Genomic DNA, 288,358 nt, shown 5'->3' with positions numbered 1-288,358 from the left:
CGGGTGGCAAAGATGTGCATGGAGGATGTATAGCTGGTCGAGCTGCACGCTGGCACACACTGCCCGTGATAGGGCATCAGGGGGCTCATTGAGCCTTCCAGGCCGGTACAGGATGTCATAGTTGTAGGTGGAGAGTTCTATTCTACAACTCAAAATTTTATCATTTTTGATTTTGCCCCGCTGTTGGTTGCTGAACATGAACGCAACTGAGCGCTGGTCGGACAGCAAGGTAAAACTTTTGCCGGCGAGATAGTGCCTCCAGTGCCTAATAGCTTCCACTATGGCCTGGGCTTCTTTCTGCACCGTGGAGTGCCAAATTTCAGGGCCCTGAAGGGTACGAGAGAAGAATGCTACCGGCCTTTCTGCCTGATTGAGGGTAGCAGCCAGCGCAAAGTTGGAGGCATCACTCTCTACTTGGAAGGGAATGGTGTCGTCCACCGCATGCATCGTTGCTTTGGCAATGTCCCCTTTAATGCAGCTGAAGGCCGCGCAGGCCTCGGCTGAGAGGGGAAAGGCAGTGGACTTGACCAGGGGGCGAGCCTTGTCTGCGTATTGAGGGACCCATTGGGCGTAATAGGAAAAGAAGCCCAGGCACCGTTTGAGGGCTCTGAGGGTGGTGGGAAGAGGAAGTTCCAACAGGGGGCGCCAGGTCACGGACGGAGACCGTGTCCTCCTGCCCATCAGGTAAGACCACGTAGGCATACTGGGGGTTTGCATGAAGTAGGTGAACCCTCTCAACCATCAAAGAAGCCCAGGCACTGTTTGAGGGCTCTGAGGGTGGTGGGAAGAGGGAGTTCCAACGGTCAGGGTCAGGGCCAATGACCCCGTTCTCCACGACATTCCGAAGGATAGCAAGTCGGGTGGTTCCGAACACACACTTGTCCCTGTTATAGGTGAGGCTAAGAGCTTTGGCCGCTTGGAAAAATCGTTGGAGGTTGGTGTCGTGATCCTGCCAGTCGTGACCGCAGATGGTGATGTTATCCAGATATGGGAACGTGGCCTTCAATTGGCAATAGTCCACCATCTGGTCCATTTCTCTCTGGAAGACAGAGACACCATTCGTGACATCAAAGGGGATGTGCAGGAAGTGATAGAGCCTGCTGCCCGCCTCGAAGGCGGTGCAGGGGTGGTCCTCCGGGCGGATGGGGAGCTGATGGTAAGCGGATTTCAGGTCTATGGTCGAGTACACCTTGTACTGAGCAATCTGATTGATCATATCCGCGATGCGGGGTAGGGGGTACGCATCAAACTGCATGAACCTATTGATGGTCTGGCTATAGTCCACGACCATCCTATTTTTCTGCCCGGTCCGAACAATGACCACCTGGGCCCTCCAAGGACTTGTGCTTGGCTCAACGATCCCCTCCCTGAGCAGCCGCTGTACCTCCGACTTAAAGAAGGCCCTGTCCCCCGCGCTGTACCTCCTGCTTTTAGTTGTCACAGGTTTACAGTCCGGGGTCAGGTTGGCGAACAGCGGTGGGGTAGGGATCTTGAGGGTGGAGAGGCTGCATGTGGTGTCTGTAGCGCGGCCGTTGACACGGTGTTGGGTGGGATGTGCGGGTTGGTGTGTGTGTGTGTGTGTGTGTGTGTGTGTGTGTGCGTGTGGGTGTGTGTGTGTGTGTGGTCAGTAGTGGGGTATATGACGAAGTCCCACAAAACTGAGGATTTCTGACAGTGATTGGTAGGAGGGGCCCGTCATACTCCATTATCACACTTTTCAGGTGGCTCTGGAAGTCGAGCCCCAATAGCACAGGTGCGCACAGTTTGAGGCATGACCAGTAACACAAAGTTCCGATACTCTGTTCCCTGCACCACCAATGTCGCTACACAACCCCCTCCCGGATGTCTGTGGAATCCGATCGAGAAGCCATAGCGACCTTCTGGCTTACCGGCTGTGTCACGAGTCCACAAAGTTGCACTGTGTCCGGGTGAATAAAACTCTTAGTGCTGCCCGTGTCAAACAGGCAGCTAGTCCTGTGCCCCTCCAACAGGATGTCAATCATTGACCTTGCGAGCTGGTGTGGAGCGCTTTGGTCGAGGGTCACGGAGGCCAGAGTTGCATCGCCGTCTAGGTGACCGGTAAGCACCCGTGGGTCGGGGGCGGGACGAGGTGGCGCCGACAAAGATGGCTGCCCCCTTGCCTCGCACGAGGCAGGCAGGCAAGATGATGGCGGCCTAGGTGGCGACCCCATGCCTCGCACGCGGCGCTGCTCGACCCCACTCATAGTTTGGACTTACAGGCCTTGGCGAAGTGGCGCTTCTTTCCGCAGCTGGAGCAGGTAGCTTCTCGGGTCAGGAAGCGTTTTCAGGGGTGCTTACGAGTCCGCAGAAGTAACACTGCGCGGACTTGTGACTGGCAGCAGCCGTGGTCAATACGCCGGGTTGCGGGGACTTCGCGGACTCCCGACTGACAGCAGCCGAGGTCGATTCGCCGGCGGGTTGCGGGGTCTGCAGCGCCCACGGGGCCGGCTGGAGATCGCGCACCTGGAGAGCATCAGCGTGTCGGCCAGCTCGATCGCCTAATGTAAGGCAAGATCGGTATGTTCCAGCAGCCGCTGGCGCACGTACACTGACCTGATCCCTGTAACAAAGGCGTCTCTTACTTCTTGCTCCGCTGTCAGTCCCCTGCAGTCACAGGCCCGCACGAGTGTCTGGAGGGCCCGGACAAACTCAGCGTTTGACTTCCCAGCCCACTGCCGCCGTGTTGCTAAGCGATGTCTTGCATAGACGGTGTTCACTGGCCACAGGTATTGTCTTTTGAGGGCGTCCAGTGCCCCTTGGTAGGTTGACAGGTCCCTGATCAGGGAGTAGACCCACGGACTGACCCTGGAGAGGAGAATTTTGTCCATAGTTGCAGGCTCGGTCAAACGAATATCTTCCAGGTACGATTGGAAGCATGCAAACCAGAGTTCAAAAGCGATGCTGGCTTCTGGAGATTGAGGGTCAATATCCAATCTGTCGGGTCATAAAATACTCTCCATGTTTTAAAATTGCTGCTAATAAAATTGATGCGCCATCAATAACTCTCGGAGACGGGAGGCGAACGTTAGGCTTTTATTAGCAGCAAAAGTGACCACAACATCTTGGAGACTGAGGGAGGAGCAGTGCCTCGAATCGCCTTTATACAGGGGTCTGTGGGAGGAGCCACAGGAGCAGTCAGCAGAGGGGCGTGTCCAGACAGGTATACACATAGTTTACGACAGGGGACAAAGGGGTGATCGTTGGGAAGGTATCGTTGTGTTTAACCCTTGCCTGGGTTGATAGCTCTACCGCGTGAAAACAGCACTCTCTTTTGTGTGGTCACTGTCGATGATTTTAATAAGTTTCGGGAGCAGGAGGATGACGTGGAAGATTCGACGGCATCGGTACTGGGAAGACAAAACATCTCACTCTCTTCAATCTACTCAATTCAATATCCAGAACTGAACTGACTTCATACCTATACCACAGTAAGGCTGTATCATTTATCACCTGAGCTGGGAGAAGTTTGGGAACATTATTTACTCACTTATATATGCATATACTCTGCTAACCTGTTTGCCTTATCTGGTTTTATATTACTTGATTATGAAGTTACTAATAAAAATAGTGATTATAACGGAAGACTCAGACTCCAGGTGTGTCCATTTCTGCTGGTCCTTTTTAACCCGTTACAGGTATGTAACACTATCAAGTCAGCTCGCATCTGCCTTTGTTCCAAAAAGAAAAACCCTTGCTCGGTCAAAGTATCATCTGAGCATATGCACTCTAATCCTGGAAACATCCTGGTAAACCTCCTCTGCACCTTCTCTATCGTTTCCACATCCTTCCTATAATGAGGCGCTCAGAACTGAACACAATATTCCAAATGCCGTTTTTAGAATTACAACATGACCTCGTGGGTCCTGAACTCAATCCCCTAACTAATGTGGCTGACACCCAATTCGTCTTCTTAAGCTGCCTATCAATGTGTGAAGAAACATCGTGGGATCTGTGTATGTGGACCCTACCGTCCCTCTGTTCCACAACACTACTATCAATCTTGCTGTTAACCCTGTACTATGCCTTCAAATTCGTCCTTCCAAAGTGAATCACTTCGCTACTTTCTGTGTTGAACTTCATCTGGCACTTCTAATCCCTGTTCTGCATCCTGTCAACGTCCTGTTGTAACCTACGATAATCTTCTACACCAACCACAAATCTAGCAATCTACATATCATCAGCAAACTTACAAATTCCACCCTTCCACTTCCTCAAACAAATTATTTATATCAAAAAATCACTAAAAACGGGATCACAGAACAGACCCCCGCACATCATCCCTGGTTACCATCCTCCAGGGAGAAAATACACACTGCATATGTTGGCACATGGCCAAGTGGTTAAGGCGTTCGTCTAGTTATCTGAAGGTCGGTAGTTCGAGTCTTGACTGAGGCTTGGTGTGTGTCCTTGAGCAAGGCACTTAACCACACATTTCTCTGCGACACCAGTGCCAAGCTGTATGGGTCCTAATGTCCTTCCTTTGGAGAACATTGGTGGCATGAGAGGGGAGACTAGCAGCTTGGTCAACTGCCGGTTTGCCATAAAAAAAACCTTGCCCAGGCTTGTGCCAAGGTGCAAATCCATGGTTTATCGAGACTAATGGAGGCCTACACACACACTCACTGCATAATTATCTTCTGCTTTCTCTAGATAAAAACGAGTTTTGAATACACCAGACAACTTTCCCCGGATTCTGAAATAGCCTATCATGGTGAAACCTATCAAATACCTTATTAAAATCCATTCTTACCAGATCAACGTCTCTACCTTTGTCAATATCCTCACAAAATACAACATGGCTTCTGGGACATGACCTGCCCCTCTGAAAGCCATAAAGACTATTTCAAATCAGGTCTCCAAATTCTCATAAAGAATGTCTCTAAGAATCTTTTCCAATATTTTGCACTTAGAGGTAAGACTCACTAAACTATAATTTTCAGAGTTATCTCTACTTTTTTTTTAAACAAAGGAGTAATATTTTCCACATCCCAAAGCTCTGACACTATTTCTCTGGCTATTGATACAGCCCTGTCTGAGCCTTGCTTCCAAAATCTTAAACCAGCCTCTTGACAAGATGATCCACATCTCTTGGCAACCATGGTTCCTTCACCCTACCATCCTTTCCCTGCCTCAATTGGACAAACCTATCCAGAGCCCCATGAAAAATGCTGCCAACAATGCTTCCACATTTCTCAGAGCGCACCTGTTCCCGATTTATGCTTTGAGGTTCCAGTCTGGGAGCATTTTAATTCCACTTCGCACAATTAATTACTTTGGGTCTGACACAGAGCTGCGGGGAGAGATTGGGACAGTGGGATTCTTTTGGGGTTGACATGGGCTGTTAGACCATTCAATCATAGGCTGATCCACTTCATCCAGTCATCCCTATTCCCCTGCTTTCACCCCATACCTTTTCATGCCCTGACTAATCAAGAACCTGTCCATCTCTGCCTTAAATAAACCCAATGACTTGGCCTCCACAGCCACTCAGGGCAACAAACTCCACACATTAACCACCCTCTGACGAAAGTAATTTCTCTGCATCTCAGTTCTAAAAGGATGTCCTTCAATCCTGACGTCGTGCACTCTTGTCCTAGAATCCCCTACCATGGGAAATAACTTTGCCATATCTAATCTGTCAGGCCTTTTAACATTTGGAATGTTTCTATGAGATACCCCTCATTCTCCTGAAATCCAGGGAATACCGCCCAAGAGCTCCCAGACGTTCCTCAAACAGTAACCCTCTCATTCCTGGAATAATTCTCGTGAATCTTCTCCTATGTCAGTATATCCTTTCTAAAATAAGCCCAAAACTGCACATAATACTCCGTGTGGTCTCATGAGTGCCTTATAGAGCCTCAACATCACATCCCTGCTCTTATATTCTATACTTCTAGTAACGAATGCCAACATTGTATTTGCCTTCTTCACAACTGGATCAACCTGGAGGTTAACCTTTTGGGGTATCTTACACAAGGACTCCCAAGTCCCTTTGCGTCTCTGCATTTTGAATTCTCTCCCCATCAAAATAATAGTCTTCCTGTTTATTTCTACCACCAAAGTGCTTGACTATACATTTCCAACATTTTATTTCACTTGCCACTTCTAAACTAAGACTTCTCTGCTGATTCTCTCTGTGCTCAACACTACCCAAACTCCACCTATCTTTGTATAATCGGCAAATTTAGCCACAAATCCATTAATATCGTAGTCCAAATCATACACATATATTGTAAAAAGCAGTGGTCCCAACACCGACCACCGTGGAACTCCACTGGTAACCGACAGCCAGCCAGAATATGATCCCTTTATTCCCACTCTCTGTTTCCTGCCGACTAGCACTGCTCTACCCATGCAAATAACTTCCTTGTAATTCCATGGGCTTTTATCCTGCTAAGCAGCCTCATGTGCGGCATCTTGTCAAAGGCCTTCTGAAAATCCAAGTACTCCACGTTCACTGCACCTCCTTTGTCTACCCTACTTGTAATTTCCTCAAAGAATTGCAGTTGGCTTGTCAGGAAGAATTTTTCTTTCAAGAAACTGTCACATACCCTCTGACCAGGTTACCAAACCAGCAGAAATGGAATAATATGTTGGAGTCTGCTGGAAGTGTAACTAAAAGTGTTTATTAGTAAACTAAGTAATACAGTACAATAAAATGCAAATATACATATAAAACAGGTTAGTAATGATATATACAGAAGTGTGGAAATATAAATCAAAATCAAGCTCTTTCAAAGTCTCGGGGTAAATGAATAGTCTTAAGATGATGCAGAGTTCAGTTCAGCTTAGTTTAAGTCGAGGTAGTGAGGTAGTGAGAGAGAGAGATGAGCAGTTGCAGCAGGGAAACCTTCTGTCATCTTCGTGTCCTGTTGTGCTGTTGCGGTCAATGACTGTGAACCCTCCGTTCCCAGCCAGACCGTTCTTCAGTGGTGAGCCTGTCACCCAGGCGAGGGTGGGCACACACACAAGCCCCCACTGTGAGCCTCCGATCGATTCCCCCGAATCGATTCTCCAAACCCCCACCTTCCTGAGGGTGCACAACGCACTTTCAGTGTTCCGTGGCATGTCTGCCTGTGTCTCAGCAGACTCACTTTTATCTCCCCGGATGGGGTACCAGCCATCCATCAACTGTCCATGTCCATCAGCTGGCAACTGGCACTGCCTTGCTGTGTCATCAGAGATTCACACAAGCAGGTAAAAGTGTCCTTGGAGCAAAAATAAACAATTATCAAAGAATCCATAATACTAAATAATTCTCTCTCTCTCTCTCTATCAGCATCTGCAGCAGGAGGCCTCCCCTCTCTTCTTCTTCTCTCTCTCGTTAGCAGTATAGTTGACAGGGGGGTCAACTCTGGCCCCCACCTCTGCCTGGTTTTCTAATCACACACACCCACCCTTAAAAGAATTTTTACTGGGTGGGGCTAAAAATTCAATAGTAATGCACATTACAGAGTTTAATATAATACATAAGTAATCATTAACCAACAGAGTAACACAGATATAATTTCAAATCTAACACCTAGATAAACAGTCAGCAATTACATTGTCAGTCCCCTTTACTTGTATCTTTATATCAAATTCTTGTGACATCAGACTCCAACTTAGTGGTCGCCTATTCTTATCCTTCATGTTAGCCAAAAATACCAATGGGTTGTGATCAGTATAAACTATCAATGGCTTCTGTACTGGACAAATGTAAACCTCAAAATGCTGTAACATCAGAATAAGTGACAGTAATTCTTTATCTACAGTGGAATAGGGGGAGCAATATCCTTGCTGGTAGGTTTGCTAGCTTGGTTCAGGAGGGTTTAAAATAATTTGCAAGGGGGATGGGACTCGGAGCAATAGAGCAGTGAAAGAAGTGCATGGAGTAAAGCCAGATCCAATAAATAGAGAGGCTTTGAGGAAAGAGAAGCAGAATGAAGTGTGTAAAGGTAGTAAGGTAGAAGGGCTAAAGTGCATGTACTTCAATGGAAGAAGCATCAGGAACAAAGGTGATGAACTGAGAGCTTGGATATCCGCACTGTTACTAAGCACAGATGCTATTCTATGTTCTATGTTAACTTAGGTGTATATTACAGAGTTTAAACTAATACATGTGTGATTATCATGAAACACGTTACAGAAGTGTATACAAATACTAATCTCTATTTCACTTTTAAACTTAACATTCAATCTACCATGATTTTGGCTTTGTCTTTCACATGCTGTGTCACAAAAAAAAGTCAAATTCCTGCAAAACTAGATCCTGTTATTCAAAGCAGCGTTTGGTCAACCATTGCCCCTTTTCCACTTTGAAGCAGAGCACTTAACCCTCACGTGATCAGCTTGCTTATCACCTTGTATAATGCCTTCACAGGTGCTAGCTTATCACTAATGTTTTCCAAACTAAGCCCATTCACTGAACTTCCAAACAACTCATTAATTTTATCTTCAAGATCTTTAAGTATGTTAGTTTCCAAGTTAACACCTGCAGGTGATCCCTCTTGATCAAAACAACACTTCAAGTTTTGCCTCTCCAAATCACATACTTGAACAACATCACCAAGTTGTTTATCTTTAAATTCCAAAACAAACTGTAACAGACCAGCAGGCACCTTGTTACCTGATCACTGACCTGTCAACATGGCCAACCACTCCAGACTTTAAATTTACCTTATCCAAAAGTCCGGTACCACTTTTCTCAATATCTTCAATAATATTCACATCACTAGCTTTCATCTCATCACTAACTTTTAGAAAACCTTCTAACACAAGTGACTGAGAATCCTCACTTTCCACTGGTGCCAGGGTTAACCCCTTACTCATTGAACCAAGTCCATCTGACCCAAAAGGACTACATTCCTTTTTAACCAAGTCAGACACCTCAGACCTTTCCTGAGTCTCAACACAAGGTTCAGTACCCTTTGAATCCACAAGAACTTCAACAACCTGAACACAGGCAAACCGGACATCTGCCTCTTCTAGGCTTTCAATACCAGTCCCCTTTTCAAATTCTAGGTTCCCCTGATCCTCCCACCTACCCTCTGGGCAACTCCCATCCGGAGTAAACTCAACCTTGCGGGTTAAAACAACCTCGTCTGCCAACCCAGTGGACTCCCCCAAGGTAGCGGCATCCTTTTCATCTCGGAATGCCCTTACATTATCGGGAACACACTTCTTAAATTCTTCAACTGCAAACAGCTCTTTCAAGCTATGTAAATCAACAGTGTACTGTGCCTTCACAAAGTCTTTCCTTGACAACGATAAATCCGCCTCATCCCACTTTATCTCCTCAGCTTCACTGTCCTCTAACCCCTTCTGATACAGGGACGGTAAAAACGTTTCAGCTAAATCAAGGTTTGTTTCAGCAGCCCTTTTCGCCATGTTCCGGGTGACTGCGCAAGCGGGATAAACTTCTGAATCTGTGGGCGGGTTCTCAGCATTTACAGCCTTACTCGTGAGCTGAACTGTTGGGAACACATACCCCCCTGCCAGGTCATTCCCGAGTAAGACATACACATCACGTATCGGGAGTGTGCACCACACCCCGATCGTGATTGGTCCGGACACTAAGTCAAGCTTCAAAAAGATTTTATGCAACGGTACTGCCTCGGTCCCTTTTTCAACCCCTTGTATCACCACATCACCAGTCTCGGTCTCAGCACTAAAGTCCAACACACTGCACCAGTGTCTCTCCAGATTTTCACTAGCACTGGGGTTGACCCTTCCTTCACAGATACCAACCCGGTCAAAAGAAATTTCTCCCATCCCTCCTGAACTTGGCTTGGCTCCTCCTCCTTTAGCGGCACTGCAGCCGGCTCAATGCAGGCAGTCGGGGTCTGCGCCTTTCCCCTCCCTGTCTCTTTCTTTGGAGCCAGACACTTAGATGCTATGTGGCCAGCTTTCCCACAATTATAACACGTAAAACTAGGAAACTTCCTTCCAGTCTGCTTTTCATCCTCCTTACCCTTTCCACTAGTCCCTGGCTTATTCTCTGACTTAGCCGATGGGCTTTCTCTACCATCCCTACTACCCCTCTGGTAGCTCTTACTTGGAGGAAATTTTACCTTGTGGGTTAAGGCATACTCATATGCTAACTTGGCAGTCGCAGACAGAGTTTCTGCCTCCTTCTCGTCCAACTACGCCCTCATACCCTCAGGGACGCAGCTTTTAAACTGCTCAATCAGCATCAACTGTTTTAATTTGTCCAAATCCTCACTGGCTCCTTTTGAGGCGCACCAACGCTCAAAATACATGTGCATTTCACGGGCAAACTCTAAATACGTGTGGTCCCACGGCTTTCTCAAATTCCCGAACCTTTGCCAGTATGCCTCCGGGACCAACTCGTAAATCCTCAGTATAGCCCCTTTTACTTCATCATAATCTTTTGCCTCATCTGCGGACAACGCTGAATAGGCTTCCCCTTAAGAACACTCTGTAACAGAACAGCCCACTTCTCCTTTGGCCAGTCCTGATTCATAGCAACTTTCTCAAAATGGAGAAAGTACCTATCGACATCCATCCCCTCAAATGGGGGTACCAACTTAACCTCCTGACTAACCTTGAACCCTCTGACTGGGTCTACTACCTGTCCCCCTGCCTGCAACGATCTTATCCTATCCATCTCAAACCGCCTTTCTTTCTCCCTTTCTTCTCGCTCTCTTTCCTTTTCCCCTTTCTCCCTCTCTCTCCTCCTTTCGGCTTCTTCAGCTTCCAGCTTCTTTACTCGGAACTCATCCTCCCTTTATCATCTGGCCTTTATTCTTAATCTTTCCATCTGAAGCTAAAGCTCAACCCCACCAGGCTTACTTTCAGGAAACAGCTCCAACTCCTCAACCAGGAACACCTCCTGGGATAGACAATACTTGGCTATTGTTCTCTGTATCTCCGATTTCCACATTGTCAGTTTCACCGTCGAAAGTTTCAACTGTCTCGCAATTGTCATAAATTCCAACTTCCTGGCATCCTCTAATGCCTCAGAGGTTGGACCCTTCAGAAACTTATCAATGTCCATTTCTGCTGTCTTTCCACACCAGATTAAATAAGGGAATTTACCCCCAATCAATTCAACAGCCCCCCAATTTGGTATTCAAATCCCGGACATGGCCCCAATTTGTCACGTACCCTGTGACCGGGTTACCAAACCAGCAGAAATGGAATAATATGTTGGAGTCTAGTGATACTGTAACTAAAAGTGTTTATTAGTAAACTAAGTAATACAGTACAATAAAATGCAAATATACATATAAAACAGGTTAGCAATGATATATACAGAAGTGTGGAAATATAAATCAAAACCAAGCTCTTTCAAAGTCTAGGGGTAAATGAATAGTCTTAAGATGATGCAGAGTTCAGTTCAGTTTAGTTTAAGTCGAGGTAGTTGCTGTTGTATCGTTGGAAAGAGAGAGAGAACGAGCGAGAGGTAAGCAGTTGCAGCAGGCAAACCTTCCGTTATCTTCTTGTCTTGTTGTGCTGTTACAGTTTCCTTTCTGCTGCCGCTGACCCTTCTTAAATAGTAGGGTAACATTTCCAATTTTCCAATCATCCAGTATAATTCCAGAATTTATCGATTCTTGAAAGATCATCAGTAATGCCTCCACAATCTCTCCAGCTACACCCTTCAGAACCCCAGGGTGCATTCCATCAGATCCAGGAGATTAATCCACCCTCAGACTATTAAACTTCCTGAGCACCTTCTCAGTCATAATTTTCACTATACAAACTTCACTTCCTTGACACTCTTGAATGTCTGGAATATTGCAGATGTCTTCCATAATGAAGACTGATGCAAAATACATATTCAGTTCCACTGCCATCTCTACATCTCTCATAATATCTCCAACATCATTTTGTATTGTCCTATATCTACCCTCGACTCTCTTTTACCCTGTATATACTGAAAAAAACTTCTAGTATCTTCTTTGATATTAGTTGCCAGCTTCCTCTCATAATTAATCTTTTCCTTCCGAATGACCTTCTTCCTTTCCTTCTGCAATTTTTAAAAGCTCCCCAATCCTCTATCTTCCCATTAGCCCTGGCTTCCTTGTATGTCCTCTATTTTGCTTTTACTTTGGCTCTGACTTCACTTGTCAGCCACGGTAGTGTCCTTCTTCCCTTTGAAAATTTATTCTTATTTGGAATATACCTGTCTTGCACTTCCCTTATTTTTCACAGAAACCCCAGCCATTGCTGCTGAAGGAAAAAGTGGGAGTAAACAGGACCTTTTCAGAATGGCAGGCAGTGACTAGTGGGGTACTGCAAGGCTCAGTGCTGGGACCCCAGTTGTTTACAAAATATATTAATGATTTAGAGGAAGGAATTAAATGCAGCATCTCCAAGTTTGCAGATGACACGAAACTGGGCGGCAGTGTTAGCTGTGAGGAGGATGCTAACAGGATGTAGGGTGACTTGGATAGGTTAGGTGAGTGGGCAATTTCATGGCAGATGCAATTTAATGTGGATAAATGTGAGGTTATCCATTTTGGTTGCAAGAACAGGAAAACAGATTATTATCTGAACGGTGGCCGATTAGGAAAAGGGGAGATGCAATGAGACCTGGGTGTCATTGTACACTCTGTCATTGAAGGTGGGCATGCAGGTACAGCAGGTGGTGAAAAAGGCAAATGGTATGTTGGCATTCATAGCAAAAGGATTTGAGTACAGGAGCAGGGAGGTTCTACTGCAGTTGTACAAGGCCTTGGTGAGACCGCACCTAGAATATTGTGTGCAGTTTTAGTCCCCTAATCTGAGGAAAGACATTCTTGCCATAGAGGGAGTACAGAGAAGGTTCACCAGATTGATTCTTGGGATGGCAGGACTTTCATATGAAGAAAGACTGGATCGACTAGGCTTATACTCACTGGAATTTAGAAGATTGATGGGGGGATCTTATTGAAACGTATAAAATTCTTAAGGGAGTGGACAGGCTAGATGCAGGAAGATTGTTTCCAATGTTGGGGAAGTCCAGAATGAGGGGTCACAGTTTAAGGATAAAGGGGAAGCCTTTTAGGACCAAGATGAGGAAAAACTTCTTCCACAGAGAGTGGTGAATCTGTGGAATTATCTGCCACAGGAAACAGTTGAGGCCAGTTCATTGGCTATATTTAAGAGGAAGTTAGATATGGCCCTTGTGGCTAAAGGGATCAGGGAGTATGGAGAGAAAGCAGGTACAGGGTTCTGAGTTGGATGATCAGCCATGATCATACTGAATGGCTGTGCAGGCTCGAAGGGCCGAATGGCCTACTCCTGCACCTATTTTCTATGTTTCTATGCTGCTCTGCCAACCTTCCAGCAAATGTCCCTTTGTTCATCTTCGGCCAGTTCCCCTCTCATGCCATTGTAATCTCCTTCATTCCACTAAAATAAAGACATGTTGCAATTTAGTTTCTCCTTCTAAAATTTCAAAGTGAACTCATTCATATTGTGATCACTGTTCCCTAAGGTTTCCTTAACCTGAAACTCTCTTATCACCTCCAGATCATTGCACAACACCCAATCCAGCACAGCCAATCCACTCATCCAGTTATCACACCTGCAGCCTTGGGGTAACTAACTCCTTGTAGCTCCTATCTATCTCCTGCTCTTGTTCGATTATAAGCTATAGGTCATCAAGCCGCAGCTCCAGATCCCTAACACGTTCTCTCAGAAGCTGCACCTCAGTGCACCTGGTGCAGATATAGCCATCTAGGAGACTGGAAGATTCCTGGGATTCCCACATCTTACACACAGAGTAAAGTACTAACCCTACAGACATGCTAAGGTACATGTTTATATGCTCAGTCAACATGTTCACTGCCTAATCACCTGGAGGAAGGAATGAGTTGTAGGATGTTCAAATCTGCTGATAGCACAGAAACAGAGGAAGGAAATCTAATGACGATGTCGTGATTCTGCATCAAGTAGGTCAAATGGCAGATTGTATTTTGGCCGTCACCGCACAGGGAGTGGAGATTATGTAATGGGCTGGTGTAGCTACCATTGTACAGGGTTTTAGTGAGGCCACACCTGGAATTCTATGCACAGTTTTAATCCCCAAGCAGAAAGAAATCTTAAGTGTAGCTATGGAGCCTGCCAGAGCAGTTATGCCAGAGTGTAATATATGGGGTGATCTCCCAGCAGAGTGAGATGATTTAGACCTGAATTTAGAACATATTCACAAACGATAGGGTATTTGTGGAGCATCCAGATAGAGTATCTCTCCTTGTCAGTTAGAGAGGCATAGAGAGGGGTTGATAAGGGATGCTCATTTCAAATGGAGATGTGTGAATATCCCTGGAATTCTATATCTTCTATTTAATTTTGCTTTGTGATCAATGAGGTATATATCTATTTGAATGTACAGTCTTTGAGATTCACTGCCCCGAGGGTGTGAAAGACAGTTGGCTGTGTATTTTTGAGGTGGAGATAGATAATTAATTTAGAGGAACGAGGGGAATGGACACAGGAGCTTAGATCATACACGGTCAGGTTGAATAATCATAAGATCATAAAGACACAGTGAGAGAATATTTTCCCTTTCTCTGTTCTAAATGGAGGTCCCACTATTCTGTGGGTATGTTCCCCTGGTCCCAACTGCAGGCAAAGTCCTCTCCATGTGTACTCTTACTCGGCTTTTCAGTATTCGAGAGCCTCACTCATTTTTTTCTAAATGGTATTGGATACAGGCCCAGAGACAGCAAATGCTTCTCATGCATTAATCCTGTCAACCTTGGAATCATTTTTAGCAACCTCCTCTGGACTCTGTCCAATTCCAGCACTGGTCAGGTGTCATGTCTGTCAGTGGGAGAGCATTTTGGAGACAGTGATCATAATCCTGTCTCCTTTACCGTAGCATTGGAGAGAGATAGGAACAGACAAGTTAGAAAAGCATTTAATTGGAGTAAGGGGAATTATAAGGCCATCAGGCAGGAAATTGGAAGCTTAAATTGGAAACTGATGTTCTCAACGAAAAGTACGAATGAAATGTGGCAAATTTTCAGGGAATATTTATGTGAAGTTCTGCATAGTTACGTTCCAATGAGACAGGGAGGGTATAGGAACTGTGGTGTACACAGGCTGTAATAAATCTGGTCAAAAAGAAAAGAAAAGTTTACAAAAAGTTCAGAGAGCTAGGTAATGTTGCAGATCTATAAGATTATAATACTAACAGGAAGGAGTTTAAGAAGGAAATTTGGAGAGCCAGAATGGGCCATGAGAAGGCCTTGGTGGGCAGGATTAAGGAAAACCCCAAGGCATTTTACAAGTATATGAAGAGCAGGAGGATAAGACATGAAAGAATAGGACCCATCAAATGTGACAGTGGGAAAGTGTGTATGGAACCAGAGGAAATAGCAGAGGTACTTAATGAATACTTTACTACAATATTCTTGATGGAAAAGGCTCTTGGTGGTAATAGTGATGACTTGCAGCAGATTGAAAAGCTTGAGCATGTAGATATTAAGAAAGAGGATGTGCTGGAACTTTTGGAAAGCTCTTGGAATCCTGCCATTTACTTTGTAGTCTGTCTTGGAGTTTGTCCTTCCAAAGTGTACCACCTCACACTTCTCCAGGTTGAACTCCATCTGCCACTTTTCAGCCCAATTCTGCATCCTATCAATGTCTCTCTGCAATCTTCAAAAATCCTCAACACTATCCACAACACCACCAACATTTGTGTTGTCTGCAAACATGCCAACCCACCCTTCTAACTTGCCAACCCAACATCCAGGTCGTTAATAAATATCATGAAAAGTAGAGGTCCCAGAACCGATCCTTGTGGGACACCACTAGCCACAACCCACCAGTCCGAATGTACTCCCTCCACCATGACCCTCTGCTTTCTGCAGGCAAGCCCATTCTAAATCCACCTGGTCAAACCTCTCTGGATCCCATGCTTTCTGACTTTCTGAATAAGTCTACGATGTGGTACCTTGTCAGATGCCTTACTAAAATTCATGTAGATCACATCTACTGCACTACCCTCATCTATATGCCTGGTCACTTCCTCAAAGAACTCTATCAGGCTTGTTAGACACGATCTGCTGTACACAAAGCCATGCTGACTGTCCCTGATCAGATCATGACTCTCTAAATGCCCATAGATTCTATCTCTAAGAATTTTTTCCAACAGCTTTCCTACCACAGACATAAGGCTCCCTGGTCTATAATTACCTGGACTATCCTTACTACCTTTTTTGAACAAGGAGACAACATTCGCCTCCCTCCAATCCTCTGGTACCATTCCCATGGACAATGAGGACATAAAGATCCTAGCCAGAGGCTCAGCAATCTCTTCTCTCGCCTCGTGGAGCAGCCTGGGGAATACTCCGTCAGGCACCGAGGACTTATCCATCCTACTCTGATTACTTACAAAGGTACAATCAAGTGGCAAATATCATTCACCAAAATTTTGCTTTAAAATGCAAACTCATGAATGCCCTCCATCACTTCATAAAGGCACCATATATTCAAGCCTGATCCAGTTTTAGAGTCAAAATCTTACAAATTATATGATAACCAATACATTATTTCAGATAGGACAATTCATAATAACCATCTGGATATAATATTACAGGATAAACAAGCAGGAAAACTCTCTCAATAGATAAAACCATTCCCAACACACACATGTTCCTCGACCAGTGGAGCACCTCACCACAGGTATTGTTTGTCATCAGTCAGACAACCGAAAGATTTTCTCTGTCAATCTGCTTCCAAATGTTGCTACTCTGTCATTCGTTGCCATACCCCACTGCTGATTCCCTTCTTCTCATGATACGTTCCTACCCCGACCATTCTCCAGAGCCCCAAACTCTGCCTTTGGTTTCTTACCCTGTTTCATTGAAAATCCAACTAATGGTTTCCCATTCTGCTTTCAATCTTTAGAGGACAGGAGTGTTTTCTAACAACCCTTTAGAAGCAGGGAAAATGACTCATAATGTGGAAATGAGTCGTGATTAAGGAGTTTCACTACCATGTCATTCTTCCTCAGCCCAGAGATTAGAGGGGTGAAGAACACCTCAGACAGAACTGTAGTCAGCTCGACTTCTTCAGTCTGCAGAAAATTGAAAGGAAACCTCTTCACTGTTTGGAACCCATCACCACAGGGAGAGCGAGAGATGAACAGCAGGGGAGAATTTAAAAGGACTGTCATGGAACTGAATCACTAGCAGGGTCCAGCTGGCCTGAGTTGACTCTCTACTGTACACTAGGTGTGTTATAAATTCACTAATTACCGGAGACAGAGTTTAAAAGAGAACTGATTTATTTGTATTAGATTTAGAATATTAAACTCCAGTCCCATTAAAGGTGAATGTGCAGCAGAAGAAACTCCTCCCATGACCAGTGTGTGGTGAGCAGCAGCAATAATTACACAGTTCAGGACTGACAGTCACTCTCAAAATTGCCTTCAGCAATGGAGATGGATAAATATTCAGCATGCAGCTCATTGAAACTTTCTCCCCAGTGTGAACCTGGTAGTGTGTCACAAGTGTAACATGCTGTAATGTTTCACTGTTCATGCAATGACCTCTCTGCAATGTTTCACTGCTGAGGTAATGGTTTCTCTGTAGCAGCAATGTTTAGGTTATGCCTAGAAATAACAGGGATTTGGAGTGTGGGGCTATCCAATGACAGTAATGTTCATTCTTGTGAGTCTGGAAGAGAGATTTTTGTGGTCTTTTGCTGGGGAGAGATGAGAAGACGTGAATGCAGAGAGTGGGCCCTTTTTCTTTTTTTTTTGTTTACTTCACTAACCATATTGTCAAAGTAAGAATTATAAAGCTCAATAGTTTAATCACATATTCTGTACTGTTTGTTATTTCGGGGTACTGATTTGTAACAGGGGACACATCACACATCATCCACCCAAAAGAGATTTCTTAAGTTTGGCCAGGCTGGAGGGCTATCACCCCCTTTATTAAGCTGCTAGCCGAAGTGAAAGTTACATAACGATATATGACTGAGTGAATTGCTTCCCACATTCACAGCAGGTGAATGGCCTCTACCCAGTGTGGACTCTCTGATGTACCTTCAGTTTAGATAATCGAGTGAATCCCTTTCCACAGTCTGAGCAGGTGAACGGCATTTCACCGGAGTGAACTGACTGGTGTACCTTCAGTTGGGATAAGCAACTGAATCCCTTCCCACAGTCTGAGCAGGTAAATGGCCACTCCCCGGTGTGAACTGACTGGTGTCTCAGTAGGTGAGATGACAAAGTGAATCCCTTCCCACAGTCTGAGCAGGTGAACGGCCTCTCCCCAGTGTGAACTCGCTGATGTACCTTTAGTTGGGATGAACAAGTGAATCCCTTCCCACAGTCTGAGCAGGTGAATGGTCTCTCCCCAGTGTGAACTCGCTGGTGAGCCATTAGGGTGGATGACTGCGTGAATCCCTTCCCACAGTCTGAGCAGGTGAATGGCCTCTCCCCAGTGTGAACTCTCTGATGTATCTTCAGTTTATCTGAGCAAGTGAATCCCTTCCCACAGTCCGAGCAGATGAATGGCCTCTCTTCAGTGTGGACTCTCTGATGTACCTTCAGTTTAGATGACCGAGTGAATCCCTTCCCACAGTCTGAGCAGATGAATGGCCGCTCCCCAGTGTGAACTCGCTGATGTACTTTCAGGTTACATGATTTAGTGAATCCCTGCCCACAGTCCGAGCAGGTGAACAGCTGCTCTCCAGTGTGAACTCGCTGGTGAGCCATTAGGTCAAATGACCAAGTGAATCCTTCCTCACAAATTCATCAGATGACTGCCCAGTGTGAACTGACTGCTGTATCCACACGTGGGATGACTGACTGAATCCCTTCTCACACACAGAACAGATGAATGGCCTTGTCCCAGTGTGAATTTGCTGATGTACTTTTAGTTGAGATGACTGAGTGAATCCATTCCCACTGTCTGAGCAGGTAAATGGCCTCTCCCCTGTGTAAAATGATGGGCATGTCAGTCGGTCAGATGTCTGCGTGAATCCCTCCCCACAGTCTCAGCAGGAAGGATGATCACGTGAATCTCTTGCTCCACTTCTTAAATATCTGAACAGAGATAGCAAATCTTCAAATCTCAGTGTTCGAGATTTCCATAGTCAAAATCCGTGTCATTTTTAACCTGTAAAAAGATTTACAAAATCTATTTGTGGGTGTAGGACAACATTTCAGATGAGATCACTTGATCTGTCAAGGTGTGATCTGACAGCACACTGTTACAGTGAAGTTCATCCCAAGTTGAAGAGAGAAATCATCTTCTAACTGGGCAGTGCTGGTATCTGGAATGACCATCAAACTCTCTGATGCTCATCCTGTTTCTATAAGAATGGGGCATTTCTGCCATCTCCAATCTGTGATCTGGCTCAGTGTGTCTCTCTCCATTGGTATTATCCCCTGTTCCCACTGAACTGCATGGGTTCCTGGCCCCACAGTGACTGAAACACTCTCACACAAGTAGCCGGCAGTGCCTTCCATGCACCCACCACTCTGTGTAAAAAGTTTACCCCTGACATCCCCTCAGTATCTATTTCCAAGCAGCTTAAAACTATGCTCCCTCATGTCAGCTATTTCAGCCCTGGGAAAAAACCTCTGGCTATTCACATGATCAATGTCCTTCATCAGCTTATACACCTAAACATAAACAAGGAATTTTCACATTGCTTTGGGGATTTGTTATAAGTATACAAAATTATGAGTGTATAGATAGGTAAATGCAAGCAGTTCTTCCCACTGAGATTGGGTGGGATGACGACCAGAGGTCATGGGTAAGCGGGGAAGGTGAAAATTTAATGGGAATATTTGGCAAAGCTCATTACTGAAAAGGCCATGAGAGTGTGGAATTAGATGCCAACACAAGTGGTGAATATGAGCTTGGTTTCACCATTTAATGTTTGGATGAGAGCCTGGAAGGTAGGGGTATGGAGGGCGATGGTCCCGGTGCAGGTAGTTGCATTAGTCAGCTTAAATGTTTTTTCAGCATTGACTAGATGGGTCCAACAGCCTGCTTCCATACTGAACTTTTCCATGTTTCTACGACAAAGAAGCTGGCCAAACTTGATTGGAAGGGACAAGGTAGGAATGACAACAGAGCAGCAATGACTGGAGTTTCTGGGAGCAATTCGGAAGCTGAGTGATCGATACATCCCAAAGAAATGGAAGCATGGAAAAGGCAGGAGGACACAACTGTGACTGAAATGAGAAGCCAAAACCAACATAAAAGTGAAAGAGAGGGCAAACAAAAGAGCAAAAACTATTGGGAAGCTTTTAGAAACCAACAGAAGACGACTAAAAAACAGTCAGATGAGCTCAGGGTGTGGAATTATGAAGTTGTAGTCATTAATGAGTCTTGGTCGTACCCAACAGTCTGAGGCATTTAGAGGAACTAAATATCCAGGGCCTCAATATTTCTTGAAAACCGAGGTACCCTGCACCAGTTACCTTTGAACTTTTATTTTGGCAAGCAGCTACAAATTCTACACCCTCAAAATTTCACTTCTGATGGCCTCCCACTTACCAAGTACTCCTTTGCCTGTCCCAAACCACACTTGTCAGATCCTTTCTGATACCATCAAAATTAACCTTTCTCCAATTTAGAATCTCAACCCAGGGTCCAGACTTGTCTTTTTCCATACTTACTTTAAATCTTATGGCATTATGATCACTAATTTCGGTCACCAGTCCTGGATCATTTCCTAACAGCTTTTTGCACACTTACGTCAGGAATTCTACGTAGTGATTAAGGGCACATTTGACAAACTTTACCCCATCTCGTCCTTTTACAGTATGGGAGTCCCAGTCAATATGGATGATGGATGACAAAGACTGCATCTGGAATTACCAGTTATTTCCCTCCACGCTGCTCTGACATATTGGGAAATCATGTACATGGCAAGTTCCAGCAGTGGTTTGCAATTGCATTCTGTCAGATGAGTTTTATTTTAAAGGTATCACCAACTATGTAACCCAGTACTGATGGAGAGCATGCAAGTGCGCCGGCTGGATTCGAACTTGGGACCTCTCACCCCGAAGTGCAGTGTTGATGCCACTGCGCCACCATAAAGAATATATGAAAAGTAAAAATCACTTACTGAATCAACCTTTGTTTCTTGGCATGGTCTGTGATCTCTCTACTTTTGGCAAAGGCTGAGAAAAGTCCATCTCCCACCCCCGATCCTCACCACATTCTACAGAGGTTGTACTGAGAGCATCCTGAGCAACTGCATTACTGCCTGGTATGGAAATTGCACCACCTTGGATTGCAAGACCCTGCAGTGGATAGTGAGGTCAGCTAAGAAGATCATCGGGGTCTCTCTTCCCGCCATTACAGACATTGACACCACACACTGCACCCGTAAAGCAAACAGCATTATGAAGGACCCCACGCACCCCTCATACAAACTCTTCTCCCTCCTGCCATCTGGGAAAAAGGCACCCAGACTATGTAACAGTTTCTTCCCCATGCTATCAATCTCTGCAATACCCAGAGTCTGGACTGACACCAACTTACTGCCCTCTACTGTGCTTATTGTCTTGTTTATTATTTATTGTAATGCCTGCACTGTTTTGTGGACTTTATGCAGTCCTGGCTAGGTCTGTAGTCTAGTGTAGTTTTTGTGTTGTTTTAGGTAGTTCAGTGTAGTTTTTGTATTGTTTCATGTAGCACCATTGACCTGAAAAACGTAGTCTCATTTTTACTCTGTACTGTACCAGCAGTTATGGTCGAAATGACCTTAAAAAGTGACGACTTGACTTGAAATTTGTTTCTCTAAATCCCTCAGATTGTTGGTTGCAACCAAATCCCAATAATGGCTACAATACCATAATTCCCTGTCCTGAGCTCATCTAGCTGCCCTACAATGCTTCTTGCATTGTGATATACACAGCTAAGCACATTCATCGCATCATGCTCAACCATTTGATTGCTGACTCTACCTGAGGTTTGAACAACTGGTGTCAAGAAAACAAACTCTCCCTCACTGTCACAAAATCAAAGGAGCTGATTGTGGACAATAAGAGGAATGGAGACAGGCTAACCCGTATTGACATCAATGGATCTGGGGTTGAGAGGGTGGACAGCTTTAAGCTCCTTGGCATGAACGTCACTGAGAATTGCACACGGTCTGTACATACCGGCTGTGTTGTGAAAAGAGCACAGCAGCACCTCTTTCGCCTCAGATGGTTGAAGACATTTGGGATGGGGCCCCAAATCCTAATAACTTTCTACAGGGACACAATTAAGAGCATCCTGACTGGCTGCATCACTACCTGGTATGGGAACTGTACTTCCCTTAATCGCAGAACACTGTAGGTAGTGTGGACAGCCCAGCGCATCTGTAGATGTGAACTTCCCACTATTCAGGACACTTACAGAGACAGGTGTGTAAAAAGGGTCCAAAGGATCATTGGGAATCCAGGTCACCACAACCACAAACAGTTCCTGATGCTACCATCTGGGAAACAGGACCACGGCAAAGGATGAACAGGCTCTGGGACATCATTTTCTACCAGGCCTTCAGACTGATTAACTGACTAAGTTATTGACTGTCCTATGAACAAACTATTTATTATAAATTACTATAAGCTGGCTGGTGGCATAGTGGCATCAGCACCGGACTTCGGGATGAAAGGTCCCAGGTACGAATCCAGCCAGCTCTCCTGCACGCTCTCCATTCAGAAACTTACCTGGTAGAAGGCAATGGCAAACCACTGCTGTAACTTGCCTCGTATGTGGTTCCCCACTACGTCAGAAGCACATGGAGAGAAATTGTCCACTAACCAGAGAAACTCCGGATGTGACGTGCCTTTCCTTTACTATAAATTATACATTGCACATTTAGACGGAAACATAACGTAAAGATTTCTACTCTTCATGCAAATAAAGGATGCATGTAATAAAGTCACTTTAATTCAATTCACCCTCTCAACTATCTGTTCTGTCATTCTGTCTCCCATTCCCCCTACACCTTATTTTAACCACATCACCCACTCCCCCACACACTAGCTCTAGCAAGCCTTACCACTAGGATATTAGCCCCCTTCCTGTTCTGTTGCCCGAAGTAACAAATCCCCTATCATACCTTTGACTTTCCTCTGCCAGGTAATCCTCCCAAATGTTTCTAAAGTGGTCCACCCGCTTTTGTGCAGAATAGCAACAAGAGTACTCTGCAACACACACAAAATGCTGGTGGAACACAGCAGGCCAGGCAGCATCTATAAGGAGAAGCACTGTCGACATTTTGGGCCGAGACCCTTTGTCAGGACGAACTGAAAGGAAAGATAGTAAGAGATTTGAAAGTAGCGGGGGGAGGGGGAAATGCGAAATGATAGAAGACCAGAGGGGGTGGGATGAAGCTAAGAGCTGGAAAGGTGATTGGCGAAAGTGATACAGTGCTGGAGAAGGGAAAGGATCATGGGATGGGAAGCCTTGGGAGAAAGAAAGGGGGGGAGGGGAAGCACCAGAGGGAGATGGAGAACAGGCAGAGTGATGGGGGGGGGAGGAGAGGGAGAGAGGGAGAGAGGGAGAGAGGGAGAGAAGGAGAGAGGGAGAGAGGGAGAGGGAGAGGGAGAGGGAGAGGGAGAGGGAGAGAGAGAGGGGGGAGAGAGAGAGAGAGAGAGAGAGAGAGAGAGAGAGAGAGAGAGAGAGAGAGAGAGAGAGAGAGAGAAGTACTCTGCGATGGCTATTTCAACTCATTTCCCTTCCTGACTCTCACCTACTTTCCTGTGTCCTGCACCTTGGGTGTAACTCACCTCTCTTCATGTCATATCTATCACCCCCTCCAACTCCTGGATGATCCGGAATTCATCCATTTCAAGTTCCAACTCTGTAAAGTGTATGGGATGGAAGGCCTTGGGAGAAAGAAAGGGGGGGGGAGGGGAAGCACCAGAGGGAGATGGAGAACAGGCAGAGTGATGGGCAGAGAGAGAGAGAGAGAAGAGTACTCTGCGATGGCTATTTAAACTCATTCCCCTTCCTGACTCTCACCTAGTTTCCTGTGTCCTGCACCTTGGGTACAACTCACCTCTCTTCATGTCATATCTATCACCCCCTCCAACTCCTGGATGATCCAGAATTCATCCATTTCAAGTTCCAACTCCGTAAAGTGTAGGGTTACAAGCTGTAGCTGGATGCACATCTTGTAGGTGAGGGCATCAGGGACACTGGAGGCCTCCCCACCTTCCCACCAATGTCCTCTCTAATTTGTAATGACTAGTGTGCACAAAAATCTTGTGCTGTGCATTTGTTTACCCAGCAACACCATGTGCACAGTGAATTTTATATGGAGTGGTATTCATTTTAACAGTTGGTAAATCACTGTCGATAAGAACTTTGATCTCCTTTGGGTTTGATTGAGTTCATCTGCAATCTCACACAGCCTATGTAGCAGGCCTGTAGGGAGTAATGGAGGATTTTCTCACCAGAACTTTTAAACACTGTCCATACGTGATTTGCTTGCTAAGTCATGCTTTAAAAAGTCAGATTTCCAAATATCACTCCACTTCTTCCCACTTGCAAATTCTCCAGCAATTTTGGCATCGCCACAATACACAAAGGTAACACCAATTTCTGTATTGTACATAAATATTTCCCCTGGACCCTCCCCCGGGTGACCGACAGTGGTGAACTCATTGATGGCAATGCCAATGAATATGAAGGGAAGGGCAGTAGTCTGTCTCATTGGAGTCTGGTACATTTGTGATGTGAAAGCTTCTTGTTGCCCAGGACAAAGGTGTTTGATATCATTATGTACCCAGACAGAATGGGTCAAAACATGTGCTCACGAATAGAAAAGTCCAGAACAAGAGGAGGTAGAACAAGCAACACACACAGAATGCTGGAGGAACTCAGCAGGCCAGGCATCTATGGAAAAGAGAACTAATGCTGAGTTCCTCCAGCATTTTGTTCCTTGGATTTCCTGCATCTGCAGATTTTCTCTTGTTTCTGATTTTCTCAACTGGTAATGTAAAAGATTTTGTTCCCTTTCTCCGAGTTCCTAATCCTTGCATTTAGGTAGCTGGAGCTCAGCTTTGTCTGAGAGAACCATCGGTTACCATTCCCTCATCAGCCCGAAGCTCCCCGGGGCCCGTGTACGGATCATCGGGGCTGAGTGAAAGAGCGTAGAGAGCAGGACTTGTCCCGGGATTGCGGGCTGCTGTGTCTGGATGCCACAGGAATTGTCACGTCGCCGGTATGGAACCAGAACCCGAAGATGTTCTCTTACCTGGTCCGATCCTCCGTGGCCGGTTGTGTACTGTGCGCATGCGCGATATTAGGCGACTGCTGCAACCCCGACGCCTGCGCATTTGATCGGAGCTTCAGAGACGGTGAAATTTTTAACACTGGGTTTGAGAGTGCCTTTAAAAGTTTCTGCAAGCACCGGTTCCTTGTACATACATAAGTTTTTTTTGTGTGTATAGAAAACTCAGCGGCTGTTTTAACGCAGAAAGCGGCTCCCATAAACAATATACTCAATATCAACAGGCATTCTGTGTGTCTAATGACAAAGTACAGTCCAATCCTCTTACAAATGCAGATATGAAACACAAAAGATTCTGCAGTTGCTGGAAGTACAGAGACGCACTCACACGAAATGCTGGCAACAACTAAACAGAGGAGTACATAGTCTAGGCATTCTGAAGGAGCTTGGCCTAAACGTTGTCTATTTACTCCTCTCCACTTTTGCTGACAGATCTGCTAATTTCATCCAGTATTTTGCAGAAACTAACCACTTTTTTTCAATCAATCAGTTTCCAAATGTTTCTGATCTTTCATTTGTAGCCACATCCTGCTGGTCTGATTCTTCCTCCTCCTCGTAAACTCTAGGCCTCATCTCTTTCTGGAGCCCTGACTCATGCTGGCAACTCTTTGGTTTCTGACTCTGCTCCATTGAAGATTCACTCACTTAGTCTGCTGTCAGACTTCAGTGGCGCATTGCAACAATCTAGCTGTCTGAGGCACAGTCCTTTGAAATCAGTGAAAATGAAACAAAATGTTGAAAAGAGCAGGGAAGGAGCCACGGCAAAACCACATCCTGTTATTTAGCCTGGAGAAAATCATGCAGGAAATTTATGCAGGTGTATAAAGAAGGATGGGATGGAGAAGAGGAGAGTTATCGTCATTGGAGACTCAATAGTCAGGGGAGCAGACAGGAGATTTTGCAGACGTGAGAAGGACACCCGCATGGTTTGTTGCCTCCTGGGTGCCAGGGTCCAGGATGTGCATGACATCCTGGTCCGAGAGAGAAAGCAACGAGAAGTCGTGATACATGTTGGTACCAACGACATAGTTAGGATGAGGTCCTGAAGTGTGAGTTTCAGGAAATAGGCAGAAGGCTGAAGAACAGGACCTCAAGGATTCTCAGGATTGCTGCCAGTTCTACGTGATAGTGATGGTAAGAATTGGAGGCGATGGCAGTTGAGCTGAGGAGTTGGTGCAGGTGGCAGGGTTTTAGATTTTTGGACCATTGGGATCTCTTCTGGGGAAGGTGGGACCCGTACAGATTGGATGGGTTGCACCTGAAGTCGAGGGGGAGCAATATCCTTGCAGGTAGGTTTGCTAGCATGGTTCGGGAGGGTTTAAACTAATTTGCAAGGGGAATGGGACCCGGAGCAATAGAGCAGTGAAAGAACTGCATGGAGTGAAGCCAGATCTAACATATAGAGAGGCTTTGAGGAAAGAGAAGCAGAGTATAGGGTGTAAAGGTAGTAGGTTAGAAGGGCTAAAGTGTGTGTAGTTCAATGCAAGAAGCATCAGGAACATAGGTGATAAACTGAGAGCTTGGATACATACATGGATTTATGATGTAGTGGCCATTACAGAGAATTGGCTGGCAGCAGGGCAAGAATGGATTCTCAATATTCCTGGATTTCAGAGCTTTAAAAGGGATAGAGAGGGGGGGAAGGGGAGGAGGGGTAGCATTACTGGTCAGGGATACTATTATGGCTGCAGAAAGGGGGTGTAATGTAGCAGGATCCTCTTTTGAGTCAGTATGGGTGGAAGTCAGGACAGGAAGGGAGCAGGCCCCCTGGTAGCAGCAGAGACAATGAGTAGCAGATTGGGAGGCAGAATTTGGAAAGGTGCAAAAATAACAGTGTTGTTAACATGGGTGACTTTAACTTCCCTAATATTGATTGGCACTTGATTAATTCCAAGGGTTCAGATGGGGCAGAGTTTGTTAAGTGTGTCCAGGATGGATTCCTGTCACAGTATGTTGACAAGCCGACTAGGGGGAATGCCATACTAGATCTAGTATTAGGTAACGAACCGGGTCAGGTCACAGATCTGTCAGTGGGTGAGCATCAGGGGGGACAGCGATCACTGCTTTCTGACCTTTAGCATTATCATGGAAAAGGACAGAATTAGAGAGGACAGGAAATTTTTTAATTGGGAAAGGGCAAATTATGAGGCTATAAGGCTAGAACTTGCGGGTGTGAATTGGGATGGTGTTTTTGCAGGGAAATGTACTATGGACATGAGGTCGATGTTTAAGGATCTCTTGCAGGATGTTAGGGATAAATTTGTCCCGGTGAGGAAGATAAAAAATGGTAGGGTGAAGGAACCATGGGTGACAAGTGGGGTGGAAAATCTTGTCAGCTGGAAGAAGGCAGCATACATTAGGTTTAGGAAGCAAGGATCAGATGGGTCTATTGAGGAATATAGGGTAGCAAGAAAGGAACTTAAGAAGGGGCTGAGAAGAGCAAGAAAGGGGCATGAGAAGACCTTGGTGAATTGGGTAAAGGAAAACCCCAAGGTATTCTTCAATTATGTGAAGAACAAAAGGATGACAGGAGTTGAAGGTAGGACCGATTAGAGGTAAAAGTGGGAATATGTGCCTGGGGGCTGTGGAAGTGAGCAAGGTCCTCAATGAATACTTCTCTTCGGTATTCACCAATGAGAGGGAACTTGATGACGGTGAGGACAATATGAGTGAAGTTGATGTTCTGGAACATGTTGATATTAAGGGAGAGGAGGTGTTGGTGTTGTTAAAATACATTAGGACGGATATGTCCCTGGGGCCTGACGGAATATTCCCCAGGCTGCTCTACGAGGTGAGGGAAGAGATTGCTGAGCCTCTGGTTAGGCTCTTTATGTCCTTGTTGTCCACGGGAATGGTACCAGAGGGTTGGAGGGAGGCGAACGTTGTCCCCTTGTTCAAAAAAAGGTAGTAGGGATAGTCCAGGTAATTATAGAGCAGTGAGCCTTATGTCTGTGGTGGGAAAGCTGTCGGAAAAGATTCTTATACATAGGATCTATGGGCATTTAGAGAATCATGGTCTGATCAGGGACAGTCAGCAATGCTTTGTGAAGGGCAGAACGTGTCTAACAAGCCTGATAGAGTTCTTTGAGGAGGTGACCAGGCATATAGATGAGGGTAGTGCAGTGCATGTGATCTACATGAATTTTAGTAAGGCATCTGACACGGTAGGCTAATTCAGAAAGTCCAAAGGCTTGGGATCCAGGGAAGTTTGGACAGGTGGATTCAAAATTGGCTTGCCTGCAGAAGGCAGAGGTTCATGGTGGAGGGAGTACATTCAGATTGGAAGGTTGTGACTAGTGGTGTCTCACAAGGATCTGTTCTGGGACCTCTACTTTTCGTGATTTTTATTAAAGACCTGGATGTGGGGGCAGAAGAGTGGGTTGGCAAGTTTGCAGATGACACAAAGGTGGTGTTGTAGATTGTATAGAGGATTGTCGAAGATTGCAGAGAGACATTGATAGGATGCAGAAGTGGGCTGGGAAATGGCAGATGAAGTTCAACCTGGAGAAGTGTGAGGTGTTACACTTTGGAAGGATAAACTCCAAGGCAGAGTACAAAGTAAATGGCAGGATACTTGGTAGTGTGGAGGAGCAGAGGGATCTGGGGGTACATGTCCAAAGATCCCTGAAAGTTGCCTTACAGGTAGACAGGGTAGTTAAGAAAGCCTATGTGGTGTTCGCTTTCATATGTCGAGGGATAGAGTTTAAGAGACGTGATGTAATGATGCAGCTCTGTAAAACTCTGTTTAGGCTACACTTAGAGTACTGTGTCCATTTCTGGTCGCCTCACTATAGGAAGGATGTGAAAGCATTGGAAAGGGTACAGAGGAGATTTACCAGGATGCTGCCTGGTTTAGAGAGTATGGATTATGATCAGAGATTAAGGGAGCTAGGGCTTTACTCTTTGGAGAGAAGGAGGATGAGAGGAGACATGATAGAGGTGTACAAGATATTAAGAGGAATAGACAGAGTGGACAGCCAGCCCCTCTTCCCCAGGGCACCACTGCTCAGTACAAGAGGACATGTCTTTAAGGTAAGGGGAGGGAAGTTCAAGGGGGATATTAGAGGAAGGTTTTTTACTCAGAGATTGGTTGATACATGATGCCTGAGTCAGTGGTGGAGGCAGATACACTAGTGAAGTTTAAGAGACTAATAGACAGGTATATGGAGGAATTTAAGGTGGGGGGTTATATGGGAGGCAGGCTTTGATGGTTGGCAGGATGATGAGGTACATTGATCATCTGGAATGAGCTTCCTGTAGATGTGGAATGAGCTTCCTGTAGAAGTAGTAGAGGCCAGTTCAGATGTGTCATTTAAGGTAAAATTGGATAGGTATATGGACAGGAAAGGAGTGGAGGGTTATGGGCTGAGTGCAGGTAGGTGGGACTAGGTGAGATTAAGAGTTCAGCACAGACTAGGAGGGCCGAGATGGCCTGTTTCAGTGCTGTGATTGTTATATGGTTATATGGATATCCCGAGGCTTTTTCCAAGGGCTGAGATGGCTAACACGAGGGAGCATAGCTTTATGGTGCTTCAAGGGAGATGTCAGAGGTATTTTTTTTACACAGAGAGTGTGGATATGTGGAATGCACTGCCAGTGATGGTGGTAGAGGCAGATAAAGTAGGGTCTTTTAAGAGACTCTTAGATTGGTACATGGACCTTAGAAAAGTAGAGGACTATGTGATAGGTTAATTCAATGCAGTTTCTAGAGTAGGTTATATGATCGGCACATCATTGTGGGCCAAAGGGCCTGTAATATGCTCTAGCTTTCTACGATTCTATGGAATTCAAGGGAAATCTCTTCTCCCATGGAGTGGTGACTAGTTGCAACCTATCATCACAGGGAGTCTGAGAGGTGAATGGCAGGGATAGATTTTAAAATACTGATATGGAACAGAAACCAGTTGGGCCTAATGTATATTGTAAGTTTAGCAGAGGCAGCAAATACCTGCGACACAGGATTTGATACAGAACTGATTTATCTTTCACAGATACACTATATTAAACACCAGTCTAGTTTAAGGCTAACATCAGGAGAACGGACTCCTCCAATGCTCAGTGACCAGGGTTATAGCCTGGGTGCGATGAGCAGCTGGGATGATTGAATAAAACTCTTTGCTCACTCTGGACAGAAATGTGCCGTCTATTTCTGTGATATGTCCCAGTCTACTGGTGTCACAGAAAGAGTGTTTGGCGAAGGGATGTTATTCACATGCGATTTCGTAGCTTTGCAATCAGTACATAGTACATTGTGGGGCTGCAGTGGTGGGTTCCATTGCTGGGAGCAATGCAGTCACTGTGGGCTATGAGGATTTTGTGAATAAAGTGTCATTCTCCAATTTAGAAACTGAAGCCACGGAGCAAGCCTATCGCTTGTATATTTAAGTTGTATTCATGGCATTCTGATAACCCGATACTATAGACCTCCAAGACCTCTCTATCCAAGCCCTTCAATATTCAACTTCAATGGTAAATTTGGCCACAGGGCCATCAATACTGTCATTCGATGCATTGACATAGAACATAAAAAGAAACGTTGCCAACATAGACCCCTGTGGAACTCTGGGGTAGTAATCTCAGGATTGCTGCCTGTGCCATGTGCTAGCGATGAAAGAATAGCATGATCAGGCATATTAATGTGTGGCTCAGAGTCTTGTGTAGGGAGCAAGGCTTCAGATTCCTGGGGCCTTTGCAGGGGGAGGTATGACCGATACAAGAAGGATGGGTTACTCCTGAACCCAAAGGGGTCCAATATCCTAGCAGGTACATTTAATAAAGCTGTTAGTGAGGGTTTAAACGAATTTGGCAGGGGGTTGGGAACTGGAGTGATTGAGCTGAGGAAGGGGGAAACAGAAATAAATCAAAGGTAGCATGCAGCAGAGATTAGAGAAAGAACAGGCAGGAGATAAAGCTTAATCAAAGCCAGTGGCATGAGTTGCAGGGCAACAGAGTCGTGGTGCAATTAAAACAGAAAGCAACAAATACTGGATGGAGAGTGTTGTATTTGAATGCACACAGCATAAGGAATAAAATGGACAATCTTGAAATTCAGCTATAGATTGGCAAATATGACGTTGTGGCAATTTGTGAAACTTGGGTAAAAAATGGCTTCCATTGGGAGCTCAACATCCAAGGATATATGGTGTATCAGAAGGATAAGTTAGCAGGCAAATGTGTGGCCCTGTATACAAGAAATAATATTAAATCATTGGAAAGAGATGACATGGGAATGGAAGGTGTAGATTCTCTATGGGTTGAATTAAGAAATGGCAAGGGTAAAAGGACCCGAAAGACAGTTGTATACAGGCATCCAAACAGCAGCCAGGATGTGGATTGCAAATTTAGCAAGAGATAGAAAAGGCGTGTCAGAAAAGTAATGTCATGAATGTTGTTGGAGATTTTAACAAGAAAGTGGATTGGGAAAACCAGGTCAGCAGTGGACCTCAAGAGAGAGAATTTGTAGAATGTCTAAAGGATGGCTTTTTAGAACAGCTCATTGTTGATCCCACTAGGGGATCAGCTGTGCTGGACTGGCTGTTGTGCAATGATCTGGAGGTGATAAAAGAGTTTCAGGTTAAGGAACCCTTAGGGAACAGTGATCACAATATAATTGAGTTCCCATTGAAATTTTAGAAGAAGAAGCTAAATTCCAAAATGTCGTTATTTCAGTGGAATAAAGGAAATTACAATGGCATGAGAGGGGAACTGGCCAAAGTTGACAGGAAAGGGACATTTGCAGGAAGGTTGGCATAGCAGCAATGGCTGGAGTTTCTGTGAAAAATGAAGGAAGTGCAAAACAGATTTTTTTTCAAATAAGAAGAAATTTTCAAAAGGAAGACTGTGGCTACTGTGGCTGACAACTACTGTGGCTGACAAGTGAAGTCAGAGCCAAAGTAAAAGCAAAAGAAAAGGCGTACAAGGAAGCCAGAGCTAGTGAGAAGATAGAGGATTGAAGAGCTATTAAAAACTTGCAGACAAAATCTAGGAAGGTCATTTGGAAAGGAAAGATAAATTATGAAAGGAAGCTGGCGACTAATATCAAAAAAGATGCTAAAAGCTTTTTGAAGTATATAAAGGGTAAAAGAGAGCAAGGGAAGATGACGATAGACCAAGAGAAAATGACAATGGAGATGCAGAGATGGCAGTGGAACTGAATGAGTAGTTTGCATCAGTCTTCACAGTGGAAGACATCTGCAGTATATTGGACATTCAAGAGTGTCAGGGAAGTGAAGTTTGTGCAATGAAATTACGACTGTTACAGCAGGTATGGTTTGAACAAACACCAGTGCCACTTTGGGATCAAAGAAAATACGAGGAGGACAATTAGGAGGAAAAATTTTCATTCTTGTTGGGTGACGCAGGGAAGGAAACAATTTATATTTTATCCTAGCAGAAAAAGGGGGAACCTGTGCAATTATTGACACAGAATGCTGCATCTATATCCCTGATGAGTCTACTGACATTACATTCCTCTCTAAGCACACTGCCAGGGAGATTAACAGCATCAAGAAAGTATGGCAAGATTTAAATGGGTTCACCGAAGGGTTGAAATGGTGGTCGTCGAAGCCCTGCTCCTTAATATGTGGGCATAATATTGGATTATGCCTAATAGTTGTACATATCATTGTTATAATCACTATTGTATGCTGTTTTTGCCCACTGATAAGTCAATGCTGTACTTGGTTGCATTCTCTGTAAAAAATTACTGCTTTGTTGATCATGTAATGATCAAAAGAAGGGAATGATAAAGTATGTAAAAGGATTAACATTTCGTTAAACAGTAGCAGCCTGTTTTTCTGAAAGAAACTGCTGATGATCAACAGATGTGTTAAGCCATGCTGAGCCATATTCTTCTTGAGGGTAGCTAGCTAGGGTTTCAGGATGCTTATCTCCTTGTGCACTCATGCGTAGAGATAGGACAGCTTCAGTCTTTTCTCTGTGTGTAAGCCATTATGACTATTTTGTAATTTGTGTTTAGGGGCTGTCATGTAGTAAATAACTTTGGCTCCAGCCTGTCTTGAATGTGTGTGTGTGTGTGTGTGTGTGTGTGTGTGTGTGTGTGTGTGTGTGTGTGTGTGTGTGTGTGTGTGTGTGTGTGGGTGGGGTGGGGGGGATATCTGGACGGATATATCGGTGGTGTAAGGGGAATTGTTAGTCAGTTAGTGGATTGGGCAGGAACAGTCATAGACTGCTCCTGTTTGTGCGACTAACTGAGTAAGCCTGGGGTGCTTGGAATAAAGAGTTTGTACTTATACGGTCTCTGAGTGACTTCATCCGGATTCAACTTCCACAGAATGGGAGTGGTTTTAAAGGTCTGGGCTGCTGGAAGCACATTATCAGACCTGGAATGATTGCAACTGGGTCTGACAGAGGCATAACTTCTGGGCACATTCAGTCTCACTCCAACTATTTCCTATATTCCTTTGTACAGGTGTGTAATGTCTGAAGGATCAGTGTTTGAGTAAATAAGACTCACCAAACTTTCTCCTGACTTGAATCACTGGATCTCCGAGTCAAATTGGTTCTCTCCAGTTGATGCTCTCAATCCTTGGGCTGGTTCACTTGTTGCTATTCCCTTGTCTTCAGAAGTGCTTTGCTTCCAGTTGGGGTTTTTCTTTCAATAAATCTCTCACCACAGATCTCACTTTAACATGAAAGATAATGAAGCACAGTAACAATAAAAAGGAGAACCAGACATTTCTGCTTAATTTTACTAAGAACAAAACTCACTGAAATTTAAATATTGAAAGTAAATAATGATTGCACTGAATTGTATTCTATTGTCCCTCACATGTCACAAAATGATATTTGGGTAAGAAGGAGCCATCATTCAGTCATGGAAAGACATAAGATACAGGAACAGAATTAGGTGATTTGATCCATCTGGTCTACCCCACCACTCAACCATGGCTGATTTTTATTCCAACACCATATTCCTGCCTTCCTCCTTTAACCCTGAAGCTACTTAGCAATCATGAATATATTGATCTGTCATTAATATACGCAAATGGCAGCTTCAACCAACATCTGTGGCAACAAATTCCAGAGATCAGGCATGTATTCGCCAAAAAATGTTTCTCAGTTTCAAGGAGAAGCATCTTTATTCTGAGACTGTGCTGTCAGATCTACTACTCTCCATCTATTGGAAACACCCTCTCCATGTCCGCTGTATCCAGGCTTTTCAGCATTCGGTAGGTTTATTTAACCATACATCCCCCACCACCCCTCTGAACTCCATTGAGCACAGGTCCAGAACCATCAAGTGCTCCTCATACATAAAGCCGATCATTCCTGAGATTATTCATGTAAACTTCATTAGCAACAACTGTACTGAACACATTTCCAGGAATAACAGACAAATTGGAACCAGGATAATTTACAGGCAAAATTTGTGCTTTCTTTACTGTTCTACTATCACAGAATGAGCCACTGCATTTCCAGGCTAAAACAAGTCTATTTCAGGAAATTTCATTCATTCCTGGGTGAATGTAATAAAAAGAAACTGGAATTAGATTAGATTCAACTTTATTGTCATTGTGCCAAGTACAGATACCAAGCCAAATGAAATGCAGTTAGCATCTAACCAGAAATGCAAAAAATACTGTTATTTACAAAATAAATGTGAATAAAAAGTAAGTGCTACAGCACACAAATATAAAAGTACTGAGACAGGACAATGTGGGTGCAATACTGCTTAACGCTGTGATGTGAGGTTCAGCCGGGTCATAGTCTCAGGGAAGAAGCTCTTCCTGTGCCTGCTGGTGCAGGAGCGGAGGCTTCTGTAGCACCTACCTGATGGGAGAAGAGTAAGAAGCCCATGGTTCGGGTGAGATGCATCCTTGATAATGTTTTTCATCCTGCCCAGTCAGCGTTTAAAGTAGATGTTCTCAATGGTGGGCAATTGGGCGCTGATGATCTGCTGGCACTTTTCACCGCACGCTGCAGTACTTTGTGGTCTGATACTGGACAATTGCCATAGCACACTGAGATGCAGTTGGCGAGTATGCTCTCAATGGTACAGCGGTAAAAGTCCGTCAGTATCCTGGGACAGAGGTAAGCTTTCTTGATGATCTGCAGAAAATAAAGGGACTGTTGTGCCTTTTTGATTAGAATTTTGATTGGAGTTCAGGGACGAGGTGAGATCCTCGAAAATGTGGACACCAAGGAATTTGAAGCTTGATACACTGCAGCTCCATTGATGGAGATGGGAGCGTGAGTGTGGCTCCTTGCATGCCTGAAGTCCACAAATGATCTCCTTGGTCTTCTAGGTGTTAAGGGCCAGGTTGTTGCCAGCACACCAGGTGGCCAGGTGCTAGACCTTGTCCCTGTAGGCTGTCTCGTATCCCCTCGGATCAGGCCAACCACCATGTACAGGAACGCAGTCATAGGGAGTACAGAAGAGGGCTCAGCTCACATCCTTGAGGCACGTCGATGTTCAGGGTGAGAGTGGAGAAGCAGAGGTTGTCTAACTTAACTGATTGGGGTCTGTTAGTCAGAAAGTCCAAGGTCCAATTGCAGAGGGATGAACTGATACCAAGCTGGCGAAGTTTGGCGATCAGCTTCGAGGGACCACAGTATTGAATGCCAAACTAAAGTCAATGAATGGCATTCTGATGGGGGTTCAGGGTAGTGGGCAGACAGGATTTCAGATGTGATAGAACCAGAAACACTCAGCAGGTAAGTAACAGCTGTGGGGAGAGGAACAAACTTTACAATTCAGGTTAATAATGTTCCGTCAGCATGACTTCAAACATTTTCAGTTTTTAGTACAGATTTTCACAAAGTGACAGACAGGTGACAGTGAGGAGGAGATTTCCAAATACAGTTTGAACACCAAACTCGCGGGTCTATTTCTACTGTTGTAAACACAGGACAGCCCATTTACTCACAGCCTCTCCTTGTGAGGGATGGAATACAAACTCATTCTCTCCTCAGATTGACAACCATTGCTTCCAAAGGAACTCCAGAAACAAACACCTGATCCCAGACCAGAGATACTCACTCAACACCTCATAAGCCCTAGCAGCTCGATCCCCAGGTCCATTTTACCTGGATCATTTTATTGGGATATCTCAGGACCCAACCTCACAGAGTCACTCTGCTGAATCTGCCACTCACCGACCCTAAGAGTCTCGCATATCATCCCCGCATCTCACACTGGGTAGTGCAATCTGGGATCTTTCCCATAAGCAATGTCCAATGTTCGAAATTTCTGCTTTATTTTAGGAGGAGGAACATCCAGCCCCATCTGTAGAAGCACTAACCAAAGTCAAAGCCAAAACACCAACAGTTCCATATACCTGGAATGCCGATCATAGGATTATAGCTTAATCATGAACTCTCCCAGTACTCTTTGCTGTCAGCCAGTCACAGTTCAAAAACCAGCACCTCTACACCAATGCACAACGGAACTGGTACCTGATGACCCTTTGGCATTCCAGTGAACAAAAACTGATCCTGGGAATAACTCAGCAAGGCCGACGGTGCAAAAGAACACTTCACAATGAAGACAAAGTTTAGAAGAAAGATTGCTGATATATAACATTGAGGTGGTGGGATACAGGGTGGACCAAGGTTGACCCAGATGGTTGATGCATATCACTGAAGCTGGGGGGAGAGAGACTGTGCAGGTTGAACAAGATGGGCAAAGATGAGCAGCTCGAACCAGGTGGGAAAAGGGTTCCTGATGATCCTCCAGCAATACACAGATACTGAATTAATAGTACATACTATTGTATAAAAGATTCTAAAATGACAAACTTAGAACAATAAGAACTTTGTCATATATGCTTTGACTCTCACCAAATTTTTATCAACACACCATAGAAGGTTTCCCATCTAGACACTTCACACTTTGCATGGTAACTGCTCTGCCCATGACTGCGAGGAACGGCAGAGACCTTTGGATACAGATCGGCACATCACATTCTCCCCCCCTAGTCTTCCCAGTCCCTCGGTAAAGCAGGCAGTGAAATCAAAGATCCCCACAACCTAGGACGTTCTCCTTTCTCACCCACCCCAATCCAGGAGAAGACAACAGACAGAAAGCTCCAGGACAAATGGCAGGAACCTCAAGAAACGTGGCAAGTTCGGGGAAGTTAACGGGACTCAGTGGCCAACATCAGATTTCCCCAACACAACATGGAGGAAGCATCAGCACCCACCTGGGGACTGTCAGCACACGCCACCTGATCTTGCGTCACAAAGCGGAGGGTGGGGCAGATCTGTGGTAAACAGCCTCACCTGAACTGTTGGTGGGACTTACATTTCAATTACATATAACCATATAATAATTACAGCATGGAAACCGGCCATCTTGGCCCTTCTAGTCCGTGCCGAATGCTTACTCTCACCTAGTTCCACTGGCCCACACACAGCCCATAACCCTTCATTCCTTTCCTGTCCATATACCTTTCCAATTTTACTTTAAATGACAATACCGAACCTGCCTCTACCACTTCTACTGGAAGCTCGTTCCACACAGCTACCAATCTCTGAGTAAAGAAATTCCCCCTCGTGTTACCATATAACCATATAACAATCACAGCATGGAAACAGGCCATCTTGGCCCTCCTAGTCCGTGCCGAACTCTTAATCTCACCTAGTCCCACCTACCCGCACTCAGCCCATAACCCTCCACTCCTTTCCTGTCCATATACCTATCCAATTTTACCTTAAATGACACAACTGAACTCTACTACTTCTACAAGAAGCTCATTCCACACCGCTATCACACTCTGAGTAAAGAAATACCCCCTCGTGTTTCCCTTAAACTTTTGCCCCCTAACTCTCAAATCATGTCCTCTCGTTTGAATCTCCCCTACTCTCAAAGGAAACAGCCTATTCACGACAACTCTATCTATCCCTCTCAAAATTTTAAATACCTCAATCAAATCCCCCCTCAACCTTCTAAATGAATAGAGACCTAACTTGTTCAACCTTTCTCTGTAATTTAAGTGCTGAAACCCAGGTAACATCCTAGTAAATCGTCTCTGCACTCTCTCTAATTTATTGATATCTTTCCTATAATTCAGTGACCAGAACTGTACACAATATTCCAAATTTGGCCTTACCAATGCCTTGTTCAATTTTAAATACCTCTATCAAGTCCCAATTCTGCGGAAATTGACAGGCTGGGCACCTGGTTTGGATCGTTCAATGCAGATTAAGTAAAGTTGACACAGTTTAGATGAGCCCAGATAAATGGAAAATAAATGAGTAATTGGCCCTCAGTTCGGGGCTCACGGCCAATATCAGATCTTCCCGCTCGGGATCGGTCTCAATACTCACTGATGGGAAAGTGATATCTTCGGCTCACAGACAGTGATCCCAACCCCCAGCTCACCGACCCAGGAAGCGAAGATCCTCAACTGACCCGCAGATGACCCGCTTCAGCACTGAGCGGAAAGGAAAACACTGCCCATCCAGAGACAGTGAGCATGCACAATATGATTTGTACGTCATCCTGTGGGCGGGGCCTCGGAAACACGTGCAGATGCTGTCCATCTGCGGTTAAATAGGAGGGGCCAACGGGATCACGTGACCGATGGTGTCCTCTACCACAGACAGATAACTCTAGCTACTCACCGCAAACTTGCCCCTCACATCTCCACTCACCTTAAATGTATTAGACATTTCAACCTCCAGGAAAAATATATCGTCTGTCCACTCTATTCCTCTCGTAATCTTACAAACGTCTATCCAGTCTCACTCCAGCCAGCGCCGCTTTGGTGAAAACAACACAAACTGTCATTACAGCTCATGCCTGCTATTCCAGGCAATACCCTGGTAAAACTCTTCTGCACTCTCTCCAAAGCCCCGACATCCTTCCGAGGATAGGAGTGACCAGAACTGTATGAAACACTCCACATGTGGACTTATTTATAAAGCTGTGTTCTGAAATGTAACATTTTAGAAAAGAACCAACAGCAATAGAGTTCACACTGGAGACTGGTCTTGATGTTAAAACCATTATCTTCATTAATATCTACTTATAATATAGTAACTTAGCGAAATAAAGGAAAATTTACAGTGTTGTGTTTATATGTGTAAATATAACTCCCAAACTATATAGCATGAGGAAACAAAGATTAGAGTCTTGAGATGGTAAAGTAGGAACGTTCAGTAATCCATGGAATAAATGATGGGAGAGAGAGGGTGAAATGTAGAGAAAGGCTGTTACATCAAAATAACTGTTGTCGAAGTTCTTATTTGTTGAATCCATCCACATACGAGTTATCAGTGAAGGTGACCTCTCAAAGTAATACCATCTTCCGGGGGTTACCACACAACATACCCAGGCAAGGATTAACATAAGATATTCCAAAACCCACTCCCATTCATTATACGAAATCACAGCCACACACATTCGTTGTGGTTCCGTGTACCGATGATCAACCCATTCCTGTTGACATAGGAGAGTCCCAAGCCTCAGCTGTGACAAAACTGAAGCTATCAGCTTTTCCTCTTCCTCTTCCTCTTCCTTTTCCTCTCCCTCTCCTTCTCCCTCCCCCTCCCCCACCCCCAAGGCCAAGGTCTCCATGCTTCTGGTCGATACTTCAAGCCTTCGTATGGCTACTGTTCTGCCCATGACTGCAAGGAACTGCAGAGAACTTTGGAGAACAGAGAAACAAGCCTCGCCTCCGTGGACTCTTCCTACACTTCCCCTTGGTCTGAAAAGCAGACCATGTACTCAAAGATCCTCACAACCTGGACATTCTGGCTGCAAACCTGCTCCCCCTTTGGGGAAGAGATAAAAAAGCCTTAAAGCACGTACCACCAGGATCAAGGACAGTTTCCTGTTTGTGGTTATAAACCAAATGAATGATAAAATGTACTCAGCTTCACAATGTAACTGGACGTGATCCTGCACTTAAGTCTATCTGCACTGCACTTTCTCTGCAGCCATAATGCTTTGTTACAGTTATTGTTTGGTCGTATATCCGCTCAATGTACTGTTGTAATGTATTGAACTATGTGGATGGTACATGTGGCAAGATTTTCACTGTAGCTCGGTAAATGATAAGAATAACAAATTCCCAATTTTAATTGTGTGGAAATATTAGACAAACTGAGCTTCTGCTTTGGAACATTAGAAGGAAACTTAACTGAACTACTGTCATTTTTGAGGAATGCAAATAATAGAAAAGGCTTCAATCTCGCATTATGATCTGCAGTAACTGGGATCTGGTGACCAGTGGTGGGTCTCCCATATCAATATCACAATCAGATTTAATAGAAATTTCATGAAATTTCTTTGTTCCGGTTCACAGTCCGGTCCGTGGACTCTGGACTCCAGGTCTTCTGGCTGTCCGTTGTTTCAGTGGGACTTAATCACAGGCACCTGATTCTCATAGTGGGGCTGGGAATATCAGTGGCCCTAGATTCATGTATGGTTGCTGGTTTGTCTTGTTGGTATCCTGTCCTTGTCTCTGTTGGGTAAGTCAGGCTGTCTTTGCTGTTACCCTGAGGCTGGACTGTTAACATCTTTCCCTCTGAAGCCCTGCTGGCTGCCCATGCCTGTAACCTTGCCAGCAACCTCGTCTATGTCCTCACCTGTATTACCATCGTTCAGCTGCTGGAGTGAGACCAGAGCCTTGCTACGCCAACAGAAGGAACTATCTATTGTTGAGCTTGGAACTGTCTCTTTGTGTCCCTGTGCTTAGTGTCCGTGTATGATTCCTGGTCCTATGTCCAGCCCCCAAGGAGGGGTCCTGACTCTGTGTAAAGCCCTGGACCTATGTCCTGTTCCCAAGGAGAGGTACTGGGTCTGTGTTCTGTGTTCCTGTGCTCCAGCCCAAGGCTTGGTAGTGGTTCCATTCCATGTCCAAGGCTTGGTGGTGGTTCCATGCTCTCCGTCGACCTAGGCTCTGCATTCCTGTTCACCCTCGATCAAGACCAAGTCTGAGCTTCATGTCCTCATCTAGCCATGGAGTCCCATGTCCTGCCCTCACATCCAGTCCTATTGCCTTGCCACATCCAGTCCTCGCCTGGATCTGGAGTCCGAGCCTGAGTCAAGACCCAGGTTCCGGGACCCTGTCCAGTCTCTGGCTTGGCGTCCTTGTCCAGGTTCCTAGTTCCTAGTTCCCAGTTCCTGGTTCCTCGTCCAGGTCCCATTTTCCTACTCTAGTCCCAGCCCATGCCCTGTCTCCTAGTTTGTCCAGGGCCTGTGTCTTGTCCAGTGTAGTTTCTTCCCCACTTTCCTTGCTTTCTTGATACACCTTGTCCTCTCCCTGGTACTTCAGCGTCTGTGTCTTGCATTCGGTTCCATTCCCAATGCCCATCTTATGACACCACATCTCTGTTCTAAATGGACGTCCGAAATGAAGTCATACCCTCTTGTCCAAAGGACTATACCTCAGGGTTGTTGCAATGTGCTTCTAAAGTCTGACAGCAGACTAGCGAGTGAATCTTCGATGGAGCAGAGTCAGAAACCAAAGAGTTGCCAGCCTGAGTCAGGGCTTTGGGGCTCCAGAGAGAGATGGGGTCCAGAATTTACAAGGAGGAGGAAGAGGAATCAGACCAGCAGGATGTGGTTACAAATGAAAGATTAGAAACATTTGGAAACTGGTTGATCCAAAAAAAGGATGTTAATTTCTGTAAAATACTGGTGGAAATGAACAGATCAGGTGGCAAATGTGAAGAGGAATAAATAAACAACATTTAGGCCGAGCTCCTTCAGAATGCCTAGACTGTGTACTCCTCTGCTTAGTTGCTGCCTGAACTGCAGAGTTACTCCAGCATTTTGTGTGTGTGTGTCTCTGCATTTCCAGCAACTTCAGAATCTCTTGTGTTTTATATCTGCATTTGTAAGAGGATTGTACTTTGGCATTAGACACACGGAATACTGATATTGAGTATATTGTTTATGGGAGCCGCTTTCTACGTTAAAACAGCTGAGTTTTCTGTACACACAAACAAAGATCAAATGTAGACATGGAAGCGGGACTGGCAGAAACCTTTAATGGCACTGTGATTACCCATAAAGCGCTGCGTTAAAATTTTGCCGGCGTTGAAGCACCGATCAAATGTGCCGGCGTCAAGGTTGTTGCGGTCCCCAAGTATCACGCATGCGCACAGTACATGAATTGCCTCGGAAATTCGGCTTCAGATAAGAGTAATTTTTCGGGGTGGGTTTTTTAACACTGACTGAGAGACAATTGCTGTGATGGCGGACACCTCGACCCGCAATCACAGGACAGTCCTGATCTCTTCCCTCTCTCTCAGCCCCACGATCCGTAGACGGGCCCCGGGGAATTTCCGGCCTATGGATCTCTCAAGCTTTGCTGAGCTCCAGCTATCCAAATGCAAGGGTCAGGAACTCGAAGAAAAAGGACAAAATCTTTTACATCACCAGTTGAGAAAATCACCTTTGTTCTGCCACCAATCAGAAGCAAGAGAAAATCTGCAGGTGCTGGAAATCCAAGCAACACACATTAAATGCTGGAGGAACTCAGCATTCGTACTCTTTTCCATATATGCTGACTGGCCTGCTGATTTCTTCCAGCATTTTGTGTGTGTTGCTTGTTCTACTTTCTCTTGTTCTGGACTTTTCTACTCATGAGAACATGTTCTCTGAGAATATAATGATATCAAACACCTTTGCCCTGGGCAACAAGTAGCTTTCACATCACAAATGTACCAGACTCTAGTGAGACAGACTACTGCCCTTCCCTTCATATTCATTGGTATTGCCATCAATGAGTTCACCGCCATCAATCACATGGGGGAGGTTTCAGGGGAAATATTTATGTACAATACAGAAAGTGGTGTTACCTGTGTGTAATTGTGGTGATACAAAAGTTGCTGGAGAATTTGCAAGTGGGAAGAAGTGGACTGATATTTGGCAATCTGACTTTATAAAGCATTATTTAGCAAGCAAATCACATATGGTGTGGAAAAGCTCTGGCATATATTTAAAAAATCCATTACCCGCTGCAGGCCTGCTGTATAGGTTGTGTGAGAGTGCAGACGAACTCGATCAAATCCAAAGCAGATCAAAGTTCTTATTGACAATGATTTGATAACTGTTAAAATGAATACCTCCCTATATAAAATTCAGTGTGCACATGTTGTTGTCACTGGGTTAAAAACTGCACAACACAAGATTTTTGTGTACACTGGTCATTACAAATTAAAGCAGACGTTGGTGGGAAGGTGGGGAGACTAGCAGTGTCCCTGATGCCCTCACCAAGATGTGCATCCAGTTGCAACTTATAACCCTGCACTTTAAATGGATGAATTGCGGATCATCCAGGAATTGGAGGGGGTGCTAGATATGACATCCTGAGAGGTGAGTTACATCCAAGGTGCAGGACACAGGAAACTGGGTGAGAGTCAGGAAGGGGAATGAGGTTAAATAGCCATTGCAGAGTACTCTTGTGGCCATCCCACACAACAACAAGTGGACAACTTTGGAAACTGTTGGGGAGGGGGGTGGAATTACCTGACTGAGGAAGGTCAAAGTGGTGATAGGGGATTCAGTAGTTGGAGAATTAAAACTAGCATCTACAGACAGACAGACATACTTTATTGATCCCGAGGGAAATTGGGTGTCGCTACAGACACGCCAACCAAGAATAGTATAGAAATATAGCAATATAAAACCATAAATAATTAAATAATAATAAGTTAATCATGCTAAGTGGAAAGTCCAGGACCAGCCTATTGGCTCAGGGTGTCTGACACACCAAGGGAGGAGTTGTAAAGTTTGATGTCCACAGGCAGGAATGTCTTCCTATGACGCTCAGTGTTACATCTCGGTGGAATGAATGTACTCTTGTGCCTAACCAGTACATTATGGAGTAGATGGGAGTCATTGTCCAAGATGGCATGCAACTTGGACAGCATCCTTTTTTCAGACACCACTGTCAGAGAGTCCAGTTCCACCCCCACAACAACACTGGCCTTACAAATGAGTTTGTTGATTCTGTTGGTGTCTGCTACCCTCAGCCTGCTGCCCTCGCACACAACAGCAAACATGATAGCACTGGCCACCACAGCCTCGTAGAACATCCTCAGCATCATCCGGCAGATGTTAAAGGACCTCTGTCTCCTCAGGAAATAGAGATGGCTCTGACCCTTCTTGTAGACAGCCTCAGTGTTCTTTGACCAGTCCAGTTTATTGTTAATTCGTATCCCCAGGTATTTGTAATCCTCCAACACGTCCACACTGACCCCTTGGATGGAAACAGGGGTGTCCGGTGCCTTAGCTCTCCTCAGGTCCACCACTAGCTCCTTAGTCTTTAGTAACCGAACTCTAATATCTTAGTGCTAACACTTGCTATTGCCAGTGTGTGGCGGCGGAGGTTGTGTGGTTAAACTAAAGTTGTAGTGGGTATTGGAGTCAGAATGTCAGAATAGATAGTGGAGAGGTTGAATTGAATTGACTTTATTACTTATATCCTTCATATACATGAGGAGTAGAAATCTTTGTATTACATATCCGTCTAAATGTAGAAAGTGCAATTTATAGTAATTTATAATAAATTGTATGTACAACAGGACAGTAAATACCACATACAAATTTAACTGTGTCGGCTTGAATTAATCAGTCTGATGGCCTGCTGAAAGAAGCTGTCCTGGAGACTGTTGATCCTGGCTTTAATACTGAGTTACCATTTCCTGGATTGCAGCAGTGGGAGAAGATTGTGGTTGGGGTGACTTTGGGCCCTTTTTACAGACATATCTCTGTAAATGTCCTGAATACTGGGAAGTTCACATCTACAGATGTGCTGGGCTGTCCGCACCTCTCTCTGCAGAGTTCTGTGATTGAGGGAAGTACAGTTCCCATACCAGGCAATGATGCAGCCAGTCAGGATGCTTACAATTGTGCCCCTGTAGAAAGTTCTTAGGATTTGGGGCCTCATGCCAAACTTCCTCAAACATCTAAGATGAAAGAGGTGCTGCTGTGCTCTTTTCACCACACAGCTGGTATGTACAGACCACATGAGATCCTTGGTGATGTTTATGCTGAGGAACTTAAAGCTGTTAACCCTCTCAACCCCAGATCCATTGATATCACTTGAGGTTAGCCTGTCTTCATTCCCCCTGTAGTCCACAATCAGCTCCTTTGTTTTAGTGATATTGAGGGTGATGTTGTTTCCTTGAAACCAGACAGATGTTGTTCAGACCTTAGACAAAGTCAGTAATCAAAAGGTTGAACATGGTATGACAAATGTGCTGAGCTGTGTATATCACAATGCAAGAAGCATCGTAGGAAAGCCAGATGAGCTCAGGACAGGGAATTATGGTATTGTAGCCATTACTGAGACTTGGTTGCACCCAACAGAGGAACAAATTTGTAGAGAGTTCACAGACCATGCCAGAAACAAAGGTTGATTTAGTGAGTTATTTTAACTTTCCATATATTGACTGGGACTCCCATACTGTAAAAGGACTATATGGCCAATATAAGTCAAATGAGCCCTAAATCAGTACATAGAATTCCCGATGTAGAAGCGTACAATAATCTGTTAGAAAATGATCCAAGGTTGGTGACAAAAATTAGTGATCATAATGCCATGAGATTCCAAATATGGAAAAGGAGAAGTATGGATCACAGTTTGAGGTTCTAAATTGGAGAAAGGTCAATTTTGATGGTATTGGAAAGGATCTGACAAGTGTGGTTTGGGACAGGCTGTTTTCTGGCAAAGGCGTACTTCGTAAGCGGGAGGCCTTCAGAAGGGAAATTTTGAGGGAGTCTAGTTTGTATCTGCCTGCCAAAATAAAAGTTGAAAGGTAACTGGTTCAGGGTACCTTGATTTTCAAGAGATATTGAGGCACCTGATATTTAGTTCCTCTAAATGCCTCAGACTGTTGGGTGCTACTGAGACTCGTTAATGACTACAATATCACAGTGCCATGCTCTGAGTTCACCTGACTTGTTTTTTGGTTGTCATCTGTTGGTTATTAAAAGCTTCCCAATAATTTTTGCTCTTTTGTTTGCCTTCTCTTTTGCTTTTATGTTGGCTTTGGCTTCTCATTTCAGCCACTGTTGTGTCCTCCTGCCTTTCCAATGCTTCCATTTCTTTGGGATGTATCGATCATTCAGCTTCCGAATTGCTCCTAGAAACTCCAGCCATTGCTGCTCCATTGTCACTCCTACCTTCTCCCTTCCAAACAAGTTTGCCCAGCTTCTTTGTCATAGAAAAATGGAGAAGGTCAGTACAGAAAAATGCCATTTGGCCCATCTAGTCAATGTCAAAACATTTAAGCTTTCTTAACATTTAAGCAGGCAACGGCCTGCACTGGGACCACAGCTCACCATGCCCCTACCATCCAGGTACCTATCCAGACTTTTAAATGGTGAAATCAAGCTTGCATGCACCACTTGTGCTGGCATCTCATTCCACACTCTCACAACCAATTCAGTGAAGAGGTTTTCCACATGTTCCCCATAAATTTTCAACTTCCCCACTTACCCATGATCTCTGGTTGTCATCCCACTTAACATCAGTTGAAAAAACCTGCTTGCGTGTACCCTTTGTCCAGCTCCTGAGTAAATAGAGATTTAAAAATATTTAAAATCTCCCCCATCTGCTTTGGTTCCATATATGGATTGCCATTCCAGTCTTCCAGAGGACCAACTTTGTGCCTTGCAATCCTTTTGCTCTTAATCTGTCTCTAGAATGCCTGAGGATTATCTGTCATCTTTTCTGCGATGGCCATCCTGATTTAATTCTTATGTGTTCTCTTGCATTTCTTATACTCCATAAGAACCTGCCTCTCTATCCCTGTTATGCAACTCTGTTTTGTGCTTCACCATGGTCTCAATATCTCTTGCAAAGCAAGGTTCCCTACAATTTCTATCTTTACCTTTTATTCTGACAAGCACGTAATTTTGTATTCTCAAAATTTCACTTTGAAGGCCTCCCATTTACCAAGCACATCTTTGCCATAAAGCAGCCTGTCCCAGTCCACAGTTGCCAGACCCTAGTGTCATAATTGCAGGTGTTGATCCATGCCCTGCACACATCAACCTTTCCTACGCTGCTCCTTGTATTGAAATGTACGGGGCTCAGGATATTCACTGCATCATGCTCAACTTTTTCATTTCTGACATTGTCTGAGGTCCGAACAACATCTGTCTCCACAGCCCCTCCACTAACTGTTCTGTTATTCAGGCTCCCATTCCTCCTGCAACTTTAGTTTAATCCCCCACCTCCCACCATGCAGCTCTATCACCCCTTTGGCTTTCATCTTCCAGATCAAAGAACGAGGAGGTGCACAGCAGGTACAGGCAAATGGGAAAAAATGGGGTACTTATGAAGTACAGGAAATTCCCATACTCTTCCAATCTTAAAGATAATTTACGCAATGAATGCAATAGGTTTGTTAGATGAATCAGAACATCATCAGCAAATAGATTAATCTTATATTCCTCCCAGTTAACTCTGAAACCCATAATATCTAATTAATTCAACTAATGGTTCTATCGCCAATACAAATAAAGCAGGTGATAATGGACAACCTTGTCTAGTTGACCTTGTTAACTGAAATGGTGCTGAAATTTGGCCGTTTGTCACTACTTTAGCTTTGGGACTAGTATTTAAGGTTTTAATCCAGTTTATAAAAGATTCTCCTAACCCGTATTTTTCTAATACCTTAAATAAAAAATCCCATTCCAATCTATCAAATGCTTTTTCTGCATCCAAAGCAACTGCCACACTCAATTCCTCCCTCTTTTGTGCCAAATGAATTATGCTAAGTAACCGAGTTACATTATCTGTCGCTTGTCTATTTTTAATAATTCCTGTTTGATCCATATGTATTAATTTTGGTAAATATTTAGATAATCTATTAGTTAAAATTTTTGCTATTATTTTATAGTCGGTGTTCAACAAAGAAATAGGCCTAAATGATGTTGGTTTTAAAGGATCTCTGTCTTTTTTTGGCAGTACTGTTAAAATCGCTGTCGAAAAAGATTCTGGAAGTTTATGTGTTCTTTCCGCTTGATATATTAACTCCATAAAAGGAAGGATTAATAATAAATCTTTAAACTTTTTGTAAAATGCAGATGGAAAACCATCCTCTCCCAGAGACTTATTACTCTGGCGTGATCCTAGAGCTTCATCGACCTCTTTTAATGTAAAAGGCATATCTAATCCCTTTTGTGCTTCCGAATTCAATTTTGGAAGAGTTATTTGTGATAAAAATCTTTCTATCTCAACAACATCATTTTGTGATTCCGATTGATATAATTCAGAATAAAAATTTTTAAAGGTTTCATTAATTTCTAAAGGTTTATAAGTAATTTTATTTGCACTTGTTCTAATTACATTTATTGTTTTGGAAACCTGCTCTGTTTTCAACTGAATCTTGTGTGATCTTTCACCTAATTTGTAGTATCTCTGTTTAGTTCTCATAATTGCTTTTTCTGTTCAGTGTGTCTGGTGCGTATTATATTGTAGCTTCTTATTGACAAGATGTCTTCGTTTTACTTCGGTCATATATCTTTGAGATTTTTTTTCTAATTTTGTAATCTCTTTTTCCAATTGATCTATTTCTACCATGCATTTCTTCTTAATTTTAGAAGTATAACTTATTACCTGGCCCTTCAAATATGCTTTCATCGCTTCCCATAATACAAATTTATCATCAACTGAATATGAGTTTGTATCCAAAAAAAATTGAATCTGTTTTTCCATAAAATCACAAAAATCTTGAAAGTAATATTGAGTTAAATCTCCATCTGTAAATCAGTTCCTTCTTATCCATCATTATCATTGTCATTATCAAAGGCGTATGATCTGACAGTATTCTTGCTTTATATTCCATACTTTTCACTCTATCCTGAATATTCGTTGATAATAAAAAAATCTATCCTTGGATAAGTTTTATGTCTATTTGAATAAAATGAATAATCTCTTTCTCTTGGGTTAATTCTTCTCCATATATCAATCAAATTTAAATCCTTCATCAATGATAAAGTTAGTTTTACTACTTTTGATTTTGTAACAACCTTAGTTGACCTATCTAGAATTGGGTCTAGACAAAAGTTAAAGTTTCCACCTATTAATATTTTATTGTATACATCTGCCAAATTCAAAAAAGCTTCTTGTATAAATTTTGCATCATTTTCATTTGGTGCATAAATATTCATAAGAGTCCATAATTCCGAAAAGATTTGACAATGTATAATCACATATCTCCCTGCAGTATCAGTGACTACATTTTGTATGTTAATTGGTAAGGTTTTATAAGCCAAAATTGCAACTCCCCTCGTCTTTGAATTAAATGAAGCTGCAATAACATTTCTGACCCAATTTCTCTTTAATTTCTGATGTTCTCTCTCTGTCCTGCATTTTCTTAATGTATGTTAAAACTCTTTTTCTTTTCACCAGTCCATTAAGACCATTAACATTAAAACTTTAAAAATTCAGTAAATTAGTCGTTTTTAACAAGGTTACTCCAATCTGTGACAGTACATAATATCTCAGCTCTCATAGTACCTTGGGGAATCTCTTTAAAATTCTCCATGCTGCTATGTGTCTCCCCCCCACCAATCATCCAGGCAAAGAAAGAAAAATAGAAAAAAGATGGATAGTAAAGAAAAAGATAACAAAATACCCCCCAACTAATGTTGTGAATGTACTACTAATATATCCAGGTATAAAATAAATTGGGATAAAAGTGAAATTTTACACATTATTAAAGGAGATTATCGTCAATGTTGACTAGTGACTCAATTTAGATGGCTGATAAATGGTATAAAGTATTTAGGTATAAGAGTTGATAACGATATAAAGAATAAATATAAATTAAATTATTTGCCATTATTGAAAAAAAATCAAGAAGATCTTGATAAATGGATGATGTTACCAATAACATTAGTAGGTAGAGTTAATGCTGTAAAAAAGAATATATTTCCTAGTTTACAGTATTTATTCCAAACACTACTAATACAACTGCCGCAGAAGTTTTTTCAAGAGTTGAATAAATGTGTGAGGAAGTTTCTTTGGAAAGGTAAGATGTCAAGAATATCGTTGGAAAAATTGACATGTAAATTTGACCTAGTAGGGTTACAACTCCCAAACTTTAAGAATTATTATAAAGCAAATCAACTTAGATTTATTGCATCTTTTTTAGATTAAGATAAACCGGCATGGATTAGAATAGAGTTAGATAAGATAGGAGAAAATATACCAAAAGATTTTATATACAAACGGGAATCTAAATGGACACGGGAAAAGAAAGAATCCCTTATATTAAAACATTTGATTGATTTATGGAACAAGACAAACGTTGATGATGAGATAAAGAAATCTTTATTAGCAAAGAGACCCCTAATTCAAAGTAGACTCGTTCCTTTTATAATGGATAATCAATTTTTATATAACTGGTTTCAAAAAGGGATTAGATATATAGGAGACTGTTTTGAAAGAGGTATATTGATGTTGTTTGATCAATTAAAGAATAAATATAAAATATCAAATAACATTATCTGTTATTTCCAATTAAGGGCTTATTTAAGAGATAAACTGGGTCAAACAATGTTAATGCTGAAACCTAATGAAATAGAAACTTTAATTCAAAAAGGAAAAATTAAAAAAAATACTTCTTGTATGTATAATTTGATTCAAAAACAGACAATTAAACAAGGAATTTATAAGTCAAGACAAAAATGGGAAATTGATTTGAATATGAAAATTGATGAAACAAGTTGGTCAAGACTATGTCTTGACAGTATGACAAATACAATAAATGTCCAACTTAGATTGGTACAATTTTTACATCAATTATACATCATACCACAAAAAATAAACAGATTAAACTCAAATTTATCTGATCAATGTTTTTGATGTAATCAAGAAATTGGTACTTTTTTACACTCTACTTGGTCCTGTTTTAAAATTCAACCTTTTTGGATAAATTTAAGAGTTTTATTGGAACAAATTATTGAAATACAACTTCCACATAACCCAATATCATTTTTACTAGGTGATATTGAAGGGATAAAACCAAAACTTAAATTGAACAAATATCAGAAAGAATTCATAAAATTTGCTTTGGCAGTATCCAAAAAGGCTATTGCAGTTACTTGGAAATCGGATTCATACTTAAGTATGGATCGTCGGAATAATGAAATTTTCAGCTGCATTCCACTTGAAAAAATTACTTATAATTTAAGAAATAAATATGACATGTTTCTGAAAATTTGGCGCCCTTACTTACAAAAGATAGGATTAAATGTATAGGTGCTCTGAAGATAAAGTTGTTAGTCATTTGAAGAAAGAAACAAATATTAAAGCTATTTTGAATTCCGTGGAGCATGTGGAGATCTTCCGATATCCAGGAAATACTTCTTTCTTCTTTCTTTCTTTTTTTCTTTTTTTTCCTCTTTTCTTTTAGATAGGGATGTTAAGGGGGGGAAGGGTTAAGGGGAGGGAGGAGTGCTGATATTATATCATGTTATTCTATTATTCTATTCATTCTATGTAATTATCTTAAAAATTGAATTAAAATATTTAAAAAAGTACAAGAAATTCAAGTGAACACTCATGAAAGAAATAAAAGAAGGCATGAGGTTGCCCCAGCAGACAAGGTGAAGGAGAATCCTCAGGGATTCTGCAGATATGTTAAGACCAAAAAGATTGCAAGGGAAAAAAAATAATCCTCTGGAAGATCAGAATGGTAATTCATATGAGGAGACAAAATAGATGGGGGAAAGTTTTCTTGCGTCCGTGTTTACTCAGGAGATGGACATAGTCTATAGAAGTGAGGCAAAGCAGCATCAACTTCATGGACCCAGTGCAGATTACAGAGGTGGAAGTGTTTGCTGTCCTAAGGCAAATTACCATGGATAAATCCCCTAGGACCTGCGGAAGACAAGTGCAGAAATTGTCGGGGCCCAAGCACAGATATTTAATTCATCCTCAGTGACAGGTGAGGTACTGGAGGATTGGAGGACAGCCAATGTTGCTCCACTGTTCAATAAAGGTCTTAAAATAAACTAAGAAATTATACGTTGGTGAGCTTGACATCAGTAGTGGGAAAGTTATTGGAATAGATGTGCAGGAACTGGACATATAAGTATTTGGATAGATGTGGACTGATTAAGGATAGGCAGCATGGCTTTGTGCATGGTAAGTCATGTCTACCTAATCTTATAGAGTCTGTTGAGGATGTTATCAGGAAAGTGGATGAAGACAATGCAGTGGATATTGTCTGCATGGACTTTAGCAAAGCACCAGATAAAGTCTTATATGAGAGGTTGGTCAAGAAGGTTCAGCCACTCAGCATTGAAGATTAGACAGTAAATTAGATGAGGTACTGTCTTTGGGAGAAGCCAGAGTGTGGTAGGAGATGGTTGTCTCTCTGACTGGAGGCCTGTGACTAGTGGTGTGCCAAAGGGATCAGTGCTGGATCTGTTGTTGCTTGTCATCTATATCAGTAATCTGTATGATAACATGGTTAGCTAGATCAGCAAATTTCTGAATGAAACCAAGACTGGGGATGTAGTAGACAGTGAGGAAGACTATCATGGCTTGCAGTGCAATCTAGACCAGCTGGAAAAATGGGTTGAGAAATGGAAAATGGAATTTAATGGAGACAAGTGTGAGATGTTGCATTTGGTAGGAACTACCAGGGTAGGTCTTACACAGTGCCTGGTCCGGCATGGAGGAGTGTTGTTGAAGAAAGGGATCTGGGAATACAGGTCTATATTTCACTGAAAGTGGTATCACAGTTCGATAGGGATGGATAGAAAGACAAGGCACATTGGCCTTCATAAACCAAAGTACTGAGTACAAGAGATGGATGTTATGTTGATGTTGTACAAAACATTGGTGAGGCCTAATTTGGAATATTGTGTGCAGTTTTGGCGACCATCCGGCAGGAAAGATGTAAAATAGGTTGAGAGTTCAGAGGAAATTTGCAAGGATGTTGCCAGGTCTGGAGGATTTGGGTTATATGGAAAGATTGAACAGCTCAGACTATTTTATTCCTTGGAATGTAGAAGATTGAGGGAAGATTTGATTGTGATCAAGGGGCATAGATAGGGTAAATGCAAGCTGGCTTTTTCCACTGAGATGGGGTGGGACTACAACCAGAGGCCATAGGTTAAGGGTGAAAGGTGAAACGTGAAGGGGAACATGAGGGCAAACTTCTTCACACAGACGGTCATCTGGGTGTGGAATGAGCAGCCAGCACAAGTGGTGCATGCAAGCTCAATTTCAACATTTAAGAGGTTTGTATGGGAACCTGGATGGTCAAGGTATGGGAGTAGACAGTTTAAATACCTCTGCACCAAATACATGGGTCAAAGGGTCTGTTTCTGTGTTATACATTTCTATGACTGTGACAAGAACCTTAAATAATATTAACATTCACTCAAATTCCTTTTAACAGCTGTGCAGACCAACCGTACATCTGAGTAGGAGGTATTTACATTGCGTTAAAACTGTGGCACTTTAAATTAACAGTGTATAAAAGAAAATCCCAGCTGCACATCAACAAAGGCTATTTGTGTGAGTGTTTCAGTTATTGTGGGGCCAGGCACCCATGCAGCTCAGTGGGAACAGGGAATAATACCAATGGAGAGAGACAAACTGAGCCAGGTCACAGATTGGAGACAGCAGAAATGCCCCATCCTTATAGAGACAGGAAGGGCATCAGAGAATGTGATGGTCATTCCAGATACCAGCACTGTGCCTGTTTAGAAGAAGATTTCTCTCTCCAACTTGGATTGAACTTCACTGTAACAGTGTGATGCCAGATCACACCTTGGCAATTCATGTGATCTCATCTGAAATATGGTCCTTCACTCATTGATGGATTTTGTAAAAACACAAAATGCTGGCAGAACTCAGCAGAACGGCCGGGAAACGTTGTCACTACCTCCTCCCATAGATGCTGTCGGGCCTGCTGAGTTCTGCCAGCATTTTGTGTTTTTATTTATTTCCAGCATCTGCAGATTCACTCGTGTGCCGATGGATTTTGTAAATCTTTTTACAGGTTAAAAATGAGAAAGAATTTGTCTACAGGGAATCTTGAACACAACACGCCAGTTTTGCTGTCTCTGTCTAGACCGGTGGTCGGCAACCTGCGGCTCCCGAGCCATTTGTGGCTCTTTCACCTCTGTGCTGCGGCTCCCTGTGGCTTTGGGAAATAATTGGTCAGTATTTAATTAAAATGTATTTTATGTTAGTTTGTTAGCTTTTGAAATGTAATTCTAAATTTGAAGATTATGGTGATCTTGTACAATCTAAGTGTGGCGACACATTTCCTGGCACATCCAAAACGGCTCACAATTAGCCAGCATTCAGGCTAAGGGAGATAGCCTACGGGGGTTTGTGAGTACGCGTCTTTTGCAGCATCTGCGTCCATGGGGGCTGGGTTGAGGGAGGCTTAAAAGCAAGGCTGTTTAGTTCGAATAAAGTTATTCGACTGCAGTTTACTGACTGCGTGAGCACACCGCTACAACGTGTTTTTATCGCTATTAATATACGTCACCACTGCCAATACCTGACACCCGCCAGTGCGCGATTTCTTTAATTTTTCGATCCAAGGTAAGCCAACTATGGAGAATTCTAAAAAAAGAAAAGTGACTGAAGAAAACAGAACGTTTAATGATACGTGGACAGATTCATTTGCTTTCACTGTTGACGAGACTGGTTTACCGGTATGCTTAATATGCAATGAGAAACTAGCAAACAACAAAAAGTCAAATGTCGCAAGGCATTTCCAGAATAAACACGCAGCCTTTGCTCAAAAATATCCGGATGGAGATGAGAGAAAAAAAGCCGTTTCGGAACTGATGCGGAAGGTTGATCTGAGCAAAAATCATTTCCAGAAATGGATGAAGTCTGGAAAATCAACGACATACGCCAGTTATATTGCCGCTCAGGAAATAGTCAGGCACGGGAAGCAGTTTACAGATGGTGAATATATAAAAGAATCTTTCATTAAGATTTCAGAACATCTATTCACGGACTTTAAAAACAAGAGTGAAATTGTGCAGAAAATCAGGGATATGCCCCTCTCTGCAAAGACTGTCAAAGACAGAACCATAAAAATGGCAGAAGACATCACAAGACAGCAAATTAAAGACATCAATTCAGCTGTGGCCTACTCGATTGCCTGTGACGAGTCTAAAGACAAAGGTGATATTGAACAAATAGCGTTGTTCTGCCGGTATGTAAACTCTGCCGGGCCACAGGAAGAACTGATTGAGTTGATACCTCTAAAAGACCAAACACGGGGGGAGGACATCTGTGAGGCTGTCTTGAATTGTTTAAGAGCCAAAGGAATAAAGACCACCCATCTGGTGTCAGTAGCTACTGATGGGGCGCCGAATATGACGGGAACGCACAAGGGATTTGTGGCTTTACTGCAGAAGTCGCTGGACAGAAAGCTGCTGACTTTTCACTGCATCTTGCACCAAGAGGCACTGTGCGCTCAAACATTTCCTCCGGAATGCACAGAAGTAATGGATGTTGTCATTCAGATTGTCAATAAAATAATGGCAAAAAGTTTAAATCACCGTCAATTCCGTTTGTTACTGGACGAGCTGGAAAGCGCATATTCTGATCTCCTGCTGCACAACAAAGTCCGGTGGCTGTCCAAAGGGGAGGTGCTGAAACGCTTTGTCGCGTGTCTGGAAGAAGTGAAAACTTTCCTGGGCAGCAAAGGGCTCAACTTTCCTGAGCTGGAACAGCCAGAGTGGCTGGAAAAGCTACACTTCATGGTAGACATGACAGCGCACCTGAACACGCTGAACACAGCTCTTCAACGGGGTAAGGACGTACAGCCCTGCACATGTTGGAGGATGTTTTGGCATTCGAGCGCAAGTTGACGTTGCTTGCCAGAGATTTACAGAAAGGCACATTGTCTCACTTCCCCAATTTGAGAGAGTTCAAACAAGGTCACGACATGATAAATTCGGAGTATTTACATTCTGCAATCATCGCAATGCAAACATCGTTTGGGAAACGCTTCTGTGAGTTCAGAGAGGAAAAAAACACATTATCCTTCCCGGTCACTCCCCTAAGCATCGATCCATCCCTACTAAATACGACTGCATTGTCAGGTGTGAGTCAACCTGAACAAGTATGATAAATATTTTAATTGCCTATTATTTTACGTATATTCATATGTTTTCATTGTTCAGTGAAATAGTCCTTTTATTTTTCAGGTTGACAGCTGGCTGACGTTATTTTTGGTTTGCTGCTGGCGGCAAATTTAAGTTTGGTGTTTTTCATAAATACAAGGACTCAAATAGACGTTGAGTATTTTACTTAAAAGTAACCTTCAACCCAACGTCTTTTTTTCGGAGTTCAAAATGTTTTTGTTGCATGCAGAAATGTAATTTCATTTTCTCTGCAGGAGTTCATCAATTTCATAAATGCAACACATTATAGTTTGTTTATACATAGCATAAAGGCAAAACAAAACGTTGTATGCAGTGTTATTTCATTTTAAATGTCAAGCGGGTTTTGCGGCTCCCAGTGTTTTCTTTTCTGTGGGAAACGGGTCCAAGTGGCTCTTTCAGTGGTAAAGGTTGCTGACCCCTGGTCTAGACAGTGAAGAAGCGGAGCAAAGGATTCAATCAACCATCCTTCCTGCTCAGAATGTGGGGAGGGATTCACTTGATCATCTGACCGACTGGTATGCCCATCAGTTCACACAGGGGAGAGGCCATTCACCTGCTCAGACTGTGGGAATGGATTCACTTGGTCATCTCAATTGAAGGTACTTCAGAAAGTTCACACTGGGACAAGGCTGTTCTGTGTGTGAGAAGGGATTCAGCTGGTCATCTCACCTGTGGACACACCAGTCAGTTCACACTGGCCAAATGCTAGTTATCTGCTGAATTTGTGGGGAAGGATTCACTCAGTCATCTGACTTAATGGCTGACCAGTGAGTTCACAATCGGGAGCAGCCGTTCACCTGCTCGGACTGTGGGAAGGGATTCACTTTTTCATCTAAACTGAAGGTACATCAGCGAGTTCACACTGGAGAGAGGCCATTCTTCTGCTCAGACTGTGGGAAGGGATTCACTCAGGCATCTCACCTACTGATACATCAGTCAGTTCACACTGCAGAGAGGGATTTCACCTGCTCAGCCTGTGAGAAGAGATTCTTTCACTCTTCCACCCTAGAGAGTCACCAGCAAGTTCACACTGGGGAGAGGCCATTCACCTGCTCAGAATGTGGGAAGAAATTCACTCAGTCATCCAACCTACAGATACATGAGCGAGTTCACACTGGTGAGAGACCGTTTACCTGCTCAGACTGTGGGAAGGGATTTCATCAATCATCCACTCTACAGAGACATCAGCAAGTTCACACTGGGGAGAAGCCGTTCACCTGCTCAGAATGTGGAAGGGATTCACTCAGTCATCCTCCCTATTGGAACACCAGTCAGTTCACTCTGGGGAGTGGTGGTTCACCTGCTGTGAAAGTGGGAAGGGATTCACTCGGTCATCCAAACTACTGGCACACCAGCGAGTTCAGACTGGAGAGAGTCCATTCACCTGCTGTGAATGTGGGAGTGAATTTGCTTGGTCATCTGATCTACAGACACACCAGCGAGCTCACAGTGGGGAGAGGCCATTCACCTGCTGTGAATGTGGGAAAGCATTCATATGATCATCTCATCTACTGAGACACCAGTGAGTTCACACTGGGTAGAGACCATTCACCTGCTCAGTCTGTTGGAAGGGATTCCATTGATCATCCAATCTTCATAGATATCAGCAATTTCACAATGGGGAGAGGCCATTCACCAGCCCAGACTGTTGGAAAGGATTCACTTCATTATCTCACCTACGGAAACAACAGCGAGTTCACACTGGGGAGAGGCCATTCCCCTGGTCAGATTGTGGGAAGTGATTCACTCGGTCATCCCACCTACAGAGAGACTGGTCAGTTCACACAGGGTAGAGGCTGATCACCTGCTCAGACATTGGGAAGAGTTTCTCTCAGCCAAATCAACCAGATGTGCACTGAGTTCACACTGGGGAGAGGCCATTCACCTGCTGTGAATCTAGGAAGGGATTCACTTAATAATCTAACCTTGTGACACACTACCGGGTTCACACTAGGGAGAAAGTTTCAGTAAGCTGTATGATGGATATTTGTCCATCACTGTTGCTGAATGCAATCTTGAGAGTGACTGTTGGTGCTGAACTCTGCAATTATTGCTGCTGCTCACCACACCCAGTTCTGCACCCTGGTCACTGAGCATGGGAGGAGTTTCTTCTGCTGCACATTCAACTTTAATGGGACTGGAGTTTAATATACTGGATCTGAGACAAATAAATCAGTTCTATTTTGAACTTTGTCTCCAGTACTTAGTGAATTTATAACACAACCAGTATACAGTAGAGAGTCAACTCAGGCCATCTGGACCCTGCCAGTGATTCAGTTCCGTGATGGTCCTTTTAAATCCTCCCCTGTTGTTCCCCTCTCACTCTCCCTGTGGCGATGGGTTCCAAACAGTCACTACTCTGTGGGTGAAGAGGTTTCCCTTGAATTCTCTGCAGACTGAAGAAGTTGAGTTGACTGCAGTTCTGTCTTTTTTTTTAATAATTTTTTTTATTGAATTTTCAAATAGGTTACAGAAAGAAAAAAATTATCAACCTTTCCCCCCGCCCCTTAACCCATCCCCAACCCCTCCCCCCTAACATATTCCTATAGAAAAAAGAAGAGTAAAAAGAAAGAAAGAAAGAATGCCTGGATATCAGAATATCCCCACATGCTCCATGGAGTTCAAAATAGCTTTAATATGTATATTTCTTTCTTTCTCCAGATAACCAATAATTTTATCTTTGGAGCACCTATATATTTAATTCTATCTTTTGTAAATAAGGGCACCAAATTTTCAGAAATATTTCAAATTTATCTCTTAAATTATAAGTAATTTCTTCAAGTGGAATGCAGCTAAAAATTTCATTAATCCAACGATCTATACTTAAGTATGAATCCGATTTCCAAGTAACTGCAATAACCTTTTTGGCTACTGCCAATGCAATTTTTATGAATTCTTTCTGATATTTATTCAATTTGGATTTCGATTTTATCCCTTCAATGTTGCCTAGTAAAAATAATGTTGGATTATGTGGAAGTAGTATTCCAATAATTTGTTCCAGTAAAACTCTTAAATTTGTCCAAAAAGTTTGAATTTAAAAAAAGACCAAGTAGAGTGTAAAAAAAGTACCAATTTCTTGATTACATCGGAAGCATTGATCAGATAAATTTGGGTTTATTTATTTTTTGTGGTGTAATATATAATTGATGTAAAAAATTATATTGCACTAGTCTTAGCCGGAATTTTGGTGTATTTGTCATACTGTCAAGACATAGTCTTGACCAATTTGTTTCTTCAATTTTAATATTCAAATCAGTTTCCCATTTTTGTCTTGACTTATAAATTCCTTGTTTAATTGCCTGCTTTTGAATCAAACTATACATACAAGAAATAAATCTTTTAATTTTTACTTTTTGAATTAAAATTTCTATTTCATTAGGTTTCGGCAATAACATTGTTTGACCCAATTTATCTCTTAAATAAGCCCTTAATTGGAAATAACAAAAAAGAGTGTTGTTTGATATTTTATATTTATTCTTTAATTGATCAAATGACATTAATATAGCTCCTTCAAAACAATCTCCTATATATCTAATCCCTTTTTGAAACCAGTTGTATTAAAGTTGGTTATCCATTGTAAAAGGAATAAGTTTATTTTGAATTAAAGGTCTCTTTGCTAATAAAGATTTCTTTATCTCATCATCAACATTTATCTTATTCCATAAATCAATCAAATGTTTTAATATAGGAGATTCTTTCTTTTCCCATATTCATTTAGATTTCCACATATATATATAAAATATTCTGGTATATTTTCTCCTATTTTATCTAGTTCTATTCTAATCCATGCTTGTTTATCTTCATCAAAGGAAGATGCAATAAATCTAAATTGATTTGCTTTATAATAATTTTTAAAGTTTGGAGGTTGTAACCCTCCTAGGTCAAATTTCCATGTCAATTTTTCCAACAATATTCTTGACATCTTACCTTTCCAAAGGAACTTCCTCACACATTTATTTAACTCTTGAAAAAACTTCTGCAGTAATTGTATTGGTAGTGTTTGGAATAAATATTGTAATCTAGGGAATACATTCATTTTTATAGCATTTACTCTGCCTACTAATGTTATTGGTAACATCATCCATTTATCAAGATCTTCTTGAATTTTTTTCAATAATTGTAAATAATTTAATTTATATAAGTTCTTTATATCATTATCAACTCTTGTATCTAAATATTTTACATCATTTATCTGCCATCTAAATTGAGTTATTAGTCGACTTTGACTATAATCTCCTTTAGTAAGGGGTAGAATTTCAGTTTTATCCCAATTTATTTTGTAGCCTGTTATTTTCCCAGATTCTTCTAATCTAGAATACAATGGGTTTGTTAAATAAAGCAAAACATCGTCGGCAAATAAATTAATCTTATATTCCTCCTGGTTAACTCTGAAACCCACAATATCTGGGTCTGTTCTAATTAATTCAGCTGGTTCTAGCGCTAACACAAATATAGCAGGTGATAATGGACAACCTTGTCTAGTTGACCTTGTTAACTGAAATGATGTTGAAATTTGACCATTTATCATTACTTTAGCTTTGGGATTAGTATTTAAGGTTTTAATCCATTTTATAAAAGATTTTCCTAACCCATACTTTTCCAATACCTTAAATAAAAAATCCCATTCCAATCTATCAAATGTTTTTTCTGCATCTAAAGCAACTGCCACACTCATTTCCTCCCTCTTTTGTGCCAGATGAATTATACTAAGTAACTGAGTTACATTATCTGCCGCTTGTCTATTTTTAGTAAATCCTGTTTGATCCATATGTATTAATTTTGGTAAGTATTTAGATATACTATTAGATAAAATATTTGCTATTATTTTATAGTCGGTGTTCAACAAAGAATTAGGTCTATATGATGTTTGCTTTAAAAGATCTCTATCTTTTTTTTGGCAATACTATTAGAATAGCTGTCGAAAAAGATTCTGGAAGTTTATGCGTTCTTTCTGCTTGGTGTATTAATTCCATAAAAGGAGGAATTAGTAAATATTTAAACTTTTTGTAAAATTCAGGCAGAAAACCATCTTCTCCTGGGGATTTATTACTCTGAAGTGATCCTAGAGCTTCTTTGACCTCTTTTAATGTAAAGGGCATATCTAATCCCTTCTGTTCTTCCAAATTCAATTTTGGAAGAGTTATTTGTGATAAAAACCTTTCTTTCGCAACATTATCATTTTGTGATTCTGATTGATACAGTTCAGGATAAAAATTCTTAAAAATTTCATTAATTTCTAAATGTTTATAAGTAATTTTATTTACACTTGTTCTCATTGCATTTATCGTTTTGGAAGTCTGGTCTGCTTTTAACTGCCAAGCAAGAATCTTGTGTGATCTTTCACCTAGTTCGTAATATCTCTGTTTAGTTCTTATAATTGCTTTTTCTGTTTGGAATGTCTGAAGTGTATTATATTGTAACTTCTTATTAACAAGTTGTCTTCTTTTTTCTTCTGTCATATATCTTTGAGATTCTTTTTCTAATGTTGTAATCTCTTTCTCCAATTGATCTGTTTCTACCATATATTCCTTCTTAATTTTAGAAGTATAACTTACTACCTGACCTCTCAAATATGCCTTCATTGCTTCCCATACTATAAATTTATCATCTACTGAATGTAAATTTGTATCTAAAAAACACTGAATCTGCTTTTTCAGGAAATCACAAAAATCTTGATGTTTTAATAATATTGAATTAAATCTCCATCTGTAAATCGATTTCTCTTTATCCATCATTATCATTGTCATTATCAAGGGGGAATGATCCGACAATATTCTTGCTTTAGACAATAGGTGCAGAAGTAGACCATTTGTCCCTTCGAGTCTGCAACGCCATCCTGAGATCATTGCTGATCATCTACTATCAATACGTGGTTCCTGCCTTGTCCCCATATCCCTTGATTCCCCTATCCATAAGATACCTATCTAGCTCCTTCTTGAAAGCATCCAGAGAATTGGCCTCCACTGCCTTCCGAGGCAGTGCATTACAGACCACCACAACTCTCTGGGAGAAGAAGTTTTTCCTTAACTCGGTCCTAAATGATCTACCCCTTATTCTCAAACCATGCCCTCTGGTACTGGACTCTCCCAGCATCTGGAACAGATTTCCTGCCTCTATCTTGTCCAATCTCTTAATAATCTTATAAGTTGCAATCAGGTTCCCCTCTCAATCTCCTTAATTCCAGCGTGTACAAGCCCAGTCTCTCTAACCTCTCTGCATAAGACAGTCCGGACATCCCAGGAATTAACCTCGTGAATCTACGCTGCACTTCCTCTACAGCCAGGATGTACTTCCTTAATGCTGGAGACCAAAACTGTACACAATACTCCAGGTGTGGTCTCACCAGGGCCCTGTACAAATGCAAGAGGATTTCCTTGCTCTTGTACTCAATTCCCTTTGTAATAAAGGCCAACATTTCATTAGCCTTCTTCACTGCCTGCTGCACTTGCTCATTCACCTTCAGTGACTGATGAACAAGAACTCCTAGATCTCTTTGTATTTCTCCCTTACCTAACTCTACACCGTTCAGATAATAATCTGCCTTCCTGTTCTTACTCCCAAACCTCACACTTATTCACATTAAACGTCATCTGCCAAGTATCTGCCCACTCACCCAGCCTATCCAAGTCACCCTGAATTTTCCTAACATCCTCATCACATGTCACACTGCCACCCAGCTTAGTATCATCAGCAAACTTGCTGATGTTATTCTCAATGCCTTCATCTAAGTTATTGATGTAAATTGTAAACAGCTGTTGTCCCAATACCGAGCCCTGTGGCACCCCACTAGTCACCACCTGCCATTCCGAGAAACACCCATTCATCATTACACTTTGCTTTCTATCTGCCAACCAATTTTCTATCCATGTCGATATCTTCCCCCCAATAGCATGAGCTCCGATTTTACCCACCAATCTCCGATGTGGGACCTTATCCAAATACCTTCTGAAAATATGCTTTATATTCCATATTTTTCACTCTGTCTTGAATATTCGTTGATAATAGAAAAAATCTATCCTTGAATAAGTTTTATGTCTATTTGAATAAAATGAATAATCTCTTTCTTTTGGATTAATTCTTCTCCATATATCAATCAAATTTAAATCTTTCATCAATGATAAAGTTAATTTTGCTACTTTTGATTTTGTAACTACCTTTGTTGATCTATCTAAAACTGGGTCTAAACAAAAATTAATATCTCCACCTATTAATATTTTGTCATATGCATCAGCCAAATTCAAAAAGGCCTATTGTATAAATTTTACACCATTTTCATTTGGTGCATAAATATTCATAAGAGTCCATTGTTCTGAAAAAAATTTGACAATGAATAATTACATATCTCCCCGCAGAATCAATTAATACATTTTGTATTTTAATTGGTAAAGTTTTATTAACCAAAATTGCAACTCCCCTCTCCTTTGAGTTAAATGAAGCTGCGGTAACACTTCCTACCAAATCTCTCTTTAATTTCTGATGTTCTATCTCTGTTAAGTGTGTTTCTTGTAAAAAAGCTATATCTATTTTTATTGTCTTAATATATGTTAAAATTCTTTTTCTTTTCTCCGGTCCATTAAGCCAATTAACATTAAAACTTTAAAAATTCAGTAAATTAGTCATTACTTTTAACAGGGTTACTCCAATGTATAATAATACCTAATCTTTCAACTTTCGTAGTACCTTGGGGAATCTTTTTAAAATTCTTCATGTTGCTATGTGTCTCCCCCCCCCTCCCCACCGATTGTCCAGGCAAAGAAAGAAAGATAAAAGAAAAATAAATTATAAAGAAAAAAAAACAAAATACCCCCCTACTAATTTTGTGAATGAAAAAAAACACAACATTAACCCCCCTCCGTTGTACGGGTCATGGTAATGGCCATGATTACACATGTGAATCCCGTAGCAATTGATCCAAAGTTCCCCAGCTCCCCCATAACATAAAAAAGCATATATAAGAGAGTCCTTAAACATCCATCGGTTCCATTCACTGTTCTTATCTTCATCTTTAATCCATTTCACTTTAAAATCTTTGTCTGTAGCTAGCGAATATTTGGGAGTTCTTGTGCGAATTCTTCTGCATCCCTATAATCAGGAAAAAATCTTCTTTTTCCGTCATCCAAAAAAATTATCAGGGTTGCTGGGTGGTGCAATATAAATTTATAGCCTTTTTCCCATAAAACTCTTTTCGCTGGGTTAAATTCCTTCTTTCTCTTCAAAAGGTCATAACTTATATCAGGATAGAAAAGAACTATTTTCCCTTCTATCATCAATGGCCTGTTTCTCTTTCTAGCACATTGGGCAGCCACCTTCAGGATCTTTTCTTTATCTTGATATCTTAAGCATTTTATCAAGATTGATTGTGGGTTTTGATCAACTTGAGGTCTTGGTCTTAAGGCTCTGTGAGCCCTTTCAATTTCAATTAACTGGTTTCCTTCCATTTCCAAAATTTCCGGGATCCATTTTTGAAAAAAAAATGATTGCATCCTCTCCCTCTATACCTTCTTTAAGTCCAACAATCTTAATATTGTTTCATCTGCTAAAATTTTCAAGCACATCCACTTTTTCCAACAACTATTTTCTTTCTGATGTCCAGGCAGAAATATTATCTTCCATTTTATTCACTCTATAAATGGTGTCTTCCATTGTTTCTTCCAAGTTTTTAATTTTGTTGTCCATTTAGTCCTGTCTTTTCATCATTTTATCAAACATAATCTTCATATTTTAAAATCTTTTTTATTACTTTTAATGCTTTTAATTCATGCATTATTTGCACCAAAGTTTTTCTTATGTCTCCATCACCTCCAACCTCTCCCTGTTGCTCTTCTTTGTCTCTTCATCTTCATCTGATTTATATAGATAATCTGATTCCGTCTCATCTTCAGTTTCACTTTCAGTTCCGATCGTAGCTGGGATTTGTATTTTGGGTTGCTTGTGTTTGCCCATGCCTTTTCCTTCACGCATGCACAATTCCTGCTGCTCTTTTTTTTGGAAACAGTTGAAGTTGCTGCAGTTTCCTGTTCTGTATCGCCAGAGGTAAAATGCAGTTGAGCCCGAGGCTCTTTCATAGTGACCGGCCTTGATTCTCTTCCAACTTGTGTTGTCTTCAAAGTAGTAGTTTTCTTCTGCTTCTGTTTAGGAGGCATATCTTAAGACAATCCTGAATAGTTTATAAGTAGTTTTTTAAAAGTATTTACTAACTTTTCTTCACTTAAATGTTATTTTACTAGTTTTTTACGGGAGAGCTGGATTTCCACATCTCAACCCTACGTTATCACGTGACGTCTCCCCTGCAGTTCTGTCTGAGATGTTCTTCGCCCCTCTAATCTCTGGGCTGAGGAAGAATGACATTGGGAGTTAATCTCCTTAATCTCAACTCATTTCCACATTATGTGTCATTTTCCCTGCTTCTAAAAGGTTGTTAGAAAACACCCCTGTCCTTTGACGACTGAAAAAAAAGGGAAACCAGAGGCAGCCCTGCACAGGGCAGAGTTTGGAGCTCTGGACGATGTTCAGGGTAAGAACGTATGATGAGGAGAAGGGAATCAGCAGCAGGGCGTGGCAACGAGTGACCGAGCAGCAACATTTGGAAGCTGATTGACAGAGAAAATCTTTTGGTGGTCTGACTGCTGACACAAACTACACCCGTTCACTGGTCGGGGAATGTGTGTGTTTGGAATGGTTTTATCTATTGAGGGAATTGTTCCTGCTTGTTTATCCTGTAATATTATATCTGAATGGTTATTATGGATTGTCCTATCTGAAATAATATATTGATTATCACATAAATTGTAAGATTTTGATTCTAAAACTGGATCAGGCTTGAATTTATGGTGCCTTTATGAAGTGATGGAGGGTATTAATGAGTTTGTATTTTAAAACAAGATGTGGTGAATGTATTTGCTTGATTGTACCTTTGTAAGTAATCAGATTGAATTAAACTGCTGCAGGATCCTGGAATGTATTGGATTACGTTTGGTTTCTCTTGGCATTTTCTGCACTTATTGATGGCAGATGAACTGAAAAAGTATTCTTCATTACTCTTACCTGTCGCAGACACTGGCAGGAACATGGAAGTACCAGATGTCAGTGGTCAGAATGTGTAAATTAACGTCACTTGGGAGAAAGTTCTTGGGAAACAGAGATGGTCTGAAGGTAAGTTGGTCACCTGGTGTACACCCCAGAGATCTGAAAGAGATGGCTGAAGAGATGTGGAGGCATTTGCAATGATCTTTTGAGAATTTTTAAGGGAAGTATATCCTAAGAAGTTTTTTTCCTTCTCTGCTCTCTCCCAGTTTCACCTATCACCTGGCACTTCTTCCACCCCTTTCACCCCCATGCTTCTTTCTCTGAAGTTTCATCTTTTTTTTCCCAGTCCTGATGAAGGGTCTTGGCCTGAAAAGTCGACTTTTTACTATTTCCGATTTATGCTGCCTGGCCTCCTTGGTTCTATGTGTTGCTTGGATTTGCATCATCCACAGATTTTCTGTTTTTGATAAAAGCAAAAGCAGGGTAATATAATATAGCAAGAAAATTGTGGGAAGTTAGAGGATTGGAAAGCTTTTACATAACCATCAAGAGACAACGAAAAATCACATAGGAGAGACAAGATGAAAAATTAAGCTAAGTGAGCCAATATCAAGTGTCAACACATACAAACAAGCCGGAAACTTGTGGAAGTTCTGCTCTGTGGAAATGAGCAGTCAATGTTCTTGGCTGAGACACTTCATCAGGACTGAAGAAGGAGGGGGCAGGGGTCCTATAAAGAAGGTAGGGGGAGGGGAAGGTGCAGGTGAAAAACCAATCAGAGGAAAGATCAGGAGTGCGGGACGGGAAGCAGAGAGGTGATAGGCAGGAGAGGTGAAGAAGGAATGTAAGGGGAAAGCACTATGGGTAGTGGAAGAAGACGGAATCATGGGAGAGGTGATAGGCAGCTGGAAGGGGAGGCAGAGTGAAAGTACAATGGGGGAAGGGAGAGGGAGCAAATTACCGGAAGTTGGAGAATTCGATGTTCATACCAAGGAGCTGGAGACTACCCACAGGGTATATGAGGTGTTGCTCCTCCAAACTGAGTTTGGCCTCATCATGTGTGGAAATACTCGAATGGGAATGTGAAGGAGAGTTGAAGTGGGTGGCCACTAGGAGATCCTGTCTGTTTTGGCAGATGGAGTGGAGGTGCTCGACGAAGCGGTCCCCCAATCTGCGTCGGGTCTTGCCGATGTAAAGGAGACTACACTGGGAGCACCGGATGCAATAGATTACCTCAACAGACTCACAAGTGAAGTGTTGCCTCACCTGGAAGGACTGTTTGGGGCCATGATTAGTGGTAAGAGAGGAGGTGTAGGGACAGGTGTAGCACTTACGTTTGCAGGGATAAGTACGAGATGGGAGATCTGTGGGGAGGGACGTGTGGACCAGGCAGTTGTGGAGGGAATGAACCCTGCAAAAAGTAGAGAGGGAAAGATGTGCTTAGTGGTGGGGTCCTGCTGAAGATGGCGGAAGTTACGACTGCCTGGTCCCCAAGCCCACCCCTGATTAGTTTTTCACCTGCACCTCCCCCCTCCCCCTACCTTCTTTATAGGGCCCCTGCCCCCTCCTTCATCAGTCCTGACGAAGGGTCTCGGCCCAAAATGTTGACTGCTCATTTCCACAGATGCTGCCCGACCAGCTGAGTTCATCCAGCTTGTTTGTACGTGTTGATTTGACCACAGCATCTGCAGTATCCTTTGTGTTTAATATCAAGTATCAAAAGTTGTTCAGATATATAAAGGGTAAAAGAGAGGCAAGAGTTGATATTGTATGGCTGGAAGATGATACTGGAGAATTAATAATAGGGCAAAGAAATAGCAGCCGAACGTAGTACGTATTTTGTTTCAGTCTTTACTGTGTAAGACATGAGCTGTGTAAGACATGAGCAGTATAAGACCATAAGACAGTGGTCCCCAACCACTGTAAAGCATGTGCTACTGGGCCACGAGGAAACAATATGATTTGATGATATGAAATGATATGAGTCAGCAGCACCTTTCCTCATTCCCTGTCATGCCCATTGTTGAACTTGAATGCACACGAGGTCATTACGCACGTGAAGTCATTACCCAGACGAGGTCATCAGTTGTCTAAATACAGTGATACCCTCATGCCAGGGATCACTGGCTGGCCTCAGGTAACTGGCTGCCTCGCATGGCCAGCGAGAAGTGCTGTAGCTACTGGCCTGGAGCGCGGACAGATGGGCGCCACCTCTGACCCTACATGGCACAGTGAATGTTCGTGGGGAACCTGGTGCTAAAATATTCACAGACGACCTAATTCAGGCTCAGGGTTTCATAAGTAGCAGAGCAACTATCTTGCTGCGATCTATTGAAAGTCATCCCTCGAGCCAAACTTTTGTCGGCCGATAGATCCTACCTCCCTCCTCGCTTGGTCAGTCACTCTGTCCGGACTGTGACTGCCGTGGCCCCTGCATGGGGACCTCTGGCCTTTACCTTGTCCTCTCACTGGTGTGTTGCAAGAGTTTATGTGTTCATATGAGGAAACTATGCGCTGTGTGTTTAATATCAAAACGTTACTTAAAATGTTATGATACTATTGAATTATAATGAGTTACAATTGACTTATCACTACATTCATGTGAAGAAAATATGCACAGTGTGTTTAATATTAAATTCGTTAGAGAAACCCTTTTGGAAACAAAATTGAGTGTATTAGTCACTTATAATTGCTTTATTATCTATATTCTGGTCGTGATTAGCACACCCTCCCCCCCCACCCCCCCCCCCCCCCCCCCGTCGGGTTGGTGACCCCTGCCATAAGACATTGGAGCAGAATTAGGCCACTCAGCCCCATCAAGTCTGCTTCGCCATTCTATCATGGCTGATCCTGGTTCTCACTCAACCCCATGCACCTGCCTCCTCGGCATATCCTGTAATGCCCTGACTGATCAGCAAACTATTAGCTTCTGCCTTAAATGTACCCACAGACTTTGCCCCCACCACCATCTGTGTCACAGAATTCCACAGATCCACTGCTCTCTGATGAAATAAAATCTTCCTTAACTACTCTAAAAGGTCGCTCCTCAGTTTTGAGGCTGTGCCCTCTATTATGGCTACCTCCACCATATGAACAGTCCTCTCCTCATCCACCCAATCTAGACCTTCCCACATTCCATGGGTTTCAGTGAGATTTAACACCCACTCGCATTTATTAAACATAAGTCTGTGCAGGAGTACAGGCCCAAGGCTGGCAAACACTCATATCTTAACCCCTTCATTCCTGGAATCATCTTCTGGAACATCCTCTGGACTCTCTCCAACGACAACTCACCTTTTCTGAGACATGGGTCCCAAATATTCTAAGTGTGGCCTAAGTAGTGTCTTATAAAGTATGAGCATTATCTCCTTGCTTATATATTCTACTTCAATTTAAATAAATGCCAGCATTGCATTTGCCCTCTTTACCACAGACTCAAACTGTAAATTAACCTTCTGGGAGTCTTGCCCAAGGACTCATATTTCCTTCTGCATTTCTGTTGTTTGAATCTTCTCCCCATTCAGTTAATAGTTCACTATTGCTCCTTTTGCCAAGATGCATTATCGTACATTTCCCAATATTGTATTCCATCTGCCACTTTTTTGCCCATTCTTCAAATTTCTCTGTGTCCTTTGCAATTGCATTGTTTCCTCAGCACTACCTATGTTTGTATCATCCACAAACCTTGCACAAAGCCATCAATTCCATTATCCAAATCATTGACAAATAATGTGAAAAGTAGCAGACCGAATAATGATCCCTGAAGACCACTACTCACTGCTAGCCAACCAGAAAAGGCCCCTTTTATTCCCACTTGCTGCCTTTTGTCTGTCAGCCATTCCTCTAGCCAAGCCAGTATTTCTCCTGATTTTTATCCAGTTAAGCAGTCTCATGTGTGACACCTTATCAGATGCCTTCTGAAAATCCAATTAAATGATATCCACTGCCTCTTGATTGTCCATCCTGCTTATGACTTCCTTGAAGAACTCTTAACAGATCTGTCAGGCAAGATTGCCCTGTACAGAAGCTATGCTGGCTTTGACTTATTTTATCATTAGTCTCCTAGTACCCCAAAACTTCATCTGTTATAATAGACTTAAACGCTTTCCCAGCCACTGAGGTTAGGCTAACTGGACTATAATTTGCTTTCTTTTGCAATCTTCCTGTCCTCTGGGACCATGCCAGAATCAAGTGATTCTTGACAGGTCATGACCAATGCATCTGTTATCTCTTTAGCAACCTCTCTCAGGACTCTGGGATATAGTCCATCTGGTCTAGGTGACTTATCTACTTTAAGAACATGAGTGTGCCTAGCACGTTTTCCTTTGTGATAGCAATGGCACTCACTCCTGCTCCCTGACACTCATGGATCTCTGGCACACTGCTTGTGTCTTCCAGAGAGAAGATGGATGCAAAGTACCTATCAAGTTCATCTACCATCTCTTCCTCATTTCTACCCCATGTGCATCATTTTCCAGTGGTCCAATATAAACTCTTGCCTCCCTTTCGCAGTTTTATTACTGGTTTATATTATTGTCTAGTTTGCTCTCATATTTCACCTTTCCCCTTCATATAGTTTTTTTTTAGTTGCCTATTGTTGGATTTTAAAAGTTACTCAATTATCTAACTTCTTACTCAGTTTTGCTACCTTATAAGCACTTTTCTTCGCTTTTAAACAGTCCTTAACTTCCTTTGTCAGTCACGGTAGCCTGGCTCCGCCGTTTGAGAACTACTTCTGCGGGACATATCTATCCTGTACATTATGAACTATTCCCAGAAATGTCAACTACTTCTGCTCTGGTGACATCCCCACCAGTATCCTTCTCCCATCCACCTGGGGAATCACCTCTCTCATACCTCTGTAATTCCCTTTATTCCATTGCGATACTTGCATGGGACCTGTGATTCTCCTTCACAAATTGCAGTAGAAATTCAATCATATTATGATCACTGCCTTCTCATGGTTCCTTTACATTAACCTCCCTAATAAGATCTGGGTTATTACACAACACCCAATCTAAGATACCAGTTCACCGAGTAGGCTGAACCATCAGCTGCTCTGAAAAGCCATTTTGTAAGCATTCAATACATTTCTTCTCTTGCGATCTCACACAAATCTGACCTTCCCAATCCTCCTGCAGATTGAAGTCACCCACTACAATTGTGTCATTAAATTTATTACATAAATGCCAAACATTCAGGTGTATCTGGGGCAGAAGTGAGGATACATGTTTTTACCAAGCAGAGAAGGTGTTTAGGAAGCTGAAAGGCCTGAAGGTAGATAACACTCCTAGACCAGAAGGTGAACACCACAGGGTTCAGAAAGAGGTAGCTGAAGAGATTGTGAAGGCATTAGAGTCATAGAACACTACAACACAGGAAAATGCCATTTGGCCAATCTACTCTATGCCAAAGCATTAATTTGCTGAGTTCCAACAACTTCCACCTGGACATATCCTTCTTATCTGTGGACCAAAGCAAACTTCTCTTAAAGGTTGAAATCATCCCTGCCACTTGCCCTGGCAGCTTGTTGCACACTCTCCCTGCCTCTGAATGAAGAAGTTCCTCCTTACTTTTCTCTTAATGTAATGAGTAATGATCTATCAAGAATCACTAGATTTTGGAACACTTCTTGTGGACCTGAAAGTTGCAAATGTCACTCCACACTTTAAGAAGAGAAGGAGGCAGAAGAAAGGATATGATAGGGCAGTTAGTCTGACCTCAGTGGTCAGGAAGATGTTTCAGTGCATTAAGGATGAGTTTTCTGGGTAATGTAATTGGTGATGCATGATGAAGTAGGCCAAAATCAGCAGGATTCCTTTAGAGGAAATCGTGTCTGACAAATCTCTTGGAATACTTTGAGGAAATAACAGGGAGGATAGATAAAGCAGAGACAGTGGATGTTGTTTCTTGGATCTTCATATGATAAAGATGACAAAGTACCCCATGCAAGGCTTATTGAGAAAGTAAGGAGACGTGGGATCCAAGGGGATATTGCTTTTTTTCTTCACTTTAAATCTTTTCTATTGATTTAAAAATATATAAAGACAAATACAAATCAGAGGAGAAGTTATATCAAATACATATTTCAATAAAAGTATAAACAAAGGGAAAGGAGTGTACACTGTCCAAATCATATATAGTATAATATTGAGCTAATATATAAAAGGAACCACAACTTCTCTTAACAATTCAAGAAAAAAAGACTCAAAATTTCTATTCTTAAGACAAAAAAAACCCCCACTAAACTAACCTACAACAAAAAAGAAGAAGACTGGGCATTCCACTTGAGGATATAATTACAAACAAAAAGGGGAAAAATTCTTCCGGTCAAATCTGAAACATCATGGAGAAGAAGAAAAAAGATTACCTAAATAATTGAGAAAAAGTAAAAAGGAAGAAATTTTAAATCATATGAAAATATTGAATGTATGTTTGCCAGGTCTCGTCAAATTCAAAAGATGTCCGACTTCTAATTTTCTCCAAGCTTAGACATGACATAATGGAGGAGAGCCAAAAAAAAAAAAACAGTGGGTGGATTAGGATCTTTCCAATACAACAACATGGCTCTCCTAGCCAATAAAGTTGAAAAAGCTATAATACATAGAGTGGAAGCAGAAACATTTCCTGCTGCCTTCGGAGTGATCCCGAAGATTGCCGTAAGTGAATTAGGTTTTAGGTCCAAACCTATGACTTTTGATAACTTTCTAAAAACATCTCTCCAAAAATTATTTAACTTTATACAAGATCAAAACATATGAGTTAAGGTAACCACCTCAGCAGTACATCTATCACAGGTGGGATTTATATTAGAAAAAATATGCGCTAGTTTATCTTTTGACACATGCTACCTTGGTGCGCTACCTTGAACTGAATCAAGGAGTGATGGGCACAGATGGATGAATTGTTAACTAAATGATAAATTTTATTCCATTGATCATCTGAAAGTGACTCCTGAAGTTCCAATTCCCTAGCATGTTTAACCTTACCATCAAACATCATTCATAAATTCATGAACCGTTTATAAATAATGGCTATCAATCCTTTTTGAGATGGTTTAAGCTGAAAAATAACATCTATCATATTTGGTAAATAAGCAAATGGATAATTTGGTAATAAATCTCATAGAAAATTCTTAACTTGTAAATATCTAAAAAAATCGTGCATTAGATATATCATATTTATCCACTAGCTGTGAAGAAGACATTAAACAATTCCCTAAAAACAATCTAAAAAATATTTTATTCCCTTAGTTTTCCAAATTAAAAAGACCTTATCCAGAATTGATGGTTTTAAAAAACAGTTAAGATGGATATTACTAGAGAGAACAAAGTTATTCAAATTAAAAAATCTGCAAAACTGAAACCCAATTTTCAATGTATGTCTAACAATGGGACTAAAATCTTGTCTACCAATCCTAGAAAACAAAAAAGGAAGAGGAGCTCCCAGTAATGAGGTCAAAGAAAACCCCCTTCCTGAGTTCTCCTCCAAGTCCAACCATGAAGGACAATCCTAATTATCTATACTGTAAATTCAAAAAGTAATATAACAAATATTAATTGCCTAACAGTAAAATCTAAAGTTTGGTAATGTCAATCCTCCATTCTTTTTTTTGATTTTTGCAATAAAGATTTACTCAGTCTAGAACACTTATTATTCCAGATATATGACAGGATCATAGAATCTATTCTATCAAAGAACATTTTCAGGACAAAGGATGGAACAGCTTGAAACTTATATAGAAATTTCGGTAAAATTACCATTTTTATAGCATTTATTTGACCAATTAGCGACATTGTCATAGGTGACCATTTGTTTTGTATATTCAATTAGATGAAGAAAATTACACATGTAAATCTTTAAAACTTTTAATAATTTTAATGTCAAGTTAGGTAAAATAATTTTTAGCAATATTAAAAGGTATTTGATCATAATCATCATAATAATTATTAATAGGAAATATTTCACTTTTATGTAAATTTATTTTATATCCAGAGAAAATACTGAATTCAGTAAATATGATTATCATAGAGGGAATAGATTTCCTAGGGTCTGAAATATATACTAATAAATCATCTGCATATAACGAAACCTTTTGTAATTTATCCCCTCTCTTAATACCCTGAACAAAGTTAGAATCCCTAAGAGAAATAGCAAGTGGTTCTAAAACCAAATTAAATAATCAAGTGCGAAGAGGGCAACCCTGACGAGTTCCTCTATATAATCTAAAATATGGAGATTTTTGATTGTTAGTTATAACTACAACCATCGGTGCTTGATAAATCAATTTGATCCAGGAAATAAATCCCGGAACAAAGTTAAACCTCTCCAAAACCTGAAACAAATAAGGCAATGCAAATATACATATAACACAAGGTAGCAGTAATAAACCTAAAAGTGTAGGAATAATAATAATAAGCAATAATAAACAAGCTCTATCGATGTCTAGGGCTAAATTAATTGTCATAGTATAAAGTTCAGTTCAGTTCATGAGTGCTGATGTAGTTATGGTTGTTGTATTGTAATCATTGAAGAGAGAGAGCGAGCGAGATGTAACAGCTACAGCAGCCAAACCTTCCTTTGCTTACTTAATCCGTTGTATCTTTGTGGTCATTCAGTTATGACCCCTCTGGTCTTCAGTCAGACTGTCCTTCTGTGGTGGACTCATCACTCTGGCATGAGTGGACACACACACACAAGTCCCCACCGGCCCTGCTTTTACACTGATAGCCTTAATGACCGACCTCCTGGTTCGGTTTTCGAAGCCCCCACCTTTCTTGTAGGTTCCAACACTCAATCAGTGTCCACTGGCATGTCCGAAGGGTGTCTCTCCAGACCTGTATTTTATCCATACTCATGGGGTCTCAGCTATCAATCAATTTTGAATGACTGTGTCCATCAAATCAGGTCACTCCTTTAGTCCATTGAGGAATGTTATTGAGCAAACTATTGTCCTTGCAGCGAAACAGTAAATAATTCAAAAAAGGAGTCACAATACAGTTAATCAGCAATTTCCCCCTTTCCTTTATCTGTCGCAGATGTTCTTGCCTGTTTTTTGTCTCTCTTTCTCATGGTCAACATAACAACAGTAACAGTTCGTGGTTCTCAGGGGGGGGAATGGTTAACTCTTTACCCCATTATCCATCAGGTCTGTTCATCACTCATAGCACCACTCCCTGCACCATCTTATTCCGGCTTCTCCCCACTTCCAGTCCCGATGCAGGATCTTGGGAGGAAATCTCTGTTTTGCTTTATCCTCCTCTATAGAAACTAACTGACCTCTTGACTTCCTCCAACATTTTGAGTATGTTACTCTGCATCTCCAACATCTGCAGAAACTCATCAGGACAGAGTGCAGAATGCAGCAACTACACCGGGTCTCTAATGTAGAGGAGGCCATATCTGGAAAACTGGAAACACTAGATGACCCCAATAGGCACGATGTTGAAAAGTTGCCTCATATGGAAGGACAGTTTGGTATCCTCACTAGTAGTGAAGAGAGTGGTTTGAGCCAGGTCTAGCACTTCATCCACTTGCAGAGTTGGCTTCCAGCCGCCTACACCCCGCCTTACCATGGTAAACCTTTCGTGGACAACACTGACACTTCGTGGTGATTTGCCACAATAACAGGACCCCCGATTTGTGGACTCCATCGTCACCAAGTGGTGCTCTGCTGCAATAAAACTGAGAGACAGAAATGTGATGCTGCAGCCTGCTGAAATGTTTATTCAAGATTCAAGGTTGTTTAATTCCATTTCCAGCAGACAAGTGTAAATGAGATCGAAATAATTATTACTCCGGCTCCAATGCAGCACAAAAACACAATAGTAAAAACATATATCCACAGCTTATATACTGTGCACGGATTGATTGCATGTCCATAAAGTGATGCTCGGCATAGGATGCCTGCACAATAAGATGACAGACAAGAAATTATAAAGTAGAGGTGTTTGGTGGTGCGGAAGGGCGGGTTAGTGGATGGAGATATTTATTAGCCTTACTGCTTGGGAAAAGTAGCTGTCCCAGAGGCTGGTAATCCTGGTGAGGTTGCTGTGTAGTCTACCCCCCCGCCCCCCCCCCAGATGGGAGTGGGACAAACAGTCCATGAGCGGGATGGGTGGTGGTTGATTCTGAAAATCAGGTTGGTGCTTGATCTCAAGAGAGGGAATTTGGAAAATACAAATGAGATGCTTTTAGGACAGCTTGTAATTGTGCCCCCTACAGAAAGTTAATTCTGGATTGGATGTTGTGTAATGAAGCAAATTTCATTAGGGAGCTAATGGTAAAGGAAACATGGTAGAATTCACTCTGCACTTTGAGAGGGCAAAGGTACAACAAGAAGCATCATTATTAATGGAGTTAGGGGAACTACAGAGGCACGGGAGAAGAGCTCACCAAAGTTGATTGGAAGGGGATGATGGCAGAATAGCAATGGCCGGAGTTGCTCAACTTGACAGCCTCAGGGTTGAAGAGAAACACATCATATTCCACCTGCGTAGCTCCAACCTGAAGGCATGAAAATCGATTTTTCCTTCTCGTAAAAAAGTCACTGCCCATCGCCCTTCCCACTACTCTCCACTCTGGCCATTCACCTTTAAAGTTATTTAAATATGATGTTACCATTGATTACAAGAGGGCTATTTGTAAGGATACAATGTTGAGACATTATAAGGCATTGGTTAGACCACGCGGACTATTATGAGCAGCTTAGGGACTCATCTCAGGAAAAAATGTGCTGGAATTGGACCAAGTCCAGAGGGGGTTCATAAAAATTATTCAGAGGTGGACAGGGTATCCAATAGCAAAATGAGTGAGGCTCGCGAATACCGAAAAGCTGAGAAAGAGTGCATGTGGATTGGATTTTTCCATAGTTGGGGACCAAGGGAACACTCCCTCAGAACAGAGGGACCTCATTTTAGAACAGAGATGAGATTTAGAACAGACCTGCTATGTCTTATTATTATTCAACATGACCATGTATGATCTATGCTCCTGTGCCCACTCCCCTCACTCCTCTTAATTATTATCTATCTCCACCTCAAAAATACCCAGCCAACTGGCCTTCACACCCTTGAGGAGTCCTGAAGAGAGAACTCAGGAGTTAAGTAGGAAGCTGAAAAGCAAAACCTCCAGGGTAGTAATCTCAGGATTGCTGCCTGTGCCACATGCTAACGAACGCAAGTATAGCATGATCAGGGGTATTATTACGTGCCCGAGAGACTGGTGTAGGGGGCAGGATTTCAGGTTCGGGGATCATTGGGACATCTTTGGGGGAGATACGGCCTGTACAAAAAGGACGCCTGAACCCAAAGTGGTCCAAAATCCTATCAAGGAGCTTTAACAGAGCTGTTAGGGAGGGTTAAACTAATTTGACAGGGGGATGGGATCTGGAGTGATAGGACTGAGGAAGGGGAAAACAGAAATAAAACAGAGATAGACAGGAAAGGCAGGAGATGAGGCTTAATCACAGCCAGTGGGATGAGTTACAGGTTAAAAGAGGCGTGGTGCAGTTGAAACAGTAAATACTGGACTGAAAGTGTTGTAGTTGAATGCACGCAGCATAAGAAATAAAAAGGACGATCTTGAAATTCAGCTACAGATTGGCAAGTATGACGTTGTGGCCATCTCTGAAACTTGGCTAAAGGATGGCTGCCATTGAGAGATGTACACTCAAGGATATATGGTGTATCGGAAAGATAGGTTAGTAGGCAGAGGAGATGGTGTAGCACTGTGTACAAGAAATGATGTTAAATCATTAGAAAGGGATGACATAGGATCAGAAGGTGTACAGTCTCTATGGGTTGAGTTAAGAAATGGCAAGGGTAAAAGTACCCCAATGGCAGATGTATACAGGCCTCCAAACAGCAGCCGGGATGTGGATTACAAATTACAGCAAGAGATAGAAAAGGCATGTCAGAAGGGCAAAGTCATGATAATCGTCGAAGATTTTAACATGATAGTGGATTTGGAAAAACTACTGGACCTCAAAAGAGAGAATTTGTAGGATGTCTAAAGGATGGCTTTTTAGAACAGCTTGTTGCTGAGCCCACTAGGGGATTGGCTGTGCTGGATTGGGTATTGTGCATTGATCTGGAGGTGATAAGTGAATTTCAAGTTAAGGAAACCTTATAGAACAGTGATCACAATATGATTGAGTTCACTTTGAAATTTTAGAAGGAAAAACTAAATTCCAACATGTCATTATTTCAGTGGAATAAAGGAAATTACAATGGCATAAGAGGGTAACTGGCTGAAGTTGACTGCAAAGGGACATTTGCAGAAAGATCAGCAGAGCAGCAATTGCTGGAGTTTCTGTGAAAAATGAGGGAAGTGCAAGACAGATATATTCCAAATAAGAAGAAATTTTCAAAAGAAAGAAAGACATTACTGTGACTAACAAGTGAATTCAGAGCCTAAGTAAAAGCAAAATAGAGGACATACAAGGAAGCCAAAGCTAGTGGGAAGACAGAGGATTGGGGAGCTTTTAAAGACTTGTAGAGGAAATCTAGGAAGGTCATTTAGAAGGAAAAGATGAATTATGAGAGGAAGCAGGCGACTAATATCAAAGAAGATACTAAAAGCTTTTTTAAATATATAAAGGGCAAAAGAGAGTCAAGGGTTGATATAGGACCAATACAAAATGATGTTGGAGATATTATGAGAGATGCAGAGATGGCAGTGGAGCTGAATGAGCAGTTTGCATCAGTCTTCACAGTGGAAGACATCTGCAATATACCGGACATTCAAGAGTATCAAGGAAGTGAAGTTTGTGCAATGATGATTACAACTGAAAAGGTGCTCAGGAAGTTTAATGGTCTGAGGGCGGATAAATCTCCTGGACCTGTTGGAATGCACCCTCAGGTTCTGAAGGGTGTAGCTGGAGAGATTGCAGAGGTGATGATCTTTCAAGAATCGATTGATTCTGGGATTGTACCGGATGACTGGAAAATGGGAAATGTTACCCCGCTATTTAAGAAGGTTGGGCAGCAGCAGAAAGGAAACTATAAACCTGTTAGCCTGACATCAGTGGTTGGGAAGTTGTCGGACTCAATTGTTAAGGATGAGATTATGTAGTATCTGGAGGCACATGACAAGATAGGCCAAATGGTTTCCTGAAAGAAAAATTCTTTCTGACAAACCAACTGCAATTCTTTGTGGAAATTAGAAGTAGGGTGGACAAACTTTATGCAGTTAACATGGTGTATTGGATTTCTGGATAGGTTTGTCCCATTGAGGCAGGGAAAAGATGGTAGGGTGGAGGAACCATGGTTGCCAAGAGATGTGGAACATCTAGTCAAGAGGCTTTCGGAAGCAAGGCTCGCAAAGGGCTGTGGAAACTTAAGCCTGATTTATACTTCTGTGTTGAATCTACGCCGCAACCTGATGTGTAAATCCCAAAAAAAGTATCTATGCATCACGGCGACGCAGATCGCAACAACTGTGATTGACCCACTTGGAAGCATTGCATTTCCTCCTACACATTTCCGGTTGCTTCTTCTCCACCTTGTCTGTAGACGAAGACACATCAACGCATGCTCACATTAATTTATACTTAGCCCTGATTTATGCTTCTGCGTACAGTCTATGCCGTAGGCCTGATTTATACATCTGCAAAGGGTCTACGCTATGGCCTATGCCATAGCCTGCTTCGCTCTGCAATTCACTGCCAAAATGCTAGTTGGCTGTGGGTTTTCTATGCCACTGTGTTGAGTTTCTTTGTGAGAGACATGGACTAAGAAATGCATTTCAAATATTTTCAGATGTCAGCAGGTAGATTTGACGATTTGGTTCATCGTCTCCAACCATTTATTTTGCATCGGTGTGCGCACAGTATGCCTATAGACATGGCAGAGAAAAGCAATTGGAAATGCGTAGGAGGAAATGTGATGCTGCCAAGCGGACCAATCACAGTTGTTGCGTTCTGTGTCACTGTGACACGTGCGTTACTTTTTTGGGGAGTTGCATGTCAGGCTACAGCGTAGGGTATGTGGTACCTACAGTGTAGATTCGACGCAGAAGTATAAATCTGGCTTTACACGGTAGTCAAGGACGAACAGAAGAATGGAATTAGGAGGGCTAGAAAGGACTTAGCAACAAAGATTAAGGAAACACCCAAGACGTTGTTAATTTATGTGAAGAAGAAAAGGATGACTGGTTTGAAGATAGGAACTGGACTGGCATGGAAAACAAAACATGCGCTGCAGTCGGGGAAGGTAGGCCAGGTCCTGAATGAAGACTTTACTTCAGTATCTACCAGTGAGCCGGATTGTGACATTTGTGAGGACAGTGTTAAACAGGGTGATGTGAGACAATATGTCGAGTTTAAGAGCGAGGATGTGCTGGATCTTTTGAAAATTATTAGGATAGATAAGTGCTCTGGTGTAGTCGCAATATACCCCAGGTCACTGTGGGAAATGTGGGTTAGAGATTGCTGCACCCTTGGCTTTATCACTGGTCAGAGCTTTGGAATGTGGAAAATATTATTCCTTTGTTTAAAAAAAAGTAGAGATAACTCTGAAAATTATAGTGTAGTGAGTCTTACCTCTGTGTGCAAACTATTGGAAAAGATTCTTAGAGACATTATGTATGAGAATTTGGAGACCTGATTCAAAATAGTCATTATGGCTTTCAGAGGGGCAGGTCATGTCTCAGAAGCCGTGTTGTATTTTGTGAGGATATGACAAAGCACCTTGATAAAAGTAGAGACGTTAATCTGGTAAAAATGGATTTTAATAAGGCATTTGATAGGTTTCACCATGACAGGCTATTTCAGTATCCAGGGAAAGTTGTATGCTATATTCAAAATTGTTTTTTTTTATCCAGAGAAGGCAGAAGATAATTATGCAGAGAGTGTTTTCTCCCTGGAGGTTGCTAACAGTGGTGACATGCATGGTTCGGTTCTGTGATCCCCTATTTTATTGTTTGTTTTATAAATGATTTGTTTAAGGAAGTGGAAGTGTGGAATTCATAAGTTCACAGATGATATGGAGATTGCTATAATTATGGTTAGTGTAGAAGATTGTCGTAGGTTGCAACAGGACATTGACAGGATGCAGAACAGGGATGAGAAGTGCCGGATGAAGTTAAACACAGAAAAGTGCGAAGTGATTCACTTTGGAAGGATGAATTTGAAGGCAGAGTATAGGGTTAACAGCAGGATTGTTAACAGTGCTGTGAAATAGAGGGATGTTTGGGTCCACATCCACAGATTCTGCAATGTTTCTTCACACGTTGATAGGCAGTTTAAGAAGACGAATTGGCAATCAGCCACATTAGTTAAGGGATTGAGTTCAGGAGCCATGAGGTCATGTTGTAATTCTAAAAATCCTGCTGAGACTGCACTTGGAATATTGTGTTCAGTCCTGAGCGCCTCATTATAGGAAGGGTGTGGATAGAGAGGGTGCAGAGGAGGTTTACCAGGATGCTACTTGGATTAGAGAGCATGTGCTCTGATGATACTTTGAGCGAGTGAGGGTGTTTCTTTTTGTAGCAAACGTGGATGAGAGCTGACTTGATAGAGGTGTACAAGATGATCAGAGGTAAACAGTAGATTGAATGGACAGATAGAGACTTTTCTCCAGGGCAGAAATGGTGGTTCTGACTGGAAATAATTTTATGGTGAATGGAGGGAAGTATGGGGAGAATGAAAAGTACAGAGGGGAATAAGCACAGACCTTGCTGGTGAGGAGCAGCAACTGGAGCAGGGCAAATTGTGAGAGATTAGGCAGGAAGGAGGGAGAGTTAACAGGAACAGCTGTTTTTGAGGCAAGTCCACCTCCAACATGTGGAGGGTGTTTGAAGTCTAATTACACACAGTACAGAACAGGTATGTTCCAGTCAGAAAGAAGGACAAGGATGGCAAGGTAGAGAACCAGGGATGTTGAGGGATGTCATGAATGTAGTCCAGAATAAAACGGAAAGTAGGTAAAGCTTAGGAAGCTAGAATCAAACAGAGACTTGGAGGATTAATATGAAGCCAAAAAAGAACTCCAAGAAATAACAAAAAGGTTGAGGAGAATTAGGAAAGCCATGACGGCCCATAAAAACTCCTCGGCAAGTATGTTTAAAGAGAATCTCAAAGCATTCTATACATACATCAGGAGCAAGAGGATAACAAGGGAGAGGGTGGAACACCTAAGGACGAAGAGGGAGGGGAACATTTGGTTGGATACAAAGGATGTGGCTGAGGTTTGTAAGGAGTACTTTTGTGAGGCCTTTGACAATGTTCCACATGGGAGTCTCATCCAAAAGATTAAGATCTACAGGATCCATGGTGAACTAGATTCAGAATTGGGTTACCCATTGAAGACAGAAGGTGATGTCTGAAGGGAGCTGTTCTAACTGGAGGTCTGGGTTAGTGTGTTCTGTGAAGATCTGTACTGGGAACTCTGCCATCTGTGATGTATGTAAACAACCCAGATGAAAATGTACATGGGTGTGGATAGAATTGATGACAGTCAAAGAACACAGTGGTATGTCCTGTAAATTAGCTGCAGATATGGGCAGATGGAGCTCAACCCGGCCAAATGTGAAGTGTTGCACCTCGGCAGGTCAAATGTAAACAGATGGTACACTGTTAAATGCAACAGTGTCAATAAGCAGCGGGATCTTAGAGTCCAAGTTCATCACTCCCTGAAAGAGGCTACACAGATTGATGGGGTGGTTAAGAAGGCAAATGGTATGCTTACCTTTATTATTCGAGGCATTGTGTTCAAAAGTCAGGAAGTCATGTTGCAACTTAAAAAAACTCTAGTTAGACGACATCTGGAGTATTTCAAACAGTTCCAGTTGTCCCGTTCCAGGAAGAAAGTCAAACAGTTGAAGAGAGCACAAAAGAGGTTACGATTATGTTGCCTGGATTAGAGGGCTTGTGGTTGGACAAATGGGCTGTTTTCTCTGGAGCGGTGGAGACTGAGAGGAAATCTGATAGAGGTTTATAAGATTGGGAGAGATATAGATAGAGTAGACAGACAGTATCTCTTTTGAGGGGTTGAAATGTCCGGTACCAGAGGGCATGCATTCACTGTGAGAGGGGGTAATTTAAAAGGAGAAAGGCAACCTCTGTGTGAAAGGCAAGTTCTTTTACACAGGCAACACGAGTGAATCTGCAGATGCTGGAGATAAATAAAAACACAAAATGCTGGCAGAACTCAGCAGGCCAGACAGCATCTATGGGAGAAGGTAATGACGTTTCGGGCCGAAACGTCGTCACTACCTCCTCCCATAGATGCTGTCTGGCCTGCTGAGTTCTGCCAGCATTTTGTGTTTTTATTTTTCTTTTACACAGATTTGTTGGTGCCTGGAATGAGCATCTGGGGTTTGGCAGAGGCAGATACAGTATCGTAGGGGAAGTTACAAACCCTGCACATTCTCAACCAAATGACAATAGACGACAAGCAACAACATGCCTACATAGGCCATGATCCTGGGTCAGAGGTGTCAAATGTCAGAGAGCAGAGATTTAAGCAGAGGACAAAGAGGTTAAGAGGGATCTGAGGAAGAGATTTGTCACTCAGAGTGTAGTTGAAATTTGTAACACTGCCCGAAATACTGGTGGAGGCAGGTCCCTTCAAAACATTTACGAAGTGGACAAGCATTGAACCTGCTGAGATACAGTTGGCTATGAACCAAGTGCTAACAAATGGGACCAGTGCAGACAGTGAATGGATAGTCAGAACAGGTATGGCCGGCCAAAGGCCTGTTTCCTTGCTGTGTGATCCACCACTCTGGACATGCTAAATTAACAATGGTGGCACTGCAAGGCATTGATTTCAAAACTCCACACCCCTCTCCAACCTGAAATAAACCAGACTGCACCCCTTTGTTGCCAATGTGAATATCTGTTTCAACCAAGGTAACATACAGATTGGTCACTTCTGCTAAACAACTGGCAATTGATAAAGACCTGTGTCTTCTTCCATTAATCTTGCTTCCTTACAGCAAAACTAACCCTCTCACTGTGTCAGAATCCGGCCCCAAACACTATGCTTTCATCCCTGCTCAATGTAACTTGAACCATCTCACTGAGGATCTGATGGAAACACAGTCCCTGCCCTCTGCACTTGTGATCTCATCTCCCCTACTTCTGACATTTCAAATACCCTCAGAACGGTTTTCTGATTCAGTCTGAAGGTTATGGTACATCTGAATCATCGTCAGTCCTGACAAACCATGTCTTCCCACAGCTGGTTCCAACTGTTGGTGTGTCCTCTTTCCTCCATCTCCAGGGAAGCTGCATCTCCACACAAACTCCTCACTTGAGATGTCTGCCTATACCATGACACAGGAAATCACATCCCTGTCACTCTCCTGATACCATGTGTGACCTGCTCACCTCTGGGTATCTTCCCTCAACAACAGTCACCATCTGTGAGATTATAAAACAAAACAATTAAAATACTCTATAAGACAGCTCTCGTTTCCCTCCACCCTTGACCATGCTTCACTGCTTAAAACTCTCTCTCCTAAGCCCCTTACTTTTCTCCCTTTCCCCTTGCAAATTCCAGATATGCCAGCTGATCTGAATCCACTGTAAGGACATTTATATCCCACAGAAAGTTGGACAAACCCATGTTGTTCTCTGATACAGAAGTCACTGACATCACACCCCACTTCCCAATCTGCACTAACAATCCATGACAATGAGAGCTCCTCCCAGACTCTGAGGCTTTGTAACAAACAAGATTAATCAGTAATTCATATGAAGAGAGAATTGTTGCTTCCTGAAAGGACACATGAGCGTCCGATACAATGGAGCAGATCCTCCCCTGTTTACAACTTTATTTGACCCAGGTCACAGAACGTCCGATCGTCCCACTTTCTCACAACAGAACCCCCACTCTCCCTCCCCCCCCCCGACCACCGTCCCACACCCTTCCCTCCCTCCACTCACCCCACACCCTCAGTCCACCCATAATCTCTACCCACACACACACAGGCAGACCCCCTTCACCCCAAACCCCCTCCCAGCTTGGGAACCACAACTGTGTAGGTCTGTAGTCTAGAGTAGCTTTCTTTGTATTTTTTTTTACGTAGTTCGGTCTAGTTTTTGTACTGTCTCATGTAACACCATGGTCCTGAAAAACGTTGTCTCATTGTTACTATGTACTGTACCAGCAGTTATGGTCGAAATGACAATACAAGTGACTTGACTTGACTTGATCCCACCGCCCGGGAGACCTCAGTCTCGGCCTTTTCCCAATGCAACTGGCCCCCGATTTACACAATCCCGGTATCAGCCCCTTCCTCACCGCAGCCCGAATCCGAGAACCACCGGTGAGAGCTGTGGTCGGCACCGCGTCTGCGTTTAGCAGGAGGTTCGCGGCGGCACCACGCGTAGCTGGAGGTCGCCACATCGCCGTCGGTGGCCGGAGGTCCATACAGCGCCACCAGTGGCCGGAGGCTGGAGGGACAACGGAGAGGTAAATCACAAACACGAGGAAAGTCCTGACGAAGGGTCTCGGCCCGAAACTTCGACAGTGCTTCTCCCTATAGATGCTGCCTGGCCTGCTGCGCTCTACCAGCATTTTGTGTGTGTTGCTTGAATTTCCAGCATCTGCAGATTTCCTTAAGTTTGCCTTTTAAAGTCTGCAAATGCTGGAAATCCAAAGTAACACACACAAAATGCTGGCGGAACTTAGCAGGTCAGGCAGCATCAATTAAAAAGAGTCAACAGTCGACGTTTCTGGTTGAGGCCCTTCTTCAGGACCAAGAAGGATGGGAGAAATATCTGAATAAAAACGGGGCGGGTGAGGAAGGGGTACCTGTGGTGTTGAGTTTACCAGGAGACAAAGACTGCAAGGACGAGAGGTTTTCTGTTGACTAATCCACTGTGTGTGGACCTTGCTGGCAATTCTGGTGTTGTGACCCGAATACCATGCTGCCCACTCCACCAACAACACAGCACAGCCGGACACATAACAGGGGACGTTACATCCCACGATTCAGTGATGAAACCCGTGATTAATGTTGTTGACCCACTGAAATCATAAGAAACATCCAGTAAGGTGCTCTTGAATATGACTGCTCTCTCACAGGTGACGTCACACATGGGTTCCCCACACCGGGATCTGCCCTTATGTGCACGGTATCTCTTAAGTCACATGTGCTGCTGTGCTCAAGCTTTATCAATTTAACAGTTGAGCTACGAATCGCGTGACCACCCCCTCCCCCATCACTGGAAACCAACGCTTTGGGAGCTACGCTAATGTTATTGGTAGGCAGGAATGTCAATCACTGCTTACACTCAATAATGGAAGCGGACCAGCAGAGAGGGCATTACCTCCACTGAATCAATCTCCTGCTCCGGGAACGAACTTCCCCGGAGAGGGAGAGATCCCAGCAGAAGAAGGATGGAGAGGGGGGAATTTTATTGAAAGGATGAAGATGGTGTGACAGAGGGAGGACAGGATGTTTGTCCCAGTGGGGCAGGAGGGTCTCATCTGTGAAAATGTCTGAGTCCACGGTGGTAGCGAGCAGAGGGATTTACCACATTAGGGGGCAAACACCGGCAGACTGTTGACCAGCAAGCAGGGCCAATGGTCCGGGCAAAGTGACAATTAGTTTGGCTTTGTTGAGATGGTACCTGGAATATGGTGTAAAATCCCACTCCCTCATACTAACATGGGTTACACAGACCAAAGAACAAACTGCTGGAGGAACTCTGTGGAGGGAAATGGACCATCAACATTTCGGGCCAAGACCCTCTCTCTGGACTGAGAGTAGACGGGAAATAGTCAGAGAAAAGAGGTGAGGGGTGGGGATGGGGCAAGAGCTGGGGAGTGAGAGGTGGATCCAGGTGAGGGGGAGGTGGGAAGGTGGAATAGTGACAGGGGTGGAAGGTGAGTGGTTGAGGACAACACGGGGCTGCAGAAGATGAAAATTAATTCCATAGAGGGTTAACAAAGAGATAATGTTTGAAATGCGGCGGTGGGTCAGGCAGCGTGTGAGGGGCGAGGAGCGGAGTCACCGGGTCACATGGGAGATGCTTCACCCGTCACTTGATCGCGTTTTATCGCAGATCCGCAGCATCTGCACGTACACAAGCTGCCCCACCTGCTGAGTTCATCCAGCTTTTGTACATGTTGATTTGACCCAAGCATCAGCAGTGTACTTTGCGTTTACGCAGCATCTGCAGGTTTGTTTCCGAAGCTCCACCCACTGACCTGATGACGCGCTGACGAAATCGCGCATGCTCAGTCTTGGATGGGCGATGTTTTTCGTTCTTTGTCGAAGCGGGTCGTCGGTGGGATCTGGAGAGGGCGAGAGTCTTTGTCCCCTGGGGCGGGGATCCGGGGACGGATTAATCTCTGCCGGACGACACCAACGATTTTCCATCGGTGAGTGTTCAAGCCGGCCGAGCCGGGGGGGGGGGGGGTGGAGTGGGGAGAGGGGTATCAGATTTTGGGCAGAGAGTCCCTTAAACTTTCCCGAACTCAAGCAAGCGAAAATCTGTAGATGCTGGAAATGCGAGCAATGCACACGAAATGCTGGAGAAACTCAGCAGGCCGGCCAGCATCCTATGAAAAGAGTACAGTGACGTTGCTGGCCGAAACCCTTCGGCAGGACCGGAGATTAAAAGGTGCGTGTGGGGAAGGGAGAGAGAAACAAGGTAAAACCTGAAGGTGGAGGGGATGAACTTTCTCGAACTGGCGGCCTCGCCTCGCTTCCTTCACAGAATCTGTCGGGTCGAGACCTTCACACCCAACCGTCTGAGATGAGCTCAGCCCCTGTTGTACTGCTCCTATTAGCAGGATGGCGTAAAACATATTCTATATTGTTACTGACAGAATTGTATAATTTCTGTTCTGTGAGTCATCTGAATGTACTTGCCTGTAATGCTGCCACAAGTCTCAGTGTTTCTCTGAACCTGTATCTTCCCATACTTGTGCACTTGGCAATAAATTCAACAGGACCTGAGAGAACTCAGTGAGATTTGAGTAGCGATGATCATCTTGGCAGCTCGATAAGTCTAATGTAAAGAGACAGTACACTGATAAATGTATAACCCTGAACAATGTTGATTATCAGAAGGATCCACGTTCATCGCTCCCTGAAAGAGACTGCGCAGATTGATCGCGTGGTTAAGAGGGCAAATTGCATGGTTCTCTTTATAAGTTGATGCATTGAGTTCAAAAGTCGGGAACTTGTGCTTGCAGCTTTATAAAACTCGAGTTAAACCACATCTGGAGTGTTTCATACAGTTCATTCTCGGAAGGATGTCGGGGCTTTGGAGAGAGCGCAGAAGAGGTTTCCCAGGATATTGCCTGGATTCAAGGGCATGAGCTATAATGAGAGGTTGAACAAACTTCTGTTGTTTTCTCTGGAGCTGTGCAGGCTGGGGTGAGACTTGATGGACGTTTACAAGATTACTAGAGGATTAGAAGCAGTGTCTCAGAAAGGCAGCATCCATTATTAAGGACGTCCAGCACCCAGGGCATACCCTTTTCTGAATGTTACCATCAAATAGAAGGTACAAAAGCCTGAAGGCACACACTCAGTGATTCAGGAACTGTTTCTTCCTCTCTGCCATCCATTTGCTAAATGGAGATTGAACCCTTGAACACTACCTCACTTTTTAAATATATAGTATTTCTGTTTTTTTGCATGAGTTTTAACCTATTTATAGAAACATAGAAAACCTACAGCACAATACAGGCCGTTTGGCCCACAAAGGTGTGCCGAACATGTCCCTACCTTAGAAATTACTAATGTTACTCATAGCTCTCTATTTTTCTAAGCTCCATGTACCTATCTGAAAGTCTCTTAAAAGACCATATCGTATCCACCTCCACGCGGATTCCATGTACTCACCACTCTCTGCATAAAAAACATACCCCTGACATCTCCTCTATACCTACTCCCCAGCACCTTAAACCGGAGTCCTCTTGTGGCAACCATTTTAGCCCTGGGAAAAAGCTGCTGACTATCCACATGATCAATGACTCTCATCATCATCTATATCTCTTATCAGGTCACCTCTCATCCTCCGTCGCTCCAAGGAGAAAAGGACGAGTTCACTCAACCTATTTTCATAAAGCATGCTCCCTAATCCAGGCAACAGCCTTGTAAATCTCCTCTGCACCCTTTCTATGGCTTCCACATCCTTTCTGTAGTGAGGTGACCAAAACTGAGCACAGTGCTCCAAGTGGGGTATGACCAGGATCCTATATAGCTGCAACATTACCTCTTGGCTCCTAAATTCAATTCCACGATTAATGAAGGCCAATACACCGTATGCCTTCTTGACCACAGAGTCAACCTGCACAGCTGCTTTGAGCGTCCTATGGACTTGGACCCCAAACTCTCTCTGATCCACACTGTCAGGAGTCTTACCATTAATACTATATTCTGCCATCATATTTGACCTACCAAAATGAACCATTTATCTGGGTTGAACTCCATCTACTTCTTCTCAGCCCAGTTTTGCATCCTATCAATGTCTCGCTGTAACCTCTGACAGCCCTCCACACTATCCACAACATGCCCAACCTTTGTATCGTCAGCAAACTTACTCCATTTTCAATCTATTTTATATTGATTTTCCTGTAAAAAAAAATATAAATCAGAGTAGAAGTTTTAGCAAACACATAATACGGAAGACGTATAAACAGCAAAAAAAGTATATATTGTCAAAATCAGATAAGTACGATGTTACGCTGTTTTATATATATATATATATATATAAACTCCTGTTAACAAATCATATAAAAATGATTGGAAATTTTATTATATCAAGAGGGAAAGAACCCACTAAACTAAACTAGAACAAAAAAAAGAAAAGGAAAATTGGGCAGTCCATTTGAGGATAAAATTAGAAGAGAAAGGAGGAGAGAAAAGATCCTTCCAGTCACCTCTGAACCTTTGCGGATAAGGAAAAAATTTCCCTATAGAAAATAAAGAAAAATAAATAAATAAATAAAAATTAAATCATATGATATTGAATAAAGGGTCGCCAGATTTGCTCAAAATTAAAAGATGTGTCTTACTAATTTCATAAGGATCTAAGGTTTCCATTCTATCTGGTCTACGAATTTTTAAAATCTGTCTTCTAACCATACCGGCCTTTAACTGACCCACCAAAAGTTTACCAGATTTATCCCCAAGTATATAAAATAAACTTTTAGATTTAAGAATTTGCTGTTCAATGGGAAAGGCCAGAAGCAAATTACACTGTGATTGAAGTTCAACCCTTTTTTTATATAGGTCTTCAGTAGGTTTAACTGAATACAATTTCTCTCTCTCTAAATTTATTAATAAGCGCTGACAATTCCCCTTTAGTTTTCTTTCTCAAAGCTGCTGAATATGAAATTATCTGTCCCCTAAGAAAAGATTTCAATCCTCGAATATTTTTTGTAGACATGTGAAAAGAAGGAATATTCTCTATTATCAGGATGTAAAAGCCTCCATAATTCGATCAGCCCAAAATCGATCAAAAAGGAGTTGATAACTGAAGCGGTTTGGAAGTCTTTGATTAGTTGAACTCTTATCAATCATAGGTTTTAAACAACAGTTGAAATCCACACCCATTATTAACATATACTCATTTAAATTTGGCAATAAAGCAAATACTTTTTTAAAAAAAAGGATCATCTTAATTGGGACCATACAAATTAACTAAAACAACCTTTCTATTACAAATCACTCCTTTAACAATTAAAGATTTACCATTAGAGTCTGATTCAATATCCTCTTGAGTAAATATATTAGAATTAATAAAGATAAGCTCTTAGTTTTACTTTGTGAAGTAGCATGGAACTGCAGGCCATTCCACCATCTATAAAACCTATTTTGATCTCCCGCCTTGATATGTGTTTTCTGAGCAAAAACTTATATCAGGTTGGAATCGATTAATAATTTTAAAAGTCATTTTTCATTTGATAGGGTGATTCCAACCATATACATTCCAACTTATTACATTAATTCGTTTGACTGCCATAGTATAATTTTATACTAATTTACTTTATACGTGCGCAGAGCACATACCAATACGGGATTATCAATGATGGCAGTGATGAGGAATAAAACCATATAGAGAACAACCCAATGGAAAAAAATCTCCTAATTCTAAACCCGCCCACCCTCCCAAAGCCCAAAAAAAGGCAATCGAACTAGGATGGATGTGAAGCCGTGGGCCGCTCTGTCGGTCTTGCCCCTCCCTCCACCCCCAACGAGTGCCTGTACACAAAAAATAAGATGAGCTTGCAAGAAAGACAGTAACGTCTCAGCAAAGGCGAGTGTTCACATTCCGTCATGTATTAAACAAAAAAGAACCAAAATAATATAATCTCTTAAAGAGAAAAACCATCTTAAATTAAGCTGTAAATCTCTATGAAAACTATTAAATTCGGTTATATATCGCTATAATAAAACAGATTTTAAAAAGAAGGGTTAATAGTATATTTATCTGAACTAAATTTAAAGAAATATTAAGTGGTAATATCATAAGTAACTAAACCCTCCCGGATATATATATATATATATATATATATATAAAAATAAACCGTATTAATAGGAAAGAAAACTACCAGTTAGTAAACTAAGAAACAACAAAAAGAAACATCAAAACCAAATCTCAAAATCAAAACCAAATAAAAGGAACAAATCCCTTTAACCTTTTTTCTCAGTCAACTATCTAATTAGCAATTTAAACAGTCAATCTTGAGCCGTAAATCTTCTTTCCAAAAAAAATCCAATAGGATATAATAATGAGCAGGTTTTCTTATCTTCGTTTATTAATCTCTCAATAAAATATCCAATTAGCCTTCATATATCTTTTTAAACTATGAATAATATACAAATAATCAAACAGCTTTTCAGATAGTTTATTCGGTAGTAACATCAGTGATGGTGATAGGTATAGCTTGAACAAAATCCAGCACGGCTTTGAGGTCGAAGAAAGTACGTGGAGAAGAATGAGGAGGAGAAACTTTCATTCTTGTTGGATATCTCAGAGAGGGAAATAATTTCTTAACATATGCTTGTTTCATTACCGAAGCAAATCTTGATTTTTGTTCCATTACTTCTTTCTGGTAATCGTCATAAAAACGGAGCTCAGATTCGTTGAGTCTGAAAACTCTGTTTTCTTGCCTGCTGCATTATTTGATCTTTAATTTTAAAGTGATGAAAACAAACCAAAATAACTCTTGGTCTGCTTGAATTTTTAAATTTCGAAAGACTGTGTACTCTTTCAATAGCAGGCGGCTTTGATAAAATAGTCGGAAGTAAAGTATGAAAGAGCTTACCAAAGTAAACTGTTAAATCTCCATTTTCAGCTTCTTCTTGCAATCCAACGAATGGTATGTTGTTTCGGCGAGACCTGGTTTCTAAATCTATAATCTTATCATGATATTTTTGCAAAGGGGTTGTAGTTTCAGTCAATTTTTGCTTGGTTAACTTCAATTCCTCTTCGTGTTTAGTAACTTGAGTCTCCACATCTTTAAGATTTCCCAGAAATAACTTCATTTCATTATTATTCTTTTCCAGTTGATCTTTAATTACCATATTCTATTCTTGAATTAAATTCAATGTCCGAACGATGTCTTCAGCCCATGATGGGATTTCACCAGATCTTTCCTTCGGCATCTTTCCTTTTCCATTACCTTTTCCATTCCCTTTGTCAGTAGATTCATGCAAATTCTTCCCACTTCTGGTAGACATATTACTCCCCTTCAAGAATCAGCAATTAAAAATTATAAATTCAAAATTTAAACTGGGGGGGAAGAGAGAAAGCTAAGAGCAGCACGGAATTACTGCTACTAATTGATCCCTGCCTTTTGCCTAATGTTAAAAACTGGATATGATGCTGTTGCTATATCTGATCATGTGCCTTTGAGTTTGTCCTTTGAATTTGACGATGACATTTTTGTTCGTCCACCATGTCTCAGACTTTATTGCAAAACTGATTTTATCAGTTTTGTTGAAAGCCAGATAAAAGAATTTTTTCTTTTTAATGATATAGAGATATGTCCTATTACGTACCCCGTAACTGGGTGTCTAACCAGCAGAGAAAGAAGAATCCGTTGGAGTCTGGTGGTACCAAACTAAAGGTATTTATTAATAAAAATAAGCAAAAACCATATCAATAATACAAATATACATATAAAACAAGTTAGCAGTAATAAACCTATAAGTGTAGGAATAATAATAATAATCAATAATAAACAAGCTCTTATCGATGTCTAGGGGTAAATGAATTGTCATAGAAAAGTATAAAGTTCAGTTCAGTTCATGAGTGCTGTAGTTATGGTTGTTGTATTATAATCATTGGAGAGAGAGAGAGAGAGTGAGCGAGATGTAACAGCTACAGTCAGGCAAACCTTCCTTTGCTTTCTTAATCCGTCATGTCGGTGTGGTCATTCGGTTATGACCTCTCTGTTCTTCTGTGGTGGACTCGTCACTCTGGCATGAGTGGACACACACGCAAGTCCCCACCGGCCCTGCTTTTACACTGATAGCCTTAATGACCGACCACTTGATTCGGTCGTCGAAGCCCCCACCTTTCTTGTGGGTTCCAACACTCAGTCAGTGTCCACTGGCGTGTCTGGCGGGTGTCTCTCCAGACCTGTCTTTTTATCCATACTAACAGGGACTCAGCTATCCATCACTCCTGAATGACTGTGTCCATCAAATAAGGCCACTCCTTCAGTCCACTGAGGAATGTTTATGAGCAAACTATTGTCCTTGCAGCGAAACAGTAAGTAATTCAAAAAGTAGTCACAATATGGTTAATCAGCGATTTCCCCCTCTCTCTTATCTGTCGCAGATGTTCTTGCCTGTTTTTTGTCTCTTTCTCATGGTCAGTATAGCAACAGTAATAGTTCGTGTTTCTCGGGGGGGGGGGATGGTTAACTCTTCACCCCATTGTTCATCAGGTCTGTTCATTACTCATAACACCCCCATCCTTCTGGGAATTTTCACCAGGGGGAAAATTAACTAATAAAGCACTGAATTACAGAGTTTAACAAAATACAGAAGTTGTCTGAACTACAAGAATAATACAGATACACTTTCAAGTTAACATCTAGATAAGCAATCAGTAATTACTTTGTCACTCCCCTTTACATGTTGTATTTTAATATCAAATTCCTGTAACAACAGACTCCAATTTAATAACCACCTACTTTTTTATTGTTCGTAGCAAAAAAAAACTAAAGGTGTTGTGTTCTTAGCTTAGGTCAGGGGTCAGCAACCTTTACCACTGAAAGAGCCACTTGGACCCGTTTCCCACAGAAAAGAAAACACTGGGAGCCGCAAAACCCGTTTGACATTTAAAATGAAATAACACTGTATACAACGTTTTTTTTTGCCTTTATGCTATGTATAAACAAACTATAATGTGTTGCATTTATGAAATTGATGAACTCCTGCAGAGAAAACGAAATTACATTTCTGCATGCAACAAAAACATTTTGAACTCCGAAAAAAAGACGTTGGGTTGAAAGTTACTTTTAAGTAAAATATTCAATGTCTATTTGAGTCCTTCTTGTATTTATGAAAAACGCCGAACTTAAATTTTCCGCCAGCAGCAAACCAAAAATAACGTCAGCCAGCTGTCATCCTGAAAAATGAAAGGACTATTTCACTGAACTATGAAAAAATATGAATATAAGTAAAATAATAGGCAATTAAAATATTTATCATACTTGGTTAATGGGATTTCTGCTCCTGGACCTCAGCGCACAGCGTCTGCACATCAGGGCTGTATGATGTCACCTTCATCTTTACACAGGATCGCAAGCTGTCATCTGTGAGGTTTTCAATATCACTCCATTTGTGTTTCTGAGCAAGAACGGCCTTCTGACGGGCAACATCTTCAAGGTCTGCTGTCAAGCGTCTAAACTTGGACACCCATATGTCTTTGTCGGCTATGTCGGCCAGTTCCATCTCAAGATCAGGTTGACTCACACCTGCCAATGCAGTCGTATTCAGTAGGGAAGGATCGATGCTTAAGGGAGTGACCGGGAAGGATAATGTGTTTTTTTCCTCTCTGAACTCACAGAAGCGTTTCCCAAACGATGTTTGCATTGCGATGATTGCAGAATGTAAATACTCCGAAATTATCATGTCGTGACCTTGTTTGAACTCTCTCAAATTGGGGAAGTGAGACAAAGTGCCTTTCTGTAAATCTCTGGCAAGCACTGTCAACTTGCGCTCGAATGCCAAAACATCCTCCAACATGTGCAGGGCTGTACGTCCTTTCCCCTGAAGAGCTGTGTTCAGCGTGTTCAGGTGCGCTGTCATGTCTACCATGAAGTGTAGCTTTTCCAGCCACTCTGGCTGTTCCAGCTCAGGAAAGGTGAGCCCTTTGCTGCCCAGGAAAGTTTTCACTTCTTCCAGACACGCGACAAAGCGTTTCAGCACCTTCCGTCTGGACAGCCAGCGATAAAAACACGTTGTAGCGGTGTCAGTAAACTGCAGTCAAAGATAGCTTTATTCGAACTAAACAGCCTTGCTTTTAAGCCTCCCTCAACCCAGCCCCCATGGACGCAGATGCTGCAAAAGACGCGTACTCACAAACCCCCGTAGGCTATCTCCCTTAGCCGGAATGCCGGCTAATTGTGAGCCGTTTCGGATGTGGCAGGAAATGTACAAGATCACCATAATTACATTTCAAAAGCTAACAAACTAACATAAAATACATTTTAATTAAATACTGACCAATTATTTCCCAAAGCCACAGGGAGCCGCAGCACAGAGGTGAAAGAGCCACAAATGGCTCGGGAGCCGCAGGTTGCCGACCCCCGGCTTAGGTGTATAAAAGTGTGAACCAATACATGTGTGATCATACTGTGGTACATTATAAAAGTTTGTGCAAATACTAATCTCTATTTTACTTTTAAACTTAACATTTAAACAGTCCATGGTGTTTTTATCTTTCATATGGTTTGTCAAATTCCCTCAAAATCAGATCCTGTTATTCAAAGTGGCATTTGGTTAACCTTTGTCCCTTTTCCACTTAACTCTCAGGTGTATAGCTTGCTCACCAGTGTGGAATAGACCTTCACAGACAACTTTCACAGGAGTTATCACCATTGTTTTCCAAACTAAGCCCATTTGCTGAACTTCCACACAATTCGTTAATTTTAAGCAAGTCATTAATTTTATCTTCAGGATCTTTCATTCCATTTGTTTTCAGTTTAACAGTGGCAGATAATCCCTCTTGGTCAAAACAACATTTCAAGTTCTGCCTCTCCAAATCACATACTTGAACTACATCACCAAGTTGTTTATCTTTTAAGTTTCCAAACAAACTGTAATTGATTCACAGGCACCTTGTTAACAATCCATTGTTCAGTTAATGGTCCAATCCCTTTAGTCAATCCTTCTAAAACCAATTCAGACTTTGAATATATTTTTTGAAAATTTTTTTATTGCATTTTTAAGTAGTTACAAAGTAAAGTATGAAATAAATGTATATAACCCTTCCCCCCTCAACCCCTCCCCCCTAACTGCCCTGTAGGGAAAAAAAGAGAAAGAAAGAGAAAAAAAAGAAAGAGTGCCTGGTTGTTGGAAGATCTCCACATGCTCCATGGAGTTCGTATAACTTTAATATATATATTTATTTCTTTCCCCAAATAACCAATTTTTTCATCTTCAGAGTACCTATATATTTAGTCCTGTCTTTTGTAAATAAGGGCTCCAAATTTTCAGAAATGTTTCATATTTATCTCTTAAATTATAAGTAATTTTTTCTAATGGAATACAGCCATAGATTTCTTTCTTCCAAGAGTCTATACTTAAATATGTATCCGATTTCCAAGTAACTGCAATAGCTTTTTTGGCTACTGCCAGTGCAATTTTTATGAATTCTTTCTGATATTTATTTAGTTTGAGTTTCAGTTTTATCCCTTCAATATCACCTAGTAAGAGTAATATTAGATTATGAGGAAATTGTGTTCCTGTAGTTTGTTCCAGTAAAAGTCTTAAATTTGTCCAAAAAGGTTGAATTTTAGAGCAAGACCATGTAGAATGTAAAAAAAAGTACCAGTTTCCTGGTTACATCGGAAACACTGATCCGATAAATTTGGATTTAATTTATTTATTTTTTGTTGTGTAATATATAATTGATGTAGAAAATTATACTGCACTAATCTTAACCGAACATTTATTGTATTTGTCATACTATCAAGACATAGTCTTGACCAATTTGTTTCTTCAATTTTAATATTCAAATCACTTTCCCATTTTTGTTTTGACTTATGGACTCCTTGTTTAATTGCCTGCTTTTGAATCAAATTATACATACAAGATATAAATTTTTTAATATTTCCTTTTTGAATTAAAATTTCTATTTCATTAGATTTCGGCAATAACATTGTTTGAGCTAATTTTTCTCTTAAATAAGCCCTTAATTGAAAGTAACAAAATAAAGTGTTATTTGATATTTTATATTCTTTAATTGATCAAATGACATTAATATAACTCCTTAAAAACAATCTCCTATATATCTAATCCCTTTTTGAAACCAATTATATAAAAGTTGATTGTACATTGTGAAAGGAATAAGTCTATTTTGAATTAAAGATCTCTTTGCTAATAAAGATTTTTTTGTCTCATCATCAACATTTATCTTATTCCATAAGTCAATCAAATGTTTTAATATAGGAGATTCTTTCTTTTCCCGTATCCATTTAGATTCCCATTTGTATATAAAATCTTCTGGTACGTTTTCTCCTATTTTATCTAGTTCTATTCTAATCCATGCTGGTTTATCTTTCTCAAAAAAAGATGCAATAAATCTAAGTTGATTTGCTTTATAATAATTCTTAAAATTTGGAAGTTGTAATCCTCCTAGATCAAATTTCCATGTCAATTTTTCCAACGATATTCTTGACATCTTACCTTTCCAGAGAAATTTCCTCACATATTTTTTTAACTCTTGAAAAAACTTCTGGGGTAATTGTATTGGTAATGATTGAAATAAATATTATAGTCTAGGGAATATGTTCATTTTTATAGTATGTACTCTACCTACTAATGTTATTGGTAATTCCATCCATTTATCAAGATCTTCCTGAATTTTTTTCAAAAGTGGTGAATAATTTAATTTGTGTAAGTTTTTTATGTCATTATCAACTCTTATACCTAAATATTTTATACCATTTGCCGGCCATCTAAATTGAGTTATTAATCGACATTGATTATAATCTCCTTTAGTAAGAGGTAAAATTTCACTTTTATCCCAATTTATTTTATAACCCGATATTTTCCCATATTCTTCTAATCTGTAAGATAATTTGCGTAGTGAATGTAATGGATCTCTTAAATAAAGTAGAACATCATCAGCAAATAAGTTAATCTTGTATTCTTCCTGATTAACTCTGAAACTCTTAATATCTGGGTCCATTCTAATTAATTCATCTGATGTTCTATATCTGTTAAATGAGTTTCTTGTAAGAAAGCTATATCTATTTTCATTTTTTTAATATATGTTAAAATTCTTTTTCTTTTTATTGGTCCATTAAGCCCATTAACATTAAAACTTAAAAAATTCAATAAATTAGTCATTATTTTTAATTATGTTACTCCAATCTATAATAATACCTAATCTTTCAACTTTCATGGTATCCTGGGAAATCTTTTTAGAAGTCTCCATGTTGCTATGTGTGTCCCCACCAATCATCCAGGCAAAAGAATAGAAGAAAAATAGAAAATAAAGAAAAAAACAAAATACCCCCCTACTAATGTTGTGAAAGAAAAAAAAACAACATTACCCCCCTCTATTGTACGGGTCATGTCAATCGCCATGATTACACACGTGAATCCCGTAGTAACCGATTCAAAGCTCCCCAGCCCCCCCGCAACATAAAAAGTATATATATATAAAAAGAAAAATCATACTATTCTCAATTAATATTTCTAAAATTTTACTTTTCTCCCTTATATCATCTTTAAATGTCCATCAGTTCCATTCGCTATCTCTGTTTTCGTCTTTAACCATTACCTTTAGAAGTCTCTACGTTTAATTAGCGAATAGATGGAAGTTTTTGTGCGAACACCTCCGCATCTCGATAATCAGGAAAAAATCTTTTTCCCTCCTCCAAAAAAATTATCAGTGTTGCTGGGTGACGAATTAAAAACTTATAACCTTTTTCCCATAAGACTTTTTTAGCTGGATTAAATTCTTTCTTTCTCTTCAAAAGGTTATAACTGATATCAGGATAGAAAAGAACTGGTTTCTCTGCTATCATCAATGGACCCTTTCTTCTTTTGGCACCTTGGGCAGCCGCCCTCAAAATCTTTTCTTTATCCTGGTATCTTAAACATCTTATCAAAATTGATCGCGGATTTTGATCATCTTGAGATCTTGGCCTTAAGGCTCTGTGCACCCTTTCAATCTCAATTGAAGTTTCTTCTCCCATTTCCAATTTTTCAGGAATCCATTTTTGAAAAAAATTTATTGGGTCTTCTCCTTCGGTATCTTCTTTAAGTCCAACAATTTTAATATTGTTGCGTCTACTAAAATTTTCAAGCTTATCAATTTTTCTCAAGAGTTTTCTTTCTGATGTCCAGGCATCATTATCATCTTCCATATTCTTCATTCTTCCATCCATTTCTTCCATTTTGACTTCCAAATCTGTAATTTTCTTTTCCATTTTTTTCCTGTTTCTTTGTCATTTTATCAAACATAGCCTCCATATTTATTATTTTTCTTTAATTACTTTTGGTTACTTTTAATTACTTTTAATGCATTTAATATATGCATTATTTGCCTCAGTGTCTTTTTTGTATTTTCAGAGGATCTTTCATCTCCATCTTCGTCTGATTTTTCCAGAGAGTCCAACTCTCTCTCAGATTCACTTTCACTTTCGGTTTCAGTTGCTGCTGGATTTTGTAGTTCTGGTTGCTCTCGTTTGCACATGCTCATTCCTTTACGCTTGCGCAGTTCTCGTTGATCTTTTCCTTTAGAAATGGCTGATGCTGCTGCAGTCTCCTGTTCTGTTTCACCGGTGATGTGTTGTACCTGAGTCCGCGGTTCTTCAGTAGAAGTAGGCCTTGACTCTGTTCCAACTTGAGCTGTCTTCGCGGTAGTAGTTTTCTTCGTCCTCTGTTTATGAGGCATAGCTTAAAACAATCCGGAGTAGTTTATAAGTAACCTTAAAAAAGTATTGATTAACTTTTCTTCACTTAAACTTTAATTTATTAACTTTTTTACGGGAGGGCTGGGTTCCAGCGTCTCGATCCTACGTCATCACGTGACTTTGAATTTTTTTAATTCAATTTAGGAACAACACCTTCCCCTTCTCCTTCAATAATATTCACATCACCAGCTTTCGTCTCATCATTAACTTTTAACACACATAACACAAAAAACTGAGAATTGTCACTTTCCACTGGTACCAAGGTTAACCCTTTCTTCACTGAACCAAGTCCATCTGACCCAAAAGAACTGCATTCCTTTTCAACTAAATCAGATACCTCAGACTTTTCCTGAGTTTAAATACTAAGTTCAGTACCCTGTGCATCCACACCCTTCACATCCTGAACACACTCAAACGGGACAACTACCTCTTCTCCTTTACTGTCTTTCACCCCACTATCCTCTGTTTTACCACCCTCTTGGTACAGGGTCGGTAAAAACGTCTCCGCCAAATCAACACTGGACTCATTTAAACTGGCTCCTTTCTCAGCTGCCTTTCTAGACATGCTGCGAGTGATTGCGCATGCGGGATAAATCTTGGAATCTATGGCCAGGTCCTCAGCACTCACAGGCTTACTTGTCAGCTTCACTGCTGAATATACATCCCCAGTATCTCTCCACACTGGAACTGGGGTTTTTCCTTCCTTCACAAACACCGTCCCTTCCGAGATAAACTTCTCACGCCCCTCTTGTGCTCTATCTACCTTTGCCTTCCTCATCGATCTGCTGACCGACTCAATGCAACCTGTCGGGATTGCTGTTTTCCCTTTTCCTGTCTCCTTCTTCGGAGCAAAGCACTTAGATGCTATATGACCAGCTTTCCCACAATTATAACACGTAAAGCTAGGAACCTTCCTGCCAGCCTGCTTTTCCTCCTCACCTTTTCCACTAGCTCCCAGCTTATTCTCTGCCTTAGCTGGTGGGCTTTCTCTACTGTCCCTACTGCCTCTCTGGTAACTCTTATTTGAGGAAAACTTTGACTTGCTAACTTGCCAGTTGCAGACAGAGTCTCCGTCTCCTTCTCATCCAAGTACGTCTTCATACTCTCAGGGTACAACTTTTGAACTGCTCTATCAGTATTAACTGTAACAGGTTATCATAATCTTCATCAACCCCTTTTGAGGCGCACCAATGCTCACAATATATTTGCATCTCACGGGCAAACTCTAAATACGTGTGGTTCCACGGCTTTCTCAAGTTCCGGAACTTCTGCCGGTATGCCTCTGGCACCAACTCGTAACTCCTCAGAACAGCCCTTTTTATTTCCTCATAATTCCTAGACTCATCCATGGATAATGCCGAATACGCTTGCTGAGCCTTCCCCCTAAGTACGCTCTGTACCAGTACAGCCCATTTTTTCTCAGGCCAGTTCTGATTCACAGCCACTTTCTCAAAATGGAGGAAGAACATCGACATCCATCTCCTTGAATGGAGGTACCAACTGGATCTCCCGACCAATCTTGAACCCCTCATTTGGGTCTGCTGCCCGGTCACTTCCCTGCTGTACCTTTAACTTCTCTATTTCCAGCGTATGCTGCCTCTCTTTCTCCCTTTCAGCTTCCTCTTTCCTCCTTTCAGCTTTCCTTTGTTCCTCCTCTCTCCTCCTTTCTTCTTTCCTTCCTTTCTCCCTTTCTTCCTCCTCTCTGCTCCTTTCTTCTTTCTTGTCTTCCTCCCTTCGCCCTGCAGCTTCTCTCTCTGCTTCCAGCTGCCTTATCCGGTTAATGCTGCCTCATCTCCTTTTCCTCAGCCAACCTTAATTTTTCCATCTCTAACTGAACCTCCCCTTCGGCTGGTTTCCTCTCAGAGAACAGGTCCAATACATCTGGTGTGAACAAACCCTTGGATACATAATGCATAGCTATTTCTCTCTGTATATCCACCTTTCTCATCGACGATTTCACCTCTGGGAGATCTGATCGTTTCGCAACATTCACCAATTCAGCCTTCCTGGCAACCTTTAATGCCCCCGCAGTCGGATCTTTTAAAAATTTGACAATGTCCATCTCTGCTGTTTTCCCATCTGATTAATCTCACAACCAGATCAGATAAGGGACTTTTATCCCGATTCACTGGTCCCCTAATTTGGTAATCAAATCTCGAGATGAGGCCCCAATTTGTTACGTACCCTGTTACTGGGTGTTTAACCAGCAGAGAAAGAAGAATCCGTTGGAGTCTGGTGGTATCAAACTAAAGGTGTTTATTAATAAAAATAAGCAAAAACCATATCAATAATGCAAATATACATATGAAACAAGTTAGCAGTAATAAACTTAGACGTGTAGGAATAATAATAATCAATAATACACAAGCTCTATCGATGGCTAGGGATAAATGAATTGTCATAGAAAAGTATAAGGTTCAGTTCAGTTCATGAGTGCTGATGTAGTTATGGTTGTTGTATTATAATCGTTAGAGAGAGAGAGAGAGAGAGCGAGCGAGATGTAACAGCTACAGTCAGGCAAACCTTCCTTTGCTTTCTTAATCCGTCATATCGGTGTGATCATTCAGTTATGACCTCTCTGTTCTTCTGTGGTGGACTCGTCACTCTGGCATGAGTGGACACACACACAAGTCCCCACACACAAGTGCTTTTACACAGATAGCCTGGTTCGGTTGTCGAAGCCCCCACCTTTCTTGTGGGTTCCAACACTCAGTCAGTGTCCACTGGCATGTCTGGAGGGTGTCTCTCCAGACCTGTCTTTTTATCCATACTAACGGGGACTCAGCTATCCATCACTCCTGAATGACTGTGTCCATCAAATAAGGCCACTCCTTCAGTCCACTGAGGAATGTTTATGAGCAAACTATTGTCCTTGCAGCGAAACAGTAAGTAATTCAAAAAGTAGTCACAATATGGTTAATCAGCGATTTCCCCCTCTCTCTTATCTGTCGCAGATGTTCTTGCCTGTTTTTCATCTCTTTCTCATGGTCAGCATAGCAACAGTAATAGTTCGTGTTTCTTGGGGGGGGGATGGTTAACTCTTCACCCCGTTGTCCATCAGGTCTATTCATCATTCATAACAGTCCAAATTAATTATATGGGATACATTCAAAGCATTTTTATGTGGTGAGATTATCTCTTATTCAACTAAACTTAAAAAACAGACAGAAGCAGAATTAGATAAAATTTCAAAACAAATTAAAGATTTAGATAATGTGTATGTGGTTTCCCCTAATATTTCCTTATTTAAGAAATGGGTGGAACTTCAATCACAATATAATCTATTATCAATTCATCCAATTGAAGGTTATCTACTGAAGTTAAACAGCCAATTTTATATGTTTGGAGATAAAAATAATAAATTACTTGCATTTCAATTAAAATCGGCTGGAGCCAAAAGGCAAATTTTGAAAATTCGTAGAAAGGATGGTACCTTGGCTCAGGAATAAGAAGAGATCAATAAGATTTTCCAAGATTTCGATACTGAACTTTATAAATCTCAATCTTTAGTAGATTCTTCTGAAATGAATGCTTTTTTATGAAAGATTGTTTTCCCTAAAATTTCTGCTGAGGATCAAAAATCTTTTGATGTCCAAGTTACTGAATCCGAAATCCATAAAGCTGCTTTTTCAATGAAATCTGGTAAGGCCCTGGGACTTGATGGTTATCCTGTAGAATTTTATTAAAAACTTGGAAAACTGCTTTCTCCATATATGTTGGAGGTGTTTAAAGGTTCTTTTGTGAAAAGTGACTTACCCTCTACTTTCTATGAAGCTTCTATTTCTTTAATCCTCAAAAAGGATAAAGATCTTAATGATTGTGCCTCATACAGACCTGTTTCTTTACTGAATGTTGATGCTAAGATTCTCTCAAAGATAATGGCCAATCGGTTGGAGAGTATTTTGGGTAAAATCATTTTTAAAGATCAAACCGGCTTTATAAAGGGTTATTATTCTTTTTCAAATGTTCAGAGATTATTTAACATTATATATTCACCCTCTTCTAAAACTCCACAATGTATTATATCTTTGGATGCTGAAAAAGCATTTGATCGAGTCAAATGGAAATATTTATTTAATGTTTTAGAAAAATTTGGTTTTGGTATTAATTTTAATAATTGGATTAAAATGATATATAAAGCTCCTGTTGCTGCAGTTGTCACCAATAATTTTAGGTCTCCCCTTTTTCAGCAATCACAGGGGACAAGACAAGGTTGTCCATTGAGTCCTTTGTTATTTAACTTAATATTAGAACCCCTTGCTATTGCTCTTCGTGAAGCTAGAAATATTTTCAGGATATAAAATAAATTTTAGTAAAAGTGAATTACTTCCTTTAAATGAATTTGTCTTTATATATGATAATATTCCTTTCAAAGTTACGGATTCTTTTAGATAATTAGGTGTCAGAATTACAAAAAAAAAGGATCTTTATGAAGCTAATTTTCCTCCTTTAGTGGACTCTATGAAGTACTCATTTAGTAGATGGTGCCCACTTACATTTTCACTTGTTGGTTGTATTCATATAGTTAAAATGATGATTTTACCTAAGTTTTTATATTTATTTCAGAATATTCCTGTTTTTTGACTAAGAAGTTTTTTTGATCAGATTGACTCTATTATTCTATCTTTTATTTGGGATAATAAAAGACCAAGGATCAGTAAAAATCATTTACAAAAGTAGAAAAAGGACGGAGGTCTCGCTTTGCCTAATCTAAGAATGTATTATTGGGCTGTTAATTTGCGATATATGTCCTTTTGGTTATATTGGAGTGATAGGAATGACTGGCCAATCTGGGTAGACCTGGAACTGAGAGCTGTGAAACAGTTTTATTTAACTTCATTATTAGGAGTTGCTCTACTTATACAATTAGCTAAAGTTGCTAATTTAAATTTTTATCCTGTGGTTAAGCACTATTTACAAATTTGGCTTCAGTTCCACAATTTTTTTAATCTTAAAAAATTTAAACTTTGTAGTATAATTTATCGTAATTACTTTTTTAAACCTTCCTGGAGTGATCCAGTTTTTTTTACTTTGGGAGAATAACGGTATTAAGTCTTATTTGGACTTATTTAAAGAAGGCAGATTGATGTCTTTTGAACAATTAGTCCATAAATATTCTCTTTCATATTCACACTTTTTACAATATCTTCAAGTTAGATGTTTTTTACAAAAATATTTAAGTAATTTTCCTTACATATTGGAGGCTGACTTTTTAGATACTATTATGAATATGAACCCCTTGATGAAAGGTTCTATTGGAAGAATTTATAATTTATTATTACAATGGGATAAGCGTCCTTTACTTAAGATTAAACAGGATTGGGAGAAAGAACTCAATTTGACTTTTATATGGGAGGATTGGACGTGGATTCTGAAGTTGGTTAACTCTTCCTCAGTCTGTACTAGTCATTCACTGATTCAGTTTAAAATCATATATCGTTACCATTGGACTAAAGAGAGACTTTCTAAAATATTTCCCAATGTTGACAAGAATTGTGATAGATGTAAAACTGAGATAGCCACACTGACACATGTGTTCTGGTCATGTTCTATTTTAAAACCGTTCTGGAAGTCAGTCTTTTCAACAATTTCTAAAGCACTTAGAATCAATTTACAGCCTAATAAGTTGAATGTGCTTTTTGGAATAATTCCTCAAATTATTCATGGTATTTCTCTATCTGACCAACATGTTATTGCGTTTGTTACATTGATAGCTAGGAGGGCCATTTTGTTGAAATGCAAGGATATATCTGCTCCTACTTTGTCACAATGGTTCTCTCAAGTGATGCTGTATCTCAGTTTGGAGTAAATGAGAAGTCGAACCTTTGAACCTTTATTTGATTTTGAGGAGAGATGGGGTTCTTTGCTCGTTACTATCATTTCAGTTAACTGATTGATTTCCTCCACGACCGAAGTGTAAATTTTGTTTCGATATATTTTTTCTTCTTGTTGGCGGTTTGATGTTTATTTTTAGAAGCTTTCGATATGACTCATGGCTCCGGGGTTGTGCCCTCAATGGGTTTTTTTTTCTCACTTTTCTTGCTTAGTAGGGTTTTTTTATTCACGAAAATTTTCAATCTTTAAGATAATTAAAAATTTTTTTTTGAGGCATTGTAAGTGTTGTTACTTTGATGTATCTGCGTATTTTTGAATAATAATAATAATAATAAAAAGATTTGAAAAGAAAGAAAGGATTTCAACGTGTCCCATATAACCAGGTTTGACAGTCCTTCAGTTGTATTAAATTCAAAGTATAAAAATTTGCTCCTTAATAAAACTAACAAAAGCTGGATCCTGTAACAATACAGGATTCAATCTCCACTGTGATATTTTCAAAAAGCGATCTGAAAATTTCAGGGTTAACTTTAAGGGCACGTGATCTGACAATGCAATGATGTTAAAATGCACACTCAGCAATGGAGTTTAGCAAACGTGTGTCTAAAAAAAAGTAATCAATTCGAGAATACTTATGATGAACGTGTGAGAAAAAAGAAAAATCTTTGTTGTTGGGGTGTTTATATCTCTAGATATTGACCAGGCCATATTCTAGTAAAAAGAATTTATTGGGAAGCGACAGATTGGTTGATGATCTGTCAATCTCCGGATTCAGACAACAAGTCACCGCCCATGATCAACTTATATTCATTCAAATTTGGTAGCTCAAAAAAAAGTTTCTTAAAAGAATCAGAAATGTTTACGTTAGGCGCGTATATACACACACCAGAGCTACCTTTTGCTCACATAATAGACCAGTAGCAATTAAGTATCTTCCAATCGAATCAGTAATAGTATTAAAGTGTACAAAAGGGATTTTGGGGCTAAGAAAAATAGATACACTTCTTACTTTCAAAATTTGAAATATCTGTCCTCATCCTGTTTCCATATATGATTTTCTTGTGCAAAAATAGTATCTGCATTGTGTTTTTAATTTCTTAAAAATCTTTTTACACTTAATTGGGTGATTCACACCGTTCCAAGTCCAAGATATTATATTAATTTTATTAACATGTTTAAAATTTGATTTAATATTTTATAAAATAACTATTACGCAAGCACAGATTGAACCAAAAGGCATGGATACAACTAGAAGGAGTGATGTATTTGTGAGAAAAAAATTCATCAAAAGAACTGCCCAATCGAGAAACAAAAACTATTCTAATGGCTCCCTCCCCCCTCCCAAAAAGTGAGAAAGACAGTAACCAATAGGCTGGCCACATGTTAAACTAATAACCCTTGACCCTATTCTCCGTTTTGCAGCTACGTATATTAAAGTAAAAATCCCACGCAAAATAGCCATAATAAAAGGAACAAACAAAATTCAACTACTTCAATGTTATGTCTAACAGTAATAAAAACATAATCGGCAACGGCCATCTTAAAGTCAGCTAAAGTATCTTAATCACATATTCAAAGAGAAATAAATCTGAGCAAATAATATTACAAAGTTCTTTCTCTCAAAAAAGAAAAAAGAGTGTGTGTGTCTCTGTGTGTGTGTGTGCACACTTAACTAACCTGAAACGATACTAGTATTGAGACAGACAAAAGAAATAAAAAGATTAATATACCTCAGGTCCTGTACAGACCATTAGAGAATAATACTGTAAGAGTTCCCTACAAAACAATTATGTATATACTAATTATTAATTAGTTAAAAAAAATTGATCAGCCACATCCCGTACCAGAGACTAAAAAAGTATAGAATAAACTTGACTCAGGAGATCCATAAACATCTCATACATCAAAATACTTCAGAATTACCTATTGAGTAATCAGCTTAGCTTTAAGATTTTATTCAGTAATTGGCTTAACTTTAAGATTTTAAATGTACTCCCATCCCTCCTGGGGAGAGTAGGTTCTCAGTGACTGAGACCCTTCAGGAAAAATTATCAGCCGTGCTGGATAGCGAAGGGAGGGGTATAAATTTAATTTATATATTTCACTCATGACTTCTTGGTATTTCCTTCTTTAGGCAAAGATCTCAGGGGAATAATCTTCAACTATCTGTTCATCTCTGAATCTCTGTTGATTTACAGATTATCTTTCGCTTTTTTTCTGGCTTCTCGAAGTATGGCTTCTTTGCTTGTATAATAATGCAGACAAAGTACAATTGGTCGAGGATGTAATTCAGACGAACGCTGAGAAAATGGAATTCTATGGACTCTATCAATTAAAGGGCTAGCTTCCAGGGTCTCACTAAAAAGTGAGCTCAAGAGAAGAACTTTAACAGATCGCCAGCTTCAGTATTTTCAGGCAGTCCTAGAATACGCAAATTCCTCCGATGCCCTCTATTATCTAAATCAACCATTTTTTTCTTCGTTTTAGATAGTTCTGAGGAAATTTCATTGATTTTCTTTTCCATTGAAGATATCTTCATTCCTTAATCTTTGATTCCTTAAACTATTCAAGTTTGCTTGAATAGACCATGTTTGTTCTCGATACGATTTGTAGTCTGCTTGAGCGTTTGAAGTTGAAAGTCCAGATTTTTCAGAGAATCTTGAACAGTAGAGATAGATTTTTCAAGATTCCCATTGGAGTCCGTCAGCTTATCAATCTTAGTGTTAAGCGATCCGAATTCTGACTTCATGTCTTGTATTGAAGAAAATATTCCTGCTAAAGTAACAGGTTCCTCCGCTTTCTTGATTTGTTCAGTTCACTCCGTTTCAGGAAAAGTCTTGCTGCTTCTCAGTTCAATACCAGCTTGACTTAAATCGTAAATCCTTCAGTAGAAACATAGAAAATAGGTGCAGGAGTAGGCCATTCGGCCCTTCGAGTCTGCACCGCCATTCAGTATGATCATGGCTGATCATCCAACTCAACCCTGTACCTGCTTTCTCTCCATACCCTCTGATCCCTTTAGCCACAAGGGCCATATCTGACTTCCTCTTAAATATAGTCAATGAACCGGCCTCAACTGTTTCCTGTGGCAGAGAATTCCACAGATTCACCACTCTCTGTGGAAGAAGTTTTTCCTCATCTCGGTCCTAAAAGGCTTCCCCTTAATCCTTAAACTGTGACCCCTCGTTCTGGACTTCCCCAACATCGGAAACAATCTTCTTGCATCTAGCCCAGGGGTCAGCAACCTTTACCACTGAAAGAGCCACTTGGACCCGTTTCCCACAGAAAAGAAAACACTGGGAGCCGCAAAACCCGTTTGACATTTAAAATGAAATAACACTGCATACAACGTTTTGTTTTGCCTTTATGCTATGTATAAACAAACTATAATGTGTTGCATTTATGAAATTGATGAACTCCTGCAGAGAAAATGAAATTACATTTCTGCATGCAACAAAAACATTTTGAACTCCGAAAAAAGACGTTGGGTTGAAGGTTACTTTTAAGTAAAATACTCAACGTCTATTTGAGTCCTTCTTGTATTTATGAAAAACGCCAAACTTAAATTTGCCGCCAGCAGCAAACCAAAAATAACGTCAGCCAGCTGTCAACCTGAAAAATAAAAGGACTATTTCACTGAACAATGAAAACATATGAATATACGTAAAATAATAGGCAATTAAAATATTTATCATACTTGGTCAGGTTGACTCACACCTGACAATGCAGTCGTATTTAGTAGGGATGGATCGATGCTTAGGGGAGTGACCGGGAAGGATAATGTGTTTTTTTCCTCTCTGAACTCACAGAAGCGTTTCCCAAACGATGTTTGCATTGCGATGATTGCAGAATGTAAATACTCCGAATTTATCATGTCGTGACCTTGTTTGAACTCTCTCAAATTGGGGAAGTGAGACAATGTGCCTTTCTGTAAATCTCTGGCAAGCACTGTCAACTTGCGCTCGAATGCCAAAACATCCTCCAACATGTGCAGGGCTGTACGTCCTTACCCCTGAAGAGCTGTGTTCAGCGTGTTCAGGTTCGCTGTCATGTCTACCATGAAGTGTAGCTTTTCCAGCCACTCTGGCTGTTCCAGCTCAGGAAAGGTGAGCCCTTTGCTGCCCAGGAAAGTTTTCACTTCTTCCAGATGCGACAAAGCGTTTCAGCACCTCCCCTCTGGAAAGCCAGCGATAAAAACACGTAGCGGTGTGCTACACGCAGTCAGTAAACTGCAGTCAAAGATAGCTTTATTCGAACTAAACAGCCTTGCTTTTAAGCCTCCCTCAACCCGCCCCCCATGGGCACGGATGCTGCAAAAGATACGTACTCACAAACCCCCGTAGGCTATCTCCCTTAGCCTGAACGCTGGCTAATTGTGAGCCGGTTCGGATGTGTCAGGAAATGGGTCGCCACAACGTCTTATTTAGATTGTACAAGATCACCATAATCTTCAAATTTAGAATTACATTTCAAAAACTAACAAACTAACATAAAATACATTTTAATTAAATACTGGCCAATTATTTCTCAAAGCAACAGGGAGCCGCAGCACAGACGTAAAAGAGCCACATGTGGCTCCGGAGCCGCGGGTAGCCAACCCCCGATCTAGCCTGTCCAATCCCTTTAGAATTTTATACGTTTCAATAAGATCCCCCCTCAATCTTCTAAATTCCAGTGAGTATAAGCCTAGTCGATCCAGTCTTTCTTCATATGAAAGTCCTGCCATCCCAGGAATCAATCTGGTGAACCTTCTGTGTACTCCCTCTATGGCAAGAATGTCTTTCTTCAGATTAGGGGATCAGAACTGCACACAATATTCTAGGTGTGGTCTAACCAACTGCATTAGAACCTCCCTGCTCCTGTACTCAAATCCTTTTACTATGAATGCCAACATATCATTTGCCTTTTTCAGAGGTAATAAATCATCAAACTTAAAAGGAGTCTTTCAGCGGGATATCAAGTATAAAAAAAAGTAGAGCTGCTGAAGCTCTACTTACTCCAGGCGCTGCAAAATGGTGAATCGCAAACTTACTGACCCATCCCTCCACTTCCTCATCCAGGTCATTCATAAAAATCACAAGGGTCCCAGATATACATATACTGCAGTTGATTTAGTTATTTTTTTTTGTGTTTTTTTTCTTCTATGTTATATATTGCACTGAACTGCTGCTGCAAAGTTAATAAATTTCACTCTGGTGATAATAAACTTGATTATGATTCTGAGTGGACAGACAATATCTTTCTCCTGGAATGTCTAATAGATTTAAGGTGAGAGGAGATGTGAAGGGCAAGTTTGTTTCTTTCACAGAGTGGTGGGTAGCTGGAGTTGCTTGCCTGGGGTGGGTAACCCCACTGGTCATGTGATCCCATTTGCCCCTCCCATTTAACTGCAGATGGGCAGCATCTGCGCGTCTGTTTCCAAGACCCCCGATGCACCAATCACTTCACGCTTGCTCACTGTCTCTGGATAGGCAGTGTTTTTCTTTCCGCTCAGTGCTGAAGTGGCCCGACTGCGGGGTTGGTAAAGGATCCTGGCTTCCTGGGTCAGAAACGCTGTCTGCGGGCCGAAGATATCACTTTCCCATCAGTGAGTGTTGAGGCCGATCCTGAACGGGGAGATCTGATGTTGGCCTTGAGCCCTGAACCCGGGTCGATTACTCATTTATTTTCCAATTATCTGGGCTTGTCAAAAATGTGTCAACTTCACTTAATCGGCATTGAATGATCCAAACCAGGAACCCAGGCTGTCTATTTATGCAGCATTGAAATGGGGAATCCTTTCACCATCATGGGAGACCCACTGACAGGTCACAGGAGGCCGTTGCTGTAGATCTGCCCCACCTTCCGCTTTGTGCCGCATTGGCCACTGAGTCCCGTTAACTTCCCCAAACTTGCCGCGCTTCTTGAGGCTCCTGGCATTTGTCCTGGAGCTTTCTGTCTGTTGTCTTCCCCCGGATTGGGGTGGGTGAGAAAGGAGAACATCCTAGGTTGTGGGGATCTTTGATTTCACTGCCTGCTTTACTGAGAGACTGGGAAGACTAGGGGAGAGAATGGTTTCTGTGATGTGCTGATCTGTATCCAAAGGTCTCTGCCGTTCCTCGCAGTCACGGGCAGAGGAGTTACCATGCAAAGTGTGAAGTGTCCAGTGTCTAAGGTGTGTTGATAAAAATCTGTTGAGGGTGAAAGTATGTATGGCAAAGCTCTTATTGTTTATTCTAACTTTGTCCGTTTAGAATCTATTATACAGTAGTATGTACTATTAATTCAGTATCTGTGTATTGCTGGAGAACCATCAGTGATTGTCCTTGATCACTTCTCCCATCTGGTTCCATTTGCTCATCCCTGCACATTTTGTTCAACCTCTGTCCAGGCTCTCTCCCCACAACTTCAGTGATGTATATCAATCATCTAGGTCAACCTCGGTCCATCCTATATCCCACCATGCCAATGTTATATATCAGCTATCTTTCTTCTAAACTTTGTCTTCATTATGAAGTGTCCTTTTGCACCTTTGGCCTTGCTGAGTTACTACCAGAATCAGTTTTTGTTCACTGGAATGCCAGAGGGCATTCTGTTGTGCATTGGTGTGGAGGTGCTAGTTTTTGAACTGTGACTGGCCAACACACTGCGGTATTGTACTGGCAGGAAAGAGTACTGGGCGAGTTTGTGCTTGGGCTATAATCTGCGATCGGCATTCCAGGCATCTGGAACAGTCGGTGTTTTGGCTTTGACTTTGGTTAGTGCTTCTAACTGTGTAATAATAAGAGTTGTCGTGATGGGAGATTTTAATTTCCCAAATATGGATTGGCATCTCCCTAGAGTGAGGGGTTTAGATGGAGTGGAGTTTTTAGGTGTGTTCAGGAAGGTTTCTTGACGCAGTATGTAGATAAGCCTACAAGAGCTAGAGGCTGTACTTGATTTGGTGATGGGAAATGAACCTGGTCAGGTGTCAGATCTCTCAGTGGGAGAGCATTTTGGAGATAGTGATCATAATTCTATCTCCTTTACAATAGCCTTGGAGAGAGATAGGAACTGACAAGTTCGAAAACCGTTCAATTGGAGTAAGGGGAATTATGAGGCTATCAGGCAGGAAATTGGAGGCTTGAAACAGATGTTCTAGGAGAAAAGTACAGAATATTTGTATAGAGCTTTGGATAGGTATGTTCCAATGAGACAGGGAAGTTATGGTAGGATACAGGAACTGTGGTGTACAAAGGCTGTAATAAATATAGTCAAAAAAAGAAAAACTTACAAGGTTCAGAGAGCTAGGTAATGTTAGAGATCTAGAAGATTATAAGGCTACTAGGAAGGAGCTTAAGAAGGAAATTAGGAGAGACAGAAGGGGCCATGAGGAGGCCTTGGTGGGCAGAATTAAGGAAAACCCCAGGCATTCTACAAGTATGTGAAGAGCAAGAGGATAAGACATGAAAAAATAGGACCTATCAAATGTGACAGTGGGAAAGTGTACCGTAGATTCCGGACTACAGAGTGCACCTGATTAAAAGCCGCACGCTCTAATTTTAGAAAGAAAATAAATTTTGTACTTGTACAAGCCGCACCGGATTTTAAGCCGCAGGTGTCCCACGTTGTAATATCAGATATTTACACAGAAAGATATTACACGTGAGGATTTTTTAACTTTTAATTAAATCCGTATGGTAACATAAACAAATACATATTGCAAATGCTTTTTTTCGAACAGTGCCTGTAACACAGCTACTTTTAAATATCGGTATCGGTAACACACAAATTACGTTGCGTATACTTTTTTACTGAACAGTGCACGAACAACGTTCCAATATCTCCTAACGACTGGTAAATATATATACTGCAGCCTACCAGGAAAAGTTATTGATCGCCTTTAACTTAAAAGCTGCATCATATGCTTTTCTTCGAGTGTTTTCCATGTTGATGAGGGTGAGTACAGATGACTGATTTACAATAATTTAATTGTGAAAGTGCGCTTGATTTATCGTACAATTTCATTGGACCTCTGTGAACTACTCATCAATTTTATTGGTCTTGCTATGATCCCAGCCCCCTCCTTTGTGAGAATCGCAAGAGCACCCGTCGAAAGGGGGGGGGGGGGGTCAGTAGACCCAGTCGGAGAGAGAGAGAGAGAGAGAAACGTGCTGTTACGAATCCCGTAACTGGAGAACTTACCAGCAAAGATGGAGAGGTCCGTTGAAGTCTGATGTCACTATTTTCAAACGTTTTTATTGATAAAGGGACACAAAAGTAGGGTTAATACAAACATTCAGAGACAATAGTCGCTGTTGTTATTCTGTATCCCTGGTGGGACCCGCAATTTGACACGTTTCTCTCTCTCTCTCGCCGACTGGGTCTACTGACACCCCCCCACCTTTCGACGGGTGCTCTTGCGATTCTCACAAAGGAGGGGGCTGGGATCATAACAATACAAATTGCACGTTCCACCCGGGATTCAGAATAAGGCGACAGCGACTATTATCTCATGGAGACCACGTGAAAAGCCCTCGGGCAAGGTGGGCTGGTTGAGAGAGAGATTGCATCATCCCAACCTGACTGACACCTGCGACCCCGTGAGGAAGTATAAAGGAGAGTCTCAGGGGGACAGCACTCAGACGCACCAAGAAGACACGAGAGGGTGGTCCCGTAGCAGCGGGAAGCCATTCTGAAGGAAGCCACGTGCGTTAGATTCCGGGATTGGAATTTGTGGCTGGAATCACAGGAAACCTCTTTTAACTAACATCGGGGAGAGGAAACCAACGCTCCCCCGATTTCACGGAAGATTCATCAAGACTAGGCAAGTTCTTTCTCTTCTCCCCCAATCTCTCTCTCTCAGTCGCCCCACATGAAACCCAGCGATTTCCAACGGGCTGAGGCCGGCAGACTTTCTGAGTGACTTTTATATTTCCAACGGACAATCTATTAACCCCTAGACAACAGCAGAGCTCACTTAATGATGAGTATTACTATACCCGCGCTTTAGATTGAGTGTTGACGATGTGCATTATCTGAATGTATGTATTAACCCTACTTTTGTGTCCCTTTATAAATAAAACGTTTGAAAATAGTGACATCAGACTTCAACGGACCTCTCTATCTTTGCTGGTAAGTTCTCCAGTTACGGGATTCGTAACAGTCTACTGTTACGAGGCAAAACGTTTTTGGCGGCATGAAAAAAAACATGCATTAGCCGCACCGTAGTATAGGCCGCAGTGTTGCTGCAGTGTTCAAAGCGTGGGAAAAAAGTAGCAGCTTATAGTCCGGAATTTACGGTATATGGAACTGGAGGAAATGGCAGAGGTACTTAATGAATACTTCAGTATTCACTATGGATAAGGATTTTAGTGATCGTAGTGATGACTTGCAGCAGATTGAAAAGCTTGAGCATGTAGATATTAAGAAAGAGGATGTACTGGAGCTTTAGGAAAGCATCAAGTTAGATAAGTCGCAGGTACGGGACAAAATGTACCCCAGGCTACTGTGGGAGGTGGGGGAGGGGATTTCTGAGCCTCTGGTGATGATCTTTGCATCATCAATGGGGACGGGAGAGGTTCCCAAGGATTGGAGGATTGCAGATGTTGTTCCTCTATTCAAGAAAGGGAGTAGAGATAGCCCAGGAAATTATAGACCAGTGAGTATTATAGACCAGTGGTCAGTAAGTTAATGGAGAAGATCCTAAGAGGCAGGATTTATGAACATTTGGAGAATTATAATATGATTTGGAGTAGTCAGCATGGTTTTGTCAAGGGCAGTTCGTGCCTTACGAGCCTGATTAAATTTTTTGAGGATGTGACTAAACACATTGATGAAGGAAGAGCTTTAGATGTAGTGTATATGGATTTCAGCAAGGCATTTGATAAGGTACCCCATGAAAGGCTTATTGAGAAAGTAAGGAGGCATGGGATCCAAGGGGACATTGCTTTGTGGATCCAGAACTAGCTTGCCCACAGAAGGCAAAGAGTGGTTGGAGGTGGGTCATATTCTGCATGCAGGTCGGTCACCAGTGGAGTACCTCAGGGATCTGTTCTGGGCCCTTACTCTTCGTGATTTTTATAAATGACCTGGATGGGGGAAGTGGTGCGATGGGTTAGTAAGTTCGCTGATGTCTTGAAACTTGATAGAGGTATTTAAAATTATGAGGGGGATAGATAGAGTTGACGTGGATAGGCTTTTTCCATTGAGAGTAGGGGATATTCAAGTAAGAGGACATGAGTTGAGAGTTGGGGGCAAAAGTTTAGGGGTAACACGAGGGAGAATTTCTTTACACAGAGAGTGGTAGCTGTGTGGAACGAGCTTCCAGTAGAAGTGGTAGAGGCAGGTTCGGTATTGTCATTTAAAGTAAAATTGGATAGGTATATGGACAGGGAAGTAATGGAGGGTTATGGGCTGAGTGCGGGTCAGTGGGACTAGGTGAAAGTGAGCGTTCGGCACGGACTAGAAGGGCCGAGATGGCCTGTTTCTGTGCTGTAATTGTTATATGGTTAAGTGCGAAGTGTTTCATTTTGGTAGGTCAAATATGATGGCAGAATGTAGTATTAATGGTAAGACTCTTAGCAGTGTGGCGGATCTGAGGGATATCGGGGTCTGAGTCCATAGGACGCTCAAAGCAGCTGAGCAGGTTGACTCTGTGGTTAAGAAGGCGTATGGTGTATTGGCCTTCATCAATTGTGGAATTGAATTTAGGAGCCGAGAGGTAATGTTGCAGCTATATCGGACCCTGGTCAGACCACACTTGGAGTACTGTGCTCAGTTCTGGTCGCCTCACTACAAGAAGGATGTGGAAGCCATTGAAAGGGTGCAGATGAGATTTACAAGGATGTTGCCTGAATTGGGGATAATGCCTTATGAGAATAGTTGAGTGAACTCGGCCTTTCCTCCTTGGAGTGAAGAAGGATGAGTGGTGACCTGATAGCGGTGTACAAGGTAATGAGAGGTATTGATTGTGTGGATGGTCAGAGGCTTTTTCCCAGGGCTGAAATGGTTGCCACAAGAGGACACAGGTTTAAGGTGCTTGGAAGTATGTTCAGAGGAGATGTCAGGGGTTTGTTTTTTTTATGCAAAGTGCTTGGAATGGGCTGCTGGCAACAGTAGAGTGGAGGGGGATACGATAGCGTCTTTTAAGAGGTTTTTAGATAGGTAAATGGAGCTTAGAAAAATACAGGGCTATGGGTAACCTTAGTAATTTTTAAGGTAGGGACATGTTTGGCACTACTCAGTGGGCCAAAGGTCCTGTATTGTGCTGCAGGTTTTCTATTTTTCTACAGATGGGGCTGGATGGTTGTCCTTTTGCAATGAAGCAGAAATTTCGAGCAGCTGGACATTGGTTATGGGGAAATCCTGGATTGCACTACCCAGTGTAAGATGCAGGGACGATGTGTGAGACTCTCAGGGTCGGTGAGTGGTAGATTCATCTATGTGACCCTGTGAGGTTGGGTCCTGGGATATCACAGTTTTTGATCCAGGTAAAATGGACCCGGGGATCGAGCTCTCCAGGTTTATAAGGTGTTGAGTGAGTATTTCTGGTCTGGGATCAGATGTTTGTTTATGGAGTTCCTTTGGAAGCAATGACTGCTAATGTGTGGAGAGGATGTGTTCCCATTCCATCCTCACAGGGAGAGGGTATGAGTAAATGGGCTGTTCTGTGTTTACAACAGTCAAAATAGACCTGTGAGTTTGCTGTTCAAACTGTGTTTGGAAATTCCCCCCCCCCCACTGTCACCAGTCTGTCACTTGGTGGGAATCAGGCAGAATCTCAATTTGCTGGAGATCTGCATTAAAAACTGAAAATGTTTGAAGACATTATGATGAAACATTATTAGCCTGAATTGTTAAGTTTGTTTCCTCTCTCCATAGCTGTTCCTTACCTGCTGAGTGTTTCTGGTAATTCCAGTTTGTTTTTGTTACATTCACCCTGGAATGGTTTATATTCCCTGAAATGGACCTGTTTTAACCTGGGAGTAGAAATGGCTCATTCTGTGATAGTAGAACAGTAAAGAAACCACATCTTTCTCTGTAAATTATCCTGGAATAAATTTGTCTGTTATTCCTGGAAATGTGTTCAGTACAGTTGTTGCTGTGTTCAACCCTGTGCACCTAAGAACAAGAACAAAGGTGTGAAAGATCTTAATATGTGACATGCTCTTTGTCGATGATGCTGCTGTAACCTCACACATGAAACAGCAACTACAAACTCTCATGAACAGCTTCTCTAAGGCATGTAAGAATTTTAGGCTTACCATCAGCCTAAAGAAAACAAATATCATTGCCCAGAACGTAGTGGAGACACCAGTCATTACCATCAACAATTACAATCTAGAAGTGGTCCACGAGTTCACATACTTAGGGTCAACCATTAGCGACACTTTCTCCCTTGTTGCTGAAATCAGTAGGCATATCGGTAAAGCAACATGGATCCTTGCTCAGCACTTCTTGTGGGTCTGGGAGAGTCCGAAACTCGCTACAAAGACCAAGACTGCTGTGTACAATACATGCGTTATCAGCACGTGGACCTGTGCTCAACAGAGTTCAGAGGGACAGTGGGGGTTGTGGGGGGGGGGGGATGTATGGTTAACCAAATGCTGAAAAGCCTGGATGCAGTGGACATGGAGAGGATGTTTCCGTTAGATGGAGAGTCTGGGATCTGACAGCACAGTCTCAGAATAAAGATGCTTCCCTTTAAAGCTGAGATGAGAAAATTTTTTTGGCCAAAAGATGGCTGATCTGTGGAATTTGTTGCTCCAGAGGTAGTTTAAGGCTACCATTTGGGTATATTTAAGACAGATTAATATACTCATGATTGCTAAGTAGTTTCACGGTTACAGGAGGAAGGCAGGAATATGGTGTTGGAATAAAAATCAGCCATGTGGGCTGTGGTGGGGTAGACCAGATGGATCGAATCACCTAATTGTATTCCCGTGTCTTGTGTCTTATGTCTTACCATGACTGAATGATGGCTCCTTCTTATCCCATATCGTTTTGTGATGTGTGAGGGACAATAAAAGATTGTTCACTGAGATCATTATACTTGCCTTCAACGTTTAAATTTTAGTGAGTTTTGTTCTAAGTAACATTAATCAGAAATGTTCGGTTCTTTTTATCGTTAATGTGCTTCATTATCTTTCATGTTAAAGTTAGACCTGTGGTGAGAGATTTATTGGAAGAAAAGCCCACAACTGGAAGCAAACCACGACTGAAGACGAGGGAACAGCAACAAGTGAACCAGCCTGAAGATTGAGAGCATCAACTGGAGAGGACCCATCTGACTCGGAGATTCCAGTGATTCAGTCAGGAGGAAATTTGGTGAGTCTACTTAAACTCTGGTCCTTTAGACATTACATAACTGCACAAGAGAAGGTAGGAAATAGTTGGAGTGAGACTGAATGTGCCTAGAAGTACCAGTTATGCCTCTGTCAGACCCAGCTGCAATCACTCCAGATCTGGTAATGTGCTTCCGGCAGCCCAGCCCTTTAAAACCACTCCCATTCCCTCACAGTGTTTACTCAGTTCTTAAGTAGCTTTTCTTCTGAAAAGAAGAAGTTGCAGTTCTTCTGAAGTAGCTTTTGGTCATTTCTGAGTACGGAGAGGGAAAGAGAGGGGAGTTTTTATACTTTCTTTCAAAAAAATTAATTGTTTGAACTTGCTGCAAACTCTCTACCCATACCCTGTACTTTCTCAACCAAATTATTGACTTAGATGACAAGCAGCAATGGGTGTTCTATCTCCAACACAAATAAAGCAGGTGATAATGGACAACCTTGTTAACTGAAATGATGTTGAAATTTGACCATTTGTCAAATGGACTTTAGCTTTGGGATTAGTATTTAAGGTTTTAATCCATTTTATAAAAGATATTCCTAATCCATATTTTTCCAATACTTTAAACAAAAAATCCCACTCCAATCTATCAAATGCTTTTTCTGCATCTAAGGCAACTGCCACACTCATTTCCTCCCTCTTTTGTGCCAAATGAATTATGCTAAATAACCGAGTTACATTATCTGCGGATTCTCTATTTTTGATAAATCCTGTTTGATCCAAATGTATTAATTTTGGTAAGTATTTAGATAACATTTAGATAACATTTTTGCTACTATTTTATAGTCGGTATTCAACAAAGAAATAGGTCTATATGATGTTGGCTTTAAAAGATCTCTATCTTTTTTTGGCAATACTATTAAAATAGCTGTTGAAAATGATTCTGGAAGTTTATGCGTTCTTTCCACTTGGTATATTAACTCCATAAAAGGAGGAATTAGTAAATCTTTAAACTTTTTATAAAATTTGGGCGGAAAACCATCTTCTCCTGGGGATTTATTACTCTGAAGTGATCCTAAAGCTTCTTTGACCTCTTTTAATGTAAAAGGCATATCTAATCCCTTCTGTTCTTCCGAATTCAATTTTGGAAGAGTTATTTGTGATTTAAAAAAAACCTTTCTATATCGACATTGTCATTTTGTGATTCTGATTGATACAATTCAGAATAAAAATTCTTAAAAGTTTCATTAATTTCTAAAGGTTTATAAGTAATTTTATTTACACTTGTTCTAATTGCATTTATTGTTTTGGAAATCTGGTCTGTTTTTAACTGCCAAGCAAGAATCTTGTGTGATCTTTCACCTAGTTCATAATATCTCTGTTTAGTTCTCATAATTGCTTTTTCTGTTTGGTATGTCTGAAGTGTATTATATTGTAACTTCTTGTTAACAAGTTGTCTTCATTTTTCTTCTGTCATATATCTTTGAGATTCTTTTTCTAATTTTGTAATCTCTTTTTCCAATTGATCTATTTCTACCATATATTCCTTCTTAAGTATAACTTATTATCTGGCCTCTCAAATATGCCTTCATTGCTTCCCATACTATAAATTTATCATCAACTGAATGTAAATTTGTATCTTAAAAAAAACTGAACCTGCTTTTTCATGAAATCACAAAAATTTTGATGCTTTAATAATATTGAATTAAATCTCCATCTGTAAATCGATTCCTCTTTATCCATCATTATCATTGTCATTGTCAAGGGGGAATGATCTGACAACATTCTTGCTTTATATTCCATATTTTTCACTCTGTCTTGAATATTCGTTGACAATAGGAAAAAATCTATCCTTGAATGAATAAGTTTTATGTCTATTTGAATAAAATGAGTAATCTTTTTCTTTTGGATTAATTCTTCTCCATATATCAATCAAATTTAAATCTTTCATCAATGATAAAGTTAATTTTGCTACTTTTGATTTTGTAACAACCTTTGTTGATCTATCTAAAACTGGGTCTAGACAAAAATTAAAATCTCCACCTATAATATTTTGTCATGTGCGTTAGCCAAATTCAAAAAGGCCTCTTGTTTAAATTTTACATCCTATTCATTTGGTGCATAAATATTCATAAGAGTCCATAGTTCTGAAAAAAATTGACAATGTATAATTACATATCTCCCCGCAGAATCAATTAATACATTTTGTATTTCAATTGGTAAAGTTTTGTTAACCAAAATTGCAACTCCCCTTGCCTGTGAATTAAATGAAGCTGCAATAATATTTCCGACCCAATCTCTCTTTAATATCTGATGTACTATCTCTGTTAAGTGTGTTTCTTGTAAAAAAAAAGCTATATCTATTTTCATTTTCTTAATATATGTTAAAATTCTTTTTCTTTTCACCGGTCCATTAAGCCCATTAACATTAAAACTTAAAAAATTCAGTAAATTAGTCATTATTTTTAACAGGGTTACTCCAGTCTACAGTAATACCTAACTTTTCAACTTTTGTAGTACCTTGGGGAAACTTTTTAAAATTCTCTGTGTTGCTATGTGTCTCTCCCTCCCCCCCCCCCACCCCCCGATTGTCCAGGCAAAGAAAGAAAGATTAAAGAAAAATAGATTACAAAGAAAAAGAATAACAAAATACACCCCTGCCAATGTTGTGAATGAAAAAAAAACACAACATTACCCCCCTCCATTGTACGGGTCATGGCAATGGCCATGATTACACACGTGAATCCCGTAGCAATCGATCTGAAGTTTCCCCAGCTCCCCCGTAACATAAAAAAGTATATATAAGAGAAGAAAAAATAATATAACTACTTTCGATTAATATTTCTCAAACTTATACCTTTCTCCCCCTGTATCATATAATTAAGAATATATTTAAATATTCTTCTGTCCTTAAACATCCATCAACTCCATTCATTGTCCTTATCTTCATCTTTTATCTGTTTCACTTTTAAATCTTTGGCTGTGATTAGCAAATATTTGGGGGTTCTTGTGCAAATTCTTCCGCATCCTGTTAATCAGTAAAAAACCTTCTTTTTCCGTCATCCAAAAAAATTATCAGGGTTGCTGGGTGGCGCAATATAAATTTATAACCCTTTTCCCATAAAACTTTTTTCACTGGGTTAAATTCCTTCTTTCTCTTCAAAAGGTCATAACTTATATCAGGATAGAAAAGTACTGTTTTCTCTTCTATCATCAATGGCCCGTTTCTCTTTCTGGCACGTTGGGCAGCCGCCTTCAGGATCTTTTCTTTATCTTGATATCTTAAGCATTTTATCAAGATTGATCATGGGTTTTGATCAACTTGAGGTCTTGATCTTAAGGCTCTGTGAGCCCTTTCAATTTCAATTAACTGGCTTGCTTCCATTTCCAAAATTTCTGGAATCCATTTTTGAAAAAAAATTATTGGATCCTCTCCCTCGATACCTTCTTTAAGTCCAACAATCTTAATATTATTTCGTCTGCTAAAATTTTCAAGTACATCCACTTTTTCCAACAACCATTTTCTTTCTGATGTCCAGGCAGAAATATTATCTTCCATTTTATTCACTCTATTAATGGTGTCTCCCATTGTTTCTGATTTTAATTTTCTTGTCCATTTTGTCCTGTCTTTTCATCATTTTATCAAACATAATCTTCAAATTTTTAATATATTTTTTATTACTTTTAATGCTTTTAATTCATACATTATTTGCACCAAAGATTTTTTTATGTCTCCAATATCACCTCCAACCTCTTCCTGTTGCTCTTGTTTATTTGTCTCTGCATCATCGTCTGATTTATCCAGAGAATCTGATTCCACCTCATCTTCATTTTCACTTTCAGTTCCGATCATAGTTGGGATTTGTAGTTTGGGTTGCTCGTGTTTGCGTATGCCCCTTCCTTCACGCATGCGCAATTTGTTACGGATTCAGGCAACAATAAATATATGAGTCAGGCAAGGGTTTTTATAACAAATAACATGTTTATTAAGCACTGAAAACAAACCCCCCTCAAAAGTAAACAAAACACTAACGTAACCGGAAATCAGCTGCTGTGCGGCTGATTACTCAGTTCTTAAAGCAATGAAGCTTACAGTTCTTAAAGCGATGTTGCAAAAACAGTTCTTTAAAGTAGTATTGGCAAAAGTTCAAAATGCTCACAGTCCATTTAAGGGAGAGACTTTTTAAGACGATTTAACTTCTCTTTCACGTCGTGTTGCTTCGGTTCCCAAATCGAACTTTTTCCCACGAAGAATTTATGTAACAAAACGGTTTAAAGGCACTGACCTTTCCTTTAAAACACTGTTCTCAATCCTTTCTACTATTTCACAGGGATTAACACAAGAACAGTCAACGAATTCCTTCCGAATAAGGATCAAACAAGGTCGAACCCGTTTCACCGTCGAAATCGATTCTCCTCGATCTTCTATCTCCCGAACTCCAATCTTCACTCTCCACTGATTCTTACCTAGCAGTATTGTAAAGAAACTGCTGGCAATGACCTTTTAAACTTTAGGCATTAAATAAAACTTCATCTTTCAACTAAACTGCATCATCACATTGGCATGAAGTCAACATGGCAAATCCAGCCACGAACTGCCCCTCCTCACAGGGAGGGGTAATCCTTTTATACCCTGTGAAAAATAACCTGTCACATGACCTCTACTGGCGGGAAAATGACGTCACTCCACCATCACAAGACCATTACCTCAAGTCCAGTACAGCTTCAACCCCAGACACGTGACAAGGGTACCACTGTCACGTGTCACGAGTACGTAACACCTCCCTCCAAAAAAACATTTTTGGTCTGACAAGAACAAAAATTTCAACAATTATTTACAAGAAAAACAAATGTATAAAATTTATAACATACACAGTAAACAATACAGTATCATCATATAACATCTTACAATACGGTAGGAGTGTTAAAATTGAAAAAAAACACTCCATAAAAAAAATTACATTGTACATTCAACATCGAGATAGACAATCAGCAACCACATTATCTTTACCTTTAATATGAGTTATCACAATATTGTACTCTTGTAACATCAAACTCCAATTTAATAATCTTGTGTTTTTTTTTCATCTTACTCAGAAAAACTAACGGATTATGATCAGTGTAAACAATAAGTGGTTTTAGAGTTGTACCAACATATACCTCAAAATATTCCAAAGCTAAAACAAGAGGTAACAATTCTTTCTCTATTGTCAAATAGTTTCTTTGATGCTTATTAAATTTCTTAGAAAAGTAAGCTACTGGATGATCAACCTCATCACCCTCATTCCTTTGCATCAATACGGCTCCTGCAGCCTCATCACTAGCATCCACAGCTAATGGAAAAGGTTTTTCAAAGTCAGGTGCCTTAAGCACAGGTTGTTGACATATCATTGTTTTCAATTTTTCAAATGCTTCTTGACAAGGCACTGTCCACACAAAGTTCACATTCTTCTGCAAAAGGTTAGTTAACGGAAGGGCAACATCAGCAAAATTCTTACAAAATTTTCGATAATATCCTACCATTCCCAAAAATCTTCTGAGAGTTTTTTTCCCCGTTGGAGTGGGAATCTCTAAAATTGCCCGAACATTTGCCTGAACAGTAGCTACCTTACCTTGACCCACAACGTAACCAAGGTAAGTCACAGTGGCATGTCCAAATTCACTCTGAGCTAAATTAATAGTTAAGTTAGCTTTTGAAAGCCTTTCAAACAATTTCTCCACCACAATAATATGTGCTTCCCAAGTATCATTTCCTGTCACTAAATCATCAATATAAGCATCAGTATCTTTCAATCCCTGAATCACAGAGTTAATCATCCTCTGGAAAGTACCTGGGGCATTCTTCATCCCAAATGGAAGAACATTATACTCATATAACCCATATACAAATGCAGAAATCTCTCTACCTCTGTCCGTTAATGTAACACACCAATACCCTTTCAATAAATCAATCTTTGTATGGAACTTTGCTTTTCCAACTTTATCTACACAATCATCTACTCTAGGAATTGGATATGCATCTGTTTTCGTTACAGCATTCACCTTCCTATAGTCCGTACAAAACCTAATACTACCATCTGGTTTTGGCACCATAACACATGGCGAACTCCAATTTGAGTTAGAATGTCTAATAATATTATTCTCTAACATATATTCAATTTCTTTCTCAGCAAGTTCACATTTTTCTATGTTCATCCTATATGGATGTTGTTTGATAGGTTTGGCAACTCCAACATCTACATCATGTGAAGCTATAGTAGTCCTTCTCGGAACATCTGGAAACAACTCCTTATATTTAAAAATTAGTTCCTTCATCTGTTGTTTCTGCTCTAGCTGTAAATGTGCTAATTTCTCATCAATATTTTCCAGAATGGTTGAATTTGGTAACCTAACAGAAACAACGTTGGATTTAGAATGAAAGTCAGATGAATCATCTGTCCTGTTCCTAGTTAAATCAAACTCATTCTCACTAACCACAACAGTCACAGTATCAGATTGTTTCTCATAATATGGCTTTATCATATTCATATAGCAAAGTTGTGTTGACCTTCTACGATCTGGAGTTTTTATCACGTAATCCACATCATTGATTTTAGACACAATTTCATAAGGACCATGAAATCTAGCTTGTAAAGGATTTGTCTGCACTGGGAAAAGAACCAACACCTTATCTTCAGGCTTAAACATCCTCATCCTAGCTTCTTTATCATATCAAGTTTTCATTTTCTCCTGAGCCAACTTTAAATTTTCCTTGGCTAAGCTACAAGCTTTATGTAACCTGTCCTTAAATTTCAACACATAGTCCAGCAAATTAGTGTGTACTTACTTACTAATCCATTGTTCTTTCAATAAAGCTAAAGGTTCTCTAACTCAATGCCCAAACGCAAGTTCAAATGGACTAAACCCTAAAGATTCCTGTACCGATTCCCTTACTGCAAATAAAAGAAAGTTTATACCCTCATCCCAGTCACTTTCATTTTCCACACAATATGTCCTAATCATATTCTTGAGGGTAGAATGAAACCTCTCCAAGGCACCTTGCGACTCTGGATGGTATGCAGACGAAGTGATTTGCTTAGCTCCCAATTTATAAACTATCTGTTGAAACAATTCAGACATAAAATTACTGCCTTGATCAGTTTGTATTTCGTTAGGTAATCCAAAATAAGTAAAGAATTTTATAAGAGCCTTTGTCACAGTTTTAGCTTTTATATTCCTAAGTGGTACTGCCTCTGGAAACCTAGACGAAGTACACATGATAGTCAACAAATACTGATAACCAGTTTTTGTCTTTGGTAATGGACCAACACGATCTACAATAACTTTAGAAAACGGTTCACCAAATGCTGGAATAGGTTGTAATGGAGCCACTGGTGTAACTTGATTTGGCTTACCCACAATTTGACAAGTATGGCACGTTTTACAAAACATCGCCACATCTTTTCTTAGACCAGGCCAGTAAAAATGTTTTAAAATCTTGTCCTCAGTTTTCCTTACCCCTTGACGTCCACCTAAAGGCACACTATGAGCTAAAGTCAAAATCTCATTTCGATAAACTTTAGGGACAACTACCTGGTAAACAACATTCCATTCCTCACTTGCAGGAATTGTAGGCGATCTCCACTTCCTCATCAACACTCCTTTTTCCAAGTAATATCCGACTGGCACCTTCTCAATTTCACTACCTAGTAAAGCTTGCTCTCTTAATTTTATAATCTCAGTGTCTCTATTCTGCTCTGCTATCATCTCCTTCCGAGACAGAGATAAATCTTCATAGTCAGACTTACTCCAAGAATCTTGTTCAAACAACGAAGATAAGAAAGTCTCTGACACATCCTCAAAACTCAAATCCTGAGTTGAACAGTCATGAATAACAACCTCATTCTGCGCATCAGTCTTTTTAGCCATAGCTCTATTCACAGCACAGGAAGAATCTGTGTTAGAATTCAACTCTGGTTCCTCTGACTCCATTGTCAAATGCACTTCAGGAAAAACTTGTCCACCTGCCAAGTCATTACCTAACAATAAAGAAATACCCTTCACAGGTAAGCTATGCTGTAATCCTACTTCAACAAATCCTGTAACTAACCCTGACTTTAAATTTACTTTATGTAAATGTACAGGCATAAAATCACTCCCAACACCTCTTATGTAATTTACCTCACTAGTATCAGACTCTTCATTAAACTTCAACACACTGTCTAACATCAGTGATTGAGAAGCTCCAGTATCCCTAAGGATTTTTATTGGCACCAGAGTAGATCCTTCTTTCAAGGATACAAACCCTTCAGTTATAAAATGATCATATCCCTTTTTAACTTGGTCAGACTCTAACAAAGCCTCATTTGTGTTTATCAAACCCAGTAATTTTACAGGTGCTTCAGTATGTTGCACACAAGCATCTGGAACTGCTTCCTTCTCCTTCTTTTTCAATCTGAAACAGTTAGCTAATACATGGCCAGGCTTCTTACAATTGTTACAAATAAGACCAAACTGTCTTTCCTTCACAGGCTTTCCTTCCTCCTTACCTTTCACATTAACATCTGATTTAATTTCTGATTTACCTTGAGTCTCCATGTTATTTCTTCTCTTAAAAATTCTGCCCTGAGGAAATTTATTCTTATGGATTAAAACATACTCATCAGCTAATCTAGCACAGTCCTGCAATTTATCACTATCCCTCTCACTTAAGTAGGTCCTTACTTCAACAGGAATGCTTCTTTTAAATTCCTCCATTAAAGTCAGCTCTTTCAATGCATTATAGTCCTCATTTACATTTTTAGAAGAAACCCATCCCTCAAAACACACAGCTTTATCATAGGCAAATTCCACATAAGTCTTTTCCTCAAACTTCTGAATCTTTCTCTATACGCTTCTGGGACTAATTCATATGACTTTAAAATATGCATTTTCACAATATCATAATCAAATGCTTGCGCAGCAGTTAAAGCTGTGTGAACTTATTGTGCTTTGCCTTTAATTACACTCTGTAACAACATTGACCATTTATCTTTCGTCCACTCTGACATCCGAGCAATAGTTTCAAAATGTTGGAAATATCTTTCCACCTCTGTTTCACTAAATGGATGGACCAATTTAATTTCTTGACTAGCAACATACGGTTTTTTAGAACCAGAAGACTGATTCCCAGACCTTAATTCCATCATTGCATCAAGGAATTGCAAATTCCTTTTTCTTTTGATCAGCCTCTAACTTACAACGCTCCAAATCAGCTTTAGTTTGTTCCAACTTCATCTGTTCGATTCGCAACTGCATCTCCAGATTACTTATTGGAAACGACTCTAAAATCGATTCATCAAAAACACCGGAATCCACATAGTGTGACGCGATTTTTCTCTGTAATAGAGCCTTTGATGTAGTCTGCAAAATACCTTAAAGTTGCAATCTACTAGCTATCTCAGATACCTCAGTTTTTTTCGCCTTCACTAACAACTCCGCGCCTGGCGAAGCCAGAAACTCATCAATATTCATTGTTGCCGAAAACCACTCACAAGCCAAACAAACAAAAGAATTAAGTATTCCCCCTACTCCAAAACACCGATCCAAGTTAGCAAGCATTTAAACTCAAACGATCCAATCCGGACGCAGCCCCCATATTTATGTTACGGATTCAGGCAACAATAAATATATGAGTCAGGCAAGGGTTTTTATAACAAATAACATGTTTATTAAACACTGAAAACAAACCCCCCCAAAAGTAAACAAAACACTAACGTAACCAGAAATCAGCTGCTGTGTGGCTGATTACACAGTTCTTAAAGCAATGAAGCTTACAGTTCTTAAAGCGATGTTGCAAAAACCGTTCTTTAAAGTAGTATTGACTGAAGTTCAAAATGCTCACAGTTTATTTAAGGGAGAGACTTTTTAAGACGATTTAAATTCTCTTTCACGTCGTGTTGCTTCGGTTCCCAAATCGAACTTTTTCCCACAAAGAATTTACGTAACGAAACAGTTTAAAGGCACTGACCTTTCGTTTAAAACACTGTTCTCAATCCTTTCTACTATTTCGCAGGGATTAACACAAGAACAGTCAATGAATTCCTTCTGAATAAGAATCAAACAAGGTCAAACCAGTTTCACCGTCGAAATCGATTCTCCTTAATCTTCTATCTCCTGAACTCCAATCTTCACTCTCCACTGATTCTTACCTAGCTGTATTGTAAAGAAACTGCTGGCAATGACCTTTTAAACTTTAGGCATTAAATAAAACTTCATCTTTCAACTAAACTGCGTCATCACATTAAATCACGCAGTGGCATGAAGTCAACATGGCAAATCCAGCCACGACCTGCCCCTCCTCACAGGGAGGGGTCCTCCTTTTATACCCTGTAAAAAAAAACCTGTCACATGACCTCTACTGGCAGGAAATTGACGTCACTCCACCATCACAAGACCATTACCTCAAGTCCAGTATAGCTTCAACCCCAGACATGTGACAAGGGTACCACTGTCACATGTCACAAGTACGTAACAAATTCCTGTTGCTCTTTTTTTTTGGAGATGGTTGATGTTGCCGCCGTTTTCTGTTCTGTATCGCCAGGGGTAAAATGCACTTGAGCCCATGGCTCTTTGATGGCGGCTGGCCTTGATTCTTTTCCAAGTTGTGTTGTCTTCAAATTAGTAGTTTTCTTCTGCTTCTGTTTAGGAGACATATCTTAAGACAATCCTGAGTAGTTTATAAGTAATTAAAAAAAATATTTACTAACTTTTCTTCACTTAAACATTATCTTACTGGTATTTACGGGAGAGCTGGATTTCCATGTTTCGATCCTATGTCATCACGTGTTGTCCCCCCCCTTCGACACCATTGACACTGATTCTGCACTAATCCCATGGTATTGTCTCCACATTCACCCAATGGCATTTTTCTGTGGTCATTTAATCTAGTGATCAGTATGGTGAATGAAACCAGAATGAATCCTTGTCTGGATCACCTACTGAGGCCCCTCTACTCATTATGCAAGAAGGCAACACACTGGGAGCAGAGCAACCTTGATCCATCAAGCCTGGGCCTAATACTGGTTCATTTGTTCCAGTCCCACACCAATTCCCAAGTCTATTAAGAGTGGTAGATACAGCCCAGTCCATCACAGGAGAAACTTTCCCACCACTGAGAACAAGGAGCGTTGATTCAATAAAGCAGCATCCATCATCTCTCTTCTTCTTGCTGCCATTGAACAGGAGGCAAAGGAATCTTGGGTTTCATATCATCAGATCAAGGAAAGTTATTACCCTTCAACCATCAGGCTTTAACCAGCGTGGATAACTTCACTCACCTCAATACTGAACTGATTCCAGAACCTATGGACTCACTTTAAAAGACTCCACATGTCATGTTCTCAAATTATATATTAATATCTCTACCTACAGTGCCTTGTAGAAGTATTCAGCCTCAACCTATTGTTCACTTAAATATTATAACCTCAACTTAGATCAGTTCAACTCAGAATTTTTATTTGTAAATCACATGCTCCTTTTTACACAGTAAGTCTAGAAACAAAACAGGAAAATTTTAATGCATGAAAAACTAAAATTCAAAAACTGAAATGTTAGCAGTGCCAAAATATTCACCCCCCTTGGCTCATTATTTAGTCCCACCTCTCATGTCGATTGGAGTTGGCAGTCTTTTGGGATAAGTATGAGAATGGCCACTGGTGACATCTGAGGGTCAGCCGCTGGGCCTTGTGAAAGGCAAGTGAGAACAGCCAGAGGTCACCTTGGTACTAACGATGAGGGAATGGAAACTGTTGTGATAGGGCAGTTGGTATAAAGATAGATACAGTGTATGGTTGAGACATTGAGGAGCAATAGGTAAGTCAAGTTAGTTAACTACGCACATGTATACTGTAAAATGAGACAACGTTTCTCCAAACCAGGGTGCAAAATAGTCACACACAATAGCATAGGAAAGTTAGAATAAAATCTACAAATGAATTATGAATACATAATGTAAAGTGCATATGTTAAACACTGTAGGGTACAGAACTAAATAACCAGTGGTTCAGCAGAATAGACTTTCAATTCAGGGTGCTTTAGGAAAAAGATATACATTCAGAATTTCAATTTGGAGGGGGAGGGCAAACAAATTAATTAATGATACTAAGACAAGTACCTGGCAAATCATAAACACAAGATTCTGCAGATGCTGGAAATCCAGAGGAACACATGCAAAATGCTGGAGGAACAGGTCAGGCAGCATCTATGGAAAGAATAAACAGTTAACATTTCAGGCCTGAACCCGAGGTGGACCAACATCATTGAGGGTAGGTTTTCCAGAGCTGTTGTGGAGGGTTTGAACTACTTTGGCAGGGGAATGAAAACTGGAATAATGGAGCTGAGGACAGAGCAGTTGGAATATTGGTAGATGCAGTGTATGACTGAGGTGATGATGAAGGATCGTCAAGTCAACCTTATTGTCATTGAAACGTACATACAGATAGCCCTCTTTATCCGTGGGGGATTAGGAAGGACGGACCCCCCGCGGATACCAAAATTCGCGGATGCTGAAGTCCCTTATTTAACATATATCAGTGCGGTGGTCTTTAGGACCCAGCAGAAACCCGGACTTTATTTAAGATGTCTCCGTACGGTGTACGTTAGGAACTGGCGGCGCAGCTCTGAATCCGCAGTGTTTTTGTTCACAAAAATAATCACGATTGCGATTGAAAATAAGGTGGAAGTAATAAAGCGATCAGGAAGAGGTGAAACACCGTTGGTCATTTGAAAAGTGTCAGGCTACAGTCGGTCAACGATCGGAACAATTTTAATGGAGAATGTGAAAGGCCCTGCCCCAATGATTACAATTATTACTAAGCAACGCAGTGGTTTAATTATTGAAATACATATGTTTCTTAAGTGTTTTATATGCATAGAAAGGTAAAATATGTATATATACTAAGAAAAACGTTTGGCGCTGAATAATACCGGATGTACCTGTTCCGACTTCAAATCTGACATAAAGACTGACTCAGGAATGGAACTCGTTCATAACTGGGGACTGCCTGGACTTTTAAGTAATTTCCAGATTACTTATAATACCTAATACAATGTAAATGCTATGTAAATAGTCGTTATACTGTATTGTCTGTACATGCTCAAACAACGAGTGTTGGAGAGAGAACTTCCGGGTTTTCCCGACCCGCGGTTGGTTGAATCCGCGCATATGGAATCTATGGATAAGGAGGGCCGACTGTATATACCATTAAAGGAGACAACATTTCTCAGGCCCAGGGTGTAAAGCCCTGTAGTAACACACAACACAGAATAATTTAGGAAATTATGGTAGCGCAATATTAATACACAGCAGTCTCTCCGGACTCTGGATTTGGGGATTGCCAAACATTATGTGGATTTGCTGGTGTAGTCGTGTGCTTTTTGTGATATCATTCTAGAGGAACGTTGTTTCATTTTTTAACTGCATTGCAGTTGTGGTTTCTAAATGACAATAAACCGAAATTCAATTCAATTCAATTCAAATTAAGAATAAAATCTGCAAATGAATTATGTATAAGTAAACAAAGTAAATTGCATAAATTAAGTATTGAACCAATGAACCAGTGACACTTTGAATATGGTACGGCCAGGAGTTCAGAAGCCTCCTGGCCTGAGGGAAGGTACTGTTTCCCATCCTGACTGTTATTGTCTTAATGCATCAGAGTCTCTTATCTGATGATAGAAAGTCAGTCATAGAGGATGTTGGATGGATGGGTGGCATTCTAAGGGTTGCATCTACACAGCGCTCCTGATAAATGTCCCCAATAGATGGTGGGGAGACCCCTATGATTATCGCTGCCATTCTCACAGTCCTTTCTAGGGACCTCAGGTCTGATGCTCTGCTGCTCCCATACTAGATGCCAGTGCTCCTGGGGTGGAGCGGTGGAGCTGTGGAGCTCAGGGACCACCGCCCACAACTACTGCTTAGTCCTGAGTCAGGAGTAAGTCTGTTTAAATATAAATTTACGGAGTGTGAAATGAACATGAATTGAGGATTATCGATGCATTAACTTTATATGTGTTACTGGCATCAGTGAATGGAACAGAAACAGCTGCGGCTGGTGGTTACTGAGCTTCCTGGCTCCCTCGTTACGTCCCTTCATCGTGATGATGGAAATTCTTTGTGCAATTCCTTTGTACGCTAGTAGCAAAAGATGTGTCACCCAAGAGGGATCAGTGCCCAGTCATTTCTCTGGTTCACATTCAGTCTTGGCTCATTGCTCTCACACCAGTCCACTTCCTCTCTATACTCAGTCTCTTCATTGTTGCTGATGAGGACACAACCACTATTGTGTCATCCACAAACTGGATGACATGGTTTGAGCTGAATCCTGCAACACAGAAATGCATCAGCAGTGACCTGAGAACACAGCCCTGGGGAGCGACAGTGCACAGGCTAATGGGACTAGAGATGTTGCCATCCACCCAGAATAACTGTAGTCTTTCTGTTAACAAGTCCAGGATCCAGTTACAGAAGGAGGTGTTGAGACTCATTGAGGACAGTTTCCCCACCAGTTTCTTCGGCGTGATGGTGTTAAAGCTAAACTGAAGTCTATAAACAGCAACACACACAAAATGCTGGAGGAATGCAGCAGAAAACCCATCTTTTGGTCCAAAACGTGGACTGTGCTTTTTTTCCATAGACGCTACCTAGCTTGCTGAATTCGTCCAGCATTTTGTGTGTCGCTCGTTTTTCCAGCATCTGCAGTCTTTCTGTTGTCAAGAAACAGCAGTCTGCATGTGAGACCCCATTTTCCAGTGGGACAGGTCAGATTGGAAGGTAGAGACTATTGCATTGTAAATAGATTGGGTTGAGTGATAAGCAAACTACAAAGGGCCTAATGTTGCCGAGAGAAAGACTTTAATGACCAGCTGCTCAAAGCATTTCATAGTGGTTGATTTTAATGCCAGCTGACGAGGGTAATGTAAACAGGCTACTATCACTTTCTTTGAGACAGGAATGATGTTTGCTTCTTGAAAGCTGAGGGAATATCTCCAAAGAGATGCTGAATATATCTATCAGCACCTCAGTTAGTTGGGCTGTACAGTATTTCAGAACCTGTGCGTGGGTTGGCACTGTCCAGGGTTTTCCTCACCTCAGCTTCTGCCAGACAGAGTATCTGCTCCCTGCTGCGTCTTTCTTGTCAACACTCTGTTCTGTGCATGAAAATAAAAGACATTTAGCGTATTGGGGACTGAGTCGTCCTGGTCACTGATGTGCAGGGTAGATTTGTCTGTGATCCTCCGAATTCACTGCCACATAAGCCTCTTTACTTTGTTATCACATAAAAGGTTCTATATTCTCTGAGAATGCTCCCATTTTACCACCTTGATGGAGTGGAAAGAACAGTTCTAGTTTCTCCAAAAGCTGTTACGCCCCCACCCCCGATCTAAATACAGCAACATGATCCCTCAGCCGTTGATGGACCTCTGCAGTGAGCCATGGCTTTTGATTTGTCCTCACGTGGATGTGCTTCGTGATGGTAACATTCTCAGTAAACATCTGGTAATGGAATCCACATATTCCTCGATGTTAACGTGGTTGCCAGAGGTAGCATCCTTTTTGAACATACTCCAGTTCATGTTTTCAGAGCAGTCTTGCAATGCTGAGGTTGCTCCCTCAGAACTAGTTTGGCCAGTTTGATCAGTGGTTTCTATGCTGGAATTAGCATAACATATAAGGATGTACAAAAATGCTGGGTGAACTCAGCAGGTCGGGCAGCATCCATTGAAAGAAGCAGTCAAAGTTTCGGGTCGAAACCCTTCATCAGGGCTAAAGAAGGAGGGGGCAGGGGCCCTATAAAGAAGGTGGGGAGAGGATGGAAAACCAAACAGAGGAAAGATCAAGGAGTGGGGGAGGGGAAGCAGGGAGGGGATAGGCAGGAGAGGTGAAGAAGGAATCTAAGGGGAAAGCACTATGGGTAGTAGAAGAAGGCAGAGTCATGAGAGGTGATAGAAGAGGTGCTAGAAGAGGAGACAGTAGAGGTGGGATGGGGAAGGGAGAGGGAGGAAATTGCCAGAAGTTGGAGAATTCGATGTTCAAACCAAGGGGCTGGAGACTACCCAGATGGTATATGAGATGTTGTTCCTCCAACGGAAGTGTGGCCTCATCATGACAGTAGAGGAGGCCATGTATGGACATATCCGAATGGGAATGAAAGGGAGAGTTGAAGTGAGTGGCACCCGGGAGATCCTGTCTATTGTGGCGGATAAGTGCCAGGTGGGAGATCTGTGGGGAGGGATGTGTGGACCAGGCAGTCGTGAAGGGAATGATTCCTGCGAAAAGCAGAGAGGGAAAGATGTTCTTAGTGGTGAGGTCCTGTTGAAGGTGGCGGAAGTTGCAGAGGATAATATGCTGGATCTCCCGGAGGCTGGTGGGGTGATAGATGAGGACAAGGGGGACACGGTCCCTGTTGTGGTGACAGGAGGATGGGGTGAGGGCTGAAGTGTGGGAATTGGAGGAGATGCAGGTGAGGCCATCATTGATGACAGCAGAAGGGAAACCACGATTCTTAATGAAAGAGGGCATTTGGGATGTCCTGGAACGGAAAGCTTCATCCTTGGAGCAGATGCGGCGGAGACAGGAACTGGGAATAGGGAATAGCATTTTTGCATTTGGCAGGGTGGGAAGAGGTATAATCAAGGTAGTTAAGGGAGTCATTGGGTTTATAGAAGATGTCAGTGGACAGTCTATCTCCAGAGATGGAGACCGAGAGATCGAGAAAGGGGAGAGAAGTGTCCGAGATGGATCAAGTGAATTTGAGGGCGGGGTGAAAGTTACTTATCCCTGCAAGCATAAGTGCTACACCTGTCCCTACGCCTCATCTCTTACCACCATTCGGGGCCCCAAATAGTCCTTCCAGGTGAGGCAACACTTCACTTGTGAGTCTGTTGGGGTAATCTATTGCATCCGGTTCTCCCGGTGTGGCCTCCTCTACATCGGCAAGACCTGATGCAGATTGGGGGACCACTTCGTCCGCCACAACAGACAGGATTTCCCGGTTGGCACTCACTTCAACTCTCCCTCTCATTCCCATTTGGATATGTCCTTACATGGCCTCCTCTACTGCCATGATGAGGCCAAACTTCGGTTGGAGGAACAACATCTCATATACCGTCCGGGTAGTCTCCAGCCCATTGGTATGAACATCGAATTTTCCAACTTACGGTAATTCCCTCCCTCTCCCTTCCCCATCCCACCTCTACTCCGTCTCTTCTTCTAGTTGCCTATCACCTCTCATGACTCTGCCTTTTTCTACTACCCATAGTGCTTTCCCCTTAGATTCCTTCTTCACCATTCCTGCCTATCCCCTCCCTGCTTCCCCTCCCCACCCCTTGATCTTTCCTCTGATTGGTTTTCTACCCTCTCCCCACCTTCTTTATAGGGCCCCTGCCCCCTCCTTCGTTAGTCCTGATGAAGGGTTTTGACCCGAAACGTTGACTGCTTCTTTCAACGGATGCTGCCCAACCTGCTGAGTTCATCCAGCTTTTTTGTACATGTTGATTTGACCACAGCATCTGCAGTGCACTTTGTGATAACAGATCAGGAACTTCTTAATCTGCAACTGCTATGTTAATATAAACCAGATCAAGGGTATTTTCACTTCTGGTAGCAAAATCAACAGGGTGAGAATTTAGGCAGATCAATGATCAAAGCTGCAGTCAGTGGGATAAGTTGAAGTTTGTCTTTAAACTAAGGCTACATCCACACTAGACAGGATAATTTTGAAAACGCCAGTTTCGCATAAAAATGATAGGCATCCACACTATGCATTTTTAAAAATATCTCTATCCACATTGAAACGGAGATTTTGGCGAAGCTCCTCCTCCTGCCCATGCGCAGGACACCTCTACCGAAAACAAGCAGCATGTTTGGTGTCAAATCTCGCTGTAAAATTGTGCGTTTGTGTAGCTACAGACTAGAAAAACTTAAAACGATGGACAACTGTTGGCTTTCGCGCAGGAGAACTTAAAAGTAAAATAAAAACAAATACTGGAGCTTACGGAGGCAACCAACAGGGAGTTCATGGACAGATTGACCCGGCTGATAACAAACTTAGAAAAACTGACTAACTCTGTTGCATTAAAAAAGCACCTTGTTAAATGTATTAAAATAAGTCTGCATCAGTGTTATCTTGTATTTCCATAAAATGTTACATTAGGCTGTTACACATCTATTGTCAGAAAAGTACTTGTATAAATAGGTAAACCACCTTCATATAAGCAAGGACAGAAAACAGGGCAAAGTGAGTATACTTATTTATTCAGTAAGTTATGGGTCAAAGTATTTGGTGAGTACATTTCTAACTCTTATGGCTTCAGTCTCGTTGCCGTCTGTTCTGAAATTGTTAGGTTGCGTTCAAGAAAACATTGAAATAGCATGCTACCGTCTGACAGTGTTTTCAGATTTCTCCGGTTACCCCATCCACACTGATCCAGCCAATCCAGCATTTTCAAAAATACACACTTTGGAGAACGTTTCTGAAAAGCTCCAGTTTCGGGGGACGAAAACGCCGTTTTAGTGTGGACGAAGGGTAAAAACGAAGAGAAGATGCTTCAGTTATGGATTTATCTGGTGTAGTGTGGACGTAGCCTAAGTATTAGGTTCAACATTTCAACAACTCGGAAGAGTTTGTAACAGTTTGATCAAGATGTGTCCAATGTACAATACTTCCTCAGTTGACAACTTCCAGATAGCTCATGGAAATGTATTTTCTTACTTCTTTTACATCAGTTTTTCACCATAAATGCTTTCCTGGGGTTGTTAGAGCCTGTAATTTACAGTTTGGAAGTTGTTTGAGTGATGCAGCACTTTGCTGTCTCTGAGAAGATTCCAGGAAGTGAGTGCGTACTCTGAGAAAAGGGCTTTGAGGTGGGTTGATGTACAGCTCCATTTTGCTGGTTAAGGATTCACCGATTAAAGCATTGAAGATTGAGGCAACATCCACACTAGACCAGATAAATCCATAACCGAAGCTTTTTCTGTTCATTTTGACCCTCCATTCACACTGAAACGGCGTTCTCCTCCCCTGAAAACAGAGCTTTTCTCAAACTCTCCGGAGTGTGTAAATCTAAAAACGCTCTGGGGTAACTGGAGCTTTTTAAAAATGCTGTCATGATGTACCAGAACAGATGATGGCAGCAGCACAGCATTTCATTGTTTTCTCCAACACAACAGCAATGGCGGACGGCTTCAGGAGACTGTCCCTGAGCAGAATGTTACTGCAGCTTTGCAGAATGACAGAGAATTTCAGCCCCCCCCCCCCCCCACACAACCTGACAATTTCAGAACAGACGGCAACGCGACTGAATCTAGAAGAGTTAGATATGTACTCACCAAATACTTTGACCCATAACTTACTGAATAAATAAGCATACTCACTTTGCCCCATTTTCTCTTCTTGCTGGTATGAAAATGGTTTACTTATTTATGCAAGTACTTCTCTGATAGTAGATGTGTAACAGCCTGATGTAACATTGTATGGAAATACAAGATAACACTGAGGCAGACATGTTTTATACATTTAACAAGGTACTTTATTAAATGTATTGCTTGTGCAAACATTCAATAGATGCAATAGCTGTCATTATTTCCAAAATGTCATTTTTAAGTAGTAGCTTATGTTTGGCATAGACGTGAAAATGTTAAGGCCAAAAAAAGAAAGTTGTAAGTTTCACTTTTACTCAGGTAAAAATAAAATCACTTTTGCCCAGTAACTTGTTTTATCGCACGTTAAGTACAGTAAAATAATACAGAAAGACATTGTAAAAGTAAAGGCAAACAAATGAGGCAACAGCAAATTTCACTTTTACCCAGTAACAAGCCTTATTACATTTAGTTGTAGCTGTCATCCCTTTCAGCGGTGAAGAGACTATGGCTGTAGGAAATGTTTCCAGGGTTAGTCAGTTTTTCAGTGTCCATCGTCAGCCAGGTCATACAGTACGTGAACTCCCTGTCGGTTGCCTCCATATGCTCCAGTATTTGTTAGTTTTAAATCCTCCTGCGTGAGAGCCAACAGCTGTCCGTTGTTCGGAAATTTCCTTTTAAGTTTTTCTAGTTTGTAACTGAACATACTCGCACCAAGTCTTTCATGGCGAGATTCGACACCAAACATGTCGCTTGTTTTCTGTAGATGCGTCCTGCGCGTGCCCTGTAGGAGATTTGCCCAGATTCCCGTTTTAATGTGGATGGAGGTATTTTCAAAAATGTCTGGTGTGGACACCTACCGCTTCTACGCGAAACCGGCGTTTTCAGAATTATCCGGTCTAGTGTGGACGTAGCCTGAGACACAGTCATGGAAAATGTGGAAGATGAGCAAGACTTCAGTGCCAACTGCTTTCTTTTTGTTCTCTAACAGAAAAGGAATCTGTGAGCAGCCTAGCTCGCTGTGGCAGGTGAGTAGGCCTCTCTTGTGTGGTGTTGTTGGTATCTTAGGATGTTATGGTTTGGACTGTTGAATTCTTTAGATTTATGATTTAAATTTTCTTTGTCTTTTATCACCCGTTCCTTTTCCATTTTATGTGAAGGGAGGGTTTTGGGGGATAATGTTCTTTGTGTTCTGTTAATTTTTTTTGTGGGGTCGATAAATGTGTTTTGGGGGTTGATCGGGATGTTGTTCATTTTTGTATGGGGGCTGGGATGATTCTTTCTGAATGATTTCCATGTTGTGTCTTCATTTTGTGGCTCTCTGGAGAAGACAAATTTCAGAGTTTCAGACATGCTTTGATAATGAATGAACTTTTCAAAAGGGAAGGAGAATGCGTTAAAAAGGCAAGAAGCTCAGAAAGGGATTTAAATTTAACTGATGGTAACATGGGGGCAAAATTGAAAAGGGTGATGAACACAACACTGAAAGTGTTATCTTTGAATACTCACTGAGTAATGGCAATGGCATAGCACAGTTAGAAATTGACAGGTATGAACATGCAAGGATACACATTGTATTGAATGGATGGGAGGGCAAGTAGTGGTTTTGAGGTCGAAATTGATTTATGACAGAGTTGGCATGGGATTGAGTAGAAGTATAGAAAGCCTACAGCACAATACAGGCCCTTCGGCCCACAAAATTGTGCCAAACATGTCCCTACCTTAAAAATTACTAGACCACCCCAGAGCCCTCTATTTTTCTAAGCTCCATGTACCTATCCAAAAATCTCTTAACGGACCCTATTGTATCCGCCTCCACCACCGTTACCGGCAGCCCATTCCACGCACTCACCACACTCTGCTTAAAAAAAACACTGACATCTCTGTACATACTTCCAAGCACCTTAAACTTGTGTCCTCTTGTGGCAACCATTTCAGCCCTGGGAAAAAGCCTCTGACTATCCACATCATCAATGCCTCTCATTATCTTATGCACCTCTATCAAGTCACCTCTCATCCTCCATCGCTCCAAGGAGAAAAGGCCGAGTTCACTCAACCTGTTTTCATAAGACATTCTCCCCAATCCAGGCAACGTCCTTGTAAATCTTCTCTGCACCCCTTCTTTGGTTTCCACATCCTTCCTGTAGTGAGGCAGCCAGAACTGAGCACAGTACTCCCAAGTGGGGTCTGACCAGGCTCCTATATAGCTGCAACATTACCTCTCAGCTCGTAAATTTTATTCCACGATAGATGAAGGCCAATACACCATACGCCTTCTTAACCACAGACTCAACATACACATCTGCTTTGAGCGTCCTGTGGACTCGGACCCCAACATTCCTCTGATACTCCACACTGCCAAGAGTCTTACCATTAATGCTATATTCTGCCATCGTACCTGACCTGCCAAAATGAACCACTTCACATTTATTAGGGTTGAACTCCATATGCCACTTCTAAGCCTGGTTTTGCATCCTATCAATGTCTCGCTGTAACCTCTGACAGCCCTGCACATTATCCACAACACTTCGTCATCCCGGTCATTTATAAAAGTCACGAAAAGTAATGGTCCCAGAACAAATCCCTGAAGCACACCACTGGTCGCCGGCCTCCATGCACAATATGACCCATCTACAACCACTCTTTGCCTACTGTGGGCAAGCCAGTTCTAGATCCTCAAAGCAATGTCCTCTTGGATCCCATGCCTCCTTACTTTCTCAATAAGCCTTGCATGGGGTACCTTATCAAATGCCTTGCTGAAATCCATGTACACTACATCGATGTGTTTAGTCACATCCTCAAAAAAATTCCATCAGGCTTGTAAGGCACCCTTTACAAAGCCATGCTGACTACTCCTAATCATATTATACCTCTCCAAATGTTCATAAATCCTGCCTCTCAGGATCTTCTCCATCAACTTACCAACCACTGAAGTAAGACTCACTGGCCTATAATTTTGTGGGCTGTCTCTACTCCCTTTCTTGATTAAAGAAACAACATCCGCAACCCTTATACTCTGGAACCTCTCCTGTCCCCATTGATGATGCAAAGATCATTGCCAGAGGCTCAGAAATCTCCTCCCTTGCCTCCCACGTTAGCCTGGCGTACATCTCATCTGGTCCTGGAGACTTATCCAACTTGATGCTTTCCAAAAGCTCCAGCACATCCTCTTCCTTAATATCTACATGCTCAAGCTTTTCAGTGTGCGACAAGTCATCACTACAATCACCGAGATCCTTTTCCATAGTGAATACTGAAGTAAAGTATTCATTAAGTATATCTGCTATTTCCTCCAGTCCCATACACACTTTCCCACTGTCATACTTGATAGGTCCTATTCTTTCATGTCTTATCCTCTTGCTGTTGACATACTTGTAGAACACCTTGGGGTTTTCCTTGATTCTGCCCACCAAGGCCTTCTCATGGTCCCATCTGGCTCTCCTAATTTCCTTCTTAAACTCCTTCCTATTAGCCTTATAATCTTCTAGATCTCTAACATTACCTAGCTCTCTGAACCTTTTGTAAGCTTCTGTTTTTGGAATTATTGGAGCCTTTGTACACCACGGTTCCTGTACCCTACCATAACTTCCCTGTCTTATTGGAATGTACCTATGCAGAACTCCACACAAATAGCCCCTGAACATTTGCCACATTTCTTTCATACCTTTCCCTGAGAACATCTGTTCCCAATTTAAGCTTCCAAGTTCCTGCCTGATAGCCTACTGTGCATACTGTGTCAAGAAACCTTCCTGAACACACCTAACAAACTCCACCCCATCTAAACCCCTCGCTCTAGGGCGGGGGTCGGCAACCTGCGGCTCCCGAGCCATTTGTGGCTCTTTCACCTCTGTGCTGCGGCTCCCTGTGGCTTTGGGAAATAATTGGTCAGTATTTAATTAAAATGTATTTGATGTTAGTTTGTTAGCTTTTGAAATGTAATTCTAAATTTGAAGATTATGGTGATCTTGTGCAATCTAAGTGTGGCGACACATTTCCTGGCACATCCGAAACGGCTCACAATTAGCCAGCATTCAGGCTAAGGGAGATAGCCTACGGGGGTTTGTGAGTACGCGTCTTTTGCAGCATCTGCATCCATGGGGGCTGGGTTGAGGGAGGCTTAAAAGCAAGGCTGTTTAGTTCGAATAAAGTTATTCGACTGCAGTTTACTGACTGCGTGAGCACACCGCTACAACGTGTTTTTATCGCTATTAATATACGTCACCACTGCCAATACCTGACACCCGCCAGTGCGCGATTTCTTTAATTTTTCGATCCAAGGTAAGCCAACTATGGAGAATTCTAAAAAAAGAAAAGTGACTGAAGAAAACAGAACGTTTAATGATACGTGGACAGATTCATTTGCTTTCACTGTTGACGAGACTGGTTTACCGGTATGCTTAATATGCAATGAGAAACTAGCAAACAACAAAAAGTCAAATGTCGCAAGGCATTTCCAGAATAAACACGCAGCCTTTGCTCAAAAATATCCGGATGGAGATGAGAGAAAAAAAGCCGTTTCGGAACTGATGCGGAAGGTTGATCTGAGCAAAAATCATTTCCAGAAATGGATGAAGTCTGGAAAATCAACGACATACGCCAGTTATATTGCCGCTCAGGAAATAGTCAGGCACGGGAAGCAGTTTACAGATGGTGAATATATAAAAGAATCTTTCATTAAGATTTCAGAACATCTATTCACGGACTTTAAAAACAAGAGTGAAATTGTGCAGAAAATCAGGGATATGCCCCTCTCTGCAAAGACTGTCAAAGACAGAACCATAAAAATGGCAGAAGACATCACAAGACAGCAAATTAAAGACATCAATTCAGCTGTGGCCTACTCGATTGCCTGTGACGAGTCTAAAGACAAAAGTGATATTGAACAAATAGCGTTGTTCTGCCGGTATGTAAACTCTGCCGGGCCACAGGAAGAACTGATTGAGTTGATACCTCTAAAAGACCAAACACGGGGGGAGGACATCTGTGAGGCTGTCTTGAATTGTTTAAGAGCCAAAGGAATAAAGACCACCCATCTGGTGTCAGTAGCTACTGATGGGGCGCCGAATATGACGGGAACGCAAAAGGGATTTGTGGCTTTACTGCAGAAGTCGCTGGACAGAAAGCTGCTGACTTTTCACTGCATCTTGCACCAAGAGGCACTGTGCGCTCAAACATTTCCTCCGGAATGCACAGAAGTAATGGATGTTGTCATTCAGATTGTCAATAAAATAATGGCAAAAAGTTTAAATCACCGTCAATTCCGTTTGTTACTGGACGAGCTGGAAAGCGCATATTCTGATCTCCTGCTGCACAACAAAGTCCGGTGGCTGTCCAAAGGGGAGGTGCTGAAACGCTTTGTCGCGTGTCTGGAAGAAGTGAAAACTTTCCTGGGCAGCAAAGGGCTCAACTTTCCTGAGCTGGAACAGCCAGAGTGGCTGGAAAAGCTACACTTCATGGTAGACATGACAGCGCACCTGAACACGCTGAACACAGCTCTTCAACGGGGTAAGGACGTACAGCCCTGCACATGTTGGAGGATGTTTTGGCATTCGAGCGCAAGTTGACGTTGCTTGCCAGAGATTTACAGAAAGGCACATTGTCTCACTTCCCCAATTTGAGAGAGTTCAAACAAGGTCACGACATGATAAATTCGGAGTATTTACATTCTGCAATCATCGCAATGCAAACATCGTTTGGGAAACGCTTCTGTGAGTTCAGAGAGGAAAAAAACACATTATCCTTCCCGGTCACTCCCCTAAGCATCGATCCATCCCTACTAAATACGACTGCATTGTCAGGTGTGAGTCAACCTGAACAAGTATGATAAATATTTTAATTGCCTATTATTTTACGTATATTCATATGTTTTCATTGTTCAGTGAAATAGTCCTTTTATTTTTCAGGTTGACAGCTGGCTGACGTTATTTTTGGTTTGCTGCTGGCGGCAAATTTAAGTTTGGTGTTTTTCATAAATACAAGGACTCAAATAGACGTTGAGTATTTTACTTAAAAGTAACCTTCAACCCAACGTCTTTTTTTCGGAGTTCAAAATGTTTTTGTTGCATGCAGAAATGTAATTTCATTTTCTCTGCAGGAGTTCATCAATTTCATAAATGCAACACATTATAGTTTGTTTATACATAGCATAAAGGCAAAACAAAACGTTGTATGCAGTGTTATTTCATTTTAAATGTCAAGCGGGTTTTGCGGCTCCCAGTGTTTTCTTTTCTGTGGGAAACGGGTCCAAGTGGCTCTTTCAGTGGTAAAGGTTGCTGACCCCTGCTCTAGGGAGATGCCAATCAATATTTGGGAAATTAAAATCTCCCATCACGACAACTCTGTTATTATTACACCTATCCAGGACCTGCTTCTCTATCTGCTCCTTGATATCTCTCTTACTATTGGGCGGCCTATAAATAACACCCAGTGAAGTTATAGACCCCGTCCTGTTCCTAACTCCACCCACAGAAACTCCGTAGGCAATCACTCCATGACATCCACTTTTTCTGCACCTGTGACACTATCTCTGATCAATAGTGCCACACCCCCACCTCTTTTGCCTCCCTCCCTGCCCTTTCTGAAACATCTAAAACTCGGTACTTTAAGTGACCAATCCTGTTCCTGAGCCGTCCAAGTCTCTCTAATGGCCACCACATCATATCTCCATGCTCCAAGCTCAACCGCTTTGTTCACAATAATCCTTGCGTTAAAATAGACATTTCAAATTGTTGGTCTGAGTGCATCCCTTCTCTATCACCTGCCTATCCTCCCTCACACAGTCTCCAAGCTTTCTCTATTTGTGAACCAACCACCTCTTCCCCAGTCTCTTTAGTTTGGTTCCCACACCCCCAACAATTCTAGTTCAAACTCTTCCCCAGTAACCTTACCGAACCTCCCCACCAGCATATTGATCCTCCTGGGATTCAAGAGAAACCTGTCCTTTTTGTACAGGTCACACCTGCCCCAAAAGAGATCACGATCCAGAAATCTGAATCACTGCCCCCTGCTCCAATCCCTCAGCCACGCATTTATCCTCCACCTCGTTCTATTCTACTCACTGTCATGTGGCACAGGCAGTAATACCGAGATTACTACCTTTGCGGTCCTGCTTCTCAACTTCCTTCCAAACTCCCTGTCGTCTGTTTTCAGGACCCCTTCTCTTTTCCTACCTGTGTCAAAAATGTAGAATCCTTGTGGGTAGTATTAAGAAACTGCAAGGATAAAAAGACCCTGATGGGAGTTGTATCCAGGCCTTTGATCAGTCGTTAGGATGTGGACTACTAATTACAGTAGGAAGTAGGAAGAAAATGTGAAAAGGGCAATATAATGTTAGCCATGGGGGGTGGGGGAGGGGAGGTGTGTGTTAAATTTGCAGTTAGATTGGGAAAATCATCTTGGTACCGATCCCAAAATTAGGAATTTGTAGAATGCCTAACAGATGGCTTTTAAAGCAGCTTGTGTTTGAGCCCACCTGGGAAAAGATGGCTGGATTTGGTGTTGCATAATGGGGCAGTGATTACAATATGACAGAATTCACCCTGCAGTTTGAGAGAGAGAGGCTAAAATCAGATATATCAGGAACTACCGAGGCATGAGGACCTGGCCAAAGTTGATTGGAAGTGGACATTAGCAGGAATGATGGCAGACCAGCAATGGAGTTTCTGGGAGTAATTTGTAAGGTGCAGGACAGATAAATACCACAGATGGAGAAATACTGTAAATGGAGGATGAGTCACTTGTGGCTGAAAAGGGGAAGTCAGACAGGCTAAAATCAAAAGAGAGGGAATACAATAAAGCAAAAATAAGTGGGAAGCTGGAGGATTTTTAAAAAAACAAGTGAAGGCAATAAAGAAGCAATAAGGAGAAAAGATGAAATATGAAGATTAATTAGTGCATTATAGAAAAGAAGATACCAAAAACTTGTTTGGAGATATAAAGAGTAAAATAGGGACGGAAGTGGAAAATGCTCTGGAGAGGTTGTAATCGGGAATAAAGAAAGACAAACATAATAAGTATTTTGTGTTTGATCTTTACTGTGAAAGACACCACTACTGTGCCAGAATTTCGTGTGTTGAGGCAGAACTGAGTGCAGTTGCTATTACGAAGAAATTGCTTGTGTAGTTGAAAGTTCTGAAAGTAGGTGTCCCTGGACCAGGTGCAGTACACTTTGGGGTTCTGAAAGAGGTGGCTGGAACAATTTGGAGACATTGGGAATGATCTTCCAACTATTACTAGATTCTGGGATGGTTTCAGAGGAGTTTAAAGTTACAAATGTCACTCCACTCCTTAGGAAGGGAGGGAGGCAAAAGACAGGAAATTATAGGCAGCAGGAAACACACAGATTGAGAACAAAGGGCTGTTCATTTCAGTCATGTAGGTATCACATGTTGAAAACCACAATGCACATTCACCCAGTGTTCTTGGAATAGTGTGGTGAGCTGGTACAGGGAAAGCGATAATGATAAACAGAAATTGGGGGGGAGGGGGGCTCTTGCAAGACACAGAGGGATGGCCATGTAGTTTGTTGGATTGAATATTCTGTTTCTCTGCAAAACATTCCAAATGATTCACTCTTGCTTCTGTGGCCATTCCATATCTAATAGGAACATCCCTGTGGTGAATTCTGGCCTGTTCTGTTGTCTCTGTGTACCACCAGATACAAACAGATTGAAATCAGGGAAATTTTCACAGCATTGACCTTCCACTGAATGTTACCTTTGTCTCAGTTTGAAGCATGAGATATTGGTACAGTGTGAGGTGTCAAGGGGAGGGGTTGTGGAGAATGTAGAGGACAAGAAAGTTCAAGGCAGCGAAGGTGAGGGTGGAAGGGTGAGAGAGTCACAAAGTCATACAACACAGAAACAGGCCCTTTGGCCCACTGAGTATGTGCTGGCCATTGATAACTTTGACACTGATCCTACATTAATCCCATGTCATTGTCTCTACATTACACTAGAGGCCGTTTCCTGTGGTCATTTAGTCTCCTGATCAGTGTGTGGAACAAAACCAGGACACTGTCTAGACAACCTCCTGAGACCCCTCCACCTCATTATGTAAGGATACAACACACTAGGAGGAAAAGGCCTTCCCCCTTCTCTTCAAGCTGGGCCACCACTCCATTGCAGGAAGAGCTGTCCTCACCATCTAACTCATTCAGACCGTTGGGTAGGAGGCACCTGCCATACTGCTCCTCCCTCACTGCCATTCGGTGAGGCAACACTTCACACAAGAGTCTGTTGGGACCATCTACAATAGTGGTCGCCAACCCGTCGATTGCGATCGACAAGTTGATCTTTGAGACTTTCCCAGTAGATCCCGAAAAAAAAAGAAAAATACACAAATACTGTTGAGAGATTGTTTCCGGGTTGCGGGGTTTTAGTTCCGCTCTTTCTGCCCAGTGCGCATGCGTGTAGTTCCCCCGCAACACACAGTGTAATTCAATGGTCCCCAACCACCGGGCCGCGAGGAAGCAATATGAGTCAGCCTGCACTTTTCCTCATTCCCTGTCACACCCACTGCTGAACTTGAATCCCCTCGAGGTCATCAATTGTCTAAACGCAGTGATAAACTTAAACCAGGGATCACTGGTTGGCCTCAGGCAGCCGGCGAGAAGTGCTGTTGCTACAGGTCTGGAGCGCGGACAGATGGGCGCCACCCCTATACCTGTTCACCAGACCCAATGTTCGTAGGGAAGCCAGTGTTAAAATATTCGCAGATGACCTAATTCGTGCTCAAGGTTTCGTAAGTGGCAGAGCAGCTACCATGTTGCGATCTACTAAAACAAATTTTTGTCGGCCGATAGATCCTACGGGGGGGGGGTGGAAGTGGGTCTGTCGTACCCCTCGCTCAGTCGGCGCCTTTCTCCAGACTGCGACCACCGCGGCCCCAGTATGGGGACTTCCGACCCTGACCTCGTCAATACTTCTTGAAGAATCTTCTGCATCTCCTGGTCATTTGTGGGGCACGGGAAACCATGACATATGTGAAATCAGGCATGGGGGTGAGGTGAAGTGAAGAGCTGGGAAGCATGGCTAGTAAAAAGGGTATCTGATAGGGGAAGACACCTGGCACCTGGCCAGGGCGTCTGGCGGTGGGTGGGTGGGAGGCTGCAGTTCAGACCGGGAGGCTGTCTGAGGCAATGAAGCTCTCAAAACGGCTTTGGCACCTTGAGTCCAAGCAATCTGCACTTAAAAGACAAACGCGTTGAGATCTTTCAGTGGAAAAAATGTGAGCAAGCGGGACGGAAATAAGTGCCGAGAGCCACGAAAACTAAATTGCGGAATAAACTGCTTAAGGAACCTGCTTCGAGTATCGCTGTATTCTGGTCGTGTTTAACACCAACCCCCCCCCCCCCCCGTCGGTCGGTCCACAAGAATATTGTCAATATTAAACAGGTCCGCGGTGCAAAAAAGGGTGGCCATCCCTGGTGTTCATACATTATTTCTACTTCCGGGTTGCGGGGTTTTGCTACCGGTCTTTTCTGCCCCTGTGTGCATCCGTGTAACTAATCGATCTCGCCTTTCAATATCACTAAGGCTGAGGTAGGGGATCTTGGGCTTAAAACAGTTGGTGACCACTAATCTACAGCATCGGGTGCTCTGGTGTTGCCTACTGTGTATGGTGAGACCCAACGCAGACTGGGAGACAGCTTCGGCAGGAAAGGCAGGTTGTCCCGCAGCCCACCCATTTCAATTCTACTTCCCATTTCCATTCTGACATGACAGTCCATGGCCGCCTCTACTGCCATGTATGAGGCCACACTCAGGTTAGAGGAGCAAAACCTTGTATACAATCTGGGTAGCCTCCAGCCTGATGGCATGAACATTGATTTATCAAAACTTTCAGAAATTGCCCTCCCCCCTACTCCTTCACCAGTCCCCATTCCCATTTCCTTCTCTCACTTTATCTCCTTATCTTCGTATTAGCTCTCTCTTGTGGTCATCCCCCTTCTGTTTCTTCAATTCTGTCTTCCCCTATCAGATACCCTTTTTTCTAGCCATGCTTCCCAGCTCTTCACTTCACCTTGCCCCCATGCCTGATTTCACATATGTCATGGTTTCTCGTGCCCCACAAACGACCAGGAGACGCAGAAGATTCTTCAAGAAATATTAAACTTTAATTTGCAAATCAAAGCTGAGACAGTTATTGAGCTAGTCGCTGATTGCCCACCGATCCTTGTACATAGCATTTTTTTATAGCAATCTCCTGGCTTGGTTGCATTAGCATATCCAATCGGTCTATAGATGTGTATCACAAGTACATCCGCCACTATTGTTTCTACTCATTGACTTAATCATGTTCTAATCTACATCTCTTAGCTACCTCTCATTAACACACCATTGTCTTCTACATTCTTAAGATTTCATTCTCCTACTAAATTGGATACATGCATAGCAAATAGCAAGTTCAAAGCTGACTACATAGTTTTGGTTACACAGCAAACAATGCAACTTTTATACTCCAATATATCCCCCCTTAGGGTCTCACACAGAGAAAGACTAAGAGTCCGCGCACAAAATCCCCAGTAAACTCAAGCACTTATTCCCAAATCTCGGGTTAAACTATAATTTTCTGCGCCAAGACCTCGAAGTATTCTCTCCCTGTTACCCTGGGCCACTGAGCCAAAAACCTGTCACTTTGTACCTGAGACGGGGAAAAACTCAGAAGCCCTTACAATCTACTCCCACATTGTCGTTTTGCTGTTGTTCATCCTGCAGGTGTTGTAGGCTGTAACGATACATTTTTGGTGCTTCTTTCTCCACTGAGCTTGCTTCAGCAATTGCCACGAGTATTGGAAATTATTTGGTTGCAGCACGCACGACAAGAGATTTGAGACAAGGAAGAAAACGGCACAGAACAAGCGCACAGCTCAACAATACAATACTGAGTTATTGCCATTTTAGTCAGCCATGCTCCCCATCCTCTGAGTCTACTTTCTAAGCAGTCAAATAACTGATGTCTGAACCCTGCATTCTGTGCGCATACCTCGCATTGTGACAAGACAAAGCCCACTGAAGCCTGTAAATAAGGTGACCAAAAACCATCCTTTATTTTCTTTATCACTTCCCCCCCCCCTTGCACAATGGTCAATCCCATGCGCTTCTGAAATCAGAATCGTCAGTAGAGGGGTGGCCGCTACCAACAAACAGTCTTCCATGCTCCACAAGCCTTCCGGGTTCTGCTTGGCCCCCCTTCGTCTCCATATTGTCTGTTCTGCCAAAGTTGCCTTGTATTTCAATTAGGTCCTCTACCACAGGTTCTGGAGCTAGGCTTACCTGGGGTCAATGACAGCTGATGTACATCCAGACGCTTTTCTGGCTGCCTCGTCCGCAGCTTGATTTCCCTTTGTTATTACATCATTTCCCTTTTTATGTGCCTGGCATTTTACTATAGCCAATGCTTTAGGTTTCATTATGGCTTTTATTAAGTCTAGAATTCGCTGACAATGCTGTATGGGATCTCCACTGCTTTTTTTAAAACCTCTCTGTTTCCATAATGCCCCAAACAAATGGCATACTCCATGAGTATATGCCGAATCAGTATAGATGTCTACTTTCTCACCTTCCATCATTTCGTACGCAGCTGTCAGGGCTTTGATTTCCGCTAGTTGGGCGGAACACGGTTGGGGACAGGACTCCAAATTAATAATCTTATAGCTTGATTGATCCTGCTGAACTACTGAGAACCCTGCATGATTTCATCATAATCCCTATAACAAGAGCCATCTACGAACAGAACCTTTTTATCTGCATCCTCTAGTGGTTCTGACCGTAAATTTGCTCTCAATTTGGCAAATGCCATCGTCTTCCCTACACAATCATGGTGTTCTCCTTCATAGCCCAAAGGGACAAAATCGGCTATATTACTGCTAGTGCATCTCTGTATAGTTAAGTGTGGAAATGTCAATAGCATCTGATATGCTGCTATCCTGGCTGGTGTCAGCATACATTTCCCTCTTTCTAGCAATTCTGCTACTTTGTGGTGTGTGTACAGAGTCACAGGATAGCCTAGGGTTACAGATGGTGCCTTTTCATATGCATAGTACAGCGCCGCCAATCCCTGATAACAGGGTGGATACCCCTGAGCCACCTCATCTAGTCTCGTACTGTAGTATGTTATCGACTGCTTTGCATTTCCTGTGCTTGTCTCTTGTGTTAGAACCGCTGTGACTTAACCCTCCTGTCGGTTGGATGCATACAAATGAAAAACCTTCTCGTAGTCAGGCAAAGCTAATGCTGGTGCTGACTGCAATTCCTGCTTAATAGTATCAAAAGCTATCTCCGCCTCTCCATTCCACTGTAAGCCGTTCTTCAAATTTGGATGTCCTGCTTCTTTCATTATCTTTCTCAAAGGTGCCACAATCTCAGCATATTCTCCTATCCAATCTGAGCTGTACCCTGCCATTCCCAAAAACGTCATCATCTGCCCTACAGCCTGGGGTTTTGGGGCCTTAGTTATTGCCTCAATCTGATCTGGTGCTGTCACCTTCACTCCCTTGGATATTACCCTGCCTAAGTATTCCACTTGCTGCGTGCAAAATTGCAGTTTCTTTTTGGATACTTTATGTCCTCCATGCGCCAGCTTCTCTAACAGTGTTATATAGTGTCCTGCTCACACTGTTCCTTACTGTGGGAGCAAATCAACAGGTCATCCACATACTGTAACAATGTACTTTCCAATGGTATGCCCTCTAGGTCTGCCTTCAACACCTGATTAAAAATGTGTGGTGAATGTTTAAACCCTTGCGGCATTCTGGTATAGGTATACTGAGCACCTCTGTAAGTGAATGCAAACAGATATTGACGCTGGTCGGCCAGAGGAATACTGAAGAAAGCCGAACACAAATCAATCACTGAAAAGTAACTTGCTTCTGGTGGAACATTAGTCAAAAGCGTGTGTGGGTTGGGGACTACCACTGGCCAGTCCTCTACCACATCATTTACCGCTCGCAAATCATGCACCAATCTCCACTTAGATTTATCTGCTTTTAAGACCGGCAGCAACGGGGCTATTGCAAGGACTGTTTGTTCTTTTAAGCACTCCTATTTCAAGCAACCCCTGCACTGTCGATGCTATTCCCTCTTCTGCTTCTGGTCTTAGAGGGTATTGTGGTCTCCTGGGTGGAATTGCTCCCCTTTTCAGCCTTATTTCCACCGGACTAGCTGTTTTTATTTTCCCTACGTCCGTGTCATGCTGCGACCACAGAATAGATGGCAACTCATCTAACCTTCTATCTTTCTGCTGGCCTCTTTCCTTTCCGAGCAATGGCATATGTGGATGAGGAGTTATTTCGACCTCTCATTGTCCCTACCATATCTACACTTACCATTATTTTAATGCAATTGTTGTCTTCTGATATCCACACCTCTGGCGTGATTTTCCTCCACACCGTTATGGTTTCAGCACTCTTAACTAAGGGTCCTAAGTCTTTAGACTGATATCCCTTGTTTACCAATAACGTTACGTGGGGCGCAGCCTCCGGTATCCTGTACCATTTTTCTAAAAAGGTGTTTCACTTAATTTGTAAAGCTGCCCCTTGCTTTCCAATTATCACACCTCCCCTTCCAGGTGCTTTTGGGTACATGCCTCCAGGTGCCATCTCTCCTCTAACTCCCTGTTCTGAATCTCGTCAAAAATCACTGTACTATGTAGCTCAGATTTGGGCATTACCGCCCTGGGTAATATAGCCTGCACGCCCTTTTTCCATTTTTCCCAGGTTTCCTGAATCTGATCTGCGATGTCTCCTATCCAAAAGACATTAGCCTTCTTGTGTTCTTGCACTATCAATTGAGCCCCTGCTCTTTCCACACTCAGCCCATTTCTGGTTCATTCTAATTTTAATTCCAGTTTCAATAAGGCTTCTCTGCCTAACAAATTAATCTGAGTTCCTTTAAATACTAGCACCAGCAAAACAATTCCTTTATTTCCCATTCTCAACTGCACTGGAGCCGTGCACTGTGTCAACTGTGTTTTCCCCGAGAACCCTACCGTCTTAATAAACTTTCCTGACATGGGAAGGTGAAGGGCATACTGTGGCTGTACGCAAGTGTACGTGGCTCCAGTATCTATCATCATTGGTGTCAGTTGCCCTTCTAACATAACCTGAACAATGGGTTCCTCGTCTGCCTCCCTTGTTATCATTGGGTAATGTCCCTTCCCACTCGAGTTCTTGGGGCACCCCTAATACCTCGCATAGGGGTTCACAGGTCCGCTTGGGCCTGTGGGGGCTGGTCCTTGGCTAAAATGTAGTTCCCTTCTTATCGGTTCCTGCTGGTGTGTGACAGGCCATGGTGTAAACGGACAATCTCTTCTCATGTGACCTGGCTGATTACATCCCCAGCACAGTCTCTCTACCTCTCTTTCCCCCTGTTTCCTCACTGGTCCCCTCTGCCCATAGCTCCTCTGTCCCCCTCCTTGGGACTTCCAGTCTTGTCTGGGCTGTTTGAATTTAGTCTGTTCCTGATAGGGCATTTGTGGGAATGCTCCTCCAAAGACGTTGATTATTGGCATGGGGTTTTCCGGCCCTTGTCTTACGGTATGATCGGTTCCTCCATATAGCGGTGCTTCATCCAGTTCGATAGCTGTACTCGGACCGGTGGTTGCTGGCAGCATCTTTTTGCTTTTCTCTTTTTCCTTCTTTTTGAGTTCTTCGAGCTGCATTTATATTAACTTTCTTTGCACCTCTTCCTGCTGCTCAGCCAACCTTCGTTTGTCTTTCAGGTATTTCTCAACTGCATGGACTATGTGGTCTCTAAATTCTTATGGGGTCATTGACGTCAGCCCAACCACTTTGTCCAGTTTGGATTTTACTTGTGGAGGCATTGCATCCAAAATGCTATGTCGGAACAGTGTGGTGATAAATAAGCTATTTTCCACCTCTTGCTCAGTCTCCAGTCTCCTCCTTTTCAACTGGTTTTCTACATAGGCTGCTGGGTTTTCAGTGTCTCCCAGTGGATCCCCCTTTAAGGCTTTGGGGTACACTTTGGGTGGATAAAGCTTCCTGAGGGCCTGCCATACCCTCTGCCTCACTCTGTCAAACCCGTCTCCATCAGTTCTCGGGTCTTTCGAGTTTACTATGCCAGCCATTTCCATTAGTTCGTTAAATTTGGAGGTTCCCATCAACCTTATCAATAGTGCCTTCAAATCTCCCATAGCCAATAATCGTCCCGCTGTTTCTTCTTCAAAGGCTCTAATCCATTTCCTTGCTCCTTCATGTAGATTGGGCAGAGTGTTTTTCAGCCCTTCTAGGTCCTGGGATCCCCAAGGGATGTACTGCACATGTCCTGATCCTTTAACTAACAACGGCATCGTTCTTCCTCCTTCTTCCCACCTGCCCTGGCTCTCCTCCTCGCCTGACTCCCCATCTGTTTCAGGGTATGTCTTTACTGCCTCCCACACAAATTTCTCCGGGGTTCTCTTCTTCCCTCGGCCTCCCTGTGGAGTCCTTCTTTTCTGTCTTGATTCAATACTTGGTTGGCCCCTGGAGTATTTTTCGCATCTCCTCTGGCAATCCCCTCTCAGTAACTTATCGAGCTCTCTACTTCTGCAAGTCGCTCCCCTACCGCCTGCTTCTGCTCTTCTAGGCTTCTGCCTCCTGCCTCTTCCCCACAAATTCTCGCATCCTCTCTCTCTCCACTTAACTCTTGCTCCTCCAATGAGTCACCTTCTCTTTCTTCCTGTCCTTGTCTGTACACCTGTGGCAGGGACTCCTCATGATCCTTACTCGTGCTTGATTCCCTTCTCTCTTGTGTTTCTCCAAGACTCTCATCTCCTATCTTTTTTCCACTTCCTCTTGAATGCCTCATCTCTTCCTGCCCTGATGAGCCACTTTCTTTTCTAGTCTGTTTATTTCTATGGTATAACCAATACTCCTCATACTCCTTTTCCTCTCTCAAGTATTTCATCCGTTCAATCTTTTCTTTCATTTCTCTCTTTGCCTGTTCCACCTTTATCCTTTCTGCCTGTATCTCCTTCCATATCGCTGTTTTTTCCTTCTCGTATTCTCTTTTTTCCTTCTCATTATCCCAAACTTGTACTTCTCCCTGCATGTTTACTGTACCCGTTAGCAGGGGGCACTGCTTAGGGGTTCCTTCCTCATTATAGGGAGGGGGCTTTTCTGTTTCTTTCGCATCCGGGTACGGAGCTGAAGCCAGCTTCTCACTGTACCTTCCTCCCTCTCTAACAGGCTGTTTCTCCAGCACCTTTGTGTCTTCCTCGCTTGTAATCAATATTCTACCTGTCCTCCTCAGCCTTTCTCCCTCCGTTCTGAAGAGTTTTAGCACTTCTATTTCTCGTTCTCTTTTTTGCCCTCTTTTCTTAGATTTATCTTTTGGTTGGTAATTTTTAATCAGTGCCTCCATTTCTTCGCACAAGCTTACATCAAGCGTTCCTTCTCTTGGCCATTTTGTGACCAGGTTTTTGGTTCTCTTTTCCCATTTTTCTGAAGTTTTTGTGATCTCATTTATTTACTGGGATTTTTTTGCTCAGAATCTCTACTGCCGTTCCTTTACCTGTCATGTTGTTCTCTCTTTTTAAGGTATTTCAGAGATTCACAGTTCGTTTACTGGATAATATTATTTACTCTAATTCTAAGCCTAGTCTATTGTCTATCTACCAGCGCTTTAAACTATATATTGGACTGTCCTTATTTGCTATTCTGTTCTGCCTGTACAGACCTCTATTCAGAGTGGTATCCTCAGGGATTTTCTCTATGCACCTCGTCTATTCAGAGCCTTATCTCTTAAGGCGGTATCCACGAGGATTCTCTCTATTTTCCCTTTCCCTGCCCATTCAGACCTTCGTTTTATAGGAAGCGGTATCCACAGGGACTTACCAACTCCACGAGGAATTTTTATTCACTTAACTGCTTATTAGCTTATTTGTACTTACCCTCACTGCAGTGTTCGTGATCAATCCTCTGAGCCTCCTGTTAACCCCCAATTCTGCCAGATTCTTTGGACCGGAGAGACCCTTAGGCAGTGGTTCCACACTTCTGAGACTCGAAGACCTCCCCAAAACCAACAGAATTCTTAGTCCAAATTGTCGCAAAAAGCGCTCACCTTTTGTTTAATTCTGTTAGCCTTGTGGGGGTCCCTAGAGGACTGGGAAGCGTCCCCAATCTGCCGTTTCCTTTCTGCGGGTCTCTTTCCAGTCCTGTCACGGTCACCAATTTTTGTTGTGGTTTCTCGTGCCCCACAAACGACCAGGAGATGCAGAAGATTCAAGAAGTATTAAACTTTAATTTGCAAATCAAAGCTGAGACAGTTATTGAGCTAGTTGCTGATTGCCCACCGATCCTTGTACATAGCATTTTTTATAGCAATCTCCTGGTTTAGTTGTATTAGCATATCCAATTGGCCTATAGTTGTGTATCACAATTACATCCGCCACTATTGTCTCTACCCATTGACTTAATCATGTTCTCATCTACATCTCTTAGCTACCTCTCATTAACACACCATTGTCTTCTACATTCTTAAGATTTCATTCTCCTTCTAAATTGGATACATGCATAGCAAATAGCAAGTTCAAAGCTGACTATGTAGTTTTGGTTACACAGCAAACAATGCAACTTTTATACTCTAATACATACTACCTTGTATTTCTTCCTGTTCTCCCCCCACCTTCTTAATCTTTTATTTCTGCAGTCCTGACGAAGGGTCTCGGCCGAACTGTTGACTAAGGTCTTTTCCATAGATGCTGCCTGGCCTGAGTCCCTCCAGCATTTTGTACATGTTGCTTGGATTTCCAGCATCCTCAGATTTTCTCCTGTTTGAGGTAGGCAGTAGTCTTTTAGGATATGTCTCTCTGAGCTTTGTGGGCAAGGGTATGTTTTTCTTCAGCCAAGGCTTCTTCCTTGTCTCTTTTCCGTAAGTACCATTTTTGGGGAAGACATGAGCATCATCTCCAGTTGCAGTCATTGACTTCTGCAGCTCACTCAGTGACAGAGTGGCTTCCAGTTTCAGATGGCACGACTGAAGATGTGCAACAGGTTACTGAGCGTACAAACAGCAAGAAATACAACTAAATAATAATAACACATTTTCCTGTAAAGGGCCGACTGTAATTGCTGTTTTGTGAATGATCTGAATGTACTTGCCTGTGGTGCTGCTACAGGTCAGTGTTTCTCTGTACCTGCATCTTCCCGTACTTGCTCACTTGGCAACAAATTCAAGAGGACTTGTGAAAACTCAGTGAGATTTGATTAGTGATGATCATCTTGGCAGCTTGGTAGGTCAAATGTGAAGAACATAAAAATCTACAGCATATTGCAGGCCCTTTAGCCCACAGTGTTGTGCCGGCCATGTAACCTACTCTAGCAATTGACTGGAATTTCCTTGTTGCATAGTCCTTTATTTTTATAAGCTCCATGTACTTATCTAAGAGTCTCTTAAAAGACCCCATTGTATCTGCCTCTACCATCACTATGTCCCCCGTGTTCGTCATTTCAACCTTGGGGGAAAAGCCTCTGGCTAACGACACAACTAATGCAATCAAAGCCTCTCATCTTATACACCTCTGGCAGGTCACCTCTCAACCTCCATTGCTTCAAGGAGAAAAGGCCAAGTTCAGTCAACCTATTCTCATCAGGAATGCTCCCCAGTCCAGGCAACATCCTTATAAATCTCCCTTGCGCTCTCTCTATAGCATCCATATAATTTCCTGCAGTGAGGTGATCAGAACTGAACACCGTACTCCCAAGTGGAGTCTAATCAAGGTCTTATATAGCTGAACATTACTTCAGGCTCTTGAACTCAATCCCATGGTTGATGAATGCCAACACACCATATGCTTTCTTAACAACACTGTCAACGTGTGCAGCAGCTTTGAGTGTGCTGTCGAAGCAGACCCCAAGATCTGTCTGATCCTCCACATTGCTAAGAGTCTTACCATTAATATTGTATTGTCTTCAAATTTGACCTACTGAAATGAACCACTTCATGCTTATCAGTATTGAACTCCATCTGCCACTTCTCTGCCCAGTTCTGCATCCTACCAATGTTGCACTGTAGCATCTGACAACCCTGCAGACGATCCACAACACTCCCAACTTTTGTGTTATCAGCAAACTTACTAGCCCAACCTTCAATTTCCTCATCCAGGCCATTTGTAAAAATCACAAAGAGAAGGGGTCCCAACGAAACATTGTTAGTCACCATCATCCACGCAGAATATGAACCACCTATAACCGCCCTTTGCCTTCTGTGGGCATGCCAATTCTGGATCCACAAAACAATGTCTCCTTGGATGCCATACCTCATTATTTTCTGAATGAGGTTTCCATGGGAAACCTTAGCTAACCTCTTACTGAAATACATATACGGTACTTCCACTGCTCTACCTTCATCAATGTGTTTCGTTACATCCTCAAAGAATTCAGTCAGGTTCATAGGGCATGAACTGCCCTCAGCAAAGCCATGCTGACTATCCCTAATCAGATTATATCTCCCCAACTGCTCATAAATCCTGTCTCTTAGGATCTTCTCCAAAGAAGTAAGACTCACTGGTCTATAATTTCCTGGGTTATCTCTACTCCCTTTCTTGAACAAGGGAACAACATTTGCAACCTTCCAATCCTCTGGTACTTCTCCCGTCCCTATTGATGATGCAAAGAAACATAGAAGCTCTACAGCACAATTGTTACGGATACAGCAACAATAAATATATAAGTGAGGTAGGTTTTTTTTTAGTAACAAAACATTTATTAAGCACTGAAAAACAAACCCCAAAAAGTAAACAAACAGCAAACGCAACCGAAAATCAGCTGCTGTGCAGCAGCTTAAACAGTTTTTAAAGGGATAAAGTGAAAACAGTTCTTAAAGCGATGTTGCAAAAACAGTTCTTCAAAGTAGTACTGCGAAAGTTCAAAATGCATACAGTCCATTAAAGGAGAGACTTTTTAAGACTATTTAAATTCTCTTTCACATCGTGTTTTTGTGGTTCCCAGTCGAACTATACTTTTCCTGGAGAGTTTACGAAGATGGAAATGAAACGGCTTAAAGACACTGACCATTCCTTGACGAAACTGTACCCAACCCTTTCTGCTATTATTGCGGGGTTAGCACGGGCACAGCCAACGAATTCCTTCCGAATGAGGATCAAACAAGGTCGAACTTGTTTCAACGTTGAAATCAACTTTCCTCGATCTTTTAGCTCCCGAACTCCAATCTTCACTCTGCACTGATTTTTAACTGGCAGTATTGTAACGAAACTGCCGGCAATGGCCTTTTAAACTTTAGGCATTAAATAAAACTCCACCTTTCAACGGAACTGCGTCATAATATTGGACCACGCAGTAGCATGGAGTCAAAATGGCAAATCCAGCCACGAACTGCCCCTCCTCACAGGGAGGGGTGCTCCTTTTATACCTTGTTTTAAAAAAAAACTGTCACATGACCTCTACTGCCGGAAAATGACGTCACTCCACCATTGCAAGACCATTACCTTAAGTCGAGTATAGCTTCAACACCACTGTGTCACGTGACAAGTACAAGATACCCACGGGTACGTAACAATAATACAGGCCCTTCGGCCCACAAAGTTGTGCTGAACATGTCCCTACCTTAGAAATTACTAGGCTTACAAATAGCCCTCTGTTTTTCTAAGCTCCATGTATCTATCCAAAAGTCTCTTAAAAGACCCTATCGTATCTGCCTCCACCACCATTGCCAGCAACCCATTCCACGCACTCACCCCCCTCTGCATAAAAAAAACTTAACTGGCATCTCCTCTGTACCTACTTCACAGCACCTTAAACCTGTGCCCACTTGTGGCAACCATTTCAGCCCTGGGAAAAAGACTCTTGACTATCCACACAATCAATGCCTCTCATCATCTTATACAGCTCTATCAGGTATATCATTGCCAGAGGTTCAGCAATCTCCTCCCTCGCTTCCTACAGTAGCCTGGGGTATATATCATCTAGTTCCAGTGACCTATTGAACTTATTGACCTTCAAAAACTCCAGCACATGTTTTTTCTTGAAAGTCTGTGCACTCAGGCGTTTCAGTTTGTTGTAAGTCATCCCCACAATTTCCAAGGTCCTTTTCACTTGTGAATACTGAAGCAAAATATTCATTCAGTCAAGACAAGTCAAATTTATTTATAAAGCACATTTCAAAGCAACCCATGTTGACCAAAGTGTTACACAAGCCATAACAGGAAGCTAAAATCATAAATACAAGAAACACAAATATAAACAACAAGGCACACAGCTAATAGGCACAAAATAAATAGGCACGAGCCTAGGCACAAGCCAAAAATCAGCCACATCAGGAGGATTCAAACACTAGTGAATAAGGGTAAGTTTTGAGCCTGGACTTAAAAGAGTCAATGGAGGGGGCAGATCTGTTCCACAGTCTAGGGGCTGCAACAGCAAAGGTGCGGTCACCCCTGAACTTAAATTTAGATGGCAGGACAGCTGGGAGCCCGATGTCAGCCGACCTGAGGGACATAGAAACATAGAAAATAGGTGCAGGAGTAGGCCATTCGGCCCTTTGAGCCTGCACCGCCATTCAGTATGATCATGGCTGATCATCCAACTCAGAACCCTGTACCTGCTTTCTCTCCATACCCCCTGATCCCTTTAACCACATCTAGCTTCCTCTTAAGTATAGCCAATGAACCGGCCTCAACTGTTTCCTGTGGCAGAGAATTCCACAGATTCACCACTCTCTGTGTGAATAAGTTTTTCCTCATCTCGGTCCGAAAAGGCTTCCCCTTTATCCTTAAACTGTGACCCAGTTCCCCAACTGGGACTGAAGTTCTGGACTTCCCCAACATCGGAAACAATCTTCCTGCATCTAGCCTGTCCAATCCCTTTAGAATTTTATACGTTTCAATAAGATCCCCCCTCAGTCTTCTAAGTTCCAGTGAGTATAAGCCTAGTCGATCTAGTCTTTCTTCATATGAAAGTCCTGCCATCCCAGGAATCAATCTGGTGAACCTTCTTTGTACTCCCTCTATGGCAAGAATGTCTTTCCTCAGATTAGGGGACCAAAACTGCACACAATACTCTAGGTGTGGTCTCACCAAGACCTTGTACAACTGCAGTAGAACCTCCCTGCTCCTGTACTCAAATCCTTTTGCTATGAATGTCAACATACCATTTGCCTTTTTCACTGCTGCTATACCTGCATGCCCACCTTCAATGACTGGTGTACAATGACACCCAGGTCTCGTTCCACCTCCCCTTTTCCTAATTCGCCACCCAGGTAATAATCTGTTTTCCTGTTCTTGCAACCAAAGTGGATAACTTCACATTTATCCACATTAAATTGCATCTGCCATGAATTTTCCCACTCACCTAACCTATCCAAGTCACCCTGCATCCTCTTAGCATCCTCCTCACAGCTAACACTGCCGCCCAGCTTCCTGTTATCCGCAAACTTGGAGATGCTGCATTTAATTCCCTCGTCTAAATCATTAATATATTTTGTAAACAACTGGGGTCCTAGCACAGAATAAGGGGTTAGAAGGTCTGCGATATAGGAGGGGGCCAGCCCATTTAGGGCTTTATAAACAAACAGGAGAACCTTAAGATCAATTCTGAAATGTACTGGTAGCCAGTGGAGAGAGGCCAGGATAGGAACAATATGGTCTCTCTTCCGGCCACCTGTCCGGAGCTTGGCTACGGTGTTCTGGACCAGTTGCAGGCGGGACAGGGACGACTGACTAATTGCAGTATACGGGGAGTTGGAGTAGTCCAAGCAGGAGGACGTAAGGGCGTGGGATATCACACCCTCATTAAATACATCAGAGTATTTTAAATGATTGGCTGATTGAGAAACAACTGTTGAGAATGTAGCGGTGAATTCTAACCAAAGCAAGTTGCCGTTGCTGGCGACCCCACTGATTTGTTATATTTTCATGGCATTCCCTCAGCTTCAGTGATTATTGTTACAAATGTCGGTGATATGTATTCGATCCTTTATTAGCAATCAGCCAACATACAATCTTGAAGCGATGAAACTGAAGTGTACCCAAGTGTAAGTTCAGCGTATTTGAGAGGATAATAACAAAATATATGACATCTGTCAGTCCTCAGCTGTGTACCACACAGAACAAAGCACAAAATGTATAACTGATTCCCTTCGCATTTACCACACCACCACTGATGCGACTTGTTACCATAAACAAGCATTATAAATACACAACGCAGAATGCAATGCAGATAGAGGTCAGATATATGGCTCCGACATACAGGTTCAGCTCTGATACTAGGTCTTCCACCTGAAATATTAACATACTCAACTGTCTTATTGAATAGTCTACATTGTGCTTAACAAGGTGCCATGTAACTATCTGATAATAGCCAGGTGATATGTTCAAAGATATCTTGACCAAATTTAGGCGATAATAATGATCTTAAAGTCCTGCCGGAGAAAATGTAGTGGTTCAGGATAAGATGTTGTGATACTGTGTGTGACATTGCATTGTTCAGGATGGCAGAGTGATTCTATATCGACCCCAACCATATATTGCCATAGATGTCAATGCCAGGGGATGTTAAACTGAAAGGAGACGGTGCAAATCAGGTGTGACTGAGAAATCTGCATAATCCAGTGATGAGAGGAATAGATGTCCCATTGGTCAGCAAAAATGTTTCACTCCACACTGCTGTAACAGCTGTCCATTAATCACCATAGCACTGCCAGTGGTAGGAGGACCAAAGCAGTGGGTGCTGTCTGCTCAACCTGCCTTGCCATTCCATTTCCAGGTCAATCCTGGTCCAGGACACAAGATTGGTTCCTAAAAGGTATTGCCTGCAATACAGTGAGTAGATGTCCCAGAGAATCCTAGCCCAGTGTACAATCCATGGGGAAAGCAGAAATGGACATTGTGGGACTGTGGGTGGATGGGCGCAGGTGGACCAGGTGTTGCTTATTCAGGCAACAATAAATATATGAGTTAGGCAAGGGTTTATATAACAAATAACAGGTTTATTAAACACTGAAAACAAACCCCCTAAAAGTAAACAAACACTAACGTAACCGGAAATCAGCTGCTGTGCGGCAGCTTATACAGTTCTTAAAGTGATGCAGCTCAAACAGTTCTTAAAGCGATGTTGCAAAAACAGTTCTTTAAAGTAGTATTGCCAAAACTTCAAAAATGCTCACAGTCCATTTAAAAGGAGAGACTTTATAAGACAAATTAAATTCTCTTTCACGTCGCTTTGCTTCGATCCCCGGCGTCGAACTTCTCACGAAGAATTTGCGAAATGTAATGAAACGGCTTAAAGGCACTGACCTTTCCTTTATCACTGTCCTCAATCTTTTCTGCTATCCCGCAGAGATTAACAACGAGAACAGTCAATGAATTTTTTCAAATAAGGATTAAACAAGGTCGAACCCGTTTCACCGTTGAAAATCAATTCTCCTCGATCTTTAACTCCAGAACTCCGATCTTCACTCTCCACTGATCCTCAACTAGCAGTATTGTAAAGAAAATGCTGGCAATGACCTTTTAAACTTTAGGCATTAGATAAAAACTTCATCCTTCTACTAAACTGCGTCATCACATTAAATCACGCAGTGGCATGAAGTCAACATGGCAAATCCAGCCACGAACTGCCCCTCCTCACAGGGTGGGAGCTTCCTTTTATACCCTGCAAAAAAAACCTGTCACATGATCTCTACTGGCGGGAAAATGACATCACTCCACCATCACAAGACCATTACCTCAAGTCCAGTACAGCTTCAACCCCAGTCAAGTGACAAGCGTACCACTGTCATGTCACGAGTACATAACACCTCCCTCCAAAAAAAACATTTTTGGTCTGACAAGAACAAAAATTTTTAACAATTGCTTACAAGAAAAACAAATGTATAAATTTTATAACATAGCCAATACACAATACCATCATATAACAGCTTATAACTCACAATACAGTAGGAGTGTTACAATTGAAAAAAAACACTCCATAAAAAAAATTGCATTGTACATTCAACATCGAGATAGACAATCAGCAACCACATTATCTTTACCTTTAATATGAGTTATCACAATATTGTACTCTTGTAATATCAAACTCCAATTTAATAATCTTGTGTTTTCGTTTTTCATCTTACTCAGAAAAACTAACGGATTATGATCAGTGTAAACAATAAGTGGTTTTAGAGTTGTACCAACATATACCTCAAAATATTCCAAAGCTAAAACAAGAGATAACAATTCTTTCTCTATTGTCGAATAGTTTCTTTGATGCTTATTAAATTTCTTAGAAAAGTAAGCTACTGGATGATCAACCTCATCACCCTCATTCCTTTGCATTAATACTGCTCCTGCAGCCTCATCACTAGCATCCACAGCCAATGGAAAAGGTTTTTCAAAGTCAGGTGCCTTAAGCACAGGTTGTTGACATATCATTATTTTCAATTTTTCAAATGCTTTTTGACAAGGCACTGTCCACACAAACTTCACATTCTTCTGCAGAATGTTAGTTAATGGAAGGGCAACATTAGCAAAATCCTTACAAAATTTTCGATAATATCCTACCATTCCCAAAAATCTTCTGAGAGCTTTCTTCCCCATTGGAATGGGAATCTCTAAAATTGCCCGAACTTTTGCCTGAACAGGAGCTACCTTACCTTGACCCACAACGTAACCAAGGTAAGTCACAGTGGCATGTCCAAATTCACTCTGAGCTAAATTAATAGTTAAGTTAGCTTTTGAAAGCCTTTCAAACAATTTCTCCACCGCAATAATGTTTGCTTCCCAAGTATCATTTCCTGTCACTAAATCATCAATATAAGCATCAGTATCTTTCAATCCCTGAATCACAGAGTTAATCATCCTCTGGAAAGTACCTGGGGCATTCTTCATCCCCAATGGAAGAATATTATACTCATATAACCCAGATGGAGTTACAAATGCAGAAATCTCTCTACCTCTGTCCGTTAATGTAACACACCAATACCCTTTCAATAAATCAATCTTTGTAAGGAACTTTGCTTTTCCAACTTTATCTACACAATCATCTACTCTAGGAATTGGATATGCATCTGTTTTCGTTACAGCATTCACCTTCCTATAGTCCGTACAAAACCTAATACTACCATCTGGTTTTGGCACCATAACACATGGCGAACTCCAATTTGAGTTAGAATGTCTAATAATATTATTCTCTAACATATATTCAATTTCTTTCTCAGCAAGTTCACATTTTTCTATGTTCATCCTATATGGATGTTGTTTGATAGGTTTGGCAACTCCAACATCTACATCATGTGAAGCTATAGTAGTCCTTCTCGGAACATCTGGAAACAACTCCTTATATTTAAAAATTAGTTCCTTCATCTGTTGTTTCTGCTCTAGCTGTAAATGTGCTAATTTCTCATCAATATTTTCCAGAATGGTTGAATTTGGTAACCTAACAGAAAATGTTGGATTTAGAATGAAAGTCAGATGAATTATCTGTCCTGTTCCTAGTTAAATCAAACTCATTCTCACTAACCACAACAGTCACAGTATCAGATTGTTTCTCATAATATGGCTTTATCATATTTATATGGCAAAGTTGTGTTGACCTTCTACGATCTGGAGTTTTTATCACGTAATCCACATCATTGATTTTAGACACAATTTCATAAGGACCATGAAATCTAGCTTGTAAAGGATTTGTCTGCACTGGGAAAAGAACCAACACCTTATCTCCAGGCTTAAACATCCTCATCCTAGCTTCTTTATCATATCAAGTTTTCATTTTCTCTTGAGCCAACTTTAAATTTTCCTTGGCTAAGCTACAAGCTTTATGTAACCTGTCCTTAAATTTCAACACATAGTCCAACAAATTAGTGTGTACTTACTTACTAATCCATTGTTCTTTCAATAAAGCTAAAGGTTCTCTAACTCTATGCCCAAACACAAGTTCAAATGGACTAAACCCTAAAGATTCCTGTACCGATTCCCTTACTGCAAATAAAAGAAAGTTTATACCCTCATCCCAGTCACTTTCATTTTCCACACAATATGTCCTAATCATATTCTTGAGGGTAGAATGAAACCTCTCCAAGGCACCTTGCGACTCTGGATGGTATGCAGACGAAGTGATTTGCTTAGCTCCCAATTTATAAACTACCTGTTGAAACAATTCAGACATAAAATTACTGCCTTGATCAGTTTGTATTTCGTTAGGTAATCCAAAATAAGTAAAGAATTTTATAAGAGCCTTTGTCACAGTTTTAGCTTTTATATTCCTAAGTGGTACTGCCTCTGGAAACCTAGACGAAGTACACATGATAGTCAACAAATACTGATAACCAGTTTTTGTCTTTGGTAATGGACCAACACGATCTACAATAACTTTAGAAAACAGTTCACCAAATGCTGGAATAGGTTGTAATGGAGCCACTGGTGTAACTTGATTTGGTTTACCCACAATTTGACAAGTATGGCACGTTTTACAAAACATCGCCACATCTTTTCTTAGACCAGGCCAGTAAAAATGTTTTAAAATCTTGTCCTCAGTTTTCCTTACCCCTTGATGTCCACCTAAAGGAACACTATGAGCTAAAGTCAAAATCTCATTTCGATAAACTTTAGGGACAACTACCTGGTAAACAACATTCCATTCCTCACTTGCAGGAATTGTAGGCGATCTCCACTTCCTCATCAACACTCCTTTTTCCAAGTAATATCCTACTGGCACCTTCTCAATTTCACTACCTAGTAAAGCTTGCTCTCTTAATTTTATAATCTCAGGGTCTCTATTCTGCTCTGCTATCATCTCCTTCCGAGACAGAGATAAATCTTCATAGTCAGACTTACTCCAAGAATCTTGTTCAAACAACGAAGATAAGAGAGTCTCTGACACATCCTCAAAACTCAAAGCCTGAGTTGAACAGTCATGAGTAACAACCTCATTCTGCGCATCAATCTTTTTAGCCATAGCTCTAGTCACAGCACAGGAAGAATCTGTGTTAGAATTCAACTCTGGTTCCTCTGACTCCATTGTCAAATGCACTTCAGGAAAAACTTGTCCACCTGCCAAGTCATTACCTAACAATAAAGAAATACCCTTCACAGGTAAGCTATGCTGTAATCCTACTTCAACAAATCCTGTAACTAACCCTGACTTTAAATTTACTTTATGTAAATGTACAGGCATAAAATCACTCCCAACACCTCTTATGTAATTTACCTCACTAGTATCAGACTCTTCATTAAACTTCAACACACTGTCTAACATCAGTGATTGAGAAGCTCCAGTATCCCTAAGGATTTTTATTGGCACCAGAGTAGATCCTTCTTTCAAGGATACAAACCCTTCAGTTATAAAATGATCATATCCCTTTTTAACTTGGTCAGACTCTAACAAAGCCTCATTTGTGTTTATCAAACCCAGTAATTTTACAGGTGCTTCAGTATGTTGCACACAAGCATCTGGAACTGCTTCCTTCTCCTTCTTTTTCAATCTGAAACAGTTAGCTAATACATGGCCAGGCTTCTTACAATTGTTACAAATAAGACCAAACTGTCTTTCCTTCACAGGCTTTCCTTCCTCCCTACCTTTCACATTAACATCTGATTTAATTTCTGATTTACCTTGAGTCTCCATGTTATTTCTCCTCTTAAAAATTCTGCCCTGAGGAAATTTGTTCTTATGGATTAAAACATACTCATCAGCTAATCTAGCACAGTCCTGCAATTTATCACTATCCCTCTCATTTAAGTAGGTCCTTACTTCAACAGGAATGCTTCTTTTAAATTCCTTCATTAAAATCAGCTCACTCAATGTATCATAGTCCCCATTTACATTTTTAGAAGAAACCCATCTCTCAAAACACACAGCTTTATCATAGGCAAATTCCACATAAGTTTTTTTCACAGACTTTTTCAAACTTATGAATCTTTCCCTATAAGCTTCTGGGACTAATTCGTATGCTTTTAGAATAAGCATTTTCACAATATCATACTCAAGTGCTTGCGCAGCAGTTAAAGCTGTGTAAACTTGTTGTGCTTTACCTTTAATTACACTCTGTAACCACACTGACCATTTTTCTCTTGGCCACTCTGACATCCGAGCAATAGTTTCATAATGTTGAAAATATCTTTCCACTTCTGTTTCACTAAATGGAGGGACCAATTTAATTTCTTGACTAGCAACAAATGGTTTTCTAGAACCAGAAGACTGATTCCCAGACCTTAATTCCTCTATTGCATATTCAAATTCTCTCCGTTTTTGTTCAGCCTCTAACTTACAACGCTCCAACATCATTTGTTCGATTTGCAACTGCATGTCCAGATTACTTATTGGAAACGACTCTAAAATAGATTCATCAAAAACACCCGAATCCACATAGTGTGACATGATTTTTCTCTGTATTACAGCCTTTGATGTAGTCGTCAAAATACCTTTAAGTTGCAATCTACGAGGTATCTCAGATACCTCAGTTTTCTTCGCCTTCGCTAACGACTCCGCGACTGGTGAAGCCAGAAACTCATCAATATCCATTGCTGCCGAATACCACTCACAAGCCAATCAAACAAAAGAATCGAGTATTCCCCTTTTCCAAAACACCGATTCAAAAGTTAGCAAGCATTTAAACTCAAATGAGCCAATCCGGACATAGCCCCCATATTTATGTTACGTATTCAGGCAACAATAAATATATGACTTAGGCAAGGGTTTATATAACAAATAACACGTTTATTAAGCAGTGAAAACAACCCCCCCCCCCAAAAGTAAACAGACATTAACGTAACCGGAAATCAGCTGCTGTGCTGCAGCTTAAACAGTTCTTAAAGCTATGCAGCTCAAACAGTTCTTAAAGTGATGTTGCAAAAACAGTTCTTTAAAGTAGTATTGCCAAAAGTTCAAAAATGCTCACAGTCCATTTAAAAGGAGAGACTTTATAAGACGATTTAAATTCTCTTTCACGTCGCTTTGCTTCGATCCCCGGCGTCAAACTTTTCACGAAGAATTTACGAAATGTAACGAAACGGCTTAAAGGCACTGACCTTTCCTTTATCACTGTTCTCAATCTTTTCTGCTATCCCGCAGAGATTAACAACGAGAACAGTCAATGAATTTTTTTCAAATAAGGATTAAACAATGTCGAACCCGTTTCACCGTTGAAAATCAATTCTCCTCGATCTTTAACTCCAGAACTCCGATCTTCACTCTCCACTGATCCTCAACTAGCAGTATTGTAAAGAAAATGCTGGCAATGACCTTTTAAACTTTAGGCATTAGATAAAAACTTCATCCTTCAACTAAAGTGCGTCATCACATTAAATCACGCAGTGGCATGAAGTCAACATGGCAAATCCAGCCACGAACTGCCCCTCCTCACAGGGTGTGGTCTTCCTTTTATACCCTGTAAAAAAAACCCTGTCACATGATCTCTACTGGTGGGAAAATGACGTCACTCCACCATCACAAGACCATTACCTCAAGTCCAGTATAGCTTCAACCCCAGTCACGTGACAAGGGTACCATTGTCATGTCACGAGTACGTAACACAGACTTTGTCAAGGCTTCAGTGGACAGGCCCAAGGTGTTTGGAAATGTTTTCCTAAGTTTAAAAACAAGTTCTCCTTTAATTAATGTTTAACCCTGCTATTATTTTTTTTTGTTAGCAGCAAAAAATGATCACACCTGTCCTCAAAATGGCTCCAGGTGTGAGCAGTGGAGGAGTTCCAGTGACGTCAACATCGGGAAAGGACATGGGTATGTTGACAAATAATTTTAATTTATAAATAATCTGCTGATTCTATGTCTGGGTTTAATTTAGTATTGGCAATTCATGAAATATTTGTGAAAACTGAGCTGAGAGAGAGAGAGTTAACATCTGGCGGAATCACCGTCACTCATGGAAGGATTACAATTACCGTCTGCTGCTCCTCTAACAGATTGTGATGCACATTAAAATAGTGAGTTACTCCAGAAGACCAGACATTCTGCAGATGCTGAAAGTTTTGGGCAACAAAAAGACACACAAAAGATTGGCAGAACTCAGCAGGTCAGTTAGCATCCATGGAGGGGAATAAACATTTGATGTTTCGGATCAGGACCACAAGGAATAGAAAGAAATGTGATAATATCGAGAATTTCTGTCCCCCTGATTTCCAGTCCAATGAAAGGCCTTGGCTTGAAACGCTGATTGTTTATTTTCCTCCATAGATGCTGCCTGACATGCTGAGCATTTTGTGAGATATCCCAGAGATTTGCTGAGGAAGGGGTTGACCAGGCAGGCAGGCAGTAACCCAGAGCAAAGTGGTGGTAATGGGCAGCACCGGGAGAGTGATGGTGATGAGTTACCATATTCTCAGGAATAAGCAGTCCTTTCCAAACAGAGAGGTATATTCCCGGGGACATGAAAGAGCAGCCTTCAACAGATAGGACTATACCCCCGCTACACCCTCGGCACTCCCCACCCCCCAGCCCAAGCCCATTCCTCCCCCCCCCCCCGGGTCCCCATACGTATATTTTGGACTGTGTCTGGTGATCTTTAGATTCCAGAGAGAATGTTGCTGCCCAATATGGGGTCAGTAATTTCTTAAATGCTCCTCATTTTCCTTCACAGGTCCGAGCTCAGTGATCACTGAGCTCCTGACAAACTTGGATGATATCCAGCTGCTTCACCTAACTGACTTCTACCGGGACAGGCTGGAGCAGGCGATCGAAGGAAAGGTACACGGAGTGAGCCTGGCGATAACGGCTAAGAATCGGTTCAGTGGAGAGGAACATCGGGTGAGTGGGAGGGAGAATGGGTTTGACTTTTCACACATCACAGGTGTTGGAACCTTGACTCATCGAATATTAAATTAGATAAGCGAACAACTGGGAAATAAATACTGTACATGCAATCTCGAATATATGAATCTGAACAGGTGATAGAAAGGGGTGAAAAGACTCCGCAGACTGGTGGGTAGCTACTCAGTGTTCGGAGTGAGTTGAGCAGGTAACAGTTGTGTGGGCTTACAGTATTAAATGGAAATATGATGGGAGGTTTTGGTTTGGGAGGACCGTACAGCGTGATAGCAGGATGTCAGTGAAAACCGGGGCATCACAGGTGTCACAGGAGCTCAAGTGTATTCTGTTCTGGGTGGAGGTGATTAGGTAATAATCTGAATCCACAAACAGTGTGAATCGGGGAATACTGCCATGTTATAATGTGTAATCACTGAATGAACCTCCAATGGAAAAGGCAAAGGAAAGGCATCAGGTGTCAGCCGGTAGTCCATTGGCATGCTGGACACTGGCGGACTGAAGAGATGAATCATATGATCTTTTCTGCAGTTTCTCTAAGACTGCTCGTTCTGATATAAAAACCTTCCCGACTTCTTTCTTCATCTGTGATTGTTATTTTCTGATTTCTGTTCTACACGGTCAAATCCGGTGAGGAATTATTTATGGATTGGGAGCCACGTCAGTGAAGTGGTCACAGACCAGCCAGGATCTCATTGACTGGTGGACCAGGTTCACAGTGAATGTCCCTCCGTGTGCTTTGCACTCAGAATGTACAGTCCATGTCCAGACAGGATCAGCACCCGTCCGGGTGACTACTCAGTGTGACCCTGTTACAGAGCACGTCAGTTACTTCACATTTCCTATGTGAATCTGTCAGTCCCCAAAATGTTCACTGTTACTCTTCACAGAAAATCTCCGATCTTGCTATTAAGGGAGAGCGGGTGGACAGTTCTAAACTCCTCCTGAGCCTGGTGATGGAGAAGGACTCCCGCACCCGGAGGGTGATGTGGGAAACATTTGTGAAAATGCGGATTGGTGTCCCCAATTTGGACAAAGTACTGAAGGAAATACAGATATATGGTGAGAGTATATCAGAGATTAATTTAAATTTGTATTGCAACACAGCACACTTTAAAATTTTACAAAAATGATTTTCTCAATTTGTTTAAATTCAATCAGGTTGTGATCCTTCCCATCGACCAATTCCTGCTCAACTTTTACTGACGGTTCTCAGTGCGCTGAACGGTAAGTGAACGTGCAGTGAACATTGAAGAGTATAACACAGGAATCAGCCACTAGGCATATAATATTGTGCCGTCCAGCTAAGAAGTAAATCAAACACACCCAAACTCCAATCTCTCTTTCCTACACCATGTCCATATGCCTTCATCTTCCTTACATCCATGTGCCTATCTAAACATCTCTTCAAAGCTTCTAATAATTTGCCTCAACCACCTTACCAGGCAGTGCATTCCAGGCATCCATGACTCTCTGATTTAAAAAAAACTACCCCTAACATCCCCCTTCACTGTACTCCCTCTCACCTTCAATATATTCCCTCTGGTAATAAACACTTCAACGTGAGAAACCGATTCCCTCTGTCCACTCTATCCATGCCTCTCATAATGTTGTCAACCTGTGTCAGAGCTCCTGGATCCAGAGAAAACAAGCTAATTTTATCCAGCCTTTCATGATGGCACATGCCCTCTAAACCAAGCAGCATCCTAGTAAACCTCTTCTGCTCCCTCTCTAAAGCCTTTACATCCCTCCGGTAGTGGGGTGATCAGAATGGTATGCAGTGGCCCAGATGAGGCTGAAGCAGAGTTCAGGGAAATCGAGGGTTGTGGGATTGCGGCAAGCAAGGTGGAAAGGACTGAAAATATCTATAAATAAATTGCAATCAGTTAAATTGTGACCATCTGGATGGGAAGCTCACTACATCCATAAGCCCATCACGTCTGTGAAAATGGAGCCCGGGCAGTGCATGGGCTCTAGAGATTGTAAGGCTTCATCATCACAGACTGAGTTGGATCACTCAACTGCACTTTTAACAGAGGAGAGAGTGCAGGAAAGACAAATATCAGAAAACTTATTAATATTGCATCAGCCCATGTTTTATCTGATTATTCAAAGCTCTTAACAGAAATATAAGGAATCTCGGCCAGAACCCTGGTTCAGTCTCTCATTTACAAGAACAAATCCCAAAGATGATAATTTAAATATGGGAAAAGAGATAGACGAATCAGGAAGTTTACAAACTACTCATGTCTCTGTCAGCTCTGTCAATGTTGTTCCAGTCCACATCCAATCATTTTCATTTTTAAATGTTTTTTATTAATTATTATTGAAGATTAACAAAAAAAGATATATTAAGTCAAATATGTCATTATGTACAATAAAGAATTAAATTAGCAAATAACTGATTAACAAAGCTAAGCAATATATCAATAATAATAAGAAAAAATTAAGTGTTAAGAATATTTTGTTGGAAGAAAAAGAAGAAAAAAAAACCCTACTAAATGAAAAATACACAAAAATAAACCCATTGGGAGCACAACCCCGGAGCTATACATCATACAAGCTTACAGAAAAAAAATCAATCCGCCAACTCAAATCGACTTAAAGAAAAATCTGAAGGTAACCATATTAATTAACTCAAATCAGATGATAGTAGCCAGTGAATGAACCCCACCTTTTCTCAAAATCAAATCGACGATCAAAAGTTCAACTTCTGATTTTCTCCAAACTAAGACCTGAGAAAACCATTGTATCAAAGTAGGAGCAGAAGCATCTTTCCATTTCAACAAAGTAACCCTTCTGGACAACAATGTAAAAATGAAATTACATGTTGGTCTGATGGAGAAATACCATGAATATATTGAGGAATTATACTAAATAAAACTGTCAATTTATTAGTTTGTAAATTAATGTTTAAAGCTTTAGAAATTGTAGCAATAGACTTCCAAAAATGCTTCAATACAGAGCACAACCAAAACACATGTGTCAATGTGGAATAGACAGAGTGGACAGCCAGCGCCTCTTTCCCAGGGTACCACTGCTCAGTACAAGAGGACATGGCTTTAAGGTAAGGAGAGGAAAGTTCAAGGGGGATATTAGAGGAAGGTTTTTCACTCAGAGAGTGGTTGGTGCGTGGAATGCACTGCCTGACTCAGTGGTGGAGGCAGATACACTAGTGAAGTTTAAGAGACTACTAGACAGGTATATGGATATATAAGGTGGGGGGGGTTATATGGGTTATATATATATATGGATATATAAGGACAGGTATATAAGGTGGGGGGGTTATATGGGAGGCAGGGTTTGAGGTTCGGCACAATATTGTGGGCCGAAGGGCCTGTAATCTGCTGTACTATTCTATGTCTATGTTAATGTGACTGTCTCAGTTTTACATCTGTCACACGATCAACATTAGGAAACATTTTTGAGAGTCTCTCCTTTGTCAAATAGTAACAATGTACACTTTTAAATTGAATTAAAGTGATTGGCCCAAATCGAAGAAGAATTGACCAACTTCAAAATCCGCAACCAATCTGTTATCAGGGTCATTCATGTTAAGCTCTGTCTCCCAATCTTGCTTAATCTTAAGTGAAGGATTAATTGTGCTGTTGTAACAATAAATCATAAATTTTCCCAATAAAGCCCTTCACTAAAGGATTCATTTTAAAAATAATATCTTTAACAGGTCAGAATCTTGTATAAATGGAAAATTACTTAAGTAATTTTGTAAAAAGTGTCTGACCTGAAGATATTGCAGGAAATGTGAATATGAGAGAATTTAGTTACTAATTTCTCAAAATACATCAGTCGGCCATCTTGAAACAAATCCATGAAGGAATAAACTCCTTTATTCCTCCAAAGAAGAAAAGTAGGACCACTTAATGAAGGTTTAAATAAGTAATTTTGATAAATTAAACTAAAAAGTTTAATTTTTTTAAGATTAAAAAAATTACGAAACTGGAACCAAATTTGTAATGACTGCTTAGACACAGGATATAAACTTAAATTAGTAGTTTTGGCCAGTTGTACAGGCAGAGAAGCTCCTAAAAATGAGGTTAAGTGAAACTGTTTCACAGCATTCAATTCCAAATCAGCCCACGGAGGTTGTCATCTCTATCAGCCCAATATAACCAAAACGCGTATAATGTATATTAACAGCCCAATAATACATTCTTAAATTAGGCAAAGCAAGACCTCCATCTTCTTTTATTTTTTGTAAATGATATTTAGCAATTCTTGGTCTTTTATTATTCCAAACAAAAGATGAAATAATGGAGTCAACCTGATCGAAGAGCTTCTTAGTTAAAAAAATAGAGATATTTTGAAATACATATAAAATTTAGTTAAAATCATCATTTTAACTGCATGAATTCGGCCAACTAACAAAAGTGTAACTGGATTCCATCTACAAAATAATTGCTTCATAAAATCCAAGGAACCAAATTAGCTTTATAAAGATCTTCATAACTTTTAGTGATAATAACAACTAAATATTTAAGTGAGTCCGTAACTCTAAAAGGAATGTCATCATATATAGAAGCAGAATCATTTAGGGGAAATAGTTCACTTTTATGAAGGTTCAGTTTATAATCCTGAAAACTTCCCAAAATTGTTTAATGGTTTCAATAAAGTAGGAATAGAGTCTTCAGGATTCGAAATAGAAACTAAAAGATCATCAGCATAAAGGGAGATCTTATGTACAGTCCCATTTATAAGAATTCCGTGAATACCTTTAGCTTCCCAAAGTGCAATAGCCAAAGATTCCAGCACCAAATTAAATAACAAAGGGCTTAATGGACATCTTTGTCTCGTACCCTGTGAAAGCTGATAAAAAGGAGATCTGCAGTTGTTAGTAATAACAGTAGCAATGGGGCTTTTATATATCATTCTAATCCATTTATTAAAGTTAATACCAAAGCCAAATTTCTCTAAAACATTAATTAAGTATTTCCAATCAACTCTTGTCAAATGCCTTTTCAGCATCAAGAGAGACGACACATTGGGGAACCTTAGAAAAGGATGAATGTATAATATTTAACAGTCTCCGAACATTAGAAAAGGAATAATGGCCCTTTACAAAACCTGTTTGATCTTGAGAAATAATTTTAGCTATAATGTTCTCTAGCCGATTGGCCATTATTTTTGAGATAATTTTTGTATCCACATTTAATAATGAAACAGGTCTAGATGAAGCACAGTCAGTAGAATCTTTATCTTTCTTAAGAATTAAAGAAATAGAAGCTTCATAAAATGTAGGAGGTATCTCTCCTATTAAAAAAGAATCTTTAAGCATTTCCAACATATATGAAGAGAGCAATTTTTCAGACTTATATAAAATCCTACAGAATAACCATCCAGTCCAGGAGTTTTACCAGACTGCATTGAAGAAATAGCTTTCTGAAATTCACTTTCAGTAATAGGAGCATCAAGAGTTTGTTGATCTTCAACAGAAATTTGAGGAAAATCAATCTTTTGTAAAAAGGCATTCATTTGGAAGAATCAACTGGAAACTGAGATTTATAAAGTTCCATATAAAAGTCTTGAAAAATTTTATTAATAACTTCATAATTGCATGCTAAACTACCATCTCCCTTATGAATTTTTAAAATTTGTCTTTTAGCTCTAGCTGCTTTTAATTGAGATGCTAATAGCTTATTATTTTTAATCTCCAAACACATCAAATTAATTTTTCAATTTAAGCAAATTACATCCAATAGGATAAGTTAATAATAAATTATATTGTGATAAATTATATTGTAATAAAGAGTTCAACTCTTTGTTTAAATAAATAGATGTTAGGAGAGACTGCATAAATATTATCCAAGTCTTTAATTTGTTTGGAAATCTTATCTAACTCTGTTTTTGTCCCGCTTCTTAAGCTTAGCTGAATAGGAAATTATCTGACCATGCAAATATGCCTTAAATGTGTCCCCATACATCTCCGATACATCTCCTGTATTGTTAAAAAGAAAAAAACCTTTTATCTGAGTCTCAATAAATTTGATAAAGTCCGGACTTTGTAATAAATTTTCTGGAAAACGCCATGGCAAATTTGCAATAGCGACATCATTCAATTCAAAAGCTAAACTTAAAGGCTCATGATCCGAAAGAGCTATAGCATCATATTCACATTTCTGGACTTTGGACAAAAATCGGGGATCAACTATAATCGATTCCGAATATTTTTTGTGAACGTGTGGGGAAAAAAAAGAATTATCTCTATCATTAGGTTGTAAATGTCTCCAAATTTCAACCAGGCCAAAATCAAATTAGAAAAGAGTAAATGAGTGATTCAGAACAACTCGGAAGCCGCTGATTGGTTGAACTCTTGTCATTCAAAGGATTTAAACAACAGTTAAAATCACCACCCATTAACAACGTATAATCATTTGAGTCCGACGATAAAGCAAATACATTTTTAAAAAGAGAAGAATCATCTACATTAGGTCCGTATAGGTTAACCAGAACAATTTTTCTATTTCAAATTATTCCTTTAACAATTAAAAATCTACCATTAATATCTGACACAATATCTTCTTGGATAAATAAAATATTAGATTTAATAAAAATAGATACTCCCTTTGTTTTATTTTGACAAGTAGCGTGAAATTGAAGACCCTTCCACATTTAAAAAAAATCTATTTTGATTGCCTGTTTTGATATGAGTTTCTTGAACAAAAATTATATTGGGTTGGAATTGGTTAATGATTTTAAAAGTTTGCTTTCACTTAATAGGATGATTCCAACCATGGACATTCCAACTTATAACCTTTATCTGTTTAATCGCCATTAAAAAATTATTTTACTTTATATATATATATGAATGCATACCAGCGCAGGCTAACCAAAACTGACGGTGGTAAGTACAACCATACACAAAATATGCATGCTCTGGAACTCCATAATGGGAAAAATACCAAAAAGAAAACTAAAATTAATCTTACAGTTAATCCTGTAAATCAAGACTAACTCCAATCCTCCCACCACCCCAAAAAGCCTGAAATTCGGCAAAAAAAAAGCCAAAATGCTTCCCCATAGAATAAAAAAAGACTCCATGAGCTGCCCATTTTATAATAGTGGTTTTAAAAAGCTTTCCTTAATTCCTCCCTCCAGTTACAAAAAAAGACAACATACAGCCCTAAAATAGAAAAGCCCTACAAAGGAAAAAAAATATTTTGCTAAATATAAAAAGCGTAACTCTACAAAGCATCATATCAAGTCATTTTAACTGCTTCTTCTGCCCACTTACAGGCCTTACTTCTAACTGATATATATGCAATTTAAATATCAATTTACTTTAATGTCTTCCTTTACAGAGTATTATTGTACTGAAACCATAGAAACTGGTAAGGCTAAGTAATCATTAAAACATGGAGTGGATTCCCAGCTGAAATGGTTAATACAGGAGGACACAATTTTATGGTGGTCAGAAGAAAGTATTGGGATCTCAGAGATATTTTTTTCATAGACCAGTGGGTACGTGGAAAGATCTAGTCATAGAGGCAGTCACATAGAGGCAGTCACAACAAGGGCATTCAAGAAGCTCCTAAATAGGCTCATAGTGAAAGATGAATAGAATTCTCTAGAGGACAGAAGTATTAAATTAATCATAAAATAAATTGAAAGTTAATTAGAACAACTAATTAATTAATTAACTGGGCCAAAAAGCCAGCACTGTTCTGTTTTTCTCTACAACATCTAGAGCTCTGAACATAAAAGTTCAGAGAAAAAAGTGTTTATACTTAATCCTTAAAAACACACTGGGGAATGCAAACCAATCTCCAAGGACGCCAAAGCTAAAAATTAAACAGAGAAAAAGACCTATGTAATCTCTAGTGAAGAAAAATCAGCATCATTTTCCATTTAACTGACATGCCCAATGAAAAACTTGTTTTTAGAAAAAACTAATTATCTATGAACTAAGCCCTCCCAACTATATATATATATATTTATAAAAAAACTTTATGAACTATGGAACTTAATTCAGGGGTCGGCAACGTTTACCACTGAAAGAGCCAATATGGACCCATTTCCCACAGAAAAGAAAACACTGGGAGCCACAAAACCCGTTTGACATTTAAAATGAAATAACACTGCATATAACGTTTTTTTTTGCCTTTATGCTATGTATAAACAAACTATAATGTGTTGCATTTATGAAATTGATGAACTCCTGCAGAAAAACGAAGTTACATTTCTGCATGCAACAAAAACATTTTGAACTCCGAAAAAAAGACGTTGGGTCGAAAGTTACTCCATAGTTAGCCTACCTTGGATCGAAGAATTAAAAGAAAGCGCGCACTGGCGGGTGTCAGGCATTGGCACTGGTGATGTATATTAATAGCGATAAAAAAACACGTTGTAGCGGTGTGCTACACGCAGCGCTAAAATAACGACACTGCAGTCAAAGATAACTTTATTCGAACTAAACAGCCTTGCTTTAAAGCCTCCCTCAACCCTTCCCCGTGGGCGCGGATGCTCCAAAAGACAAGTACTCACAAACCCCCATAGGCTATCTCCCTTAGCCGGAACGGTGGCTAATTGTGAGCCGGTTCGGAAGTGCCAGGAAATGTGGTCTCCACAACGTTTTATTTAGATTGTACAAGATCACCTTAATCTTCAAATTTCGAATTACATTTCAAAAACTAACAAACCACGGGGAGCCGCAGCACAGAGATGAAAGAGGCGCATGCGGCTCCGGAACCTCGGGTTACCGACCCCTGACTTAATTAATAAAAACAGGGAGAATTAAATAATAAAACAGATAATCAGTCTATCCATTGTCTTAATTCACTCAGTAGACCAAACAGATTTCGAAAAGTCATTAGTATCCAAAGGTTCACATCTGCTTTAAATGATCAATCAATCAAAGGACATCTTAAACAAATCAAAAATATTCAAGGCTTATCTTCTTTCCGAAAGAATGATTATTCAACTGACCTAAATCCATTCAAACCTGGGTTACAACCGGAATAGACTTAACATAGTCCAACGCCTTTTTGGGGTCCAGAAAAACACGTGGAGTCGAATCTTTGGGAAATAATTTTAATCGGGCTGGATATTGAAGTAATGGGAATAATCCCTTATCATAGGCTATCTTCATGGTTGGGACAAATTTAGACCACAAAGCCATTAACCTCCCCTGGATAATCTTCATAAAAGTGAAGCTAGGAACTTTTAAATTTAAAAACTTTTTGTTTCGTTGCGTATTCTATGATTTGGTCTTTAAGTTTAAATTGAAGAAAGAAGACCAAAACTGACCTTGGCCTGTCTTGGCCAGGTGTCGCAGTAAAAATTCTGTGCACTCTTTCGATGTTGAGAGGTTGAGATAAAATATCCGGAAACAGAGATTGAAACAGGTTAGTAAAATAGTCTAATAAATTTCCAGTCTCAGATCCTTCCTTAAATCCAACAATTCGAATATTATTCCAATGAGATCTTGCTTCCAAGTTGATGATCTTCTTTTGTGACTTCTCCAAACGTGCTGACATTTCAGCAATTTGCTGCTTCACCTCTTTAAGTTCAGAATTCAGGGAGATAATGTTTTCCTGCACAAATTGAAAACTCTCTCTTAACGACTTCATCTCAGAAGAGGTAGCATCAAGTTTTTACCGTGTTGTTGTCTTCTTATGAAGACTCATCAGTGAATTTTCGCTCACCCAAGCTGGTGTTTCATCGGACTTTTTCCCCTTTCCATTGCTGGATTCAGGAAGCTGCTTTCCACTTCTTAAAGATTGTGACATAATTACAACTACTCCCCTCTAAGATCTGACAAATTAAAGTTAAAAATTCAAAGTTTAAACTGGGGAAAAGGAAGAATTAATTGCAGTCACACTAATCTGTGTGTCACTCCATTATACAGTAGGCAGAGTCTCCCACATCCAGTCAATGAAACCCCTCAGCTCCCCTGCACCATTGCTTTGGTAAATCGCTGTAAGCTTCTTTTTCACTATTCCTCATGTTGTTTACCAAGGAAACAGACACAACAGTAAAATTCCCACAGCCATTTCTGAATATGAAACAGAGACACTCCCTGATTATTGAAGAACATAATTTCTACCACTGTCACATTCTCTAAAGTAAATATGTCCACAATCAATGTTTTTCTGTGCTCCCTATCACAGCCGAATACATTGAAGTGAGACCCCACACTCCTCTGGCAGAGTCCTGACACACTGTGAGACCCCACACACCCCTGACAGGGTCCGGACACACTGTGAGACCCCACACACCCCTGGCAGGGTCCTGACACGCTGTGAGACACCACACACCCCTGACAGGGTCCTGACACGCTGTGAGACACCACACACCCTTGACAGGGTTCTGACACGCTGCGAGACACCACACACCCTTGACAGGGTTCTGACACGCTGTGAGACACCATACACCCCTGACAGGGTCCTAACACACTGTGAGACACCACACACCCCTGATAGGCTCCTGACACACTGTGAGATCAGATCTTATCAGGGAGATTAATGTAAATGAACCCGTAGGAGGCAGCTAGAGACTGCATAGAACAGGGGTCAGCAACCTTTACCACTGAAAGAGCCACTTGGACCCGTTTCCCACAGAAAAGAAAACACTGGGAGCCGCAAAACCCGTTTGACATTTAAAATGAAATAACACTGCATACAACGTTTTTTTTGCCTTTATGCTATGTATAAACAAACTATAATGTGTTGCATTTATGAAATTGATGAACAACTGCAGAGAAAACGAAATTACATTTCTGCATGCAACAAAAACATTTTGAACTCCGAAAAAAAGACGTTGGGTTGAAGGTTACTTTTAAGTAAAATACTCAATGTCTATTTGAGTCCTTCTTGTATTTATGAAAAACGCTGAACTTAAATTTTCCGACAGCAGCAAACCAAAAATAACATTAGCCAGCTGTCAACCTGAAAAATAAAAGGATTATTTCAATGAACAATGAAAAAATATGAATATACGTAAAACAAGAGACAATTAAAATATTTATCATACTTGGTTAATTGGATTTCTGCTCCTGGACCTCAGCGCACAGCGTCTGCACATCAGGGCTGTATGACGTCACCTTCATCTTTACACAGGATCGCAAGCTGTCATCTGTGAGGCGTGCGCGATGTTTGTTTTTAATAAAGTTCATGTTGGAGAACACCTGCTCACATATATATGTGGATCCAAAGATCGACAGGACTCCAAGCGCATACTTTTTAATGTTTACATAAATGTCGGGGATAGCATTCCATGTTTTGAACACAAGTTTGTCTGGTTTTGGGAGGTTTTCAGTATCACTCCATTTGTGATTCTGAGCAAGAACGGCCTTCTGACGGGCAACATCTTCAAGGTCTGCTGTCAAGCGTCTAAACTTGGACACCCATATGTCTTTTGTCGGGTATGTCGGCCAGTTCCATCTCAAGATCAGGTTTACTCACACCTGCCAATGCAGTCGTATTCATTAGAGATGAATCGATGCTTAGGGGAGTGACCGGGAAGGATAATGTGTTTTTTTCCTCTCTGAACTCACAGAAGCGTTTCCCAAACGATGTTTGCATTGCGATGATTGCAGAATGTAAATACTCCGAATTTATCATGTCGTGACCTTGTTTGAACTCTCTCAAATTGGTGAAGTGAGACAGAGTGCCTTTCTGTCAATCTCTGGCAAGCACTGTCAACTTGCGCTCGAATGCCAAAACATTCTCCAACATGTGTAGGGCTGTACGTCCTTTCCCCTGAAGAGCTGTGTTCAGCGTGTTCAGGTGCGCTGTCATGTCTACCATGAAGTATAGCTTTTGCAGCCCTTTGCTGCCCAGGAAAGTTTTCACTTCTTCCAGACACGTGACAAAGCGTTTCAGCACCTCCCCTCTGGACAGCCACCGGACTTTGTTGTGCAGCAGGAGATCAGAATATGCGCTTTCCAGCTCGTCCAGTAACTAACGGAATTGACGGTGATTTAAACTTTTTGCCATTATTTTATTGACAATCTGAATGACAACATCCACTACTTCTGTGCATTCCGGAGGAAATGTTTGAGCGCACAGTGCCTCTTGGTGCAAGATGCAGTGAAAAATCAGCAGCTTTCTGTCCAGCGACTTCTGCAGTAAAGCCACAATTCCCTTGTGCGTTCCCGTCATGTTCGGTGCCCCATCAGTAGCTACTGACACCAGGTGGGTAGACTTTATTCCTTTGGCTCTTAAACAATTCAAGACAGCCTCACAGATGTCCTCCCCCCGTGTTTGGTCTTTTAGAGGTATCAACTCAATCAGTTCTTCCTGTGGCCCGGCAGAGTTTACATACCGGCAGAACAGCGCTATTTGTTCAATATCACCTTTGTCTTTAGACTCGTCACAGGCAATCGAGTAGGCCACAGCTGAATTGATGTCTTTAATTTGCTGTCTTGTGATGTCTTCTGCCATTTTTATGGTTCTGTCTTTGACAGTCTTTGCAGAGAGGGGCATATCCCTGATTTTCTGCACAATTTCACTCTTGTTTTTAAAGTCCGTGAATAGATGTTCTGAAATCTTAATGAAAGATTCTTTTATATATTCACTATCTGTAAACTGCTTCCCGTGCCTGACTATTTCCTGAGCGGCAATATAACTAGCGTATGTCGTTGGTTTTCCGGACTTCATCCATTGCTTGAAATGATTTTTGCTCAGATCAACCTTCCGCATCAGTTCTGAAACAGCTTTTTTTCTCTCATCTCCATCCGGATATTTTTGAGCAAAGGCTGCATGTTTATTCTGGAAATGCCTTGCAACATTTGACTTTTTGTTGTTTGCTAGTTTCTCATTGCATATTAAGCATACCGGTAAACCAGTCTCGTCAACAGTGAAAGCAAATGAATCTGTCCACGTATCATTAAACGTTCTGTTTTCTTCAGTCACTTTTCTTTTTTTAGAATTCTCCATAGTTGGCCTACCTTGGATCGAAAAATTAAAGAAATCGCGCACTGACGGGTGTCAGGTATTGGCAGTGGTGACGTATATTAATAGCGATAAAAACACGTTGTAGCAGTGTGCTCACGCAGTCAGTAAACTGCAGTCGAATAACTTTATTCGAACTAAACAGCCTTGCTTTTAAGCCTCCCTCAACCTGGCCCCCATGGGCGCGGATGCTGCAAAAGACACGTACTCACAAACCCCCGTAGGCTATCTCCCTTAGCCTGAACGCTGGCTAATTGTGAGCCGGTTCCAATGTGCCAGGAAATGGGTCGCCACAACGTCTTATTTAGATTGTACAAGATCACCATAATCTTCAAATTTAGAATTACATTTCAAAAACTAACAAACTAACATAAAATACATTTTAATTAAATACTGGCCAATTATTTCCCAAAGCAACAGGGAGCCGCAGCGCTGAGGTAAAAGAGTCGCAAGTGGCTCCGGAGCCGCGGGTTGCCGACCCCCGGCATAGAAGGAAAGGAAACTCAGTATAATGTAGCAAAAAGTGAGTGGGAAGTTAGTTGATTGGGAATCTAACAAAAGACAACAAAAAAACATAAACACACACAAAATGCTGGTAGAACACAGCAGTCTAGGCAGCATCTATAGGGAGAAGCGATGTGGACGTTTCAGGCCGAGACCCTTTGTCAGGAAGGGTAAAAACATAAAGAAGGGATGAAGGCAAAAGAGTTGAAATTATAGGCTGAACTTGGAGGGGGAGGGATGAGCAAAGAGCTAGAAAGTTGGTTACTGAAAGAAACAGAAGGCCATGGAAGAAAGGGAAAAGGGAGGTGGAGGGAGCACCAAAGGGAGGCGTAGATGATCTTGGTATGGCCTCTTGTATATCGGTGAGATCCCCCCTATCCTGCTTATGGGTTGTTTGGCCCTCTCCCATGAAGGGGGAGGCTACAGCATCCACGGCAGGACCACCAGACTCAAAATCAGTTACTTTCCTCAAGTAGTAGGACTGATCAACGCCTCCAATGACTAAGCCACCCCTCCACAACTAACAACCCCCACCCCATCACGAGCATGGTTTGAAAATTTTCTGTCAGAACCACCTGAGGTCAGAGTGACTTCTGTATCCTGTCACCAAACCAGCAGAAATGGAATGATACGTTGGAGTCTGGTGGTACTGTAACTAAAGGTGTTTATTAGTAAACTAAGTAATACAGTATCAAAAATGCAAATATACATATAAAACAGGTTAGCAATGATAAGTACAGAAGGGTAGAACTAAGAATCAAAACCAAGCTCTATCGTAGTCTAGGGGTAAATGAATAGTCTTAAGGTAATGCAGAGTTCAGTTCAGTTTAAGTTGAGATAGTTGCTGTTGTGACATTGGAGAGAGAGAGAGAGAGTGAGCGAGATGTGAGCAGCTGTAGCAGGCAAACCTTCCGTTGGCTTCTTGTCCCGTTGTACTGATGTGGTCATTCGGATATGACCCCTCCGTTCTCGGCTAGACCGTTCTTCCGTGGTGGACTCGTCACTCTGGCGTGAGTGGACACACACACAAACCCCCACCGGCCCTGCCGTCACACTGTGAGCTTTGTGACCGATCTCCTGATTCGGTCCTCTAAGCCCCCACCTTCCTGTTGGTGCACAGCATTCTTACAGTGTCTCATGGTGTGTCTGCCGGTGTCTCAGCAGACCCATCTTTTATCTTCCCTAACAGGGTATCAGCCATCCATCAACTGATCATGTCCATGTCCATCAAACTGGCCACTCCCTCCTGTCGCAGCAGGCACCTGGCATCACTCTGCTGTGTCAGCAGGGATCCACACAAACTTGGCGTTAAAGTCAACAATTAGCAAAGAAGCCATAATACTAAATCATCCATTTTAATCCTTGTCTCTCTCTTTCCCATCTGGAACAAGATGCCTCCCCCCCCCCCCCCCACCCCATCTCTTTCTCTCGTTAGCAGCATAGTTCATAGTGGGTTCAACTCTGGACCCCATCTCCATCTGGTTTTCTCATCACACATAACAATCCTATGTATTTATAGAAACGTTGAAAACCTACTGCACAATACAGACCCTTCGATCCAAAAAGATGTGCCGAAAATGTCCCTACCTTAGAAATTACTAGGCTTACCTATAGCTCTCTATTTTAGTAAGCTCCATTTTCCTATCTAAAAGTCTCTTAAAAGACCCTATCATATCTGCCTCCACCACTATTGCCGGCAGCCCAATCCACACACTCACCATTCTCTGAGTAAAAAACTTACCCCTGGCATCTCCTCTGTACCTGCTCCCCAGCACCTTAAACCTGTGTCCTCTTGTGGCAGCCATTTCAGCCCTATTTATATTTCTTGTGTTTTTCATTGCGTTCTTTATCAGAGCTTTTTTTGTGCTACATCAGATCCGGAATAACAATTATTCCCTTCTCCTTTACACTTGTGTATCTTGAATCATAAATCTGTTGAGTATTTGCAACACATGCTCTTGATCTGCCATCTCAAACCATTTTCTGGAGGAACACTCTGAGCTGAGCAGCATCTGTAATGATGGAAGTGGGGTGGGGGGGGATGTCTGCGTTTTGTGTCAAAATGCTGACAGTCTCAATCTCCTGAACAAGGCATTGACATTTTCTTCCCCAATAACCCCCACCCACAATGCACATGCTGATCAACAAATATACTTTGTGTAACGCCTATGCTATTGGCTGACGGGGAAAATCCGTCCACTCGCCAAACAGTGTCTCCCATTTGCGTGGATGCTGTGAAATGCACACTGGTACAAACTCACACACACAATGTCAGACCGCACACCATATATGGTTACAGAGTACACTTTATAAATCTTACTAGAACTAGGTAATTAATAGCGATACAATATATAAAAAAGAAAAGAAAAGGCGCCAAAACTTATCAGAGTTCAGTCAATTTGTGCACAGCCGTTGGAGCTCAATAATCTAAGTCTTCAGTCCACTATTCGATCTTCTCTGACCCCCTCGACACGCCGCCTGGGACCAACCTCGGTGGTTGACCAGAGCGCATCCAGCATGCCCTCCTTCTTTGGTTCTTCTCCCGAAAACTCGCGCACTCACCCCAGGTTCCCACACATACAAATAAAACAACATTGCTACCATTGGTTAGTTCCTCCGTTATTAATAATTATAACCCAAACATTCCAACTAAACAGAGCAGTACCTCATCAGTTACCCACACAGAAGCCGTTTCATTATAACGCTATAGAGAAGCCATTTTATATATGCAGTTAGCAGTCAACATACCATTAATAATCCGTGAACCCTACATTTTCCCCCCACCGAATCAAGTCATGCCCTCATGACATGCAGATAATTCACCAACCCTTCCTGCAGAACGCACAACTCAATCCAAGTGCAGAAAGCAGTGGCATAACTCCCAAAAACACCCTGTTCCCCGAGTGCCACATAAGCCAACCTATCTGGGAGACGCCTACTTCTCTGAGACCGGCACACTGCCTCTTCTGCCTCCTTCACCTTGGACAATACAAGAGACTCACGGGAACTAAGAGGTAAACCCTCCCACGAGCGGTCACCCAAACCCCTCTGCACCTCGAAACCCTCTATCTCTTGCTTGGGCCCCACATCCTCCTCCCCAAAGCCCTGGGGTACCCCTGACTGCCGACCACTAGCCCTCCTTACCCCCTCTAACCCAGTAGGGGAAGGACCAGGAGCCTCCTCCTCCGCCACAGGGGCATCAGAGAATGGCAGCATGTACCAATCGTCCGAGTCATCATCCTCCGAGTCAGTATCCCTCACGGGCTGGGCCTGGGCCCGACTCTCCTGGTGTGGGCTCTTCCTCCACCCTGTGTGGACGCAAAGTCCTGGTACAAGGTACAACCGGCAGCACAGGCTTCTGCTCTACCTGTACATCTCGCCCCAGGGGCAACAGATGATTCCGATGGAGAATCTTGAATCTTGAATCTTGAGAATCTCCCATCCTCGGGCCTCATTCGGAAAACCAGTAGATTTGGCATCTGACTCTACTACATAGGGCGTGCCCGCCCAGCGATCAGCCAGTTTGTGTTTCCAGGTAATCCCAAATTCCTTATGAGGACTCGATCTCCCAGCAGGAGTTGGGAGAACTTCACCTTCTGATCATACCTCTTCTTCTTTTCCCAATTCTGCTTGGCGACCGCCTCCCTAGCCAGCTCATAAACTCTTTGTAGTTCTTTCTTCATATCAGACACATACTTCAAGTAGGGCTTTGGCAATAGTTCACCCACATTTGTCCCAAAATAGAGGTCAGTGGGGAACCTTTCCTCGCGCCCAAACATCAAATAATAGGGCAAGTATCCAGTAGCTTCATTGCATGTACAGTTGTAACAGTGAACCAGATGCCCAATATGTTGACTCCATCGGCTCTTCTTGCTAATCTCCAGAGTTTCCGAGCATGTCTAGCAACATCCGATTAAACCCTCAGGCTGGGGATCGCCCTGCGGATGATGGGGCATAGTCCTCGATTTCTCAACCTCTAACATACCCAGTAGCTCATAGATGAGCTTACTTTCAAAGTCTCTCCCATAGCACTTTCACCACCGTAGTCGCCCTTTGGTCCTTGGTAGGGAACGCTTGAGCATACTTGGTGTAGTGGTCTGTGATGACTAAGACATTCGCGGTATTGCTGGCATTGGATTCTATTGCCAAGAAATCCATACACACCAGGTCCAAAGGCCCCTCACTTTGCAAGTGTGACAACGGACCAGCCTGCACAGGCAGCGTCTTCCGGCGAATGCACGACTTGCAATACTCTTCGACAACTGCCTTCATTGGGGGCCAGTAAAACCTGTATCTGAGCAATCCATAGGTCTTCTCCACCCCCAAATGTCCAGAATCATTGTGCAAGGACTTCAACACAGTCTTCCGATACTTCTCAGGTAGGACAAGCTGCCAATGCTGAGGTCAGTCTGGGGGTGACGTACCCGATATAAAACTTGTTTCTTCAACTTCAACTGAGGCCATTCCCTCAATAACGGAGGCACTGAAGCGTGTTTTGTCTTCTCCGCCCATACCACATACCCCACATCCCACCAAACAGAGCCAATGCCCGGGTCATCTCGGTGAACAGCTGCCACTTCCCCTGGGCTTAGTTCTGGCAACTGTTTAGTCTTCAGCGCAGTCAGGTCACAGTAAACTGGGGGTAGGGTGTCATCAGAAGCCCCCAATCGCTCCACTGCTCGCTCTGGCCTCCTCTTTTCCTCGGCCTTCACGGTGATAGCAAACTGACACATGGCTTTCACCCCAGGGGCAGGAATGCTCTCCGACTCCTCAACTGTCTCCTGTTCCTCATGCACCCACCGTGACAAAGCATCCACATCAACATTCCTACTTCCCGGTCAGTACTTAAGGCTGAAATCATATACTGACAAAGCTGCCAACCACCGATGGCCTGTAGCATCCAGTTTCACCGAAGTCAGGATGTAAGTAAGTGGATTGTTGTCCGTCTTCACCTCAAACTTGGCTCCGTAGAGATAGTCACTCAGCTTATCCACCACTGCCCACTTCAGCTCCAGGAACCCCAAATTATGAGTGGGTTAGTTTCTCTTGGAGGGCGACAAATTTTGGCTGACAGATGCCACAGGTCTCAACCCGATGCCCTGATCTTGATACAAGACGACCCCTAATTCCTCTTGGCTGGCGTCAGTGTGTAGTACATAGGGTAATCGGGGGTCCGCAAAAGCCAGCACCTTTCAGCGATTTAAAAACCGCCTCACATTTGGCATCCCACCTCTGTCCGAAGGGCTCCAACGGGTTGAGATATTCTTTAACCTTCCGTCCCCCTTTTCCTTTCTTCCCCATGGGAGGGTAACCAAGCAGAAGCTGGTTCAAGGGGTGACTCACTTTGGCGTAGCCCTTAACAGATCTCTGATAATAACCACAGAACCCCAAGAACGAGTGCAGAGCACTCACCATCCAGGGCCTCGGCCACATGGTCACCGCTTCTATCTTAGCCAGGTCTGTACCTACTCCAGTCTGCGAGATTATGTGTCCAACATAGCTAACAGACGTCTTGCAGAACTGACACTTCTCCAAGGGAGAGTTTTAACCCTTCCTCCTTCAGCTGACTTAGCACCTTCAGTAGCCTCGCTTCATGTTCTTCCAAGGTGGCTCCAAACACTACCAAACCATCCAAATACACCAACACTTCAAGCAAATTCATATCCCCCACCGTCTTCTCCATGACCCTCTGGAAGGTGGCAGGGGCCTCCGATATGCCCTGGGGCATCCTTTCGAACTGTAAAAACCCCAAAGGGCATATAAATGCCATTTTCTCTTTGTCGACCTTACTCATCGGGATCTGGTAATATCCACTCCTCAAGTGCAGCACACTAAACCACTTCACTCCACTCAGACAGGCCAACGCATCTTCGACCCTCGGGACCGTATACTGGTCAGAGACAGTGTGCCGGTTCAAGGTGCTGTAGTCCACACACATGCGTACCCTTCCGTTCTTTTTCTGGGCCACTACTGTTGGGGACTCATAGGGGCTTCGGGACTCAGTGATGATTCCAGCTTCCTGCAACTTGCACAAGTGCTGCTGCACGTCTTCCACATCTGCAGGGGCCAGTCACTGTGACCTCTCTCTGAACAGGGTGTCCTCAGTCACTCGGATGGTATGGCGAGTGCTTTTGGAGCAGCCCACATCAAACTCGCCAAGAGAGAAAACATCTTCTGGCTTCGACATCTTCTCCACCAGCCTGCATTTCCACTCTGGCAGCACAGGAGAGTCCCCAAAGTTAAAAGCCTCAGCGGTCAGTGTTCTTCTGTTTTCCAATCCTTTCCCCCCCCCCCCACTACTGGGCCTCAGAGGTGCGCTAGACATTACTGTCACTGGGAACAAATCGCCAGTGGCATCCCTTTCTTAAAGGTGATTTCTTTCTTCGTAGTTTCCTGACACTCACAGCTATCCACCTTGCATGTACCACTGAGGGCCTCCGCACTTCAGGCCTCACCAGCATCCCAACTGGAAATCGTGTCTCCCCCTTGGGGTCTTCTGGGGTGTCCACTTAAAGGGCCCCACCTTCAGGCACTCCGGGAAATCTGGGGGATCCCATCACTCTCGCTACTTCCCCGGGCCTTATTATCACAGGCCACAGACCATACAGTCCCTCGTTTAAATTCAGTCTCCGGACCAGGGCAGTGCCGCACTTCCTCAAAAACGCTGGGTGCACAGCCCTGGCCCCCACGAGCCTCCGCACCACAGGGGTGTTGGTCCCCACCAGGATTGAGGCACCCCCCCATCTCAGCTGAGTCCAAGTAAACCAGCGCTAACGTCTCCAAAACTTCAGACACTCCTACATCGGCTTCTGGAAGCTCCAGTCCCACTGACAAATATCCATCATACGGATAATCCCCAGCACTGACGCCCCATATCTCCAATGCACCGAATGGGGTCAATGGCAAATGCTTTAAGTACTGATTGTAAAATGAGTGGTATAGTAGCGTGACCTGCAACCCGGTGTCGAGCTTGGCTTTAGCAGAGATTCCCTCTATCCGTGGCGACACGCTGGAGCGGGGTCCCACTAATCCTTCCGGAATCGGGTCTTTTGCTTTCAGGGGTTCCTTGGTACATTGCTGGGAACTTGTTCCCTTAGACACACCAGGCCGTTCCCTCACTGGGTCCCCTCTAAGTTTCCTAACACCTCTCCCTTCTTGGATACCTGGGGACCCGCCCTCTTAGGGCCATCCAGCCACTCACATTCCCACCAGAAGTGGCCCTCCCCGCAGTTATAGCACACCCCCTGCCTCTCACAGTCTCTCCGGAAGTGACCCTCTATCCCACAGTTATAGCACACGCCCCTCTTCTCACCGACCTCCTGCCACTTGCAGCATCCTGCGCTGTCCGTCCTCTGGGGGGGCGAAGCCCTCCTTCCTAACCCCGCAGTCCTCAGCTCGGCCACCACCTCCTTTATCAGTTCCAGGGTGGAACCGGCTCCTTTCCCGTCCCCACCGCGGGCTACAGCTGAGGATCTCACTTTGCTGACAGAGTCCTCCGGTGGCCTCAACGCACGCTCATCCCCCCTCACATCTCTGATCAGTTGAACAAATGTTGGAGGCGTTTTATAAGACTGCCAGAGACTCCAAGCAACCTTGTCCTCAGACTGAGCACCCCAAAATACCTGATCCATCCTTAACTGATCCACCTATTCAGCCCATATGACCACCCCCCTCCTGGTGCCGCAATCCATTAAGCTGTTTCTCTCGCCTAGAAAGGTACACAGAGAGCTTCTCACCCTCCTTCTGATACATGTTTTGAAACTCACCGAGGAGCTCCCAGTCAACCCAAAAGCACTTTCCAAAGCCTCTATATAGTCCATCAGAGTGACCAAAGGCTGGTTAAACTTCACACCTCACACTACCCTAGCTGCCTCTCCCCACAAAATTTAAGCTAATCTCTGTCGCTTGTCCTCATCCGAACACTGCCACTCACTCAACAACTGTGACGTTTGCTCAACCCATGTCTCCTAATCTTCCTCACCCTCTGGAGTGGGCACTAACCCCAAGAAAATTCTTATCTTCTGGTGGGGCCCCTCTGCCCTCCTCGCTAAGGAGATAAGTGCAGGGGCCAACTCAAAGCTCTCGCCTTTCTCTGTGGTACGGGAACTGACTAAGTTTTCCAAATCTGACCACTCTTTCCCTTCATCCTCCAGCACCGAAAGAATCTGCTCCCTAAGGTCTCCTCCCCCCTCTGCAGGCAACTCTGCTCTGTTATGTCCTCACTTGTCTGCACGAATACTATATCTGTACCTGTCTCAAAATCGAAGTTCCGCGATACAATTTCCACTTTGCCAAAAGTTTTAACCCCCCTCAATACACACGCATTGCTCTCTGCCACCTTCACAGCCGCACACTATCTCTGAAAAGCAGCAGCCGCTATCCCAACTATATTTTAATTAAGCAGAGTGGTCACCAGCATCTATAAATTCAATCCCGGGACAAGCACTCCAGAAATGTAATGACCATGCTATTGGCTGATGTACATCTAGGGGAAAATCCGTTCACCCGCCAAACAGTGTCTCCCGTTTGCGTGGATGCTGTGAAATGCACACTGGTACAAACATGCACACACAATATCAAACCGTGTATGTTTACAGAGTACACTTTATAAATCTTACTAAAACTAGGTAATTAATAGCATTACAATACATAAAAAAAGAAAAGGTGCCAAAACTTATCAGAGTTCAGTCAATTCGTGCACAACCGTTGGAGCTCAATTATCAAAGTCTTCGGTCCGCTATTCGATCTTCTCTGACCTCCTTGACCCACCGCCTGGGACCAACCTTGGTGGTCGACCAGAGCGCACCCAGCACATCCTTCCTCTTCGGTTCTCCTCCCCGAAAACCCGCCACTCATCCCAGGTTCCCACACATACAGATAGAATAACATTGCTACCATTGGTTAGTTTCTCCGTTATCAATAATTATAACCCAAACATTCCAACTAAACAGAGCAGTACCTCATCAGTTACCCACACAGAAGGCATTTCATTATAACGCTACAGAGAAGCCATTTTATATATGCAGTTGGCAGTTAACAGACAGTTAATAATCTGAGAACCCGACATTTGTATTTTGAATCAGTGATAGTGGGAGGGGGGAGCTGTGATTCCCCGACCTGTTCCTTTGACAGAATGCCCACTACCCTTTTCGCCATCTCCATACACCACATCAGCACTGGGAGTTAAAAGTTTCTTCCACAGGAACAATGATAGCTGTAGCAGTAGTTGAGAGTTTGTCCAGTACGGGACAGTCAGGGGTCAATAAACTACCAGGGAAATACTCACCTTCACAGCGCGATTAATATGGAAATGTGATGATCTGGTGTTCATCTAGACCACGCCTCTCTGTCCAGTCAGGGTCTGTTAATCAAATTTACCTTACTGTACGAGCATCCATTGATTAATGCAATAGCTTTGAGCACAGTGTTCCCATTGAAGATGTTCAACAGAAACACAAGGAGACTCTGCGGGCACAAACTCAAACTCTGAGAGTGAACACGATCCTGATGATGGAGGAGGTGAAGGTTTTCCAGCTGGTTGATCGATACACTGAGCTCACGCTCACTTCTACTGTTCGAGATCGGAGACTGGTGGAACATGAGCTGCTGGCAAGAGGCAGAGACCATGAGGAGTGGAGAGAAAAACATCTCCGCGGAAAGCTAGAAAAAATTTGGATTGATCAGTTATTCCAGAGCAGCTTTTCCCAGAGTAAATCCACATCTGGGAGTTCAGCAGCAGTAGATGGAGTTGCAGGGATCGGGAAAACAACAATGGTACAAAAGATTGTTTATGACTGGGCCATGGGGAAAATATACCAACAATTCCAATTTGTCTTCAGTTTCAAATTCCGAGATTTAAACTCCATTAACTGTAGAATAAACCTGAGGGAATTGATTCTGGATCAATATCCTTACATTGGGAATATCCTGAGTGAGGTCTGGAAGAACCCAGAGGGATTGCTGTTCATATTCGATGGTTTGGATGAATTCAAACACAGAATCGATTTTGCTGACAGTCGGAGGGAAACAGAACCCAAGCACCAGTGCCCAGATCCTGAGTCGTGGTGTCATGTGTCTGACATTGTGTACAGTTTAATCCAGGGCAAGCTGCTCCCAGGGTGTTCAGTGCTGGTGACCACCCGCCCCACTGTGTTACATTTATTGGAAAAGGCTGAGATCAGTGTCTGGGCTGAAATCCTGGGATTTGTTGGTGAGGAACGGAAGGAATATTTCATCAGGCATTTTGAAGAAAAGACAGTAGCTGAAGCTGTTTTCAAACATGTGGAGGAGAACGAGGTCCTGTACACTTTGAGCTACAACCCTTCCTGCTGCTTGATCCTTGCTCTTGCACTGGGCCCCTTCTTCACACAAAGTGTCAGGGACCCGCAGCAAATTCCCAAGACCATCACCCAATTATATTGCTATTATATTTACAACAACCTGAAAAACCACGGCTGTGAGATTGAGAACCCCCGTGATGTGTTACTCAGGGTTGGTCAGATGGCCTTCGCAGGAGTGTCCCAGAGGAAGATTGTGTTTACAGACAGAGATTTGATCAGTTACAGTCTGCAGCCTTCCCATTTCCTATCCGGGTTTCTGATGGAGCTTTTGGAGCGAGGGGATTCTGCCCGGAGTGTGGTGTACACATTCCCACACCTCACCATCCAAGAGTTTGTAGCTGCACTCGCACCATTCCTGACTCCACATCCCGGGGATATCCTAAAATTCCTCACTGAAGCCCACTTGAAGACAGATGGGCGATTTGATGTATTTCTCCGTTTTGTTGCTGGTCTCTCCAACCCAATGACAACTCGGGGTCTGGAGGAGTTTCTGGGTCCATTTCCTCATGACACCACCTGTCGGGTATTTGACTGGGTGAAGGGGGAGGTTAAACGCCAGAGTGGAAACACATGGAGTGAAGCTGGTAGAAGGAGCCTCCTGAACACGTTGCACTACCTATTTGAGTCTCAGAATCCTGGACTGGCTCAGGCCGCACTGGGATCTGTTGAAACAGTTTCATTCAGTGGAATAACACTGACCCCGATTGACTGCGTGGTCCTGTCTCATGTCATTGGACTCTGTGAAACAATAAAACACCTCGACCTGGGGAACTGCCACATTCAGTGTGAAGGAATCCAACGGCTGGGACCCGGGCTGCACAAGTGCGAGAATTTGAGGTACCTTGATTTATCTCTCACTCTGAGCTGTGAAACTGCTCCATTGTGTTGTTTCATTGTGAAAGAATTTGGGTAAAACTGTAGTAAATCAAATTGTGAAGAATTGTGACAAATGCCCAAGGGATCGGTCAGTAATTCCCCAAGGATGAGAGGGTTCTGTGGTTCTTTCTGATGGGATTTGGAGACTTCATCAGATCATGAACAACAGCCATTTGTTTAATGGTAATAAATCACAGCAATGGTGGTGTTTCTAGCTCCCTGTGACACATCCATTGACAATGTTCCTTCTCAATGTTACTGACACTCAGACCAACACTGACTGAAGCAGGTGGTCAGAGTTTCACTGCCCCTCCCTGATGATGGACAAGAGAGGGTCAGCAGACTGTCCCAGTGAGAAGGAAAGAAATACCAGTGTGAGATTGTCCTCTCTGCCCTTCCCCGTGTCTGACTATCACCATCAGTCCACCTGTGTGGCTGTGCTCACCACCAGATACCCAGGTTCTATTATGCCATCTCCTGACCCGATTGTGGGGCTTAGTTCAGGCCAACCCTTCACGTGCAATCTATTTCTGCATCTTCTCGTCTTGTAGGATTATCATTTCCCATTTTCATCCTCCTGTGGGATCTCTCTTCCCCATCCCCCTTCCTCTTGTGGGATCTCTCTTCCCCATCCCCCTTTCTCTTGTGGGATCTCTCTTCCCCATCTCCCTTTCTCCTGTGGGATCTCTCTTCCCCATCCCCCTTCCTCCTGTGGGATCTCTCTTCCCCATCCCCCTTCCTCCGGTGGGATCTTGCTTCCCCATCCCCTTCCTCCTGATGGACCCCAGTTTTCCATTACCCTTCCTCCTGCAGATTCAGTCTCCCTATCCCTTTTGCTCAGCTGTGGTCCTTCCACCATCCCCCATCGACACTTTCCCAGTTACAAATCTTCCTCACTGTGGGACTTTCTCCCAACCTTCAACCCTGCGCCTCCCGACCCTCATACGTCAGGAACACTTTTCCAACCATCGGGGAATGGGACAGAATATGTGGAGTTTACAGGGTCACAGTGACAGACTAAATTACTGACACTCGATGAAGACCCTGGAGCTGGGCAGTGAGGGACTGCCCAGCGATGGGAACTCCAATCAGTGATTTACTGAAGGGTTTAATGTTTCCTGAAATATCCGAGTGACAGAAATACACTCAGACCCACGGTTTGAATCACTTTGTTCCTCAATTTGTCTGTCTGTGTTTAGACTTGGGCGGAATAAACTGGGAGATTCAGGAGTGAAACTGGTATCTGCATCTCTGAGGAGCCCGGTGTGTAAAATACAGAAACTGCGGTAAGTACCAGACCGTGGGAGATTGTGTCTACAGTCACTGGGTGTCTGACACTGAACATTAATGTGATCATTAATTGTGTTACTGATAAACACTGGGAGTTTGTCTGTCTCCTGTCTCTCTGTGTCCTTCACCCTCACTCGCTTTCATCTCCAGGCTGGTCAATGTCAGTCTTACAGATTCTGGTGCCGAGGATCTTGTCTCTGCTCTCAGTACAAACCAATCACTGACGGAGCTGGACCTCAGTGATAATGAACTAGGAGATTCAGGAGTGAGACTGGTGTCTGTGGCTCTGAGGAACCGGGAGTGTAAAATACAGAAACTGTGGTAAGTACCAGACTGTGGGAGATTGTGTTTACAATCACTGGGTGTCTGACACTGAATATTAATGTGATCAGTAATTGTGTTACTAATAAACACTGGGGGTTTGTACCGTCTCCTGTCTCTGTGTCCTTCACCCTCACTCTCTCTCATCTGCAGGCTGGTCAATGTTGGTCTCACAGATTCTGGTGCCGAGGATCTCGTCTCTGCTGTCAGTACAAACCCTTCACTGACTGAGCTGATCTTGGGATTCAACTCGCTCACAGACCTATCTGTCCCCGCTCTCCGCTGCCTCATATTGACCCACCCGAGTCTGAAGTGGATCGCGTGAGTGTTTGTGTTAGTGTTCAATGTGATAAAATATCAGCAGACTCATGAGTTTTCTGGTGATATTTGTCTCTGAGTATTGTTGCAATGTTAACCCCAGTCCCCTGTTACTGACACTGTTGTGTAATTTGTTTACTTCATCTTTATTCCCCCCATCTCTTTCAGTGTGTGGGGGAATCGGTTCAGTGGGACCAGGAGGATGGAACTGAGATCTCTGCAGGAACCCAGACCCGGACTGAGAGTGACTGTATGAACATATGAATGTGTGAGCATCCCAGTCCGCGAGATGGGGACATTTTGGCCGATTTCCCGTCCTCCCTTTAACGGCCGCCCTTACCTTTAATGGTCGTGCACCAGGTGTAATTCCCAACAATTCTAATGGAACTGGCTTCAGTCTTGTGGTGTGTGACGTCCGGAGCATTCCCATACTGACGTATTTCTACCTGTTGTCCACAGACGCTACTTCCACCGGATGTTTGTGTTCAAGACTTCTCCACGTGAGACCCCAGGGAATTATACAGACAGGAAGAGCCCAGGGGCCGGGGCTCAGTCTGGGACACTAGTGTCCCGGGGTGGGATTATCCCAGGGAGAGAATCCATTTGATCCTTTTGCTAAGGACGATGCATTCGGCAGTCTGGCCGATATAATGATGTTAAATTAACAAATGCCTCAGCAGTGACCCTGGATCTGCAGCGATGTGTGAAATGTGATTTTATATTCATCGGTTCCCTGATGTCAGTCATTGTTGCCAGTCAGTTAATTGTGTGTGCCTGTGTGTGAATCGGGAGCAGCTTATTTATTCCCGCACATCAGCAGCTCACACGTTGTTTAATTTACATTTGTCATGATGAAATCAATAAACCGCTGTAACTTCCTGTCTTGGTGTTGGACTTGAGTCTCATTAAAAGAGAAACAGTGATCTTGGGATACTGCTGCCCCCGAACCCGGTGAACTGCAATAATGGGTCTGAGCACCTCACACTGGTACAGCAGCATCTCATCTCCAGTCTGAGGGATGTCAGTCTCATGGTGTCTGGTTCCCAGGATCTCCTCACTCCCCATCCCCCATCCAGGCTGACCACAGCTTCCTCACACCACAGATAGATGCATTCTTCTGACCCCCATATTCCTGCACACTCTCCTTGCTCTCGCAGACAAAAATGACAAAAGAGATTGGAAGCCGATATACTGTATAATATCGGTCTTGTGTCCACAAAAGTTGTAAACAAGAGAATGGAACAGAAGCACATGGGGTGTCTGCGCCTGTCTGCAAATGGAGTAACAGCAGTTTCTGTGCTGCTCCTAGTTTTGTTCCTTTCCCGAGTTTAAACTTTGAATTTAAAATCTTTACTTGCTGATTCTTGAGGGATTCTTGACATTTCGGGTTGAGACCCTTCGTCATGACTAACTGAAAGGAAAGATAGTAAGAGATCTCTAGTCCTGACGAAGGGTCTCAACTCGAAATGTCAACAGTGCTTCTGCTTATAGATGCTGCCTGGCCTGCTGTGTTCCACCAGCATTTTTGTGTGTTGCAGTAATGAAATGATGTCATTTCTGGGAAAACTTAAAGACCTGGAAACTCAAGTCACTACACACAAAGAGGAATTGAAGATAACTAAGTAAAAACTTCTTGAAACTACAACTCGTTTGGAAAGATATCAAAATAAGATTATAGACCTGGAAACTAGGTCTCGTCAAAGGAATGTACAAGTTGATGGGCTGCAGAAAGGAGTCAAAAATGGAGATTTAACTGCTTACTTTGGTAAGCTTTTTCATACTTTATTTCCTACTATATTATCACAGCCACCTACTGTAGAAAGAGCACATAGAACTTTTACTTTGAGATCTCAAGATTCAAATAAACCACGGTCTGTTCTGGTTTGTTTTCATCATTTTACGATTAAAGATCAAATAATGTGACAGACAAGAAAACAGAGTTTTTAGATTTGAGAAATCTGAGCTCCGCTTTTATGACGATTATCCGAAGGAGATAATGGAAAAAAGATCAAAATTTGCTCTGGTAATGAAACAGGCATATGATAAGAAACTGTTTCCTTCCTTGCTTTACCCAACAAGAATTATAGTTTTTCCTCCTGATTCTCCTCCTTATACATTTTTTGATCCTAAAGTTGCACTGGTGTTTGTTCAAACTATACCTGCTGCAACTGCTGATTGAACTGTCTGGAAGATTGCTTGGTTATCTGCATATTAGCATTTCAGAAAGAAGATTTATGAATGCTTGGACATTTCATTGAGAGACTATTAGAAGAAGATTAGGGGATTTGTTCATTATTGCATATCATTGGATTTTTTTGGAGAGAAGATTTATGGTTCAAGTATGTCTGTTTAAATGGTTATTCGGACATTCAACTGAGAAAAAGAAGGTAGACTTATTCCTTTAACCTAATATCTGGTTTGATTTTTTTTTGTTTCTTTCTTAATTAACCAACTGGTAGTTTTTCCTACTAGTGGGGTTATTTCCTTCTTTTATATATACTTAGCGGAGGTTTCAATTATTTATATAATATTATTGGTATTTTTGAAAATTTAAGTATGCTATTAATGTCTCTTTTTGTTTTTTTTCTTTTCAATATATTAGTATGTTTTTTATATAATAGACTATTATAGCATCTTATAACTGAATTTAAAGCATTTTTTAGGGGATTTAATGTTAAATATAAGATGGCGCTGGTGTTTCTTTTTAAGAGATGATAACTTTTTGGTTTTCTCTTTGTCTCAAAAAGATTAAATGTAAACATGGGATAGTTTGTAGATGCTGGAATGTAAACACTTTCCTTTCTTAAGACTTCGTCGTTCCTCTTACAAGGTCAGTGAGTTTCATTTTTTTTAACCAGGGGAAGTGTTAGAGAACCTTTTTAAAATTTGTTTTTGGACAGACAGAGCAGTCTTAGCTTCGTTTTCTATCATAGGGTGCCTGCTTTTTTCTGGGCTGTGGGGACAGAGGGGTGGGGTTAGAGTTAGGGGTTTTTCCCATTGGATGGTTCTGGAGCATGCGTGTTTTCTATGTGGTTGTACTTTTCATCACCACCATTTTTGATCATCCCTTATTGGTATGTGCTCTGCACATGTGTAAAATAGAATAAAATTATAGTATGATATTTAAACGGATAAATGTAATAAGTTTGAATGTACGTGGTTGGAATCATCCTATCAAATGATAAAAGACTTTTAAAATCATTAATCGATTCCAACCTGACATAATTTTTGCCCAAGAGACGCATATCAAGGCGGGAGATCAAAATAGATTTTTCAGATCATGGAAGGGTTTGCAATGTGACTCCACTTCTCAAAGTAAAACTAAAGGACTGTCTATTTTTATTAAATCCAATATTTCATTCATTCAAGAGGATATTAAGTCAGATTTTAGTGGTAGATTTTTAATTGTTGAAGGAGTAATTTGTAACAGAAAAGTTGTTTTGGTTAATTTGTACGGTCCTAACTTAGATGATCCTTTTTTTAAAAATGTATTTGCTTTTTGCCGGATTTAAATGAATATATGTTGATAATGGGTGGGGATTTTAACTTGTTTAAATCCTTTGACAAGAGCTCAGCCAATCAGCGACTTTCAAATCACTCTGTGTCACTTATTAATTCCTTTTTGACCAATTTTGGATTGATTGAACTATGGAAATATTTACACCCTGATGACAGAGAATATTCTTTCTTTTCACATGTTTATAGAAAATATTCAAGGATCGATTATATTATAGTCGACCCTCAGTTATTGCCTAGTGTTAAGAATTGTGAATATGACACTATTGCTGTTTCTGATCATGCGCCTTTGAGTTTATCTTTTGAATTTGATGATGTTATCCTTGCCCGCCCCCCTTGGTGCCTGTCTCAGACATTATTGCAGAATTCTGACTGTTAGCCTCATTGAAACCCAGATAAAAGAATTTTTTTCTTTTTAATGATATAGAGGTATGTCTAAATTAATCATATGGGATACATTTAAAGCATTTTTACGTGGTCAGATAATTTCTTATTCAGCTAAGCTTAAAAAACAGACTAGAGTAGAATTAGATAAGATTTCAAAACAAATTAAAGACTTTGATAATATTTATGCAATTTCCCCTAATATTGACTTACTTAAACAAAGGGTGGAACTTCAATCACAATATAATTTATTATTAACTCATCCTATTGAAGGCTACTTGCTTAAGCTAAAAAGTCAATTTTATATGTTTGGAGATAAAAAAAAACTGCTTGCATTTCAATTAAAAACGGCCAGAGCCAAAAGGCAAGTTTTGAAAATCCATAGGAAAGATGGTACCCTGGCTTGGGAATATGAAGAAATAAGTAAGATTTTTATACTGAACTTTATAAATCTCAATTTCCAGTAGATTCTTCTAAAATGAATGCTTTTTTACGAAAGATTGCTTTTCCTCAAATTTCTGTTGAGGATCAAAAAAATCTTGATGCCCAAGTTACTGAAGCTGAAATTCATAAAGTCATTTTTTCAATGCAATCCAGTAAGGCCCCTGGACTTGATGGCTACCCTGTAGAGTTTTATAAAAAATTTGGAAAATTGCTCTCTTTTTTATATGTTTGAAATGTTTAAGGATTCTTTTGTGAAAGGTGAATTACCCTCTACTTTTTATGAGGCTTCTATTTAATTCTTAAAACGGATGAAGATCCTACTGATTGTGCCTCATATAGACCTATTTCATTATTGAATGTTGATGCTAAGATCCTGTCAAAGATAATGGCCAATCAGTTGGAAAATATTTTGGGTAATATTGTTTTTAAAGATCAAACAGGCTTTATAAAGGGTCGTTATTCCTTTTCAAAAGTTCGGAGATTATTTAACATTATATACTCATCTTCTTTTAAAACTTCACAATACATCATCTCTTTGGATGCTGATAAAGCATTCAATTGAGTTGAATGGAAATATTTATTTAATGTTTGTAGAGAAATTTGGTTTTGGTGTTAATTTTAATAATTGGATTAAAATGATATATAAAGCTCTGTCAATCAGCTTCCAAATGTTGCTACTCTGTCATTCATTGCCACGCCCCACTGCTGATTCCCTTCTCCTCATCATACATTCTTACCTCGACCGCCGTCCAGAGCCCCAAACTCTGTCCTGTGCAGACCTGCCTCTGGTTTCTGACCCTGCACCGTTGAACATCCAACTAATGGCTTCCCATTCTGCTTTCCGTCTTTAGAGGACAGTGGTGTTTTCTAACAACCCTTTGGAAGCAGGGAAAATGACCCATAATGTGGAAATGAGTAGTGATTAAGGAGGTTAACTCCCAATGTCATTCTTCCTCAGCCCAGAGATTTGAGGGGTGAATAACATCTCAGACAGAACTGCAGTCAACTCGACTTCTTCAATCTGCAGAAAATTTAAGACAAGCTTCTTCACCTACAGAGTGGAGACTGTTTGGAACCCATCACCACAGGGAGAGTGAGAGGGGAACAACAGGGGAGGAATTAAATGGACTGTTGTGGAACAGAATCACTGGCAGGGTCCAGCCAGCCTGAGTTGACAGGCTGAATCCGTGGAAGTGAGCCACGGATGCTGCCCGACCTGCTGAGTTCCTCCAGTTTGTACATGAAACTCCTCCCATGCTCAGTGACCAGGGTGCAGAACTGGTTGTGGTGAGCAGCAGCAATAATTGCAGAGTTCAGCACAGACAGTCACTCTTGAAATTGCATTTAGCAATGGTGATGGACAAATATCCAGCATGCAGCTTTTTTAAAATTTCTCCCCAGTGTGAACCTGGTAGTGTCATAAGGTTAGATGTTTGAGTGAATCACTTCCCAACTTCTTAGCAGGTGAATGGCCTCTCCCCAGTGTGAACTCAATGATGCACATTGAGTTGATTTGACTGAGAGAAACTCTTCCCACAGTCTGAGCAGGTGAACAGCCTTTATGCAATGTGAACTCGCTGGTGTCCCTGTAGATAAGGTGACTGAGTGAAACACTTACCACATTCACAGCAGGTGAATGGCCACCACCAGTATGAACTGACTGGTGTGCCAGCCAGTAGGGTGGATGACCGAGTGAATTTCTTCCCACAGACTGAGCAGGTGAACGGCTTCTCCCCAGTGTGAACTCGCTGGTTTCTATGAAGATGGGATGATCGATGGAATCCCTTCCCACAGACTGAGCAGGTGAACGGCCTCTCCCCAATGTGAACTGACTTGTATGCTTTTAGATTAGATAACTTAGTGAATCCCTTCCCAAACAACAAACAGATGAATGGCCTCTCCCTAGTGTGAAGTCTTTGATGTGCCTTCTGCTTCTGGGGGAGCAGGTGAACGGCTTCCCCCAGTGTGAGCTGACTGGTGCTTAAGTAGGTGAGATGACAGTGAATCCCTTCCAACAGACTGAGCAGTTGGATGGCATCTCCCCAGTGTGAACTCGCTAATGTGCCATTATGTCACATAACCTTCCCCACAAATTCAGAAGGTGACTGACCTCGCCTTAGTGTGAACGGACTGGTGTGTCCATAAGTAGTATGACCGAGTGAATCCCTTCCCACATGCAGAGCAAGTGAATGGCCTTGTCCCAGTGTGAACTCACTGATGCACCTTCAGTGGAGAGGACCAAGTGAATCCCTTCCCACAGTCTGAGTAGATAAACAGCCTCTCCCCTGTGTAAAATGAAGGTTATGCCAGGAGGTCAGATGACTGAGCGGGTCCTTTCCCAGTCAAAACAGGAAGGATCAGCAAATGAATCTCTGCCCACAATCTGAGCAGGAAGGATGACTGCATGAATACCCCGTTCCACCTCTTAAATATCTGGACAGACACAACAAAACTATTGTGTTGTGTCTGAGATTCCTGTATAGAAATTCCTTGTCATTTTTAAACTGAAAAAAGATTTACAAAATCCATCAATGGATGAAGGAGAGCATTTCAGATGAGATCACTTTAGTTGCCAAGGTGAGATCTGACATCACACTGCTGCAGTGAAATTCAACCCAAGTCAGTTTACTGGTGACGTCATCATCGAGAATGGCAGCTTAAGTCACTAGTTCCTTCGGAAAAACGCGTATTAAGTCTCGTTAACCCATCAAATACAATATTTTTCGAAAAATATTTGAACTGAAAAGAGGGGCAGGAATGGGGAAAAGGAATGGAAATAAAAAAAGTGACACTGTGGAGCCTGCGTCCGAGAGGAGTGCAGCGGGCGGCTCTCCTACCCGACCACGTGCTAGCAAGGCAGACGCCGGGCCTCGTTCAGATGAAGTGGCGAATATCTTTGAAATCCTGAAAGAGATAATGCAGGTCCAGAAAGAAATAAAAGCAGCAGCTTAGTGATTTTAAATCAGAGCTTGCCAGTGTTAATCAAAAAATAGCGGTGGGAGAGACTCGAATCGATGGAAGATCGCGTTCAAAACGTGGAACGGATACTGAGTAAGACAATAAAAATATTACATCACCTAGAAGGTAAACTGCTGGACCTGGAGGAAAGATCACAGCGGAAAAATATCAGAACCTACAACTTTCCTGAAGGAGCGGAGGGCTGGTCTATGATGGAGTTTGTTGGAAAGTTACTGCAGGATGCGTTGGAGCTTCCCCCGGCTATGAAGCTGGAAGTCAAGAGAGCCCACCGCACGTTGGTTCCAAAACCTACCCAGGACAGAAAGCCACGCTCAATAATAATCAAATTCCTTCGGTACAGCACCAAGGCAGAGATTTTATGAAGGGCCTGGGATAAGAAGAGAGCGTATTTTGACGATAAATTAATATATTTCGACCAAGATTACCCCCACCCATCCCCCGCTGTCCTCCAGAAGCGCAAAGAATACTCTGAAGTAAAGCAAGTACTAAAGCAAAATAAGATTAGATTTCAAACTCCGTACCCTGCTAAACTTCGAGTGTTTTATGACAACGGGACGCGGTTGTACCAGACAGTGGAAGAGGCGACTGCAGACAACATGACCAAAACGAGAGAAAGCCTGGCTGAAGAATTATCCCACTCCGCTTGGGAGATAGTGCGAGAATCGAGAAGGCAGGAGACTGGAGGAGGCTGAGAGAAGTATATCAGGAAGAGACCAGGAGTTTCCCAAAGACAGTTCTCAACCCCTTCAGAAGAGCCATAAGATTTGGCTAACTTTAAAAATGTGGAGAAGCTAAACAGAAGTACACGGTGATATACCTATCTCGAGAAATACTTATTATAATGTGGATTTTATATTACTTAGTTGTTATTCTTTATTTGTTCACTTACTCCTTTTTCCCCACCAAAATGAGAATATGAGAATGTGTGCATATGTGTATGTGTGTAATGTGTGTGTGTGAATATATATCTGTATATATAGGAGGAGCACACAGGGAAATCTTTTCTGTGTAATGGATTTATTCACTGACTTTTATGAATACTGCAATGGGGGCCCTCAACTCACAAGTAGGAGGGGTTATCCCCCACAGCTAGACATTTCCTCTAGCTCAACGCAGGGTCATCTACTAGAGACTTCAGCCTTGGAATCACATGTTCATTGCCATTTTTGTGTTATTTGCGTTTCTTGGTTCTTAATTGTTCAGGGAGTAGATCAATTCAGTTTTATTCTAATTTCAATGATACATTGACAGATAAATACAGATGGCTAAGGACAAGGTAAAATTCATTTCTTTTAATGTCAATGGGCTATTTAATCCAATCAAACGTAAGAGAATTTTTAACCAAAATGAAAAAAAGAACAAGCCCATGTAATATATTTACAGGAAACTCATTTAAGTGATAATGAGCATAAAAAACTAAAGAGAATGGGCTTCACTAATCTGTTTTTGTCCTCATATAAATGAGGACATAGGAGAGGAGTTGCTATTCTTATCTCAAATAAGCTAAGAAAGTTAATGCACTTTTTAGGATAATGGTTTAATTGATATACGGAGGGACCTTTTCCCTGACAGAAGGGATTACACTCATTATTCTGCTCCCCATTCTGTATATACAAGAATAGACTATTTCATAACATTTGGAAAAGAATTCTATTTGGAAACTAAATTCAAGTCTACTCAATGATCCGTACTTTAAGGAACAAATTAAAACAGAAATTGGTCGGTACTTAGAATTTAATGATAATGGAGAGGTTTCAGCTCCCATTTTATGGGATACTCTGAAGGTGGTCTTAAGAGTGAAAATTATAGTGATATCTTCTTATAAGAAAAAAATAAGGATTAAAACAGAGGAATTACAAAATAGGCTGAAGGAACTAGAGAAAAAACACAAATTGAATTTGGCACAGGATACATTGGGGAAATTAAAAGAATTAGGAATGAAATAAATAATTTGGCTCGGCAAGAAATCAGGAAAAACTTAATGTTTCTGAAACAGAGACATTATGAAAGTGGATCAAAATCTATGAAAATACTGGTGTGGAAACTGAAAAAAAAGATAGCAGAAAATAAAATTCTTAGAATTAGGGACCCAAGAACGAAAATGATAAAAAATAAGCGAAGTGAAATTCAAGAAGCTTTTGAAGTGTTTTCCAAAACTCTGTATTCCAAAGTTCCAGGGGGAAGCATAACCCAAATTGACACCACCTTGAATTCTCTAGAGTTACCCACTTTAAGCAAAAACAAAATAGAACGATGACTGCTGACATAACTGAAGTTGAATTAAAAGCTGCAATTAGTAGGCTTAAATTAAACAAGTCACCAGGATCAGATGGGTACATGGCAGAGTGGTACAAAGAACTTAAACATGAGTTAATTCCTGTTTTACTCCCCACACTGAACTGGGCTCTAAAAAAGGCACAAATGCCACCCAGTTGGAAGGAAGCGATAATCTCAGCTATACCGAAAGAAGGCAAAGATAAAATGGAATGCGGGTCATTTAGACCAATATTCGTTCTTAATGTAGATTATAGATTATTTACCTCCATCATGGCCAAATGATTAGAGGAGTTTCTACCCATACTGATACGTAACGATCAGACTGGTTTTATATGACAACGCCAGACACAAGATAATATTTGAAGGACACTTCACGTTATGGATCATATACAAAAAAATAAAATTGAAGCAATAGTGATAAGCATGGACGCTGAATAATCATTTGATTTGGTTAATTGGAATTTTCTTTACAGAGTTTTACATAGATTTGGTTTCCAAGACACAATTATTAAAACTATACAGACACTATATGACAATCCTACTGCTAGGATTAAAATCAATGGATATTTATCAAATAGTCTTACCCTAGAAAGCGGCACAAGACAGGGTTGTGCACTACTCTTTGCGTTATATCTGGAACCATTAGCTCAATACATCAGACAAAATGAAGATATCAGGGGAATTACTCTTAAAGGGACAGAGCATAAATTGGCTTGTTATGTGGGTGACATTTTGATCTATCTCAGGCAACCAACATACTCTTTACCTAAATTGATGCAATCCTTTGAACAATATGGTCAATTATCAGGATACAAGATCAACATAGATAAAACCCAATTACTTTCATATTGCTGTAGCCCACCAAGAGAAATTGAAAGTCGATACCCCTGGGCATGGCGCAAGGAGTCTCAAATATTTGGACATCATTATGCCAAAAGATTTGGCAAAATTATCAGAATGTAATTATCAGCCTTTATATAAAAAAATAAGGAAATTGTGGCAAGATGGAACATGATTCCTTTTTTCAGTCTCAGTTCATGGATTGAGTCTATTAAAATGAATATACTGCCCAGACTGTTATATCTCTTTCAGACCCTACCAATAGAGATTAATCAAAATCAATTCAGTGAATGGAACAAGATGTTATCAAGGTATGTTTGGCAGGGTAAAAGGCCGAGAGTTCGTCTTAAAACTTTGCAATTAGCAAAGGAAAAGGGGGGATGGGGCCTACCTTCTCTTAGGGATTATTATTTTGCAGCCCAGTTGAGAGCTGTGATATGTTGGTGCAACCCATCATATGACGCTCAATGGAAAAACATTGAGGAACGGGTACTTCCCATCCCCATACAAACAATTTTGGCTGGTAACAACTTGCAAAGTTACATAAATACTATTGATAACCCATGGGTGAAATTGACTCTTAAAATATGGAAAACTACTATAAAAGAATATAATTTAGAGGGAAATATTGCAATTCTTAAATGGTGTGCATATGACTCGGATTTCACACCAAATAAATTGGATGCTAGATTTAAGGATTGGGCAGCTAAAGGAATAACAGTTCTTTGCAACATAATGAAAGAAGGAACACTGTTCAGTTTTGAAATGCTTAAAGCGAAACACTTATTAGAAAAACAATTTTTATTGGTATTTACAGATGCGACAGTATGTTAGTAAGATGCTTAAAAATGTAACCAAGGTAAATACATGCTTGATAGAGCTCTTTAGAAAAGCATATAATTCTGATAATGGTAGTAGAATCATTTCAAGCATGTATAAGGGGTTGTCAAATCTTAAAACACATTCGACTTCATACATTAAAACAAAATGGGAGAAGGAAGGAGGGATAATTATATCTGAGGAAGAATGGATGACAATATGGGGATACCAATGGAAGTGTACCAGTTCACAGAAATGGAGGGAGTTTGGATGGAAAAACTTGATAAGATATTTTATTACACCCCCTCAGAAATCCCATTATGATAGTAACCTTCCTGTTTGCTGCAGCAATTGTGGAAATCAAAATGCAAGTTATCATCATATTTTTTGGGACTTCCCTGTTATCCAAAACTGTTGGAGGGGGATACACAATGCCCTACAAGACATCTTTAAATGTGAGATACCCTTAGATAGTAAGACCATATATTTTCGATATATACCTCAAGAATGGTTGAAAAGAGATAAATATTTAATGAATACACTGTTGGTGGCTGGTAAAAAGACTCTTGCTAGGAAATGGTTATCACAGGAGAGCCCAACTTTAAATATATGGATGGAAATTACAATGGACATTTACAAAATGGAGAAGGTAACAGCATCTGTTAACCATAAGCTGGAACAATTTGATTCATACTGGGAAAAATGGTTTAACTACATAATGCCTCATAGGCCTGATTTTACTCACAAATCGATGAATCTGTTGTAAAATAAAAAGATCACTCCCTACTTGTACATAGTTCTTGCCTTTTGTTTGCTTTTTCTTTCCACTCTTTTCTATAAATGTATACCTCAGATAAATACTTTGTGGAGATTTGTGATATATATGATATATATGTTCTATGTTTGAAATACATCTTATGGAAATAATTGTTTGATGATGAACTTAAATAAAAAAATCAATTACAATGAAATTCAACCCCAGTCGGTGAGAGAAATTATCTTCTAAATGTGCACAGTGCAGGTATATGGAATGCCCATCAAATTCTCTGATGCTCTTCCTGTCTCTAATAGAATGGGTACAGAGGAGATATCAGGGGTAAGTTTTTTTACACAGAGAGTGGTGAGTGTGTGGAATGGGCTGCCGGTGACAGTGGTGGAGGCGGATCTGATCAGGTCTTAATAGAGACTCCTGGGCAGGTATATGGAGCTTAGAAAATTAGAGGGCGATGGGTAACCCTTGGTCATTTCTTAGGTAAGAACATGTTCGGTCAGAAGGGTCTGTATTGTGCTGTATGATTTTTTTCTATGTTTCTGCCCTCTCCAATCTGTGACTTGGCTCAATCTGTCTCTCTCCATTGGTATTATTCCCTGTTTCCACTGAGCTGCATGGGTGCCTGGCCCCACAATAACTGAAACACTCACACAAATAGTCTTTGTTGTCCTGCAACTTGGATTTTCTTTTACATACTGTTAATTTAATGTGCCACATTTTTAAAGCCATGTAAAAATTTTCTGCTGAGATGAATGGTTGCACCGCACAGCTGTTAAACGGAATTACGGTATTATTTAAGGTTTTTGTCACAGTCATAGAAAAGTACAACACGGAAACAGGCCCTTTAGCCCACTTAGTTTGTGCTGAACTATTTAAAATTTTACTCCCATACCTCTACCATCCAGGTACCTAAACAGACCTCTAACATGTTGAAATTGAGCTTGCGTGCACCATTTGTGCTGGTTGCTTATTCCACACCCGGACAACCATCTGTGCAAAGAAGTTTCCCCTCATGTTCCCCTTAACTCTTCACCTTTCACCCTTAACTCATGGCCTCTGGTTGTAGTCCCACCCAATCTCAGTGGAAAAAGCCAGTTTGCATTTACCCTATCTGTAATTTTGGTACACCTCAATCAAATCTCCACTAAATCTTCTACATTCCAAGGAATAAAGTCCTGACCTCTTCAATCTTTCCTTATAACCAAAGTCCCCCAGACCTTGCAACAACCTTGCAAGGTTTCTCTGAACTCCTTCAACCTCTTTTACATCTTTCCTGTAGGTTGGTGACCAAAACTGCACACAATGTTCCAAATTAGGCCTCACCAATGTCTTGTACAAAGTCAACATAACATCCATCTCCTGTACTCAGTACTTTGGTTTATGAAGGCCTATGTGCCAAAACCTTTCTTTGTGCCTGTGACACCACTTTTAGTGAAATACAGACCTGTATTCCCAGATCCCTTTCTTCAACAACTCTCCTCAGTGCCCGACCAGTCACTGTGTAAGACCCACACTAGTAGGTCCTACCAAAGTGCAACACCTCACACTTGTGTCTGCATTTTCCATTTCTCTACCCATTTTGCCAGCTGGTTCAGATCGTACTGCAAGCCATGATAGTCTTCCTCATTGTCCACTACACTCCCAGTCTTGTTTTCATTCACAAATTTGCTGATCCAGCTAACCATGTTATCATCCAGATTACTGATATAGATGACAAACAACAACAGATCCGGCACTGATCCCTATGACATACCACTAGTGTGTCATAGGCCTCCAGTCAGAGAGACAACCATCTGCTACCACACTCCAGCTTCTCCCAAAGACAGTATCTCATCCAATTTACTATCTCATCTTCAATGCTGAATGACGGAACCTTCTTGACCAACCTTCCACGTGAGACCTTGTCAAGTGCCTTGAAACATCAACTGCCTTGCCTTCAAGCACTTCCCTGATAACTTCCTCGAGAAACTTTTAAGATTGGTTAGACATGAGGTACCTTACACAAAGCCTTGCTGCCTGTCCTTAATCAGTCCACATCTATCCAAATACTTATACAATATATCCTGTTCCTGCACATATGTTCTAATAACTTTACAACTACTGATGTCAAGCTCGCCAACATACTAGTTCCTAGTTATTTTTAGAGCCTTTCTTGAGCAGTGGAACGACATTGGCTATGCTCCAGTACCTCACTTGTTACTAAGGATGATGTAAACATCTGTGCTTGGGCCCCAACAATTTCTGCACTTGTCTTCTGCAGGGTCTTAGGGAACAGCTTGTCATGCCCTGGGGATTTATCCATGCTAATTTGCTTTAAGACAGCAAACACCTCCACTTCCGTATTCTGTACAGGGTCCATGAAGTTGATGCTGCTTTGCCTCACTTCTATAGACTGTGTTCATCTCCTGAGTAAATACAGATACAAAAATAATATTTAAAATCTCCCCCATCTACTTTGTCTCCTCGTACAGATTACCATTCTGATCTTCCAGTGTGGGCTTGATTCTGTACTGACCTTTTCCATGTTTCTATGACAGAAAGCTGGCCAGACTTGACTGGAAGGGAAAACTGGTAGTAGCAACAATGGAGCAATAATGGCTGGAGTTTCTGGGAGCAATTGGGGAGGTGAGTGATAGACATATCCCAAAGAAGTGGAAGCATTCGAAAGGCAGGAAGACACAACCATGGATGAAATGAGAAGCCAAAGAGAGGGCAAACAAGAGCAAAAACTATTGGAAAGCTTTTAGAAACCAACGGAAGATGACTAAAAAAGGTCATAAAAAAGTGTGTGGAATTATGATCTTGTAGTCATTAATGAGTTGGTTACACCCAACAGCCTGAGCCATTTAGAGGAACAACATATCCAGGGCCTCAATATCTTTGAAAGCCAAGGTTCCCTGCACCAGTTACAATTCAATTTTTATTTAGGCAGGCACATACAAACACTACACCACCAAAATTTCACTTCTGAAGAATTGCCACTTACCAAGTACACTTTTACCAAATATCATCCTGTCCCAATTCACACTTGTCAGATCCTTAAAACTGACCTTTCTCCAATTCAGAATCTCAAAGGAGGCCCGGGCGACTGTTTTTCTGTAATCACTTGGAATCTCATAGCATTATGATTACTAGATACAAAGTGTTTCCATACACTAATTTCTGTCATTAGCCCTGGATCGCTTGCTAATAACTTATTGCACACTTCTACGTCGGGAATTCGACATACTTGTAGAAGGTTTGCATACTTGCATATGGGTTGCACTTGAATCCCGGGGGACCAATACCCTGGTGGGGAGGTTTGCTAAGGCTCCTGGGGAGAGTTTAAACTAGAATTGTTGGAGAGTGGGAACCAAACTGAAGAGACTGGAGAAGAGGAGGTTAGCTTACAAATAGAGAAAGCTTGCAGACAGGGCGAGGAGGAGGATAGGCAGATGATAGAGAAGGGAAGTGCTCAGACTGAAGGCTTGAGCTGTGTCTAATTTAATGCAAGGAGTGTTGTGAACAAAGTGGATGAGCTTAAAGCGTGGATCAGTACTTGGAGATACGATGTGGTGGCTATTACAGAGACTTGGATGGCTCAGGGCCAGGAATGGTTTCAGTGCCGGGTTTCAGATGTTTCAGAAAGGACAGGGAGGGAGGCAAAAGAGGTGGGGGCGTGGCATTATTGATCAGAGAGAGTGGCACGGCTTCAGAAAAGGTGGACACCTTGGAGGGATTGTCCACGGAGTCTATGTGGGTGGAGGTTAGGAACAGGAAGGGGTCAATAAATTTACTGGGTGTTTTTTTATAGGCCGCCCAATAGTAACAGGGATATCGAGGAGCAGATAGGGAAACAGATCTTGGATAGCTGTACTAATAACAGAGTTGTCGTGATGGAAGATTTTAATTTCCCATATATAGATTGGCATCTCCCTAGGATAAGGGGTTTAGATGGGATGGAGTTTGTTATCTGTGTTCAGGAAAGTTCCTTGACACAATATGTAGATAAGCCTACAAGAGGAGAGGCTGTATTTGATTTGGTATTGCAAAATGAACCTGGCCAGGTGTTGGATCTCTCAGTGGGAGAGCATTTTGGAGATAGAGATCATAATTCTATCTGCTTTACAATAGCATTTGAAAGACAGGAATAGACAAGTCAGAAAAGTATTTAATTGTAGTAAGGGGAATTATGAGGCTATCAGGCGGGAAATTGGAGACTTATATTGGAAACGTGTTCTCAGGGAAAAGTACGGAAGAAATGTGTCAAATATTCAGGGGACATTTGTGTAGAGTTCTGTATAGATGCTTTCCAATGAGACAGGGAAGTTATGGTAGGGTACAGGAACCGTGGTGTACAAAGGCTGAAATAAATCTAGTCAAGAAGAAAAGCTTACAAAAGGTTCAGAGAGCTAGGTAATGTTAGAGACCTAGATGATTATAAGGCTACTAGAAAGGAGCTTAAAGGAAATTAAGAGAGCCAGAAAGGGTCATGAGAAGGCCTTGGCAGGCAGAATTAAGGAAAACCCCAAGACATTCTAGAAGTATGTGAAGAGCAAGAAGATAAGACGTGAAAGAATAGGACCTATCAAGTGTGATAGTGGGAAAGTGTGTATGGAACTGGGGAAAATAGCAGAGGTACTTAATGAATACTTCAGTATTCACTATGGAAAAGGATTTTAGTGATAGTAGTGATGACTTGCAGCAGACTGAAAAGCTTGAGCATATAGGTATTAAGAAAGCAGATGTGTTGGAGCTTTTGAAAAGCATGAAGTTGGATAAGTCACCGGGTCTGGACGAAATGTACCCCAGGCTAATGTGGGAGGCGAAGGAGGAGACTGCTGAGCCTCTGGCGATGATCTTTGCATCATCAATGGGGACCGAGAGGTTTTGGAGGATTGGAGGGTTGCGGATATAGTTCCTTTATTCAAGAAAGGGAGTAGAGATACCCCACAAAATTATAGACCAGTTAGTCTTGACTCAGTGTTTGGTTAGATGACGGAGAAGATCCTGAGAGGCAGGATTTATGAACATTTGGAGAGGTATAATATAATTAGGAGTAGTGAGCATGGCTTTGTCAAGGGCATGTCATGCCTTACCATATAACCATATAACAGTTACAGCATGGAAACAGGCCATCTCGGCCCTTCTAGACCATGCTGAACGCTTACTCCCACCGATCAACACTCAGCCCATATCGCTCCATTCCTTTCCTGTCCATATACCTATACAATTTTACTTTAAATGACAATACCGAATCTGCCTCTACCACTTCCACTGGGAGCTCATTCCACACAGCTACCACTCCCTGAGTAAAGAAATTCCCCCTCGTGTTACCCTTAAACCTTTGCCCCCTAACTCACAACTCATGTCCTCTTGTTTGAATCTCCCCTTCTCTCAATGGAAAAAGCCTATCCACGTCAACTCTATCTATCCCCCTCATAATTTTAAATACCTCGATCAAATCCCCCCTCAACCTTCTACGCTCCAAAGAATAAAGACCTAACTTGTTCGACCTTTCTCTGTAACTTAGGTCCTGAAACCCAGGTAACATTCTAATAAATCTTCTCTGTACTGTCTCTGTTTTGTTGACATCTTTCCTATAATTTGCTGAACAGAAGTGTACACAATACTCCAAGTTCGTCCTCACCAATCCCTTGTACAATTTTAACATTACATCCGAACTCCTATACTCAAATGCTCTGATTTATAAAAGCCAGCATACTAAAAGCTTTCTTCACCACCCTATCCACATGAGATTCCAACTTTAGGGAACTATGCACTATTATTCCTAGATCACTCTGTTCTACTTCATTCTTCAATGCCCTACCATTTACCATGTATGTTTGATTTTCATTATTCCTACCAAAATGCAGCACCTCACACTTACCAGCATTAAACTCCCATCTGCCATCTTTCAGCCCGCTCTTCTAACTGTCCTAAATCTCTCTGCAAGCTTTGAAAACCTGTTTCATTATCCACAACGCCACCTATCTTTGTATCATCTGCATACTTACCACCCCATCATCCAGATCATTAATGTATATGACAAACAACATTGTACCCAGTACAGATACCTGAGGCACACCACTAGTCACCGGCCTCCAACCTGACAAACAGTTATCCACCACTACTCTCTGGCATCTCCCATCCAGCCACTGTTGAATCCATTTTATTACTTCAATATTAATACCTAAGATTGAACCTTCCATGTGGAACTTTGTCAAAGGCCTTACTGAAGTCCATATAGATAACATCCACTACTTTACCCTCGTCAACTTTCCTCATAATCTCTTCAAAAAATTCAATAAGATTTGTCAAACATGACCTTCCACGCACAAGTCCTTGTTGACTGTTCCTAATGAGACCCCTCTCTATCCAGATAATTATATAGACCATCTCTAAGAATACTTTCCATTAATTTACCTTACGAGCCTGATTGAATTTTTTGAGTATGTGACTGAACACATTGATGAAGGAAGAGCAGTGGATGTGGTATATATGGATTTCAGCCGGGCATTCGATAAGGTACCCCATGCAAGGTGTGACAAGATCTGAAGGATTATTTTAAAGCTAACTGTTCCTTTAAAAAGAGAGACAGGGAGCGAACAGCTTGTGTACTAATTCAGCAGGGGGAGAGAGTCTGAGTTTACTTGGAGACTGTAAGGCTGAGCTCTATGATGGACAGCATGTTCCGCATTACTGAAATATATACTAGGTCAGTTGACTTTTTAATCAGACACACAAGACACACGACTCCAGAGGCAAGGAGGACACTGGTGAGCTTTGTGTACCCACGACAAGGTTGGGGTTTTTGCTTTGCTCACAGTGTGGACAAAAGAGTGACTGATGGAACGCTATCGGTGTGTTCAACCCTGGCCTGAGTTGATAGCGTTACCGTGGAAGACAGGCATTCCACTTTTATGTGGTCACAAGTTGGTGACTTTTAAATAAGCTTTGGGAACAGGACGGCAACGTGGAGGATCAGCATTGGAATTGGAAGAGAAACCAACACTCTATCTTTCTCTCTCCAACTCTACTCAAACCAAATTCCAGAACTGAACTGATTACTTACCATACCACTGTAAGACTGTACCACCTCATCATCTGAGCTGGGAAAGCTTGGGAACCTTATTTACTCACCTATATATAGATACACACACACATATACTTTGCTAACCTGTTCACCTTATCTTGTTTTATATTACTTTATTCACATAGTTACCAATAAAATAGAGTTTATAATGGAAGACTCAGTCTGCAGGTGAGTCCATTTCTGGTAGTTCTTTTCAACTCGTTACTATGTACATAACACAGGTCTTATTGAGGAAGTAAGGGGACATTGCTTTGTGGATCCAGAAATGGCTTGCCCACAGAAGGCAAATGGGTAGATGGGTCATATTCTACATGGTGGTTGGTCACCAGTGGAGCGCCACAGTGATCTGTTCTGGGACCCTTACTCTTCAAAATTATTATAAATGACCTGGGTGAGGAAGTGGGGGATGGGTTTGTAAGTTTGTTGATGGTTCAAATGTTGGAGGTGTTGTGGATAGTGTGGAGGGCTGTCAAAGGTCACAGCAGGACATTGCTAGGATGCAAAACTGGGCAGAGAAGTGGCAGATGGAGTTCAACCCAGACAAGTGTGAAGTGGTTCATTTTGGTATGTCAAATATGATGGCAGAATATAGTATTAATAGTGAGACTCTTGGCAGTGTGGAGGATCTGAGGGATCTTGGGGTCCGAGATAATAGGACACTCAAAGCAGCTTCGCAGTTTGAATCCATGGTTAAGAAGGTGTATGGTGTATTGGCCTTCATCAATCGTGGAACTGAATTTAGAAGCTGAAAGGTAATATTGCAGCTATATAGGACCCTGTTCAGAACCTACTTGCTCAGTTCTGATCGCCTCTCTACAGGAAGGATGTGGAAGCCATAGACAGGGTGCAGAAAAGACTTGTAAGGATGTTGCCTTGATTGGGGAGTGTGCCTTATGAGAATAGGTTGAGTGAACTCAGTCTTTTCTCCTAGGAGCGAAGGAGTATGAGAGGTGACCTGATAGAGGTATACAAGATGACGAGAGGCATTGATTGTGTGGATAGTCAGAGGCTTTTTCCCAGGGCTTAAATGGTTACCGCAAGTGGACACAGAATTAAGGTGCTGGGGGGTAGGAACAGTGGAGATGTTAGGGGTAAGTTTTTTTACTCAGAGAGTAGTGAGTGCATGGAATGGGCAGCTGGCAACGGTGATGGAGGCGGATATGATAGGGTCTTTTAAGAGACGTTTGGATAGGTATATGGAGCTTAGTAAAACAGAGGGCTATAGGTAAGCCTAGTAATTTCTGAGGTAGAGACATGTTCAGCACAACTTTGTGGGCTGAAGGGCCTGTATTGTGCTGCAGGTTTTCTGTATTTCTATACTGATTAAGGTCAGATTTGACATACTTTACCCCATCTAGTCCTTGACTATGGGAGTCCTAGTCAATATGAATGTTAAAATCACTTACTGTATGAAGCATTGTTTCTTGGCATAGTCTGCTGTCTCTCTACAAATATGTTCCTCTAATTCCCTCAGACTGTTGGGTGTAACCAAGTTCCAGTAATGGCTACAATATAATTCCATCCCCTGATGTCTGAACAACATCTGTCTTGTGTCAACTTACAACCTCTCCCTCATTGGCATAAAAACAAAGGAGCTGATTGTGGATGACAGGATGAATGGAACAGGCTAGCTCCTATTTGCATCAATGGGTCTGGGGTTGATAGGGTGAACAGCTTTAAGTTCCTCAGCATAAACATCACCGAGAATCTCACGTGGTCTGTACATACCGGCTGTGTGGCAAAGAAAAGGCACAACAGCGCCTCTTTCAACTCAGACAATTGAGAAGTTTGAAATGGGGCCCAAATCCTAAGAACTTTCTACAGGGTCACAACTGAGAGCATCCTGACTGGCTGCATCACTGCCTCGTATGGGAATTGTACTTCCCTCTATCGCAGGACTCTGCAGAGAGTGGTGCGGACAGCCCAGGGCATCTATATATGTGAAATTCCCACTATTCAGGATATTTACAAGGACAGGTGTGGAAAAATGTCCCATAGGGGTACCAGCAGCCTGTCACCCCAACTACATCTTTCCAGCTTCTACCATCCAAAAGACAGTACTGCAGCATAAAAACCAGGACCAACAGGCTCTGGGACAGTTCCTTCCACCAGGCCACACACTGATTAATTCATGCTGATACAATTATGTTTCTGTGCTATGCTGACTGTCCTGTTGTACATGGTATTAGTCCTAAATTACTATAAATTGCACATTGAGATGGAGACGTTATGTAAAGATGCCTCTGTTTGTGTGTGTGTGTAGAAAACCCAGCAGCTGCTTTATCACAGAAAGCAGTTCCCATAAACAATATACTCGATATCAGCAGACATTCTGCATGTCTAATATAAAGTACAACCCTCCTACAAATGCAAACATAAACACAAGAGATTCTACAGTTACTGTAAATGTACACACACACACACACACACACACCTACCTCCCCCCCCCACCCACCCCTGCCGGAGGAACTCTGCAGTTCAAGCAGCAACTAAGCAGAGGAGTACACAGTCCGGGCATGCTGCAGGAATTCGGCCTAAAAGTTGCCTATATATCCCTCTGCACGTTTGCAGCCTGATCTGCTGATTCCACCGGTATTATGCAGAAATTAACCACGTTTTTTCAATCAATCAGTTTCCAAATGAAACCATTCCTCCTACAACCTAGGGGTGACTGTCACATCCTCAGCCTCCTGTATGAACTGAAGGCCATCAAGCTGTAGCTCCTGTTCCTTAGCATGCTCTGTGTGGAGCTCCAACTTGTTATCCCGGAGAATGGATGTTTCCTAGAATTGCCAGCATTTTGTGTTTTTGTTAAATTAAACAATGCAGAACTATTAACTGATTTCAGGATGCACAATATACACCCAAACAGGAAATGTGCAGATTTCATTCAAACCACTTCTATGTTTACAAACACTAATTTCTATTCACATTCCTCCGGCCTCACTGGATAGGAACTCTGAAACACCAAGTGAGAAACAGCAGGAGGTGGCCATTCAGCCTCTCTAACCATCAACAAGATGGTGACTGCTCTACCATCTCAGCCACAGGTTTCTGCCCAACCCTCATTTCCTTGATCCCTTCAGTCTTCACACATCTGCCTACCTCTGTTTCATGTGAGGATGATCACTGAGTCTCCACCGCCATCTGTGGTGGGGATTTACAAACGTTCACCACCCTGGGAGTGGAAACATTTCCCCTCATCTCAGTCCCGGAGAGTCCACAGCCACTTTCAAAGACTGGGATCCCTGGTTCAACCAGTAATGATGTTGTGCATTTCAATCTATTCACCTCTTAGTCCTCGAATCTCTTAATTAAATGATTATCATGTTTGATCTTTTTCATATGATGATCCCATCACTCCAGGGATCAGTCTGGTGAATCTTCATTGCAATCTTTGTAATGGATACTCTCAATCCTCTTTGTTAATCCTCTATGGAGCTAATTTCCATCTTCTGCAGCCCCGTGTTGCCCCAACCACTCACCCCCCACCCCTGTCACTATTTCCACCTTCCCACCTCCCCACCTCACCTGGATCCACCTCTCACCAGCTCTTGCCCCAACCCCACCCCTCACCTCTTTTCTCTGACTATTTCCCGTCTACTCCCAGTTCAGGGGGTGGGTCTGAGCCCAAAATATTGACAGTCCATTTCCCTCCACAGATGCTGCCAGACCCACTGTTCCTCCGGCAGTTTGTTCTTTGGTCTGTATAACTCATGTTAGTGAATGGAGCAAGATTTTACACCATATTCCAGATATAATCTCAACAAAGTACTAATAATTGTTAAAGTCATTTTCACTCTTATACCCAATAATCCTCACAATAAATACAATGTACCTTTGACCTCCCCCCATCCACCCTCTGCACCTCAATGATTTGAACACACTCAGGATTTTGCTTTCTCCTACAAAAGTGGGTGATCTCACATTGGGTTCGAGCTGACCTGTTGTTCCCACTCACTGCTTTTGCCTTCGTCACCCCGAAACCTCTCGACAAGAGACACGAACAGTACAGCACAGGAACAAGCACTTCGGCCTCCAATGTTGTGTTCAACCAACTAAATTTGTTATCAGAATGTTAACCAATCAAATCCCTTCTGCCACAAAATGTCCATAATTCTTCTATTTTCCTCATATTTGTGTGCCCATTGAAACGTTTCTGAAAAGTCCCCAATGTGTTTGCTGTTACCACCACTCCAGGCAGCACATTCCAGCGACCCACCACTCTCTGTGTAAGAAACACTTGCCCCTGACATCTTTAAAATTTCCCCCTGTCACCTTAAGTACATGGTCTCTGGTGTTAGACATTCCTACCACTGTAAAAAGATATAGTCTTTCTTCTTTATCTATGCCTCTCATAATTTTAAAAACCTCTGTCAAGGCTCACACCAGTCTGTATCGCTACCGAGAAAACACCCCAAGTTTCTCCAACCTCTCGTTATAGCTCATGCCCTCTAATCCAGGCAATATCCTGGTAAACCTCTCCGGAGCCCCGACATCCTTCTGAGAATGGGGTGACCAGAACTGTATGAAATACTCCAGTACTTATAACTAGTTATATAATGCTGCAACACAGCTTCCCGACTTTTGAACTCAATTCCTCGAATAATAAAGTTAAGCATGCCATTTGCCTTCTTAACGACCCTGCCAATCAGTGTCATCACTTTCAGAGAGCTATGCATCTGGACTCCAAGATCCCTGTGCTTATCGACACTGCTAAGGGTCTTGCCTTTACATTTGACCTACCGAAGTGCCAAGATAATCATCACTACTCAAATCTCACTGACTTTTCTCGGATTCTGTTGAATTTATTGCCAAGTGCACAAGTTCGGGAAGGTGGAGGTATAAAGAAACACTGACTTGTAGCAGCATCACAGGCAAGTACATTCAGATAACATACGGAACAGAAATTATACAATTCTGTGTCAGTAACTATAAAAATATTGGTTTTATGTCATTAACAATATATAAATATACACTTTGTGTCGATAACAGACTTGAAAATGTTGAATTTCCTCTCTCAGCCTAACTATTGACAGTTTAGAAACAACTGGGCGCCAAGCACCAGTCCCTACAACACCCGTTGGAACACCCTGAAGGCCCATGAAGGGTCTAGTTAGTCATTCTCTTTAAACACACAGACAATAGGAACAGGAGCTGACCACTCGGCCCTTCCAGCCCATCCTGTCATTCAATAAGACCCTGGGCCAGTCCATTATTGACCACTCCCCTACGCCACTCCTACCCTCGTTTTGCCCAGACCATTGGACCCACTTGTAGGTGAACAGAGTATGCCGGTGCTCCCCCCCCCCCCCCAATGTATTGAATCCCTGTGCTGGCCACCGCCGTGGGCTCAGACATTTCCACAGATGAGCCCCCCCCCCCCCCCCCCGTCCCCTTCGGGCGAAACCTCCTGTCCACCCCCTCTCACACCATCTTTATCATTTCAATAAAATCCCCCCTCATCCTCCTTCTGCCGGGATCCCTCCCTCCCCGGGGAGCCGGCATAAAGCCGATGGGCCGAGCGGTCTCTTCCTGCCTCTCAGGGATACATTAGACTCTGGCGTTAGCCGGTCAGCGCATGTATGACGTAAAGTAGAGCATAGTTGACGTCATATCCCGGTGTGAGGTGCGGGGGGCACTTGTATTTTAAAATACCTGAATCGACGTTTAATTTGATTTCAGAGGAAAAACAAAATCAATCATGGAGTTTGCCTGGCTGCGCAGTGTTACTGGTTGAGTGGGCAGCGTGCTGTTTGTCTCGAGTTGGGTCACAAAACCCTAAGATTTTTGGCGAGGACTTTCTCGGCTGATCTGGTGGGTAGTTTAATTAGTGTAGTGTTTCACTGTTCAGTATTTTGAAAAACAACTGTTTTACTAATGTAAGCTAGAACTGCCACCGGGTCTACACACAGTGTGTTAAACAAAAGACCTCTCCTTCCTGCTGTCTTTAAATCCTGGTAAACTAAATACTCTGACAATGTGGACCATAGGTAACCCTCACTCGGATGGATGGAGTTGATGATGAGGTCGGGAGTGTCACAGAGAAAGGGCCGGACAGCTGAGTCCACGCCTTGTCCCTCTGGCTTCCGACCAGTGGTGGCGATGTGCAGACCTCCAGTCACTGGGGGCTCCGCGGGGATCTCTTCTTAATTACCCAGGAATATTCTGACAGTGCGGATATGATTTCAATATCCATAGATGTATAAACGTCCAGTCAATCACTTATTTTAACTGCCCAAATTGGGGGGTCTCGCGGATCTTTCCTAGCCATGACAGTGCATAAATTGCGAGAAGAGCTCAGCAGGCCTGGCAGCATCCCTGGAGGGAAATAAACAGTCGAAAAAGTTGGGCTGAAAAACTTCATCAAGGGAGCGGGAAAGGCCAGGAGATTGATTGATTCGGGAGGTGCGGGTTGTGGTTTAGTGAGACTCGGGTCTGTGTGTCAGCAACTGCCTCTCTGCGCAAATTCCTCATACAAGGGGTGGCCTTTCTGCTTAAATTAAATCCAGTTTATCAGACAATTCACTCTCATTTGGGTATGATCAAAGTCGCTTTCATATTTCATTCAACCCGTTCTCCTGCAGCGAAACCGATAAAGTCTAAACACCGATAAAGGAGACATTGCTTACATCTGATGCTGTAACCGGATGGCGTTCGGTGCGGGCCCGGGTAACCACAGTCTGACTTCCCGGGTGAACGACAATGGACCTGGACCAGTGTGCTTAACCTGCGGTGAGAGTTCAGTTTGAGATGAGGCCTAAATTGACACTTTTCGGCACCAATGGAGCTAAATAACTCACATCTCCTGACGACGTTTGGCTGGCGGATGAAGGGGAAAAAAGGTTGCCGAAATCGTCTCAGCATGAGCCCCTTACCCAGATGGGGTAGATAATTAATTCACAAAGCTGGAAATTAAATAATTAATCGATTTAACGTTTGTTTCCAGTTTATATAAATAAAATCATATCCCCCTTTGCATGCCGTCGTTATACTAAATTACACTAATTAAATTGTCAGGGCTTTTCGTGTCAACATACCAATACTCATAACTGGATCGCATGGCCCCTCGAAACTGCTGCTGCAGATGATGAGGTCATGGCCGATCAGATCTAAAACTCCATTGTTTATTTCCATCCTCCCTCCCACCACCCCCGTCCATCCCTGTAACACCTCAATCCCACTGTTTATCAAACATCTGGGCCTTCAATAGAATTACAGTCTTTTCTTCCACTGGAGAAGAGTTCAAAGCACACTCAATCGACAGAGGAACAATCGTCTGAAATAAGAAACTGTGAAAACGGAACAGGTGTTGCTGTACAGCTCTCGCACTCTTGCTTTGAAACAGGTGGCCATTGTTCTAGAGTTGTTCTTAAACTTAAGCTGTGGAAAATATCAATTGTGCAAATAGAAACAGTAGGAACACAAAAAGAACCAGAGCCAGAAGCAGCATAAAAAAAATCTCCTTGATCGCTCATCCAATGCACAGATAACTGGTTGTTTGGAAATAAAGATCCAAAATAAATATCAGGAACTGAATTATTCTCACCGTAATTCCCCTAGAATACTCCGAGAGTGTAGATATTGTGCATCGTTTCTTAACGATAGCCCTGCCCACTGCCCCACAGGGATCTCTCGTAACCATGGCAACACACACAATGCTGGAGGAACTCAGCAGGACAGGAACCTCTATGGATGGGTGTAAACAGTCAACGTTGCGATCTGAGTCCCTTCATCAGGACTGAAATGGAAAGGGGAAGCGGCCAAATGATTGACTGATTTGGAAGGCGCGGCTTTTTCTGTGAGACTTGGTGCTCAGGGTCTGCGTGCGAGCGGCTGCCTGTCCACACACATTCCTCAGAATAGGGAGCGGCTGTTCTGCTGAAATCAAATCCAACCGGTTCGACAAAACACTGTCATTCAAGCGTGGAGGAAGTTTAATATTGTTTTAAACCCTTTTTGCTACAGGGAAGAGCGATGGAACCAATGGCGTGATGTGAAGAACATTACCTTGCGTCTCAAACCCGCAACATTACCAGTGTACATTGCTGCCCTGCTTGCAGCGAGTTTCCAGCATCTTGTGCTTGTCTCAGACTCCTATCATCTGTAGAGGCACAAAAAGAAAATCAAGCTTCCTTCAAATAAATAAAATTGAGGCATTCCCAAAAGCGACATTTTTTTAAAGTAACCAGGAGGTCGCCCTGTTATTCTGAGTAGTTGTGTTTTAACGAGGGACGGATAAATCGGTGACGGATCATTGTCCCGTGGGATATTTCATATGTCACTATCGTTGTGAAAGATGCCTTCAACTCGCAATCAGTAGAAACCACACTAGACAGTATTTCTGGTTGAAGGCAACGACGTCGTTTCTCTGAATCCATTGGACAGTAATTGACTCGTTAGCATGAAGATGTCAGAACTCCCTTCTCCCACTAGATTCACTCCGGATCCAGACCAAAGCCGAACCTCGCTGTAAACGCTAAATAGCTGTACAGAATCATAGGTAACACTTACGTCTGACGTTGTAACCCAGAAAATTCAGTGTGACACCCTGAATGAATGACAATGGCACTGCACCGCTGTGCTCGCGATATACGGAGAGTTGAGTCTGAGTTGCTGCTCCCGAGGCCACTCGGCTGTAGTCGCTCATTCCTGATGGACAGGGCCGGGTGAGCTGGGGCAGAGCGGGACTGCTGCATTCCGGGTCACTCTAACTCTCACCGGCTCAGGACGGGTCTGGCAGCGGGAGGAGGCGGGCGTGGGATAAATGTAGCAACCTTAAAGAGGAAAACAAACAGTCTGCATTAATTTTTCTGCCCGGATTTCCGTGTAGATCTCTTCTTTTTCTTTCATTGTAACCAGCGGGACGGAGTTTCTCTGTTTAATCCACCGAGTCCCAGGCTGCCGATTTTATCCAGTCCGGGTTCTGGGATGGTCTGAGCTCCTCCCTCTGTGTAGCAAGTATCTGCCCGGTCTCAGGGAGCAGTCTTTCTGCTGAACTTAAACCAAATCCGTTCGACTAATATATATTCCCACTCAATTGGAATAAATTTGGTCAAAGATTTTCTCAGCGCCTCTCGATTCAGGGAAATTTACAAGAATTCATTTATTAACACTACCTTTGATAATGCTATCATTCTATCATTGAGAGATTATTGTATTTCCATCCGGACAACTATTGTCACAAGAAACCCTTGGCCCACGGCTAATAAGCAGTGGTTGTTGATCCACGCCCGGCCGGAAAAATGGAATTTGTTTCCCTTTACAGTTCGGCTATTCCAAATAGCCAGAAGTTTTACCAAGGGAGGGAGGGATGGGCAGATTGAAAACGTGCGCTATTGAGCGAGTGATGCAAGAACTTAAGTAAGAGCTGTTGTTAGAATAGGCGGCTGGGAGGGAATGGAAGGGAACATACGTTAAAATGGCCGACAGGAAGGGAATGAGGTACTGATTGGAAATGAGCACTAGGGATGAAATGGTGTTCTGATTAAACATGGGAGCCTCACTCCCCTATATCCTCTCACCTAACACTTACTCTCCTCATCTACAGGATTTATACCCACCATGGTTTTGCAGACCTCCATCAAATCTCCCCCAAATTTTCTACCTTCCAATGAACAAAGCCTTAACCTATTCAATCTTCCCTTATAACTCAGGTCCTCCAATCGCAGCAACATCCTTGTACATTTTCGTTGTACTCTGTCAACCTTATTTATATCTTTCCTGTAGATAGGTGACGTAAACTGCACACAATACTCCAAATTATAGACAATAGACAATAGGTGCAGAAGTAGACCATTCGGCCCCTCGAGTCTGCACCCCCATTCTGAGATCATGGCTGATCATTCACTATCAATACCCAGTCCCTGCCTTGTCCCCATATCCCTTGATTCCCCTATCCATCAGATATCTATCCAGCTCCTTCTTGAAAGTATCCAGAGAATTGGCCTCCACCGTCTTCCGAGGCAGTGCATTCCACACCTCCACAACTCTCTGGGAGAAGAAGCTCTTCCTCAACTCTGTTTTAAATAACTGACCTCTTATTCTCAATCCATGCCCTCTGGTACTGGACTCTCCCAACATCTGGAACATATTTCCTGCCTCAATCCTATCAAATCCTTTAATTATCTTAAACGTTTCAATCAGATCCCCTCTCAATCTCCTCAATTCCAGCGTGTACAAGCCCAATCTCTCCAATCTCTCTGCGTAAGACAGCCCTGCCATCCCAGGAATCAACCTAGTGAATCTACGCTGCACTTCCTCAATTGCCAGAATGTCCTTCCTTAAACCTGGAGACCAAAACTGTACACAATATTCCAGGTGTGGTCTCACCAGGGCCCTGTACAAATGCAAAAGAACATCCTTGCTCTTGTATTCAATTCCCCTTGTAACAAAGGCCAACATTCCATTTGCCCTCTTCACTGCCTGTTGCACTTGCTCATTCACCTTCATTGACTGGTGAACTAGGACTCCTAGGTCTCTTTGCATTTCTCCCTTACCTAACTCGACACCGTTCAGTCAATACTCTGCCCTCTTGTTCCAGCTTCCAAAGTGGATAACTTCACATTTATTCACATTGAATGACATCTGCCAAGTATCTGCCCACTCACTCAGCCTATCCAAGTCTCCCTGTATTCTCCTAACGTCCTCTTCGCATGTCACACTGCCACCTAGTTTAGTATCGTCAGCAAACTTGCTGATATAGTTTTCAATGCCTTCATCTAAATCATTGACATAAATTGTAAAGAGCTGTGGTCCCAATATAGAGCCCTGTGGTACCCCACTAGTCACCTCCAGCCAGTCTGAGAAACATCCATTCACTGCTACCCTTTGCTTTCTATCTGCCAACCAGTTTTCTATCCATGTTGAAACCCTGCCCCCAATGCCATGAGCTCTGATTTTACTCACCAATCTCCTATGTGGCACCTTATCAAATGCCTTCTGAAAATCTAGGTACACAACATCTACTGGCTTACCCTCGTCTAACATCCTTGTTACACCCTCAAAAAACTCCAACCGATTAGTCAAGCATGATTTGCCCTTGGTAAATCCATGCTGGCTCGGCCTAATCCTATTTCTGCCATCTAGATGTGCTACTATTTCGTCCTTAATAATGGACTCAAGCATCTTCCCCACGACTGACGTTAGGCTAACAGAGCGATAGTTCTCCGTTTTCTCCTTCCCTCCCTTCTTGAAAAGTGGGACAACATTAGCCACTCTCCAATCTTCAGGAACTGATCCTGAATCTAAGGAACATTGGAAAATGATTACCAATGCATCCGCAATTTCCTGAGCCACCTCTTTTAGAACCCTCGGATGCAGACCATCTGGACCCGGGGATTTATTAGCCTTCAGTCCTACCAGTCTACTCATCACAGTTTCTTTCCTAATGTCAATCTGTCTCAATTCCTCTGATATCTTATGACCCTGGCCCATCCATACATCTGGGAGATTGCTTGTGTCCTCCCTGGTGAAGACAGATCTAAAGTATGCATTAAATTCTGTTGCCATTTCCCTGTTTCCCATAACAATTTCTCCCAATTCATTCTTCAAGAGGCCAACATTGTTCTTAACTATCTTCTTTCTCTTCACATAGCTAAAAAAGCTTTTGCTATCCCCTTTTATATTCCTGGCTAGACTGAGCTCATACCTGATTTTTTCTCTCCGTATTGCTTTTTTAGTTAAGATCTGCTGTTCCTTAAAACTTTTCCAATCATCTGTATTCACACTCATCTTAGCCCTGTCATACTTCTTTTTCTTTAATGCTATACAAACTCTGACTTCCTTTGTCAACCACTGTGGCCCCTTCCCCCTCTTTGAATCCTTCCTTCTCATTGGAAACTTCTTATATGACTTTAGCGTAACATGCCATCTCCTGTACTGAATAATTTATGAAGGCCATTGTGCCAAAACCTTTCTTTACTACCTTAGCCCATGTTCTGCCTGATGCAGTTTCCTCTGCAAGCTCTGATAGTCTTCCTGGCTGTCAAATACATCCTAAACCTTGGTGTTATCCTCAAATTTGCTGATCCAGTTAATCAAATTATCATCCAGATCATTGGGATAGATGACAAACAACAACCAATATCAGCACCAATCCCATCGACGTTCCACCAGTCACAGGCCTCCAATCAGAGAGGCAACCATCAGCTACCACTGTCTGCGTCCTCCCACAAAGCCAATGTCTACTCCAATTTACTACATCACCTTGAATGCCAAAAGAATGAACTTTATTGACCAACATCCTATGCAAGACCTTGTCAAATGCCTTGCTAAAATCTATATAGAAAATATCTAGTGCCTTGCAACTTTCCTGGTAACATTCATTGTCTAGAATACCGAAAGTCATGTTAAATATCCCTAGTCAGTCCCTGTTTATTCAAACACTCATTATTCTGGTCCTTTCAATGGCTTCCTACTACTGATGTCAGGCACAGCGGCCTATCGTTTCCTAGTTTAATTTTGGAGCCTTTCTTAAACAGCGGGACAAAATTAGCTATCATCCAATCCTTTGGTACCTCTCCTGTCGCTGAGCATATTTTAAGCACATCAGCTACATCCCTGTAACTTCCACACTCACCACCATCGGAGTCCGAACGATCAACCTGTTGGTTGCTGAGGATTTATCCACCCTAATTTGCTTAATTTACCCAAACACCTCCTCATTCGTAATCTGCATAATGTCCATGTCCTCACTTCTCTTTGCCTCATCTCTATAGATTCAGTGTCTTTTTCCCGAGGAAACACAGATGCAAAAATCCACTTAAGAACTCCTCTAACTTTTTTGGCACCACACATAGATTAGCAATCTGATAATGCAGAGGATCAATTGTGTGCCCTGCAATCCTTTTGCTTTTGAAAAGATCTGTATAACCCCTTAAGATACTTCCTTGACTTGTCTGCTAGGACAACCTTCTGTCACCAGATAACCTTCCTGCAGTGTTATCTTGCTTTTCCTTGACTACATAAATATCTCATTTTTTTCTACCAGCCTACACCTGCTATTTTGTACTTTATCGGGGCCTCAATATCTCTTGAAAACCAAGGTTTCAAGACCTTTTATTCTGACAGACACATAAATGCTTTGAACTATAAATTTTATCTTTCAAGTCGTCTCACTTACCAAGTGCATCTTTGCATGAAAATAGCCTGACCCAATAAATGCTTGTCACATCAAATTGGACGTTCTCTACTTTGGAATCTCAACACAATGAGCAGAGCTATTGTTTTCCACACTTCCTTTCAATCTGATGGCATTGTCATTACCAGATGCCTTCACCATCTTCCTTTACATGTGTCCTGGCTGTTTTCCTAATGGGAGATCAAGTATCACACATACTCTAGGACTTCAATGTAATGACTAAGGAAACGTTCCTGAAGACATTCAAATATATCAGTACATCTATGCAATATACAGTATGGGAATGCCAGGTCGTACGTGGAATGTTATAATCAACTTAGAACAAGTATTTGTCAAATACATCAGTACATCTACGCAATATACAGTATGGGAATGCCAGGTCGTACGTGGAATGTTATAATCAACTTAGAACAAATTATGTTTCTCACAATATTCTGTAATGTAAACTAATTTGTTCCTCTAAATCACACAGACTCTTGGGTGCCTGTGATATAGATCTGTAAACATTTTCAAACAGGTTTTATACCTCCAGTCCACCCATTAAGCCTTACTAGACAGGTTATCCTGTTTGTCCTTAATGCACATGCGTGACATTTTCCCTGAGTAGTGAAACCATCCCTACCCCTTTAGTTCCTCACGCTCCGTCTTGTCTAAAACAATGGAACCCCAGAATATTGAGCTGCCAGTTCTCTGCAAACTAGTATCGCTAATGCCTGCAATGTCAGAATTCCACATGTTGATCGATGCTCTGAACTCACCTGTCTTTCCTTCAATACTTCTTGCATTGGAATATAAGCAGCTCAGAACATCAGTTGCAGCATGATTAACCTTTGATTCCTGACTTACCTTGACATCTTAACAACTTGGATAGATACATGGATGGGAGGGGGTGGAGGGCAGGTCAATGGAATATGGCAGATCAACAGTTCGACACGGAGACTAAGAACTGTGCTCAGTAAATCCCTTGGTGAGGGATTCGGAGAGTGGGACTCATGTTCTGTAAAACACCTGATGTGAGATAGGGAGACCAGGAATGGTGTGCGATAAGATCTAGATACCTGGAATCATTTTCGGAAAATTCCCTGTGTGGGATTGGACATTGGGAATTGTGCATGGTAAACAACCCCGCTGTGGGATACTAGGACCGGGAACCACAATCTCACGGTGGATTTGTTCAGTGACGTGTCATGATGAGCATCCTTGCCACTCTAGGTGAATAAATATTTAGTCCAATAATTCTGACCAGACACACGCTTCTCACTCACTTTACTGTTGTCTCTTCTTCTTGCCTCTCTCTCCTCCCTCCCAAATGGCCCCACTCTCCTCGCCAATCATTAACCTCACCCTCCTTTCTCATATTCCCTCTAGTGCTCACCCTCCTACCCCTCCACGCCCCACACCTTCTGACTCAAACCTGTCTCCCTCACTGTTCAGTCATTGATGCCATTCTAACGCACCCATGTTTCCTGCAAACAACCCAACTCGGTCACTCTTCCTCACCACTCCTCCTTCAACACCACTCATCCCACTCATCCCTCTCTCCATGCCTCCCTAGTCACACCCCTCCTCGGTTGATGCCTCTGTTGCTCACCAATTCCTCCTCAATGCCTTGTGCACACCCTTCTTTCCACATCCCACTCACATACCCCCTCCTCAACTCCCTTTATTTATCCTTCCCCCCACTCTCCCTAATCCTGTCTCCTACTACCTCTGTCACTCCCTCAAATCCCTCATGCTTCCCACCATTTACTCCTGCCGTGTACCACCCTCTCTCCCCCTTTCCTTCACCCTCCCGTCCTGTCCCACTCCCCCCTCTCTACACCTTATCACCCTCTTACTGTCCCTCCCACTCCATTTCTCTCAGCCTCTCCATGTCTCCCCTCTTTCCTCATGCTTTGTTCCTCCCTCTTCTCCCACTTCTTTCCCTCTCTCCAGCTCTCACTCTGCACTTTGTCCCTCTTTTTCCCCTTCTTTCCCTCCCCACCTCACTCTCTCACCCCTTTTCATTCCCCCCTAACCCCTCTCCCCTTACTCTCCCCATCTCTCACTCTCCCCTCACTCCCTACTTTGTCTCTGCCTCACCCCCCCCCCCCCCACACACACAACTTCAGCTTCCGGCTCTCCACCTTCCACACACTTTCCCTGCCTTTCCTCTTCCCCTGCTCACCCCATCGCTCTCCTCCTTACCCTCACAGTCTCCCCCTCACTCTCACCCTTACATCAACAGCATTTAAAAGTTTTGTGGGATGTGTAACTGGGAATGTTGCAGGTTCTATAACCTAGGGTAATGTTCTTTATATTAAAGAATGTCACAGTTGGGAATGCCACAGACTGGTTTATTTAAAGGAATTGTGAAAAAACTGCAGATGACGAGAGCTGAGGTAAAAATAAAATTTTGTCAACTCGCACCAAACTCGCAAATGTAACTGATAACGTTATGGGCACGAGACCCGTAGTCATGGTCTTTATCACGTTAAATGTCTATCACTCTACCATGCTGCAAAAATGGTTAAATGAAATATTAAAGTGACTTTGTTGACACCTGTGATGAGATCTGAAGGATTATTCTAAGTGGACTGTTCCTTTAAAAAGAGAGAGAGGGAGCGAACAGCGTATGTGCTATTTCAGCAACGGAGAGAGAGAAAGTCTCTGAGTTGCCTTGGAAACTGAAAGGCGGAACTATATGATGGACAGCTAGTGTTCAGTGCTTGTGTAATATATGCAAGGTCATTTGGCTTTGTAATCAGTCACACCAGACACCAAGGAAGACACTGGTTGAGCTTTGTGTGCTCACGACAAATGTGGGGTTTTTCCTCACAGTGTGGAAAGGGGTGACTGTAAGTTGGGAGCAGGAGGACATTGTAGAAGATTGACGGCATCAGCACTCTCTCTCTCTCTCTCTCTCTCTCTCTCTCTCTCTCTCTCTCTCTCTCTCCCTCCCCCCCCCACCTCCCCCTCTCCCCGCCCCCCACAACTGTACTGAAATCAAATTCCAGAACTGAACTGTCTACTTACCATACCACCATAAGACTGTCATCTAATCACCTGAGCTGGGAGAAGCTTGGGAACTTTATTTATTCACCTATATGCATATACTTTGCTAACATGTTTACCTTATCTTGTTTTATATTACTTTATCATGTAGTTATTAATAAAATACAGTTTATAATGGAAGACTCAGACTCCAGGTGTGTCCATTTCTGCTGGTTCTTTTTAACCCGTTTTGGGGTATGTAACAAAATTGGAGACTACACCCAGGTTATGAACAAATTGGTGGGAGCTATACTGAAATTTGGGGGGGGGGCTCGTTGGTTGAGTGATTATCTTCCTTTGATTGGCTTATGAGTGGAAAACAGCAGAAGTGGATGTAGAGGAATTTCTGGCAGGGCCAGCCTCTGTGGCTTTGAAGAGAGCTAAAAAGGCTGATTTCTGAGAAGTTGTTAATGCATTGAAACTTAGAGAGGCTAAGAAGGGTATGACGGAGGGGGAGCTTGGAAGGGTAATAGTCGAACACTATATTTCTATGAAGTACTTTAGTGAGGAGGAGTTAAAAACATTCCCTCTAGGTACAGAGGAGATCCAGTTGCGACTGGAACAGATGAAGTTAGAGAGAGTTAAATTAGAGAAAGAAGAAGCAGAAAAACAGAGACAGTTCGAGAGAGAGAAATGACTGCATCAGGTAGTGGTAATGAGCTGGTGGTACCGTTTAATATTAGCCAAGAAATTAAGTTAGTTCCACCATTTGATGAAGCTGAAGTTGACTAGTATTTCCTACATTTTGAAAGGTGGCCCAGACTCGGCAATGGCTGAGGGATCAGTGGGCTGTCATGTTGCAAAGTGTGTTGAAGGGGAAGGCTCAGCAAGCGTTTTCTGCCCTGACACTTGAACAGTCAAATAATTATGCCACAATTAAGGATGCTGTGCTTAAAGTCCATGAGTTGGTTCCGGAGGCGTATAGACAAAAGTGCACAGATTTGAGGAAGTCCGGGAGCCAAACTTACGTGGAGTTTGCCCATGAAAAACTTTGATCATTGGTGTACCTCAAAAGGGGCGAATGAGGACATTGACAATTTAAGAGAGTTGATGCTGATTGAACAATTTAAGAAGTGTGTCCCTGACGACATCAAGACGTGCTTGAGTGAAAAAGAGGCTGTGACCCTGTCTTGGTTAGCAGGCGAGTATGCTTTAACCCACAAGGTAAAGTTTTTCCCGAGCAGAAACTAACAAAGGAGTAGCAGGGATAACAAAGGTACCCCACAGGTTAAACCAGACAGCAAGTTGGGAATTAGTGACAAGAGTAAGGAGGAAGGAAAACAGGCAAAAGGGAGGTTTTCCATTTTCACCTGTCACTATTGTAAGAAGCCTGGTCATGTGACGGTGAATTGTTTTGCTATGAAAAGGAGAAAGGGAAAGGAAAAGGAGACAATTCCACCTTGTTGTGTTCAGACGGCTGAGACACTGCGGAGAAAGAAGGGATCTGACTGAATGCAAGAGGGATTTGAGCGGTTTATCTCAGAGGGGTTTGTGTCTGTAGAAGAGGGGTCAACCCCAGTTCCAGTGAGAATCTGGAGAGATACTGGGGCTTTTCTGTCACTAACATTGGATAGTGTTTTGGACTTCGGTGATGAGACAAAATCAATGAAGTCAATATTATTAGAGGAATTGGAAAGGGGACTGAGTCCGTGCCTTTGCATAAGGTAATTTTGAAATGCAAATTGGTATCAGGACCTGTTAAGACTGGGGTACGATCTGAGTTGCCAATAGACAATGTTGATGTCTTGCTGGGTAATGACCTTGCAGGTGGGGATGTTTATTCAGCAGTGCAGCTAACAAGAAAGCCTGTAGCTGACGACCTACACATAGATACTGATGCACATGCGCAGTGAACTGAAGCATGTCTAAAAAGGCTGCTGATGTAGATAGAAAAGACAGGGGTTCAACTTATGAGAATTTCTTTCTTTTTAAATCTTTTTATTGATTTTAAACCAACATAAATGAAACATTGAATACAATGAGCTTGAGAGTACCTAATTAATAGGTTAAGGTATAAATACAAATAGTTGATAATCCATATATAATAACCTCCCAAACTCATAGTGGTTACAGAAAATGGGAAAAAATAAGAAAAACCCCCAGAAAAAAAAACTAATCAACATGGGCCATTGCATTATATCAAATATATACAGTAGCATCAATAACTCTGCACCTCTATCCAAATAACTAAACATGATAAGAATAAGGTTTAGGAAAAGTCAGTTTAACTATGAAAATGGACAAGGATGTAGTGTACCTGGACTTCCAGAAAGCTTTTGATAAAGTCCTACATAGGAGATTAGTGGGCAAAATTAGGGCACATGGTATTGGGGTCAGAGTACTGACATGGATTGAAAATTGGCTGGCTGATAGGAAACAAAGAGTTGTGATTAACGGGTCCCTTTTGGAATGGCAGGCTGTGACCAGTGGGGTACCACAAGGTTCGGTGCTGGGACTGCAGCTGTTTACAATATACATTAATGATTTAGATGAAGGAATTAAAAGTAACATTAGCAAATTTGCTGATGACACAAAGCTGGGTGGCAGTGTGAAATGTCAGGAGGATGTTATGAGAATGCAGGGTGACTTGGACAGGTTGGGTGAGTGGGCAAATGTATGGCAGATGCAGTTTAATGTGGATAAATGTGAGGTTATCCTCTTTGGTGGCAAGAACAGGAAGGCAGATTACTATCTAAATGGAGTCAAGTTAGGAAAAGGGGATGTATAACGAGATCTAGGTGTTCTTGTACATCAGTCAATGAAAGCAAGTATGCAGGTACAGCAGGCAGTGAAGAAAGCTAATGGCATGCTGGCTTTTATAACAAGAGGAATTGGGTATAGGTGTAAAGAGGTCCTTCTGCAGCTGTACAGGGCCCTGGTGAGACCCCACCTGGAGTATTGTGTGCAGTTTTGGTCTCCAAATTTGAGGAAGGACATTCTTGCTATTGAGGGAGTGCAGCGTAGGTTCACAAGGTTAATTCCCGGAATGGCGGGACTGTCATATGTTGAAAGATTGGAGCGACTGGGCTTGTATACACTGGAATTTAGAAGGATGAGAGGGGATCTGATTGAAACATATAAGATTATTAAAAGATTGGACAGACTGGAGGCAGGAAGCATGTTAATGGGTGAGTCCAGAACTAGAGGCCACAGTTTAAGAATAAGGGGTAGGCCATTTAGAACAGAGATGCGGAAAATCTTTTTCACCCAGAGAGTGGTGTATATGTGGAATGCTCTGCCTCAGAAGGCAGTGGAGGCCAAGTCTCTGGATGCATTCAAGAGAGAGTTAGATAGAGCTCTTATAGGTAGCGGGGTCAAGGGATATGGGGACAGGGCAGGAATGGGGTACTGATTGTGTATGATCAGCCATGATCACAGTGAATGGTGGTGCTGGCTAGAAGGGCCAAATGGCCAACTCCTGCACCTACTGTCTATTGTTTAGCTCATATGAAAATGTTGAATAAATGGTCTCCAATTTTCTTCAAATTTAACTGTAACGTCAAAGACAACACTTCTAATTTTTTTTGTAAACTCCAACAAGAAATAATGTGAGAAAACCACTGAAATATAGTTGGAGGATTAATTTCTTTCCAGTTCAATAGGATCGATCTTCTGGCAGTTAATGTGACAAATGCAATCATCCACCATTATCCACCATTAGTAAACTGAAAATTGCAGTAATAGGATGCGGTTGCAATTTGATGTTCAGAAATGTTGAAATAATACCAAAAATATCTTTCCAATAGTTTTGCAAACAGGGCCAAGACCAAAACATGTGGGTCAATGAAGCAGCTTCAGAGTGACATCTGTCACAGGTTGGATTAACATGAGAATAAAATCGAGCAAGTTTGTCCTTGGACATATGAGCCCATATGCCCTAACTTTAAATTGTATTAAGGCATGTTTAGCACAAATAGAAGAATTAACTAGTTGTAAACATTTCTCCCACTGCTCTGTGAATATAAGACAGTGAAGTTCTTTTTCCCTTTCCTTCTTAATTTTTTCTGATATTCCTGGCTGTATTTTCATGATCATATTGTAAATGATGGCTAATAAACCCTTCTGGCAAGGATTCAGAGTTAGAATTTTTTCTGTAATATCCATTGGACATGATTTCAGAAATGACTATAACATATTATTCAAGACATTTCTAACTTGCAAGTATCTAAAAAATGAGTTATAGGCAAATTATATTTATTCGACAGCTGTTCAAAGAACATAAAACTGTTATCTAAGAATAGATCATGAAAACATGTTATACCCTTTGTTTTCCATAACACAAAGGCTTGGTCCATAAAAGAGGGCTGGGAAAAAAGTTAGATATAATAGGGCTTGATGAGATAAACTTATTCAAGCCAAAGAATTTAAGAAATTGAAACCACATTCGTAACATATGTTTAACTATAGGATTAGTTATTTGTTTATTCAATTTAGATAAAGCAAAAGGAAGCAAAGATCCTAAAATAGTAAAAATGAAAAGTCTTGTACAAATTTACACTCCAAATTTATCCATTGTGGGCAAGGAACTATGACCGATTCTTGTGTCCAAAATATTTACTATCGAATATTAACTGCCCAGTAGTAAAATCTGAGGTTTGGCAAAGCCAAGCCACCTTCCTTCCTAGGCTTCTGTAGATATGTTTTACTTAATCTAGGATTTTTATTCTGCCACACATACGAGGATGTTTTGGAGTCAATAATATCAAAAGAAGATTTAGGAATAAAAATTGGTAATGCTTGAAATAGATATAAAAATGTGGGTAAAACTATCATTAATTGATAGCATTAATTAGACAAACCAATGACAAAGATAATGGGGACCATCTGGTAATAAGTTGTTTGATTTGGTCGACCAAAGGTAAAAAGTTAACTTGAAATAAATCCTTATGTTTCTTGGTAATTTTAATACCCAAATAAGTAAAATTATCCATAACAACTTTAAATAGTAAGTGTTTATAGATTGAAACTTGCATATTTAATGGAAATAATTCACTCTTATGAAAATTCTGTTTGTAGCCAGAATAGCTACTAAACTGAGCTAGCAAGGATAAATTAACAGGAATAGATCTCTCAGGGTCAGATATGTATAATAACAAATCATCAGCATATAATGATAACTTATAAGTCCCTTTGCTATGGGTAATACCAAAAATATTAGGTGATTCATGAATGGCAATAGCTAAAGGTTCCAAAGCAATGTCAAATAATAGAGGTCTTAAAGGACAGCCTTGCCTCGTACCACAGGACAACTGAAAAAAGGAGATATTTGATTATAGGTAAGAACTGAAGCCAAAAGGTTTATAATATATTAATTTAATCCATGATATAAATTTCAAGCTAAAATTAAAATTCTGCAGCGTATTAAATAAATATGGCCATTCAACTCTATCAAATGTTTTTTCAGCATCTAAGAAAATGACACATTTTGGTATTTTAGATGAAGGAGTATAAATTATATTAATTAATTTTCTAATGTTAAAGGATTAAGAATGATTATTAATAAATCCGGTCTAGTCTTCAGAGAGGTAATTTATTTTCTAATCTAGTGGCCAAAATTTTGGTAAAAATCTTGGAATCTGTATTCAGCAAAGATATAGGCCAATAGCATGCACATTCAGTGGGGACTTTATCTTTTTTAAGAATTAGAGAAATGGAGGTGTCATAAAAAGATGGTGGTAGTTTACCTACAGTTAACACATCTTTAAAAATTTTACAAAGCCAGGGAGAAAGTATAGAAGAGAAGGATTTAAACAATTCCGCAGTATAACCATCCAGACCAGGAGCTTGACCTGAATTCATTTAGGAAATAACCTCTTTTATTTCAGTTTCCGTAATAGGGGCATCTAGAAATACATAATCTTCTGCTGTTAATTTTGGGATATTCAATTTTCTTAAAAATGCATCCATTATGGAAGAATCCTCAACCAATTCTGATTGATACAAAGAGTTATAAAAATCTTGAAAGGCTTTATTTATCTCTTTATGATCAATCGTCAAAGTGCCGTCTCATTTACGAATCTGAATGATTTGTCGTTTAACCGAAGCAGTTTTCAATTGATTGGCCAATAATTTCCCAGATTTATCTCCATGTACACAAAACTGAGTCCTGGATTTAATTAACTGGTTTTCAACTGAGGAGGATAATAACAAACTGTGCTCCATTTGAAGTTCAACTCTCTTTTTATAAAGTTCTGTACTAGGAGTCACTGAATAAGTCTTATCAATTTCTTTAATTTTATCAACCAATGTAAGTATTTCAGTGTTAATTCATTTCCTAACTCCAGCAGAGTATAAAATAATTTGTCCACCAATAAATGCTTTAAAAGTGTCCCATAATATTCCACTAGAAATCTCTTCTGTAGAGTTTGTTGAAAAAAAACAAATCAATTTGTTGTTTAATAAAGTTAAGAAAGTCTGACTCCTGAAGTAGAGTTGACCTGCCAAAACTTGGCATTTGAGGATGAATCCATTGTCTTAATAAATAGCTTCAAAGGTGCATGGTCAGAGATGGTAATGGAATTATATTTATAATAAATAACATTCCTAAGTGAACGATGATCAATAAAAATTTGTCAATTCTTGAGTAATTATGATAAACATGAGAAAATCAACCATAAAGGAGTTAATAAGAGAGGTTGATTTATTCAGAAGAACCTGAGTGGGCTTAGATCTGTCCATCGAGTGATTTAAACAACAATTGAAATCCCCACCCATTATCAACATGTACTCTTTTAAGTAAGGGAAAGATGTAAATAAACACTTAAAACATTCAGGACAGTCAGTATTTGGAGCATAAACATTAACTAAAACAATTTTTTAATTAAAAAGTAAACCAGTGAGAAGCAAAAATCTACCTTGTGAGTCCGAAATTGTTTCATAATGTATAAGAGAGGTTGAGGAATCTATCAAAATAGAAACGCCTCTTACTTTGGCTTGGAAATTCGATTGATACCGTTGGCCTTCTCAAAACCTAAAAAAAATGTTGACTATCCTCCTTCCTCACATGAGTCTCTTGTACAAAGATAATAGCAGCATTGATTCTATGGAATACTTTAAATACTTTTTTTTCGTTTGATCGGATGATTTAAACCGTTAGTATTCCAAGAAACAAAGTTAATAGTCTTATCCATATTGCCAATATCTATCATAGTTAATGCACATGGTTAAAAAAAAAGACGAACTCATGAATCCGGAAGAGGAGAGCAAGTTCAAAGAGGGACTGGAAGTTACGACACTCCAGCCATTTTAGTAGTTTCGATTCAGCCCATGAAGTGAAAACTAAGCAAAAAGCAAAAGCAAAAAAGAATCCCCCTCCCCCACCCCCTGAACCCCAGAAAAAAAGCCAGAAAGAGGCAAGCAGGCAAACTAATACTAATTTTACGCCCTTGTCTCAAGGTGGCAACTCAAAAGAAAACGTAAAAAAACAGATACAAACCACCCATATTCAAAACAAATAAAGGGTTAGTATAACAAGGATTAAACTATGAAATTAGTTATATATATATATATATATATAAAAAGAGTAAAAGAAAAAATATTGAATCGTTAAAGCCCAAAAATGAGTAAAAACATATTAATATATTTTTTTAAAAAAGGTCTTCTGTCTTGTTCAGACACATCCAAACGGATGTGATTTATCCAAGCACTAAGGTCTTATGGGGAGAAGAAACGACATCTTAGAAAAAAGACTTTTTTAAAAAAACCTTAATATTTAAACATTGAAGATATAAAACAAAAATGTATATAAACTTAAAAAACATCTAATAAGTTACTTACAAAACTAACAGAATAGTAGTTAAAATGAACTCAAAATAAACCAAAAAACAGAATAAAAACAGAAAAAACATAAATGTGTAAAAATACATTATCAGCCATCACACAAGGATTATCAAATTATAAAAGGTCTGAATCTATAGACTAATTATTAGCTTAAAGAAAAAAGCTAATGTAGATAGTAAAAATACAATACATTAGTCAACTCGTAGTGAAAAGGTACTATTCTTCAAGAAATCTCTGGGCATCTGCTGGAGATTTGAACAACTGATAAGTCTCATCATTAAGAGTAACTCTCAATTCTGCTGGAAATAACAATGCTTGTTTGTAGCCTTTCCGATGGATTTCCGACGGATTTCCGACATAACCAGTTTAAAAGCCATTCTTTCCCTCAAAACTTCGGGACTGTAGTCTTCCAGAATACGAAATTTGAAATCTTGAAAGCTGATCATACCCTTTTTTTGGGCTGCCTAAATCAGGATAATGAATCCGGAGAATCACTGGCTGTGGTTTCACACCTGGAGCTGGTTGAAAACGAGAGATGTGATGTGCGCAGTCGATTATTGGAGGAGTATCCAGAACTTCTGAGCCGAAGACTTCCATTAGAAATTTTGAGGAAAATACAGTTGGATCGCCTTTCTCAAAATTTTCTGGAAGCCCAATTATCTGGGGATCTGTCTTTGAGAATGGTTTTCAAGATCAGTAAGTTTGGATTTATAATGTTCCAGCAGTCAAGAAATCGAAGATTGCTTTTGTACCAGAATTTCAATTTTGCGATCTCTCTGGTGAGTGGCATCCTCGAGAGCTAAAATGTTGTTGTTGAGTATCCAATGTAAGTGACTGAAGTTTTGCGTTGACTGCCTTTAAAGTTTCATCAAGCATAGAAAGCTTTGGGGTGAGTTTATTCTCCAGTTTCTTAAGTCTCTCGTCCATAAGTTTCGCAATTGCTTCCAAAGTTAATGGTTCTTTCGTCAATTTCAATTCCTTAGGTTCTCGTCGTTTTGTCACAAGGGGACATGGAGACTCGACCTAAATGCAAGACGCAGGCACTGAAGGGGCAGGACAGGAACAACTAAAGGATAGAATAAGATGGGGAGACCGTGGCACTCAAAGGTGATCCTGTGGTTCAGAGGGAGTTCATGGTGAGGCAGGGCCTTGGCTAGGCTGAAGGATGGGTCTATGGGACAAGGAATGCTGGAAGGATAGCCCCCTGGGTGGGCCACATAACTTCTGGGCAGGGCCTGGCCTCCCAGGCAGGAACACAGGGGCCTGGGCAGGTTGTGGGGCACAACCCATCAGAAGAGAGGGGTAGGAAAGGGTCAGAGTTCCCCGCCGGGCAACAGCAGTCTGGCCTGCTTACCTGACGGAGGCAAGGGATCAGAAGGGAGCTCGGTCCAGGATAACTACGAGAACGGACTTACAGAACTAGATGATTAACGGTGGGTACTACAAGCCAGGGCGAACGGGACTAACAGAACGAACTTGGGCAGACAGCGCAAACAGGACGAGCAGGTCAAAACGGGATAGACAGGCGAACCGGATGGAACAGCAGGACCAAAGTGTGACCGACTGACCCAACTAGACTCAGTCCCAGAGCCCCTTATATACACCTGCCAGCCGATAGGTATCAGCTGCCCCTCCTTAACCCAACAATATCCTATTTGGGCTTAAGGGTGAAAGGAGGGACGGCTATAAGACCCAGAGTCTGGAGTCCGCAGACTGGATCAAGACCCAGAGTGTGGGCTCAGGACCAGACTATAACAGGTTTAGACACTTTGACAAGTTGAAAAATAATTCAAATAATTCATAAGTATCAACCCCTTTAGAACAGGTATAGATAGGTCATTTAGAGGGTGATTTTAGCAAGGAAAAAAGTAAAAGGTTTGGAGCGAAGCCTAAAACAGCTTCACCCCATAAGCACCATCTTGAGACCTCATGAGAATTTGTCAGAGACATTTCTACCTTCCATGTTACATCAGGATTTGGGTTGTAAGGAAGATGAGAAAGATTTGTCCTTGTCCAGGGATGAATTTTTAGCAGAACAAAGTCGAGATTCTGAAATTGCTTCATTGAAGGAGACAGCTCTCACTGAAGAGGAAGTTCAGAGAGTCAGTAGGTTATTATCTTAAGGATGGGGTGTAAATAAGGAAGTGGAGATCAACCACTGTGCCTGCAAGTGCGGAGTGGGCCATTGAACATCAAGTTGTGGTCCCAAAAGTTTACAGGGCTGAGATTTTAAAAATGACTCATAGTATACCTTTAGGTGGACACTTTGGAGTGAGAAAGACAGTGAACAGGATTATAAAGGAATTCTACTGGCCTAATTTAAGAAAGGATGTTGTGAATGTTTGCAAGACGTGCCAAACCTGTCAGGTTGCGGGAAAAAACTAACCAAGTGATTCAAGCAGCACCACTTAGACCAACATCTGCTTTTAGTGATCCTTTTTCCAAGGTCATAGTGGACTTTGGTGACCCATTGCCAAGGACTGCAGCTGGCTATGAGTATCTGTTAACAATCATGTGTGCTGTGTCTAAGTTCCCTGAAGCGATGCCTCTCAGAAATATCAGGGCCAAGACTGTGGTAAAAGCACTTATTAAATTTTTCACACTGGTAGGTCTACCTAAAGAAATCCAATCTGACCAGGGTAGTAACTTTACTTCGAGAACATACCAGGGGATAATTAAAGAGTTGAGAGCTAAGCACATTGTGTCATCTGCATATCACCCAGAGTAGCAGGGGGCTTTGGAGCGGTTTCACTCCACTCTTAAGATGATTATTAAAACGTACTGTGTGGAAAATGGAAGAAACTGGGATGAAGGGCTTCCCCTACTCCTATTTTCTGTTAGAGATTCGATTCAAGACTCTTTTGGGTTCAGCCTGTTTGAACTTGTTTTTGTTCACAAAGCTAGGGGACATTTGACCCTACTCAGAGAGCAATGGTCAGATCAGAATGTGTGTATGAGCGTTTTGTTTTGGAATTCAGAGACAGACTTAACAAGGCTTGTGACCTTGCGGAGCAGAATTTACAGCACTCTCAGATAAACATGAAGCAGTGGTATGACAGAACAGTGAGGGAGCAGAGATGTCGGGTTGGAAAAAGGGTCTTGGTGCTGTTCCCCCCACCTCCTTACCAACCCCGTCCAAGTGAGATTTAGTGGACTATATGAAATAATTAAGAAAATTGATTTTTTGAATTATGTTATTCGAACTCCTGACCAGAAGAAGGCTCCACAAGTCATACACGTAAACATGATCAAGCGTTACCACGACCCCCAATCAGCACCTGTAAGTACTGTTATGACAACAGAAGAAATTGTGGTTCCTGGTACTGGGATACCAGATAAATGTAATGGGCTTAGTGTCATCTCCACAAGACTCAGAAATGCTGAAGTTTTGGAAAATATTGACAGAAAGATCCATCATTTGCAGTCAAGGCAGCAAAAACAACAGAAAAGCTTAATTAACAAGTATAAAGATTATGCCCTGATATTCCAAGACAGTGCACAGTTGCAGTGCATGACGTAATTGTAGATGGAGTCGATCCCATTTAGCAGCACCTTTACAGAGTGAACCAAGACAAAAATAAAATGGGTTGCACAAGAAATTGAATACATGCTAACAGCCAGCATTATTAGGCCATCCATTTCAGACTGGGCGTCACCTTGCGTGATTGTCCCTAAGCTGGATGGGAGCATGAGATTCTGTACTGACTACAGGAAAGTTAATGCAGTAACTACGACAGATGCTTATCCCATTCCAAGAGTGGATGACTGTATTGACAGAGTGGGGAGGGCTAAATATCTTACAAAGATTGACCTGTTGAAAGGTTACTGGTGTGTTCCTTTGACAGAAAGGGCTAAAGAAATATCTGCATTTGTGACGCCATCTGGATTGTATGAGTACAATATTTTACCCTTTGGGATGAAAAATGCTCCAGGGACATTCCAAAGGATGATGAGTTCTGTGATTCAAAGTTTAGAAAATACAGGGGCTTATATTGATGATTTGGTTGTATGGAATGACACCTGGGAAGAGCATATCTCAGCAGAACAGAAGACTCAGACTCCAAGTGTGTCCATTTCTGCTGGTCCTTTCTAACCCATTACGGGGTACATAACACACCCAAATGAGAGTGAATTGTCAAACTGGTTCCATCTGATTTCAGCAGAAATAGAACCATAGAACATTATAACACAGAAGCGGGCCTTTTGGGCCTTCTTGGCTGTGTTGAAACATTTTTCTGCCTCGTCCCACCGACCTGCACCTGGACCATATCCTGCATACACCTCTCATCCATGTAACTGTCCAAGGTTTTCTTAAATGTTAAAAGTGAGCCCGCATTTACCACTTCATCTGCCAGCTCATTCCATACTCCCACCACTCTCTGTGAGAAGAAGCCCCTGCAATGTTCCCTTTAAACGTTTCCCCCTTCACCCTTAACCCATGTCCTTTGGTTTTTTTCTCCCCCTAACAAGGGCAAAATCCTTGACAGTGTTGCGGGGCGGAGAGGTTTTGGGATCCAAGTTCATAGCTCCTTGAAAGTGGCTACTCAAGTCAATAAGCTGGTTAAGAATGCTTATGCAATGATTTCTTTTATTAGTCAGGAGGTTATGTTGCAACTTTATAAAACTCGAGTAAAGCCAAATCTGGAGTACTGTTACATTTCTGGTCGCTGCACTATAGGGAGGATGACGAGGCTTTGGAGAGAGTGCGGAAGATGTTTACATGGTTACTGTCCTGTATAGTGGGTATGAGCTATCATGGGAAGTTGGATAAACAGGTTGTTTCACCGCAGCACTGAGGCTGAAGGGAGATCTGATAGACGTTTAAAAGATTATGAGATTTAAAGTTATATCTTCATTTGCAATAATACCAAACAAGGCAGTAAGGGGATTTGGGTCAAATTGGACACTAAGAAGTTGTGAGAAGGTAAGGAATATTTCCCACCAAAACTTTTCAATTTTAGGGCAAAACCAAAACATATGAATTAAAGAGACATCAGCAGAGTTGCATTTATTACAAAGTGGAGAAACATTCGGATAAAAACTGGACAGCTTCTGTTTAGAAATGTAAGCTCTATGAACCACTTTAAATTGTAGAAGAGAATGACAAGCACAGAAAGACGATTTATTAACCTGTTTAAGAATTTTATTCCATCTATCATCAGAAATCTGACAATTTAGGTCATCCTCCCAAGCTTTTTTTATTTTATCTAGAAGTCTTGCCTAGAATCAATCAACAAGTTATAGATAATAACTTAATAGAATAATAGAAATAATAGAATATTATTTAATAGAATAATAGAATCATTAACAAAAGGTTTTAAATTTAAAAGATCGTCCAGAAAATTTTTATCAGGACCTATAGGAAAAGTAGTTAATTGGAAACGTAAGAAATCTCCAATTTGAAGGTATTAGGTTTTAGTTTTTACCTCTCTTTTAGCAAGAAGAGAAATCTTGCTTAAATGGAAGGAGTCTACTCCTCCTACACATCTTCAATGGCTGCGTGATATTATACCTTACTTAAATCTAGAAAAGATCCACTGCTCAGTCTTAAATTCGAAACAATCTTTTTCTTTTCTTTTTTAAATCTTTTTATTATTATTATTATTATTTATTTATTTATTTTTATTATTAATATCAACATGATAAGATAAATACATAGATAGTGGGATTACAAACTTACAAATTCAAAACTGAACATGAAAGGATACAGAAGCAATAGTTACAATATAGTTAAGTCTTCCCAAATCATGAATGATACAAATGTCATATAAACAAAGCAAAACTAGGTAGATCATAATATATGTAAAAAAAACAGAACAGAGAAAAAGAGAGAAAAAATTAACCCTAAGAAAAACTAATCTAACAACTTAATCAGTAATTAAGAGAAAAGTAAGGAAGAAAAAAAGAAAAAAATAATAATGAGTAATGGGCTGTTTATAATACCTATTAAAAAAAGTACAAAATCATCAGTGTCGCCAACTCCGATCCTCTCAACATATGTATAATCAAAACTGGAAAAACGAATAGGTTTGGAACAGGGTCAAATTACATCATATGAAAATATTGAATAACTGGTCTCCATGTCTTTTCGAATTTAATAGAAGGGTCAAATACAACACTTCTAATTTTCTCCAAATTTAGACATAACATAGTCTGAGAAAGCCAATGAAATACGGTAGGGGGATTAATTTCTTTCCAATTCAACAAAATAGATCTTCTAGCCATTAATGTAAGAAATTGAATCATTCGACAAGCAGAAGAAGATAAATGGATTGAGTCCATCATTGGTGAACCAAAAATTGCAGTAATAGGGTGAGGTTGTAAATCAATGTTCAATATCGTAGAAATAATATCAAAAAAGACTTTCCAATATTTTTTCAAAAGCGGACATGACCAAAACATATGAGTTAAAGATGTTATCTCAGAATGACATTTGTCGCATATAGGATTTATATAGGAATAAAAATGAGCCAATTTATCCTTGGATATATGAGCCCTGTGCACAACTTTAAACTGTATTAATGAATGTTTAGCACATATAGATGATAAATTGACTAATTGAAGAATTTTATCCCAATTCTCAATAAGGATAGTGTAACGTTCTCCTTCGCGTGTAAGTGATAACGTCGAATTTAACGTCGAGATAAACCACATTCAATGAGAACCAGATCGCAGTAAGATTAACCATTTACTGTTCACTCTTCACATTAACATATGGTGAAAACTGTTGATAAAACAATACAAGATTGATACAGTATTTGTTCCTTCCTTAATATCACATTTCAAGTGTAAATACTTGCAAAGGTGACTATAACTACATTACACTAAGGTGCAGTATACAAGGAGAGTTTACCTGCTCCATTGACTACTTTAAATACACTTCCATGCAAACTATCCGCGACTCTTTAACTAACGAAAGCATAAGCATTATCTACCGTCGTTACTTCTAACAGGATCGGCATTAACATCTTAGTTCAATATATCGATTATCTATTAACTTACAGCGTTGCTCTCACTGTGATTTCTCATGCCTGCAAAACTACTTCTGCTCAGGTGAGCCTCGTGGAAAGCCCCCACCCTCGCGCTAATTTCAAACCGGTGTTTTCCCACAAGACGCGGCGAAACCGGATGTGACGTCATCGCATGCCGATATATTTTACATGCAATGAATATACTTTAAACACTCCTAATTCTAACTAGAAAATACTATTGAATGAATTACTAAGCGAAAATATTATAAACTAAATAACTGTCGTAAAGACAGCACAGATAGTAAGGTTAAGTTCTCTTTCCCAATCATTTTTAATCTTATAGAAGGGCTCTGAACGTATTTTCGTAATTATATTGTAGAGTTTTGATATTACACCTTTCTGAGAAGGATTTAGTTCTAACAAATTCTCCATAATACCCGAAGACTCAAGATTTGGAAAGGTAGGAAGTACAGTGTTTAAGGAGTTCCTAATCTGTAAGTATCTAAAAAAATGAAATCTAGGCAAATTATATTATTAGATAATTGCTCAAAAGACATAAAACAATTTTCCAAAAATACATCGGAAAATCGTAGTAATCCTTTAGTCTTCCAAGCTGAATAAGCTTGGTCTATAATAGAAGGATGAAAAAAGAAATTGGACACAATAGGAATAGTTAAAACAAATTGATTCAACCCAAAAAATTTCCGAAATTGAAACCATATACGTAAAGTATGTTTAACTATCGGATTGTCAATTCGTTTCTGCAATTTAGAAAGAGCAAAGGGAAGATAAGACTCTAAAATAGAACCCGATGAAAATCCTTGTACAGATGTAGTTCCCAGGTTTATCCAATGAGGGCTAAAAGATAAATCCCAATCCTTTAACCAACATATCAAACGTCGGATATTAATTGCCCAATAATAAAATCTAAAATTAGGCAATGCCAATCCACCTTCCTTCCTTGCCTTCTGTAAATATTTTTTTTAGCTAATCTAGGATTTTTATTCTGCCATATATATGAGGAAATGTTTGAAGCAACATTAGCAAAAACAGATTTCGGAATAAAAATTGGTACTGCTTGAAATATATATAAAAACTTGGGTAAAATAATCATCTTAATAGCATTAATCCGACCTATCAGAGATAAAGATAATGGTGTCCATTTAGTGAACAAACATTTAATCTGATCAATTAAGGGTAAAAAATTAACCTTAAATAACTCCTTATAATTTTTTGTAATTTTAATCCCTACGTATATAAAAGAGTCATTAACTATTTTAAAAGGCAAATTTCCATAAATTGGAAACTGTCTATTGAAAGGAAACAATTCACTCTTATTAAGATTTAATTTATACCCAGAAAAATTACTAAGTTGAGCCAACAATGATATAACTGCAGGAATGGATTTCTCAGGATCAGAAATATATAATAATAAATCTTCTGCGTATAATGATAACTTATGCATATCCATCCCACGAGTAATGCCAGAAATGTTTGGTGATTCTCTAATAGCAATTGCCAAAGGTTCTAAAGCAATATCAAATAATAATGGACTAAAAGGACAACCTTGCCTAGTACCCCAAAATAAACAAAAAAAGGGGGATCTTTGATTGTAAGTAAAAACCGAGGCTACTGCAGTATGATATATTAGTTTAATCCAGGATATGAATGTCGGACTAAAATTAAACTTCTCAAGCACAGTAAATAAGTATGGCCGTTCAACTCTATCAAATGCTTTCTCCGCATCTAATGAAATAACACATTCTGAGGTGCTACATGAGGGAGTATAAACAATATTCAATAATCTCCTAATATTGAAAAAAGAATAGAGATTTTTAATAAAACCAGTTTGATCTTCCGAGATAATTTGAGTTAATATCTTCTCCAGCCTGGACGCCAATAACTTGGAAAAGATCTTGGAATCTACATTCAATAAGGATATTGGTTTACAAGATGCACAGTCAGTAGGGTCTTTATCTTTTTTCAATATTAAAGAAATGGAAGCTCTATAAAAAGATTGTGGCAGTTTCCCAATCTAATTGCTTCTTCAAAAACCCTGCATAACCAAGGAGAAAGAGTAGAGGAAAAACACTTTAAAAATTCCACTGTATACCCATCTGGACCTGGTGCTTTCCCAGAATTCACAGAGGAAATAACCCCTTTAATCTCTGCATCCGTAATAGGAGTTTCTAATATTGAAAGATTATCTGATGATAATTTTGGAAAATTCAATTTCCCAAGAAAATCATACATGGTATTATGATCATGAGGGAATTCAGAATGATACAGGGAGGTATAAAAATCTTGAAAAGATTTGTTTATCTCATCATGGTTAACTGTCATTTCACCATGCTGTTGACGAATCTTAATAATTTGACGTTTAACCAAAGCATTCTTCAGTTGATTAGCTAACAGTTTACCCGATTTATCACTATGTAAACAGAAGTCAGATATGGTTTTCATTAATTGAGTTTCAATCGAAGATGTGAGTAATAAACTGTGTTCCATTTGAAGTTCAACCCTTTGTTTGTAAAGCTCCTTACTAGGAGCAGTCGAATATTTCTTGTCAATTTCTTTAATTTTATCAACCAATAAAAGAGTTTCGTTCTTAATACGTTTTCTCAAACCAACGGAATAGGAGATAATCTGTCCACGTATATATGCTTTAAAAGTGTCCCAAAGTTTTCCGCAAGAAATGTCATCCATGGAATTAGTTGAAAAGAAGAAATCGATCTGTTCCTTCATAAATTTAATAAAATCCGGATCTTGCAGTAAGGTGGAATCAAATCGCCATTACCTAATACTAGAAACTGTATCCATTAATTTAATAGAAAGTTTCAATGGAGCATGATCAGAGATGGCTATAATATCATAATTACAACCAATTACAGATGGAATAGAACGAGTGTCAATGAAAAAATAGTCAATTCTCGAGTAAGAATGATAAACGTGAGAAAAATGAAAACTCTTTGTCCTTAGAATGCCGAAATCTCCAAATATCGAAAATTCCATGATCAGTCAAAAAAGAATTAATGTAAGTGGCCGACGTATTAGGTAAAGTCTGAGTGGATATAGATCTGTCCAGCAAAGGATTTAAACAACAATTAAAGTCACCACCCATTATTAACATATATTCATTTAGATTAGGTAGAGAAGTAAATAAGGACTTAAAAAAATCGGGATAATCCACATTTGTAGCATAAACATTAACCATAGCAACCTTTTTGTTAAAAAGTAACCCAGTAGTTCACAAAAATCTGCCATTCGGATCCGAATTAATATCGTGTTGGACAAATGTAATAGAGGAGTCAATAAAAATTGAAACTCCTTTTACTTTGGCATTCGAATTCGAATGGTACTGTTGACCCCCCAAAACCTAAAAAAAGCGTTGATTATCCTCTTTCTTCACATGGTTTCTTGTACAAAAATAATATGTGCATTCAGTCTTTGGAATACTTTGAAAATCTTTTCCCGTTTAATCGGATGGTTTAAGCCATTAGTATTCCAAGAGACAAAATTAATGGTCTGAGCCATATTTCTGAAATCAACCCTTTGGTATATAAAGGGTTAACCAAATTATGAACTCATGCACCAGAAGAGGAACAAAAATAAGGGGCGGACCCGGAAGTGAAGACATCGCAGACATTTTAGTAGTTTAAAATTAGCCCAAATGAATATACTAAAAAAGAATTGGTAAAAAGAACAATAGAAATCCCCCACTCCTCACCCATGAAGAAAAAGTTCTTCCTGAGCCTGGAGAATGCTAGGAAAAAAAAGGAATGATACTAAATCTACCCCCCGTATCACCAGAAGGCAACTCCAAATATATAAAGGAGGGAAAAAAGAGATCCACCCAAACTCCAAAAAAGTAATTATCACTATACTAAAACAAACTTCTTAATATAATTGCTAGTTAAAAAAACTAAAAAGAATATAAACATTAGTAACTTATAAATCGGGTTAAAACCCAAACATCCTCCCTCGTGCAACACAACTCCCTCCACTCTCCACACTGTCCATCTCACCCCTCCTTTCTGGCCATCCACTGGTGCTCACACCACCTTCTGAAACCGACACCTTCACTCCTTTTGTCTGTAACTCATCTACCTCACTTCTCTCTCCTTGACGCCATTCTCATTCAACTGCACTTTCTTGCCGCCCAACTCTGCCACCCCTTCCTCCTCATTGCCCAACTCACTCATCCTTCTCTTCCTGCATCACAGCTCCTTGGTCACTGTGCCTCTCACTCACACATCCCAAATCACCCACTCATGCTTACTCCTCTTTGCACACCTAACCCTTCTTGCCCCATTCCTCCAAACCCACTCTCACTCCCTAACCCTCACTTCCAGTCCCTTTCTCACCCCCTCTACTCCTATCCCACTCACTATCCCTCACCCTACCTCTCCTTACCCCTAACTTCCTCTCCGCTCTCCCTTCCCTCTCCCTCCCCTCTCCTCCTTTCCCTCCAACTCTCTCATCTATCCCACTCTCCCGCTCTCTATCCCTCTCACTCACACTACCCCGATCTCTGACAGTCCCTTTCTCTCACACTCTCCCCTCCCATTCCCTCTACCTGTCTTATCTTTTGTCCCCCTCTCTCCCCTCTCTCTGCAGCTCTTTCTCTGACCCCTCTCTTTCTGCATCTCTCTATCCCTTTTTCTCTCATCCTTTCCTTCTGTCCCCTCTCTCTAAGTCAACCACTCTAACTTCCCCAGACACAACCTCTCCAACATCAACACCCCTGTCCTGCCCTTCCCCTCCTGAGTCTGAGTGTTCAGACCCTCACTCTATTCTGCACCTTCCTCCTGCCCATAACCCTTACTCTACCTCTCACCCTCACCCTCCTGGTTAAATCAATAACATTTAATAGTTTAGGTGCCACTGTGACGGGCAACATTGGAGGTTTCTTAGCCAACGTGATGCTCCTTATATTAAGAATTTCACAGTTAGGAATGCCATGGAATGATTTATTTGAAGGAATCATGAAAATATTTGTAGAATAACCAGATGGTGCGAGTCTGAGGTAAAGATGTAATGGCTGAAAACTCAAAGCAAACAGTGAAGCAGCTCTAACTGTTAACAATGCAGTTTTGAGGCTCTAGGCAAATTTCTTTGTCATATTAAAGGTTCTATCTCTCCACCCTGCAGCAGAAATAGCTAAATACAATGTAAGTGTTTTCACAGCTGAATGACAGTGAATTTTCTAACCTGATTTCTGCAGAAAGGCCTCTCCCTGTTCTGAGAAATGTCCGCGGACAGGCAGCTGCTTACCCGCAGACCCTGAGCACCGAGTCTCACAGAACAGCAATCCACGTCTTGCAAATCAATCTATGATCTGACCTATTCACCCTTCCTTTCTGCTTCTACTTTTTATTCAGTTGCATAGATGCTGCCGGTCCTACTGATTTCCTCCAGCATTGGTGTGTTACCATGGTTACGAAAGATTTGCAAGAGGAAGTGTGTGTGGCATTGGGTCAGGTCAGTGGGAAACAACTTCAAAATATATCCCCATTGCTAGAATATTCTTGGGGAATTAAGGAGTGAAAAATTAAATTTCTGATACTTATTTCAGATCTTTGTTTAATCAATCCATTGTTTCTATTGTGAATCAGAGATCAAGGAGACATAGTACAACACAAAAGCAGGCCTTTCGGCTGGGCCAATTCAACTGCCTAATCCCATCAAGCAGTACCAAGGCCAAAGCCGTCCATACCCCTTCCATCCAAACTATCTCTTAATGGTTGAAATGGAACGTCCATGTAACATGTGTAGCCGGCAGCTCTTTCCACACTCCAATGACCCTCTGAGTGAAGATGATTCCCCTCATGTTCCCCTTAAACCTTTCATCCTCAATCCTTAACCCATGAACTCTGCTTGTAGCTCCACCCAACCTCAGTGGAAAACGACTGCTTGCATTTACCCTATCTATACTCCTCATAATTTTGTCTAATTGTTATATCTCCTCTCGATCTTTTTCATTGAAAGGAATAAATTTTGAACCTATTCAATCTTTCCTTATACTCAGGCGCTCCATACCCGGCATTTATATTTTTTTAAATGATTCTTTATAGTTTTCTAATTTTTTTATACTAAACAAAATCTATATACTTTTAATAACTGCAGATGACATGAGTCGGAAGTAAAAATAAAATGCGGAAACTCACTGCAAACGGCAGCATCTGTCACTGGTAACGTAGCAGGTTTGAGACCCCAGGTAGTTTTCTTTAAATCATGTGAAAGGTACTGTACTTCCCTGCAGTAGGAATGGTTAAATACAATATTAAAGTGACTTTGTTCACATCTGAATGAGAGTTATCTGTCAACCAGGCTGGATTTGTTTTCATGTCCTTAAGTCCACTCCCTGTTCTGAGGAATGTGCGGGGCCAGGCAGCTGCTTACACACACGTACCTGAACTCCAAGTCTCACAGGGCAACCTGCACCTTCCGAATCAGTCAATGATCTGGCCTCTTCCCAGATTGGCGAGAGGGAGCATTTGGGGCAGTGGGCAGGGCAGTTTGTAACAACCTCAAAACATAACCAAGAGTATCCGTGAATATTTTTGGTGAACTTAGGTGTGAATAACACAAGTTCAGATATTTATTTTGGATTTTTGTGTAATCAACCTGTGGACTATTTTGAATCAGTGACCAAGGAGTTACAGAGTCAGAGAGATAAAGTGTCAGCACAGAAGCAGGCCCTTTGGTTGAGCCATTTAAACTGCCTACTCCCATCTATAAATATTTACCATTACACTACCATCTAAACAATCTCTTGGACATTGAGATCCAGCTCGCATGCACCTCTTCTACTGGTATCTAGTTCCAAACTCCCACAACTCACTAATTGAAGAAGTTTTCCCTCATACCCCTAGCACCTTAATTTTTTCACCTCTCACCTTTAACCCATCAACTCCAATTTTGGTCTAACTAACAGTGGAAAAGCTTGTTTGCATTTACCCTATTTATACCCATCATAACTTTGTATAGCTCTATCAAATCTCCTCTCAATCTTCTGTATTCTAAAGAATAGAGTTTTAATCTGTTCAATCTTTTCAATCTTTGGTCATCCAGACCAGGACACATCCTTGTAAAATTTCTCTGCACTCTTTCTACCTCATTTACATCTTTCCTGTATGTAGGTGGCCAAAGCTGTGCCCAACACTTCATATTAGACTCCAGCAGTGTCTTGTACAAATTCAGCTGAACATCTCATCCTCTGTTCTCAGTGCTTTGATTGATGAAGGCCAATGTGTCAAAAACTTCCTATCTGACCCCATTAATCTGTGACATCATTTTTCCCCGTGGTATAGGTTCCGCTGCAACCCATGGCAGTATGCCTCGCTGTCGACCATATTTCCAAGCTTGGCATCATCTGTAAATTTGCTGATTCAGTTTTCCAGATTGTCGTTCAGTTTGGATATAGATGCAAACTGTAAAGGCTTTCACTCTCTGGCTTCTCCCACAAAGCAAATATCTAATCCAATTTACCACCTTACTTTGAATGCCAAGCAACTGAATCTCCTTGTCCAGCCACCCAAGCGGCACATTGTCAAATGCATTGCTAAAATCCATGCAGACAACATCTACTGCCTTGCCTTTTTCGAGCGTCCTGGTAACTTTAAATACTCTATAGCAGTGATTAGACCCGACGTCCCACATAATAAGGCACGCTGACTATCTTTAATCAGTCCATGTCTATCCAAATACTCATATAATCTGGTCCTTCAGAATAATTTCCAATAACTTCCCCACTAATGATATCAGGCTCACTGGTCGATAATTACTTGGTTTATTTTTAGAGCCTTTCTTAAATAGCGGATCACCATTGGCTATCCTGCATCCTTCTGCCCTAAGGGTGATTTAAATAACTCTGCTAGGGCCCCAGCACTTTTTTGAACTTGCCTCCAGCAGGGTCTGAGCGTATACTTTGTCAGGTCCTGGAGTTTTATCCCCCTAATTTAACTCAAGGCAGCAAACAACTCCTCCATAATTTGTACATTTGTACATTTGTCTATGAAGTTGATGACATTTTCCCTTGCCTCGATAGACTCTGTCTCTCTTTCTCCTGAGTAAATACAGATGTACATTAAGTGCATCTCTTCAGCCGCACACATGGTTTACCATTCTCATCTCCCACAGGATCAAGTCTGTCTCTTGCAATCTCTTTACTCTTAACATATCTGCAGCATCCCCTGGGATTCTGCTTCACCTTGTCTGCTAAGGCAACATCTTGCCTTACTTTGACCCTCCTGCTTTTTAAGTGTTCTCTTTCGTTTCTTACAGTCTGTAATAACCTCTTTGCACGAGAGGTTTCCTGCGGCTCTCCATCTCCGAGCCTTTGGCACCCTGCCCCTTGTCAGCACTCCAGAGGTGCCCAGAGGATAATCCATTCATCAGGAGAACCAGCAGAAAAAGGATTTACAGACATGAGGATGCAATTAAATAAGTTCATTGGCGTCAAGAAATATAAGGACAAATAATATAGAGAAGGCAAACAAATAAATGGAGCAATTATTGTATTGTAGCGGTGTGCTACACGCAGCGCTGAAATAACGACACGGAGTCGGTAAACTGCAGTTAAAAAAGATTTTATTCGAACTTCGCGGCCTCGTTTTAAAGCCTCCCTGATCCCGCATGTAATCACAGTCCTGTCCCGCGCGCGGATGGGGGACACGTATTCACAGTCCCGCGCGGGCTTTTCCCTTTGTTGGTGAAGCAGACCTGGCGCCCTTTTGGGACTGGCCGTTATGCCGGCGCGCTGACTATTTGTGAGCCGGTTCGAGTGAGCTAGGAAGTGGGTCGCCACATAACCCCCCCCCCCCACCACCACCACCACCACCAGAACCGGACACTGTTTGGGAGGTCGGCCTCTGCGCCGCGGTGCTGGGAACTCGACCGGTTGCGCCATGTCCACATGGGCCGGTTTGAGTCGGTCCACCGTGAAAACCTCCTCTCTCCCCCGCAACGTCCAGCACGAACGTGGACCCGCTGTTCCTGATCACCGTAAACGGTCCCTCATAGGGCCGTTGCAGCGGTGGCCGATGCCCGCCCCTTCGTCCAAACACAAACTTACAGTTCTGCAGGTCTTTGGATACGCAGGTCGGGTTCTGCCCATGCTGCGAAGTGGGTATGGGGGCCAGGTTGCCGAGCCTCTGGCGTAGTCTGCCCAGGACTGCTGCGGGTTCTTAGTCGTGCCCCCGTGGGGCTGGTATGAACTCCCCGATTACGACCAGGTGTGCGCCGTACACCAACTCGGCCGACGAGGTGTGCAGATCGTCTTTGGGCGCCATGCGGATGCCGAGTAGGACGCAGGGAAGCTCCTCCGCCCAGTTAGCTCCTCGCAGGCGGGCCATGAGAGCCGACCTCAGGTGACGGTGGAAACGCTCTACCAGGCCGTTCGACTGTGGGTGGTAGGCAGTTGTGTGGTGCAGCTGTGTCCCCAAAAGGCTGGCCATAGCTGACCACAGGCTGGAGGTGAACTGGGAGCCTCTGTAATGTGGGCCGGTACACCAAAGCGGGACACCCAGGTGGTGATCAGTGCCCGGGCGCAAGATTCGGAGGTGGTGTCGGTGAGCGGGATCGTCTCTGGCCATCTTGTGAACCGGTCCACGATAGTGAGGAGGAGCCGCGCTCCGCGCGACACTGGCAGGGGGCCCACGATATCCACATGAATGTGGTCGAAACGCCGGTGGGTGGGGTGGAACTGCTGCGGCAGAGCTTTGGTGTGCCGCTGCACCTTGGCCATCTGGCAGTGCATGCACGTTTTGGCCCATTCACTGACCTGCTTGCGGAGTCCGTGCCAAACAAACCTGCTTGAGACCATCCGGACGGTTGTCCATCCGGAGGTGTGCGCTAAGTTATGAATGGAGTCGAAAACGCTTCGCCGCCAGTTTGCAGGGACAACGGGACAAGGTTGGCCGGTGGTGACGTCACAGAGTAGGGTCCTCTCACCTTGGCCTATGGGGAGATCCTGGAGCTGCAAACCGGAGACTGCGGTTCTGTAACTAGGGATCTTCTCGTCTGCCTTCTGCACCTTTGCCAGCGCCTCAAAGTCTACCCCTTGAGAACGGGCATGAATGTTGGGGCGAGAGAACGCGTCCGCCACGACATTGTCCTTACATCCGTCGTGTATTCAGAAATGTAGGACAGATGGCGCTGCTGGCGGGACGACCAGGGATCGGACACCTTCGTGAACGTAAAGGTAAGCGGCTTGTGGTCCTTGAACGCGGTGAAGGGCCTACCTTCTAAGAAGTACCTGAAATGCCGGATTGCCAGGTATAGCGCCAACAGTTCCTGGTCGAAAGCACTGTATTTGAGCTCGGGCGGTGGTAGGTGTTTGCTGAAAAACGCCAGGGGTTTCCAGCGACCCTCGATGAGTTGCTCCAGTACCCCACCGACTGCCGTGTTAGATGCGTCCACTGTGAGGGCGGTAGGGACGTCCATTCTGGGGTGCACTAGCATCGCGGCGTTTGCCAAGGCTTCTTTCGTTGTAATGAAAGCGGCGGCGGACTCCTCGTCCCAGGTAATGTCCTTGCCCTTACCCGACATCAGGGCGAACAGGGGACGCATGATTCGGGCAGCTGAAGGGAGGAAGCGGTGGTAGAAATTTACCATTCCCACGAATTCCTGAAGGCCTTTGATTATGGTGGGTCGGGGAAAATGGTGGACTGCGTCTACCTTAGCGGGCAAAGGGGTTGCCCCGTCTTTAGTAATCCTGTGGCCCAGGAAGTCGATGGTGTCGAGACCGAACTGGCATTTGGCCGGGTTGATTGTTAGACCGTATTCACTCAGTCGGGCCTAGAGTTGACGGAGGTGGGACAGATGCTCCTGACGACTGCTGCTGGCTATGAGGATGTCGTCCAAATAAGATGAAAGCGAAGTCCAGGTCACGTCCCACCGAGTCCATTAACTGCTGGAACGTCTGTGCGGCATTCTTCAGGCCGAACGGCATGCGGAAGAACTCCAAAAGGCCAAACGGGGTGATGAGTGCCGTTTTGGGGACGTCGTCCGGATGTATCGGGATTTGATGGCATCCTCGGACGAGTTCTACCTTGGAGAAGATCCGTGCGCCGTGCAGGTTTGCTGCAAAGTCCTGAATTTGAGGCACAGGGTAGCGGTCCGGTGTTGTAGCCTCGTTCAGCCTGCGGTAGTCGCCGCATGGTCTCCAGCCCCCTGTCGCTTTGGGCACCATGTGCAGGGGGGAGGCCCATGGGCTGTCGGATCGCCGTATGATCCCCAATTCCTCCATCCTCTTGAACAACTCCTTCACCAGTCGGAGCTTGTCCGGGGGAAGCCTTCGAGCATGGGCGTGGAGGGGTGGTCCCTGGGCCGGGATGTGGTGTTGTATGCCGTGTCGGGGTAAGGCTGCCGTGAACTGCGGTGCCAGAACCGATGGAAAATCCGCCAGGACCCTGTTGAAGTCGTAGTTGGACAGCGTGATGGAGTCGAGGTGTGGGGCTGGCAACTGGGCTGCACCCAGGAAGAACGTCTGAAAGGTCTCGGCATGGACCAGTCTCTGCCCCGGCAGGTCGACCAGCAGGCTGTGAGACCGCAAAAAATCCGCACCCAGAAGCGGTTGGGCTACGGCGGCCAGTGTGAAGTCCCACGTGAATCAGCTGGAGCCGAACTGTAGCTGCACCTTACGGGTGCCGTAGGTCCTCACTGTGCTGCCGTTCACGGCCCTCAGGGTGGGACCCGGTGCCCTGTTGCGGGTGTCTTAACTCGTCGGAGGTAAGACGCTGATCTCGGCACGGGTGTCCACCAAAAACGGCGACCCGACCTCTTGTCCCACACATACAGGAGGCTATCCCGATGGCCAGCCGCCGTAGTCATCAGCGGCGGCTGGCCCTGGCGTTTCCCGGGAACTTGCAGGGCGGGCGACAGCGGCGGGCTTCTGCGCCCCACCGCTGGAGGTAGAAGCACCATTGTTCGTTGGGCTCCTCACTCCTGCCTCTGGGGTTAGCGGGCTCTGTGGCCGGGTCTGGTGTGGTTTGCTGCTGGGAGCGTGGCCTGGTGATCTGTGCGACGGACGCCCCACTCACCATCTTGGCGTTCCACAGCAAGTCCGCCTGGGCTGCCACCTTCCGGGGGTCGCTGAAATCCGCGTCGGACAGCAGCAGGCGTATGTCCTCGGGCAGCTGCTCCAGGAATGCCTGCTCAAACAGGAGGGAGGGCTTGTGTCCTGCGGCCAGAGACAACATCTCATTCCTTAAAGCCGATGGAGGTCTGTCTCCCAAACCATCCAGGTGCAGTAAGCGGGCAGCCCGCTCGCGCCGTGAGAGTCCGGAAGTCCTTATGAGCAGAGCTTTGAATTCCGTTTATTTGCCGTCCGCTGGGGGAGATTGTATGAACTCCTCAACCCGGGCCGCTGTTTCCTGGTCGAGGGAGCTCACCACGTAGTAGTAACGTGTGTCCTCCGAGGTTATCTGCCGAACGTGGAATTGGGCTTCTGCTTGCTGGAACCATAGGTGAGGTCGCAGCGTCCAGAAGCTTGGCATGAACAGATGCGACGTCGGTCATCTCCGGTCCAAATATCGTTTGGGCCGTCGGGGTCACCAATTATAGCGGTCTGCTACACGCAGCGCTGAAATAAAGACACGGAGTCGGTAAACTGCAGTTAAAAAAGATTTTATTCGAACTTCGCGGCCTCGCTTTAAAGCCTCCCTGACCCCGCCCTCCCCGGGATTCACAGTCCCGCGTGGGCTTTTCCCTTTGTTGGTGAAGCAGACCTGGCGCCCTTTTGGGACTGGCCTTTATGCCGGCGCGCTGGCTATTTGTGAGCCGGTTCGAGTGCGCTAGGAAGTGGGTCGCCACAGTCTAAGATTATGTGAAATGAAAATACCAGTAAATGTTCCTTAAATAGGATCATACTCACTGTCTCCAGAATCATTGCCACGATTTTTGTGGTGCAATATTTTGTTTTCACACTTTTGACAACAAATGGCCTCAAATCGATCAAAAGTGAAGTTAACTGCGTACCAGACCGAATAAAGAGGAACAGAGTGGATTTTACACACCAGAGTACACTCAGACCAGAAGAAAACTTTGCTTGGCATGTAGATATTTGTAATCTTGCTCAACGTCTGGTCCAGGACAATGATCAGAAGATCCATCGCTTCTCTAATAACCAGGTAGAGAGTGACAACCCATGAGAGATCACTGTTACCTCCGCACAAGATTAAAATCGTCAACAAGTTCATTGCAAGGAACATAAAAAAATTGAGTGGTTACACCTCAGGAAACGTTGTCCTTTAATTTCATGAGGCACAATGTACAAGAACAGAGATATGTTATTACAAATGTATTTGGCTTGTTTCGATTGAAGCGCTCGTCACAACTTTGGATAACGCACCATTGAGAGAAAGAGACCCAGCACAAATGTACTGAAGAGTCTCACCAGCATGTTCCTGAATGGAAAGTTTCATAACAGGGAAACACAGAGAGATTCAGATTCACACGTGCAGGGGTACATTATGGTTTGGAATGGCAGCTGCCCTGCATCTGACCCCAGAAGACTGGAGAGTTGTGAACACGTACAGACCAGCTGGAGGAACTCAGCAGGTTGGGCAGCATCCGGAGAAATGAGCAGTCAATATATCGGGCCGAAACCCTCCGTCAGGACTGAAGAAGGAGGGGGCAGGGGCCCTATAAAGAAGGTGGCAGGTGAAAGACCAATCAGAGGAAAGATCAAGGAGTGGGGGAGGGGAAGCAGGGAGGGGATAGGCAGGAAAGGTAAAGAAGGAATGTAAGGGTAAAGCACTATGAGTAGTAGAAGAAGGCAGAATCATGCTAGAGGTGATAGGCAGATAAGCGGAGGCAGAGTGAAAGTGGGATGGGGGAAGGGAGATGGAGGGAATTATCAGAAGTTGGAGAATTCAATACTCATACCAAGGGGCTGGAGACTACCCAGACGGTATATGATGTGTTGCTCCTCCAACCTGAGTTTGGCCTCATCGTGGCAGTAGAGGAGGCCATGTATGGACATATCCGAATGGGAATGTGAAGCAGAGTTGAAGTGGGTGGCAACCGGGAGATCCTGTCTGTAGTTGTGGATGGAGTTGTGAAGCGGTCTCAGCTTGGTAAAGCAGCCACCATAATCAAAAGCTGACTTACGCCGTTAACTCTCTTTCCCCCACCACCCTCACCACCCCCATTCATAGGGCCGATGATACAAAACCCGGAAAGCCCCTGCCGCCAGGTTCAGTAACAGATTCTGTCCCGCCCTGATGACAACTAAATGTTTCCATAGTCCGATCAGATTGAACTCTCGCTACACAATCTCCCTCGTTGTGAACTTGCACCTATTTGTTTACAAGCACATTACCGACTCTGTAAATGTTACACTTTTTATTGTTATTGATTTGCCTTTTTCTACCCCATATATAGTGTAGTCACTGGACGCTTATGGAACGAAACGTAAGTCACATTTTCACTGCATCTCGGTACATGTGAGAATAATGATACTAAAACAGTGAAAAACCACTAAGCCCAGTTCAGAGGAAACACTGGACAGGCAGGCATGTTTGTGTCTGCTGGAGTGAAACAGTCTGAGCTGAGAGAATCACAATTATCAGCAGACCATTGTCCAGCTTTAATCTATTCCATACAAGACAGGCATCTTAAATCAGGCAAAATACAGTTCTGCAAATGTCTTAGGCACCCCATGTGGTAATTTAGCACAGTACTGTATTTGTCAACGTGGAGCGGAGAGCAAGTTTGTATAATCTGGCGGGAGAAAACAATATCGGGAATGGCGAGGATGGAGCGCCACAAGCGGGGTGTGGGACAGGTGGCAGAGAAGGAATGCGAGAGGCGGGTCTGGGAAAGGTGCAGACACACCCAGCCCTGAGACAAGTTCATTTGATTCCAAACATTTGATCATTTGGTTTATTGATCATTACAGAAAGTCTCTCTGATGCTTCCCTCTCCCACCCCTTTCTCTTCCCCTTTTCCCAAATACAATTCCCCTCTCCTTGCTTCCTTCCCACTATCGTTCCACAATAGAGACTCATATCAGAATCAGCTTCATCATCACTCAGGTGTTTTATGAAATGTGTTTTCTTTGTGGGAGCAGGACAGTGTATATGAAGTATCTATACAGTATATAGAGTCTCATTGCAGGTGAACATTTAGGTAGATGGGGCAGAAAAGCATCATCATCAATGTACAGTAAAGTGAGAATAGCTTACCTGGAAATGCTGTGCCACCATTCCGTAATTCTATGAATTTACATACCTGTGGCATTAAAGTAGCCATTCACCCCACACTGTGGTCCAGGCAAGTCAACTCAATTGGGTGGTCTGATCAGTCCACAGACTGTGACACCCCCACCTCCCCACCCAATTGGTGGGAAGTCTGCTTCCGATATGATCTATATTTCACTCTGGGTGAATGGAATCAGAATAGGTTTAATATTGTCACATATACCGAGATCCTGTGAAAAATCCACTCTTGTTCTCCAATTATACAGATCAAATCGTCATATGGAACAATAAATTAGAACTATTTAAAACAACAACAATGTTGAATACAGTGAAACAACTATAGACACATTGAACAACAGGTAGACAAAAAGGAACAAGGTCCCAACAAAATAGACAGGGAAGTGAAGACTCCATATTCTCAGACGAGGGAACCATTCAATAATTTTACATCAGTGGAGTTGAAGGGTTTCACAAGCCTAAAGTTATGTGGTTGCAAGCTTTTGTACCCAGAGAACAGTTCTCGGTCAGGTCTCCTACCTCTCTGCTCAATGGGACGCGTCCAGTGCTTGAACCGAAGAATTAAGTAAAATATGCAGGCAGTTTCTCTCATTAAGCTTGTGTAAAGAAAACACATATTTTTTCAAAAGTTAACTTTGACTCTTGCACTGTATGTACAAGAGAGGGTAACACAGTATTGTGATTGTAAGTCGCATGGGTTTTGGGCTTATGGAGAGAGGGAGAGAGAGGGACAGAGAGAGAGAGAAATACAGAGATAGACAGATGGAGGGAGGGAGAGGTAAAGGGAAACAGGAAAAGAAAAAGAGAAACAGACTGACAGACAGACAATGAGGAAGGGAGGGAGGGATGGGGAGGAGAGAAAGAGAGTGAGCGAGAGGTTATTATTTCTTTGCACTCAGTTTTTCTGTTGGTTTGCAGGTGGTTAATGAGGAGTTTTAATACACTCTAGTAAAAAGGTGTTTGCCGATTTGGGTTCCGTGGTAGGAACAAGCGTCACAAACTGAGGTTTCCCTTCATTGCACTGGATGACCATGACGTATTCTGGGCCTTGTGATGTCCTTAGCTCTCCACGGGAAATTGCCTTATCGCATTCCTGGCCATTAGTTCTCATCTGCCAGAACTGGCTTTACATGCCAGGGCAGGCATGTCCCTATCTCATCGAGGCATGGTTCTGCTCTCACCTGTTTTTGCTGGACTGTGGAAGTGGTGTACTGGGCCATGGCCACCGTCACATACAGACAGCTTAGAGCTGCAGGGAAGAGTCGAGTGTCTGGAGGGAAGCGAAAATGAGTGATGAACCCCTTAAGCAGAGGTGTTACCCTTTTGTTGCTCAGTCAATACACCCCAATACATCCAAATAAAGAAATAGTTTTATAACATAAAGCAGGTCTGTTCTCTGTGAGTATCGTTTTGTGTATTTCCTTTCTCTGTGAATATCTCCTTCCTCTGAATTGAAAATACACTTGGACTAAGATGTTAATTGTCCTGTGCTATCACCAGTGGGATCATCAGTTGATCTGCCACAGGTTTTCAGGAGTTTTGGCCCACTTATGGTCAAGGCTCCCTCGAGGTGGTGGGCCAGAAGTGCTAAAGCACCACCTCCCACTGGTGAGCTTAAGCACTTGGCATCTGCCTCTATCAGTGTTGTTGGTCGCTTCCATCCAACTGATAGTCTACTCTTCAGGTGTGTATACAACTACTGATGGGTTTACAAAAGATGGATACACTGTCTGACTATCTGCCCCTCTGGACGTACTTGGCCCACACCCATGATGATCCTGTATCTGCTGCCTCAGCTATAGCCCTGCTGGTTGACTTGATTTCTCTTCTAGTGAAGCCAAGGTCACGCAGCCACTTCTGGAAAGTGAACGCAATAAAGTCATGGCAAACTACTTGGAATGGATAGCATGAGACCTTCCACCCTCTGTCTCTGCACTCTGATCTTAATTCTGCATACTTGGTTAACTTGCGCTCATGGGCTTCATCAGTGTTGTCTTCCCAGGAGACTGTGAGTTCACCGATAATCACTTCTCTACTGGTGTCAGACCATGCAATTGCATCTGGACGCAATGTGGTGAAAGCTATTTGCTCCAGGAAACTGCCCTTTCAATCCAGGTCAGCCTTGACACATCAGTTATTGGCTGAAGAAAGTATGCTTGATCATGGGCTTGCGCTGTACACCCTTGACTTGGAGCCTACTTTCACAACTGATATCCAATGTTCTGTGCAGCATGGGGCATGAGATAAGTTGTGCTGCAGTACACGCTGCTCAACCACTTCTGTTACAACTTTGAGAACGTTGATATGTCTCCAAATGTACATGCCACTGGAAAGATTGACGTTGCATGCACTCAAAATACATTGAAGTGTTCCCTTCTTGCCACAAGCAGCACACCTGTCTGAATTATCTTCATACCTGGTGCTGAGGTTGGTAGGTACTGGGAACAGGTTGTACGCTGCTCTGCATAGAAAAGAAATGTGGAGCGGTTCCATCTGCCTCAGAACATTTCAAGATAGATGGCGTTGTTCAACACTTTCCCACCAGGTCCAAGCCCCTTGTTTGTCCAGGCCAGCTATTTTAGCTAACCTCTTCTCTTCTACCTCTTGAATTTCTTGTGTTACAAGCTCACGACGCTCCTTACCTGTAGAAGATGACCACCGCTTGGGGGTTGTCCATCCAAGTCCCTGGCTGCCTAGCTGGGTAGTCCCAGCCATCTTCAGTCTAAACTCTGCCTCATCAACAGTCACATGGTCTGACCACTTCCTGCCTGATCTCACATCCGGCTGGGTGTTCTTGATGACAGGGTCTTTTGAGTCTCGAAGCATCAAGAATGATCTTATCTTGGCTACCTTGATCTCTTCAACAAGGGATTGCACTGGAATGGTAAGCTTTGTCTGGCTACTGTGGATTGCAAAATTGGTGAGGCTGCTCGGTACTCCAAGCCACTTCTTCACATACTTGTTGATCTTCCATTCCATTGCCTCAACATGGGACATTGCCACTTCATAAACAGTTAGTGGCCACATTATCTGTGGCATCAGTCCGTACTGCAAGCACCAAAACTTCAACTTGCCAGGGAAGCCACACATGTTGACAGACATCAGACCTCTGCTGATCTGTTCTTCTGTCTCTTGAACACTCTTGGTGTCTCTCAGCTCCTCTGTGTACCATCGCCCAAGGCTCTTAGCTGGTTGGTCCTTATCACAAAGAGTGAAATGAAAGTCAACCAGCTTTCCCCTCCTAAGAACAAGGCTCGCTGAGTTCTTGGTCTTGAACTTCATTCTTCCCCAGTCCATTAGCTCCTCGAGTCTAGATAGTACACTTTCCACTGCCTCTGTGCTAGGACCCAAAAGGGTGAGATCGTCCATAAACACTTGTATTGGTGGTAACTCCCCTCCGCCATCAAGTGTGACTGGTCCCACTGGTTCTGCAGCCCTAACAACGACCTCCATGGCTAACACTAAAAGGATGGGTGAAATCACCCATCCCATTGAGATTCCAATATCCGAGCTCTATCACCTAGTTGTAAGCTGCTGAGTGGAAAACCTCATCCAGAAATCGTTGTAGTACTGCATAACAAAGTTCCTCACCTTAGCAGGAATCCATAGGAATGCCATCACAAACTCAATCAGGGTATGGGTAATGGAACCATAGGCATTTGAAAGATCAAGCCAAACTACAGCTAGATTTCTTCTCAACCTTTTCGACTCCTGGATGGTATGCCATATCATACTAGTATGTTCGAAGCATCCCGGGAAGCCTTGTATTCCTACCTTCTGCACAGATGTACTTACCAATCCATTCTCTATAACAAATGAAGATATTCTTCCTGCTAGAATGCCAAACATAATCTTCACCTCTACATTCAGGAGTGAAATTGGTTGGAACTGATTTAATATAGCAGAATTCTCTTCCTTCGGGATGTATACTCCTTTAGCCTCACTCCATGATAAAGGAACAATACCTTGTCTCCAGATCACCTTTAACAATCTCCACAAGTATTTCCTCAGCTCTTCACACTTCTTGAACATCTTATACAGCACTCCATTAGGTCCTGGCACTGAACCTGACCTTGTCTTTTTGATGAACGGCTCAACTTCTGCCAGTTTGGGTTCTGACAGTGTTCACTCCTGGCTCAATAGGCTTCGCAAGCCCTGAAACATCATGCAAAGGAGCCTCCTGCTGTTCATTAGACTAAGTCCTTGCCAGGTGATCCTCAAGCTCTTGTTGAGAGATGTTAAGCTGCCTGCTCTTATTTTGTTCAAACAATTTCTTTGTGAACTCATGAGGGTTCTGAAAGAAAGATTTTCTTGATTTCTCTCTCTTCTTTCTCATTTTATGTTGTGACTCTGCATGACAGAGTGATGTTAACTTTATTTGAAAATTCTCTCAGAGATCAGCAAGCCCTGGCTTGTCACCCTCACTTACTACCTTCCACCTCTGTCTCAATGATCTAAGCTCTCTCCTCAACCTACTAATCTCCTTCTGGTGCCTGCTTGGTGTCTGTGTAGGTTTTGCTTTCTTCAACTCAACCGAACCAAACTTGTATTTTCCAACATCGTAAATCATATCGCCCATCACTTAGGACTTTCTCTCTGATGTTCCCCTGAGAGTGTTCTCCAACATTATACTGATAACCTCATCAAACACACACCAAGCCTTCTCATCTGCCATTGCTGGCCACTTGACCTTCCTCTTCTTCTCTACCTCCTCACCACTGCCATCATGCGAAGAATCTACCTGGGTACTGTGGTCTAAAACCTGACCTGGGTCATCTCTCATCTGTCCTGGAGTACGATGACTCTCTTCAGAGTGAATTGCTGTGGCTTGTGAATCAGTGGTTGAAAAGACCACATCATCTGTGCTTGGTGAAGTAATTCATCTTCATCCACTGGGATGGAATAGCACTTTCAACTTTGCTTGATATGTAAGTATCTTTGTGATTATCTCCTTTCTTTGCATATATCTTTGTGAATATTCCTTCCTCTGTGAATATCTTCATGAATATCTCCTTTCTTTCTGAATATCGCTGTGAATACCTTTCTCTGTGACTATCTCCTTTCTCTGTGAGTTTCTTTGTGAATATCTCCTCTCTCTGAATATCTTTGTGAATATCTCCTTTCTCTGTGAATATCTTTGTTTGTTTGTATAATTTCATTTCATTTACTTTCTCCACCCTCCTGCAAATGCCAGCAAGACAAAATGATCTCAAGTGTGGGTATGGGGATATATACATACTTTGATAATCTGCTTACTTGTACAAACGTAGTTTTGTAATTTTGAAAGAATGCTCTCATTCAAACAATACAGGGATTTATGTTTTATTTCAAGATCCTTTAATAATGTCTTATTTTCGTTTTGCGTGAATGGACAGCTATGAAATTAATCTACTGGTAGTACAAATGTTTGGTATTGATTGTGCACTTTGTAGCTTACTGGAACATCAGCAATTTAACATGCTGGCTAGGGAGTGGGTTATTTAGAATGAAATGTATGACCAACATAGTATTTGTGCTTGGATACTCAGTCACAGTGTGTGGACAGTGGTGGTTAGGTCTCATTATTAACAGTACAATTGTCCTAAATTACGAGTTTAAATATGGGCGTTACTATTTTGTCTGAGATCTGACTGGAAATTCAATGACAATTTTAGTTTAGTCAGAGAAAGTTCAGAGTAAGCAATGACATTTCCTGTGTGGATATTCCTGGTCCAGAAATAATTAAAAAATTATAAAGTCATTGCCGTCATTGAGGGAGCTGGACAACTAGTGTCATTATGTGTGTGTGATGCGCCTGCTGCAGTAGTGACAGTTCTATTTGTGTTGAAGTGATGTGTCAGTCTGAAGGAGGAAACTTCATCGGGGATTACAAACGATCCAGAAGTGCATTTAATTTAAGAGCCTTGTGCCTGTTATTGGATGGTAAAATATTGTTCGATATGTTGGAAAGTGAGCTCGCGTCCGTAATATACCTAAGTTCACAGCCTAGTTATTCCAGTGCAGATTCACAGTGGCCTTTAAAGTACATGAAAAGTTTGGAGATTTGTTCAAAGTAAAATCTGCAAGAACAGATGGTAGTCAAGGGATCTCACAAGGTGATATGATTAAAATTAAAGCAAAACCATTTTCCAGCATTTGATGGGCAAATGAAGACATTGGATTTTTATAATTGTTGAAGTCCAGTCTCTCAATGAAATCTGATACTGTACAGTCATCGTGGGGAGGAGGCTAGTTGGAGAAGGGAGACTGATAATTTTAATGGAGGGATTTTGGAAAACATGAAGACATTTAAATGGAATTCAAGGAAGAATTCCAAACTTTGACCAGTGTTGCCCAATTTAATGTGATTGATAGTAAAGAGCAATATTGTCTGAAAGAACAATAGGATAAGAGAGGCAGGAATATGGTGAGTGTTTCAGACAATAAGCCGTCTCTCTTAGTTTTCATTATAGCACAATTCTCCGATAATCCTGGCGTGACAATTGAAAAGAGAGTAAAGGAATATAGAATATTCCCAGAGATGGGGATAGGAAAGGGAAATGGAACCTTTCGAAGAGGCGGAACAATTCAGAAATACAGTATGCACACGTTTAGATAATATGGAGATGGAGCTGCAGTGGGATGAATGTAGATGAAAGTCAGAGCGGTTGTCTGCGGAAATATTATGGATTTTGTTCTCAGATTAAATTGGAATTGAAACACAAGGCGGGGAAGCAACCTTATTCAGCAGCAGATATTCTTGAGGGGAGGATGGAGTGAATGAATGGAAGCAGTGTTTCCAGTGGCGAAATATGAAAGCCTCGGTCAGGCATTGATGTGAGGAATGACAGAATAGAGTTTACCGATTAGATAATTCACCATTATACTGGCACAATTACAATAGCTAGAATTTGAAGCTTTGGCTATTTCATAACTGGAGTGTGCGACAGCAGCATAAATTTCACCATGCTCTACTTCCACTCAACCCCATGGATCTGCGAGCAGCAGGACCCCCAACGCCTCAGCACCATTGACCACACCCCAACCACATCACTCCAACATTTAGTCGACTTGCAACTTGACGGGTTGTTGATTAGACACCCTACTCCCCCAGATGGTTTAACATCAGCGTGAAGTATACGCATTAAATCTTCCTGACCCTGGTCTCCAACTGACGTCCCATCGGAGGTTTCAGGGAAGGAATATACTATAGCAGCCACTCTGCCCACCCACTCCAAGGGTCTGGTCACCATGCCGCACTCCGTCAGTTTGTACCCAGAAGATTCAGAAGCTTAAACCCATCAGCTCTACAGGCAAATCCTCATCACCATCTCCAAAGCTAATCTATTTGAAAATACATTCACTGCCTTATGAGAAAAACACTTCCTCCCCATCTCCATCTTTACTCTATTTCCCTCATGTTGAGGCTATCTCCCTTAACTGTTGTCTCACAGACCAGAGGTAATGATTTTTCTGCCTCTGTTTTACCCATCTCTCTTTTATTGTTTGATACCTTTCTGTAAGATCTCTTCTTTCTCTTCTGAATTATAGTCGGCTTACTCCCAGGAGATTCACAGGTTTCACCCTGTCATCTCCACAATCAATTCCTCCTCACCATCTCCAAAGTCAATCTCTTTTCCGTGACGTAATATTGCAGGTCCACAAACATACGAGTATACCACACTTGGAACTATTGTATTCAATTCTGAATATGGAACATAGTACAAACAACAGTGTAGCGCAGAAACTAGCCATTCAGCCCACAAAATTGTGCTGTCCAGCATGGGTGGAACAGCTGGAAAAAAAGAGCTAAAATTTTGCAGGTGGAAGTTAATGCAGATAATCGTGAGGTGTTGCACTTTGGGAGGAACAACCAGGGTAGGAATTACACATTGAATTAGGATATGCGGGAGAACACATGGATCTGAGAATACAGTTCCACAATTCCTAGATGTTGACACATAGGCCTTCATAAATCAAAGTACTGAGGGCAAGAATAGTTATGTTGGAGTTGGATAGGACATCACAGAGTACAAACCTGGAGTATTGTGTGCAGTTCTGGTCACCTATCCACAGGGAATATATCAATACACTTGAAAGATTGCAGAGAAAATTTATAATCATGATTCCAAGAATTGAGGAACTGTATTATAGGGAAAGATTCAATAGGTTTAGAGTAGACTCATCCAGACTGAGGCTTTTCCCCTTGAGGTTCGCTGTTTCTAGAACAACAGTTCATAGGTTAAGAGTAAGAGATGAAATGTTGAAGGAGATCCTGAGAGGGAACTTCTTCACTCAGTGGGCAGTGTGGAATGATTTGCCAGAGGAAGTGGTGAATGCATGTTCAATTGCATCGTTTAGGAGACAGTTGGAAATGTCCAGGCTGTGAGGATCTTCAAATACACGGCCTGCTTTTCCGACGCAGGGGAAGTATAGGAAGAGTCCATCGAGGGAAGGCCTGTTTCTCTGACATTCTGTGTTCTCCAAAGTTCTCTGCAGTTCCTTGCAGTCATGGGCAGAGCAGTAGCCATACGAAGGTGTGAAGCATCGACAAGAAGGACAGAGACCTTGGCCTTCACCCTGGATCCTGGACTTCCTGTCAGATTGCCGGCAGGTGGTAAGAGTGAGCTTCCTCACCTCTACCCCTCTGACCCGCAGCACACATACCCCTCAGGATTGTCTCCTTGGCCCCTGCCTTTACTCTCTGTGCACCCATGACTTGTGTCGACACCCACAGCTCCAATCTGCTAATTAAATTTTCTGATGAAACTTCACTGATTGGCCTGATCTCGAATAATAATGAGTCAGCCTGCAGAGAGGAAGTCATCACCCTGACACAATGGTGTCAAGAAAACAACTTCTCCCTCATTGTGACAAAAACAAAGGAGCTGGTTGTGGACTACAGGAGGAATGGAGACAGGGTCCAAATTCAACATTTCCAAGTCTGTTATTGATACAAAATGCATATTTTAATATTGGTCATGACTCAATGTATTTTATATATTGTTAATGACATAAAACATAGTTATAGATTGTTACTGACAGAGAATCATACGATTTGTGTTATCTGAATGTATCTGCCTGTGATGTTGCTCTGGCAAAGCCAGTGTTTCTCTGTACCTGTACCTTCCCATATTTGTGCACTTGGTAATAAATTCAAACAGGGCCTGAGACAACTCAGTGAGGTTAGATCAGTAATGATCATCTTGGCAGCTCGATAGGTCGAATGTAGAGAGACAGTACACAGTTAAATGCAAAACCCTGAACAGTGTTGATGATCAGAGGGATCTTAGACTCCAAGTTCATCACTCCCTGAAAGAGACTGCACAGATTGATTGGGTGGTTAAGAAGGCAAATGGCATGGTTGTCTTTATTAGTTGAAGAATAAGGAGGGAGGGGGAGAGGGAGCAGGAGAGACCCACATCCACACTACGCCGGATAAATCCGTAATCAAAGCTTTTTCTCTTTGTTTTTACCCTCCGTCCACACTAAAACGGCGTTTTTGTCTCCTGAAACCGGAGCTTTTCAAAAATGCTTTTCAAGGTGGATATTGTTGAAAATGTTGCTCGGACAGATCAGTGTGGACGGAGTAACCGGAGACTTGAAAACGCTATCAGTTGGCAGTGCATTATTTCATTTTTTTCTTGAACGCAACTTAACAATTTCAGAACAGATGGCAACAAGACTGAAGCCAGAAGAGTTAGAAATGTACTCACCAACTACTTTGACCCATAACTTACTGAATCAATAAGTATACTGTACTCACTTTGCCCTGTTTTCTCTCCTTGCTGGTATGAAAGTGGTTTACCTATTTATGCACGTACTTCTCTGACAATAGATGTGTAACAGCCTAATGTAACATTTTATGGAAATACAAGTTAACACTGATGCAGACATATTTTATACATTTAACAAGGTGCTTTATTAATGCAACAGAGTTAGTCAGTTTTTCAATGTTCGGCGTCAGCCGGGTCAATCTGTCCGTGAACCCCCTGTCAGTTGCCGCCGTACGCTCCAGTATTTGTTTTTTGTTAGTTTTAAGTTCTCCTGCGCGAGAGCCAACAGCTGTCTGTCGTTTAAAGTTTTTCTAGTCTGTAACTACACAAACGCGCCCTTTTACAGCGAGATTCGACACCAAACATGTCGCTTGTTTTGATAGATGTCCTGCGCATGCGCATGAGGAGGAGATTGGCCGTAATCTCCGTTCCAGTGTGGATAGATTTTCAAAAACGCATAGGGTGGACGCCTATCGTTTTTACGCAAAACCGGCGTTTTCAGAATTATCCGGCCTAGTGTGGATGTAGCCAAAAGACTGACTGACTGACTGGCAAAGCTGATAGCTTCAGTTTTGGCGCAGCTGAGGTTTGGAACTCTGTCGCTAAGTCTGACACTTGCGCTCTCTGTCTGTCTGTCTGTCTCTCCCTTTCAAAAAATCGATTTCCGGGATATTGTTTATAATTTGCGGGCGTCAGGGAGCCGCTATCAATATCTGGGAAACTCCCGAAACTTCCCGGGGAGGTGGGACGTCCGGAGCACTCTGCCTTGTCTAGGACCGGTCACGTGATCCCGTTCGCCCGTCCCATGTAACCGCAGATGGGCAGCATCAACGCGTTTGTTTCTGAGGCCCCGCCCTCCGAATGATGTAACAACCACTTCGCGCATGCTCACTGTCTCCGGATGGGCGGTGTTTTCCTTTCCGCTTAGTGTTGAAGCGGGTCATTTGTGGGGTCGGTAAAGGGTTTTCGCTTCCTGGGTCGGTGAGCCGGGGGTCGGGATCGCTGTCTGCGGGCCGAAGATATCACTTTCCCATCGGTGAGTATTGAGAGCAATCCCGAGCGGGGAGATCTGAGGGCCGTGAGCTTCGAACTGAGGGCCAATTACTCACTTAGTACCTAGTTATCTGGGCTCGTCCAAAATGTGTCAACTTCACTTAATCTGCATTGAACGATCCAAACCAGGAGCCCAGGCTGTTTATTTCCGCAGAATTGAAATTTAAGTCCCGCCAACTGTTCACGTGAGGCTGTTTATCGCAGATCTGCCCCGCCCTCCGCTTCGTGATGCAAGATCACGTGGTGTTCTTTTCATTTTAGAATCTAACTTTGTTATTTTAGAATATTTTATACAACAGTATGTACTATTAATTCAGTATTTGTGTATTGCTGGAGAACCATCAATGATCATTGTAGATTTCTTTCCCATCTACTCATTCCCTGCCCATCTTGTTCAATCTCTGTCCAGTCTCATCCCCCCACCCAGCTTCAGTGGGTTAACCATCTGGGTCAACCTTGGTCCACCCTGTATCCCATCACCTTAATGTTATTCTTCCTTCTAAACAATCTTTCAATGTTCAATAATCTTTCTTCTAAACTTTGTCTTCATTGTGAAGTGTTCTTTTGCACCTTTGGCCTTGCTGAGTTATTTCCAAAATCGCTTTTTGTTAGCTGGAATGCTAGAGGGTCATCAGGTTCTGTTGTGCATTGGTGTGGAGGTGCTAGTTTTTGAACTGTGACTGGCTGACAGCAAAGAGTACAGGGAGAGTTGGTGTTTGGCTACAATCCTGTGATCTACATTCCAGGCATATGGAACTGTTGGTGGTTTGGCTTTGACTTTGGTTAGTGCTTCTACAGATGGGGCTGGATGTTCGTCCTTCTGAAGTGAATCAGAAATTTTGAACATTGGATGTTGGTTATAGGGAAATCTGGGATTGCACTACCCAGTGTGAAATGAGAGGACAATGTGTGAGACCCCCAGGATCGGTGAGTAGCAGATTCAGCTGTGTGACTCTGTGAGGTTGGGTCCTGGGATATCACAGTTTTTGACCCAGGTAAAATGGACCCGGGGTTCGAGCTGCTTGGGCTTATGAGGTATTGAGCAAGTATTTCTGGTCTGGGATCAGATATTTGTTTCTGGAGTTTCTTTAGAAGCAATGACTGCTAATCTGAGGAGAGGATCAGTTCCCATTCTGTCCTCACAGGGAGAGGGTATTAGTAAATGGGCTGTTCTGTGTTTAGAACAGCAGAAATAGACCCGGGAGTTTGGTGTTCGAACTGTGTTTGGAAATTTCACCCCCCCCCCCCCCCCCCCCACTGTCGCCTGTCTGTTACTTGGTGGGAATCAAGCAGTATCTCAGGTTGCTGGAAATCTGCACTAAAAACGGAAAATGTTTGAAGCCATTCTGACGAACCATTATTAACCTGAATTGTAAACTTTGTTCATCTCCCCACTGCTGTTCCTTACCTGCTGAGCTTTTCTGGTAACTCCAGTTTCTTTTTATTACATTCACCCTGGAAGGGTTTAAATTTCCTGAAATGGATCTTTCTTAACCTGGGAATAGAAATGCCTCATTCTGTGATTGTAGAACAGTAAAGAAACCACAACATTTTCCTGTAAATTATCCTGGAACCAATTTGTCTGTTATTTCTAGAAATGTATTCATTACAGTTGTTGCTAACAAGGTTCACAAGAATAATCTCAGGAATGATCGGCTTTATGTATGAGGAGCTGGACCTGTGCTCAATGGAGTTCAGAGGGATGGTGGGGTTGGTGGGGGTTGTATGGTTAAGGAAACCTACTGAATGCTGAAAAGCGTGGATATGGTGGACATGGAGAGGACGTTTCCATTAGATGGAGAGTCTGTGATCTGATAGGACAGTGTCAGAATAAAATTGCTTCCTTTTAAAACTGTGATAAGAAAATTTTTTTTGGCCAAAAGTTGTCTGATCTGTGGAATTTGTTGCCGCAGGGGTTGGTTGAGGCTGCCATTTGGGTATGTTAATGACAGAGGTTAATATATTCATGATCGTTAAGTAGCTTCAGGGTTACAGGAGGAAGGCAGGAATATGATGTTCGAATAAAAATCAGCCATGGTTGAGTGGGGGGGGGGGGCAGACTAAATGGATTGAATCACCTAATTCTGTTCCTGTGTCTCATGTCTTACCATGACTGAATGATGGCTCCTTCTTATCCTATATCGTTTTGTGACGTGTGAGGGACAATAAAAGATTGTTCATTGAGATCATTATATTTATTATTATATCTACATTATACTATCATTATATTAAACATATTTATGTTTAAATTTCAGTGAGTTGTGTTCTTAGTAACATTAAGCAGAAATGTTTGGTTCTTTTTTTTGTTAATGTGCTTCATTATCTTTCATGTTAAGGTTAGAACTGCAGTGAGTAAATATGGAAAAAGAAAGGTCTGGACCATGGATTGAGATTCTAAATTGGAGAAAGGTTAATTTTGATGGTATCAGAAAGGATCTGACACGTGTGGTTTGGGACAGGTTGTTTTCTAGCAAAGGAGTGCTTGGTAAAGTGGGAGGTCATCAGAAGTGAAATTTTGGGGGTGTAAAGTTTGTATGTGCCTGCCCAAATAAAAGTTGAAAGGTAACTGGTGCAGGGTACGTTGGTTTTCAAGAAATATTGAGGCCCTGGATATTTTGTTCCTCCAAGTGCCTCAGACTGTTGGGTACTACCAAGACTCATTAATGACTACAGTATCATAATTCCATGGCCTGAGCTCATTTGATTTTTTTTGTCATCTTTTGTTGGTTTCTAAAAGTTTCCCAATAATTTTTGCTCTTTTGTTTGCCCTCTCTTTGGCTTTTATGTTGGCTTTGGCTTCTCATTTCAGCAATGGTTGTGTCCTCCTACCTTTCCAATACTTCGGCTTCTTTGGGATGTATCGATCACTCAGCTTCCGAGTTGCTCCCAGAAACTTCAGCCATTGCTGCTCCGTTGTCACTCCTACCTTTTCCCTTGCAATCAAGTTTGGCCAGCTTCTTTGTCATAGAAACATGGAGGAGTTCAGTATGGAAGCAGGCTATTTGGCCCATCTAGTCAATGCTGTAAAAACATTTAAGCTGTGTAATGCATACCCCTACCATCCAGGCTCCCATCCAAACATTAAATGGTGAAACCGAGCTCATATTCACCACTTGTGCTGGCATCTCATTCCATACTCTCACAACCAATTCCACAAAGAGCTTTTACACATGTTCACGTTAAATTTTCATCTTCCCCACTTGCCCATGACCTCTGATTGTCATCCCACCCAACCTCAGTGGAAAAAGCTGTTTGCATTTACCCACATAATTTTGTATACTTCCAACAAATCTTCAAAGCAATGTATAATTTCCTTGTTTATGTTTAGAGTCTTTTTTAGGTGTATAAGATGATGAGGGGCATTGATTGTGCGGATAGCCAGAGGTTTTTTCCCCAGGGTTGAAACAGCTAACATGATGGGACATATTTTTGAGGTATTTGGAAATAGATACCGAGGGGGTGTCAGGGGTAAGTTTTTTACAGAGAGAGTGGTGGGTGCATGGAATGCACTGCCAGCTATTTGTGTGAGAGTGTTTCAGTTACTGTGGGGCCAGGCACCCATGCAGCTCACTGGGAACAGGGAATAATACCAATGGAGATAGTCAAGCTGAGCCAGGTTACAGATAGGTGATGGCAGAAACGCCCCATTCTTATAGAGACAGGAAGACCATCAGAGAATTTGATGGCCATTCCAGATACCAGCACTGTTCCCAGTGACAAGATAATTTCTCTCTCCAACTTGGGTTGATCTTCACTGTAACAGTGTGATGTCAGATTGCACCTTGGCAACTCAAGTGATCTCATCTGAAATGTTGTCCTGCACCCATTGATGGATTTTGTATGTCTTTTTACAGGTTAAAAACGAGAAGGAATTTGTCTTATGGGAATTCAAACACAGAACACCAGTTTTGCTGTCTCTGTCCAGATATTTAAGAAGTGGAGCAAGAGATTCACTCGATCATCCTTCCTGCTGGGACTGTGGGCAGGGATTCACTCGCTCATCTCACCCACTGGCATGCCCGTCATTTTACACGGGAGAGGCCATTCACCTGCTCAACTATAGGGATAGATTCACTTGGTCATCTCAGTTGAAGTTACATCAGCAAGTTCACATTGGGCAAGACCAGTCATCTGTTCTGTGTGCGAGAAGGGATTCAGTTGGTCATCCCACTTGTGGACACACCAGTTAGTTCACACTGTGCAGAGGCTAGTCATCTGATGTATTTGTGTGGAAGGATTCACTCAGTTGTCTGACTTAATGGCTCATCAGCAAGTTCACACCGGGGAGCGGCCGTTCACCTGTTTGGACTGTGGGAAGGGATTCACTTTTTCATCTAAACTGAAGGTACACCGGCGAGTTCACACTGGAGAGAGGCCATTCATCTGCTCAGACTGTGGGAAGGGATTCACTCAGGCATCTCACCTACTGATACATCAGTCAGTTCACACTGCTGAGAGGGATTTCACCTGCTCAGACTGTGGGAAGAGTTTCATTAAATCATCTCAACTGAAAGTACATCAGCGAGTTCACACTGGAGAGAGGCCGTTCACCTGCTCAGACTGTGGGAAGGGATTCACTCAATCATCCGGCCTACTATTACACCAGCGATTTCACACTGGGGAGAAGCCGTTCACCTGCTCAGTGTGTGGGAAGGGATTCCATCGACCAGCCGACCTTCATAGACACCACCAATTTCACACTGGGGAGAAGCCATTCACCTGCCCAGACTGTGGGAAAGGATTTACTTTATTATCTCACCTACGGAGGCACCAGTCAGTTCACACCGGGGAGAGGCCATTCACTTGCTCAGTTTGTGGGAAGACATTCACCCAGTCATCCCACCTACTGAGACACCAGTCAGTTCACACTGGGGAGAGGCCGTTCACGTGCTCAGTGTGTGGGAAGGGTTTCACTCGGTCATCTCATCTACTGAGACACCAGCGAGTTCACACTGGGTAGAGGCCGATCACCTGCTCAGTCTGTGGGAAGAGTTTCTCTCAACCAAATCAACCAAATGTGCATCCTGGAGAGAGGCTACTCACCTGCTGTGAATGTGGGAAGTGATTCCCTCAGTAATCTAACCTTGTGACACACTACTGGGTTCACAAGGGGGAGAAAGTTTCAATAAGCTGCATGCTGGATATATGTCCATCACCGTTGCTGAATGCAATTTCAAGAGTGACTGTCGGTGCTGAACTCTGCAAATATTGCTGCTGGTCACCACACCCAGTTCTGCACCCTGGTCACTGGGCATGGGAGGAGTTTCTTCTGCTGCACATTCACCTTTAATTGGACTGGAGTTTAATATTCTGGAACTGAGACAAATAAATCAGTTCAATTTTGAACTTCGTCTCCAGTACTTAGTGAATTTATAACACAGCCTGTGTACAGAAGAGCCAACTCAGGCTGGCTGAACTCTGCCAGTGATTCTGTTCCACGATGGTCCTTTTAAATTCTCCCCTGTTGGTCCCCTCTTGCTCTCCCTGTGGTGATGGGTTCCAATCACTCTGTGGGTGAAGAGGTTTCCCTTGAATTTTCTGCAGACTGAAGAAGTCGAGCTGACTGAAGTTCTGCCTGAGATTTTCTTCACCCCTCAAATCTGTGGGCTGAGGGAGAATGACATTGGTAGTTAACTTCCTTAATCATGACTCATTTCCACATTATGGGTCATTTTCCCTGCTTCTAAAGGGTTGTTGAAAACACCCCGTCTTCTAAAGACTGAAAGCAGAATGGGAAATCATTAGTTGGATGTTCAATGAAGCAGGGTCAGAAACCAGAGGTGGGTCTGCCAAGGGCAGAGTTTGGGACTCTGGACAATGGTTGGGGTAAGAATGTATGATGAGAAGAAGGGAATCAGCAGCGGGGCGTGGCAACAAATGACAGAGTAGCAACATTTGGAAGCTGATTGAGAAAATAATTTGGTTGTCTGACTGGTAATACAATACCTGTCATGAGGTACTGCACTGGTCGAGGAACATGTGTGTGTTGGGGATGGTTTTATCTATTGAGAGAGTTGTTCCTGCTTGTTTATCCTGTAATATTATATCTGGATTGTTATTATGGATTGTCCTATCTGAAATAATGTGTTGATTATCATATATTTTGTAAGATTTTGACTCCAAAACTGGATCAGGCTTGAACTTAGAGTGCTTTATGAAGATGCAGTAGTCATTCATCAGTTTGTATTTTAAACCAAGAATCTGGTGAATGATGTTTGCCAATTCATTGTACCTGTGTAAGTAAGCAGATTGAGTTAAACTGTTGCATGATCCTGGAATGTGTTGGAGTGTGTCTGGTTTCTCTTGGCATTTTCTGCACTTACTGCCTTGTTTGTTTGTATTTCATGTATTTTCAATTTTTTTTCCCATTTGTTAACCACCTTGTCCTGTATTATTGCAAGGAACCCCTCTGTTTCTGGGAAGAGGTCTCCAACTCTCAGTCAGATGCTCGATGCTCCCTTGTCACCATCTCGTGTGCTCAGATCGTTGGGAAGTCTCCCATGGAGGGTCATAGTCATTCCACTGGTTAATGTTTTCTTCCATAGTGATGATTCCTTTTTCTGAGTTGGCCTCTCATTAAGTTTTCTGGTCTGTATTTCTTATCATGATTGCATATACACACACGGAGTGCTGAATCCTGTTAATTTTTGATGAAAATATATACTTAGAAGTTTTATCTGACTTGTGTGATTTTTTTTTTCATGTGTGTTATTCCTCTTCTTCTTCTTCTTCTTCTTCTGTCCAAGGTAGTGTTAATCTCAGTGGGTTTGAGTGTAGATAGACTTTTCTAAAGTTTGAAATGGGACCAAGATATTTTTATATAAAAAAAGTCAATGTCCATATTGTTATGATACAGCAACAATGAATATAGAATACAGACAGGTTTTTTTTATAAACAAAGAAACATTTATTTAAACTCAGCTCAACAACAAATGAAAAGTAAAAAAACTAACTGGAAGTTAACTGCTATACGGCAATTTGAACAGTTCTTAAAGCGATAAATGCGAACACAGTTCTTATAAGTGGTAAATGCGAATGTCCAAATGATTTACACATTCAATTAGGAGAATCTTTCCTGAAGTAATGAATTCCTCAACGACATGACATTCCTGCTGATCTGAGCCGAAATATGCCTTGCCCGAAGGATTTATGACAAAGGAAATAAAAATGGCCTAAAGGAACTGACCTTTTCCTTGGCAAATAACACTGTGCCCAACCCTTTCTGCTTTCACAAATGCAGGGGCTATCTTGGATGCAGGTTACTACTTCCTGAGCGAAGATCCAACAAGGTTGGACCTGTATTACTGCGGACAACACCAACTTTACTCGATCCTTCAGGTTCCTGCACTTCGGCAAATCTTCACTGTCCAATACTTAGACTTTAAAATTAAAGCAAAGATACATCAAACATAACCGGCAGTGATTTTAAAAACTGCCAGTACAACTTACAGTAGAAAGTAAAACTCCACTTTAAAACAAAACTCTGTCATGAGAGGAATACGCAGCATACCGGAGTTTGACAAATTAAACAATGAACTAACCTGTGTCACAGCAAGGCTTTCCTGTTTTATACCTGTTGGAACAGGCCGTCATATGACCTCTCACTGGTGGGAAAATTACATCATGTGACCTCACACTGGCAGGAAATTACATCACCCCACCATCACGAGACCATTACATCATGCTCACCAGATCCTCAATTATATCATGGTCATAAGGCAGTCACAAGATACCTACGGGGTGTGTAACAGTATTGATGAAAATTTTTATTGCCTTTGTTGTATTTGTTAACTATTGAGCTCTGTTTGGCAGGTCTTTTTAAGCCTTGAATTAAATTTTGTGAAAGGTTTTCCCTATTCCGCACTATTTTCTATTTTCTTTGCTTGTTGATATTCCAGATGCGTGGCTATCAAGTGTCCCATGAAGGGTCATGGCCTGAAATGTTGATTCCCATCCGTAGATGCTGCCTGACATGCTGTGCTCCTCCAGCAGCACTTTGTGTGTAGTTCTCTGGATTTCTAGCATCTGCAGGTCCTCTTGTTTCCCAGATACTTTTATGTTTCTTGAAAGAACAAACCAAGAACAAGCTGGTAATGGGGTTGTGTGGCTCTGTTGGTAAAATATTAAATAAGATCATTAGGAAGAGGTGGCATAGGTGTAGAATATGTGGGTAGAATTAAGGAACAGCAAATGTAAAAAAAATCCCTAATGGGAATTGTATAGAGACCTCCAAACAGTAAGTGTGTGGTCCACAAGTTACAATGGGAGTTGGAAAATGCATTCCAAAAGGGAAATGTTACAATAGTCATGGGGGATTGTCATGCCGGTGATTAGGAAAATTAGGATGGTGTTGGTCTCAATAGGAGGAATTCCTAGAATGCCAACAAGATGCTTTTTTTTAGAGCAGCTCGTGGTAGGAAAAACTTCGGGATCGGCTATTCTGTATTCGGTTTTGTAATGAACCAGAATTAATTAGGTCACTTAAGTTTAAGGAACCCTGAGGGGCAAGTGATCTTAATATGATCAAATTCACCCTGACATTAGAGGAGAAGCTGAAGTCAGATGTGGAATAAAGAGAATCAGAGAAGCCTGAGAGAAAAATTGGTCAAAATTGATTTGAAAAGAACACAGGCAGGGATGAGAACAGAGCAGCAATGACTCGAATTTCTGGAAGCAATTCGGAAAGTACAGGATATCATAAAGAGGAAGTAGTATTCTAAAGGTAAGGTAACAAAACTGTGTCTGATAAGAGAAATCAGAAATAACATAAAAACCAAAGAGGGCATAGAGCAAAAATTACTAGGAAGTTCGAGGATTGGGAAGCTTTTAAAAACAAACAATTCAACTAAAATAATTAAGGAAATGATGGAATACAGTAATATTAAAGGGGATACCAAATTTTCCATCAGGTACATATAGTGTAAAAGAGAGGCGGAAGTGGATATTAGACCACTGAAAAATGATGCTGGAGAGATAGTAATGGGGTGGGGGTGCAAGGTGATGGCAGATAAACTGAACAAGTATTGTACATCAGTCCTACCTGCCACTGCCAGGAAAATGGAAGTACCAGATGTCAGTGGTCAGAATGTGTAAAGTTATGTTACTTGGGAGAAGGTTCTTGGGAAACAGAGATGGTCTGAAGGTAAATAGGTCACCTGGACCAGATGGTGTACACCCCAGAGATCTGAAAGAGATGGCTGAAGAGATGTGGAGGCATTAGCAATGATCTTTAGAGAATTGTTAAGGAAATTATATCATCAGAAGTTTTTCCTTCACTACTCCCCTCTCTCAGTTTCACCTATCACCCCTATCACTTCTTCCACCCCTTTCACCTCCATACTTCTTCCTCTGACACCTCATCTTTTTTTCCAGTCCTGATGAAGGGTCTCTGCCCGAAATGTTGACTGTTTACTCTTTTCCATATATGCTGCCTGGTCTCCTAGGAACCTCCAGCATTTTGTGTATGTGTTGCTTGGATTTCCAGCATCCACAGATTTTCTCCTGTTTTTGATAAAAGCAAAAGCGGGGTCATATAATAAAGCAAGAAAATAGTGGGAAGTTAGATTATTGGAAAGCATTTACATAACCAACAGGAGACAACTGAAAAAAACACACACAGGAGAGACATGATGAAAAATTAAGTTAAGTGAGCCAATACCAGGAAGTATCAAAAGTTGTTCAGATATATAAAGAGTAAAAGAGAGGCAAGAGTTGATATTGCACCACTGGAAGATGATGCTGGTCAGTTAGAAATAGAGCAAAGAAATAGTGGCCGAATGTAATAAATATTTTGTGTTAATCTTCAGTACGTAAGACACTAGCAGTATAAGACCATAAGACATAGGAGCAGAATTAGGCCATTCAGCCCCATTGAGTTTGTTCTGCCGATCTATCATGGCTGATCCTGGTTCTCACTTAACCCCTTGCACCTGCCTCCTCGGCGTATCCTGTAATGCCCTGACTGATCAGCAAACTATTAGCTTCTGCCTTAAATGTACCCACAGACTGTACTCACCCATTGCCGTCTGTGTCAGAAAATTCCACAGATTCACTGCTCTCTCACTAAATAAAATCCTCTTTAACTAAGCTAAAAGGTCACTCCTCAGTTTTGAGGCTGTGCCCTCTGTTATGGCTACCCCCACCATACGAGAAGTCCTTTCTTCATCCACCCTATCTAGATCTTTCCACATTCGGTGGGTTTCAGTGAGATTGAAAACTCTACCACCCACATTTATTAAACAAGTCAGTGAGGGAGTACAGGCCCAAGGCTGGCAAACGTTCCTCATACCTTAGCTCCTTCATTCCCAGAATCATCTTCTTGAACATCCTCTGGACACTCTCTCTCCACTGACAATACACCTTTTCTGAGATATGGGTCCCAAATACCAAGTGCAGCCTAAGTCTTCTTCATGTGCCTTACACGTTACGCACTTGGGCGATCATGGCTCTCCATATCAAACGATCCTACACAGCGTCAATGATATCTCATACACTTGTACCTGTTAGTTCTTCCACAGTGTCAATATATTTTCTTCTTTGCCTTCCTCTTCCGCATTTCCCAGGCATACGGCCTTGTAATGTAAGGCATTCTATTTCTCAATTTCTGATGACATGGCCCAGGTATTTAAGTTTCTTTTCATTTAATGTTTTCATTAAAGATCTTTTTATATGGGCATGTTGGAGTACTGTCTCATTAGTTATTCTGTCTCTATATGACTGCATGCTGCACCTCGAGTCTACATGCAGGCGGCAGGGGAGAGTGGTCGTACATGGATTACAGAGTGGAGATCTGGTGAGGCAGCATCCTCTGCATCTGAGCAGCCCTGTTAGGGAGGCACTGCTCACCCTCCAATTAGGGAAGGCCCTAGAAAAGGTGGGTCAAGCAAAGCCCGCTCACACCAACCTGGCCAGTCTGCCTTGGCTGGCAAATGTCCAACTCTAGTGGTAAGAATCTGATCGTCGCCTCATGGAACATATGAACTCTGTTGGACAATGCTAACTCTGATCACCCAGAGAGACACACCGCACTTGTTGCTCGTGTGCTCAAGGACTACAACGTGGACATTGCGGCTCTCCAGGTGTCCCGACGCTCTGGAGAGGGTGCACTTTGTGAAGAGAAAGGAGGGTACACATTCTTCTGGTCTGGCAGGCCCGAAGAAGAAAAAAGAGAATCTGGCATGTGCTTGGCTATCAAGAAATGCCTCACAGCAAAGCTACCAACCCTGCCTGTTGCTGTAAATGACTGAATCCAGACCTTGCATACACCTCTGCAAGGAAAGCCATAGTCAACGTTTACACCCCAACCCTAACTAATCCCAGTGAAGTCAAGGAGGCATTTTACAGTGAGCTGAAAACCACCATCATTGGCATGGCAACTTCTGATAAGCTGCTGTTGCTGGTAGACTTTAATATTTGGGTTGGCAAGGAGTCCACTGAGTGGCCTGGTGTGATTGGATGCCAAGGTGTTGGCAACAGTGATGGTAGTGGTCTACTGCTCTTCTTGATGTGCACAGAATTCAAACTGTGCATTACTAACACACTGTTCAGATTGCCAGACAAGCTTAAATGCACACGGATGCATCCAAGATCTAAATGCTGGTATCTCATTGACTGTGTCATCACCCAACAACGAGACATGTCTAACGTTTGTATCACCAGAGTTAAGTGTGGAGCTGAGTGCTCAACTGATCATCAAATGGTGTGGTTGGATCTATGTCTATTGACAAACCTCCATGCAGACTGAATGCTGCCAAACCACCCAAAAAGCTGAACACTGCCAAATTGAAACACCGTGAGTGTGCTGATGCCCTGAATTCCTCTATGGAAACTGCTCTAAGCAGACTGGTTGAGAATCCACCAGACGATATTACTGAGCACTGGAACGTCTTCAAAGAAACGGTCTACAGCACAGCCCAGGACACCTTGGGTAAAGTCAATTTTAAGCATTAGGACTGGTTTGATGAGAGCCATCAATCTGTTCAAGACCTTCTAAGAGCTAGGGCAGCTGCATACCAGGCTTTTCTTCGACACCCAAACTCAGTTTCCAAAAAAAGTATGCCTTTTTGAGTGCAAAATCAACTTTGCAGAGGCAGCTCAGAGCTATGAAAGACGAGTGGTGGGCAAGCAAGGTCAAGGAACTACAAGCCTTCACTGACTGTAATGACTCAAGAAGCTTCTATGAAGCAATCAAGTTTATGTATGGTCCATCAAAACAAGGTACCTCACAACTCCTGAGCAAGGACAGTACATCCATCTTCACTGAGAAGTCAGAGCACATGAATAGATGGCAAGAACACTTCCACGAGCTGCTGAACAAACCAGGAACCATCACCGATGAAGCACTGGGCAGAGTACACCCTCAACCCATCCTGTTCGAGCTAGATGCTCCCCCTACTCTTCACGAGGTCATCAAAGTCATCAAACTGCTAAAACCCAACAAAGCACCAGGCCTAACAGTATTGCAGCCGACTTCTACCAGTATGGTGGTAACGCACTGACATCATGCCTGCACCAGCTGTTCACAAAGTTGTGGGGAGCTGCAGAACTACCACAAGACCTCAAAGATGCATCAATCGTGACCATCTACAAGAAGGGAGACTGCAACAACTATGGTGGCATCTCTCTTCTGTCAGTTGCGGGAAAATGCCTCGTGAAATCATCCTTAGATGCTTGGTGTCCAACATCAGTGATAACATTCTTCCAGAAAGCCAGTGTGGTTTTCGAACAGGCTGTAGTACAGTGGACATGATATTCTTACTGAGGCAGCTCCAAGAGAAATGTGTTGAGCAGCAGAGAAGTCTCGATGTCACATTTGTTGATCTAACCAAAGTGTTTGACACTGTTGGTAGAGATGGCCTGTGGAATCTCCTACCAAAATTCAGTTGCCCCTCATGCCTAACCAACACCATCCGTCAGTACTACGAAGGCATGGAGGGCCACATCAAATTGTGCGGTGAGTTGTTAGACCCATTTCCCATCAGCAATGATGTAAAACAAGGTTGTGTTTTGGTTCCTACTCTGTTTGGACTATTCTTCGCTGCTGTTCTTCAGGATAGCCAGAGAGAGGTTAAGGACGGAGAGAGTTGAGGAGGACAGAATTAGCAGCAACAGAGGAGCAAAACATGCTGACAATTTACCTGAGCAGAAGAGACAGGAAAAAATTGTGTAGTTGTTGGAAATATCGAAGTGCTGCAGGAATTTGAAAATGGCAGACGTACCGATGATTCCAAAAAGAGACACTTGGTGGATATATGCATTGCTTGACATGTATTAGAGTTTTGGTGATACACTCCTACTGGCTCTTTACTTTGCCTGGGAGCAACAAAACAAACCCACATAAACAGCAAAAACACCCCAGCCTGCTGTTATTCATAGTACTCGGCATTTAACACCATTGTCTGCTCAGTACTAATCAACAAGCTTCAGACTTGGGCTCTCACGTCACTCTGTAACTGGATCCTCAGTTTCCTCAGTGGGAGAACACAGTCAATGCAGATCAGTAAATACTACTTCTTCCTCGCTGAGAGTTAACACAGGCACACCTGAAGGATGTGCGCTCAGTCGACTGCTGTACAATGTAACATGTTTGTATATCTAAACATAGCTACATCAGTGATATATTCGCATCGTTTTATGGAGATTTTTTTATTGTTAAAATCTCAGTTGATGGCGAATATCACAAAATCTTACAAAATTGCATAAACATACATATATGCATACATCACGTGAGCCCTCTTCCCGCTACCATTTTACTGCAGATCTTCAGAAGCTGCGGGTTTATTTCCAAGGCCCTGCCCCCAGCGGTAAGATTTCTAACTTACAGTCCCGACTTTCCTTTCTTCTGTGTTGAAGCGGGTTAACGGTGATGGATTGTCTGCAGGATCTGGATCGGGAGAGGATCACCAGCCTCAGAGTCTGGAATCGGGGGCAGGGTTCAATGTCCGGGCATGAAGACAACAAGTTCTCATCAGTGAGAATTGAGGCTGCTCCCAAGTGTGGACATCCGATGTTGGGTAGTGAATTCAGTTAAATTGCCCAATCTAGCCGCCTCTCTGTGTTTGCTGGACAGAACCTGCCGGGGTCCGTTTGTGTTGTGGGACCTTCACAACATACCGACTGAGAGGAGCCACCACTCAGCCCCTCT

The 288,358-nt window shown here is 42.0% G+C and overlaps 3 protein-coding genes across 12 annotated transcripts; 2 read left to right on the top strand and 1 right to left on the bottom strand.

The window, feature by feature from the left end:
* Positions 1 to 16,056: 16,056 nt before the first annotated feature.
* LOC132393721 (zinc finger protein 214-like) lies at positions 16,057 to 25,216 on the bottom strand. Its single transcript, XM_059969127.1, has 2 exons — positions 25,189 to 25,216; positions 16,057 to 19,091 (listed from the first exon to the last, which is right to left on the bottom strand). Exon 2 carries the CDS (start codon positions 18,686 to 18,688, stop codon positions 17,987 to 17,989), a length of 702 nt encoding a protein of 233 aa, XP_059825110.1. The 5' UTR covers positions 18,689 to 19,091; positions 25,189 to 25,216; the 3' UTR covers positions 16,057 to 17,986.
* Positions 25,217 to 87,544: 62,328 nt separating this feature from the next.
* On the top strand, positions 87,545 to 211,169 carry LOC132394265 (NACHT, LRR and PYD domains-containing protein 3-like). Of its 10 annotated transcripts, none has more exons than XM_059970171.1 (12): positions 87,545 to 87,681; positions 119,379 to 119,547; positions 139,875 to 139,911; positions 170,468 to 170,555; positions 171,412 to 171,578; positions 172,487 to 172,658; positions 172,758 to 172,823; positions 194,448 to 196,185; positions 197,424 to 197,510; positions 197,665 to 197,835; positions 197,989 to 198,156; positions 198,322 to 199,032. In XM_059970171.1, exons 4-12 carry the CDS (start codon positions 170,474 to 170,476, stop codon positions 198,407 to 198,409), a joined length of 2,739 nt encoding a protein of 912 aa, XP_059826154.1. In that variant the 5' UTR covers positions 87,545 to 87,681; positions 119,379 to 119,547; positions 139,875 to 139,911; positions 170,468 to 170,473; the 3' UTR covers positions 198,410 to 199,032. The 10 variants fall into 10 exon arrangements, with proteins under 10 accessions (XP_059826154.1, XP_059826151.1, XP_059826155.1 ...); XM_059970168.1 differs by having other exon boundaries at positions 170,465 to 170,555; XM_059970172.1 differs by lacking the exon at positions 139,875 to 139,911.
* Positions 211,170 to 273,878: 62,709 nt separating this feature from the next.
* On the top strand, positions 273,879 to 280,889 carry LOC132394266 (zinc finger protein 214-like). Its single transcript, XM_059970175.1, has 2 exons — positions 273,879 to 274,198; positions 278,070 to 280,889. Exon 2 carries the CDS (start codon positions 278,474 to 278,476, stop codon positions 279,173 to 279,175), a length of 702 nt encoding a protein of 233 aa, XP_059826158.1. The 5' UTR covers positions 273,879 to 274,198; positions 278,070 to 278,473; the 3' UTR covers positions 279,176 to 280,889.
* Positions 280,890 to 288,358: the final 7,469 nt, after the last annotated feature.

Source organism: Hypanus sabinus, chromosome 5 (genome assembly GCF_030144855.1).
Source record: "Hypanus sabinus isolate sHypSab1 chromosome 5, sHypSab1.hap1, whole genome shotgun sequence".
Lineage (NCBI taxonomy): Eukaryota > Metazoa > Chordata > Chondrichthyes > Myliobatiformes > Dasyatidae > Hypanus > Hypanus sabinus.
The sequence above is the reverse complement of the archived record's forward strand: the minus strand, read 5'-3'. Positions and strand labels throughout refer to the sequence as shown.

Excerpts from the sequence above, each read along its gene's own strand:
- LOC132394265 (XM_059970166.1), top strand. The coding sequence starts at position 157,580 with ATGCTGCCTGGCCTGAGTCCCTCCAGCATTTTGTACATGTTGCTTGGA. Across the intron at positions 172,659-172,757 it reads GAAGGAAATACAGATATATG|GTTGTGATCCTTCCCATCGA; the intron begins GTGAGAGTATAT and ends AAATTCAATCAG. Across the intron at positions 196,186-197,423 it reads CACAAGTGCGAGAATTTGAG|ACTTGGGCGGAATAAACTGG; the intron begins GTACCTTGATTT and ends GTCTGTGTTTAG.
- LOC132394266 (XM_059970175.1), top strand. The coding sequence starts at position 278,474 with ATGGCTCATCAGCAAGTTCACACCGGGGAGCGGCCGTTCACCTGTTTG.
- LOC132393721 (XM_059969127.1), bottom strand. The coding sequence starts at position 18,688 with ATGGCTCACCAGCGAGTTCACACTGGAGAGCAGCTGTTCACCTGCTCG.